Here is a 288,358-nt window from a genome sequence, read left to right as displayed (position 1 = left end):
CAACTTTATTTATAATCACCAAGATATGGAAGCACCCAAAGTGTCCATCAGTAAATGAGTGGATAAAACAATTATGGGACATTTACACAATGGAATTCTATTCAGCCATAAAAAAGAGAAAAATTTTACTCTTTGCAACAGTATGGATGGACCTGGAAAACATTATGCTAAGTGAAATAAGCCAGTCAGAGAAAGAAAAATACGATTGATTTCACTCATATGTGGAATCTAATGAACAAGCTGAACTAACAAGCAAAACAGAGACAGACTCATAGACAGAGAGCAGATGACAGCTAGTTGGGGGGTGGGGATGTTGGGGGGGAGGGATCTAGCAAAAAGGGAAAAGGACTCATGGACATGGACAACAGTGTGGTCATTGCTGTGGGGAGGGGGGTATAAGGAGACTAAATGGTAATGGAAAAAATATAATAAAGATTAAAAAATAAATAAAATAAAGTAATTAAAAATGACAAGCTGTATTTTGTATCTATATATTAAAAAGGTCATGAAGAGATTAATGGTTGCTGGCAGCAGGTCAAATTTTTGGATGGCCACTATTTTTTTTCCCACTGGAATTCTGCATTTGTCACTCCCTGAAGAAGTTGCCCACACATTTATGTACATAAATTATGGTGCCTTTATTACATCACTTCCAAGCTATCTGGATAAAAGCATGGTTGGATTTTTTTCCTGTGTGCAATTTCCATTTTGGTGGCATTTCTGCTTCCTAATAAATTCCAGACAAACTATATACCCAAAGCCTGTTTTTTATGTATTTCAGCTTTCTGAGTTCAGCCACACTTGGTTTGGGAGATGTCCCACTAGGAAGTTACTTAGACTTATGAATATTTGAAAAGATTTTTGCAGAAATGGGGGTCTGGAGAGTCATATAATCCCAATGTATATTGTATCTCTTTTCCTTTTTTTTACAGTCTATTTCAATTTTTGGTAATTTGGAAGAGATATTTAATAATTTATCAACTTAATTTAATTATTTACTTACAGCTTCAACTTTGATCTCTTTTTAAACATTATCAGAAGGATGTAAAAGAAATTCCAAAATGAACTCTGACACAGATATAAAAGATGCCTCCTCTACTTTTATGGTTTTTTGGTCTTTAAAGATAGGCCACAATTTTCACTTCCACTATTTTTTTAGTATGAAATGTAAAGGTGGCCAAATGTCCTCAGATGGTCTCAGCTCACATTCACCTCCTTCTGTTAGTTCCTTTCTGCATTTCTCTGCATTCTAGATGCAGAATTTAGCATTTTTTTGCTACTTAAAACCAATGTCTAAAGGACAAGTACTTACATATTTTTATGTTGGTTCTTCTACTGTTTTAATACTAACACACCATTGAATAAATGTTTCCTGGGCAAATTCAAATTAATAAAATCAGTTTATTGATTTTGCTTAAACAACAAACTGAACAGGAAACACATAAAAATCATACATGTAGCCCCTCAAAGTAAAAAATATAAATTTGTTATAGTCAACATATTAAGGATTTAATAATATAAATTCTATTAGATATATTGAGAAACCAATCTAACTTCTGCAAAGATGACTTAATTATCCAGCTCAGTGGATTACAGCCCCAGGTTCATGGACATCCACAGAGAAATATCAGAGCATGGAACTTTTGGACAATAGTTTTGACTTCCAATTCCTACAATTTTTATTTACCTGGACCTAGGTAGACTGATTGCATTGCTTTCTGGTGGGGATGGTCCAAAGCATATTCAGAGCCTGGCAGTGCTGGGGCTTGGGTATGGGTATAAAGAGAATAAAAACCCTTAAACCAAGAGACAGGCAATTATTTGAAGACTGACTACAATACAGGCAACACAGCCAATTTCAATATTATACTCTCTAAGAAAATCACTTGAGATATCATTCATATCTGTTAGAATGACTATCAAAAAGACAAGAAATAACAAGTATTAGCAGGAATGTAGAAAAAATGAAACACTTGTGCACTGTTGGTAAGAATGTAAATTGGTGCAGCCATTATCAAAAACAGTATGGCGGTTCCTCATAAATCTAAAATACAACTACCATATGGTCCAGCAAGTCCACTTCTAAGTATTTATGTGAAGAAAATGTAGTCACTAACTCAAAAAGATATCTGCACTCCCATGTCCATTGCAGCATTGTTTACAATAACCAAGGCATGGAAACAATCTAAGTGTCTATAATGGACAAATGGTTAAAGAGAATGTGGTATGAATACACAATGGAATGTTATTCAGCCATAGAAAAGAAGGAAGTCCTGCCATTTGCACCAACGTGGATGGACCTTGAGGGTATTATGTTTAGTGAAATAAGTCAGACAGGAAAAGATAAATACTGTATGATATTACATGTGGAATCTGAAAAAAAACAAACGAAGTCTTAGATACAGAGAACTGATTGGTGGCTGCAAGAGGTGGGGGGTAGGAGGTGAACAAAATGGGGTGAAAGGAGTCAAAAAGCACAAACTTCCAGTTTATAAGATCCTTAAGTCCTGGGGGTGTAATGTATAACATAATGACTATAGTTAACAATAGTGTATTTTACATTTGAAAGTTGCTAAGAGAGTAAAGCTTAAAATTTCTCATCACAAGTACAAAAGTATTTCTGTAACTATTTGTGGCTATGGCTATTAACTAAATGGATTGTGGTAATCATTTTGCAATATATACATATTTCAAATCATTGTGTTGTACCACTAACACTAATATAATGTTGTAGGTCAACTGTATTCCATTAGAAATCATTTACACAAAACAACAGCAACAAAATAAGCCAAAAAACAAAGACAAACATTCCTGGTTTTTAGGATTAATTAAGGAGCGATTACTTGCAGATAGAGTATTTGTTTTACATAAACTCATTCTCAATCTTTCTTTGTTTAACTCAGAAATCTCTCCATTGCATTAAAAAAATAGTTTACTCAAAAGACTGGAAAAAAGCAAAAAAAAACCCCAACTAAATTAAAATTAAAATCTCAAAAAATATTTCAAATATCATATGATCTCACCTATAAGTGGAACCTAATCAATAAAACAAAGAAGGAAGAAAAGCGTAACCAGCAGGAACATTGAAAGAAAAAACAAACAGTAACGAGAGGGAAGGAGGGAGGGGGTAACGGGGAAAAGAAGGAGAAGGGTCAAGTCAAGGAGCATGTATGAAGGACCCATGGACAAAGCCACAGTGGGGAAGGATTGAGGGTGGGAGGTGGAGGGGGTGGAGCAGGAGAAAGTGGTTGTGGGAAAGTGGGTTCAAATGTGTTTGAACAACAAAAAAGAGTGAGGTTTTACAACAAGGTTTTGATAGACATAGTTTGTATGTCTTATACAGCCTGTGAAATGCATGTTGTGAAATGCTGTTACTATGTTTTGTGGTAATGTTTTCCCACCTTATTGTGTAAGGAATTCTGAATTTTCTTAGTATCAAAGGTAAGGATATAGTGTCTTGATATGTGATTGATTTGAACAATATCTTCAGAGCCAAGGAGAATAAAGAAAACTCATTTGCTGAAAGGAATGAGGTACCTTATAAAGGGCTATGCAGAAGAGCTTTACATTTTCTATGGTGTTAAAATTTATCCAATTAACATCACAAATATTAACTGAGAATTTTGTAAAAATATAAATTTTGCATTGTTCTAAGTGCCAGATATTGTTCTAAGCACTTTAGCACATAAGACCCTGCATGGTCTTACCTGTGAAAGTTTCAGATGATGAAAAACTTTTTCATAATGAGACCACAGTAGCTGAGGAGTCTCAGCTACTCCTCAGATAACAGAGGTGATGGTTATGGTAGCAATGACCTTTGGATCCAGCATGCAATTACTGAATATCAGCTTTGTAAAATGGCCTCTGCCAGGTGCTAGGCAATAGTACCACTATTAAATTTTTGAACTCTTCATTTTTTGTTATTTTATTTTATCATTTATAAGTCAACATCTAGGGAACTTGGTTAAAGAACTCAATAGAACTTGCCCCAGCAGGCAAAATCTTGACCTGACTATTGACCTCTCTCTCTTTCTCTCTCTCTCTCTCTCTCTCTCTCTCTCTCGCTTGCTCCCCACCCCCTTCTCCCCTTTCTCACACACAAACACACCCATACATTCCCCATTTGACCCCATGTAGCAGAATACAAAATAGCCAGCCATCCCTACTTTCATGGAGCTTACATAACAATGGGAATAAATATGTTGATCATATATTATATTGGTCGGCGATAAGTGCTGTGAAGAAAAGCAAAGCAGAGAATTGCAGTGAGCCATGGGGGACGGCACGTCATAATTTTCTTTTCTTCTTTTTTATTGTTCAATTACAGGTGTCCCCATCTCCCCCCCATTACTCTCCCCTGCCCTCCCCTTCCCCCAACTCCCACATTCAATCCTCCCCTTCCCACCCTTGTCTTTGTCCTTGAGTCCTTTACACCTGTTCCTTGACTTTACCCTTCCCCTCCTTTCCCTGTTATCCCCCTTCCCTCTGGTCACTATCTGTCTGTTCTTTGTTTCCATGTCACTGGTTCTATTTTGCTCTCTTGTTTGTTTTGTGGTCAGAGAAGGTATTGCTGTGAAGGGACATTAGAGCAAAGCCCTGGGGGAGCAGAGCAGAGGGAGAACGTCACATGGACATCTGGGGAGGAGCCTTACAAGCACAGAGAACAGGAGGACACGCATGGCCAAAATGAAATGGGAGAGGGGAGCATATCAGAGGGGAAAACAAGGCGGGCAGATGGCAAATATCTCTGTGGTAGTCCGCTAGGGATGCTCTATCATAATACCAGAGAGTGAGTGGCTTTAACAACAGAAATTGATTTTCTCAGTCTTAGGAAGTTCAAAATGAAGGTGCCACCAGCATTGGTTTCTGGCGAGGCCTCTCTTCCTGTTTTGTAGGCAATGAGTTTCTCGCTGTATCTTCACATGGCCTTTTCTCTGTGCACTCTCAGGGAAGAAAAGAAGAGATCTGATGTCTCTTCCTCTTCTTAGAAGGATACCAGTCCTATGAGATTAGGACCCCACTTTAACAACCTCATTTAACCCTAATTATCTCCTTAAAGGCCCTATCTCCAAATACAGGTACATTGGGGGTTAGGGTTTAAATATATGCATGGGGAGCACAAATCATTCCGTAACAATCCACAATTGCATATGCTTGTAAGTCAGAGTGAGGTGAGCAATGGAGAAATGTGATCAGACTTCCTTTTTGAGGAATCGCTTTGGTTTCTGAGGAGCTGGAGGACCAGTTAGGAGACTACTACAGTAAAATAGAAGAAGTGGTGACAATGGTGAGCCACAGTGTGCAGGATCTACTGTGCATGTGAATTTGAGCATGATCTGGAGGTAACATTTGCCATGCTATTGAGCTCCTCTGTGAACTTCTCAATTCCTTTGTACATCATCTCTGATACAAGACACTGCTGTGTCTTCATCTGTTTTGACACGTGTAAGTAATTTCACATAAATGAAAATTAGCATTGACGAAAATCAAAAATACCAAAGCTTACTAATGAAACTTTAAAATTCAGAAGGAAATATTTTTCCTTTATTTCTGGTAGGATGACACTTTGATTCCCTTGCAATTAGGTTATCTTGGGTAAAAGGAAAAACAGGTTCAATGGAGCAGAACTGGGGAAGTCTATTGGAGTGTGTTTTGGTTGAAAAATCTGATTTCCTCCAATCTCCACATGGCTTCCTGAGCATTCTGGTTTTAGCTCACACGTCTCCTCCTGTAAGAGGCGTTTCTTGATTGCTCCATCTAAGGTATTCCCTGCCGTCGCTTTCCATCCCATCACGCTGCTTTCTTTTCAGCATGGCACTTTCATCTCCAGTACTTATTTGTTGGTTTGTTGTTCACTATCTGCCCTTCCTAGAATCTGTGCTACAAAAGAACAAGGTCTTTGTCTTGCTTGCCACTGTATCCCCAGCATCTAGAACAGTGCCTGACTCATAGGAAGCACTCAATAAATATTTGTCAAATGAATGAAAGGATAAAAGAAAAAACACGGAGACCCTGTTATGTAGCTCACCGAGACGTACAAACTGTGTAAGGGGAAAGAAATCCCTTCTGTGTAGTGCCATGTTGAAGGTTGACAGGGGACCACACAGTAGACAAAGGGCTTGGCAGATTTCAGAGCTAGAAGGTTTGTATTTTTGATGGTTTATGTGCAGATCTGGGAGACAAGAGATTGGGGTTCACATCTGCTCTATCTCCAGCTCACTGAGTGACTACAGTACAAATCATTAACTTCCGCAAGCATTAGTTTCTCCATCTGTGTGGTGTTACTGGCTAGTTTAAACATTTAGAAACCTTCATTGGCAACTATGACTCTATTTATGCTGTTTCTTTCAGGAGATTGAGTGCTTTGGGGAAGCGAGCCCTGTCTTTTCCCTTTGGTTTCTGAACAGCACCTCCTTGGCAGGCAAGGTGATTAATGGCCCTGGATTCCTCTTCTCTGCTCTCTTTCCCAGCCTCTCCCAAAGAGTGTCCTCATTCAGGGAGAACGCATGACTGACGGGAAGGGCAAAGCTTTGATCACTTTAAGACATGCCTTGAGTTATCATTCCCTGCCTTCATTTCTCTTTTCTTGCCTACCCCAGCTAGACGAATCTACCAGCTTTCGACGACTCAGATATGGCAGGCTAGCTCAGTACCAGAAAGAGGAATAAGCTTTTACTCATCTCCCACTTGTTAGAGTGCAGTAATTCAATCTTGTGCCCCAACCCAAGAGGCTGCCCATGCCTCTCCCATTCATTCTTCCCTGCTGCCAATGAGACCTACTCTGCCAGGACAAGGCCTTGGCCTGGGACCAGCCATTGGATGACTTCCTTTTTGATTTCTCTGCATCTTTACTTCCTAAGAATCAGGCGCTGGGATCTGTCCTCCAGCTCTACTCAGCTCTGACATGAGAGAGATATTGGGCATGGTAGTTAAGGGCATAAGCTTTGGGCTCAGCCAGACGAGGTTTAAAATCTCTGCTATACTACCAACTCTGTGAGCTTGGGAAAGTTACTTAACTTTTCTGAGCCTCAATTTCCTCGTTTATAAAATAAAGATGAGGAGGAGTTGTAAGAATTAAATAATGTGATATGGGTCAAGAATTCAGCATGGAGCCTGGTATGCAAGTCTAGTAGTTGCTGTTAGCAATCAAATGATTTTCACTCTACCTTTCATCTACTCATCAGCTTGTCTCTGATGGCTAGTGTTGCTGGTGCTCAGAAATGTCTCATTTCATTCTATAAATAATGACTCTGAAAAAAGCAAGGGTTCTAACGCCATGTCTACACACAGGCAGAATCAAGCAAAGATCATGTAATTTCCTGGTGAATACAATTGTAGAGACAGCCATCTAGATGATTCCAACTGGATTATAGCATGTCAATATTTCATCTATTACTTTTCTTCAAATGTTTGATTTTAGAAATACTTTTAAAAAATAATGCTATTTTGAAATTGACTTTATTTGATTTTTTTCTATGCAGTAAATGCAGTCTTGGTTTTACATACAGCCAGGACTGATACAATATTTGCTTAGTTACATGGATGGAATTTGTTTTCTCTAAAAAAGGAAATATCTCAATAGGGGCATTTAGGTATACGTTTTCCAAGTTATCAAGTGGTGCAGCAGGTTTTCTTAAATGGCATGTAATGTTACTTTCTGGTGTTAAGAAGTCAGCTTCAGCAGAGAGAGAGAGAAATGGAGGAAAGAAAGAAAAAGAAAGAAAGAAACAGAAAGAAAGAAAGAAAGAAAGAAAGAAAACAATGGGAGCATTGTAAGAAATATTTATAAGTCAAATGTACAGAGAAAAACCCCAAACCAAAACCTATTTCAAAAAATGTTGGAGGAAATGGTATATCTTTTTATGTGCTTAAGAAAACAGTTAAAAAGAACTTCACAGCATCAGGTCTATTAAGTACATTTATTCCAGTGATTTCCCAGATATTTCCAAGTTCCATTTAAAACAGAAGTCTCCTATCAAGCAATCCTTTGAAATTATTTACTCTTTTATGGTTGTAAAGTATGGAAACATAATACTTTTAATGGAAACCCTAATAAACGGCACATGCTACAAAGTGTCTACTGATGTGCTTTATAGGTTGGGATTCTTAAGTCTACACTTCTGATCCCAATAAATGCCCAGTGATGTGGAAGGGGATAGCTGGAAGGGCAAGGCCTTGTGAGAATGGCACGGACCATTCGCGCCCACCAGGAAGATGCGGCAGCCGGCGTCCACTTTGATGGGAAGCAAACCATGCCGACAGGCAGCAACAGAGTGTTCAGAACAAGGACTTTGTTTTATTTGAGGGATGGTGACCTGACGGGCACCAAAACTTGGAAAATATTTTTTCTTTTGTTCAATATAAAGGAATGTTTTGTAAAAACCTGATTGTGAATCCCCAAAATAAAGTAGTTTGTAATATTTCAGGCACGTTTAATTGGCCACAGAAATATTAAAACCACTTGATTTATAATGTTAAAATGATATTTTGGTTAAAAGCAAGCCCTAATCAAGAAAATTTAATGTATTTTACCAAAAGTGTATTTTCATACAAAATAAATATATTTTAAAGTTATATATCCTTAATTTAATGCTGAAATAGCAATAGCAGTTCACAGATGGATTCCTTCCCCTCTCCCCAGCAAATTATTTTTTTATTGAAATGTTTTCAAAGCACTCTCACCTGGGTATATTTTGATTTAACAATTCAGGAATTCTATAATAATTGATTTATTGACAATCTGATGGATTAATATTCACTTTCTTTGGTTTACAAAAATCTTATTAAAATGTTGCTAATAATCTGTGGGTATACATTTCAAACTGCCATTAAATTTAGAATAACTGTCATTAATAGAAGACTTACTATTAACTATACATTCAAATATCAAATGGATGCTCAGAAGCAGATTAATTGATGGTTTAATCATGGCTGGCTAGATTCATGTTCTTTTAGCAAATATATTCATTTTATTTCCTTTGTCTTATTTTTCTATTTTAAAATAAATGGGTAGTAGGTACTTAAATGGGTAGTGTATCAAAAACTAAAATAATTAATTAGTATACAAAATATTCAGAATGCATTATACTGCTTGAGACAATTCAAGACCATATACATTCATCCTTCATGAACCAGGAAAAGTCTATCCTTTGCAGAAAGACTCCAAGAAGGTCCAGAAAAAATGACTGTTACGAATAAGAGGTAGGAAATTCACCTGACCTTTTTTCATATTTGTCACTTGGAAAAACAATTGCCTAACCCCTTTTAAAATGTCTTTGGTACTATGGGTGCAATATCAAAGACTGAAACTTTCAACAGCATTGTTCAGTAATGTCAGTTTGATACACTTAGACTATCATGTTTTAGTTTTGTTTTATTTTGAAATAACAAGACATACCTCCCAAACTATCTGAGAGGCTGGTTTCTTTTCACCAGCCTCTGCTCTACCCTACCCCTAGTTTGAAGCTTTTTGTTAGATCTCTTTGATCTTCTGTTTGACTTCTGCTTCATGGAAAAATGCTCATAAACCTTCAGAGAAAAACTTTCTTTACTTTTAGCTTTATTCAAGAATTATAAACAGTGGACAGATCTATAGCAAAACTATTTTAAGAGCACTTAGGACCCGCATGCTAATTTATTTGCTCACCACCAAAAAGAGGCTTGTTTGGTAAAAAGAAGTTTAAAAAGTTCAACTTTGCTTAGTGAAAAAGAACTCCACTTTTAAGTGGCTAAAAGGATTGCATTTCATTTTTTTTTTTAAATTAAGATCTCTAAAGCAACAATCTTTTTAAAGATGTTATGCACAAGGATTGGCATGACATTTGAAATGGCTTCAAGAGTCCTGTTACTCTTGACATGCTGGCAAACATGTCACAGATGTGCTTTCTCAATGCAGCCACAGTCAAGGGAGAATACAAAACCTGCAACTAAAAACAAGTGTCCTGAGTTGCCAGGGTGAGAGTGGGCTAGAAGGCATTATGGTGTGAGACAACCCTATAAGCTCTAATCCATCATTAGGCCAGCCTGCTTGTAGCTTCTCTTCAAATTATGGGACCCACTAGTGGGGCTCTACATTCTTAGATGTTAGTTAGAACAACTGTAATTTCAGATAAAATAAAACAAACAAGAAATCTTTGCCATTTGGCATTCTGCAATTCTAAAAAACAAAACAAAACAAAAAACCTTTAAGTATAGAAAGTGAAAAAAAAATTAGATCGTTTATGCTACTGCTTTTTAAAATGGAGCCTCCTCAGGCTCTCTATGGGAGTTGCAAACTGATGTCTCCTGAACTGAACCAGTACTGTTGAAGAATTTTATTTGAAAAATCATTTAATTTCATGTAAAATTCAGATTTCAGCTTCTCTTGAAAAATTAGATATGACCACACTGGCATTTTCTCCACCAACATCAACTGGAAAAAGCACAGCTGCACATTTTATAGAGACAGTTTAATTTTTTGTAATTTTTCCTACTCTTTCTTTCACTGGGCTTCTTTACTCATTTGCCCAGGGCCCTTAGTTGTTATTTGGATCTGTGACTCCGATAGCATAAGGTTACTCTGAACTACCAATAATGTTACTGGTGTATCTGTATGAGGGAGTCTGCAAAATTCCAAGTTCTGTTTTCAATAGATATTCACTCTACAGAACTGGTCCTTTTTCTCTAGCAGGACATTATGCAGACATTGTGAAATCTGCAGACCATTCTTGGAGTAGATTGAATTCAGACGCCTTAGTCATTACCAGCAGGATTACAATGGGGGTGGGGGGTGGGAAGAGTTCTACTCTAGGCTCAGTGGGAGAAACATCTTTACCACACAGATGGCATATAATATACAAACTCCTAATAAAATGTCAGTTCTGGGAGGTCAGAGATTTTGTGTTTTTTTTTTGTTGTTAAGTTCTAAGTACCTAGAAGAATTTTTGGCACATAGTAGGTGCTCAGTAAATATCTCTTGACTGGGCTGGATGGATTGTTTATTTACCAATGAACTAGGTGAATTATTTAAAACTCTGAAATGTTCAACTTTCAATGTAAACAGAAACTTTAAAAAATGACCGTTATTATTATTACTGTTTACTGAAGGCCTTCTATGTGTTCGGTGCTTTACAAACATCATTTCATTTTTCTCATGGGGTTTTCCCATGCAAATTCACCGGGTAGACATTGTTGACCCCAAGTTATATGTTGGGACATTGAGGCTCAGAGATTTTTAATTGTCTAAAGTTAAGTGCATAGAAGCAGCAATGATTTTTACTTGTCTGTTTAACTCCAAAATATGTTCTTTCTGCTACTCCATGTTTCCTTTTCAACATAAAACCATATTTTGAAACATTAAGCAAGAGTAATTATGAATAGGCTCTGACCAAAAGATACCAAAATATGTGACAAATTGCTCACATTGTCAATTCAATCAGCTGGCTTTTTTATTCCACAAAATTAGATGTTTGGTTGTGTTTACTGATCTGTTCTGGACCATGCAAGGTAGCAGGTTGGGTAAATTGAGCATGCAAGAGTTAATCTGTGAACCTGAATCAGAGAGGTTATAAAACACCCCAGGCTGGACTGTGCATTCAGCCCAGGACTGCAGCACACAAAACTCAAGGCCTTGACTTGCAATTGAATGATCTGAACTGGTCTATTTAGCATGAGGTGGGGAAAGTTGTTTAACTTCTCTGTCTCATGATTACCTTTTCTCCCTTCCCCCTTTGGTAGTAATTATAAAGTCATTAATTTAAAAATGCTCATGAATTCAAGGTAGTATAGTAATTACATTTTTTACTAAATTTCTCTTATTTTATCAAAAAAATAGTTATGTAGGTATAACACAAAAACAATCTTCACATACAAAAATCAAATAATTATGAAACACAGAATGGAAAATCAAATATAGAAAACAGTGACCAATAAGGTGAAATAATTGAACAGCTTCTAGAACTGGGATCCTTAGATAACACTTTTGTCTGTTTCCCTTATCATAATTTTTTTCATTAAAAAACTAATGTGGTTTAGATACAGTAAGATTTATACTTTTAGTGTAAAATTTTATGAGTTATGTGAAATGCACACAGTCATATAATTACCACCATATTAAAAATATAGGACAGTTCCATCACATTAAAAATTTTTTGTGTCTCTGTCTAGTCAAATTCTCCCTTCAACACCCGTCCCTGGCAATCAGAGACAACCAGTTCAAAACATTTGGATTCCCTAACCATTTGTGGATATTATCTGGTCATTTTCATGCTACCCTGTGGGAATTGGGGTTAGAGTTACCAGCACTAAAATGCTGATACTCTGGTGAATGTTACTGCTGTAATAAAATACTTTTCTCTGATCCAGGAATCATACATCTTCCGCCAGCATCCATGAAACTGGGGCAGGTTAACTGATTAATGTGCAAGTAGGGTAAAATTTCAGACCCTTTACTTGGGTCTTGACCAGGTTATTTCTTCCTTTCCAATCTATATGCACCTTATTTGTTTTTCTTGCTTTGTTGCATTGGATAGGGCTTCTTGAATAGGAGTGATAGGAGGGAACAGCCTTGCCTTGCTCTCCATATTTGGGCAAAAACATCCAAATTCTTCCTATTAAACATGACTTAAGCTCTAAGTTTTTAAACATGTCTTATTGATTATGCTATTGCAGTTGTCCCAATATTTCCCCCTTTTATCCCCCTCAACCAAGCACCCTCCACTCTCTCAGGCAATCCCCCTACCATTGTTCATGTCCAGTGGTCATGAGTGTAATTTCTTTGGCTACTGCATTTCTTATACTGTACTTTACATTCCCATGGCTATTCTGTAACTACCTATTTGTACTACTTAATCCCCTCACCTCTTCACCCATTTGCTCACACCCCCCACCCATCTGGCAACCATCAAAATGATCTCCATATCCATGATTCTGTCTCTGTTCTTCTTGTTTGCTTAGTTTGTATTTCAGATTCAATTGTTAATAGATATGTATTTTTGCTATTTTATTGTTCATAGTTTTGATCTTCTTCTTTTTCTTAAATAAGTTCCTTTAACATTTCATATAAGTTTGGTGATGATGAACTCCTTTATTTTTGCCTTGTCTGGGAAGCTCTTTATCTGCCATTCGATTCTAAGTTATAGCTTTTCTGGGTAGAGCAACTTTGGCTGTAGGTCCCTGCTTTTCATGGCTTTGAAAATTTCTTGCCAATCCTTTCTAGCCTGCAAAGTTTCTTTTGAGAAATCAGCTGACAGTTTTATGAGAACTCCTCTGTAGGTAACTAACGTCTTTTCTCTTGCTGCTTTTTAAGATTCTTTCTTTAGCTTTAACCTTTGTCATTTTAATTATATTGTCTTGGAGTGGACCTTTCGGCATCCATCTTGTTTGTGACTCTCTGTGCCTCCTGGACTTGCATGTCTATTTCCTTCACCAAATTAGGGAAGCTTTCTTTCATTATTTTTTCAAATAGATTTCTAATTTCTTGCCTTTTCTCCTCTCCTTCTGGCACCTCTAGCTCTTTTTAGGTTGTCCCAGAGTCTCCTTATACTACCCTCACTTTTTAAAATTCTTTTTCTCTTTTTGTTTTTCTGACTGGTTGTTTTTTGCTTCCTTATGTTCCAAATCATTGATTTGATTCTTGGCTTCATCCACTTCATTGTTGTTTCCCTGTAAATTGTTCTTTATTTCAATTAGTGTATCCCTTGTTTATGACTGGGTCTTTTCTATGCTGCTGAGGTCCTTACTAAGTTCCTTGAGCATCCTTATAACCAGTGTTTTAATCTCTGCATCTGAGAGATTGCTTATCTCCATCTGGTTTAGCCCTTTTTCTTGAGTTTTGATCTTTTCTTTCATTTGGGCCATATTTCTTTGTCTCCTCATTTTGGCACCCTCCCTGTGTTTGCTTCTATGTATTAGGTAGAGCTTCTTTGACTCTGTGTCTTGGTAGTGTGGCCTAATGTAGTAGGTATCTTGTAGGGTCAGTGGCACAGCCTCCCTTATCACCCAAGCTGGGTACACAAGGTACACCCTTCGTGTGAGTTTAGCACCCCTTCATCTTGTAGTTGAGTCTTGGTTTCTGTGGGCAGATCAATGGAAGGGATTTATTGAGGCCAGCAAGGGGCAAGAATTGGCTGTGACTACTTACCACCAACCTCCACCCCACCGTCTGTGGAGAATCCGCTGTGCAGGTGTAGGGTGATGGTGCTCTGACATGGTCTGTAGCTGCCCACTGGATGGGCGGGCCCTGGAGTTTCCTGAATGGTACAGGGCAACATCAGCCTCCACCTGTGTTTTGCCCAGGGCCACCCTGAGTGAGCTATAAAGCAACTGGAGATGGCTGCTACTTGTGCTGGGCTTAGAGGTTCCCAGGCGAAGCCAAGCTGTGAATCTAGGTTGGCTGGGCTAGTGCCAGGCCTGGGGTTCACTGAGGCCCGATGTGGCTTGTTTGAGAGGATTTAGGAAGTTGTAAAGCATGAGCCACGACCAGCCATTCATATGGAAAAGCAGTTTGGGTGGATCTGTAAATTGGTTGGGGAGGAGCCTCTGGGGATCTCCAAGGCAGGTCAAACAGTGTTAGCAAGGTTAATGGAGTTTCAGATATGGCACCAGCTTTCTGGCTCTGTAGCTCTGAGGGGAAAGGGTTTACAAAAGGACAATGGTCTCTGCTCGCCTTGATGCCAGACACTTCAGTTTCTCCCTGTATTCCACTGGTGCCTTTCAGGCTGTAACCCTGCTGCTGGAGCTCAGAGGGATTCAGTCTGAGTAGGTGAGTCCATGTATGAGTTGTTTAAGAGGAACTGCTTAGGGCTCCAGCAATTTCTTCCACTGACTCAATCCCTGCTGGTTTTTGCAGCCATAAGTTGTGGGGACTTATCTTCTGGCACTGGAACCCTGGGCTGGGGGGCCTGGTGTGGTGCTGGGACTCCTCCCTCCTGAGATATCCCTCCTGAATTTTTATCAGTCACACATGGGTGTGGGACCAACCTGTTTCACATCTGTGCCCTTTTTACCAGTGTGGATGCATGTGGTTTCTTTAATTCCACAACTGTCAGACTTCCATTCAACTCAATTTATGATGGTTCTGAATGATGGTTGTTCTATATTTTAGTTGTAATTTTGATGTGGTTGTGTAAAGAGGTAAGCCATGTCTGCCTATGGTGCCGTATTGACTGGAAGAGAAGCTCTAAGTTTTTGGTAGATATGTATCAGGTGGCGGATACTTGCTTTTATTCCTAGCTTGCTCAGTTTTTGCTGAGGATTTTTTCCATCTTTGCTCAAGAATATTGGTCTGTGTTTTTCTTATAACATCTTTATCTGGTTTTGGTATCAGATTAATGCTGGCCTCATTAAATGAGTCAGGAATTCTTTCTGTCTCCTCTGTATAAGAGTTTGAACAATATTTTTCCTTTTTTTCTTTCTTAAACATTTGGTAACACTTGCCATGAAGTTATTGGGGCCCAGGATTTTCTCCTTTTTTGGAATGTTTTAAATTAGAAATTTAATTTCTTTAAAAGATATAGCACTATTCAGATTATTTATTGCTTCTGGAGCTTCTTAAGGGAACTCAAAGTTCCTGTCTGATAACTTCAGCATCTCTCTCATATTTGAATATAATTCTGTCGACTGCTTTGTACCTTAATAGTGTACTGTTTTTGCTTACTGCTTTGTGTGTCTTGCAACTTTTTGGTTGAAAGCTGAGTATCTTATGTAGAACAGAATAGACTGTAGAATAGACTGAGTTAAATGATATCTATGCCTGATAATGGGCATATTTCTTATTTTTGCTTGGCCTTTAGTGTGTGGGATTGTCAGTAGGGCATAGACAGTTGGGCTGGGTTTGGGTTATTGCTGACATTGGGGAGTGGAATGGAGGAGTTTTCTGTTGTTCTCTTTCAGTCCTTGTGTCTTAGAGGTGAGGCCTTCTCAGTGACCCCTCTGCTCATCAGCAGTAAGGGGTCTCTAATGGTTTGAGCTGTGGATGTATTCCTGCCCTTTCCCAGAGGTTTTCCTGATTCTTTCCCCAGCTGCAATGTGCCTTCACCTGTACCCTGAGGGTGCCTGGGTTTAATGCCCTTCGCCCAGTGGGATAAGGCTTTTATTCTCCAGGAGATCTAGGAGAGAAGGATATGGACAGATCTTCACCTCAGTAGCTGCTCTTCTCTTCCCCAGGACTATACTATAAGAAATGCTTCTGTAGACTCTTATTTTCTCATGCACGCTTCGTAAAATGTGTGGAGAAGAGCCTGCGAGTGGGTGTAAATTTCTCTTATGTTTTTGGCTGTCAGTAGTTCTATACTCTCACTCTATACCTGTTAAAAATTTTAGCCAAATTTTTCTTACCAGCTCCTACAGCATCTAATGTTTGCTGTAGCTAAAATGCCTCTCCTTGGAGGCACCTTTCTTTCTTTGCATTTCTTAAGTTAATTATTTGCTCTGTGACCATGGCTCTGGAATAGATTCAAGGAGAAGTTCTCCTTTTATAAATTATCTAGCTTTTTCTTTTTTTGTTATAAGTGTAGGGTGATGTTCTTCCTTGTTTCTTGTATCCCACAGTGAAACCAGAAATCCTGTTTATTGACTTAGAAGAACATTCATTTGTAGGTGCTCAAACCAACTACAGGCAAATCTTATTTTAGAGGCTAAATGTCAGTTAGGTCACTTTATACCTCAAGTGATGGAAAATATTGTTATAACTCCAAGTATCTAAGCCAAAAGTTATTTATTTTCTTACTCAAAGAGAAAAGTACAAGTATAAGTTTTAGTTAAATCAGGTTCTTTCTTTTTTCCATTCTGCTATTCTCAGGATATTGTGATGTCCTTTTTCTGTAAATTCCTCCAATGTCCCAAGATGGCTATTAAAATCCTGAACATCACATCACAGAGAGAGAAAAAGAAAACACCAAACCACACATAAAAGTATGAATAAATTTAATGACCTTTTTGTACCTTTATTTTTTAAGAGAAAGAAAAATATCTCAGGAAGCCTCCTATCAGACTGCCATGTGTCTTAGTCAACAGTATTGGATCACATGCCCGTTGCTCAATTAGTTGCGAGAATAAGAACAGAACCATCAAATTTGATTTACCATCCAGGTTTACCTCTGCTCTGGGGAGGGAGGTACTTCAAATGCCTCTGAAGCACATGGCCACCTGATAGCTGAACAAAATCAGAATTCTATTTGCTATTATTAGCAAAGAAGAATGTGGAGAATGTCTGCTCAGCGAGGGACTAATGGTACCTGGCAGCATTCACATGGCATCAAGAGGCCAGGTCGTGGAGTCAGATTTATCTACGTTCAAATCTTGGCCCTTTTAACTTTGCAAAGTACAAAGGGGATAATATTGTGTAAATACTAAATGTCTAATATTTGTCTTTCTCCCTCACTTAATCCTGTTTCTTGGCATTTGTGTCAATATTATAGATAGCTCAGGAAGGGGCATGGAGAATGCCACCCCAAGAAGACAGAGAAGGTGATTTTGGATATAGTATATGCTCAGAATATGGTAGCTCTTCTTATCCCACAAATAAATTGTTGTAACACATTTAACCTTTTTCTAATTATAGACCCGTTATTATAGCTGTACTTTCCACTTTGGGGAAGACGGGGAAGAGTTTTCTAGTTCATATGCAGAAAGGTGACAGGCCTTTAGCTGATCACCTATTAGCAAGAGATGGGGCATAGGGCATAAATGTCAATTTAAGGCTCTTCCTCTAAGAGGAAAGGTCCTATACTCCTCTCTGATGCAGGTGAGCTGTCCTGTGGAGTACAGAGTGACAGAGAGGTACAGGGAATGGTGTTTCTCTTTTCACCCATAGCTATGGGACTCTGCAATGAATAAGAAAGTAATAACATTGGACAAGTAATGAATAGTTTAGACAAGTAATGAATCTAAAAAGACTCCTATTTATCTTTACTATAACATAAGAATAAGACAATGTTCAGGTTGAAGTGCAATGCATTTAAAATAGGACAAAAAAGGAGTCTTTTAGGTACTTCACTCACCAAAGAAGTTGTTTTGCTTTAGTTTTTCTAAAATTTATCTTATTCTTGTTAATCTCTCAACATATTTATTTCTTGCAAGCTCTAGATTGTACTAGTTTCTTCTAGAATAGTCTTTCTAACCTGTATAAAGGACACATGGACATGGACCATAGGGTGGGGATTGACTATGGGAGTGAGGGTGTGGGTGGGGCAGGGGAGAGCAATGCGGGGAAATTGGGACAACTGTACTAGAACAATAAAAATTTATTTTAAATTTTAAAAAATTTGAAAGTTATAGCCATTCTCTAAAAATCTGATGGGCTCCCACCCTTAATTTGGTTCCTATATGGAGACTCACCAAGTGGGCAATGTAAAGGTTTATTACTGACTTAACTGAGGCTTTTCTGGGGAGAGCAGGGAAGGAACACCAAGCAAGTCTGAAAATGGTTTGCAAGAGCTTGGGATTTTCACGGTGCTGAGGGGCAGTTAAGGCTGAGGGTGTGTGTGGATGGAGACTTGCCTGCTTTGACTCTCCCACCACAGTCAAAGAAGGGAGGCTTAAACTTTCTGATCAGTTTGTCCAGATGTGGGCAAAGGGAAAGAAGGAGAGGTGAGCCTTAAAAGCTGTCAGCAGTCAAAAAATGAAGTCAGGATCCTTATTAGAGTAAGCTATCGCGAAATGTATGTCCTTGAGAAGTCCTAATGAATGCGATAACCCAGCTATTTGAACCTCTTGAGACGTGGGTGAGAAAGTTACAGGAAGCAGGATGAAGAGAGAATAGAGAGGAAGGGAAGGAATAACCTTGTAAAGTCTTTTGCTAGTATTAGTTACTTATTCTGGTTCTCAATAAAATTCGAACTTAGTACTTTTTGTCTGCTGCTCCTTTGTGACTAGTTTCCTGCCTGCCTTCCTCCTCAGTCTCCCTGTCATTGATGAGGCTTCAGCCTCGTTGGCCTTTTATTATTTTTTAAAATGCGTTACAACTATGAAATATTTTGTGCATACAAAAAAGTTTGTGCTTTCACAAACTATTTAAAAAGTGTGTTCACATATCCACAACTCAGATTTTAAATATAAAATCAATTCTCTGTATTCTTAGTAGTTATGTTCTCTGAAGTCCTAGAAGCATTGAGTTTGTGAATAGTGAACCATTGCTCCTACAAGAATACAGGGGTAAGGTTCCGCAAACCTCTGGTCACAGTATTTTCATCAACTGATGAATACATAACCCTTCTTTATGTGTATTTCTCTTTAAAGACCCCTTATTTAACATATATTGTTTGTTAACATCGAACTTACAGCAACAAAACTGTAATTCATATCTGAACTAAGCTTATCTAACATGTTTTGTCAGATGTCATAATTTTTGCCAAATTACTTAGCATAAAGTACTCCCTTTTCTTTAATTTCCATTTTCCTAATTACTAGGGAAGTTTGAGAGCTTTCAGTGTGGTTATTTGCAGGCTGGTAACCTTTTGTTGTGAATTTCCTGTTCATATCATTTTCTTTTCTTTTAAGTGTGTTAGTTTTATTTTATTTATTTTGCATTCTACTTTTTTACATTGTATTTTTTCTATGACCGTTCAGTCCCCTTATTTACTTCTTCCCTCTGAGATCACCACACAGGTGTCCATGTCCATGAGTCCTTTTTCCTTTTGGCTCAATCCCTCCACCCCCTAATCACCCCCTACTAGCTGTCATCTGCTCTCCATCTATGAGTCTGTCTCTGTTTTGCTTGTTAGTTCAGCTTGTTTGTTAGATTCCACATATGAGTGAAATCATATGGTATTTGTCTTCCTCTGACTGGCTTATTTCACTTAGCATAATGTCCTCCAGGTCCATCCATGCTGTTGCAAAGGCTAACATTTTCTACTTTTTAACAGCCGAGTAGAATTCCATTGTGTAAATGTCCCGAAGTTGTTTTATCCACTCATCTACTGATGGACACTTGAGCTGCTTCCATATCTTGGAGATTGTAAATAAAGCTACAGTGAACATGAGGGTGCTTATACTCTTTCCAATTAGTGGTTTGGGTTCCTTTGGATATATTCCCAGAATTGGTTTTGCTGGGTCAGAAGGCAGATCCATCTTTAAGTTTTTGAGCTATCTCCATACTGCTTGCTACAGTGGCTGCATGAATTGCATTCAATTTATAGACTGCATTGGGTTGTATGGGTTGAATTAATGATGTTAATTCTTCTTATCTGTGAACACGATATGTGCTTCCACTTATTTGTGTCTTCTTCAATGTCTCATGATTTTCTGTGTACAGGTCTTTTACCTCCTTGGTTAGGTTTATTTGTAGGTATCTTATTATTTTTTGTATTTTGTGAATGGGATCACTTTCTTAATTTCCTTTCTTGCTAGTTTATTATTAACATATAAAAATGTAACTAATTTCTGGATATTAATTTTGTATTCTGCTACTTTTTTGAGTTCATTTATCTGTTCTAGTAGTTTCTTGGTGGAATCTTTGGGGTTCTCTATGTACAGTATCATATCATCTACAAATAAAGACCATTTTACTTCTTTATTTCCAATTTGGATGCCTTTTATTTCTTCTTCTTGTCCGATTGCTGTGGCTAGGACTTCCAGTGCTATGTTGAGTAAGAGGGGTGATAGCAGACATCCCTGTCTTGACCTGATCTTAAGGGGAATAAATAAAATTATAAATTTTATAAATTTTATTATAGATTCAATGCAATTCCTATCAAGATTCAAGGCAATTCTATAGATTCAACATAATTTGTATCAAGATTCCAATGACATATTTCACAGATATTTCAAAAGTTATATGCCCTACATAGCAACAGTGATCTTGAGAAAGAAGGCAAAGTCAGAGGAGTCATACTACCTAATATCCAACTATACCACAAGGCCATAGTCATCAAAACTACATGGTACTGGAATAAAAACAGATACATAGATCAATGGAATAGAGAGCTCAGAAATGAACCCATACCTTTATGGTCAATTTATATTTGACAGAGGAAGCAAGCACATACAATGGACTAAAGATAGTTTATTCAATAAATGGTGTTGGGAAAAATTGGACAGATATGTGCAGAAAAACGAAACTAGATCACCTTTCTTACACCATACACAAGAATAAATTCAAAAAGGATCAAAGACTTAAATGTTAGGCCCTACACCATAAAAGTCCTAGAAGAAAACATAGGCAGCAGTAAAATCTCAGACATTGTTCATATAAATTTTTTATTGGCTATATCTCCCCAGGCAAGGGAAACAAAAGAAAAATAAAAAAATGGGACTACCTCAAACTAAAAATTTTTGCATAGCAAATGAAACCATCAACAAAATAAAAAAAAAACAGCCCACAGAATTGGAAAGCATACTCACCAATACATCAGATAAGGGGTTAATATTCATATTTATAAAGTACTTACAAAACTCAACACCAAAAAAACAAACAACCCAATTAAAAACCTGGCAAAGGGCCTGAATAAAGACTTCTCCAAAGAGGACGTACAGATGGCCAATAGACCATCTGAGATGCTCAGATACTCAAAGTCACTAATCAATACTCAAAGTCACTAATCACCAGAGAAATGCAAATTAAAACCACGATGACATACCATCTCACACCTGTTAGAATGTCTATCATCAATAAAGCAACAAACAATAAGTGCTGGCGAGGATGTGGAGAAAGCAGAACATTTTCGCCCTGTTGGTGGGAATGCAGATTCATGCAGCCACTGTAGCAAGCAGTATGGAGATAGCTCAAAAACTTAAAGATGGATCTGCCTTCTGACCCAGCAAAACCAATTCTGGGAATATATCCAAAGGAACCCAAACCACTAATTGGAAAGAGTATAAGCACCCTCATGTTCACTGTAGCTTTATTTACAATCTCCAAGATATGGAAGCAGCTCAAGTGTCCATCAGTAGATGAGTGGATAAAACAACTTCGGGACATTTACACAATGGAATTCTACTCGGCTGTTAAAAAGTAGAAAATGTTAGCCTTTGCAACAGCATGGATGGACCTGGAGGACATTATGCTAAGTGAAATAAGCCAGTCAGAGGAAGACAAATACCATATGATTTCACTCATATGTGGAATCTAACAAACAAGCTGAACTAACAAGCAAACCAGAGACAGACTCATAGATGGAGAGCAGATGACAGCTAGTAGGGGGTGATTAGGGGGTGGAGGGATTGAGCCAAAAGGAAAAAAGACTCCTGGACATGAACAACATGTGGTGATTGCTGGGGGGAGGGGGTATAAGGGAACTAATTGGTAATGGAAAACAATAAAATAAAGATTAAATTATAGATTTTACTAGGTTTATAAAAGGAATCAGGGAGCTTCCTCCCTTTTTTAGTCTTTATACTATTATATAAAATAGGAATTATATGTTTTTAAAGATTTAATGATATCTAATCTAATATTAATATTATAAATATTAAATCATAAATATTATGAGTCATAATAATAAGTCATAAATATTAAACACATTTAGTAAACTTAACATCAGTAACTATTAAATTAGGATATGATTAATATTAATAATTCTATTAATATACCAATGGAAAATAATATAATTAAATATAATAATTACTAAATTAATACATGAATACTTAATAATGTATACATTATTAATGTAATGCATTTCATATATTAAATCAATATAAATTAGAGTTTAATATTTGATGTTTCCCTCTTACCCCCCAGTTGAAGCAGAAGCTACATTACAACTGCTCCTTAATTTCTCTAGTTTTCCATTTAGAAATCTTATTGTCCTTTTCCGTGACTTTAAAAACTTCCAGGTGATTTCAATATGCTGAGAAATGCAGACCTAGCCTTCTGATTTATTCTCAGAGATACTCACTCCTTGGCTTCTCCTGTATTTCCCGTGCTCAACAGAGCACTTTGGAGATCACCTTCTTGTGAGGTTAGGACTTACTTCAAACAGTAAGAGCAATGGGGCTCCTGCGAAAACAGGCTTTTACACCTTTCCAGTTGAATCTTACCCATTTTCTTTTTGTTTAAAAAAATGTTTTATTGTTTATGCTATTACGGTTGTCCCATTTCTCCCTTTTCACCCCCCATCCAGCCCATCTTTCCACTTCTATGGTCAATTCCCACACCGTTGTTAGTTTTTTTTGTTCGTTATTCATCTTATAAGTGAGTATATATGATATTTGTTTTTCACCAACCGACTTAACATAACACTCTCTAATACATAATACATGTTTTGTATTTCACTTAACATAATACTCTCCAGTTCCATCCATGCTGTTGCAAAAGGCAGGAATTCCTTCTTTTTTTCTGCTGCATAATATTCCATTGTGTAAATGTGCCACAGCTTTTTTATCCACTCATCTACTGATAGGCACCTAGGCTGTTTCCAAATTGTGGCTATTGCAAATAGCACTGCTATAAACATACGGGTGCATAAATTCTTTGCAATTGGTGTTTGGGGATTCTTAGAGTATATTCCAGCAGGGAATCACTGGGTCAGAAGGCAGTTTCATTTTTAATTTTTTTGAGGAAACTCCATACTGTTTCCCACAGTGACTGCACCAGTCTGCATTCCCACCAAGAGTGCACTAGGGTTCCCTCTTCTCCACATCCTCGCCAGCACTTGTTGTTTGTTGATTTATTAATGATGACCATTTTGGCAGGTGTGAGGTGATTATCTCATTGTGGTTTTAATTTGCATCTCTCTGACGGGTAGTGATGTTGAGCATATTTTCCTATGTCTATGGGCCATGAACTTCATCCACAGCTAAAATTTAGGGGAAGGTAGTTTGGGTTTTAATAAAGCACTGTCAAACATTATCCTAAGCTATTAATCCGTGTCAAAATAAGAAAGTAGAGAAGATGTCAATTGCCCAGTTACCTACCATTTGAATGCTCCTTGCAGATGTTTTTAGCTGCCGTAAGTCTTCTCGTATAAGACAAGGCCAGTCCTTTCCTTCCCTCAGTGAGATATAGCCCTGACCATGACACCTCTGAGCTATGTAGGTGCCCTTTCTTCCAAACCAAGACCTGAGGCCTCTCTTTGCCTTCTAAACATGAAACCATCATGGGCAGCACAAGCTCAGAATCCCTACGCTGGGTCTTCCTTCCACCAATCACGGAGTAATGGGCTTAATCAAGACAAAGAAAAGAAAGGTCCTTGACCCTTCATTTTCATTTCTGAAATTTATTTTCCCTTCACTTATACCTTTATTCCCTGAAATCAGTACTGCCTAGAAATTGTTCTTACCACAATTACTCTGCATTCCCAGAAACTCTGGAGCTGGCAGGCGAGAGACATCCCAGCCCACACTCAGGCCCCTGCACGCCACCATCCTTACTCACAGCTCCTGTGGGTTTTTCCAACACAGAGAAGATTTAAACACTCTCTGTGAGGCAAAATGGCCCCCGGGAGAGAGTCATGCTAACGTAACAGCGCCTGACAAGGAGTACAGCTCATTCTGACCCCTCACCCATATCAGAATGCATATTTGAGACAAATTGGCAAGTACTAAATAGAAAAGGCACACAACTTCATTCTTGTGGGTTTTGTACCCCTTATTTCAGACAGGCTTGGAAAAATTCTACTAATTCTATTGCTAAATGATGGCTCTGGAGGCATTTCTAGCAACTCAAGGGAGAGAGGAGACAGGGAGGGAGGAGAAGAGGAAGATTGGGTAAGGTATGCCTGGGGGGCCCTGGTGGCACTACCCAAACTGCTGTGGGAAGCTGCTGCCACTCAGAAATACTTTGAAACTTTTCTCCTATTGAGGTAGAGGTTGGTGAGGGTCAGATAGCGCACAGTAAAGAAAGAAGATGTAGCCTGTCTGGAAAGTGAGGTCAGCTCAGTTCTGCGGTCCTTTGTGGAACAGCTGTTGTGCATAGAGGTGAACAATGACCACCTGCTGCATGAATGAAGGGATAGGACTCTGGCTTTGGTGGTTGTCCAGGTACCAGGATTGATCAAATCAAGCCCAAGATTATAAGTTTTTGTATTCAAAGCAAAATATGGTGCTGAAAATGTGGATGGGTTTAAAACATTAAGCCCAAGCAACTCACAGAGAGCATAAAACCAAGAGTTGGAAAAAGAATGAGCAACTGGATCTGGAGCAGATATAAGAGGCAAGGCCTGGAAAAATCCCTCAGAGAATGCCTTTGAAGGAAACATCACATGGTATGGGGAGAGCTGTACAGGGTCCAGCTTGGATCAGAGAAGTGAATCCCAAGGTTTCATCCTTGGAGAATGAACACATCAGGAGAGGAGATAGTCCCAGAAAGAAATAAATGTACACCACGCCACGGCTACACTCAAGGACGTAATCTCTAAACCGCAAAGGTGAAAGAGGAACCCTCACTGGGTGTGTTGTGGGGGCAGTGTCAGGGAGAATTTTGCAGAGGAGCCCATGATTAAACAGGGTTTAGAGTGATGCTGACAGATAAGAATGTGGGAAAAGCCAACAGAATGGCATGTACAAGGGCATGGAGACATGAAACAGCATGGAGTGTGGGTGCTGTAAGGAGTGAGATCATTCTGCAGGGGAGGAGAGATGGGCGAAGGTGAGTCAGGTCCTGAAGGGAGGACCTAAGGGCTGGCATAATGATCAAGGGCCTCGAATTCCATGCTACGGAGTCGCGTTTGTTTTGTTTTTCACTACAGAGGGCAGAGGTGCTGATGTGTTATAACTAGGGCTGTGTGATGCCCTCAGTTTTGAGTTTTCCAAGAATCAGTTCCTGGAGGGAGTGGCTGTAGCATACAAGACCCATTTGGGATACAAGAAGGAAAGATCTTCATCTTCGCCAGTTAGAAACCTATTGCCATGGTTCCGTTCAAGGCTAGCAAGGCTGGAACCAAAGTAGCGACGGTGGCATTGGGGTGGGCCATGGAGAACAGATTCAAGGTATAATTAAGACTTGATCATGAGTTACCTATGAGAGGTGACGTAGTGATAAGAGTCAAAGATGACCAGGTCAAATGCCATTCATCCACCAGCTATCGTCTTTCACATCTCTATCCATTGCACTTGACCTTTACATATAATACATGTGAACCAAAAAGCCTTTCTTATCGGCCGCCCCCTCACTAGCCTTTCCAAATTCATGTCTTACTGCTCTCCCCCTTGCTCACTAGGCTTTGGCCACACCGGTCATCACAAACGCTCCCAGTAGGCTTCTACCTCAGGACCTTGGCCTGATCCATCTTTCTGTAACGATTTTCCTCTAGGGGCTCTCATGTCTGGCACTCTGATTTCTTTCAGGTCTCTGACCAAATATCAACTTATTAGAGAAAACTGCCCTCACCACTCTATCTAAAATGAAAACCATTCTTCCTGTGTCATTTTAAAAAATATCCTTAATTCTGCTTGATTTTTCTGCAGAGTACTTAGCCACCCCCTTTTTTAAAAGTTCCGACTATTCTGTGGTAACTGGTAATCTTCAAATATTAATGGTAAAATATAGCAAAAATGTGTTTTGCTCATGCAACTTGCCCACAGCAGGCTAGCACAGGGCTTCACTTGTGGTAATCACTCACTGTCTCAGAACGACAAGGCATCACGAACATGTTTCTTCCACAATCACGGCAGCAGTAGTGAGGGAATGTGGTAGTTTGTGCCCCACTCTTAAAGCTCCTGCTGGCAAGTGACATGTAATCTCTGCTCCTACGTCATTGGCCATAACAAGTCACGTGGCCACACTTACATCAAAAGGGGAAAGAAAGAATGGTGTCACCATGTGCCCAGAGAGCATGCAACAAGCTGTGCCCAGCAAGTATGCAACCAGCGATATTTTGGTGAATAGCACTAAGCTGGCACTATAATATCAGATACATTAAACAGGGTGAAGCAAAAGTAGGTTTACAGCTGTTCATATGGAAAAAGGCATACAGGTTATGATTATTACAATAGCTTTATTAACTCCATGTTTTGCATACTCACAACTGTAAACCTACTTTTGCCCCACCCAGTATAGTTATTTCTTTGTTGTCAATCTCCCTCCTCCAGAATTTGAGCTGCATAATAGCAATGTCTCTACTTTGTTTCCTGTGGTTTCTCTGATGTTTAGAACATGCTTGGCATGCAGTAAGTACCTAATAAACATTTGTTGAATGATTGGATAAATGTCTAAGCTTTTCCCCAAGACTGAAACCCCTTGAGGGCACACTCGATGCTCATTTATCTTTGTGTCTGCTTTGATTTCTGGAGAGTGTCTCTGACCTGCTAAACATTCGTTAAACATTTTCCTGATGAAAAACAACCTATGGCTTAAGACCATGCCTCCTGTTTTTCAGAACTCGAAAACGGAATATTTTTCAGCAAAGAAAATACTGGAAACAGAACAAGATAATGAAGGGAGAGAAAGAAAGAGAAAAGAGGTGGAAGCCTTTTGACTAAGCATGGCCCTGCGTTAGGCAATTCCAGAAGTCTCAAACTACACAGGGGTCAACTGAGTCCCTATTTCTTAAAATAAATGATATTCATTGCCTGTCTTTTATTCTAATCTACTTCCCGCCCCAAAGCCTTCAGCACATAGTCTAACACCCTTCTCTCCAATTTTGGCCAAAGAAAATTTAAAACTTAGAATGTCACATAGCTCTCTGAGCACAGATCCAATCAGCAGTGACCCTTTTAAAAAAATTGCTGTTCTTATGGGTTGGTTTTGAGTTTATCAACTAGTTGAAGGCTCCTTTATAGTGAAAAACTCGGCAGTTGTGGCATGTCAAGGACAAGCCTGAGTGGGAAAGCAAACTAAAAAAATGACCATGGCCCTGGCTGGTGTGGCTCAGTGGCTTGAACACCGGCCTGCGAACTGAAAGGTCGCTGGTTCAATTCCCAGTGAAGGCACATGCTTGGGTTGCAGCCAGATCCTCAGTTGGGGATGTGTGAGAGGCAACCAATCAATGTTTCTCTCCTTCCCTTCCCCTCTCTCTAAAAATAAGTAAATAAAATCTTTTAAAAAAATAAATAAATAAAATGACTATGAAGTTCCTGAGATTGTGGTTGAGCGAAAAATGACATTTGTGCCTTGGGCAGGTGGCTCAGTTGGTTGGAGCATCATCCTGTAGACCAAAGGTTGCATGTTCAATTCCCAGTCAGGGCACGTACACAGGTGATGGGTTTAATTCCCAGTTGGGGCACATATGAGAGGGCAGCCAATTAACATTTCTGTTTCACATTGATGATTCTCCATTTGTCTGTCTCTCTATCTCAAAGTAATGAAAAAACGTCCTTGGATGATGATTAAAAAAAAATGATGTTTGTGATATAGGGAATTGACCCTGATGCAACTTGGCTTCTAGATATTTGGTGTCAAACTCTCTGAAATGTGGAATGAGTAGACAATTGAACATTCAATCTTGTTTAGAAATTGAGCATTTATATTAACACATCTGTCCTAGCTTTGTAATGTATGAATAAAAACATTTGTAAATATATCCCCAAAGAAATCTGTCTGAACCAAGACATAAAGATCTTTGAGGCCTTTTCAAAAGTGAAAACTATAAACATTGCCTCCTTCCCAAGAAAAAGCTGGATATAGGCATAGCAGTGAGTCCTGTGCTTGTAGAATAGCTGGGTTTTGTTTGCTGGTTTTTAGTCTCCTGAAAGAGGAAAAGAGCAATTTATCTATGGTACAGTTAAAGAGTAGTGCTGATAAAAACACGTAACCTAGAAGTGAGCCCCAGGTAGACCCACATCTGCATCTAGTCCCTGAGGACCTAAAGTGCAGTGTGGTACAGGCAGGCGGCACCAGGCAACTCCAGCAGGAATTGTTCCTTAGTGCTAGCAAGCTTCTTGGAAACAAAGGCAGAATTCCTGACAAGTGAAAATGGGGCTCAAAGACAAGGTCTTTTGCAAGGCCCCTTTCCTGGCTAGAGGCTGTGACTTGGTTCTGGCAGCCAACTTTTACCTGTCTTTGGGATCTGGCATTACTTACCTGCTGCTCCTGCCCTCCCCCTGAAGCCACGTGACCAGGAATCTAGAGTACTTGTAAATACTCATGTGTCAGATACAGTGTCAGGATGCATGCATGACCTCATGTAATTTTCATAACAACCCTTTGAAGTTGAAAAGTCATTTTTACAGAAAAGAAGCTTTAAGAAACTCACCCAAAGAAGCAAGGCTGGTAAGTGGATGGGGGGTGGTATTTAAACCACCTCTGCCTCATTCTAGAGAAGCACTGACTGGGAGAAGTATAAAACAGGTCTCATGTATAAGTATAAAATTTCTTATAGCCATATTTAAAAAGTAAAGAGAAATGGATGAAATTAATTTCAGTAATATATTTTCTCTAACCCAATATATTAGAATATCATCACTTTAACATGTAATCAATATAAACTTATTAATGAATACTTAAATTCTGCTTTATTCTAAGTCTCAACATATGATGTATATTTTACATTCACAGAAAATCTCAATTTGTAGCAGCCACTTCTAAGTGATCCAGACCCCTATGTGGCTAGTGACCATTGCAGAGCTAGAAGTCAACTTACTACTGCCTAGCATCTTTCAAATGCTCCCAGTTCTTGGAGACTTAGAAGAGTGAAAATGAACACCTGATATCACCACTATCACCCTTAAAGTAGAAGGAGGCTAGGGCCGGGCTGCACTAACACATTTGGTGAGTATACACAGATACAGATTCAAACAAAGCTCCCCCTCTGGACAGACACAGCCCTGCACCAGTGCGCATGATTTCGTGAGCAGAGGGCTCGCTGAAGTTTAGTCTCACTTTCCAGCTCAGCCAGGTCCCCTTACATAGTGAGCAACCTGCATAGCCACACATGACGTCCCAGTTCCTCCATTTTTCTTGAACAAACTCTCACAATTTTCTGGTTCTTAAAGACTAAGATTCAGCTGTGAAGAAATTTCTTTGTTAAGCTTTTGTAGCCTAAGAAGTAATTCTTTCCCTTCTCTTAATATTTACATTCTTCTAAACATTTCTAATAGAAGGAAATGCTTCTAATTGAAAAAAAAATAGTGTCTCTCAATGGATTCCTTGATGAGGCAAATAGATTCTCACAACAGGACTTAGAAACCCTGCAAAAGGAAACTCTTGTCTATTAACTCTGTTGATTGAGGAACTGTGTTTCCTCATTGAGTGGAGAGTCCCTTAACTCACCACAGAAACCCCACCACCAGTCTGCAGAGATGAGCATGTTGTAGAGATGGACCAGATGGAAAGAGTCCATGCTCCATCTGTTTATCGTATACATGTGGCCACTGTCCAAATCATGTAAAATTGTCAGGAGAGAAAAAACCACAAGGCGGTGCATTTTGAGGGTGATCACAGCTCTTTGGACTATTTTAAAAGCACTGCCTATTTTGTGCGTGTATGTGTGTGTGAGTGTGTGTGTGTGTGTTGTATGTGTGTGCATGCAGGGGATACCTTCTGTGTCTCTCTACATCTTGGTAGACCTGGGTTTGAACTTCTAGCCCATCTCTAATAGTTGCGTCAGGGCAGGTTAATTCATTTTACTGCCCTTAAGTTTCTCCACCTATGTCATAGGGTTGGTGTGAGAATTAAGAGATCATAGAGATTGTTCATACAGAGCACTTAACATAGTTTTCAGGACATATTGAGCAACTGATAGATGGCAGTTATTAGTACTGGTAATAATAATTTCTTATGAATTTGATTTGTATTAACATTTTATTGTTCACAAGGCTTTAGCTCTTTCACAGCATTTCTAACAATGAGCTAATGGAGTCCCAGCATCCTTTAGATTTGAGATGTTGGGAAATAGTTCACTAATGTGCTTCCTGTAACGTAGCCTTAAGGATAAATTCAAATACTCCAGCTGTAATTTTTTCACTTCAATTCAGCAATTATTTGTTAACTATTTATCTAGTTTTAGATCTTGGGCTGGGTGGATTTGCAAAGAAACTTGTACCAAGGATTCCTCACTCACAGTGCTTCTTAAAATGTGCAGTGACTGTTACACAACGCCTTCCCCCTAGGCTCACTTCACATAAACTCCGGGAAAGGCAAAATGGTTCCTGGCTTGTAGTTGTACCTCCAGCATCTAGTCTAGTGCCTGGCTCATGGTAAGTGTTCCAAAAGATGTTTCTGAATGAATAAAAGCAGTAGATAATGGGTGTCAACAAGAAATATGTACATCAGTTCTAGAAGTTTCCCTCTGAGTCTTATCATTAGCTCCATGTCCAACTATTCCTGTGTCCTCACACTGTTCATTACTGCCTTTCCTGCCACTTAGCTTTGCATATGCTGTTCCTACTCTCTGAATGCTCTTCCTTCTTTGCCTGGTGAGCTCCTAATCATCTGTGATGGTTCAATTAAGCACCATCTCCTTAGTGGAACCATCCAGGACCTTACAGAGTTAATCACACTCTTCTCAGTGCTTTCCTGGTGTTGTGAACAAGGCTGACTGTAACACTTACAGGGCACAGAAAAAAAAGCACAGACGGAAGCCTACATACCACATGCCCAAATGTTTAAGAAGTTATAAATCCAGCTAATCAATAGTTGAATAAAATATGTTCTATTTTGCTCCCTTGTCAAACATACCATCATAACAACAGAATAAAAATTATGAGAAAACATTGTTTTTATAAGACTGAAGGTAGACAAAATATTATAGATGACCAAATTTAATTTAACAGTCATTATTAAACATTATTTAATTTATAGGCTAGAAATATTTGGATGAGTAATAAAAATATACATTATACATTATTATACATTATTGTGGACATTTTTATACAGTTATTCTGTAAAATGGATTTTTCTTGACTAGCAATATCATTTATTGTATTATAATAAAGACTTTCATTTAATTTGTATTATATTGACAATTATGATCTAAAGGATTAAACAATAAAATGTAGTTGTAGTCAATGGATATGAAATTGTATTTATCTTGTGTGTATATTAGAGTAAGCGTAAAATTTAAAAAATTAAAATTATTTTTGTGTTTTCAAGAGAGTTATTTCTTCTAAATATTTAGAATTGTCTACAAAATTAAAGGCAAAGTACATGATAATTAAGGTATGTCAAAATTTTAAATAAAAATTTTTCATGTAAACTGATCTCTCTAAAAAATGTTCACACCAATGTACTGGTGCTGGGCTACCCATAGTGTGTTGACCATGGACAAGAAAATGCAGCGGATCACTTCACAGAGCTAGTGTTCAAGGTTTGCTGCTGCAGGACTCTGCCTTGCCTCCTAATTTTCCCATATTCAAATGTAGTGTTTTTGCAAAGTTAAATATTATTAAATATTTTTATAAAAATAATATTATTTGCAAATCTAGTGTTCAACGGCCATCTAATTACCAATATAAATAATCAGTATTATACAGTCATGTGCCACATAACATTTTGGTCAATGATATATACGATAGTGGCTCCATAAGACTATAATGGAGCTGAAAAATTCCTGTTGCCTAGTGATATCATAGCCACCATAGCATCATAGCACAATGCATTACTCACGTGTTTGTGGCGATGCTGGTGTAAACAAACCCACTGCACTGCCAGTTGTACAAAAATAACACATACAATTTATTCACAGCACATAATGCTTGGTAATGATAATAAATGACTATGTTACTGGTTAATGTATTTACTATACTACACTTTTATCATTATTTGAGTGTACTCTTTCACTTACATAAAAAAATTTGCTGTAAAACAGTATGCTGTGTTATGCCAGCCACAGCCTCACACATCTCACATTTACCATGTTTCTCAATTACATCATTTCTTTTGTGCTTGATTTAATCTTGTGCTGTTTTATAAATTTAGTACAGCCTAAATATACAGTGTTTACAATGTCTACGGTGGGGCACAGTAATGCCCTGGGCCTTCGCGTTCACTCACCGCTCACTCACTGACTCACCAGAGCAACTTCCAGTCCTGCAAGCCCCATTCATGGTAAGTGCCCTATGCAGGTGTGTCATTTTTTTATGTTTCATGCCATATTTTTACTGTAGCTTTTCTTTGTTTAAATATGTTTAGATACAAAAATATTTACCATTGTGTTACAGTTGCCTACGGTATTGGTACAGTAACATGTACAGGTTTGTAGCCAAGGAGCAACAGGCTATTCGATATGATGTTAACGTAACGACAAAATGACTTAATGATGCATCTTTCAGAAGGCATCCCTGTTCTTAAGCAGTGCATGACTGTATTTTATGCATTAGTTCGATCTAAGTCTGCATGCATAAATATAAGAGTAATGTGAATTTTTAAAATGTTGCAAATTGTTTTCTTCAGAAGCCACGTGCAACAGTTTTGAATAATGAGCTAATTGGTGAGTATCTTCCAGGCCATGATTTGGAACATCAAAAGAAGCAAGAAAATTGATGCTCAGTCCTGTTGGGAAATGTAGCTATTTATGCAAGAGGAAAGATGTGACAAGTTCATTTGTCTTTCTCTCTTACCTAAGTACTTTCACTGCTCAAGTCCTCTCCTCACTCAAAGCAGTGTTTTTATCTCCAGCACTGGCAATGGCACAACCTACACACATTCAGGGCAGTCATATGTTTATAGTTTAAGGATAAGGGGCAAGAGATACAGGGAAGTGTTTCCCCGGGGGCCTGAAGGATGTTAGTCTTCAGAGTGATGTTTAGAATTACCAGACATGTGCAGGCACTGAGTGCCAGATCCTAAGTAACAGAGTTCATGAGCTTTTTAATAAAATGTATGTGTGTGTGTTGTGACATACTGCCATTATTCTTTATATATTGTCACCTAAATGAAACCCTTGCTTCCTCTAGCATGAAACCTTGAAATCATCCTGGGCTCTTCTTTTTCTCTCATCCTATATCAAATGAATTTCCTAATCTTATTGGCATTAACTTCAAAGATAATTCTCAAATCTAACCATATATTCAACTTCCTCCACCACCATTGTAGCATGAGCCACTCTCTTGGTGCATGGTGCCTCCTAACTCATCTGTTTCCTCTCTCCCCCTTCCCTGATGCCTCCTAAAGTCTATAACAGTAGGCAGTCATTGTCTTAAAATATAAGTAACATCATGTCAATCCTGTGCTCAAATTACTTTAATATTTTTCTTTCACATTTAGAATAAAATCTATAGTCTTTGCCACCATGCACAAGGCTGTTCCTGATTTGCCTCCTGTCTACCTCTCCTTCTCCATCTCCTATCATTTACTTGCCTCCTGGACTCCAGACACACAGACTTCCGCTGTCCTTCAAATATTTTCTGCATGCGCCACCCTCGGAACCTTTGCACTTGTCTTTCCCCATATCTGGAGCACTCTACGCTAGAGAGTCAAAGAATAGCTCCCCGATCTCATTTCCTGCTGACCCTTTCTAAAAAGCACACTTTTCCTCCTCTATGCCTTTAGTTTGATATATATTTATTTAGAAGGCTTAGCATCACCTGATATAATATTATCCATCTATCTATTTTTTTTAATGCCATGTGTCTGTTGTCCAGGTTTGTTGTTTCAGATTTGGTTTATGGGGTTCAAGGGCTTGCCTTACCCTCTTGGCTCTGGAGACGGACATTTTACCCAGGTTTGGCCATTTCCGGCCACAGAGGTTGGTTTGGGATTAGACAAGTGAAGTAAATAATATCTGCCTAGTACTCTTACTAAAACATTTTGGGAAGAGAAGCTGTAATTTTGTCAAGCTGTTAAATTGGGAGCTATTGAATATCAGTGGCTATTCCACCAATCTATGGGAGAAACTGCTTGAAAATAGACAGCACAGAGGTAAATAGTACTAGGAGAAGGAAAGATTCTTGGATACAGAGTTTGAGCACTTGGATCTTCAGTTCAATGATTTAAGGGATTCATTTTTCACTTAAACCAATTTGATTTTCAACAACCAATATATACTTGGATTTTCAGTTCAGTGATCCAATAAATTCATTTTTTTTACTTAAACCAATTTGATTTTCAACACTCAAAAGATTCTGATAAATATTTTCACACTGCATTATTTCTATATTTGCCTGGTATGGGTAAACCATATATTACCGAAGGTTTGATGTATCTAAAAAGAATTACCACTCTGGCTGGTATAGCTCAATGGATTGAGTGCTGGCCTGTGGATTAAAGGGTGGCTGGTTTGATTCCCAGTCAGGGCACGTGCCTGGGTTGCAGGCCAGGTCCCCAGAAGGGGGTGTGTGAGAGGCAACCACACACTGATGTTTCTCTCTCCCTTTTTCTCTCCCTTCCCTCTCTCTAAAAATAAACAAATAAAATCTTCTAAAAAATTACCAAATGGAGGGTTGTAGTAATAATAAGATCTAATTTATTAATATTATGTTAATAATATAATAATTATGTAATTTAATAAAACAATAATCTAAAATTGTAGGCTAAATGTGACTTTTCCAACAGTCTCAGGGAAACTAATCCAAGAAGTTGAGCAAGTCACAGGGTGTTTTCTCGTGGATGTTTTGTACCCAACCTCAACACCTCTGTCCTCAGATTTGTACCTCTCTAAAAAACAAGCCTCTTTTCTCCTAAATGCGCGTGGGATAAATTCCACCCACCTTTTGGGACATCGTACCTTGGGCGGGAGTGGAGTGTGAGCGAGAGTGGTGGGGAGACGCAGCTGCAGCAGGCCAATCCAAGGTGACCTGCTCTGGTACCCTAAGTGCCACAGAGCAGCCCAAGGCGTACATGTGTGTTCCAAATCCAGACTACTGCTTAGGTCTCCCTACTGGGGTGAGATGCAGACACGCTGTCCAGTAAGTGCGTCCCCTTGTTCAGAAATTAATAAACTGTTGGATCGCACATATATAAGCACCAACGATTCTCAAAGACAATGTCGTCTAAGTATATAAGAAACAAATGCTTTCCTAAATATCCCCCTGGAGACTTTCAGAGTAGTATTAGCTCTTTTCTTAGATCTCACCCCTACGTTTTATCATAAAGTATATTCTCTCAGACATGGTGGGGATATGAGAAGGTCTTAGTAGTGTGTCAATATATATAGTTGTTGATTCGATTTTCAGCCCAAGGATTATCCTCTTCCCCAGTTATCTGGTCTGAAGGAGGTGAGATGGAGAATTGTCTACAGAAGGGACAGCTTCATTTTTTCAGTTACAACATCTTTCTCCTTTTCTGGGTCTGGTGGCTCTTTGAAAAATCCTAAGTTTTTCATCCAGAGTAGAGAGTCAATAAATAGGTGTTGAATTAACAACTGAAGATGTCCATGGTTATATTTATGGATTTATTGCTCTTGAATTGAGTAGTGGATGTGAGATATACACATACACACACACACACACATATGTATATATACACACACACACATACATATGTACACACACACATTTTTATATGTCTGTATGTATAAAATGAAATAGAAGTGGATTTAGAGTCTTTATTTTGGGGTAAACTTTTGGTTTGCTAGAAGTTGCTGATTAAGATAAAAATATCTGAGGACATAAATATTAATCCTTACACATCCATTAAAATGAAATCATCGGTACCCTTATTGGCCAGAAGAGGGCAGGGTCCCTGTGGGAATGGACAGGATAGGTGTATTTTTACAGGATAGAAATGTTTCAGAGCATATGCTATTGCCTAGGAAAGGTGGGGAGTAAGTGACAATAATCTGATGGGGGAGGAGGAAGAAATAGTCTTCAGAAGAGAATAGGATAGGAGACCTTTAAAAATTCTGTTTATCTAAATCCATCATTCAGTATTAATTTATTCCTTCATCAAAATTATTGAGTACCTACTATGTATTTGGCACATAGTAGGTATACCACACCTGGGACTATTAATACAGAGATGAACAGAGTAGACACGGTCTCTGCCCCAAGGAGCTTACAGGCTAGGGAGAATCACAGAAAGTAAACAAGTAAATACACATATAATTACAGATGTTGATAAGAAGTATGGAATAAAATGATGTTATAAAAACTGCTTTACTCATGGAAGATCTCTCTGGAGAGGTGAAAATTGAAGGATGCAGAGTCATGTAGAAAGTTGGCAGAAATGTATTCCAGACAGAAAGACTAGTTTGTATGAAGGCCCTGATGTTGGAGGGAGATTGGGATGTTCAAGGGTAATGTGACTGCACAGTTTTCCAGAGACTGTAAGAGAGGTAGTGGCATGGGATAGACTAGGAGAGGTGGGGGAGAATTATGCAAGATCCTTTAAGCCATGCTTAAAAGTTTGCATTGTCTTGTGTGAGCAATTGGAAGCCATTAAAGGGTTTTAAGCAGAGGAATGACATCGTGTTATTTGTTTTTTGAATTGTTGTTCTATTACAGTTGTCCCAATTTTCCCCCATTGCTCTCCCCTGCCTCACCCAACCCCCACTCCCACAGTCAATTCCCACCCGGTCGCCCCTGTCCATGGTTCATTTATACTTGTTCTTTAACTAGACCCTTCCCCTTCTTTCCTCCCTTATCCCCCTCCCTACTCCGCTCTGGTTCCTGTCAGTTTGTTCCTTGTTTCTATGCCTCTGGTTCTAAAGGGTCACTCTGGCTGTAGGGTGGAGCATTGGAGGGACCCTTCATGAAGCAGAGATACTAAGAGGCTGTTACAGTAGTTCAGGGAAGAGATGCTGATAACTTGAACCAGGGTGGTGATGAAACGTGGAGAGAGTTGGATAAATTAAAGATGTGTTTGAAGATAGATTTGATAAGACTTGGTCACTGGAAGTTGAGCAAAGGTGTCAAATGTATATTGACTAGTTTTTATCAGCTGGGTGACTCCAGGGAAGGGCAGGGTGAGGAGGTGAAGATGGAGGGTGTGGGGTAGAAAATCAAGAGTTCAGTGTTTGACATATTACATTTGAAACCCCTGTGAGATATCCAGATGGAGATATTCTGGAATGGAGCTTTGAAAGGAGGACTAAGTAAGAGATACAACGGTGTGAATCATCTACATGTACAAATAGAGTCTGAAGCCACGAGTGCGGGTGACATCACAGAGGCAAGGAGGAGAGCGAGGAATGAGCACATGTCCCAGCACTAAATCCTGAGAAACTATTGCAAAGGCAGGAATCACAATAATTTATATTCAGACTTTTGTGAGTTATTGGAAAGAAAGACTTTCAGAAATTAGTCAAATGGCCACATCATCTTTCTTCTTGTGTGCTCACCCACTAATAACCAGTTATGCCAAACTCAGTGGCTTAAACAACATAAATTTATTCTTTCAAGTTTCTGGAGGTCAGAGTTCAAAATAGGTCTCACTGGGCTAAAATGAAGGCATTGGCAAGGCTGCACTCCTTCACGAGGCTTAGGAAGAATCTGTTTCCTGGGACTTTTCTGGCTTCTATAGGCTCCCACATGTTATGGCTTGTGACCTACTTCCATCTTCAAAGCCAGCAAATGACAGGACAAGTCTTTCTCATGCTGCATCACTAAAAACACTGACTCTGTTCTCTCCCTCTTTTATTCTTAGAGACCTCTTGTGATTACTTTAGACTCTCCAGGGTAATCAAGGATACTCTCCACAACTCAAGATTTGCGAAGTAGCAACCTTAATTCCACATGCCACGTTAATTCCCCCTTGCCACCAAATATAACATATTCCCAGGTTCAGTAATTAGGATCTCTTTGGGGGGTCATTACTTGGCCTATCAGGCCTGACAAGCCTTGTTCATTCCCCTTTGGAAAAATGTAAAATGTGCACACTATTCAATTCCTAGAAGGAAGTCCTCTCTGATAGGCCAAAGGGAGGCTCTTGACAAGAATAGTGATACTTACTTGCATGTCTGTATATTTGTGCACTCATACCTATATTTAAGCAACACATCCAGTTGGATAAGGAAGAGAAACAACTAACAAAGTTATTGTTTAGGGACCTTTTTATACTTCCTTTGTCAACTAAAATAGCTATTTGTTCCAGCAGGGATCCTTAAGTTGGTACCATAACTTATACCTCTGTCTTAGTGCATTTGAACTGCTATAACATAATACCAAAGGCTGGGTAGCTTATAAACAACAAATATTTATTTCTCACCATTATGAAGGTTGGGAAGTTTAAGGTCAAGGCACTAGCAGGTTTACAATGTCTGGTGAAAGCCTGCTTCCTGGTTCATGGATTGAGGTGGTGCAGGGCTCTGGATCTGAGGGTCCCTGTTTGGGTGCAAGTTGAGGTGGAACCAGGCTCTGATCCCACAGAACCCATCCCGGGGTTGTCACAGATGGGAGAAATAAGTCATCCCAGACATTTCTCTGTCCACCAGGAGAAGGGGTGGCACTTCCCTCTCGTGAAGAAGGCCCTGAGCCCCTGTGTCCAAAGGCTTTTACTGAAAAGGTTATCAATGGGGCTAGGTAGTAGGAATGTACAGGTGATCTCATTACAGCAGTATGTTAATGTTCACAGAGAATGGGTGATGTTTTGAAGAAAACAAATGGCAGGAACACACCAATTTACATGGGTCTGAGAGGAGACGAGTAAACATGAGAGCATGAACACAAGAATGCCAAAGGGTTTAGGATCAGTGTCTATGAATAATGTAAATTTCCTTCCCAGCATAAGCCGGTTATCATAGCTTTTGAGGGAAAAACAAAGCATGCTTCAAGGAATTTAGTTCTGGGCCTCATTTTCCCTGGGAACTGCCCGATCTAGTTTGGGGCTGTCTCTGGTGTTGTTTCAAACCTGAGCTAGGCAGGGGGAGCAGAGCTGCTAACAGATAAGGAGACTTCTTTCAGATAGAATGAGGACCCCGGCCATATCAAAGCTGAGGGGTGAGGGTCTTTTGCCCTTTCTCTATGTCCCCCAAGTTCTTTCCTGATGCCCATGTGGCTGTGCCTTTCTTAGGTTGCCCCAGCGATCGAGGGGTCTTATCCATCATTGACTAACCAGACATCCTCCAGGGCCAAGCAGGGTGATGTGAGGGACAGGGAGACAGGTTTTGTCTCCTCATTGGCCTATTTTCCCAAGGCCTTCTTGCTTAGCTCCAGTCTTGGGGCCCTCTCACTATTTTTAATTTGATCTAGTCCCATTTGCTTATTTTTTCCTTTATTTCCTTTGCCTTAGGAAACATATCAGTGAAAATACTGCTGCTTGGGATATCTGCAATTTTATGGCCTATGTTTTCCTTTAGGACTTTTATGGTATCATGACTTATAATGAAGTGTTTCATCCATTTTGAGTTTAATCTGGTGTATGGTGTAAGTTGGTGGTCTAGTTTCATTTTTTTGCATGTACCAATCCAGTTTTCCCAACACCATTTATTGAAGAGGCTATTTTGACTCCATTGTATACCCCTGTACCCTTTGTCAAATATTAATTGACCACAGAGACATGGGTTTATTTCTGAGCTCTCTATTCTATTCCATTGATTTATGTGCCTGTTCTAAATGCCAGTACCAGACTGTTTTTATTACAGTGGCCTTGTAAGATAGTTTGATATCAGGTATTGTGATTTCTCCTACTTTGTTCTCCTTTCTCAAGACTGTTGAGGTTATTTGGGGTCATTTCTTGTTCCATATAAATTTTTGAAATATTCATTCTAGATCTGTGGAATATGCCATTGGTATTTTAATAGGGATTGCACTGATCTATAGATTGCTTTGGGTAGAATGGACATTTTAATGATGTTAATTCTTTCAATCCATGAACCTGGTATATGCTTTCCTTTATTTGTATCTTCCTTAATTTCTTTCTTCAGTGTTCTGTAGTTTTCTGTGCACAGGTCTTCTATCTCCTTGATTAAGTTTATTCCTAGGACTTTATTTTTCTTGTTATAGTAAATGGGATTTTTTCCAACTTTCTGTTTCTGATATTTCATTATTGGTGTACAAAAATGCCTTCGATTTCTGAATATTGTCTTTGTATCCTGCTCTTTTTCTAAACTTGCCTATTAGGTCAAATAGTTTTTTGGTGGAGACTATAGGGTTTTCTATGTACATTATCATGTCATTTGCAAATAATGACAGTTTTACTCCCTTCTTTCCAATTTGGATGTATTTTATTTCATTTTCTTGTCTGATGACTGTGGCTAGAACTTCCAATACTATGTTGAATAGAAGTGGTGAAAGCAGACACACTTGTCTTGTTCCTGATCTTAAGGGGAAAGTTTTAGATTTTGCCCATTGGATATGATGTTGGCTGTAGGTTTATTGTATGTGGTCTTTATTATGTTGAGGTATGCTCCTTTTATTCCTACTTTGCTGAGAGTTTTTTTAATCATAAATGGGTGCTATGCTTTATCAAATATTTTTTCATCATCTATTGATATGATTGTGATTTTTGTCCTTCATTTTGTTTGTGTGGTCTATTATGCTTATTCGCTTGCAAATATTGTACCATCCTTGCATCCCTGGGATGAATCCCACTTGATTATGGTGCATGATCTTTTTAATGTATTGCTGGATCCAGATTGCCAGTATTTTTTTTGAGGATTTTAGCATCTATGTTTATCAGCAATATTGGCCTGTAGTTTTCTTTCCTTGTTGTGTCTTTACCTCGCCTTGGAATTAGGATAATACTGGCCACATAAAAAGAGTTTGGGAGTCTTCCCTCTTCCCAGATTTTTTTGGATTAGTTTGATAAGGATAAGAGTTAATCATTCTTTATATGTTTGGTAAAATTTTCCTGTCAAGCCATCTGGTCCAGGGCTTTTGTGTTGAGGAGTTTTGATTACTGCTTTAATTTCACTAGTTGTTTTTGGTCTATTCAGGCTTTCTGCTTATTCTTGATTCAGTTTTGGAAGAGTGTATGTTTCTAGAAATTTGTCCATTTCGCCCAGGTTGTCAAATTTCTTGGCATATAGTTGTTCATAGTAATTGCTTACAATCCTTTTTATCTCTGTGGTATTGGTTGTAATTTCTCCTCTTTCATTTCTGATTTTATTAATTTGGGTCCTCTCTCTTTTTTTCTTGATGAGTCTGGTTAAAGGCTTGTTGATTTTATCTTTTCAAAGAAGCAGCTCCTGGGTTTATTGAACCTTGATCTGTTTTTTTTAATCTCTATGTCATTTAATTCTGCTCTGATCTTGATTATTTCACTCCTTCTACTCATTCTGGTCTTTGTTTGTTGTTGTTCCTCTACTTCTTGTAGATGCAGGGTTAGGCTGTTTATTTGAGATTTTTCTCTCTTTTTTTGGTGGGGCTGTATTGCTATGAACTTCCCTTTCAGGACTGCCTTTGCTGTGTCCCATAGGTTTTGGGCTGTTGTGTGTACATTTTCACTTGTTTCCAGAAACTTTTTGTTTCTTCCTTGATCTCATTGTTAACCCATTCATTATTTAATAACATGTTATTCAGTCTCCATGTATTTGAATGATTTTGAGTTTTTCCCTTGAGGTTGGTTTCTAGTTTCAAGCCACTGTGACCTGAGAAGATGCTTGACGTGATTTCAATTTTCTTGAATTTGTTGAAGTTTGTTTTGTGTCCTACCATGTGTCCTATATGTGTTCTATGTTCCATGCGAATTTGAAAAGAATATATATTTTGCTTCTTTGGGGTGAATGGTTCTTTATGTATCAAATAAGTTTATTTGATCTAGAGTGTTGTTCAGTGCCACAGTATCCTTGCTGATTCTTTGCTTGGAATATATGTTTATTGTTGACAATGGGGTGTTATAATTCCCTACAATGAGTGTGTTGCTGTTAATATCTTTCTTGAAGTCCTCCAAGATTTCCCTTATATATTTAGGTGCTCCTATGTTGGGTGCATATATGTTTACAAGGGTTATATCTTCTTGAGGGATTATTCCCATAAGTATTATGTAGTGTCCTTCTTTGTCTGTTTTTATGGCCTTTGTTTTAAAATCTATTTTGTCTGATATAAGTATTGCTACCTACCCCAGCTTTTGCTTTAATGTCTATTTGCTTGGAATATTTTTTTCCATCCCTTCACTTTCAGTCTGTGTAGATCTTTTGTTCTGAGGTGGGTCTCCCGTAGACAACATATTACAGATCATGTGTTCTTATCCTTTCAGCCACCTTATGTATTTAGATGGCAGCATTTAATCCATTTACATTAAAGGTTATTATTGACGGGTCTTTTCATTGTCATTTTTTCCCTTTGTATCTGTGTTCTTCTCTCTCTCTCTCTCTTTCTCTTCATAGTCTTAAAGCAGTCTCTTTAGCATCTCTTGCAGTGCTGGTTTGGTGGAGATGTATTCTTTTAGACTTTTTTTTTTTTTTGTCTGGGAAACTCCTTATTTAATCTTTCATTTAAAGTGAGAGCCTTGCTGGGTAGAGTAGTCTTGTTTGCAGGTCTTTGCTTTTCATTGCTTGGAATACTTCTTGCCATTCCCTTCTGGCTTGTAGTGTTTCTGTTGAAAAATCAGCTGCTAGTCTTATCAGAGCTCCCTTCTATGTTACTACCTGTTTCTTTCTTGCTGCCTTTCAGATTCCCTTCTTGTTTTTAAATTTTGCCATCTTCATTATAATGTGTCTTGGGGTGGGCCTCTTTGGGTTCATCTTGATTGGGACCCTCTGTGCTTCCTAGACTTGCATGACTTTTTCTCTCATCACATTAAGGAAATTTTCTATCATTCCTTTCTCAAACAGGTTTTCTATCTCTTGCTCTTCTTCTCCTTCTGGTATCCCTATGATACAAATATTATTACATTTCATGTTGTCCTGCAGATCCTTTAAGCCCTCTTCATTATTTTTGAGTCTTTTTTTGTTTTGTTGCTCTTTCTGGGAGCTTTTTTGTACCTTGTCCTCCAGGTCATTATTTCGATCCTATGCTTCATCTAACCTGGTTTTCATTCCTTCTAATATATTCTTCATTTCAGTTTTTGTATTTTTCATTTCCTCCTGGCTCTTATTGATAGTTTCTATATCCTTTTTCATCCTGGTGTTGTTCACAGTAAGTTCCTTGTAGATTCCATGGAGTTCCTTGTTGTTCTCACTGAGCATTCTTACAACCATTATTTTGAACTCAGTGTCTGTTAATTTGCTTCCCCAATTTCATTGAGCACTCTTTCTGGGGATTGCTTTTCTCCTTTCAAATGGGGGTTGTTTTATGTCTCCCCATTTCAAGTGACTCTTCTTGTTTGTTTCTGCTTATTAGATTGATCTGCTTTGACTCCCTATCTTTGTGGTGTGACGTTCTGCTGTAGACCTGTGGGACTCCGTGGTGCAGTCTTCTTGATCTTCTGAGCTTGATGTTTGGATGCCCTTTATACCATTTATGTGGGCTCTCTGGTTGTAATTGGGGTTTGGTTGTTGTTGGGTCATTTGCTACTGGGTCCTTGCCTCCAGCTGGCTGAGAATCATACTTCCCATCATGTCTTATATGCTGTTGTGCAGGTGCTGCTAGAACAAAACCAAACAACCAGGACACAAATCCACACCCACAAAAGTAACCCCACCCACAACCACACTATCAATAGTAAATGAGAAAATATTAATAAAGGTGTAAAGAGATTAATACTATTATAAGAAAAGAAAAATGAATATGAGATGACTACAACAATGATTTTGAGAGGGTAGAGGGAGGAGAAATAATAAGAGTAGGGAATAGAAACAACATGAAGAAAGGAAATACAATTTCCATCATAAATAAAAAAGGGAGGGGAGAAGGCAGAATGGAGCAAGAGAAGGGAAGCATATAGTATTAGATTTAAACACAAATTTAAAAATATATGATAAACATAGGAATCAAATTGGAGAAAAAGATCCACCACAGCAATATCAACAACAAATGAGCAAAGATTAATATAGGTGGGATGGGAGTCAGAAGGAAAAAAGAAAGAAAGAAAAGCTTAAGAGATTTCTAGAGAAAAGAAAAGTAATTTTGAGAGGATAGAGGGAGAAGGAATACTGAGTGAGGTATGAAAACCAGGCTAAGATAGGGAAAAAATTAAATTTAAAGTGAAAAAAATAAAGGGCAGTAGGAAGGAAAAGTGGAAGAGGAGAGGGGAAGAGTAAAATTTCATATTTGAAATACAAAAATAGCAGAGATCTAGAAATAAAATTGAAGAAATGCAATAACCACCATATCCACAACCAACCAACAAAGGTTGATAAAGATGGAGAGAGAATAACGGTATTTCAAGAATGGGAAAAAGAGTGTGAAATTCCTAATGACAAGAAAAATGGTTTTGAGAGGCTGGAGTGGGGAGAAATAGTAAGAGTGAGGAATACAAACAATTTGTAGCAAGAGAAAAGCTAAAATTTAAAACAAAAATAAGAAGAGGAAGGAAGAAGGTAAAATGTAGTAAGAGAAGGGAGGAGCAAAATATGAGATTTGAAATAAACTAAAATATAAAAACCAGTGACATGATAAGCACAAACTTGAAGGAAAAGAAATGAATGTTAAAAAGCTGCGCAGGAGAGAAAATAACTCAAATTATGAAGACTGCAGTGGAATTTGTCTCAGTAGCATCCAGTGTTTACCACTGTTTTCTCTTTCTGGATCTGCCCCTGGTAATGTCAGATGGTGTCCTAGTCTGGCCCTAGGCAGCCCGTTGAAGACGACAAGCGATTCATAGTCTGTGGATGTGTCCTTCAGACTTGTCTGGACCCCACAGTTCTGCTCCACTGGCTTTCCATTAGCCTTGGGCCCAGGGGCAGTTCCTTTAATGACCCAAGAGGACTGCCAGTACCTTCTCCAACTGCCTCCAGAGGGGACCTCTGTTGTGATTGGGAAGATGGGAACCCTGAGTCACCCCAAGGGGCATTATTCAGTCTTCAGGGTAGATGGTGGGAGTATTTCCCTGCCTCCTCACCACACGTTTTGGTCTGTCCCAGATTCTTTCCAATAATGTATGGTTTCCAGTGAATTAGCTCCCTATTTCCTGTGAGGGGCCAATGTGTTTAAAAGGGACAACTCTTTCCTGCTTGGTGCAGAGAGCAGCTCTGTCTAAGCACTAAGGCTGGGTAGGGTCCTGACCCTCCCTTTTTGAACCTGTCTCTAATCTCTCTGCTGTGCTGGGTTTAGTGGATTGGGGCCTGTGGAACACTGTTCCAGAGCTTTTATTTTTCTTTCCCCTGTGGAAATGCACCCCACAAGGGGGTCCTTTTTTTTTTTTTGTCTAAGTTAAAGAGTCCACTGAAGTGTCATAAGATCGTCGTTGAAATACCACCTCTTGCCATTCCTTCTCTCCCTAAGTTAGTGTCTAAGAATAGGGAGAAAGGGGAGCCAGCACATGACCTTAAGTTGATGGGAAGAGTCGAGTCCTCAGACCCAGTGCTGTCTGTCACACTGGGTTCCAGGACAATGCCCTTCATCCAGCTGGTGCTGCTTAGTCTTCTCTTGTCTCCAGCCAAATTGTGCGGTTGGTGAGATTCACGAGCTGGCCTTTCTTAGCACAGCCAGGGCTGAGCAGCCTCCCTGGCAAACAGGTGTCGCATTTTCTTCTGCCCATGTCTTGACCTTGCAGGTCTAGCTCGGTCAGTGTTGGGTCTTGCAGGCTGCTCCGTACCCCTTTTTTAATTCCCTTTCTTCTCTTGGCCTCACTGATCTGCAGAACTGGTAATCCTACAGGTGGAGGTTGGGCATACCTGTCTGTGAGGAGAACTGTCTGCCTGGCTGCAGCAAATCTCAGGCATTCAGTCCCTGGCTGTCCTGTCCCCTACCTGTTGCTCTCTTACAGGAGGCTTGGCCTGAATTCTCCACTCTGAACACTCCTCAGCTTGCCAGCCATGCTGGGTTGGGTCCCACAGTCTTCCAGTGTGACTCTATCCCTCTGTTAGCAGAGCCGCTGCACACTCGCACATGCACACACAAGCAGCGGGTCCCTGCTGACTCTTAAATCTCATCTCAGCTCCTCTTTTCAATGAATTTTTGTGCGGCCTCCATGCTGCAGCACGGAGCCCTGGGGAACCTGTTCTCCACGTGCTCCTCCCCTCAAAATTGTAGAGTCTCTCTCGGTCAGGGCTGGCCACTGGCTGTCAAAGCCTCTGACAGTTTTAGATAAAGTGTCCCTCTGGATCTCTCCCAATGGCCTGGGGAAGAGTCCTGCAGTGATAGTATAACACAGGATGATGGCAGGATGCTGTCCATACTCCCTACAGAGATTTTCAGCCTCAGGTGAGCCTGCTCCCAGCATGCTGTTTTTGGAGCCAGCACGCCCCAGGTGTCTCTGACTCTGGAGCTCATGGCTCCTTTGTTGATCCACAGCCACCCTGACTCTGCGCAGCTGTGAGTGCCAGGCTGGGCCAGAGTGGCAGCAATTTTTCTGCTTGGAGAGCCCAGACTGCCCACTTCCGGGTGCCCTGCAGGTGGGCAGGCTCTTGCGGACTCATGCCCACGCCCCACACTCTTGTTTGCATATGCACTCCCTTACACGTACTCTCACTCACCCTCTGCTGAATTTTCACGTTGATTGCTCTGTGGTTTAACTGCAAGACCAGTCCAGGCCTGGGAGCAAGTGGACAGAGCTTCCAGTTACTCTGCAGACACCTTGGATCTCCCCCATTGTTTGATTTTTGCATATGCCCTGAAAGGGGATGGGGAACCCACAACCTTGGAGTATTGGGACAATGCTCCAACCAAATGAGCTAACTGACCAAGGCTACCAGTAATTTTTCTAAAACATAAGCCTCATTACATCATTCTCTGCTCCACTCACTTGGCGGGTTTCTATAGATTATAGAATAAACTTCAAAATGATTAACTTTGTTTACATGGCCTTTCAGAGTCTGGTGCCATTTTTAAAAAAGTTAATTAATTTGTATTTTTCAGTCATAGTTTACATTCAATCTAAAACTAATACAGGGTCTGGCTCTAGTTTTAAAAAGTTCTCTCCAGCATCTTCTGCGATCATTTCCTTCTTTCTAAAGTTTTAATACACTCTGGCTATTCTTGCAGGTCCATAGTATGCTATGCCCTTTCACTAGTAAAAGATTACACACATGTATATACATTTGGGTATATATACACATACATATGTTATATATATTTGTGATAAATACATGGGAAAGTATATGTATATATCATGGAAATTATAACAATCAACAAACACTTTTTATGTTGTACATAGATATCTAATTATAGAAGGCACATTAGCTAATATATTAATCTCTTTTTTCCTAGACCCCATCAGAATCATAGTAAGAGTATTTAAAAGTTATAGGTTCATGAGAACAAAAAGAATGGGATTAAAGCCAATAGCAAATAAGAGATTTCCACACATTTCTGAAATACAGATTTAGCAAATTTAGCAGAGCAGAAGAAGCTGCCTCTTTGCACACAAAGGGAGACAGAGACAAAAGAAATCAGGTTTGCCCAGAGGCATCCCAGAAAGACTTAGGACGTTGGACTGACAGGTAGAGCAGTGGGTGGTATTTAGGCTTAGGGTTGATAATAGGGAGATTATATGGGTCAGTTAACTACCATCCATTTCTTTGGGAATATAATGTCCAAAGCCTGGTTTCTGTCCTGAGCCTAGAGGTCAGCGGTGACTTCCTAGAAGACCTCAAGAGTCTCAGATAAAGTCTGAGTCTTCATATCTGTTGTAGAAAGAGTTAAAGATAAAATTAAGAAAATCCCCCAGAGAAGAGAACAAAAAGATAAAGGCAGAAAAGAATATTTAAAACATCCAAATGGCATAGAGGATTAAACCAGCAGGGCTAACACCTGACAAATAGGGATTCAAAAAGCTAGAATAGCCCTGGCTGGTGTGGCTCAGTGGATTGAGTGCTGGCCTGAGAACCAAAGGGTCACCTGTTTGATTCCCAGTCGGGGCACATGCCTGGGTTGTGAGCCAGGTCCCCAGTGGGTGGTGTGAGAGAGGCAACCACACACTGATGTTTTTCTTCTTCTCTTTCTCCCTCCTGTCCCCTCTCTCTAGAAATAAATATTTGTTTATTTAAATAAAAAGCTTTATTTAAATTTTTTTTTAAAAGCTAGAATAAAGAAAATGAAGGTGAAGAAATTATCTTAGAAACAACAGAAAAATTTTCCCAAGATTAGAGTTTGTCCAAAAAGCCAACTCCTCAGTGAGGTCCTTCCTGACCAACTCATTTAAACTGTATTCCTCCACCCAGCACTCCTTGTTTTCCTGCCCTACTTCATTTTTCTCCGTTGAACTTAAAACGACCTGACATACTATGTGTGCTACCTGTTTAATGTCTTTCTTCCCCATTGGAATGAAAGCTCTACGCAGGCAAAACAATTTCTCATCTTTCTTCACAGAGGCATCCTCAGGGCCCAGCTAGTGAGCTTGGTATAGGAAGCATTCAATCATTATTTGCTGAGTGAATGAGTAAGGGAATGATGCAAGAGATGGAAATTCTCACCTGCTGTGGAAAGGAGTCAGTTGATAATGCCTTAGATTGGCTCCTAAATAGAAAGCGACATAAGTCTATAATTTAGAAAGACGGGGCAGCCACCTGAAAAGACCAATAGAAGAATGAAAGGTATCTGGGCATGTGAGGGATAGGATGAGAGAGTAGGAGTGGGAGAAGGCAGGTCATTGTCATTTCCATGATTAGTTTTTGCAAATTATTTGTTTTTTTCATCATGTGCCTGTACTGTTAATTTTTTTAATAGTGTATATGTATTAGAAAACATTTTGAGTTTAGTTACTAGTATTATGTCATATCAACAAAAATAATAGCTAACTTTTATTGAGCACTTACTGTATGCTAGGCATTATGCTAAGATTTATGTGGATTATTGAAGAATGTGTTACATATCTGTTATCATTTTGCAAGGATTAAAAACATCTGGATTTAATCTAAAATTAGGGAAAAAAACCCCTCAATCCCAAAATATAAATGTTGAGTAACCTAAACTCAATTCAGTAAAGCCTGCTTCACAGTCCTCATAACAAAGATATTAATTTGATATGCCTTACAATAATTTTTTAAATGAAGTCTTATTTAACTGCAAAGAACCGCATAGAACTGCAAAAGCATTTGTCAACAGGATTTCTGACAACAGAAACAAAAGAAAGTGAAAGGGAAATTGTGTATAAGCTCTTTAGGAAACATGTCGGGGTCATTGGCTTGCTTTCCCACTACCTCCTTTCCACTCCTCACCTCTCTTTCAGTCTGTTCATGTGATATAAGTGACCTTTGTTTCAGGACATTTATGAGATTTTTCACAACATACAATGGCTTCTGGTCATTTGGGGGCCTCAGCTCTGATCTGCTTCCTTCTCCCTGTGCTCAGAGCCAGTCACCATGGCAAGTCATTCTTCACACTTCCCAGAGGTGAAATTTAAACATTAATAGTTATTTAAAATTATAGGTTTTAGCACAATTCTTTTTCTAATTCTCACTTGAGCACACGCTTATTGATTTTAGAGAGAAGAGAGGAAGAGAGAAATGGAGAGAAACATCAATATGAGAAGCAAACATTGATCTGCTGCCTCTGAAACATACCCAGACCGTCCAGACCAGGGACTGAATCAGCAACCTGGGCATGTGCCCTGACTGGGAATTGAACCCGACTCCTTTTGATTTATGGGATGGCACTCCATCCAACTGCGTTACATGGGCCAGGGTTTGCTCCATTCTCTTGCGTAGATGTTTCTGATGTTTAGACTGTGCTATGGATTTGTTGGGAGAAGCTTCTCCTTCCTTTTTCCCTTTTGCTAGGCTAACCTTCCCATCTCTCAGGCTTCAGCTTAGATGTGGCCCCCCTGCAGGAGCCCTGCTTGACAATGACACACCTAAATGGGGATCCTGCACCTCCCGCAGCTCCTTGAATAGCCCTCTGGCATTTCCCTTTATACACTGTATTTTTGCTGGACCTTATGCTCCATGGGCACAGAGACTGAGCTTTTTGTCTTGCTTGCTCCAGTACATGGCACATAGCAGGTGCTCAATAAACATTTGTTGGCTAAATGTTTGAAAGGCTGAATGAATGGATGCAACTGTCACTGTGTTCAGTTCTGCTTCAGATTGCGCACTCAGTATGTACACATACTGAGTTTGTGTGAAAATTAATAGCAAAACAGCTGCAGAATTGTGCTTAATGATTACTGAGTCAAAGGCTAATGAGCTAAAAAAATGTTGGACTGCTTCCAGAAGTTAAGAGAAAAAGAGATAGAGAGAAGGCTGTGCTTATTTCCTGTGTCCCGTAGGAAATGAATATTTCCTAAGCTCTTTTCCTCCAGCAATGTCTTAAGTAAATTGAAAATGCACCATATAATTTTATAGCCCCATGAAAGAAGAAAATAAAATGCCTTCAAAATGCTTTGTGCCACATGCTATAACCTTGTCTCTTATTTATGGCTTGACAAATAGGTGAGGGAAAGTTGTTATATTTTCCTATTTTTTTCAGAGTCTTTGAATGATGTTAACAAAGACCACATTGAAAACTTAATTTGCCTTATCAGTCATGAGATCAGGTTCTGCATTTATGTGAAGGGAAATGTTTTCAGTACGGCCTATCCTCCCACTCCCATCTGCTGGGGCAAGAGATGCCCTAGGAGTGTCATAGTTAATTCATGCTTTTTCTATTGCTCTTCATTGGACCAGAGCTAATGTGCCCTGAATGCCCTCGCAAATGATATCAAAGGGTTGAAAGGGAAGTTTAAACGTGGTTTTAAAATTTTAATCTAAGGCTGGTTGAAAGATAAATGTTCATGGAAGTGTGATCCTTTTGTGACAATGGGGAAGCTGGAAAAGATTTTATTTTTTTAGTTCAAGTTATGCGACAGGTTAAGGAATAACACGTCATAGGGACAAAAGTTCCTTGAAACTACCTCATGGACATACAAATGACTAGTAAGAAGAAGCGGAATTATTCTGCTTTGGTGGCTTATGTATTTTACGTGCAATGCTAGCTTTTCAGCTTGTGTAACTCTGAGGGAAAAAGGTGAATCAGGATGCTATTAGTAGTGACGGCGGGAGAATTTTCATTGACATACAAGATTAGACTGTGGCTCAATGTCTGTTTTCCTAAAGTAGTTGTTTTTTTTGGTAGGAAAAGTACTTCCCTTAAATGGAATGTATCTTTGGTTTGAAAGCTGTTCCAGGGACAAACAGGGTCTGGCATACATAACCCCCCTTTTTATTACAAAATCATAAGCATGTAATTCTGTAATATAATGATATCACACTCAAGCATGCCATATGACATTTTAGGTGAAATGTTCAAATTAGAACTGTAAATTATTACACCCAAATTATTACCCTACCAACCACACTCAAGCAGGTGTTACTTCTGCCAGACCCTGTATTTGGATAGGTAGAAACAATTTTGGTACCATATCTATATCATGTTATACATTATGACCATAATGGGAGCTACATTATCTGTCATTTATCCATATGCAATAATATGTGCTAATTTGTTTACTTCTTTACTAGCTCTATTTTGTTTAGTAGCCTCTAGCTAGAATTGTAATTATTAGTATCATTATTTATGCTTATATGAATGACTGTATTTTTATATTATCTTAAATTTATGAAAACACATCTGCCATATATATTTAACTTAGTATATACACACACATATAAGGTCTGTCCAGAAGGTGTCCAGCTATGTAATATGAAAAACAGACATTTATTGAAGAAGATACAAGCTACAAGAAACATTGTGTGTAGGACAATGACAACTCAGTCCCCTTCTAAGAAGGCACTTTGAGACCTCACACAGTTCTCTCAGAGCCTCTTCCACTGTTCCAAACACTCTTTAAAATCCTTTGTTGGAATCACCATCAGCTACCCCATCATATTTTCCTGAATCTCATTGATGGTCTGAAATTACTTCCCTTTCAAAGGAGATTTTAGTTTTGGAAAAAGCCAGAAGTTGCAGGGCACCAAGTCTGGGCTGTAGGGGAGCTGAGTCACCTGGGTGATTTGATGTTTCACCAAAAAAACTCTGCAGACCTTCCAGAATATGGATCACTGTCAACAGATCCTCAACTATCTTTGAAGTGTTTGTGCCACACCGTTATTTGTGCTGCAGTCACTGTGTCATCCCTGAAAGCCTTCTGAATAATCTGAATAGTTTCCACAGGGAGTGTTCTAGCTTAACACAAAAATTGATGCTTATTTGTTGTTCTACTCGCTCAGTCATTTTGAATGTGATGGCCATACAGTACACATGCTCACTCAGTGGCGCCTACCACCCGCACTGACTAGTACAGTGAAGTCGTCATTGTTCACACATGTGCATTCCAGTCCCCTCTCCTTGGCTGCCAGATTACATTGATATCACAAAAACTATTCTTGTTCTATTAACAATGGCTGCACATTTTCCAGATAGACCTCATATATATGGAGGTTATGAAATTGACAAACTCTCTCATGAAATTACACTGCTGATTTATGGGGTTACAATTTTACTATTTGTTGGCCAAGCTCCATTTGGTTCTCTTCTCAGTCCATGTAGTTTCCTATTTCTCTAAGTGGAAATATAGTAAGAATCTGTGCATCTGTGAGATATAAAAGAGCCAGGAAGGGTTCTTCCATCCAGTACTGTTTTCTTTACAGGGTTTTATCCTAATTTTTACCATTTGAAACTAATTCATTTGAGGGCATTTTAGTGTCATGGAATCCTAGAATATTAAACATCTAATTGAAACACCATCCTCAGTTTGTAGATAAGGAAATTGAGCTTCTGCCCAAGGTTTGTCACATTCCGAGAGTTGTAGAACCAGACAACAATCAAGGCCTTCCAAAGGTTAATTCTGCTGTCTTTCACTATATTCATTCATTGATTCATTCTTTAATTTATGGCATCAGCAGGATTCTTCTGGGGGAAAGTAAGAAAAGCCCTGCTCTTGCACACGAAGAGAGGAGAAACTTTATTAGCCTCCAGGCACAATGGGATCCAGTGGCTCAAATAATGACTTCAGTACTTGTTCTGCCTGCAAGTCTTTGTCTCTCTCTTCTGTGTGGGCTTCATTCTCAGGCATGTTCATCCCATGCTATGGCAACATGCCTTCCTCCTCACTGCCGTCCCATCTGAAGTTACAGGTATGCGTCCCACTAGTTTTAATTCTACCACAGTGGGAAAGGCTCACTTTCCTAGTGTCTCAAGGAGTTGCCTTGGGTAATGTGCCTGTGCTTGAACCAATCAGAGGATTGAGTAAAATCAATGACCTGGCCTAAGTCACATACCTTCCCTTGCCACCAGGTAGCAGATGGCAGAGCCAGCTGAGTCTCATGGGGTGAGAGTGAAGGAGAGGAATTTCCAAACAAACAAACAAACAAACAAACAAACAAACAATAAAATGGAGCACTGTTACCAGAGAAGGTAGAAAAATGCTGGGTAGTTTAAATCCACCACTGTACACTTCCAGGGCATACTATGTCTGAAACACTGTGTTAGGTGTCTGTGTGGCATCTGTTGTTAATTCATTTGTTTATCAGTTGTGCTTTTCAAAATGAACATGCTGGCAGAAAGTTGAACCTACAGAAAGGGGGTACAGGAGAGATTATGTTGGATGTGTTGAGGGAGTGATGGGGAGGCAGCAGGGAGCGGTCTGAAGTGCAGAGCCCTGTGTATTAGAGGGCAGGGAAACCTTCCTGAAGGTCAGTGGGCTGTCAGAGGATGGGGATATCTGAGGAAAGGCCATGTGAGAGGCTGCCAGAAAAAAATCTATCTGCTCAGCCCAGTGGAGACTTGGCACAGTTCATTCATTCATTCATTCAAGCACTTTTGGAGGGGTGACTGTGGCCAGCTACTGTGACAGATGTGAGGGATACAAAGGTGGCAGACAGATATACCTTCATGATCATTAAGGGGGGTACACACTACACAAAAATAAAGGACAGTTGCAGTCACTGGTACAAGAAGAAGTCCAGAGAGTTACAAAATAATATACACTAGAGGACTGGAGTACGTGGAGGTGAGGATGTGGCAGGGAGAAAGGTAGAGAAGGTACCCTAGAAAGCAGAACATGGAAGAACAAGATTTGCTAGGTGGAAGAGGGGCCTGGAGAAGGAAAAGAATTCTAGGCAGAGGATACTAGGGCTTGCGGGGAAGTGTTCAAGGCGACAAAGAAGAGAATGGGGCGTTCAATCTCCCCCAGGAGGGAGTGGCAGGAGGGCGCAGTGAGGAAGCTGGTCAGAGTCAGGCTGGAGAAGAAAGCAGGAGTCAGAACTTGCCACACTTTGGGGCCATAAAAGAGAGTTTGATTTTTAAAAAATTTTAGAAAAGTAATCCTCACCTGAGGATATGCTTATTGATTTTAGAGAAAGAGGCAGGAGGGGGGCGGGGGGCGGGGGGGAAAGAAACATTGATTGGTTGTATCCCAGACATGCCCCGACAGATCAAGCCCTCAACCTAGGTGTGTGCCCTGACAGGGAATTAACCCACAAGCTTTTGGCGTATGGGACGATGCTCCAACCAGCTGAGTCACTTGGCCAGGGCAAAGAGGTTTCGATTTTGATCTGAGAGCATGACATTTGTCATCAGATTTGTTTTGTTTTGTTTTGTTTTTTGGAGAGATCACGTGGACTGCAGATAGAGAAAGAATTGAAGTGGGTGAGGCTACACAGCATTCAAGAGGTGATAGCGGCTTCGATTGTATAGTAGTGACAATGAAGATGAAGAGAAAGCAGCTGCATTCAAGAGGTACTTGCATTTCTCAGTTTTATAAGAATGACTTCTGCAATAGTTGGCCAGGCATTACAATCGACTTGTGGATTTGTGGAAGTTTCACATTTTCATTAGCTGGTTGAATTGTAGGTTTTATTTTCCATGACAGTATTAAGTCGGCTGGGGATTAGGCTGAACATAATTGTTTTATGGCTAAGGGTATCCCATTGTAATAAATAAAAACCATATATCAGCCTGCCAAGTGCTTGATTTAAGAGTGCAAGGCCACAGGGAACTTTGCTGAGCCTACAGATTTGGTGACTAAACTAAAGAAATGGGACTTTAAACTCTGGTGGCCCCGCAAAATGTTCTGGGTCCTATAATCAGCTTGTTTGCTGCAGTTTTGATAATCCCTTAAACCTGTTTGAGCTCATATTCTCCTAAAATATATTCTTGGATTGATAAATGGGATGAACAGCCAGGTTCAGACGCTCTGCACAGCAGTGGAAGCATTCCAATTGATAGGGGACGAAGACCCAGGCTGAGTGTGCTGTTATGACTGTGGTCCCCTGAAAAAACCAGCTTTGCAAAATTGAATTTGAGCCTGGGAAGCTAGAATTAAATGTGTTAGGGATGTGCACCCAAGAGAAGGCATATACTGAGCAGCAATTGCATAGGATGTTCTACAGATATTTATTAGTCTAAAGGTGAGGGTACGAGACTAAAGATGGGGGACCTGAGATTATACTGTGGCTCTAGCTCTGTGTCCTCCAGCCAGTCACTTATATTCTCCGAGCCCAGATAAGCCACCAGTAAACATGATAATAATAATACCTGCTTTATTACCCAGCATGATACCGAAGATAAAAAGAAAGGACAGTCATGAAAGTGCTTTGTAAGCAAAACATGAAGATGCAACAAGAATTGTCATTATTTGCTCCAGTCAGTATAAGCTGTGCTGTGGTGAGAAACAGTAACATCTCAATGCCTTAAAACCAGGTTTCCTTTTTGCCCCTGAGAAGTCCACTGCCAGACTGGCAACTCTCAGGGCATCTGCCTTTCATTCATGTTGATGAGGTAGGTGACTATGCAGCCCTGCTCCCGTGGATCTCCCCTCACTTTCTGGTTATTCAGTGGTCCCGCTGGTAGTATCATTGTAACACATGGTGATGTTTTCCCCTCTTCTGTGCCCATTTTCCCTTCTGCAAGAGCATTTGGAGCTTCCATTGGAACATCACCTATTTAATGTTTCACATGGAGCTGGTCCTCCTCTGCCCACAGATGTATGTACAAAGGTCCCCCATCCTTGCTTGGCTCTGGGGATAGAAATGTAAACTACGTCTGGCCAGTGTTATTTTTCCCTTGGCCAGAATCATTGGTAGAATGAGTCAACTATGACCCAGGGGGACCCAACAATATTCAACCCAGATATTTTGTTGGAAATATTGGGAAGAAAGTATCTTTCCACAGAGGTTGTAAGGCCAAGAAGATACATGTCTGGGACTCCAAGCAGCTATTTTGCCACCATTAGAGGGGCACCTATCTGACAGTGAACGCAAGCAAGAGAAAAGCTTAACAGATCTACACAAAGTCAGACTCCTGGCCACATGCCTTGGGTCCCTGTATCAAACCACGCCTAAAGATCCAGTATCCTGGACTTCTCTGCTAATTCAACTAATATCAACTAATTCCTTCCTCCCTCCCTCCCTCCCTCCCTCCGTTTTTCAAATAAGCCATTTCAAACTGGACGCGTGTCTCTTATGGTTTAAAAAGCCCTGGCTCATACAGCCATTTATCTCCAATGAAACTGCTGCCAGCCTGGTCAAGGGCCTGGCAGTGCATGTGGACAGGCGTGCCGCTCCCTCAACCCACCCCAGTTCTGATCAGTCATCAGGGAAAATCCAAGACACGAGAAATCTGTGCTTGTTTACTCTCCCTTTCCTCTTCTAGTATTCTACTAAGTGGTCCGTTATCCTTTGTCCAGGAAGACTAGCATCGTTATGTTACCTAAGAAAACCCAAGGGGATACAGAATTCAGTGGACAAGGCCTGGGAAGGAGAGGACAACTAGACAGCCTACAGAATGCTAATGAGATGAGGTGCAAAGACTGGCTGCAAAAGTGCATTTAATTTAGCTCCATTAGGTGAGCAGGCAATAGGGGGAGGCTGGAATCTGAAGGAATAACAGGAGTTGGGTGCTGAGCCAGAAGGGGGAAGACCAGCAAGAGGCTCTGTACTCCAACACTGTGATACTTTCAACCAAGGCTAAAGTCAGGATGAGCCCGGAGCCACCAGGGTGAGGGCTGGACTGAATGGTGGAAAGTGAGCGACCCCACAAGCAAGTAAAGCTGGGAGGTATCAGGGACCCCCTATGACTGTCACTATAATAAAGGCAATTGCATTTTGCTGACTTTTCAGGGGTCTCTTCCTTTAGGAAACACTGAGCTCAAACATTGCAAAGCATAGTGTGAAAAAGAAGTCAATGTATATACAGAGTCTGGCAGAAGTAGCACCTGCTTGAGTGTGCTTGGTAGGGTAGTAATATGGGTGTAATAGTTTATAGTTTTAATTTGAACATTTGACCTAGAATGTCATATGGTAGGCTTGAGTGTGATATCATTATGTTACAGAATTACATGCTTATGATTTTGTAATAAAAAAGGGGTGTTATTTTTACAGGACCCTGTATCAATGATTTTCATGCATGGAATGTATTACCAAAATGGTGTTTGAAACCCTCTTACCTTTCGACCAGTATCTGTGGATATCCCTGTGTGGCAAAGGTCAAATAATGATAGAAACCAGAGGAAAAATATTTAGTTTTAAGCCCACCTGCAGCCAAAGGCAGGATAACAGAAGTAACAGCTAACACTACACAGCGCCTTCTATTAGCCAAGTGCTTTTAAGAATTTCACATATACTGACATATTTAATCCTCACAAAAACACTTTTCGGTAGATGCTGCTATTACTTCTATTTAAAAACTGATCTCAGAACGATTATGTGACTTGCCCAAGGTCCCCTAGCTAGTTAGTGGCAGAGCTAGGCCTCAAATCCAGCGGGCTGTCTAGTTTCAGAGCCCACACCGTTTGCATCAAATGGTACAATGGGAGGTCTTATCCAGTGTCCCTGGACTTTGAACAGTAATTGCTCGTGGACAACTTCACCTAACTTTAAAAATTACACTTGTTCAATAAAAAGTCATCATATGTAAATAAAACTTGATAAGAAGCACATTCATTCTGCCCTCTTGTCAACCCTTCTGCTTTTTTTTTTCTTTCACTTTTCTGAAGTTTCATTCACTAATCTACAGTCTGAGTTTGCATCGTGTCTCACTGACTGGAATGGTATTCTTTAGTTCTCTTTTTATTACTGCCCATACTCCTAAACCACTTAGCATTCCTGAATTCACTCGAGCCGAGTACCACTAGTCCTACTGAAAAGCAATCTCCTCATATAAAATGCTGCATAGGCCGAGACCCATTGTCCATGCAACCCCAGGATCCCTCTGTGATGTTGACGCTAAAGCCCTTTGGTGGGAGAGCCTGCAGTTTGTCCCTTGTATAGGCAGAGTGTGGAATGCCTTCGGCCACCTTCAGGGTATCTCAGGAAGGTTCCATTTACACAGCTCTCTCTGGGGTCCAGCTCCCTCCCATGAAGTTTTGGCTCTTTGTGGGCAGGGATGAAGTCTCATCGACTTTTATTGCCCCAGACAATATCCAGAACATACTAGAAGCCTCACTCTTATTTTGAACTTAGGTTTAAACTTAAAAGATTTCTCCACAGCACTGATTGGTGGGGCTCAGTGGGTTGGGCATCACTCTGCAACCCAAAAGCTTGCTGGTTGGATTCCTGGTCAGGGCGCATGCCTGGGTTGTGGACCATGTCCCCTGCTAGGGGTGTACAAGAGGCTACAGATTGATGTTTCTTTCACACATGGATGTTTCTCTCCCTCTCTTTCTCCTTCCCTTCCCCCCCCAAATAAATAAGCCTTTAAAAAAAAAAGGATTTCTTCACATAATTTTCGTAAGTTCACATTGTTTTTTTGCATAAAAGCAATAGTTTTATTTTTCTAAATTAAAAAAGAAAACCTAGTTCAGATATAGTTTAGTGAGTATAAACTCCAAAATCTGGTAAAATATTTTATTCTATTCATCGACTTACCCTATTCTGGACATAATATACCCATTTTTATTCTTTCTTTCTCAAGCCAAAGATTCCCCCTTTGTTTATTCTCATTTTCAGGGAGTAATTTCTTATGTGCTTTTCTATATTAATAAAAATGAAGAGACTAAATATGGGTTATATTAAATACATTTGGCCTGTCTCCCTCTTAGTAGGCTGAGCTACCTACTCCAGCAGGAAATGGCTTTCCCACCTCTGAATTCTTGAAACTTTTTGCCTAAACAATATAGTTGGTTCTTTTCACGTGCTGCCTGTATTTTTATACTTGCATAATTTTCTCCAGAGAGACAATCTCTTGGACTGGGACTCAGCACAACATAGGAACCCACAAAACATTGGCTGTGAAAATAAATGAATGGAAGGAGTGGAGTAAAAATTGACAATAACTTCCTGACAGGAGATGATTTAATATGGGAAAAGTCATTCCTAAGAAACTAAATGAAGAGAAAGTTTTGGTGACCACCATTGCAGCACTAACCAGAAAATTTAAGCTTTTTAAGAATCCTGGTTTATTCATCCGTCATCACCACTTGAGGTGTAATGATGATTTTGAACTTGGTGGAATAATTCTGATTCTGCTTATGGTGTTCATAAAACGAAAGACTCCTGCCCTGGCCAGAGTGGCTCAGTTGGTTGGGCATCACCTTGCAAAGCCAAAGATCACCAGTTCGATTCCTGGCCGCGGCAAACGCCGGGGCTGCAGGTTTGGCCCTGGTTGGGGCGTATGCGAGAAGTAACTGATCAATCATCAATCTCACATTGATGTTTCTCTCCTTTTCTCCCTCCCTTCCCCTTTCTCTAAAAAATAACCACTTCTTTTTAAAAATAAAAGACTCCTGTTTAGTAGTGTCTTTCATTTCCTATTCTTTTCTCCAAATATTTGGATCTCTCTATAAATGTTACTTGAAAGATAACTGGTATATCAGTTATTCCCTTTGCAAACTTTATTGATGCCAGCCTTAAATAGAAATTCTCTAGCTTTAAACTACAGGCTATTCTTCCTTTATATTACTTCTAAGGTCATTTTGTAGAATTAAGTATCAGACCATGAAAGGATGGATTTAGGGCAGTTGATTTCAGAAGTATGATACTTTAAAACTTTAAATCAGTATTGTGTAAAGCCTGAATGCACAATATGCAGAAGGGGCAACACAGTGACTTGTGAATTGAATGTCTCTCTCCTTGATCTGTTTTGACCAGACTTTATTTAATGGAGTTTTGAAAAAGAGTAGGAATCAAAACACATGGGGATCACAGAGGCTGTTATGTTTATTGTGCAGAACAGACAGTGATAATCCACTGAGAAATATTTTCAACAAGCAAGCAATTTGAAGTACAATCATAGACAGCAACTCTACATGAAGAACAAAGAATAAAGTTAGAAGACACTCAAAGGAATAGGGAGAAAGTCAACTGCAGTTAAACGTCTTGATAATTTTCTCCTGCAAACATGCAGAAATGGTAGAAAAGTTAATGTCCAGTCTTACTTAGCTGAGACCAACAACAGCAAAGAACAGTCCTATAAAATTTATCTCCCACAAAAATAAACTATATATATAAAAATTTTATGATGTTCTTACTGTTCCATTGGCCACAAGCTTTTTTTTTTTTCAGTATGAAAAATGAGGTATACTGGGGCTTAAGAGGTAGTAGTGTGTTTTGATTGTACAACATAGAGGAAATAAAACAGTAACTTCATCAGAGATGGAAATTGCTCGGTTTCCTAGTTTGGCCAACATGAGCAACTGTGTCAGTTTTATGAGCTGGCCAATGAGGTTTCAAAAAGGACCCACCGACGATATGCAATGGGACTTTTATTTTTATGAGCCACTGTTTATTTGCTTATTTAATGCACAGTTAACAGTGATGTTGAGTTTTAATTCTCTCCACAGCTCCTTTGGTGATTCACAACAGTGAGCCATCTGCCAGTCTGAGAGAGGTATGTGGTCTTTGAAGCTACCTCCCTGAAGTGGCTGGAAGAGAGATGGTTTTGAGTTTCATTTGGCTTCAGAACTAAAAGCCACACTGACACATGCCCTCATGAGAAACTACCTCCTGGCCCAGTTGATAATAATACCATGTTAAAAAGTCAGCACACTCACTAGCAGAGAAAAGAATAAAAACTCTACATAAGAAGCGCTTAAAATAAATCTAGTTGAGACATATTACAAAAATCACATTTGTGTAAAATACATGAAAATCTTTGTCAAGCATTTTCTCATATTCAACTAATCTTAAAAACACATATTTCTGATTGCATCGCAAAAGCCGAGCTTGTTGCACCTCACCTGCAAAGCTTCAAGTTTCTTTGAAGGTTGGCTTTTAAAAATTTATTTATTTGCAAAAGTATGTAAAAAATGTGTTCCTTTCTAGCAAACGTCTTTTACAAAAATAGTTTTGACTAGGGGTAGCTGCAGTTTGAACTATGTCAAACGTTGACAAAATTGAAGGCTGCAAGTAACAAGTTTATTCCTTTTGAAGTCTGGAGGTAGGTCTTTGCAAGTCAATCAGTTCATTTCCTTAAACAATTCATTTGAGGTACAAACTTGGAGGGTAATATTTAAACATTACAGTCAAATTTTGTGTGATGTGTAGTGCGAGTAAGGAAAACGATCCTTAAGAACCTAGGAGCGACTTGGTTAAAAAACTATTCAACTTAATGTAGAAATCTAGTGGAGAAGCTGAAACAAGTATTTGCAAAATTTTAATTAAAAAACCATAGAAAAATACATAGCCATGCTGAAACACAGTAAGGAGACTGCTTCTTTAACTGTAGTTTAAGTGTACAAAAAGAACCGCGATTAGCATCACCTACCCATTCAGGTTTTTTTTCCTTGCATTGCTTGTGTATAGCAGCATGTAAAAAGTACTAGACTGTAAATTAATTGTAACATTCAGAGGTAGTATTGAGTAGTGGGGATATATTGCATCTCTGGCTAAAAGTGCAGTTTGAATGAAGAGATGGTGAACTGAAGCCAAAGTAAAGCACCTCAGTCAACCACCCTATGTCAAAACATATTACTTGAAGTAACACATAAGCTTAATTTGAGGTAAGTGGTATTTAGGTCTTTCACGGAAACTGATACACAATGAAAAGAGAGAGAGAGAGAGAGAGAGAGAGAGACTGCTTTTTTTGTTGTTTTTTTGTTTGTTTTTAAACTGTAGCATAACTATAGCAAAAGAAATTTAGATTTCGCTCCTCCTACCTCATTAATCAGGTGGGTTCATCATGCATTATTCTTGTACCTTTTCATTAAATTACAAAGAGGATGATTTTACTTTTCCAGGTTCCTTAAATGCTTTGAGGCTGACAAGTGCAATTTATTGCTAAATGGCATTTGGCTCTGTAGGAAGTAGATTCTACCTGGATGAGTGTTTTTCCTGAAAATGAGTATGGCAAGTAAATGTATTCCTCCTACTGATATGTATGATATCCATAAATATAGGAGTTGGTGAAACTTGTTTGCTTACTTCCCTTTTTAAAAAATGAGCATAACGTTTTCTGGTCCGTTGGCTGAATGAAAGGATACATCAGCATTTCGTCTCATTTAGAAATAAAAGTTAAAAAATCATCAAGTAAGTGTCTACAAGATTATACGAAAAGAAAGAAATAGTATCTATTCCTATCTTTGGTGTTCTAAACAGAAGCTTGACTATGGTGAGCGGGTTGGGTGGCGCTGGAGGCACGCAGTGTTGCACACTGCGCCTTTCCTACGTGAATGCCCAACGTCACGAGTGTGACACGTTTCTTGTTTGTATGCAGTGCAGTGATTGACTAAACCTGATTCAAAGTTTTTTCTCACCCACCCACTCTTGCTTATCAGATCAACAAACTATTAGTAGGTTAAGAAAAAAGAAAACAGTAATTAAAAGTTGCATTGTTAAATTGTGTCCCCTGTGTTTACAGCAGTTTTTCACTAAACCTGGGACTGTGAAGGGATTACAAAGAAGGTGATTAATATAGTCCTTTTTAAGGTTATGTGATTTCTCCCCGACCCCCATCCCTCCCCCACCCCACCCGCCCCGCCCCCGATGAAAGTGGAAAGACCATGGCAATAGAGAGTAAGTGGTCACTGCAGTGTCTTCTCCCTTCAAAAGATCCAACTGCTGCTGAGGTAGAAATCAAACGTTGGCGCCCCCTAATCCTCTTCCGCAGATTCTTGTGAGGATGTCTCTTCAGTCTCCTCCTGGAACACACAAAGGGCACAAGCATCACGATGTGTGGGCTATTCTTACAAACAGTTCAGAGATGACCTTTCTCCACAGCATATTATACTTGCTTCAAAAGAGGACACGGATGATGGGTAAGCTCCTCATTCTCAGGGCTTCTTAAACTGTAATTGAGGAATCAAGGTGGTGTTTTTTTGCAGAGCAGTCCTTAGCCACTGTTGACTTAAGGCTTGACATCCTGGAGGCTGGTCAGCAAATTCAATTGTTTCAAGTCCAGAGAATGTCAAGCCAATGCAAGCTGACTCACCAATTAAAGTATAAAAAAAGAAATGGGTCCTTCCCCCGCCCCCCAACAGTATGCCACTCTCAGTTTCAAAAACCGGCATACAAGTACAAAAAATAAAGTTCAGGGTATCCTTACTTAAGGCATTAATAAACGTATCTTCTAGATACTGGTAATAATGGCTAATACTTTAATGGTGACTACTAGATGCTTTTAGGGACTATCTGTTATTATTCCCATTTTACAGATGAGAAAATCAAGGGACAGCAATTCATATACCCCACGTGACAGGGGGCGTGGGGCCAGGATTTGGGCTGAGCCAGATGGGCACCAGAACCTGTGTGTGACTACGAAACCACCGCAACCATTCAGTGGCAGCACGGGTGCAGGACGGAGCCTCATCTCAGGCTGCAAGAGCTGACTACCCACTTCCTCTCTAAATTGGTTTCCTCCGTCTCGTATGGATGGAAGCACATTTTAAGACAATGATCAAAGTGTGGCACCGCTGCTCAATTTCACTGCTAAATCCACATCGACCAAACATTTAATGCTGGGCTGGCCAAGCAGAGAAAATCTAATATATATGTTTTTGCAGGGCCTCCTCTTCATAGAAATCTAATTCCTCCTTGTCTTTTCCTTTTTCTGATTCCTTGTGGTTCTGGAATTTATTGGAGTTTCTGCAAGCTGGCTTGAGCTGCACAATTCTCCTTCTTTTTGCTTATTTTACAAATGTGCTGTACCTTTCAGGACATGGGTGGTAAAGCGGAGACAATAAACATTTCTGATAAAAGCGTCGTTATTGAGAGGATGATTTTTATCAACTGCTGCACATTGTCTCATAGGAAGGCATGCGAAAAAGATCCAGAGAAGAGGTAAACATTTACCCTGGCGGCAAACTGAGCCCCTTTAAGAATGGCCAGCTTAAAACAGCTTAGAACAGTCTTCATACTTTAATAGATTTGATTTTCCACACGGCTTCATTTTGTCTGGGTGGCTAACTGACACAATTTATACCTCTCTTCCTTTCCCAGGTCACTACAGTACACCATTCAGTAACGCATGCCTTAAAGCTTGTCTGCATTATATGACCAAACTTCCATTCATTAGTGTTTGAAACACTTCAGCTGTGAAGGAGCTCCTAAATGCTACCATGTGTGACGCTTTTGCGTAAAAGCAGCAAACGGGAGGAAAAAAAAGGCCCACATGACCGGGCACTCGCTCACATGAATGCACACACACACCTACACACACTCACAGACTCGATCCTGGGCTTCAATCACAGGCCACTGCTTACTGCAGACACTTTGCAAAAGGTTTCAAACCTTCTGCCCCCAAAAGACTGTGAGAGCTGTAAATCCTGGAAATAAACACACCTACAAATGAATAGATTACAGCTTAAAAAATATAACCACAGCAGCATCAAGTCATGAGATTTCACACGAGTTTTGTTTAGTCTGCTTTGGATTATGTGGGAAATGTGGAACGTATGAAGCTACCTCCCCTCTACTCCTAAACCCCAAACTTTGGGCTTCGCGAATTTAAGCAGCAGGTTTATACCTCTTGATAGGCAGCAGGCCATGACCCTGAGATTCTCTGTGGAGTCCTGGACACAAAGGAGGATGTAGCATGATCAAAGCCATGAACAGACGAGAGAGAGACAAGGCAAGGTTCAGATGCCCTATGACCCTCTCTTTTCACTTAATATTTAAATTCCAGAAAGTCACTAAGCTGTCTGGCAGATACACTCTTCATCCCCAGATGACTCACTTCTCATTATGACATGAGGTGTGGATTTAGGTTATTACTCTGAAACAGGTCATAGCATAAGAGCTGGCGGGTATATTTTATTCCTTCTTCTCATGGTTAATAAATTAATAGAACTCAGTCATGCTGGAAACCCTCCTGGATCTAGCTGTAATCATTCCATTTCTAACTGATCAATCTTTCTATACTATCTGGAAACCAAAGTACTTCCAAGCCCGGAAGGAGACAGAATTTTCAGGCCATGAACTTATAGAAACCTTGTAGTAGATGGAATGTGATCGACTGTCCTAAACATTCCCAGAAACTGCTTGATCTGGGCTCTTGAATCACTCCTGATATGTACGTGGTTTATTCAAACCCCTTAGACACAACTCAGTTAAGAATGATGCTCCCTCATGTTTGTTTCCTTAGAAGTTCTTAACATAACTCTGATAGTTGTTTTACTAAGGTATCTTTCCACTGACCTTGAAATTTTTCTATTTGTAGTTGTTAGTTACAGTACCGGTATGCAACTGGGATCTCAGAGGGTGGGAGCTCACACTCCATTAAACTTTTGGAGTTAATGTGGCTCTCACATGCTCAAAACAAGGGTTTTCTCAAGTCTAGTTAGTGGAGAGCTGTCTCTTCTTTGCGTAGCCCTGCCTGGCCACACTCCAAAGGAACAGCATGACTGCCAGGCGGATGATGTTGGCAGGGCGTGTGGCAACCCCAGCAGTCCTAACCTTCCCAGGGACTGGGTTGCTGTGACAAAAGTGTGCATGAAATTAAGAGAAGAAAAATCCTTCCTGTTAGGCATGAAGTTGGAAACTCAGCCTCAGCTGCCCCCTGTTCTGGCTGGCCAGACTTCACAGAAGGCTCTTCTGTGGTGCCAAGAGTGGACAGACACCAGCGATGCAGAGAATAAGCAGCTAGCTCTGATGTCCCCAAAGAATCGTATTTCCATAGCAGAGTAATTATTAGGGACCCCCCAGATTCAATCCTATCCATTAACTTAGAAGACACTGTCAGTTACTGTAGACAACAGCTTGCACCTTGAGATGTTTATTTAAATTGCTTCATGTTTGCACATGCAGCCAAAGGCCCTTTGAGCTTGTGTAGCCCCCCAAGAGCAGCTTTGAGGCAATAAGGAGATTTAAATATTGTAGCCAAGAATTATATACATTTCATTAGGGGCTAGTCATCGAGGTGGGAAGGCCAAACAGCAGCAGTCTGGTCAAGAAGGCTTAGTCTTGGAATGGGGCTTCAGGAATGGCGGATAAAAGGACTTTTCAAAGTGGAAGTGCACAGTGACATTTTTATGAGCACCAGCCACCACAGCCTCTAAACACTGAACAGCCCCCAGCCATTCACACACTTACTTTACAAAGACAACCGAGGCTGCACTGACCGGGGTGAAACGTGAATTTTTTGGCAGAAAACTGATGAGAGGGACGGGAAAGTGGGCAGAGTGGGAGAACCATATTTTTATTATGACTATTGGAAAATTGCACTCATTTTGAAAAAAAAGAATAAAAAATAAAGGAATTTAATAAATGTAACTCTTTCATTGCTTTGGTTGTTTGGGAAAAGCCCCACTGCAACCTAAAAATATGGCGTGCACCTATCGCCATTATTTTAATTTGGTTGACAAGAATGCGCCTGGTATATATCCTTGGGTATCCTTCCATTAATTGATTCAAAATGAGGAACAAGACAGTCCATTATCCAATCATATCCCCTAATGCTGGGTGGAATTAGAAAAAAATCTTAAGAGTTTAATTCTAGATCTTACCATAGAGACATGGGTAAGGTTGTGTGCTAGAGGAAAGTTCAGTATTTAATGCAGGAGTGGAAGCTCTGGGTTTAATTTTCAGATGCAGATTAACCAGCAGGTTTGCAATGGAAGGGAGGCCAGTGAATTCTAAAAAGGACTAAGGAATGAAAATACTCTCCCTGCAAGCTTGAGGAGCTGCATCACCATAATGCTCCTCTTTGTATGCAGTGAGGAGTCCATGTTGGCTTTAATTAGTCCTTGTTTTTTCACCCGTGATTGCAAAGGATTCTGCAGCTCTTACCATAAATGTTGCAGGCTAAAAATCACATTTGTAATTTAAGTTATCTTGCCAAAAACCTACAAATATCAGGTAATCTAGAAAGAGTAGTTATGGTTTTACGACATTTTCCCTTCGCCATCTTAATATGTTTAATTCCCTAAGGACTTGGAATGACACATTAAAGAGCTGTTCACATTCACGACTATCCCAAGCCAGTCCCGTGGAGAACAGAAATAATGGGCTCTCCTCATTGGCAGCAACGACCAGAACCCAACCGCCGTTCTGTCTGCAGCTAAGTGACCCACAAGACCACAAAGCTGAGTTTTTCTATTTCTCTGTCAGATATTTGAACTTCAAATGGATTGGGACTGTTTAACTTAATGGAAAGTGATTACTTCCTCCAACTAGGAAAACTTTGTATCAGGTTTTTAAAAAACATATTAAATGGAACATATATAAACCATGGACTCTGGCAAGTGCAAGGGATTCTGGTAGAAATACAAGGTGGCAAATATGTTTTTTGAAAGGAGACACAAAAAGTTGGGATGTTTATGGCATTTGAACCCTATCTTTTCTTTACTACAGCTTTATCTATGTAAAAATATACACATATCAGGACTATCTTGCCTATGTTACCATCACCTTAATAAAGTCAGTTAAAAGGTCTTATTGGGGGATCCTTAGAGATGGCTGATTCTAGATGTTACTGACCAGAGCACCAACTGTTAAATTAATGGGTTGTCTAACTTGTGTCTTATTCCCACTGTGTCAGACTGGTAATGATAATACCCATCTATCTGCCAAGCAAGGTGTGAGAAAAAAATGTGACAACCAAATGGAAAAATTTTGACAAAAAAGTAAAAATCTTATAAGACTATAGTGTGGAACTGCAATGATTAATTACAGTTATTCATTGTGTATTTATTTCTTTACCTGTGATTCAATGATAGACTTTTTGAGAAAGAAAAAAGCAAACAATTAAACAATGCCTCAAAAAAACCCCCACACAAACAAAAACCCCAAACACCCAAATAAGATATCTTAGGTTTCAAAAATGCCCTTCTGTTTGTCTCCTTTTGCTCTTAATCCAAGTTCCATCATTGAAAATCTGGCAAACAGAGGTACCATGGATCTCTAGGATACTACCAAGTTCATTCCTGGAATGAAGGGCTACATAAATATATCTCCAGAAGGGAGTCACATTTTCCAGACAGGGAAATCATTTTAAGTCACAACTAATTGCAAGTTTCATGATTTCTGAGGATCATGAGCTTGATCAACTTTCCATGCCAGTTCTAATTCTTACTGAAGGAGCCTCATGTATAAAAAAATACCTAAAGATATAGCCAAAGGCTTTTTGCATGAAGGAAGCACTCAGAAGAAGGCAATGTATTTAACATGTCCAAAATTCTGAGGGAATATTCTTGTTTTTGAGTAAAGTAGTTTTAAAAAATGGTTATGGGGAAGGCTGCTTAATAGTTGTATTCCAGACGTGCTTATTGATGAATAGACTAAGAGAAACCTTTTCTCTTTGTTTTCTACGTGTATAAAACCTTGCTGAACTTGCATTTGTTGCCAGGGAACAGGCCATTTCTCAGTTTTAATCATTATTGTACCAATCCCTTGTCATTATCCTAGGACTTTTGAGTAAGATTATGAAACTATCAATACCAATACTAAGTGGACAAATAATTATTTAATGGGCATGAGTATCCAGCAAAAATTTTCTGAATGTAAAGGAAGTATCTTGGATAAAGCAACATATTTGTATTCAAACGTTAAGGATTTTCTTAGGAAGATCAGGTTTTAAAGCCAGTTACTATTATTCATATTAACTTGGGTCAGCAAGTTTGACTAATAAGAAAGTTTACATATTTAATAAATAATTGCTTTATATCCAACTTACACCAGAGTGCAGAGAAGAAGCAGGCAGACACTGCCATTTCATTTTTAGTCTACTCCACGGACTTCACCACACCATTAAAAACAATTATACTTTTAAAAACAGTATAAAGTACGTGAAGTCCAGACACAGTAAATTTTCCTTTTGCGGTTTTATATATTGCCTAAATTGAGTGATGTTCTTTCACTTCTGTTAGAAGTTTGTCATCTCTACAAGATATTCCCCGCCAAGAAACAGCTAGATTCATATTGCCAATATTCCTCTATTACAACTGTTAGCTCAGATAATTACTTCACATGTTTATAGTTAATAATCATTTTGATATGTTTCCTCTGCCCTACCCCTGTGTTGTTATATCCTTGAGCTACTTTATTCTATGGGTTAAATGCTGGTTTCTACTTTGCTCTCTCCCTTTCCCCTGACCTTTCCAATGTCACAGGTCAGGGGTGAAATCAAAAAGTATTTCCTATACAACAAAACAGTACCACTCAGGGTGGACTTTGATATAATTCTTCATGTTTTACCAGTTGGTGCCAAACATTTACCGGCCCACAAAATGTTTTACCAGCTTGAACGAGCATAAGTAGGAAAATAAATCAGTTCTCTTTATGACTTGGGCAGTGTAAATCACTAGGCTTCCCGAGAGAGCAGAAGACTGACTATTTGCTAGTCTGATTTATTATGAACTATTTACTGTGTTGGCCAAGGTGCCATGTAAAAGATGAGTGTTAGAGTGAGAATGCTCTCTTCCCTTTCTCCTTCCTCCTCCTTTTGTATGTCTAGACTAAAAGCCCCCAGTAAAAATGCCTTCTTTGAGAACAAGATGCTGACTGCAATTCATCAACTTGCTTGTCCCAAAATGAAATCTCTCATTTTGCTCCAAACAATGTTTAGGTTGTCTGAAATATAAACATCCTTAAAACTGCCCTTGAAGTCTCTGTAAAAACATTCAACTTTTTTTTTTTTTTTTTTGAAGGGGAGGAAAAAAACTCCTGATAACCAAGGCTTACTGAAATTTCTCCTCCCTGATACACACCACCTGCAGGAGATGTTACTAGCAGGTAAAAACTCTATTTCAGAACAGATAGCTTTGTTTCCAGTCTTGCAGAAGCTGAAAACTTGCCAATTCTTTCACTGAGAAATTTGAAAAGGACTCGGTTTATACCTGTCTTAATTGCTAGAGGGGTAGCTTGCCAGGGCTGTACAACAATGAGAGAATTGGGTGGAAAGGTGGGGTAACTGTTGGGATTTTAAAAATTTGTTTTTACTCTTTGGGTAGGGCTCTGGTGAGGAAAAAAAAGGTCTGAATTATAGAGAAGGACTCACTTTTGATTTCAGTTTAAAATCAAGAAACAATATCTAATAAATCAGCAAGACCTTGTTATAAGTATGAGACAGAGTGAGACGCATTCTTATCAAAATAAAAACTCAAGAAACAAAGCTCCCCCAATCAATGATAATAACCTGATACCTTTGTGGTGTTTTTAAAATTAAAACAACGATGACAACAACAAAACCTACCACTGTTTCCCTGCTAAAGTTAAGAATGTAATCCATGGGGCTGAGAATTCAACTGGTTCAACTTGTTAGAAAACTAGGAAATTATCTAACTTTAATTTATTGCTTATTTTATCACTTTAAATAAAAATACGGTAGCAATCCCTAGGAAGGTTTTGTTTTCACTGGTTTTGTAATTAAAAGAAAAGTTAATATGAATATCAAAAATTTTCCCATTTAGGCTTAGCAGCGACTATAACTTCCCCATTAGGGTTATTAGACATACTTGAAGTTCGCGGCAGATGGTACCTGGTGGGTTTCCAGGCACCATTCAACTTGTATCCCCTTAAACTTGGATTCCTCCCTAGACACATGTCCTTATATACATAAACACAAATGCGTATCTAAATTTTGAGATTTGTCATAATCCTGAATTTGTCTCCTCAGAGTGATTTTGTCACGTGGTATCCCGGTTTCAAGAAGTAGCATTCTTGAAGCTCAGAGGAGGCTTCAGAATTCGATGGATTTACGAGACCTCACAATAGTGCCATTGTAATTCTAGGTATGTGTGACACACAGGGAAAGTGGTTCTGACTGCTTCAGTCCTAATGATAGGATGTAGCAATTACTATAAAACTTCCCCCTTAGTTAAAAAAATCCTTATTTTGAAGACAAGCAATAAAAACACTTGTGGGAAAAAGGACAGTAATTTTAAACTAATTAGAATTTTCGGAAATGAAATACCTAGCATCCAGAAGTAAGTCAGAACATAACAATACTCCCTGGAATTTATATAATTACAACTCTCTCAGCATGTTCTTGAAAGTAAGGGAAGAGATGTTATTATCCCGTTTCAGAAGTGGATAAAGAGGGGACAGAGAGATTAATTTGCCCAGTGATGGAGCTAGAAAGCAAAACCTAGGTCTGTTTATACTCCACTGAGCCCTTTTCTTTAGATGTAAAATATTAAAGTGTGCTAAAATCTTCACCGCCCCAAAACAAGATCTAAATGTAACCCCTCAAAGTACTGCTGACGAAGAAAGAACATGAGCCTGAGGTAGTCCAGACTGTCACAGGGGAAAGTCAACTGGCAGGGTATTTTGAAAGATACAGATGAAAAAGGAAGAGATTCTTTTGAATGTAGTGTAAAATTTACATTATCCTCCATGAACTTCTCTGTAGTCCCTGTGTTTATATAATTCATCACTGTGTCCTTAGGCAATATAGGTTAAGAAGCCCAATGAGCTCACGCTCTTTTTTTTCTTTTTCTGAGTCTGAACTCTCTTTTCAAGGGCAAATCTGGAGCAGGGTCTGTGAGACAGCCAGACTGATCAGTGAAGACCAACCCAATCCGTCTGTGGCTTTGCTGATATTCCTGATTGCCTTGGGAAGCAATTTTTGATTTCACTTCGATCATTTCGTGGTGTATTACTGCCCAATTTGCAGTCAGTCTCCGCCTATGATTTATTTGTTTCTGCCCCTCTACATGTCATTCATCTCATCTGTAGGGTCCTCCTTTCTTTCCCTTTTTCCCTTTTGCAACTAAACAACAGCAGCAGAATCAAAACTCTTCCAGTAATTGTCCTCTTAATGATCCTCTCGTGGCATTTTGTATCCCCTACACACCTCCTAAACGTTGATATTCTGGGTTTCAAACCTCTTCTAGTCTGTGTTCGCTGAGTATCTTCATCCCTGGCTGCACATTAGAACCCCTTGGGGAGTTCATAACAAATACTGATGGTTGAGGCTCCAGACCAAAGAATCAGAATCCTGGAGGGGCGGGGCCCTTGGCGTGTAGGTAAATGTGTAACAACTTGCTCTCCAGGAAAAAAAAAAAAGGGCCTGATTTGTAGTATTTGGTCAATTTCCATAGTGTAAATATTTCCAATGTAGTTGATTTCAAGCTACCTGACATTACTGAATGTAGAATATGGAAGAGATACAACTGCTTCACAAGGACTAGCTCCAGCACACGGCACACACCACAGAGTTAGTATATATGTGAGATATATATGCCATGTATATGGTGATATATAAATGTATAACGCATATGCATGGTGACATTTATAATAGCTACTTAAATATATATGGTCACACCCCCCCCAATATAAATAGTTTCTATAAATAGTTTTCCTTATCTGTGGTTTTGCTTTCTGTGGTTTTGCTTTCTGTGGTTTTAGTTACCTGCAGTCAACCTTGGCCTGAATATTTTAAATGGAAAATTTCAGAAATAAACAATAAGCGTTAAATTGTGTGCTGTTCTGAGTCGCACGATGACATCGTGTGCTGTCTCACTCCACGCTGCCAGAGACCTGAATCATTCCTTTGTCCAGAATATCATATACCCCCTTTAATGACTTAGTAGCTACCTAGGTTATTAAATGGTTATTAAAGGGGGCTGACAGAGAACACATACACATAACTTTTGTTATAATATATCATTTAATTAGTTATTATTAACCTTTTACTGTGCCTAATTTATAGATTAAACTTTATCATGGATATGTATGTATAAGAGGAAACAAGTACAAGTATATACATAGGGTTCAATGCTACCTGCAGTTTCAGGTGCCCACTGGGGGTCTTGGTATGTATCCCCCGAGGATAAGGGGTAGCTACTCTGTGCATGTGTGTGTATATAATCACTAGGTTATTCTAATATGCAGCCAATGCTAAGAACTTTCAATTAGATAACACATTTCTCAGATGGACCGTGTTTTTGTTTGCCTCATCTTCCCTGCAACCCCAAGACTGGAGATGGTATCAATGTTGCTGACAGACCACATAATGTTACTCTGAATCTATCCTTCACAGCCCATGATGTAACAGTGACCACTGTAGTATCTTGGACTCAAAGGCACGGAATTATAAATTAACTTTCTTTTGATTGTTTTACTAAAGGGTGAGAGGCTCAATATATTTTGGATGTCCTTCTTAAAATGTCAAATTTTTGCTTATATTTAATTCTGTTTAATACTGTGTACAAACATTCAAACTCTGGGTATTTATTTTTAATGCCTCCTGGGTATTTTATTTCTAATTTATTTTAATGGAGGCATTAAAGGTATGAGAGTGTCCATGATTTTTTCCATGCTAACTCTGCTCTTATTCTAGCTGAAAGCACATGTGTAATTATTTGGATACATATTTCCTATATGCTCATACATATTTAGAAGCTTCAACTCTCTTCCAAGCAGCATTTCAAAAAAAAAATACAGTAAACACATAACATTGTGTGGGTGATCTTTCCCAGGCAAGGTAACACTGCCTCCAAGAGAACAGGGTACATGGAACATTTTTGGGGATCTCTAGGAAAAAGGGCCATAGATATTTTGAATTATATGAAAGACATCTGCAAAGAACTTGGTAACCCATGACACCGCTTAATAACTTATTTCAGCCAGTTCTGCAAGACACAACTAGATCTTCTGACCTCCTCCTCAAACCCAGAAGGGAGGAGCAGCGGGACATTCTTACACTTTAATAACAACTCACATACTTGGCAATCATAGTAATTTATCTTTCAGTTTTGCTTTCTTCAAGAAACACTTCCTCAATAAATATGATTCTTATGTTCCTATGCATAGATTACAGTTAGGACAAGGAATTCCAGTCACATGGGACAAGAGAAGTAAAGCTGGTTTTTAATATTGATGTACCCGAAGGCTGTAGAGACTGACTTGGTCACTGAAGCAACACCTGAGAGTTCATCAATCTGCAAAACCAGTGTAACTTAATTTCCCAGTTTCCCAGCCTTCCCTGGGGATGGTTTGGAATCATCTAATGTTATGAAATAATTCAATGAACAGATATGTTTACAGTCATGGATCATGAAATATTTTGCAGCTAATAAGTTCCATATCAAGTCAATGAAATATGGATAGTTGCATGGAAAGGACAAAATCTGATGTTTAAGAATCGGTACAACACATGATAAGATTAGATACATGTTTTATACACATGGCACTGAAATAAACTTTTTATTTTTTAAACTTTAATATTTTCTTTGCACTTAAGCAAAGGTTTTAGTCTTAGGGTTTTTAGTGACAATCTCTAACTGTGCATTTCTGATTTTTTCCTGAAGGACACAACAAATAAATTGTCAAGAACACTGCAATACTGATATAATCAAAACTAGAAAAATACTAATTAAAGGTTTTATCTGGGGAGTTATTTTTTCACTTTACTTTTTGTATTAATTAGGAGGAAAATAGTCATTATGACCATCTCTTACCTGAGCAGGCTTCTTCTGAACAACTTGTTGTGGCTAAAAAGAAAAAAAGGGACTGTTATAGTTTAAGAGAAAACATAAATAATGAAAAAGATTAAGTATATGTATATTTTAAATATAGACGTGCATCTGCAAATAAAGATGAAAATTTCAAGGTTCAAATGCTTTATTTATTCATGACCTCTACATGTTAAGGAAATAAAATGCAGGTTGTCTCTATTAAAACAATTCCCAACTGAAGTGTGGCACGCATACCAGCTACATCAAAACATACTTGTCATTTGATTCATGCTTTTTTTGTGTGCGTGAATACCATAAAGCTTGAGGAAGGGATGGGCCTAATTTATTAATATTTTGTTTTTCTAAAGAGCTTTATTGAGACATAATTCACATATCATCAAGTTCACCCATACAGTGTATAATTAAAAGGTTTTTAGTATATTCAGAGGATTGCACAATCATCGTCACATTCTAGTTTTAGAATATTTTCACCTCCTCCAAGAGAAACCTGATACCCATAAGTGGCTGCTCCCCCTTTTCTCTTGCCTCTCTAGCTGCCCTCTCATCCCTAACGTACCACTTATCTACTTTCTGTCTCTATAAATTTGCCTATTCTGGACACTTTATGTAAATGGAACCATGAAATACATGGTATTTTGTGGTCTAGTGTCTTTCCTTTAGCACAATGTTTTCTAGGATCGTCCATGTTGCTGCATGTATCAGTAGTTCATTCCTTTGTATTGTTAAATAATATTTCATTGTGTGGATATACTACAATTTGTTGACCCATCCACGAATTGATGAACATTTGGGTTGTTTCCACATTTTGGCTTTCATGAATAATGCTGCTATGAACATACGTGTGTGTTAGTTTTAATGTTGGTATGTTTTCATTTCTCTTAGATACGTATATGAGGGGCAACCCCTCAAAACTGGAATTATCTTCTGGAGGGCGGGCCCCTTGTAGTACAGGCTTCCCCGACTCAGTGAGTGCTCTAGGAACCCATCTGGACCGGTGCACCAGCTGGCATTTTTGTGAGAGGCTGCATTTAGCTTCAGTGAATTTTTTTTTAAGACTCTTTTAATGCGTTTGCCCGTTTCATGATGGGTGATTTACCAGCTCACCTGCCCCCACTGCGCTGAGTGTTCAGCAGTTTCTGACCAAAAACAGCATGACCTTCCCATGCCCCAAGTCCCTATTCACCTGATCTCGCCCTGAGCAACCTTTTTTTTTTTGTTTCCCTGGATGTCAGAAGTCCTGAAAGAGAAATGTTTTGCTGATGTGTAAGAGGTGGGAAAAAAATGGCAGAAGCACTAACAGGCATCAAAATTGATGAGTTCAAAAACTGTTTTGAGCACTGGAAAAAATGTCTCAATAGGTGCATTGCATCAAATGGAGAGTACTTTGAAGGTGACTGAAGTTTAAACACAGAAGAATAAATGCATAATTTTTTATAAATAAATTTATAAATAAATAAATTTATAAGTAAATAAATTTATAAATAAATTTGCAGGGTTCCCCCTTGTTTTTATGTATGCATGTATATACTTAGGAGTGAAATTTCTGGGTAACACAGGTAACTACGTTAAACTTTTTGAGGAGTTGCCAGACAGTTTTCCAAAGCAGCTGTACCATTTTAAATTCCTACCAGCAATATATGAGGGTTCCAGTTTCTCTAAAACTTGTTACTGTCTGCCTTTTAAACATCCTACTGGGTGTAAAGCTGGATATCATTGATGTTCTGATATGAATTTCTCTAATGGCTAATGATGTTGAGCATCTTTTATGTGCATATTGGTTATTTGTACGTCTTCTTTAAAGCAGTATCTATTCAAATCTTTTTCCCATTTTAAAATTTGTCTTTTCATATTGAGCTGTAAGAGTTCTTTATATGTCCCGGATACAAATCGCATTGGAATATGATTTGCAAATAGTTTCTTCCATTCTGTGGGTGGGTTTGTTCACTCTCTTGATGGTATCATTTGCAGTTATCACTTATGCCAAGATCTTATTTATCTATATCTATACCTATTTAATCCTTATGTCTGTATTTATCTATATCTACTTAATTATGCATGTAGAGCAAAACTCCCCACTTTTAAGTAAAACACCTGAGGGAAATTTTCTACCCAGCCTAAATTTATTTTCTAAGAATTAGAGTATTAGAAAAATATTTAAGTTATTCTTTGTATTGCAAAAGGTAGATTTGAAACCTAAGCTTTTTGATGGATTACTTCCAGTACTCACCCTCATGTCTGAATATTATAAGCCTTATTTATTCTATTTACACATCACTGAAATTTGGATATATAACTGAGCCACCTGGATGCAGACAGTGATATACTTTTTTGGTTCAAATGAAAAAAATAACAAAATTGCCACAGTGCTCCCAAGTAACAGCAGTTAGAATACATTTGCTGTATCATGGAAGGGGTAGAGTTCCTATTCATTTTTCTTCCTCTCAGAATTTCTGTGATGGTAATAATGGCTTATTGCTGCTGTATTAAACATATATAAAATCACCAGAAATTTTTTTAAAAATGAACAAACACAAAACAAAGTAGATGGCAAAATGCTTTGGTTCACCAAAAAAAAGTTCTTCCCTTTGACTTTAAATCATAGTGGAGATGACATCATAAGTGCCTATGTTTGGAGACGATGTTTTCTCCAGGTGGAATCGAACCAAGGACAATGAGGGCTTCTTGCCTTTTTTGATTCAAAAGTGTGTGCTAAGAGAAAAGTGTTCGTTTCAAAAGAGTCCTTTATCAGAACAGGCCACTCTTCTTCCTTCTCGTTTTTCCTGCAATTACACCTGTGCACATTTACTCCTAAGCTGTTTTAAATCCGCACACATTCTTGCAGGCTGACTGGTTCCTGCAGCTCAGAAACTCCCTCCTTTTTTGGCTGAGGATCCTGCAGTCATGTGACTCCTGCACACTGTGGGCCTCAATGAAATCCTCTGCAAGGGCTGCCAGCTCACCCAATTTTCCATGAATGAGGTCCTGACACTTCAATGAGGGGAAAGACAATGTCTGAACCGCTCCCAGCCCTGGCTCCCGGCCTAGTCCGTGTCACAGAACTTCTACCAGCCGCCCTCCCTTCCACCCAGCACTTCATACTTTTCAGACCACCAAACAAACAGACCCTTGAATACTTTCAATGCTCGTTGGGGTGATGGCATGTTTTCCCAGCCTCTGGCACCCAGTGGCTCCAGACTGTGCCAAGAAAGTTTTTTGTTGTTGTTATTTTATTTTGTTTTTATTTTTTATGAATGGCTTTGGGAGAAAATGCAGGCGGAAGCACAATACTACTGCCATTCATAAAAAGGGAAAGGAAACAAGCTGCTGTCTGGAAACCTTTTGGGACACCCAGCAAACTACAATGCTAATCTTCCTTGAGGCACCTCCTGGCTTAGAACTCAGTTTTGATACCTAGAAACCAGTCGTCCCTTAGGGTTCCTATCATTAAAAACACAGTTGATCACTACATTTTCGTAAGAACTGAGTAATGTCAACTATACATCATAATCTTTAGTGTGATTAGCAGTATATTTTGCTGTCCTTTAATGAATGAGCAATATTTTGTACATGCATTTCCCATATAAAAGCTTAAAATCCTTTCCCTTTTTAACATCTGTCCCTTTGTGAATGGAAGGACTTAGGCCTTACGATTTCCTTGTGCTCACAGGGAAACTGAGACACAGACAATTTAAGTAATTTCCCCAAGCCTATTTTCTAAACCCAAGTCTTCTAGTTTCTTAATCCTTTAAATAGTGACCCGAGGAAACCCATTCTCATCCTTTAAAAAAGAAGTTTGGCCCAATCCAGAAGGACAACTCTGCCCACAGCCTTGATTTCCACCTCTCGAGTCTCCCTCTCCTTTGGGGCCTCTCAGGGGTCCTCCCTGCCACTACAGCCGGTGAAGCCCCAGCTTCCTCAGCAGGGCCCAGCTCTAATTCCCTCGGGTTGCTCCCAAAAAGTAAATCCCAGGTGACAAGAGTTAGGGCCATGTGATCCAGTTGCTCCTCCTTGGAGGTTCTTCCTCAGTTACCAATTACGAAGAGTCTGAGGACTTCTCTTTTACAGGAGTGGATTTCGTAACGACTGTTTTTATTGAACAGAGAGCAAAGCCCTCTAAGTTACTTATTTAGACAACTCGGAAGATTCTGTTTCTAGTAAGTCTGTGCGCATGTTTAAGTTTGTACAGTTTGGGTACTTCGTTGACTTGGCATGCAAAACTGACAATGCACTGAGGAGATTTTAAGTTCCTCATGTTAAAGGATTGTTAGACCTTTCAGAAGCTTGTAATGAAAATCTGTCATTCCACTGTGGCATTTAAACGCAAGCCAAAGTGGGGAAAGATTGAGGGTGGGAGGTGGGAGGTGGGGGTGGGTGAGGCAGGGGAAAGTGGTGTTGGGAAAATAGAGACAGCTGTACTTGAACAACAATTTAAAAAAAGGAAAGAATTGACAGCAGAAAAAAAATAATAAAATAAAATACAATGGGTGAAAGAAGGCTTCGTCCCGGAACAAAACATCATCAACAACAAAGAATTTGGATGAAATGTTCTGGATTGATAAAATGTTAAAAACAAACAAACTAACTCTGAGGAGGACGAATAGGCCCCGTCAATCAAATGTAGATTAAGAAGGACCCTATCAAAGCACCTGGACGTGTAGTTACTGGGAGGTTGATCCTTAGCTAAATTAAAAATAAACCTTTCAAAACTGTTGTTCAGTTACCGTTGTCCTGCCTTTTTCCCCACTGCTCACGCCAACCACGTTCCTCCCCAGTCCCACAGTCAGTCCCCCACCACTGTCCGTGCCCGTGGGTCCTCTATTTGTGTTCCTTTGCTTGCCCCTTCCCCTTCTTTCTCCCACTACCCCCTCCCCACTTCCCTCTGGTCACTGTCAGTTTGTTCTTTATTTCCAAGTCTCTGGTTCTATTTTGCTCATTTGTTTTGTTGATTAGGTTCTACTTATAGGTGAGGTCATAGGTATTTGCCTTTCACTGCCTGGCTTATTTCACTTAGCATGATGCTCTCCGGCTCCATCCGTGCTGTCATGGAGGGTAGGAGCTCCTTCTTTCTTTCTGCTGCATAGTATTCCACTGTGTAAATGTACTATAACCCTAGTTCTCTGTTGATGGGAATGCAGACTGGTGTAGCCACCGTGGAAAACAGTATGGAATTTCCTCAGAAAACAAAAGATGGAACTGCCTTTCAATCCAGTGATCCCACTGCGGGGCTTATACCCTAAGAATCCCGAATCACCAATTCAAAAGAACCTATGCACCCCAATGTTCATAGCAGTGTTATTTAAAAATATAATCTTTAAGCAAATAAACATTATTGCCTTTAAATAGCTTAGGATACAGCCTGCTAAGAGAGTGCAAAGGATACAAAAAAAACCCCATTATTTTTGGATTTCTGAGACCACAGAGCAAATCAGCATGTCTCCAAATAAAAGGAAAAATATTGCATTTTAAATGTCCAGAGTATTTTGGTCTTTCAGGTTTTGTACAAAGACATTTGTTCAGAAAGTGGTCTGTTACTCCATCTATTTCAGATAATTAAGGGGTTCCCTATCCCTCAGAATCCAACCGATGGTTCCTGGGAGTCTAGGTATTTTAAAGCGGATACTTAGAGAGCTAGGCCACCCCTTCTAGAAGGAATTGAAAGACAATCTTTCATAACAAAGGACCTAGATGTTATTCCTTCATTTTACTATGAATCTCAACATTAAATGAAAAGAGGCTTGCATGGGGCTTGCTGACTTAATTTTTTTTTAAAACGAAGTACAAAGGATAGTAAAGTGAGGATGATCATTATGCAAAGGGTCTTAAGTCGACCTTTGAAAGAAAATAGCCCTTCATTTGAATCTCCATTCTGAGCAGAAGTTTAATCTAATTATATCCTTCATTTTTTGTAGCCAGTTTTGCTCACTTTGTTTTAAAATTGTAAGACTGTCATTGAATCAAGAAGTACTTCTGTTTCCTGGCACAGTCTTTTTTCATGTTAGTTGTTTCTCATTCTCATAGCAGTATAAGGTAAGACAGATTCCCCTAGCTATTTACTAAAGAAGAATTTTAAAACCCTCATTTCTTTCGCGAGACATGAAAGGCCTAAATTTGTCAGCCAACTAAATAACAACTTACAAGATAGGCTCGGTTATTTAAAATCTAAAGTTAAAAGTTAGTAAACTAAAACTATTTGATAAAAAAATAATTGTTTTAAACTTCCAAAGGAGTCCGTTTTGCCTAAGTCAGTACACTGAAATAGTGAGGCTTATGATTATGTTTGTTACCACACAAGGGCAAACAGCTTCATCTTCTGCCTGAGCTGACTGATGAATGTATCTCCACCATTTGAAGGGAATTTCAGAAAATAAATCAACCTATTGCTCAATCACCTCAACTGCTCTCTGCACCGGATTGATTAGCTATTTATAGCAAAAAGTGTCAAACAAATTGAATAAGTAGACACAGCTCAGATAAGACAAGTAATTGTCCAGTCTCTATGTAAACACTCCATACGTGGCCATGAACCATGAAGGCCAGCAGCAGTTTCACGTCTGTGGTGTACACGCTGAGGGTTCTTTTTGACTTGCGGTTTGAACAATAGCCTTTTGACTCTTTGTCCCACGTAGTTTAAGGTCTCAAAAGGTGACCTTTCTCTCTGTATATAACCATTCACCAAGCTTCACTTTCATTTATGTGCTGAGAAATATCTTTTTCACTTTCTGGTTTGACAGTGCTGTTCTTGAATATATTTTCCTTGTCTATGACATTAACCCAACTTGGGGGTGATTACTATCATCAAGAACAGAAAGTCCTTCCTGATTTTTGTGAAATGACCCACTCAACACACTTGTTCATGGCTTCTGGATTTACAGTTTTAAAACTTCAATATTCTAGAATGTCAAGATTTATATTTGAGTAGTTTTGACAAATGAATTTTATGTTCTATAAGCTTCAAACCACGCTTTTGTAAAAGAATAAGAACCTCTTCCTCTTCTTTTCCATATCAGATCTTATGTGAAAACCTATAGTAGGAAGCAGACAAAATGGTACTTCCGATCGGAATGCTGATGCTCCGACACATTCCTTGCTCTCCCACCCCCCAATGCCTCTGATGCCCCTCAATGAAACACCAGGAGATGCAGGGAAGGTCAAGGAAAAGCTTCTATCTCTAGATGCAATTCCTCCATCAAACTTGTATCTCACCAGTGTAGTCTCTTCATAGCATTCATTCCGGGTGACTTACACTGTTAGGTTGAAGCACATGAACTTGAATTTTTGTCAGTCAAAACCAGTCAAACAGCAATGATTTCATATGGCTTAATCTAATAGATTTGCCTTAATAGAATCAAGGTAAGGTGATGGTTCTTGCTAATTCGGCTAAGTCATTTTAGAAATTTGTTATTAGGTTGTGTTAGTCAACAGATGTTTGTACTTTCTGTGCACCCAGGTCCTGCTGTCAATTCCGGCCTTCGTTTTTTCCTTTACATCTATCCTTCCAAAGGATGCCAGACTCTGGCGAAAGGTGGGATTTGCCCACACGAGGCAGGATGTTCCAGTTTTTTCATGTATTCTGTTGCCTTTCTGAAGAACATCATGGCTGTCTTTGTGACCAGCTAGCTTACTTCCCATACCCACTCCAAGCTCTTCTGAACTCTACCTCTTCATTGAAACTGAATGACCAGAATAATCTGCATACCACAGTTCTTGATGGAGCTTTAGAATTAAAACTGTGATTTCTAACTCAAAATAAATAGTCACCTCTCAGTTACTGACACCAATACAGGGGAATTCAGTTCAGGATATTCTCTAACACCAAGTGGTCAAAAAATTATTTAATTTACTTAAGAAGTGTTTTTGGTAATTAGAGAGGAAGGTCTATCTGAAGTTTAAAGAATTTATTTCGGATCGAGTGTTGGTGCAACAATGTCAGTATAAGACTCTGCTGTAGCTAGACAAATCCCGTCCCTTTTGCATATACCACTCTCACTTGTCTGGAACCTGTTTAATAGCTTTCTCAGTTGAGCACAACATTGTCCTCTCATAGTGGAAGGCCTTGGTAAAGAGGAGAAATCATCCACCATGAGTAACTAGTGGCGATTTTCCTCCAGCTTAGAAAAAGCCTGGGTTGGATCATAACTTCTATTTCTTGTGCCTCCTGTGTGCACTTAGCGATGACTGTGTAATGTGTGTACACATGTAGCCCCGGATGGTTACAATTTGACATTAACATCTGGCCCTTATAGTGTAAAGGAGATTTTGTAGTTCTCTGTACAAAGTCTCTTAAGAAGTGATAAATCTATGGGGAGTTTTGGCAAAATCCCTAGAACTTCTGCTTGGTATTGGGAGGAAGGTGAAGTGTTCTTTATTTTCTGCTCTACTTCGCTTTAATCTTAGACTTTAATGCAAAAGACAAAAGTAAGCATCATTTCAAAAGTATTTATTGGCTTATTAGAGCAAAGTGCCCTCACTGAGCTGGCCTCATTTCATCTGTTCGAGGATGAGAACAGTTACAATCTGCCCTAGTCAGTGTTTGTTAACATCAGGCTGCGCGTGTACCACAGCAACCACATGAAAACAGATCTGTGACAACAGATTTAGTGGTCAATATTTTGGAGTCTTTGCCTTTCCTCAGGTGCCTTTCAGACCCCTTTGGAATGAAGGGGAAAGATCAATGTAGAATCTTTTAAAATCTCAGTGACCTGATTAGTTTCAAAAGCCAACCTTCTTATAATCTGACCTGACTGGCTCATCAAATTCTAACTGATACTTGATAAACTGTACATCAGACAGGTACTGGGTATAAAAAAATGAGTAAGAAATGTTTCCCGGTCTCAAGAAGCCTAGAGTCAAATGGGGGAGACAAATGACAAAAAAGATATTATGTGTAATTTTATATATATGTGCAATTTTAGATTAATTTTTCCCATGTTCAATGTAATCTCTTAAGTAATTTTTACCATGTTCAAAGTAATCTTTAGAGTAGAAAGACATGATCCTAAAATACAGAGAATAACTACAGGCAAGAAGATGTGGTTATTTTCCTTCTAATTGGGAAACTAAGAAAGTAGAAAGAAGTTCATTGAAGGAAAAAAAATAGAAGAAATTTGAAGACAATGTAGAGGAAAAGTATCACTTCTTCCCTATCACATAAAAAAAATACAAGGAGAAAAAAATTCTTTATTTTCACTTTAGAAAGTTAAAGATTATAATTAAATTTTGTAAAAAAATCAGAAAACAAACTAAAAGAAAAAAGATGCAGCTATGAGGATAATGTTGTCAAAGCCATGGCTAGTTTAAAAATGATACTTTGGTGTGCTCCCAAGTTACTGTATTTAATAGGCACTTTTATTTTATGGAAGATGACTGTACTTTGGGGATATAAAGCATTCTGAAGCAAACAGTCACACACAGGTGGGGGTAAAGAAATACATAGTCTCATGAGTTGACTTTCCATCTCAATTTTTATGACTTCCCAAGATTTGGGGAAAATTTCACCCTCAGGCAAAGAAGCTGTATGAAATTTTAAGATTAATGTTACTTCATGGAAAAAAATCAATCTGTTTCAGTCCTGTTTCCTTATCCTATAAGTTTTTAAACAGAAACACTACATATATTCTAAAGGCTCAAATTATTTATTCCCTACCTATTTCTTTTTCTTTGTATGTAGCTGTTCACAAAGCTAGTTTGCTTTGTATATGCACACATGGTTACCAGCATCAAAGTAAAATGAATAAATATTTGAAACACCATGCTGCCTGGTTTCAACAAATCAAACACACGTGCATAGATGTTGTGGCCCAAGTTGAAACTTTAGCTAAGGTCAACTTTAGCCAGATAAAAAAATAATGTTCAATAACAGATGAAAGTAGACATCTATAAGATAATGAAAATGAAATTATATACTATTGAAAATGAGCAATAATTAATATTCCAAATTTGTTGGTGATAAATGTGAGAGTCCATTTAAGACATACATCTTCTTAACATTAGACCTATTATTTAGGAAGTAGCTATATTAAATTTGATATGGACTTGAACTACATACAGACAAATCTTTCACATAATATTTGTATCTTTTTTGGTGTGCTTGCCCATATGCTTATGATAGAGATACTGTGATTTAAAAGTAATTCTAATTAGTTTTATTTTGACAAAAGAGATTGAGAATCAATACTTAGAAAATTTCTTTAGTGTTAAGGACATTTGTTTGGGTCTAAGACTAAAACATTTTAAAATGGCTTTACAAAAATGATTTGAGGATCCAGTGTTTCCCAGCAGCTCTAATAGTTACACATGGGACTGAATTTAAAAAGCTGAAACATTGTTTTAGGCATTTCCTTTCCTTAAGGAAAAAGTCAGTAAATGTATTTGTAATCTTTTACGTTCTCAAGGACTACGAAAAAATAGTTTATGGGTTGTGAGCTCTACGATAGGTAACTGAGTCATATCGCTCCTAGAACCCTAATTTAGCAGTATTTTCTTGGCAACAGTTTAGGGCTAACTTTAGCAGCTGAGTTGTTTTCCTTGGAGGAAGTTTAATATTCAATCCGAGAAATGTTAACTATTCCCGAACATTAGCTTATATCCTCTCACTTTTTAAACAGTTGTAGAAGTGAGTTCTCTTTCTCCCACATCTCACACTTCCAGAGAATACTTTCTTCCTGCGCCTTCCCTCAAGCTCTTCTTGGGATTAATGTCCCTTTCTGCAGAATCCATAAATTAAAATGTCTCCATTCCTTCTTCAGAAAGCCAAGCAGTTCATTCAGCTTGTCTCCAAATCTCTATTTCAAACTCAAGTGAAGTTTCAGGCAATCCACTGAACTACCTACGTCAGCCAACTGCTCTAAAAACTGATGTTTCTGAGATTGGTATACTGTTATCTTAAAAACCTTTTATCTTTGTTTAGGCTTTCCAGAAACATCTCTCTGAACTCTGCTTTATTATCTTATCTGTGGAATCACATTCTTTAATTACAATTCAGGATAAGATGATATGAGTCTTTATTTTATTTTTATAGGCGTCTCCGCTCATCCACAAGTGGATAGTTCCAAGACCCCCGCCCCCGTGGATGCCTGAAACCGCAGATACTGAATCCTATATACTATGTTTTTTCTATATGTACATACTTATGATAAAGTTTAACTTATGAATTATGCACAGTAAGGTTAATAACAATTATAATAAAAACAGGACAATTGTAAAATATATTGTAATAAAAGTTATGTAGATGTGGTCTCTCTCTCCTCTCTCTGAAAACTGATCTGAAAATCCAGACAGCTACTAAGTAATTAATGGGCAGGCAGCATATGCAGCATGGATGTTTGGGACAAAGGGATGATTCCTGTCCCAGGCAGGATGAAGTGGGACAGAATGAAATTTCATCACGCTACTCAGAACAGCGTGCAATTTAAAACATGACTTGTTTATTTCTGGAATTTTTCATTTAATATTTTTGAACTGTGGTAGAGTTTGGGCAAATGAAACCATGGAAAATGAGGACCATGGCATACTGATTATATGATAATACAGCGATATAAAGTATACAAGGTGATTTAATGCGCACTGTCTGATTTACCTCTCTACAGCCATTGGAGGAGGTACTGCCATTCAGATTCACACGTGAAGACACAAAATGCTGACGACCGCAAATGACCCGTGGAAGTTTACAAGACCAGAGTGCGCTGAAGCTACACCTTCAACCCAGGTCGTCCAGCTCTACAGCTTTTGCCACAGTGCTCTACAGTTGCTTATTCTGTGCTCATTTAGTTATGGAGTATCAGTGTTCTGTGATCCACCTCCTCTCATCCATAAAAATAGCACCAGTGAAAAAAACAATAAAAATCTAGCTTTCCGACATTATTTCACTAAGAAGAAAAATGATAAAATGAGAAAAACTGCATTTTAATATAACAATTTTAAAGATATTAGTTCGAAAGAATGTTTCTAATACATTTAAAGGACAACTCAGTATTAGAACACTCTTTTGATAAATAACAGCTTTGTTCTGAAAAAAGTTTTCTTGACAAAAACTTCAAGATCCCTTAGGAATATAAATAGAATCTTGCTTCTCAATTTCTACAAAAGTAGAAATCTTATCCTACCATTCTTATCTTTGTATTATAGATTTTCCTTCATCCTTTTATTTCTTTCATTCTCTTCAAAAAGACTATGGGAAAAAATCCAGGCAAGACTGTGAAGGCTGATGAATCTCAAGTATTTCACCCAAGAAAATTTCTGTGAAAAAAGCTAATGAATTATTTTTGCTTCCCCTCTCCTCTTGTTTAGCACTTATTCTAGTGTGTGGTCCTGTTACCATATTACCTCACCTATAAGTGGAATCTAATCAACAAAGCAAACAAGTAAGCAAAATATAACGAGAAGCACTGAAATAAAGAACAAACTGACAGTAACCAGATGGGAGGGGGGAGGGGAATAATGGGGGAAAGAAGGAGAAGCGTCATCAAAGAACATGTATAAAGGACTCATGGACAAAGCCAAAGCGGGACAGACTTGAGGGTGGGAGATGGGGGTGGGTGGGGCAGGGGAAAGTGGTGTCAGGAAAATGAAAACAACTGTACTTGAACAATAATAAAAACTACAATAAAAAATGTCAGCCATAAATTCTGTGGGGTCTACAACATAGGAGATATATAAACACAGTTTCTGTATCTATGTTGTTTAGAATCTCGTGTTATATACATATTATCATCTATGAGCAAAATGTGAGGAAGCAAAGAGACGCCTGCTTCCCACATCATCAGACATCTCCCCTTCCCATTCTCTGTGGCTTTCTACTCTAGAAATCTGTAGGCCTCTTGCTTTTAATCCCTTGTTCTGCATGGTGGCTGCAATTCACTGGCTGTTGCTTTTGTGATGTTTCATATCTTTGGAATGTGACCACCCATTATACTTATTTTTTACCCATGATATATATAAATACACAGCGCCATACAGATGGAGTCATTTATTTAAAGCTTGAACATATATGTATAATATTTATATATATTTACATTAAGGCACAATTACTAGTCAAAGCTATTGACGTCGACCACTTCATGCTCCAGCCTCACAGAAGCTGTGTTCGCAGACCCTGAGCACACCGTGCCACCAGTGGAAAATTCCCAGGCAGATACTTCACAAACAGGGCAATTGCCCACCCACCTGACTCGGCTGCTAACACATGCCCTGTCTTCTACATTGAGGACATTTTCAAAAGAGGTTTTTGAATAATTTTTAAACTCTTTCATTGTCCTTTTCCTCTTCTAGCTCCTCTTCCTCAAGTGGTAGTGGTACCCTTTCATAGATCTCATAAAAGGGTGTTGGTTGGAAATGCAGATTCCTGACTCCACCCTAGATTCAGGAGAGACCCAGTAACCTGCTTTAAAAATAAATAACTGGTTCTGTGGTGGTAACGCTGAGAAGCACTGTCATGAGAAAACAATGCTTACACAGCTACAAGTCTTCCCTCTAAGGCGGCAGTTGACACAAGAGAGCTACTCTTTTTGGAGGTCCAAAAGTGGGGAGATGAAAATGAGTGAGAAACATATTAAATATGATTTTATTTCCCTAGATTTCCTGTAGATCAGTGTATATGGGACTGGGGATGGACATTGAACAGATTTATAAAAATGTAAATAATAAATTCTGATGAATCTCATACATCCCAAAGAAAATGCCTCTTGTATGTTTTTGGATACAACAGGGAACCCCAACTCAAACCGACTCAATGAGGATATAATTAACCTAAGGTAACAGAGAGCCTGGGGATGACGCACCTCCAGAGCTGGTTAATTCAGCAAGTTAAATTCAGTTGGTTAAATCCTCAGGGTTTCAGATTATTTCTATCTTTCCGCTCTGTCATCTTAGTTTTATTCTCAGTCTATCTCCCTCAGAGTCACGGAATGAGGACGGCCATTCCTGGTGGCATTTCCAGAAATGTCAATGTGTGAAAGAAGGAGAGATGGTCTCTTCCTGTGGCCCCAAGGAGACTGCCCTGCTCTCCTCAACAGGCCAGACCCGTCCTGAAAGGGGCAAGGGCCTGCCTATCTAAGAACTCAGATTTACCCCTTGCTAAGCAAGGGTCACTTTCTGTGAATAAAGGAAGATGGGGAACAAATGTAGAATAGCAACCACTTTGGCTTGGAGTGTTTTATTACTCCCTGAGCTGGTCTGTCTTTGAGAGCTGGTAAGGAGTGCCCTCTTGACTCTGAAATCAGCTGCACACGATTTTTCTTTGCATAGTTTGTCTGTGCTAGTACATAAAGCTTTTGTTTTTGTTAAGCTCTTTCAGAGGAGGTAGGGGAAGAGACTTCTTTGTAGAATGAACACATTTCAGTTTTATAGTTATTATGGAGATGATGTCGGTGGTTTTTGCTCGCCTAGCCTGTTTGGAATTTTCTTCTAGTAAACCTAGATTTGAGTTCGTTTTATTGTGGACAGAAGGGTGTAGCTGTTCTGACAGCTAGATAATGAGGGTGCCATGCTGCCTAAAACTCAGCTACAACACTCTGGTCAAGTCCAAAAGGAATTCCAGGGATGGGAAGAAAATAATATACATGAGCTTCTGCTCACATATTGAAGTCAACTAAAGGTCTACTGACTTTCAAGGGGAGTCATTTGGAGTTCTGCTCGGCTAAATTGAAGAACAGCAGAACCTGAGGGTGTGTCTGGGGCCTTTGCTGCCAGGTAATAATAACTGCTGTCTTTGTTTTAGGCTGCCCTTCCGACTCCCTGTCACTTCAGCAGGGGAGTGTCCCTGCTCTGAGAATGAGTTGTCTATTTAGATAAGATGCCTGTCTGTAGATGCAGTGGGATTCGCGTCTTGGCTCTAGATAATACATGTTTTGGTATGTCTGGGCTTATTGCCAGATACGTGTAGGTATCTGATCTTAAGAGGGCCTGTTGGTGGAAGTAGTTTTTCTTTTTAATTTTTTTTTTAATAAAGGAAGGATGTTTGTAAGGTACTATCTTTGATTGCAGTTGCTGTTTCCAGGATATGGAAGCCGCTGTGGAGTACTACAGAGGTAGCTTTGCGGCCTTGAGGAAATTCTCCCCCAAGGAACTCAATGTACTTGGTAAGGGTGAAGGTGACATCCTAATACCTGCAGAGTTCCATTTCCTTCACCTGCAAGGAGAGGAAGTTTGAGATAATGGTGAAGAACAGGGCTTTGGAGCCAGAAAGGCCTCTGAAATCAGGTTTCAACCAAATACGCACAAGCTATGTGACTTGGTAGTAATTTAAATCTCAATTTCTTTATTTGTATAATGTGGGTACTTCATGGGGTTCTTGGGGTGATTAAAAATAATGAATGCCTCTAAAATACATGGCACAACTGCTGCCTATCAGGACTTATTAAACGTTATTTAATAGCACTAAGGAGGGTGGCCATGGTATGTATTTGTAATAGTCGCAGCAGTCATAGACTACTAAGAGCAGCAGTAACAGTAACAATAGTAAAGGTAGTGGTAATAATAGCAGTAGAATAGGAATAGTAGTAGTGGTAGCAGCAGCAATAGTAACAATAACAGCAGCAATGACTGCAGTAGTAGTAACAATAGCAGCAGCAATTGCAGTAGTGTGTAGTAGTAACAGCAGCAGCAGCATTCCTCATTGTTTATGATTTGCATTGTTCATTATCAAACAATCGAGTATCACTCTGGTGAATGATTGCCAGACTTTCTGCAAAATAAAATTAAATTCACCCTCTCTGACTGGCCAGTGAGCCACTTAAGACTGGCCTTGCCATTTCTGCAGCCTTCGGGATTCCCGTTTCGGCTGCACAGGCATGTGTATGGCAGTAAGAACGGGGTTTTTTATGTGCTTTGTTCACCTAACTTACACAGCACAATGGCAATTTCCTTTGTATTGTGTGATGGTGTGATGTAGAGTTCATAGGCATACACTTTACAAAGATGTTATCTAGCCTGATTTCCTTCATTCAGCTCTAGCCAGGCTATTTAAAGCACTTGATTTGTGGACAGGGATGTCCTCCCTGCACATTCTTGTAAGGTCAAAAAAAAAGAGAGAGAGAAAGAAAAGAAACAAAAGATTTACAGAGAGCAAAGAACACACACATTCATAATATTAACAAGGCACCATTACTTAATGGTAGAGCAGCTTAATAATAGTGGCTTGCAAACTGCATCTGACCCACAGATCCCATCTGTTGAATGGTCCAGCCATGTGAACATTAAAGCTACATGTGTTAGGCATGTATGAGGAGTCCCTGTAGCTTTTTTTCATAATATTCCTGTAATATGATGCTGCATCAAGCATGCAGAACCTGAAGTGCCTAACTGAAACCCTGCAAGACTTCACGGCTTAAAGTACTTCCCTTGGTCTCCTATCTTCAAAACATCCTGGGCTGCTGGGAAAGGGAACCAGGCTCTAAAATGTACTGTTGTCAGGGATTTTTTTTTAAAAAAAAGAGCCTACATATTATTAAATTGAATTAAAGACTACCAATTAGATTGGAGGATTTTTAAAAAACCCTCTTTATTTTCTTCAAAAAGTAAAAAAGACCTCTCTCCAAAAATATCTTTCAGGAAGTTACAAAATTGATGGTTCAATAAAAGCAATTAAAAATCTTCTCCTAAGTTATTTGTTGCTTGCAAACTACCTCTGGAATGATTAGGCTTTAAAAGTGAAGAGATATACTTTTCTTTAAGATAACAGCAGTAAGTATTTGCATTATGATGTCTTCACACTATAAAGAGCATGTACAATACATAGCAATTATTCAGATATTTCTGTCAGAGGTTTTATTTAGTCAACAAATTTTGAGTAGCTTCTTTGTGCTGAGAGGATTAACTGACTATTCATGAACAACAACAGTTCAGCCACCATCTAGTAAGAGAAGACATTCAACTGTGAGTTTACTGCTTAGCAACACTTCTAATGGTTCTTAATCATTGATAGTATTCCTTGTATGAATATAATTTTAAAATTGAGCTAAATTCCCAACCTATAATTTGTTATCAATAAAGGTAATGTGAAAGCTTGGATATCTGAACAATATAAATTTTCCAATGTTTCCCTCAAAAGATGCAACAACTATATTATCTTCAGGGATCCACACTATTCTCCTGGGAGGCAATAAAGCCAGTACCTCTAGCTGCGGTGACGAGGGTAGCAAGAGGAAAGAAGACAGTTCCATTGCCATTCACTTTAGAAGCTCTCTTTCTATCTTGGCCTGAACCTGTAACTTGTTGTTCTGCTTTCTCTTCTCTAACAACTAGTGAGAGGAACCAATCCTTCCTTCTCCTGCTCTCAAATCCCTCCAAGTCCTGCATGGTGACACCTGCTTGGCTGTCAGTGAAGTGCCCAAGACAGTCTCTGAATGTTTTTATGGATGCTCACCACTCAGTCAAGGTCTTCAGGGAAAAGATGAGGAAACCAGGAGACAGAGGCATGAATAAAGAACGCAGATCTCCAAGTAGAGTGTTTACATTCCCAGTCCCTCAGCCTATTTGTAGACCACTCTCAACTTGTGAACTTTCATTCATACACATGAAGGTAAGCATCAGAACAAAAGCTGCTCAGTTCTGTTCATCACTAAGGGATGTCGCGCCCCAGTGGTTTTTATGGAGAAAAGGGAGGCACGATGAATGCTGATTTGGCAGAAAACATGGGGGCAAATTTTGCACCCTCCAGTTATAACCACAACACATTAGGTAGTAAAATCAGGGGTATGTAAGTGCACAAGTGGGCTAGGGCTGAAAAGGAACCATACCACATCATGAATTGCAGTAGTCTTCAAATGAAAAGTAAAAAGATCACAGCATAAAAAGATGCTACTGTTACCCAAGAATACAGTCATTGCTACACAAGGGGAAAGAGTAAGCACAGGAAATGCCACTGGGCTGATGCAACACTGATTTATCTACCTTGCATTTAACGTTCTGCTGCTGAAAATCTGTATAAATTCTTGATTACTCAAACTGTGTGGAACAGGATCTCACAGCTGGATGTGAACTAGAACACTTACACCTTCCTCTCTTCAAGTGTCTCTTCCTAAAGAGATGCGAGAATGCCGTACCCCTGAGGGCTGCTTGTCCAGACCACACACACACAAATGTGAACATTTTCTGAGGAATTCAAATGGTTGGCAGAGGAATTCAAAAAGTCGCATATCTTACAAAAGAGAGACAATGCCATTGCAAACTGAGGCGGAAAAGGGGGGGGGTATGTTTGATCTGAGAGTTCAGAAAAGATTTCTGTGGCTGCTTCTGAGAACTCATTTCTGTGCATACTCTATGCCCCGGACAGTTTTCTAATGCGAGTAAATCATGTCCCCATGTCCCTCTGGGTATAAGCAGATTAAGAACAGGTTATCTCTTCTTAAAGATGGTTAAGTCAGAATTTGGTGATTTGAAAATACCGTGTCCTGGTCGAGTGGCCCTGGTCCCACACCAAAAGGTTATAGGTTTGATTCCCAGTCAGGGCGTGCTGGAGAAGCAACCAATTGATGTTTCTCTCTCACACTGATGTTTCTCCCTCCCCCACCCCCCAATCAATAAAAATCCTGGGGTGAGGGTTTAAAAAAAAACACCTCACTTTTCTTATTGCTTACAGAGTATAAGCTGATATTGGAAAGGATAAAGACATTTTTGATGGTTAGTCCCCACAATCTTCTATATTTCTTCTTTCAGTAAACACTCATTTCAGAACAATAGACTAACCTGTGAACAGCTACTTGAGGAATCAGGGCATAGTTTTGTGATCTTTTTATCTCTTTGCATTTATTACCTCTCATTCACCATATGGATCATTCAGTATATAAAATGTTATTAAAAATGGATTTCATGAGAAATTCAACCTATTTTGCAGATTTTATAGAGATTGTTTGGATGGGATAAATGAAAGGGGAATTCTGCTGTATTGCTTATACTTAAAGGATGAATATTGAGGAAAGCTACATTAAAAAAAAAGTTAAGGCTTGTGTGTCCGGTCAGGTGTATATCATCTTCTGATAAAGGTGACAATAATACAAATAACAAGCTTTCAAGAAGCTCTGCAAAGACTTTTCTATGTATCACCATGTTTTTGAGGACAGACAGGAGACTGACACTCCCCAGTGTTACCCAAGGAGCTAATAATGGATGAAGCAGACATTCAAACCTACGTTTGTCTATTCCCAAGACCACGCTTTCCCTCCATATTATGCTGAATAGGAGTGTAATGATGATGAAGTATTTGTACAAATGCAATTATTTTATCCTCCTACATATCCTAGCCCAAATTCTCAAAGTGGTGAGGAATGTTCCTCTATCACAGCCCAAGAACAAACCTAGTGTATGTGGGTTAGAGGCATGGTGAGCAAACCAGAAAGTTGGTATCTGTCATGTAGGCTCAGGATGCCAAAACTGTGGATGTACTGAATGGAAACAGCTCATGGACTGGTGTTGCGACAACCATGGTTTTTGAGAAAGTGAGGAAACCATCTGGGGAGAGGGTTGCTTTAGCTGTTGACTTGAATGTGCATTTTGCAGACAGTGGCCTTGTCACATACACAGAGTGTCTTTCAGATGCACAGGTTTCTTTCAATTTCATGAGCAAGTGTCAATGACCAAAAAGGTACTTGCATGTTTGGAGTACTTTTCAAGGAGGGACAGGGCACTATGGGACTGCTGATGAACATTCACCCCTGTATTCCACACTATTTATGATCATAGAGCTCTATCTATAGTTTCAGCTAGCACTGTGCCTAATCCTACACCCAAACTCATTGAGCTTAGTTAGTTATCTACTCATGTCTTCATTGTACATTCTTGGAGTACATTCTCTCATCTGGTAAGCACCCAAGAAATGAGAAAAGGATTAAACAGTATGATCTTTGCCACTTGACAGATCTAGTGATGCTCATGCCAAGGAACGAACATCATGAACAAACACATAAAATTTCATTCAGCACATTTACAAATGTAGCCAGAGATACATGTACCATACACTTGAGTGATATTTTCACACACAGCATTATCAAAATTTAAAGTTAAAATGTGAAGATGTTAGTATTCAATTGCCTGGAAAATTAATATTTTCAGTATTAACTGAACTTTCCCCATATCTGGTTTTGAATGCAGCTATCACGTCCCTTTTCTTCTGGGAAGAAGAGCTGCGATGATAATAAATGTGAACCTCAAGTGAAATATAAGTATCTTGATTTATACATCTTAGGATAAAAATGTACATTTTTTTTGCACTTGAAAACCTGGACTCGAAGCCAATTTTGTGCTAAAAAACAACTGAAGAATGAAGATAACTATTTAAACTAATCAATAGTTCAAACTAAGTCAAGTTTAAATTACTCAATTTCAATTTCTTGGATTAGGTCGATATTTTAGTCTTCCATTGGTTGTAGCCATCTGAACCCTGGCAACTGATAGGTCCGCACACTCAGAATTTTTAGAGATAAAAGAATACAGATGCCTAATCAGCAATTAGTATACTAAAAATACTGTGTATTTGGACATATAGAGCTTTGGATATATACAACACACACATATATACACACATGTGCATGCACACATACATACCTATATCTATAAAGTTTATTAGCTCATAAGCTCTATTTTTTTTGCCCTTGATAAATACAGGAGTTATAATCATAGAAAGGACTTTTATAGGATTAAGAATTTAAGTCTTTCAACATTGGATTGCTTTACATGGTTCTGAGATGATGGTTTTGAGAGGAAGTAAAAAAGGAAATTCCAAAATGTGAATGGTATTTAAACCTCTTAAATTTTTTCTTCAAAGGAAGAGAAAAAGAATAAAATTATGTTTTCTTTATTCAACAAGATGGCACGCAGAAGGGCTGTTGTGCAGAAAAGTAACTAAAAAGAATACAAAGACCCAGTGACTTGAGTCCCTTTCATGAAATATGTGAGTTAAAAAAATCCAATAACCATAAAACAAGTTTTTCTTTGATGCTGAACAAAAAACAAGCTTGAAATTTAGTGCTGCTGAGCAAATGAATAAAAAATACAGATGTCTTTACCTTCAGCTCAACTCAGATTTGCCATCTCAACAGTCCCATGCTTAACTCTTTGTACAACTCACTAAAAGTATCAAAGCATCAGTTAACAGCAAAGGTTTAAAGGAAAACTTTAAAATACATAGTTTTTTTCTTCTTCTATTTTTTCCTCTCTCTCTTAATGAATTAGGAAATCCTGCTGTGCATACTCCATTTCCTTGTCCTTCATAAATTATAAACCCCAGAATAACACATAAAAGTAAAATGTGTTATGTCTTTTCCTGGTGCAGTACTTCATTCTAATTTTTCCAAATTAACTAAGATACTGTTTTATTTAAAATGTAGGATCTTAATGCTATTTTAATTTTCCAAAGTCAACTCATAATACCAGTTTCCCCAAAGGTCAAAAACAATATATTAAGGAAATACCACCTGCTACTTAGAGCTTCCACAGGAAATTTGCATTTCCAAGTCTGTAATGCATTATTTGGGGGAGGAAATGACAACCTACTTCATTATCCTGAAACACAGCATCCCAACATCTCCAAAGCATCAGAGAAAAAGAAAGAAGGCTGGTGTCCATTTACCCACTGAAATTTTATGGAAACAAGAAATTCAGTAGAAGGCAAAAAGTATGCATTGAAAGATGCCAGGCTCACCTAAACGCTTTCTTGTTTTCATTAAAGCCAGGCTTGCTTGCCAGCTCGCTAAGGTGGGGCTAGTTCCAAAGAGGGGCAGCACGGCATGGGCCCTGGGCACATTTTTCAATCTTCTGTAAACAATCCCCGTAGGATTAAGGTGCTGGTCCTTGTTGTGCCCTTTAACCGACCTCCAAGAGTGAGAGAGAGAGAGAGCGCACATGGAGACAGCCTTTCCAAAGTTCAACAGACCTTTTCTACAGTGTTATTTACAAACTAAACAAGGTCGAAGATAGATTACTTCCTACTGTCCAGCTCACAGGAAAGATGCGTTATGTTCAGGTATAGTATATACATTAGGGAACAAAGGAGTTGCTGAAAGCACCTCCTCTTATAAGCATTCAGCTGTACTGGATTTATACTTTATACAATATACTTTACTCTGAAAATCACTGTTGATTCAACTTTTTTCAGTGTATCATCTCTCTTTTTCCCTCCTGTTCTTTTCTACCTCTCATGGATTTTCTTTCTCCACAGTTATTATTAACTACATAAGAACAATCTGCTATTCCCTACCATATACCCTATACTCGGTGTGTATGGAAATTAGAGCAGCCTATAAAATGAATTCAGTTAATCAGTGATTTTTATCTCAAGCAACTAGTTAAATCAATTGTTTTTCCTCCCTTAGTTTACTCACTGTCCTCTTTGAAGTATAGAGGTGTATTTCCATTGAATTTTATTTAAAATTGAGTAGAAATGTGTAATCATTGAAGTACTTGACGTAAGGTACTTGAAGAACTGATGTTAGATTTATTTTGTTATCTACCTGCGTAAATTAACTGCGTAAATATGCGTCTCTTCAGGAAAGATCAAGTTGATAAGATTTTTCAAATTTTTTAAACAAGGGTGAGTTAAAGGTCTTTAAAATTAACTAACTTTCATTTTCATCTGTATTCTGTGGTCATGATGCACAATAGCTAGCAAAACAAAACACTGCTTTAAAAATCAAATGTATCAAATATTCAACACTGAAATACAAGAGTTAAAAACATGAGGCAGTTTGGCTATTGAGAGACATGATCCAACAAACTGGTCAAAGAACACCAGCATTTATCTAGGAAGCAGCTCTGAGGGCAGAGAAATGTAGAATTTGTCTATACAATGACCAATTATCTATATAAAGATTTGGTCAATCCCATGAATGTTTTGGTTCAGATTCCAAAAATTTGGTTGTGTACTGACCAAGTTAAAAATGGTAAAGAGTTTGGAAAACAGAAATCCCAAAGTAAATGCAAATGAATTGGATTGTTTAGTTTGAAGGTGAGAATACAGGTGACTTAAGAGTTGTCTTGGGGATATAATTTTACACACACACACACACACACACACACACACACACACACACACAAAGTATTATATATATAAAATAACTATATGTCAAGATTCGACTTCAAACTCATTTTCTGCTTTTAACCAGCTACGTGATCTTGGGCAAGTGTTTTGAACTCTCCAGGTTTCCATTTCTCCATCTCAAACAGAGATCGCTGTCTAATTTCACCAATCTCTAAAACACCAAGAGCTGTTGGTCCTTGCCTTCTTTAAAACTGAAACAATTAGCAATTTTGTCTATAACATGGCCACTTAAAAGCACAGAATTGTCTTTTCCAGTGTGGTAGTAAAAAGGAACACCCAACAGAGGCAGAATAAGAAATCAAAAGACAAATTGTCTGTGGTAAAGTAGCAATCTGTCTTTTCAGAAAGTTGCGATCTCTTCCTAGAGCCTGATGTGACCATGGAGTATAGCTCATCAAATTAAATTTCAGAAAACACTCTTGCTTTTCCTACCATGAAGAGAAATTCCTACAAGTATAACAGTTAATAGGCACCTGTGTCCATCCTGATCGGAGGGAAAAGGGACCACTTTGTAAAAACAACCCAGGGCTGGAACTCAGGCCAGTTGGAAAGTAGTGTTAAGTTGTACTTTAAAAATGAGTGATAAAACCTCCCACGTTTCAAAAGATGGCCATAAAATACAGCAACTCCTCCTTCCTTGATGTAAAAGGAACATCCAGAGCCTTCGCCTGGGAGTCCACAACGACACACTCTCCCTAGTTACACTACAGAAGGCGGCTCTGCCTATTTCACAGTTAACAATGATCAGCCTGGCCGTGCAGAAGATCAAGTGCAAGAACACTTTTTTTTTTTTGTTTGTTTGTTTTCTTTCTTTGAATGAACACAGGGCTGCTTCTGGAATTAAGAGTTTGAGTTTTCTCACCACATCACTCCCCCTTGAGCAGAGTGTGAGTTCGGAGGGAGCTGAGGGAGCCTCTGGCTGAATGTTTCATGTCACAATGAGGGTGTTTCAGAGCTTCCTGCTGCTGGTGGTAATCCTGGTAACCTTTCCTCTGTAATCTCTGCAGTTAAGGAGACTGTAAACCAGCATCCAAGCTGATTGAATGCAGGTTTATAGGGCAAAAGAAAACGATAGTTGTTTAATGATTAAGCGCCCTTTTTTATTGCTAAACATCGAAGATGTTTTATTTTAATGTTTAAATCAATGTACATGAAGGATGCAAACGGCATTTGGGTTGAAACAGAACTTCACCACACTGCTGTGCTTGGAGGGCGGATTGCTACTATTATTTTAAAAACTCAAATTTGTGAACTAGCCTTGAAAAGCTCCCCTCCACCACTCCTACCCACCTCACAGGAATTTATTCTATAGAGACAGATTTAAACACATAATTTGTAAAACTATTGAGAAGTAAACTTCTTGTTCCACAGTAACCAAAGTAGTTGCCAAATACAGATAAATCTTCACTTGGAGTAGGAAACCCCACACTGTTTCGAAAACAATTCCTAGACTTTGCCGCTGCTGAAACTGACTGAATGTTCAAACCACAGGTCCCCTCGCTGTTCTTGCTCTCATTTACTGCTTTTAGGGGTAGAGTTGACACTTTTCAAAAACCAGCAGCTTCTCTAATAAATAGTGTGATTTAATGGAGATTCTGATTGTCTTGAGTTGGTATGCTTGAAAACAGAAGGTTTAATTTATTTTGCTCTAAGCAGGTGTGGAATAAGAATAGATGCCGTGTTGATAAGAGATCCCTGGGAGTTGGTAATATATTATCCTTGTAATTTCTTCCCAAAATAGACTTAATGGAAAGAGGATGCATAATATACCCCTTCTCAAAGGAAGCATTCCCTAATACAACAGAAGCAGTCATTCTAAAAACGGCTTTATGGCTCTTCAGTCAATAGCTCTATTTTCTCCCCTTTCACAACTTCCTTCCTTCTACTATGTAAGAACGAATGTGTGTAAGGGCACACACACGTTCACATGTCAGGGCACACACACATTCACATCTTAGCTCGTAGCACACACAACAGAAAATGCCAAGATTGGATTCTCCCCCCGAATGGAAAATTTAGTCATTATCTGATGTGATTTACCCTGAGTACTTTAGAGTGCTTTTCATTTAATTTCATTTTTCCTCCACATCTGATGGAGAAGAACCATTATTTTGCCTTGGGTTACATTCAGTTCAGGAAGCAATTACTAAGTGCCCTGCTCTGCGGCCCTGTGTTAGACACAAAGACAAACAAGAGACAGTGTTCACGAAACAGGGTGAGCAGCAAGCAGGATGCGCATCCTGAAACGACGGCCTGAGGAGCTGTTGGAGCCCTGGCGTCCAGGCTGCTGACTATTAATCCCAATCACACACCTAAATTGCAAGTCAGGCTACTTTCCAAGGTCTCAGAAATGAATGTCTTTGCTATCCCTACGATGTTTTCCTTAGCTCTATTTCTCAAGCTAGAAGAACATTTCCTCTTGCGCAAGGCCAACCAAATCCTTATTAGAATATAAATAATCCAAAAGTTCAATGAGGTGTCAATTTTTTCAAATTTGGATGACTTCCCCTGTGTGACAAAAGGTGTAAGTGGTGGTTAGATTCTCAGGCTGGGTGACAAAAATCTGTAACCTAAAATGTAGCACATTTATAACAGAAATTACAGAAAAAAATACTTTTGAGCTGTTCACAGTTAATTAAAGTAGTTAAACAAAATTTTGTAAGAAGTATTTTAAAAATTCATCTTGGAATTTGACATTTGAGAAATACCAGGGTTTAATAAAAGACAGTGGATGAAAACTTTTAAGGAGGGTCTGAATAGGAGCTTCTGGGCATTTTCAAGGGCTGGGGATTAATGGCATTCTTTCTTTATTCTATTAAATTTTACCTCAAAACATATGGTTTCTCTCCTCTCTGATATGTATTTCTAGGGCCACTCTAGCAATATGACCAAATGGTAGATAAAAGTGGTGTAGAAGAAAATCATAAGACTTGTTCTTCAAGAACTGGAATTGGAAGAAAGAAGGAAAAGGGAAGTTGGTATTTGTGTGTATGAAAATATATGTGAGATCATTATCTTGGGATGTAAAGGCAGGAAGAATCTCTGAGCCACATGACACTATTTAGTCCATAGCAAAGTACCCTCTGCCAAAGAACTCATAGTTACCACTATCTAGAGTGACTTCTGGCGGGGAGGGCGGGGTGTGTGTATGTGTGTGTGTGTGTGTGTGTGTGTGTGTGTGTGTGTGTGTGGGAGGCTGAGCCAAGACAAGGGCAATTGTGATTTGTAATTCCAGGGTATTAAAATTTGAGTGCCTGTCCTATATCCAATTTACAGCCCAGAAATTAACACATTGAAGAAGTGGCAGACTACCCTCAGGTATAGCAAAAAGAGGAATGGGATTAGAGGCAGGTCAGATGAAGGTATATGAAAATAAATTTTTACTCAACTTGAGTAGGTTCACTTAAAAATTAGCTTTAATACATGAAGGAGAATAGAACATGGGTGAAGCTTCCACTGCCCCAAATAAACTAAGACAAAATAGGTATTAATTATAGCAAAAGAAATTTCAGTTAGTATTAGGAAGGATCCCTTCCCAAGGCGGGCTGAGGATAAGTTTCTTCAGGGCATAAAAGTTGAGCATCTCTAATCAGATAAACCTTGGAGCTCCCATTTGAAGACATAAAATGTACCTATATCAGCATCTTAACATACTATTCTGGGCTTTCACTGTGCACAAGAACCTACAAGAACTTGAAGTATTCAGTAAGCAAGTGAGGGAGTTGTTTGATCTTCAGCAGCATAATGTATTTTGTTTCACCCAGTGCTCAGGCTGGCAAGGGAAGCCCACTCCTATTTCAGCATATTCCCTGAAAGCCTGGGAACCTACAGTGACCTGTATTGAATACAGGGAAGGCGACAAGTGTTCCTTCATCAAAGGATCCTCAACTCTACCCTCCCATCCCCATTCTTCAGAACACGAATTTATATAAATGGTATCAACAGAGCCGCTCTGGTGTGAGACTAGGAAAGGAGGGTTTTTATAAGCATGGGCATAGGGATTTTTTTGCTGCTCTTTTACTCAGCTGGGCCCACATTTACCAATTAAATAGACCAGAGGAGAAAATGACCCTTCTTTGGGGCATGTAATTTAGGAAGGAGGAGCAGTTTCACCTTGTTTCCAACTGTCAACACCAAAGGAATGGTCAGACAGACTGTTCCCACGGCCATGTGGTCAGTAGAAGGAGAACTGGATCTAAAACACACATTTTAAATAAATCGTTTACATTTTCCTTGTCTTTTTTCTTTTTCTCTATAATTTCCTATTATATTTTAGTGGTCCCTTGATGATTTTCAGGATTTGGCAAACCCCCAAATTCACAGTCTCTAAATTTGGGGATCCAGGAAACATTCTGCTCAGGTTTGGAGATTTCTCCTGAAACGATGACTATCTAGAAGCAAATGTTTCCTGTGCATATCCTCTGACCAAGGTTAACTCCCTCTCCAACTTGTACCAAGGATTTGTCTCTTACTTGATGGTTATTTTCACAAAGAAACTAAAGCAATTGTTTAGTCTCTTAAAGATTGAGTTACTGTGTAAACTCAAATTAGGAAACAATGAGGTCACATTGGGATGTGACCACCGGTAAAGTGTTGGCTCACTTCATTCCCAAACTAAATGATTTTCTCCCAAACACGAGCTTCCAGGAGCCAGAATTCAGTTATGTGCCTGAGAAAAATAACAAACTACTAAAAGTCATGGACCTGAAAGTCCATCTTTGGTCACCGGAAACTCAAAGTTGCCTGAGGTCTATTGTGTTCTTTATATACAGCCTCAAACCTCTTATGGACTGACGGAAAACAAGAAAATAGTAAATAAGGCCACACACACATAGACAGCAGATGCGACTACCACCTCATGAAATTTTTTTGTTATATAATACTTTGTCATTTAAACACATATTCTGCCACGTATTTGATTCCATGGCATGTCTTTCAGTGGTGTTGATGGATTCACAGACATTTTAATTCTCAACAATTTACTGGCAAGTAGCAGAACATGCCATATCTTTCCACATTGTTGTCTTCCCAGAGTTGGGAAAATGGCAGATTTACATGAGAGTTATTTTATTTTCCTTTGAAATAATATTCAGTTTCTGTTACTTAAATTCTATTTTATCTGCAAAGGCCTGCACTGGAAATATCTGTCCTTATTAAATAAAATATCTCCTAGGTTGTCAATTTATTCACTTGTTTCTCAGTTGACTGACTACAGGGACCTGCCTTCTGCAATCACGCTTAAGGCTCCTCTGCATCAGTAACCCATTTTTAAGAAAATTAGACAAAAGTGGAAAGAGAAAAGCTGATCAGCATCCATGTGGTTTTCCATTAGGACCACTGCCATCTTTTTATTAGATATTTTGCCTAATTCACTTTAGCTTTTTTCAGGCCAGGAGCTCATGGCCTACTGCTGTGCTTCCATGAGTGGTACTACCTGGCGTATCATTTAATAAGCACACGAAAATGCCTAACCTATAGATCAGTATGAATAATGAAGGCTGGCTATTGTTCTTCATTGGGTGCCAGTCTATTATTTTCATGGTGCGTCCCTTCTTCCATTTTTGGAATTAGCAAGTCTATTGCATAGTGTACCAGAAGAGATGTGGCTGTAATACCTGTAAGGTCTGATAAACATTCTTATCTGATGTTTGTCCTTTTTCTGTGGGAAAGTCCTAGCAGATGAAACAAGACTGTCTGGACCTCCCTTTCCTTTTTCATCCTGCTGAGAAATTTACCAAGGCAGTATCCCTTCCCTCCTGCAGAAACTTTTTCTTTTCTTTTCTTTTCTTTTTTTTACATCTAGAAGTAATTTGAAATGAAACATATGGTCAACCCACTGGTATCTCTTGCTCTATAGTATCATTAACATCACTTCTAAAAATAGAAAATACTGCAAGGAAATAGATGCAAGCAGCCCTTAAATATTTAATAAAATAAGTAACACCGTTGCCTTTTTCATCTATTTCTTCATTGCCTTTAGAGAAGCATTTGTGGCAGAACATTATAAAGTCACACACGGATGTCAATCACAAGATTATTTGCAGAGTCTCCAGCCTCCTGATATTTGTCAACACTTTCATCGTGATCTCCACTAACAGGTGAATTTCATTTTCTTAAAAGTTTGAGAAAAATGTGTTCCATTTTTTTAAATCATAAATGGAAAATTACATTTTTGATATTTCCAAAGCCATTTTTGTACTCAGATTATTACTTACAGGTATTTTTAAGAAAATAGAACAAAAACAGAATAAGAGAGAGAAACACATTTCACATCCTTTAGTCCTGTTTCTTCATTTTGCTAAGATTAGGAAAGATGTTTGTATGGCTGGCTCTGAAGGAAATTTCACAGGCAATGCATCGAGACAGAGGTAGGGCTTCGAGTTAATTATTTAGGAAATCCAAGTTAAAACCCTCCTCTGAGTGAAGAAGGGATGTTTTAGTTTGATTTATGAAAACTGAACATTATCCCTTCTAAATTTTGGATATTATACACAAGAGTAGTGCCTGTCTTTGCCAACAAGCGTTAAGTTCCACCTGAGAGACAAAATGAATGTTTGAGAAGTGGCTAGAGATTCCAACAAATGAAAGGCCAAACTTATAAACTTAGGTTGTTTACTTCTCTGACTTCATACTCCAGGAAACCTCTGGCCTTCTTTGCTCACGACTCCTGTTTCCTCTCTTCTCAGGCTCTGCCTTCTCCTTTTTCTTCTATGCCTTTTCTCCTTTCTGTTTTAACTCTTAGGCCTATTAACAATAATTATAGGTACTGTTCAGTACTATGCTATTATCTTTTCTCTCATGGAAAAAAATCATGATTACCTATATCTGCTTACTTGACTGATGCATTTGCTCACTCATTCATTCATTCACTAAACAAATGTTGTCTTACAAAGCACTGTGCTAGGCATCGTGGAGGAACAAGATGACCAGCCTAGATTCTGTCCCAGTTTTGCCTGTTTCTCTGCAGTCCTCGCTTTTGTTCGATGCTTTTCTGAGAGCTATCACATGATGCTCTTTACTGAACTTCTTAGTGGTTTCCCAGTTCTAGGGGTCTGGGCTGCCTACCACATTGCAACGTGCTTCCCAACATCCTCAAGGCCTCAGTGGCATGGACCTTGCGCCATGGGAATTCTCAAATAATTTCCACCTGCTTTTTCCTTTCTTCTTCAACTCCTCCCCAACTTCCCCCCAGGCAGCATCACTTAGTGTCCCCAGGGTTCAGTCTAGAGGGCCTCGCTCCTCTTTTCCTTGTCTACTCATTTCCTTAGTGTACCCACATGGACTCAATTAGCACCTATGCCCGGATGAGCTCCAGATCCCTATCTCCTGCCCTAACCTTTCACCCTCTCTTCAGTCGTGTATTTTTTAATGCCTATAAAATATATAGACTTGATATTTTACTGCCATCTAAGGTAAACATGTCAAAACCAGACTTTATTATCTCTCTCCCAAAAGCCGCCTCCGAAGCCTCCCTCCCCATAAGCGGCAGAGGTGCTAGTCCTAGTGCCCCAGATCCCCAGGTCTGCCTTCCACCAGTCTCCTCGTGCCACTCACCGTGCCCTTTGCCTGCACCCTTCCTTCAACTAAGCCCTGCCTGCTCTTCATCTGCATTATTTCCTGAGATCCAAACTTTTCCCCAGCCAAAGGACTATTCCAGATATTAAATATCTCAAAGTCATATATATATATATATATATGTATGTGTATGTGTGGGATGTGTGTATATATATATAGACACACACACACACACAAAGAAGTAATAAACAGGAAAGCTTTCTTAGGGTACCCTGCACATCCTAAAACAGGTTGGGAATGGTTCCTGTCACATGGCTTCTAGTGATTTATAGAGCGTGAAAGAAATTATTCAAGCGGGAGTCATATGAATATTTATTAGTTTTTCCTATTTACCTAACTCCATAGTTGTTTTATTGTTATGTTCCCAAGGAGGCTCTGGTCTAATAGGGACGTTAGAAATGAAGAAAAATGAAGACAAGGCAAATTTAATAATGGCATTCCAACCATATTCATTATCAAGACTTCGCTGCGGCCCAGTACATCACAATGTCAGGAAGTTTTGCCTTTGGGTGATCCTTAAGTTTCTCATTTCTTAATTTCATGCCTTTTTACACAAACTTTTTTTTGTATTAAAGTAGTCTTCTATCTCTTTGAGAGGAATTTAAGCTTAACTATCAGTCAAGGACATGACTGGACAAGCTGGCCGAAGCTTGTAACTCCATCGATCACCAGAATTGACTTGGCTCAGCTTTAGAAAATCTAATTGTTCACTGCATCTCCATTATTGTCCTATGTGGGATTTGTCCAAAGTGTGAGCGTAGTATAAAAGGGTCTTCTTGCCTGTAAAGGACGAAACATCCATGGTACTCCTCTTACAACCTCTGCACTCTCACTTCCTGTTAAAGTTAGTGCGTGGATTGTCTAATCTCCCGGCAGTCCCTCTCTCTTTCCCTCCCATTACCTCCGGGTTTAGGCAATTTAAATACTTATTAACATCATCTCCAGAGGGAAAGTAGAGGGGAGGGGAAGCATCACTGTAATAAACTTATCATATAGATTTTGCCAACTTGCTTTAATAAGAATCTGTTAATAGAGTGTTGAAATTTTTAGGAAAATCTATTCGGCCTACTCCCAAATAGTCCGAAGTTGAAATACAGAGAGTAACTCCACAAAAAAAAATATAGGACAAGACAGGTATAAGTAAAGAAACAGCTAGAATCAGTAGAAGTAATAGGAGCAATTCTAAAGCAGAAAATATAATGTTATTTATAAATTGTATAGGGGGTGGCAGGTACAGAAAAAGGAGGCGGCCAAAGGAATGAGAAAGGAAGGCTGATATTAGATGACGCGAAAGAGACAAAGACAAGGAATACGTCTTGAGCATCTCTTTTGTGAAATTAAACCACACTAAAAGCAAACACTGTGGCTCTCCCACAAGGTTAATGCCACACAAGGTGTCTGAAGATCAGCCCACCTTCTACTCCCCTGCTACCCTCGGGCACCTGCTGAAGAGTGGCGGCTTTCTCTAATTTGCACAAAGGTGCCACAGGAGGCAGCAGTGAGGCTGAATCCAGGATGCATCTAGATCTGAGGCGGAAATCTAGGAATGAATAACTCAGTGTTTTTGAAATGATCTGAAGGACATTTGATGGGCCTTGTATTGGAGAGAGTCACAGCTAAAACCACATGGAGATAAACTGGGACACTTCTCAGGGTGCAAATAAGGTTAAGAACTATCCTGGACTGCTCCAAGGCCAAATAAGTTGCTCCTCAGAGTCAGCTCTTCTCCGAGCTGGTTCTTCGAAGTAACTTGTCCCTGTGGACACAATGTCAGAAAGGCGTATGGAAATGGCATGGATACTTCAGAGAAGCCTCAGTATAATGGAGGCGGGGGGCATGTTTGGAGGATGATTAAGCAGAATTATTTAAAATTCTTAACCCTGTGCTCAATTCTAGGCTCCATAACTAGCAGGAAACAGTGGCCTGATGTAAAGGAGAGTCACAAGGAGAGGCAGAGAGAAAGAGAACTAACATTTATCAGAGCATTGGTTACATACCAGAAACATTATATATATCACCAATACTGACAAGGATCCTGTGAGACAAGACCCATTGGCCCCACCTGACAGATGAGGAAACCGCAGTTCAGAGAGGTTAGGCACACGGACTGGGGTCAATCGGCTAGTAAGCTCCATGGCTCAGATTCAAACCCAGGTCTAACTGCAAAGCCCATATTCTTTCAATTACACAGTGCTGCTTATTAAAGGGCTGAACAATAGGCCTGATGAGAAAAAGCTAAAGGAAGTTGTATAACTCATGCCTGACAAGAAAGACTGAAAAGTGACACAATGTTTTTGAAGTACTGAGAAAGGACAAACCTAAAGGATGGCAACCAGCTGTTTTTAAAACTTGTTCTGAAGAAATCAGAATAGGAAATGGACTTCAACTGCAACATTAAGGAAAGCTTTCTTACCAGAGGGGTTGCATGTATTGCAGTGAGTGGCTGAGGAACACTGTAGAGTGTTTAAAACGGTGGGGAACCACTGAAGGAGTTGCCTGGAGTTAAAAAAAAAAAAAAAAAAAAAAAAAAAGGAAAACTACCACAGAATAGCATGCTACAAAATGGCACAAAGTGGTAGCAGGAATGGAGGAATAGAAGGAAGGAATTCTGGATAGGGAAAGAAATAGAAAACAAGAGTATTGTGATTATAAATAATTAATGAAAACACTTTGTTTTAATGTCTCATGTAACTATCTTTGTGGAACAAAGTCCGACAGCATCTCTTTCTCTGGAAGTATATTTCAGCAATATAGATTTTTACCTGAATGGTAGAATTGAAATGTGGGCCTGCCTCACAGCAGGATTACACAAGTGCTAACAGGCCATTAAGGGCTTTTGTAATCCTCCAGGCAGCTTATTTTTTCACTATATATGTACATATATATATTTCATAGTCATATCAATTAATAAATATAATGCTTCATTTAATTCTCATATTGCCCTATATACTGGGCATTACCTTCCTATGACAATTTACATTTTAGAGCCATGAAAACTGAGGCGCAAGGGAGACTAAGGGACTTATCCAGTTAATAACTGACAGCGCTGAGCCTTAACATTAAATCCTTGAACAGATCCCAAATCCAGGATTCCTTCCAGAATCTTAACCTGCATTTCAAACACATTCTGGGAGTTGGCTATCTGTCAGTCATACCACCTTAGGTTGTTCCCTTAACTTCCATGTGAATCACCTGCAAACTCTAGAAACTTCTTGCAAGAGTGGAAAAGAACTGCTGAATAAAACTGATAATTCAGAGTAAGAGAACATGAAAAAAAAAAACCCCAAGTATCTAAAACACCCATGTCCCTCCACAGAGATGTTGATGAGACTAGTTTCATAATAGTTGTAGTAAGTGGGAAGCAATGTCTAAACGCTTTTGTTCTTTGGGTTGTTGAAGCTCACTATGAAGACTGCACTCAGAACATTCTTTCCATTTGTTTATTCATTCATTTATTCAAATTTAAAACAAGCGAGGTCACAACTTTTTGTCTGTTTTTGCAGCAAAGAAAAATTTTGAAGTTGTATATCCTAGAGAAAAATAAATGCCAAAATATGAAAAAAGATCAAGTTCACCTTAACAGTTAAAAAAGTTTTAACTATTCAGCTTACCAGAATAATATGCATCAATTTAAAGAAATTTTTAAACATTTATAATTTACCTTAAGACCCTTTCTGGGAAATGGGATAAGGATTGCAACAATTGGGTGTTTTGCAATTATAAAGAGAACAAAACAGCTAATAGAAAACAGAAAAGCTAATAGAAAGTATAGTTATATATAATAAGTGATAAAGAAGGTACAGTGTATAAATCAGGGAGCACCAGTCTAAAAACCCTGATTTAGACATTGGAGATTCCATGCGATGTATTATCTCTAAGTGTAGATACTCCCAGATCTATGGAGAGCAGAATTTAGTATAGAAATGGCACGATAACAGTCTCATTCCTGTTTGGACATGCTTATAATATAATTTCAAGCCCCAAACTGTTGATAAACACAGGGCTCAACGTGGTAAATCCCAACATTGGAAATTTCATAATACTGAACCTTCCCATGGCACAGTATCATTTCTACACAAGTGTCCTGGTCTTTAAGGGGACAGGGGGAGGCTACAGTGTAAGGAATCCCATCAACATAAGCATGACAAAGAAGATGGACAGGGGTCTCAAATGAAACTGGTTGATATCATGGGAAACCAAATGACCAGTGTTTATCAGGAGACATAGCTTTAGGGGTAGTCCATGTGAGTGGGATCGACCATGCTAAAGGAACAGGAGAAATCGACAACTTAGAGCATATGACCCAGCCCTGCTTCCTGCAGCCCAACCTTGCTGTCATCACACAGCTTTCCTTGGAGCTCTGCCAAGCAATGTGCCAGCTGAGAAGCTGCTCTGTTGAGCAGAGGATGTGGACGCTAACTACCCTGTCACCTGCTTCCGGGGAAGGCTGAAAGCATATTAAGGTTTTTTAGAAGCCTGATCCTCCCAACAACAAGCCCTATTATTAAGCTATCCTTTTTATCTAAAACTAACCTTAAAGTCAAGTGACAGATAGCATGTCTGCTATCCCAACCTTTGAAAATCTGTTTTTCTAACAACAAAACCAATTCTTTCCCAGACACAACAATCAAGCACAGCGGTGTCTTCTTAACTTGCTCGTGCTTTTCAGCTTGCTTAGGTAAGTTACTGAAGTATTCCAAGTGATTTGGATATACAGGGTGGTCTTGTTTGGAAATACAAGAGTTGAGTTTTGATTAGCTATATATCTGTTTTTAGGGCCAGAAAATATCCCTCATACTTCCGAAGTCTTATTTCTGAATGTGATTTTTCACAAGGATTTTGATAATTGCCGCAGTCTTTGGGGGCGCCAATGCTAAAAGGAATAAACTTGAGTCGGACGTGGGGATGAGGGAAGGCTAAAAATCAGATCTCCTACCTACTGACGTTTAGTTGACTACTAATTGCTACTTCTTAGTCTATACAGTTAAAAAATCCAAGAGTTGAATTCAGGCCTTTGAATTCAGTCAACCCTTAGAACAAAGGGGGACTTAGCCTTTTTCAAGAAAAAAAGGAAGCATGTAAGCAAGCAAAAGAAAACCATAGGGGTATGCGTTTCAGTTTAATTTGGACAGCGCTTTAAGAACTAACAAGGAGTCATTTTAAAAAGAAAGAAGAAAGGAGAAAACTGTAAAAAGTGGCCCACGATCCAATATCCAGAGTTTCTACAAGGAGATATCCATGGAAATCAGGGAACACAGAACGGCGACACACAACAATGCATGCAGGAGCAAAGGGAAAACAGTAAGGTCTCGTGTAGTATTATCACTATGTGTTCATATATTCATGGCTAAAGTCATAACATTTTACTTCATACTCTATAAAACTGGGACAATCTAATAGGAGTGAGGCTTGAGTAAAATGTAAGAGATAAAAGACTTAACACAGTGCTTCAGTACGTGGTAACGATTGTTCATGATTATAATATTTGTCTTTCGGAGAATATTTAGATTATTGGACAAAAAAAAAAAAAGACTCCAAGAAAATATCTGTTCCTGGTGATGAGGACCTATCTCATGAGCATGGTGAGACAATAACCGAATTAAGAGATTGAGTAGCTGCCTCTTCTTTCCACTGGGCGCAGGGAAAGGAGCATTTTTTCAGCCGTGGCCTGAGGATAACTGAATGCAAGACGACTCAAGAGCACAAAGTGGGGAGGCGGTCAGAGCTTACTTTTATTGTTTTGGTCTTGACTCCTCTGGTCTCCTTCCTTCTCTCCCTATCTGTTTCTCTCTCTCTCTCCTTCCTTCCTCTCTACCTTTTTCCCAATATATTCTCTTTTGTACACATTCAACACCCAAGGTGATATGTATGCAGCAATCTTATATCCTAGGACCACAAGGGCCACGGGGGCTGACCACAGGACATCAGGGATGTCAACTGGGAGATCTGAGTCACTGAGGGTGTGACTACATGCGGAAGGCGGGAGCTCGCTCGCCATGTGAATATCTCAGCTGGCATGTGTTTCTGCCACATGTTGCAAGTCTCACATCTTGGTCCTATCAGCAGGGTATAAAATTGTGTTCAAAGGATTTAAAACATGAGATTTATGTCTCCACATTCCTGCCCAGGGATATCTTATTCCTCCATGAATGTTTATATAGACAAAACAAAGGCATGACATCGGGCTGGAAGCATGATGATCTGGTTACATTAGGTCAGAGCCCCCTATTTTTCCTCCTTATTCTTTTATGTGCAGGTGGGGAGGAGCTTGTTTCTCAACAGACTTATTCAGATAATGCTGTCTCTTTCCCATATCACCGCAGTCAGGTAAAGCCTTCACACCATTAGCTTTAGATATTTTTCACTCTCAGATTAGCTTAAGAGAATAATTGGATTTTTTAAACTTGTCTTCCATATGAATGCAAAATTCAAAATATACCTGTAAAAAGATTAAACAGAAATTAGGTGTGCTAAATATCCCATATTACAGGAACAAACTGAAGGTTTTTGGGGGGTTTTTGTTTGTTTTTTTAAAGCAATCCATAGTTTAAATTTCCTGCCTGCAGGGCATGCTACACCTTGCATCCTCTTAAATTCCACAGGTAATATAATTTATATTAAATGGGACAGGTCCCAGCAGAAATTTGTACTGGTGCCAGACAAAACAATTACTTTGATGTGCTCTTTTGAAAGCATTACAGCTCCCAGGTACAGGGTTTACATGCAGACAAACAGTAGAAGATGTAGATGTATATTCTGCTATTAGAATTATTAAGTTGCTAACATGTAATTACTGAATATAATATACAAACGAAATGAATCTATTTACTTGTTTTAAAAAAATCAACAGTTATGAAGAAAACTTAAAGCCAGGCAGTCTAATAATTTGCTAAGCTACAGTTTCCTAGAAAAGAAAGCAAAACAAATCCTCTGCCAGCAGATGTGTTCAGAACTAACCTTTTTAACATGATGGCAGGATATATGTTGTAAAGGCAATTACAGTGGAATTCAGGTGGGGCCCAAGTACATCACGACTACAGTTCTGAAACACAAATCCTTTTGCTGTAATTTGACCGTGTTGTAGGAAGTCCTCAACCTACACAGGAGTTGGGTTCCAAAAGTCTGTTTGTAAATTGACAATCTAGAAACCAGCATAAAGTTTCGTATTGAAATTATGATGGTTAATTAGGTCCCCGTCAGATGCCAGAAAAGTTCCTTCAAGGCAGAGTCAGACACATAATCAAATAATTACAACGTGATGACCTTGTGCCTTCAGACAGATGCTGTGGATGAACGAAGAGAGGGATATCTGACTTTGCTTCTCAGTAACAATTGTGGCCAGGTTTACCTCATATTGAGAATGCAAAGAGGGAAAGAATAAAGAGAAAGACAAAGGAAGGGAAAGGAAGAGGGCTGTGGCGAGGGGAAATACAGAGAAGACTGTGAATAAGACTATAATGGGGTGAAAAAAGGACTAGAGAAGCATGTTGCAATGTCTGAGTAAGACATTGCACAAAATAGAACAGACAGACTGAAGAATAGAACTAGGACATGTGTGTAAGATTTTCCATGTTGGGGCTAATGGCTCACGTCTCACACCTGTGCCTGTTCCCGAGGGGGAAGAGGAAGCCTGGGCCATATCTGGGCTGTCCTTTGTAGTAATGTCTGTTATGAAGTCCAGAACAAGTAATCCAGAGTGCCTTTTATACCATACCATAACGCACCATAAAAATAAGGCAAGCTCCTGCAAATATATACCAAATCTTAGGCAAATTTTTGGTTCCCTTGTCTAATCTGGCCTTTTTCACCATAAGTAGAATATTTAGTTTCCTCTAAATGCTTAATTGACAGACTATAGATATTGCTATGGTCTGAATACATGTTTCCCCTATCTCCAAATTCATTTGAAATCCTAACCCCCAGAGTGATGGCATTAGGAGGTGGGGCCTTTGGGAGTTAGGAGGCAGAGCCCTCATAAATGGGATTAGTACCTTATAAAAGAGAACCCAGAGAGCTTGTTACCCCCTCCAGCGTGTCAAGATACAACAGGAAGTCTGCAACCCGGAAGAGGGCCTTCACCCATCCGTGCTGGTGCTCTGATCTCGGATTTCCAGTCTCTAAAACTGTGAGAAATAAATCTCTGTTGATTATAAGCTCCCTAGTCTGTGGTACTGCATTAAAGCAGCTCAAACAGACAAGACAGGTATAGTGTCGATTTTATATAAAGGAGTATAAATTGAATAATTTAGTGTAGAGAGACCGACAGCCAAGCTACTTTTGTAAAGACAGGAAAGCAGTGGTAGAAGGTGAACTGATTGCCAAATGGAGCTTAGGTCACAGTAGTAGTTGATACCACCCAGAAGTGGTAGGACTGGAAATAATGTTGGAAGCATAATTACATCATTATTGTCTAGTGCAGCTGCTTAATCCCACATCTATCACATCCCAGAATCACTCAGCCACAGAAGGACTGTTACCTAGAAACATCCTTACTGGAAAAATTAAACACTTGTCCAGTAATTTCCTGTTAATGAGTAATTTCCCTATATGTTGGCTTGCACACCTCCTAAGTGTCCGCTACATCTTTCTGCTCCATGTTCCCAAATCACTGTCATCAATGAAGAGTTCCCCAAAGACGAGAACTTCCAGGTGCTTCCAAAGAGGGACACAGACGAATATGTAAATTTCTCCATTGTTTGAGGTGACCTCTTAGGACAAATGCACAAGGCTCCCCCTGAGTACTTACCCCTATTTATTAAGAGTTCACATATTTGGTTGCCACTTGTCTTAAGCACCAGGGACTGCTCACTCACCTTTGGAGCAAGGTGCTAATCTTGCAAAGGTCTGACACACTTGTATATGATCAGTAACTGTGAATGAAACCCAATTTAACAAAGTCTTGATCTTTAACGTTGGTAGCAATGACGTATTTGATACTGAGCCACTGGAATAACTATTAAGACGAACAGCTCCTAAGCGTATAATACCTTATAATCGTGGGTTTTTGTCCTCAAAAAACTTCCAATCTAAACAAAAAATAACAAAAGAAAATTCAAAGTCCTTACTCTATAAGACTTAATGCTCAGCATAATTTTTAACCTCTTTTTATTTAGATCCTCTTTTCGGATGTTCTTGCCTTTTTCTTCTGTACCCCTCTAACTAGTACTCCAACTCTAATCAGAGTCAAACAAAAATATCCCCCAAACACATTGTGAGCTGAAGCAACTCACTTCCAAAGTCTAAGCATTGATGGTGGGGAATACTATGGAGTCACCTTCTTGCTCAATATGGGAAGCACAACCACGTATCACTGAGACTTCTGCTTCGTTTTTCCCATCTAAAGCCACAGAACCCACTAATAAACATAAAGGTGTGTATAAACACTAGTGAATGTTGCTGCGCTACTGCACACCCACTTCTGTAGGAATCAGCCTTCCAGAGTCCACATAAAATGGCAACCAATCTGTATGCCTATCAGATGCTATCACCAGAGGCAATGACCTCTCCCCCTCCCAGTGACCCCTAACAGTCCCCCTCACCTCTCTCACAAGACTTCCCAAGGAACTCCCCCTCCAGCCTGTGTTACATGTGACCTCATGGCAACTTCCCGACATGAGTTTTGCTGCAGGCTCATGTCTAAAGGTTCAGGCACTATAAAAACAGGTTTATTGGATGCAAAAGAGAATCAGGACTTCAAAGACTCTTACTCTGTCAAATTAAATTAACATGGAACAGCAACTAAGCTATGATTGGCATTCATAGCATCAACTCTTTGGTAAGGCTCTGGCTGGTTTTTAATGCAGCTTGTTTATTCTTTTAAATGAACTAATGCCAATCTATTCTGGTTACTTAGAAGAACGTTTAATGATATAAGAAATGCTCACAATATATGGTAAAATGTAAAAAACTGAACAGAAATTATGTGTAAAATATAAGCCAAATTTTCTAAGATAGAGTCTTAGAAAATTATATTTATTATAATTTATAATATAATTATATTCAGTTTTTATAAAAATGTACTTCTTGTATTACAGAATTAAACCAAAATATTGATGCTGACTTCCTCTGGATGGTAGGATGAAAGGAACAATTTTATTTCTTGTACTTTTATGAACTTTCCAAAATTGCTGAAGAGAATATTACTTTAATAGTCAGAAAAAGAATATGTGTTAAAGAAAATACATTTTTTAAAGGAAAATATTTCTTGTGTAAGTAGAAACTTGCAGAAATAGTGTGCATAAACAGAGACAAGCATTTATGTGCATGCAATTGGCAATGTGTAGCTATTTTCAGAATAAGTGTAGTGGAGAGTTTATATTCCCCTTTAATATAGGCAGTGTCCACATACAGGACAGGTTTAGATATGAAGTATTTTATTTAGTTTTTTGTTTATTTTTCATTCTATTCCTCAACCCCTGAGGAAACTGTAATTGAACAACCAGAGTTTTAGAATAGTAGTAGTATATTTTTTTTTTCTGGAAGAGGAATCAGTTTCAAAATCTAGTGGAAAGCATGATGAAGATTTAAACAAAGTCAGGCAGGCTGAAGCATGTGATGTGGACAATATTCAATAAACTTTGTCTTACAAAAATAGCAATTTCATTTTGTTTAACTGAATATATTGATATCATAAATTATATATAATAAATACTACTGATTTTAGTATTTATCCTTATTTTCTTGTCATAGGTATGTATTTCAGTGATAAAGTCCATTTGGTATACCTACTCCCAAAATAATAAGAAAGTCAAACCTCTGAGAAAAAAAATTAGGACATGCATTTCAAAGCCTTACATAAAAGATTTTCTATTTATCTGCAAGTTTTTGAACTTTTTAAACAATTCACCTAATCAAAAGCAGGCTTTGAAGGCAGTTTAAGTCCCCAAACTATCAAAATAATTGAATTAATTAGTCAATAATATCCTTCAGAATCATCGGAGCAACCAACTGGGGATATCAAAACCGTTCAGGCCCTGGTAGGTGTGGCTCAGTTGGTTAGAGTGTTATCCCATAGACCAAAAGGTTGAGGGTTTGATTCCCACTCAGAGCACATACCCAGGTTGCAGGTTTGATCCCCGGTCGGGGTGTGTGCGAGAGGGCAGCCAGTCAATGTTTCTCTCTCACATCGACGTTTCTCTCTCTCTCTCTCTCCCTCTCCCTTTCTCTCTTTCTAAAGGCAATGAAAAAATGTCCTTGGGTGAAGGTAAAAAAAAAACAAAAAACAAAAAAAAAAAACCATTCTGTATGCACCTCGCTTTTATTCATTATGAAAGGCAATACTTTACCTGTAAATTGTAACAAAAATAAGTTAAGAAACAATTGCTAAGGAATTGGCAGTGGGGTGGCCCACACTGTTACACCTTGATCCTGGATATTTTCTATTGTGGAAAAATAGGATATGCCACAATTACATCTTGAAAGACATTACCTGATAATTGTACCGTGTTTGATATTAGAATTTTAAAATGAATTGCTCTGCAACTTGAAATTATTAGACAAATTTATAATCTACAAGCAGATATGGCGACTTCAATGCTTCGATCACTCAGCAGACTGCGTGAGCCAAAAGACAACACTGGGTGGAATCAGTAAATCCAGACACCAATCCTAGCTTCTCAAACTATGAATTCTATGATCTTGGACAAATCTCCCAAAACTCCCTGGCCTGGAATCCTCTGGAAAATGAAGCAAATGATTTGTGTGTTCAATTAGGTGATGCTTTTTAAATTACTCTACAAATTCAAGATATTATAAGTACTACTCATGATAATACCTATATGATGTGTTTGATTTTGTTATTTCCTATTACTGGCATATATAACTCCCCCTTCCCCTCCTCTTTATTTCCCCCAGGAAATCAACCTGCTCTAGGCAGTTATCATGAATGTGAGCTTGTCAGAATTGAGCCTTGTTTCATTCCAGCAACAAAAATGAATGTTATCTGTTATCTGCTAATGGTCCACAAAAACCCTTACCTCACCAATCAGGTAACCAGCAGATGTGACATAAGCGTGGGTTCAGATATTCTGTGATGTAATCCAAGTTAATTTTCAAGATGAAGGAGCACTGCTCTTGAAATGCAAATAGCCTCTTCTCAGCCCACTGAGGCAGCATTTGACAGGGCTGTCAGAAACATTTTGCTCACATTTGACTAAATATTCACTGTGACACCTGGAACCCTTAATATCCAATGCTTTTACAGTGGCTCTGGCTGACCAGGGACCTTGCTCTGCCCTGACCACCCTATGATGTCAGTCTGCTTGGTCTGCTCTTGCGATTAGTTCTTTCCGTTTTCCCGAAAGGTATTTTCCTCCTCAGATAATTTTACTGTGCATTTCAGCATTTCTTCAACGTTTCCTAATAGGTTGCAACTTATATTACCTCAAAATGATGACAAAGAAACCAATTAATTTTTTTAAATCCTGTTTTTCCCTTCACTTTCTAGTATACACTGGTTATTTTTATATTTAACTTTGCAGCATGATTTTTCAGGCACTACTTTAGTAAAGTGTCCCAAGTTTCAGCCTTTTTTACCAGCAAGGCCACTAGTTCCAAATTGAGTTTTGTGGAAAACATATATGCAGTTAGTCCTAGATCAAGTTGCCTCATGTTCCGGTGCTTTCTAAAATAAATATAAGGAACACATATAAGGGACCCACGGACAAAGCCAAAGTGGGGAAGGATGGAGGGTGGGAGATGGGGGAGGGGGAGGCAGGGGAAAGTGGTGGCAGGAAAATGGAGACAAATGTATTTGAACAATAAAAAAAATAGAAAATAAAAAAATAAGTAAAATATAAAATAAATACTGGTCATTGGACCAATGTTTATAAATAATGTATTCTCTCTTCCTTCTTTTCTATCTCACGTCAGCTCGTTTTATTTTCTTTCTAATCACAGCACCCCTTTTACATGAAAACCTTACTCTATGCAACTGAGGTAGGAAACTTTGAATGAATACCCATAAGTAGCACATTGCCATTTTACATTTTACGAGGAGAGTGAGGAAGTTGAAATTATATTACGTTGCACTGTGAGTTTAATAATTAAATCCTATGGCATGAGCAAGTCAAAAACTTAGTTGTTATCAGAGATGACTCAGAAGGTCACAATATGAGTCTTCCCTTTGAATGTAAAAGATGGACTAAAACACCCTCTCGTCTGTCTGTTCCATTGCTTGATTTCGGGACAACAGTTTTCTCATCCCGTGCTGTCCTCCACCGCCGAAACAGATCGGGTCATCCAGAAGTCACTTGGTTTTGTTCTCACACTTGTTGGAAAAGCACTTACCCAGACTCAGTGTGTGTTCAATAATGATGTACGAAAGAATATAATTTTTATTTATTTTACTTCACTCCTTTGGGGCACTGGGGGTAAAAAAAATCTTTTCAGAAAAGACAGAGAATTTTTATATAAGACCTGAATTCAAATCCCACCTCCATCATTTATTACCAGAATGATCCTTAATTTTGTATAAAAATGTCTCATTTTTGTATAAAAATGGCAATATTAAAATCTAGCTCACAGAGTTCTTTAAAAGATTAGTTTTGAAAAATGTGCCTGGTACAAAATGTAGCACATATGATGTTCAATATTGTTGATTCAGTACTATCTTTCAGAGAAAACAAACTCAGATTACCATCAACTTTCACAAATTTATGCCAATTCTCCTTAAGAAACTGAGATTGGTTTTTGAATTGTACTACTTATTTGGAATGGAAAAAAAAATCTTTACAGTGGAATAATCCATATTGTGAACAAACATTTGAACTTGACCTGGAAAACAGGCACCAAATAAGTCTTATTTATCTCTGTGTGGAGCCAGAAACGTTTGGCACATAGCTGGTTCTCACAAAATAATCTGGGATTTTTTTCTTAAGTAAGTTAATCAACACCATTGCTTTTCTCTATACTTGAAACACAGTTTTATAGGTCTAACATAAAAAACTTCATTTTCTGATCTACTTCAGTATATGCCAGATGTAAGTATTTCAATCAGATTTTCAAAGACAAAATAGGTTAATAATTGTAGCTTTTCTTTTGGGTGGGTGGGGGTGTGTGGGTGGGAGTGTGGGGGGTGGGGGTGGGGGTGGGGTGTGTGTGTGGGTGGGGTGTGTGTGTGTGTGTGTGTGTGTGTGTGTGATTTTTCATGCTGTTTGAAAAGTTCTGTCCGTGTCCTTGGAATAAATACTTAAAAACAGGACTCAAGAGAAATTTGTAGACATTTTATGGATTCAGGTTATAGGGTTTCCTTTGTCTTCTATTACCTAGTAAATGATTAACACCAGGCTCTCTGGGTGGAAAAAAAAAAGTGTATGCAAACAGTGCATACAAAGTGAAAACAATGCCAAATAATAATAAATATATGATACTATTTATAAATTCAAAAACACCTGTAACTTCCATTTGACTTGCTTTTTTTTGCATGCAAAATTTACTATCAGTTATTTATAATTCTATCACCAAATATAGTGTCACAAAAACAGACTACAAATCAATGCTTGATTATTATTTAATTCAGCAAAGAAATAGCTGGTCATTAAGAAATGAGTATAGTACAACATGAACATGGGTCGATATCTCCCTTTATATTAATGAATAAGACCAAAGCGAAACAATGAAGTCAAAACTTTACTCATTCATCAGTAACGTGACTTCTTTGCTGAATTGGATAATAGTTTTTGAATACTCAAAGAATATTTCCTCTTTTTTTGTGTGCTATTCACAATGTAAAGGCTACAAACATAACATTCTTAGGTTTAACCTGAATTTTTTAAATGTCCTCAGTAACTTGCTTAAGTCTGGACAATCCTCAAAACAGCCTTTCAAGTCCTATTTGTAGTATTTGCCAATTTGTGTGGCATATATGCTCCTCCCACCATGGTCAATTTCAAGCCACTGATGTGTCATCAGTGAACGAAGAGTTGGAACGAGGGGCACAGTGGCACATATGATATTCTGTTTTCTCCAGACAGATACAATAAACATAAACTTCAAGAGTATAAATAATAGTAAACTCTAGCAAAATAATTTGGAAATGATTAGCTTTATTTTTAACACTTTAATTATAAATTAATATAATTTTAATTTTTAACAATTGCTATGTTTAACAACCAGCTCACAAAATTTCTGAAAATGTAATAATCCACTCCAAATTGGCCCCTAAACACCACAAAATTTCCTTTAATAATGCTGGTTAGTTTGGACCTATCTAGCTTTGTCTATAAACAGGGGAGTTTAGTGAGTCTTCACAAATGACTAGCGCTTCTATAACAAACAGTGGGCTGCTTTTGTTCTCAGCTGTTGTCTTAGTTGTCTTTTCAAGAACAGGAACCATAAAATTGTTACTGTGGTCTCTGTACCCTGCTCCGTGCATTTCTCACTGTCCGCAAACTTGGTTAGTCTCCTCTGACGGAGTTGGTTCTGGACCAGCGGCTAGTGTGTGCTCACCACTGAAAAGTTAATTCCACTTGTCTGGTTCTACCTGAACTGTGCATCAGATTCCAGTCTGATAAGCTCTGCTGTCTGGCACTCAGCTATGTTCTCAACTAGGAACCGATTCTGCTTCGCTTGAGAACATCTCGGAAAGGAATCTTGGGAAGAAGAGCCCAATTATACCCTGGGGCATGAGAACAAAAAAATGAGTCCTCAGAATAGTGGTGTGGGAAATGCTGAGCCATTTAGTAATTTAAGACCTAGTACTTTCACAACAAAGTTTCATCATATAGAAATTTAGAGTGTAGTAAGGTCCTACTACAGAATGTAGAGACTGATAATTCCTGTCCTTTCTAATTGACAGGTAGCTATGACTAAAATAATCCAAAGGGCTGACAACTCAGACAAATCATTTTCATTGTCAACAGAGTAAACATAACCTAATTAGCTATTAGTAATTAGCAAAATAATCTAAACTGCATAGACAAAATAATCTAAAAGAGCGAAGTAATTATCCTGTAAGTCATGGTTTTGGAAAATACAAAATATTCAATGACTGAAACAAAAGGATTTTTGCCCTCATTCAACTTTATTATTATTTATTATTTTAGTAAATTGCCCACATAGCTGCTTCCATGTCTGACACTGTGAGAAGTAGAAATACCCAAGCATCACAAAACTAGTTATGTAGGTGGTAAAAGTGTTGATAGGTAAAATGTGATGGTGCATTTCATGATGGAATGAGAAATTTCAGCTTTCCTAAGATGCATTGGTATATTTGTAAATTAAAGTAAAAACTATCCAGAGGTAAAAATTCTTCAATTCTTATCATAAAAATAACACAATCTGGAAAATCACTTCCTTTCTCAGAATGGAAAATCCTAAAGGGTATAGACCATGGTAAAATGTCTAGAATACAGGGAAGAGTCTAGAGTAAATTAGGCTTTTCCTCAATAGGCATTCAAAAACTTGGCCAGAATTCTTCTCCTTCATAGATAAACTTGATTCAATCCCTTGTTTCTCTCTACTGAAACCTGCAATTCAGAAAGTATCTTCAGATTATCACATCATAAGGCAGATTTTCCAAAGTGTGTATGTCTTGTGATGATAAGTAAGAAAGCCAATGAAATAATGGAGTGAATCTGGAAGCAGGGCAAAGTAGAATCTACAAGCATTGCAGGGGGTGGGGGGCGGTGAGGCACGGTGGTGGGATTAAATGTACATACTATAGTGAATAAATAAACATTGAAAAGCACTTGGTCCCAAATGTGCCATAAAAGCACAAGCTATGAAATATAAGGATATTTGGAAACAGTTGGAAACCCTTTTCATTTGTTTCAAAGCATGACATAGTCAGACAAGAGGCAGAATAGGAAGAACACAGCCATTGCAATCTCCCCATCATAGTTGGAATGTGGCTCCATCACTCTCTCACACTATAACCTCCCTGAACCTCAGTGTCCTCTTCTGCAAAATGGGAATAATGATAACACAATTTTGCAGGTTGCTAGGAGGATTAAGGATAAAGTGAGCCAAGTGCTTGAGATAGTTGGCACTAGATGTTTAGTTGCTATCACTGAGATCATGGTAGATATAAATAAAATTTAGTCCTTAAAGGATGTCAAATATATCCAATAACCATATATATGAAAGACAAGGATATTACATAACACAGATACTTTAAAACTTTCTTAATGAAGCCTTCTTAATAGAAAAATAATGATGCCTAGGTAGCAACTTTTTGGGACTGGTGTAATGGGGCTTTGCAGGAAACACTAGCCATGCAGGTTTCCCTTGAGACTGGGAAGCTCTCCGCTTTCTCGAGTTTGGTAAGTCATTGAAAAGATTTGAACACTGGTTCATGACTTACAATAGAACATACTGAACTAATTATAACAAATAGTACTAATCAACAAACAAAACCAGAAAGTGAATAAAACACAGCTCTGTCAAAGAAAGCGTCTTCATGCAGTGTTGTTCCTCCAATGTTCCATCAATTAGGGAAACACAGACCTCCCCACAGTCTGCGAAACTACTGTGGATCAATTTATAGAATCATCTTAGTTCCAAAGATAAAACACAGTGCTGTGCTAGCCGTCAAACTTTTTCCCCACCCCGACGACAGTACTTGTACATTTAAAAACTTGCTGAGCTAGACATCTTTGGGCACTATTAAACAGCATCATCACATCTTAGCCAGAGAACAGCCTGGTATCATCATATTAGGTTTGTTAACTAATAGAGAATGAAGCTCAAAATGAAACACCCACGCTAAACCAGATCACATCAACATTAAAATAAAGAATTAACATCAATGGATTCTGGACACATGAAACTATTGTGCTATCCTTATCTATGGATGGATCATTTAACTTTCCTAATTCTCCAGGAACAACGATAATCATTGCTCCATACCCACCATCACTTGCCATAATACCCCTTCTGAATTTTAAAACACTGCTCCTTACACTTTCTCACTTTACAGTCACCTTGACCAATTTGTTTTTGTCCTTTTCCCTGCTCTCCACCTTGTATAAAGATGGAACACAAGACAATGAGTGGAGACAAGGTAGAATACCTCTACTGAGATGTCTAAAACTCGACTTATTCCTAAATTACAGCATAAAGATTTCCATTTATTTATTTTATTTTTTAAATAATCATCCAAGGATATGTTTATTGATTTGAGAGAGAAAGGAAAGGGGAAAGAGAGAAACATTTATGTGAGAAATATCAATAGGTTGCTTCCCATAGGCACCTAAACCAAGGATCCCGTAACCTAGGTATATACCCTGACCAGGAATCGAACCCACAATCTTTTGGTGTATGGGAGGACGCCCCAACCAACTGAGCCACTGGGCCAAGGCAGAGATTTCCATCTAAAGTAAGAGTTTTTTCTTTAATTTTCATTGAAACTTATAAAATGAAGTAGATAACACAACTGCATGGTCTCTCATTTGTACGAGAGTTTCTTTTCATTGAAAACTAGTTAACTAGTGTTATGTCACCTAAGGTAATTCAGAACCATACTTTTTATTTTGCTATTGCAGGGGTCAGGTTCTCACTAACCAATTCTACATCCTCCTCAGAAGCAAACAGGAAACAACAGTGACTGAAGCTGCCCTCTTGAGTCTGACACCAACGACACAGATGCACCAGGCAGAGCAGCCCCACCTGAAGTCGGGTTCTTACGTTAAGTGTCTGTTCCCACAGACTCATTCATCAAAACTACCAGATACTTGGTAGGTAAATTCCAGCATGTAAGAAAGCTTCTTCATGCAGTGTTGTTCCTCCAATGTTTCATCAATTAGGGAAACACAGACCTCCCCACAGTCTGCAAAACTACTGTGGATCAATTTATAGAATCATCTTAGTTCCAACAAAGGCCTGCAATTGGCCATTGACTTTCGAACAGCAGCCAAGGTCAGAAGATCTGCTTCTAGAAATGGCCATGCTGCACACACACAGAAATGTACATTCATAAAAAGAAAGGGGAGGAAAAGACTCAGAGGAAGAAGGAAAAAACAGGAGGAGAAAGAAAAAGAGAGAGAAAGCACTACACCTCCGACAGCAGCAGCTTTGTGACCCCACTGGTAACATTACCCAGTTTTGTTTATCATGAAAAGATCCCATTAATGTCTCAGCCCCATCAAACGGCAGACCAAGTTTATGAATGGCACCTATCAGAGCCCAGGGTAAATCCAATGATTAGAGGGAATTCGCCAAAGGGCCTTTGTAGCTGAGAAAAATGCCTACTCCAGAGAGGAATGCAGAAAATTCCTGGGAGCACAGGCCCTCCTTTGTTGGCAGTCTGGCGGTATTCTGGAGCAAATAAAGGGACAAAAATGGGATCTTAGATGCAATGAACATTTGAAGAAAATGTTTTTCAAAGACCTCCTTGAAACGGTCCTTTTAAAAAAACCCAAAAAGCTATTACTCTGATAAAGATTAACTACAGAACCTTTACCCAAACCACCATTTCATAGTATTGCATAACCTTGGAGATTCTCAATAGGAATATAGTTTTAGTTAGATCTCCTTTGTCCTGCTAGGTTTCCTGGTTAAATAGTAAGCCAAAGTTAAAACTTCTCAGATAAGAAAACACACACACATTCACTTACCTCAAATGTACTGAAAGAACATTTAGCAAAACATAAAAAGCATCAGTCAAGGCAATAGGATAGCATATGATACTAAATTGAGTATATTAACCAAACTCAGACCATAACAGAGCATAAAGAATATGCTGAGCTCTCACCACTATTTGGCTGTATCACACGCATACAACCAAAAAGAAAGCAAATTTGTCAGACAGACTAAATAGGATGCAAAAGGGAAGTTAAGGAATGAAGACCCTAGACATCAGTAGGCGTTGTTCTCACCTCTTCTGTACACAAGAAAAATATTTGTTTACTCAGACCCCATACCTAAATAATGGCAGAAAGAACATGCCTCATGTTATTTTAACATTCAATAACCTGGGTCTACCAGTGCACACAAAAGGAATGCTAGGCCTAATATACTTTTTTTAGTATGTTTTCCTGGAGAAAACAGAATTGTTCAGTTTTGTTTGGAGAAAAGCAGCTGACATGATAGAATATGAATCAGAGCCTTAAGCCTTAAAACTTAGGTAGTGGTCAGGCATTTGGTACATCTGAATTTCTCATTTTTCTAAAAAGGTGCCCCACCCCTTCCTAAGGCCCAAACAATTTTAATGACTTTTCTGCCCAATGTGCCCCTTAGTGTAATACCTTTCCTCATAAATCTTGTTACAGACTTATTTTATGTTCCATTTCAATGTGTGCTGGGTTGAGGGAGGAGCAAAGTAATAATCATGTAATTCTAGTTGAAGGTTGTCCTCCCTTTTCTCCTGGGCTGAAATCTAATAAAATATTATTTATTTGCATCTTTGGAGAGCTATCCACTAACATTTTTCAAGACTGAAGTAAAGTAGTTGCAGAGGTGATATCTTTATTGCTTTGCAAATGTTGTTCCTTTTATTATTTGTTTTAAATGCCATTTTACTGATACCAGCAGATTTACATTATAATGTTGCATTAGGATATTATTTGGGGGATATACAACAAACATAAGCCTCTGGATTGTGGTTCTCCGTGCTCACTTCTATCCGCCCATGTAACCATATAAAACACTTCACGTAGACGTCCCTTCCAAATAATTGAGCATACATAATTGTAGGGTTATGGCATCACTGTTTATGATCAACCCTGCCCTTTCTAAGAGTTATTTCAATAAGTTTCTACCTTGGGGTGTACTCCCATAAAACTTATACATCTGTGCACCAAAAGGGAGAGGTCAATTTTACTTTTGTGTAATTAAATACATAGTTTTGCAAACACTAATAAACAGTACTTTTCAACATATTATGAAGGCTTGAAAAACAATTGACATACTTTACTGATGCATTTTGCAAATTTTCTCTTATGTCTGGACCAAAAAAGCTTTATTATTAGAGTTCCTGAATAAAATGCTTAGCTTTGCCAATGTAAAAAAAGACCCATTTGAAAGAAATGTTCAGAGCAGAAATAAATTTAAGCACAGAAAAAAAATAAACGTTCTCAGTGACCCTGATTCAGGATTCCGTATAAATGTAGTGTACCTCTCCACCACTGTCGAGTTCTCTGAAATCTTGCCAAATGCATAAATCCTGGAAACATCTTCTAAAAGATAAGAATGAGCTTGCAAAATAGATCATCAAAGAAATATGCAGTGCCTATAAAATAAACCACACACATACACACACAATTTTCATTTACCAGATCCTCTTTCAAAAATATAACAGATGGCAGAGTTTTAAAACTAAGCTTTTCAAACTGAAATTTGATTTTGTATTTAAACCAGAATCCTTAGCATGTTAAAGAGAACATGCAGTGGATAAAAAACAAATACCAGGGGCACAAACCATGCTCATGTTAAGGTAGCCAATGAAAGAGGAAAAAAATTAATAAAAACTGTGAATTCGAAAACATGACTCTAATTTTTAGCTATGTAACTTTTTACTCACCCATATCATTTCTTTGTAGGACTACAATCTAAAAAAAAAAGAGTGCATTAAAAATACCAACACAAACATTCTGTTTCAGCTAGTGACATGTTTGGGTGCCCTGGGCAAAAGCAAACACAGTAAGGAAGGCAGGCCATCCTGTGTAGACTGGAAACTAAATAGAGTCAGAAAGATATCCGTCTTGCTGCTTCGTCTCTTGGAAGACTCAAACCATTCCATCTTTGATTTTAATTCATATCCCTTCAAAATTAGATGAATTAAACAGTTTCTCACTCCGTTGCTTACAACAGCTCTGGTTTACTATAGCTCTGACTTAGCTTTGTGTCAGTAGGGGCTCTCAGGCTAGCTATGCGCCATGAAGGTGGAGGCCATGCAGAAGAGCTTTCTAGCCAGCCATTGCTCTGGAACACTACAATTTTCACTAAGGATGAACATCTTGAAGAGGGAGGTGGTTGCAAAAACAAGTTCAGTTCTGCATTCATTTACAAATACTACTATGCAAAATCTCTAAGTGGACTCAAGGCTACTCTTTATTTTTTTTTAAGATTTTATTTATTTATTTTTAAAGAGGGGGAAGGGAGGGAGAAAGAGAGGGAAAGAAAAATCAATGAGAGAGAGAAACACAGATCTGGTGCCTTTCCTACATGCCCCAACTGCAGATGGAACCCATAACCCAGACATATGCCCTGACTGGGGATCGACTGTGCGACCCTTCACTTTGCAGTACGATGCCCAACCCACTAAGCCACACTGGTCAGGGGAGGCTACTCGTTCCTTTTCACATTTTAAATCTGTGTTCTCTGGAAGGAAAAAAAATCACATTGAGGATATAAAACCTATAATAAAATTGGTTATTTTTTCTGAAGGCATCCGTTTAGCCCCCTACTCATATGACGCGAACTCTGGAGGGCCCTGTCATGGAAGATCTTGTCCTGAGACTCAGTGCCTTGGACCTCAGTTGTAGCCACACCAACAAGAAGAGACAGTAGATGTTGCTATGAACAAAATGGGTCTTGCTGTGGCCTGTAAATGTCCTCCTGTACTAACAGCAATTAAGAGAACTGAGCAACTTTACCCCTCCTCGTGCAGGACCTCGTCTCCCCTTCTACAGGAAATGGGGGCTGAGTTAGTGGGGCATGACTATAGTAGGAATCTGTGACTGTGGAGCAGTACAGCCATCAGTATAAATCTGTCATAGACACACTCGCAGAGGAAGAGGGACTTCCATACACTGCAGCCTGTACACTTTTTGATGCAGATACAGATTTATGGCACACGGGAAACTGAAAGCCTTTGAGCCAAAGGGGCCCTGTGAATCAAGGCCATTTTGTAGGTTTCCGCCGCTCCAAAGAGCTACACATTTATAATTGTGCTTGAAGTCAGCCCCCTTCCAGCCCCAGGAGGCAGCGCCATTTGGTTAAAATAAAACTGAGGACTTTTCCCAACAGCTGGTCAGCTCCAGTTTTAAGTTTTAACAACAGGATGAATGGATTGAGGGCTGTTGCAGGGATCAAAAAGCATTATGCCAGACTTGGAGAGACCCTTCCCTGACTCCACTGTTCCCATGGATCTGATTCATTCAGAGATGATGAACCCACTTTGAAGAGTTCCCTTGCATTGTTCACCCAACACAGATGACTCTTTCACCAAGATACTTAAAAATGATCCATATGAAACATTGAGGAAATGTGTAAAATGATTTCAGACAAGAAAAAAAAAGAATCGGCTAAAAGTCAATTAAATACTGGCCCAGAGTTGGTTGTTAATTAATTGAAAACAATTTCAAAGCATCCCTAATAGAAGACTTCCTCCATGCAGCCGGTATCTGATTCAGTGAGTGACTCAAGCAATAAAATCACGGTTGGGACGACTCTCGTGGTGCTGGCTGGCCAAGTTCAATATTTTCCCTATGAGGCATGCCTGTACTATAAAAAGAATGTGATATTTGAAAATGAGTGTCTCTGCTCTCTGTGTGCTGGCATTAAAAGCCTCTCTTAGCCCTCCTGCCACATTTGGAGAGTACAGTATGAATCACAGTCATGTGGCGAGCACCTCCTTGCCAAATTCTATCATGCTGCTACCATGGTGCTTTCCCTCTCAGGCTTCTGCCAGCAGCCTCTGTCCCCCAGCCAAGACCATCAGTGTGAGCAAGCGTCGGTGGTCAGACAGAGCTCTCTGCTCCACATTCACCAACACAGAAACAAGGACACACATTATCGTAAAACTGTAATCACTGAATTGACTGAGTGGGCAGAAGGGTAAAAAGACAGCTGAGAGATGAAGCAGAGAGGCTGGACAGAAAGGATGAGACATACGAAACACGACCGTCACTTTTGGAGAGCTGCCTCTGTGCCAGCTATGGGACTGGGCTCTTTAAATTCATGCTCCTGAGAAATGATCTCTGATATTATTGGTGAGGAAACTGAGACCCATATTAGAGAAGTGGCTTGTTGTAGTACATAGCTTAGGCTGGAACCCAACCCAGTGTCCCTTTCACTCCCCCTGTTCACCCTGCCACCTCTGATTCTGCCCTCAAACTTGGAGAGGACAGAAACTGCTCTTTTGCTGTTTTGGGCTTTTTAATATTTAAGCCACTCTCTTTAACTACCATTATCTTCTAAATGCATATAATGTCACTTTCAACAAGACATGTTTATTAAAATATTTGTCAGCCAGATTAACTTCCTTGGGACCCACCTTCCACAGTCAGGACCACAGAACCCACCCCAAGCCTAACAGTCATCCCCAAATGCTGCGTGGCTCAGAGAGGGAACTGGGAGAGTGTATGGAGAGAAGCATCACTGCAGTTCAACATTGTGAATCACTACTGAAGAAACCACTCAAGGTTTATCCCCTACTTACATCTGCATTTCCTTTGTGTTCATTTATTGCTGTGGTTAAATACAGATTCATTGACTTGCCAGTTTTATGGCTCAGTCTCCCATAAGCCTAGCGTTGTCTGGCCCCTGCGAGGCAGAAATGGATCATGAAATCAGGAAACTCCCTAGAATTACAATGCTTGTTTATCCCACCGTTGTAAACCGTCCGTTAGATACAAGGCTTTGGAATCAAAAACCAGTGTGGGAGGGGTTAAGTTTCTACACTTCACAAGAAAAAGACAACTTGTTCCAATGGCTGGGAAGAGGAAGTAAAGGAAGGAGTTCTGGTCTACCTGAAAGTAGGGTGGTGGAGGGTGGAGATGGGGAATGTGGATTTTCACGACACGTGAAAGTAGGGTGGTGGAGGGTGGAGATGGGGAATGTGGATTTTCACGACACGTGTAATTGACTTGAGTCAGTAGTGTACTATGGCTATCGAAAAAAGGAAAGCAGCATAAAACTATAATATTTAGAATAATATTAGGTGATGGTCTCACTCTTCCTTGTATTGATCAAATCACAAGAATCTATTAGTGAAAGATTAAGTCCATCATTTACACACACGAATTGTGCAGCTAGTAGGTCTCACACGCTGTGCTAAGGGCCTGACATACAAAGATACATTAAAACAAGGTTTCTGCCCCGGTGGAGTTGAATATAGTTGGATAAAACAACATTTTAAGTGCTGCACCTAAATAGTGGCCTGTACTTGGTAACTACTGAATTTTGCGGTATAACACTTTTCAAGATTGAGCAACTGTCACCTTATAGAGTTTTTCCTGATAAAATTAGGCCAGAGGAATTTGTAAGATTCTTTGCTACTTCACTGCTCTGTGAGTTGGTGATGTTGTTGCTATTTGGATCCGTATCTGTAACAGTTATGGAAGAAATGAAAAGTGGATAAGAATTAGCAGGAAAACAGCTTGAATTCTTTAGTGAAGAAGGCAGATGAATTTTTCAGTGATCTGTGATATAAATGGGGATACGGTATAGAAAGAAAGAAGTAGTCACTTACAACATCTCTGAAGCTTACCTGCCCTGCCTGGCTCCACTACTTATTTATAAGCTGTTGAATTCTTTAGCAGATTATTTTTCAATCTGTACCTTGGTTTCCTCATCAGTAAAGTGGGGATGGATAATAGTACTACCTCATTGTGTTACTATGAGAAAGAAATGAGACAATCCTCATAGCAACTCTGACATGTACTTTCCATGACCTAAACCACTTTCAAACTAAAATCTGTCAATAGCTACTCACCTTCCTCTTTAAAGTCATATCCTGATTCATTGACCATTCCGCAAAGCTAGAATACTCTGTCCCACACATTTCTGGCCTTGTGTACGAGATTTTTAATTAGCACTCTTGTAATGTAAACTGTCTAAGAGTATTCACCTGTTTTTATGTGTGATACATAGTTATTTACTATTTATGTATTTACTTTATATCACCTATAACAGGTTGTCTGGAGATCTACAGTGCATCAAGCACCCTAGATTTAATGCTCAAATCATTTTGCTGGGAAAAAGAAGGAAAAATGCCAGATAACAAGGGCAGCTTGTTTTGAGCTGAGGATTGTGTGATTTTTAGAAAAAAAAATCCTTTTCTTGAAACTTGAAGAAGAAAACAATGGTGATATCATATTAATTAGAATAATAAGTCTTATCAAAATCCAAATGAAAGAAGTCTTAAATATCTAGATGGATAACAGAGTTTATGTGACAAGGGTAGTAAAAAAAAGTTTAGGAAAATAAAATGAGCACAATTAGTCTTTTTTTCTCATTTTTTAAAATCTTCGCCCAAGGATTTTTTATACACACACACACACACACACACACACACACACACACATATTCTATATGAGAGAGAGAGAAAGGGGGGGGAGAGAGAGAGAGACATTGATCAGATGCCTCTCATGCATACCCCAACCAGGGACTGAACCTCCAGCCGAGGTATATGTCCTGACCGGAAATCGAACCCAAAATCTTTTGGTGTATGGGATGATGCTCCAACCAACTGAGCCACCCGGCCAAAAGCTTAGGATGCCTTTAAGAAATGTTTAATACTTTGGATGTTCTGGCATCAGTTGGAGTAGGGTCACAGTAAAATTCAAAAGTAGAGTAAAACAAGGTATCAAGGTTGTTGTCCTTGCTAGTATGGACATGGAAGGCAGCTCACTACGGGTATAAACAGCACAGGCTCAGAAGTCAGACAAATAAGGAGGTGATGGTCCCCATGAGTCCCAGAGCCATCTTCATTGTAAGAGTTAAGTGACATAATCTGATCCAAATGCCTAGCACACTGTAGGCACTCTATACATATTGGTGAGTGAATCAATGAGCCAATGGTGTACACTAAGTTTTATTCAAAGGTTTCTTTTAAAGAAAATATCTGTGTCTCCCTAACTCACAAACTACATCCTATGGCCCTACACTGTTAAGGAAAAGGGCATTAATAACCCCAGGAAAACCACTTTGTGAAGGTGTGTGTGGGTGTGTACTTGCATGTGTTTGTGTAAGTGAGGGTGATCAAGAGGAAACTTTAAAACCTAATGGGTGATTTAGAAGACACATAATGCCTTGGGGCAACAGGCATGGAATCACAGTTAGAATAATAAACTCAGAACTAGTTTTTTTAAAGCTAATCTATGGCAGGCTGTGTTGACTACAATTATCTTCCTACAGAGGTCCTAATGATAAAAGAATGTTTATTGTTAAAAAATTTTTAATTATAAAAGGTAAGATCTATCACCCTCTAAAAATTTTTAGAATTTTGCAGACCCTAAGTATAAAATGTTTTTTAAATACATTTTCCATATGGTATTTCACTGGAATGTCCCCTTTCAAAAGAAGAGTCAAGATAAGATTTTCACTGCCTTCATGAAACTGGCTATAGAGCAAGTCATCAAACTTCCGTCTTTGAAATGCCCGCTAAAATAACACTGATTGCACCAGAGGCCATTTGTGTAATGAGCTCTTTATGGAAAAGGCATCATTTAAATTGCCAAATAAATAGAGTGAGGTAATTGGCCTACAATTCTGGGCCACGAGGAAGATGCATTACTTTCTAAAAGAGCTCAAAGTCATTAAAAATTCCAAGAATTTCATAATCCAACCTATAGTTCAAGAGAGTCTTGCTTACTTCTTACCACTTATGAAGGGGTGGTGGAGGAAGGCAATGAATAAAAAGAGGAAACGAGGAGTTTAATGGACTGTACCTTCAAATAGCAAAAGTGTGTTGAAGATAAGGCAGAGAGTGAAAGTGACCACTGCCAGTTGGCGCTTGGCTGGCAAACTGAAAAGCTTTGTCTGAAAATTTCCCTTGAATTCAGTGGCATGCCCTGGTTGATTTATGCCTCCTTCCTGGAACACCTCTAGGTTGTCTTTGGATCACTGTCCTTCTCAGGAATTCTCTGCAAGAAGGATGGATCAGAAGAAGCTCCTCACCAGGAGGAGACAAAAGAACTAAGGGTGCTAGAGAATCTTTAACCTTAAGTGAACCATCAGCTTGAAAGCATTCTGAGAACAGTGCACTTTAAATTCCACTCAGCATCCCAATCTCTTGATACACTCCTTTTAGACAATAAATATTTTTAAAGAATGGTGACAATAGAGCAAAAGTATAAATGTACGCCAAGTTTAAAGAGTCTGATCTTTTGGCTTAGTTATCTGCCTTTTAAAAAAAAGATATTTTTATAGCATTAATATTCGACATCATCAAATCAAATTTTAAAATAATTTTGAAAATGTGACTCTCAGATTATAGTCATTAGTTATAAAAATCATATCATTGTTGTGACTATTACCATTTGAACCAAGAAATATGGGAGACAGGGTCTGCCTTGACATTATTTTTTTGAAAAGAAAATCATTTTGAGATATTTAGAATGTGCTGTAAGGTGCATGAATGATCCTGTTGCCTCAAAACAAACTATTTTCCAGCATGTTATTTATTCCCAGGGATTGCACACAGTCCAGATGACATCATCAGGGCCGCTAGCGCACAAGAAAATAAGCAAATGAAACACACATTGGCTCATGTGGCAAATCACCGGGTTTACCAAATGGAAAAGAACAAAAACGGGGAGGGAAAACATTTTGTTTTCAATCTACAAGGATATTAATAAAACTCAAACACAGCATTCTGTGGCTACATTTCCCAGGAAGAAGAGTCTCTTCTGGCCAAAAGAACATAACAACAAACTTTTGTATCTGAGAAATTTGTATCTCGTGATGTCATTTACCATGACTAGGGCTGGAAACATGTTTCTCTGAAACTCAGACGCTAAGAAAAAAACTTGAGGACAAATTCTACCCAAAATAATCTGTAGTTCTGAATAAATCAAGTTGATGAGGGTAATTTGACCCATTATATGTTACAGCTTAAAATCACAAGCTTCTCTAGATAAAATTCGAAAGAAAAATTTAACGGTAAGTCACCACTAATTGTAGTGCCAAAGAGAGGATGAAGACAAAAATTTCTTTAAAAAGACTTCTTATGCAAATGTAATTTAGATACCAGAGAGAAATGAAAATAACCAGCTTTATAACATTGAATACTAATTCAGAATAGAATCAGTTGGAAGGCTTATTATGACTTAAAATTTATTGGGCACAACTCTAAGAAAATTCCAGCTTGGAAATCATCAGCGATTAACAATGTCAGCTAATACTTGGATAGCGCTTAGTACGTGCGAGGCACAATTTGCAGTATTTTATATAATTAACTCATTTAATCCTCCCAACAACCCATTACAATAATATGATGATTCCATTCCCATTCCCATTCAACAGCTGAGGAAGCTAAATCCCAGAGAGATTAAGAAATGTGTCCAAGGTCACACAGGCAGTGATTATTAGCACATATTAATCTAGATGAGGTTAACTAACAAAACTTCAAAGATATTAATAAATATGGAGAATTTAGAAGCATCAACCCATTAGGTCATGGAAATTCTGATAGAGAAATTTCACTTAGTTAAGTAATAATGCTGAACTACTTGGACTGCTTCCCTTGGGGACACGTATTACACAGGGTTGGGCAAAAGTAGGTTTACAGTTATTTATATGACAATAATACAATAATTAATAAGTAATAGTACAAGAATAAACTGTTTTGCATATTCACAACTGTAAACCTACTTTGCCTCACCCTGCATGCATAAATTCACAACCTTCCTTAGAAACAGAGTAAAGGCCAGCACGAATAAAGTTTAAATTTTGCCCTTGTTAGCAAAAGAAGATAAACTTGTGCATTAATATTGATCAGTGATTATCAGCTAAGCAGCCACAATCTGGTAAAAATATTAATTTCTCCCAGTGGTTACTGGGCATGCACATATATCAAAACATCACATGAAATTATTTTTCCCAGTTTTTAATCGCTTTGTGAATTCTGTAACTTAAATGATACATATACACACAAAAAAGACAACTGGCTCTTTGATTTTAGTAGAGTAGAATTTATTTGGAAAGCAGGATTGCTTATTATAAACTGTGCTTCCTTCTGGAAATATTTAGAATTTTGAAGAAGGAGGCTTGGCAAGAATATCTTCCAGCCTTTATTTACAGGGGAGAAAAACAGCGACCCACAGAGATTAAATTCAGGTTAGGATTAACATTAGGCAGGAAGCAGGCCATAGCCTTGTAGCTAAGAGCACAGGAGCACTTAGCTGGGTGACTTTGGGCAAGTTATCTCACTTTCCTCAGACTCACTTTCCTCACTGCGCGGCAGAAAATACTTCATGGGGTGATTGTGTAAAGTTAGTAAAATACCAAATATTAGTGTACTTTGCACAACACTTGATACCCAGTGAGGGGCTTAATAAATGGTTATTGTTGTTATAGCACTATCTTTATTAAGTGATTCACTACCAGTTACTGTCCAAACTGGATGTAAAGCACTTTTGGAAGAAGTGTTATTGTAAGCTGGTTCCTTCTCTTTCATGTATACCTGGGCCTAAAGGGGGAAAGGGAAAACTACATGTCATTAGTGTTTACCCAAACGTGGTACAATTCACCACCTCCTCTCTTCCGTTACCTCCAGAACAAACTTTCAGCCTTTTAGGAAGTGTTTTCCAACAGAATATAACTTCGAAGTTGAACATGTTAAACTCTCGGTCAGGAAGGTTCAGAATGCGCTTTCACAAAGGGGATAAACATAGATTCAGGAAGTCTGAACAGCAATGATTCCACGGCTCACATTACCCGCTTCCTCGTTATTCCAGTTGGGCTCTTCCTGAGAGGGGGAGGAGTACCTACTATTTGATTAAACCTTCTAATAACCTCAGAACTAAACAAAATCATAGAATTAAGCTGTGAAGAGCAGCCCTGTTTGGGAAGAAAAAAAAACCCCATTTTGCTAACAAATTAGGTGTTCATGAACAACTCCCTACCTTTCCTGCTTCACTTGCATCTCAAATCCTGATTCAAGTGAGATAGGCCAACATTTTAAGGGCTTCCTAAGTGCCTGGCCTTGTGTCAACTGCTTCATTTACACATTCTCATTTAATTCTCACAACAGCCTTTAATGGTGGGGAAGTATTATTCTCATCCCCATTTTACAGATGAAATAACTGAGGCTGGGGGCAGTACACTGTCCAGGGTAACATCATGAACAGCGGAGCTACTAAAGTCAAACAGCCCTCAGGAGATTGGGCTGGACCACTGCTCAGAGAGATACAGCATATCCCATCTTTGAGAGGATGCAGCCCCTCTCAAAGTTCCCTTCCAGCCTGCTGTTCTTTAGGCTGGCTGTTGCTGCTGCGGCCGCTGCAGGCAGGCTCCTTTGTTTCCATGCTCAGCTGCTCTGGCTGGTCTCCCAGGGCTCTGCCCTGTTTTGTTTTTGCTGCTGGACCTACTACAGACGCACTCCTGGCAGCCCAGCCCGGAGCAGAGCTGAGGCTTCCTCTTTCTCTCAGTTCCTGGCCGCTTTAGTAAGAACAGAAGAGGTGGGCAGGGGCCAACTGGCAGAAGCCACAGAAATAGCAGCGCATGATTCTCATAGGAGCAGCGGAAAGGTCTGCACGCAGGACCCTGCAGTCTGCCGAGCTCTTTCATTGACTAAGGTTGCTTTTGGCACGCACAGACACAAGGGGTTTCCACGCTCATTTCCCTCCAGTCAGAGCAGACAGCTTTGGTGATAGACAACTCCGAGGCAGGCCAGCAACTGGCTGTCCAGGGACAGGAGATGGAGACATTCAACTGCCACATGAAAACCCCACCATCTGAATCTCTCAACGCATTCTGTAGCCTGGAACCTCCTTGGGGACCTACCAAGGGCTCAGGCCACCTCTGAGCACAGGGGGTAAAAGGTGTACAGTTCATGGATGCGTAAGCAGCAGTGACCCAGCCATCCCAGCACACGCGTGAGAGGCGGGTTCCTGGATTAGCAGGCTTGCTTCATCAGCATGCTGCTCTCATTAACAACGGCTGGGGAGGGGGGGAACATGTGCGGCGCGGTCTGCAGGGAGCCGGGCGGCAAGTGAGTCAAGCTCTGTCCTTCGGTGCTGTTTCTCTTCTCCCTGCCATTCTCTCTAGCTCTCTCTGGGTCTAGGAAAAACGCTCAAGGCCAGGACAGTTCCAGCTATAGCTGGATCTCTCCACTCCTTAGTAGCACACAGGAGGATTTGTTGGAGTGGCTTTTTGTTTTGTTTTATTTCGCTACTATTAAGCAAAACTGCTTCATAATCCTTTAAGTGTTTTTTAGCCAAGTTCTATTTACATATCCTGGCCAGCAAGCACGTGACTGACCCAAAGATGTCACAGGAGTAGGGGGAGAAGAAAGCAGACACTACATCTGAAAAAATGCTGATGCTGTTTCATTTAGGAGACACAAACGGCTGAGCTGTCAAAGGACAACTGTCTTGGGCCAATACCACACAGAACTCTCAGACTCTGGAGACTCTCAGAGACAAGAAGGAGGAGCTGCTGAGGCAGGGGCACAGATGCAAATAGTCCGGTTCCTCACTCCTTCTCTTCCTTTAGCCCTCTCCGTTCTGGGGTCAGAGCTTTAAGTTAGCCAGATGCCCAAAGCATTTAATACATGTGAATGGTGGTAAATTGTCAGTTCACTGTAACCACAATGAGACACACAAATTGTGATGTCTCCCTCCCAATTTACACACCACCTGAAAACAGGTTGCCTGGGATCACAGAAAGGAAATTTGAAGCCTTCCCCTAAAGGATGTTTCAATACCTATTGAGGTTTTATGTGATAGAATCATGTTTGACAATCAAGGAGCTTTTCATATCTTTTACCCCATGATAAAGATAGAGAGAGCCATTTCTTAAAACTCTACCTAATGATCTACCAGAAAGTTAAATAGATCCTGATTTATTAGTGAGTTTTTTAAAAAGTCAAAGAAACCTAAAACTCAAGACCCAGCCTCGTGGAAAAAGGATCTCGTCACCAATGAGAAATCCTTAAATGTTCAAATAAGCATTTACCAGGAGATAACAGTGAGGTCTTGGCTACATAGAGTTTGATTCTCAGGCAAAATGTACTACAACACAAACAGTAACCTTCTATTTCTAACTCTTAACCCTCCACACTGCCTCACTAGGCAACTTTAAGCAAGTCATTTATCTTCTCTGAGTGTGCATTTTATTATCTTTACTATGAAAGGACTGTGTTAGGGATTTCTAATTTCTCATCTAGTTCTAAAGTGAAATATTTGTTTAACAAAAGAATCTATTAATACAGTCAATGGCAGTTTTTATTTTAATCTTTACATACAAAGGGCTGTACATGCTGCAGAGCACAGAAATATCTCATGGCCATAATCTCTGAGAGAAATATTTTTGCAAATTTTCCTGGCTTTTCTGGGTTTAAAGATATATATATTTTATATTTATATATATCATGCCAGCGGGCTCTGTGAGTGAGGCAATGCTGGGGATAAAGAATGGGACAGAGGTTTCATTTACTTGCTTTAAACTGAAATGCTTTGAAAGTGCTAGGATTTTCCCCACTGGCCTCTAACATTATCTCCTGTGATCGAGAGTTAGTGTTGAAGGTTTGTGAATGGATTTCAGAATGTGCAAGTGGCACCTCCCATCATTAGCTGTCCACATTTTTTTATAACCACTTGCATACTTTTGGTCAACCACTGTAAAATAAACAGTCTTTCCCAAATGTTTTTGTTTTCTTTGACAGCACAGCAATAATTCACTTGGAATGCTGTAGAACTGAATAGCACTTTAATGCTGTTGTAAGGCTAGCTTTTTATGATTTCTATTCATCAAGTTGTTTTTCCAGTTAAAAGATGCCAGACGAAAAAGCACGTAAAACACTTTGGAGATGGGTTATGCTTATATCTGCTATCCCTATCCCTTCAAAATATAGATATGTATAATATATGTATAACCATAAATGTACATGTGCATATGTGTTCTTCTATATACATATATTAAAAATAATACATAAAGTGTCTGCTGTTTTTCTTTTTGTCCTTGTACTTTTGTTTCATATTTGAGAAGTAGGTACAGTTTTGTGGTCATGAAAATGGAGATGTAAATTAATATTTATTCCTGCCTAGAAAAATTGTTTAAAGAAAAAAAAAATCTCCTAGCACACTCACCACTTACTTGGTAAATACCCTTGATCTTTTTTTTTCTCCATTCATGCACATACTGAAGAGTAAGTGTAGAGAAAAAATATATACTCAAAAAGCTTTCTTTCCTTTTGGGGGGGGGGTCGGAGATTATTATCTCACATTATTCTATTATCTAGAATAAAATATCTAAGTTTCAAAAACAGAACAATGAAAGCTGACTGGGGAAGCTGCAGCGTCTCTGTGCACCCTTTACATAGCTTTACATAACACAACACGTGAAGTAAGAAGTTGGAGTATGGGCACTGTTTCATTTCATCTTAACCATCTTCCCCTCTAAGAAACCTGCCTCTAGTCTGCACAACATGGCTCTTCACTTGTGATCTATAAGCAGCATAAAAAACCCTGTGTTGAGTTGAACTGCATAGGCCCGGAGTTTATCAGCTGCGCCATCTCACCTACATTCCTTGCAAGCAACTGCAGCTCGGGAAGCCTGGCCTGGCTTTGGGCTCCTCCAGCAGAGAGCAGTGAAACACTGTCAATAAACTTAGTTCTGGAGACCAGAGTAGCCTCCACGCTAAGAAAAAAGGCAAAAGCAGAAGTGGTAGGCTCATCAGAGTTGCAAAAAATGGGGAAAACTGAGCTTGTAGATTTTAAAAACTGCATATGTACTAGAAGTCTGATGCCAGTATTGACAGTACCGCATAAATTCGGGCATTGAAATGTTGTCAAATGGCACTTTATAGCAAGACAGATGTCAGAAAACACACATGCTTTCCCAAAATGAGTTTCTTATTTTAATCATGAAACTACTGTATTATTATACATTTATTAGGTCACTCTCCTTTCCATTCAATTATTGTCACAATGTCAGCTCCTGAATCCCGTTCTTGGTCACCTACCTTGGCAGTTCTTCAAGCACCCCTTGTTTGCAGCATGGTAACTGCTTGGTAAATCAAGTGCAAGAGCAGCTTATTCATATGCGTTCTACAGGAACCCTGGTTGCAGAGAGCCATTTCAAAAGCTTGAAAATGGCTTCCATGGCTCCGTTTCAAAATGAGGTTCATCGTGGGGATGTGTGAATGTCACGCCCAGGTAAAATGATTTATGTCATTACACATGAACTTGTTAACAGTGTAACACAAAAACGCAAAAACTCCCTGGACACCCAGCCCTTGGCTGAGGTGCGAATGGGTTATTCTCCATCCAATTAACAAAACCAATGACAAAGAATAGTTGTGAAAGGAATATGTTGATGCTAAACTGTTCTCAAAAAAAACCATGTATTTTCACAAAGGAAGTATGAGCATTTACAATCCCATGTGGTAACATATGCTCTGACCTGTTAATTTTCTTAGATGACAAGGAGTTTCACAAACAAACTCACAGACACAGACAACGGTGTGGTGGTTACCAGTGGGGAAGAGGGGGGAAGAGGAAAAGGGTAAAGGCGGTTGAACTCATGCTATAATGGAAGGAGACTAAACTTTGGACAGTGAGTGCTCAATGCAATATACAGATGATGTATTACAGCACTGTACACTCAAAACTTACGTTATCAGCCAATGTCACCCCAATACATTTAATTAGAAAAAGGAATTTCACTTTTTTTTTTTGAAGCAAAGACATCAGAGATATTCTAAAGACATCTAAGAAAAACAGGCAGATAATTCATTTGCTCCACTGAAGTGAAAGATAATACCCTACGTATACATCACACACACTTTTAACTGGTGGCTTGATGAGCTCTCATTCCAAAACTTGGCTGTCTTCACGTGCTGGGCTCAGATGCCAGCCTCTGCGCACAGGCTGCCAAAAGACTGAGTGAGGCACGGGGCGCTACACATTAAAGGGGAGAGGTCAGCATGGCGCCATGCCTGAGAAGCACGCTGTACAAAGGATGAACTTCGAAGAGACGGGATCACATCAAAAGTCACCGCATGTTTTACATTCCCCCAGTGACCAGGGTCATTTTACCTTCCACTGGAATCTCCTCTCAGCCATTCTATCTCCCACTTCTTGAAGGAAAACTCCCTCCTACTTTCCTCCTCCGGTAGCCCCGCTCCCTAGGGCCAGTACCTCGCAACCAGAAAACTACTTTTAGAGGACAAATAAAGCTGCAGCTGACACACCTGATGGCAGGCGTCCCTGAGGAATGCGGCCGCTGCAAGGGCTGCACTGCTTGGGAAAGTGCAGCCCTGCTGCTCCATGTCAACATTCCACTCCCTCCGCCTTTCCCAAGGTCTCAGTGAGAAAACCTTTCTTTTCTTTCCCTTTTTTTTTTGTTCTTATCAGTTCAAACAAGAACAATGAATTCCTCAGACCCTACAAGAATGTGACAAGGTGTCAACAAAGCCAACCAGGAAGGTGATGTATGGCCCATGGGCTGCAGCTCCCATAAATCACTTCATAAACCAGAGTTGCAAAGAATGGGCCCTGCACCCTGAGCCCAGAATGCCAGCTCCCTGCACCCTCAAACTCGTGTACCCCACACCCACCCTCCTCATGTGATTGCACCTGTCACCGTCCCACCAACGGACTGGCCTGCTCAAGGATTAGGTTCTTTTCCTTCTGTGGCAAATACTGCTCACAGTGGAGCACAGTATAGTTCATGTGCTTCAGGGATGTGTGTTGACACGGCTTTGTGGAAGGCTGTCTGGAAAGTTCTGCTCAAAACTCTAATTTTAATGGTTTATAAATAGCAAAAGTATTTGTTCTTAGGTCAAAATTTGATTTAGAGAGTTGGGGCTTAAGTAGTGAAATGATTTTATGGTTTTCAACAATCGAATGCAAGAAATTGTTCTGTCTGCTTTATAAATGATAACCAAGAGAAACTCAAAATTACCAATCTGGAATTCCTTTCTGGGTTCCTAGGATGTGGACTTCTTGAAAGAAAAATTGGATATTTAGTTGTATACATACTAAAATTAGGAGGGGAATGGGAGTAGTTAACATTGTCTTATGCAAAGTAACTTATTGGCAAACATAGAAATACCAAATGAGGTATTTTCTGTCACTGTGTTAATATATCTAACTGACTGATACTTTACACGATGATTTGGGCATGACTGTAGTGTACACTCCTAATATAAAAACTCCTGAAAATATTTAATTACAAATGAGTGACTAAATTTGCAGCAGCTTTGAATCCATTCTGTGAAAAACATGATACAGAACTTCTACTTTTTCAAGAAGTGTCTTAAATACATATTTAACTAATCAGACCAGAACACCCAAGTAAATCATTTATAAACATGCATTCATATAGTAGGCTGACCTGTAGCTACTGCATTCTTATATAACAAAGTTTGGAAGGAAAAGAAAAAACGTCCAAAGAAACCGTTTTACTGAAAATGAGAGACAAATACAAAAGAAAATAAACTCATCAGTGCCCATGCTAACGGAGACCGGAGTCAGCCTAGTTGAACGCAGGTTCATTTCTTCCCTCCAACCACTTTTTTAAAAATCAAAGATTCTAAAAATAGCTGCAGTAGCAGAAATGAACTCATTACCTACAACTAACCTTGCTCATTCTCTTATGGTGGTAAAAATAATTAAAATAGAAAGGCAAATTTAAAAAGAAAGTAACATCCACCAAATTGGTCATTCAAATTCCCAGGAAGCTGATTTCTTTTTAAAATTTATTATATTTTTTTCCATTACTCTTTAGTCCCCTTACACCCTCCTCCCCGCCCCACAATCACCAATGCCGTTGTCCATGCCCATGAGACCTTTTTCCTTTTTGCTCAGTCCCTTTGCCCCTAACCTCCACCCCCTTATCTGTAAGCTCTGGTATTAAAAAGAAAAACTAAGTATACAAAAATCTGAGTAAAGGATTATTTTCAGTATGATCTTTTAAATAATAAACTAAGGTTTGTTATAAATGACAAGTTCTTCCAATGCATGTAATCTGGTCAACTCTGAATAAAATCATCTACTCATTTAGACACTGCTACCCAATTAACTGAAGTACATCTGGTATTACTGCCAGTAAGACAACTGAAGGAAGTATGTACTGAGCCACTGCCAGGGTATCTTCTAAGATGGGTAAACATTCCATTTGTGACTACTTTTTACGAATTACCTATTGCATTAACTCTATTTAAATATAAACACTTCCTTTATTTTTACATGTATGTGATTTTGAAAAACACAAAACTCACTATGGCCATAGCATCAAGGAACATGGCAATTCTACAAGAAAATTACTGGGGGAATAAAAACTATCTGGTTTTATAAAGGCAGAAGAGAAGACAAAGTAAGTACATGCAGATTTGTGAGATTCTAATTTTCTTGCACTGGAAAAACCTGTAGAAAGAGCTAACACTTCTTCAAAATGTAACTCTATTTTCCTGAGATGGAAGCACCAAACTGGAAAAGGCAAAAAGAAGAGGGCATCAGAAACAACCGTTTAAAATCTTTTCATGTTTTTAAGCAAACTTGTGAAAATATTATCATACACATACACGGAAAAGCAGATGAATTAGAACCATGATCATCCATTCTTTTGTTAAAAAAAAAAAGATATCTTGCTAAGGTTTAAGGAAATTCTGTGGATAAATCTTGACAGTCTGGTGTATATTATAAATAGACCCAAAGAAAAATGATATACACGTCACCTGTCCTCCACTATAATGAAGCTAGAGAGGCATCTTGAATCGTCTATACCTCCTTTTGAAACAGACTCTCAAACAGCTTCTAGAAGGAACCACATCTTCAGATGGTTTCCTTCCTCCTGGAAATGTAGGCTTTGTTGTATGAAAGCAATTTGTTTCTATTGGAAGAAGATGGTTAAAATTTCCTGAGTATCTGTCTCAGATCATAAAGAGTTTTATCTATATTTTTACCCAATGGGTTTCAGAAACACTGGCAAAGCCTTCAACTAAGTAGCAGATTTTGCATAGCTTTAAATTGTACACATTTTAATATATTTATTATTTACATATTTTATATATCTTTACTATTTATATATTTATTTTGATTCTAAATTTGAAAAAATAAAAAATAAGCTTTATCTTCATAGGTAATAAATAAAATCTATGAAAGAATTAATCATAAATTCTCAGTCTTATTCACAGCTAGTTGATGTCAATGAATACAGACCAAGACCTAACTCTATTTTAATATGCATAGGGAAGAAGAATTGAAAAATGACTACAAATTGGCCTCTGTTCCATCATCACTTCATTCATTCAGGAAATACTTACAAAGCACACAGCGTGTGTTCAAAACCTTTAGTATGGTAAAAAGAGATGCAAAATGGAATCTCACTTATTATTTGCTATTAATTGGCATACCTCAGAATGTCTTATCTTGTTACTTATCTTTTTATGTTTGTGATTTCTGAATTCCATAATGAATTCTGTAAGGCATGGACCATATGTTAAACTCCATGTGTGTCCTGCTCAGTCCCTGTCTTTATTGTTGGCCTTAAAATGATAATTTTAAAATGAGGATGAATATTTAAAAAAGGCATGTGGTAATGGTCACATTAAAATATATATACTTTATATTACACATATATAAGTTATTTATATGACTTACAAGACACTGACTTCCCTCTGGACTCTCTTAATATTAATATGGGAAATTAAACTTTATCTCTAATACACGCCACTCAGCAACAGTGATATTTGGAAGTCTCTTCTTTACCACCCTATTAAAATAAATACTATTCCTGCCACATCTGACTTCATGAGTGACTATTAGTAGCCACATACACTTAACCTAGATATAATACAAATAAAATATTGAGAGGAGAGAATAAACCTTTTCTGCTGATAGCAACCCTACTAGGCATTCCCAGCACCATTCATTTCTAACATGCCTTGTGATGGAAATCTAGGGGGCTCATGGTGTAAGAACAGACATACAGCTGGGACACATTCATTCCCTGCATACTTTTGCTAAGATAAATACTGCGCTACACACTGAAAATACAAAGAGGAAAAAGACGTAGCCTGCTGTATGAAAAACATGTCAACAATCACAGTACACTAGGAAATGTGCTCTCTTCAAGGGGTGTGTGCAAACTCCCATGATAGTAAAGAGAAGGGGGAACTAAGTTTGGGAGGGGGTAGCGCTTTTTAACTAGGGCTTGGGAGAAATGTTGAGATTTGTACAGATGGAAATATAGGCAGAGAACATGAAAATTAGAGCAGAGGTGTGTAAGTTTCAGAAAAACTGGTCTTTCTGCACCCATGAAGTGAATAGTACAGTTGGCAAGTGATAGCATGTGAGATCTAATGTTATAATCAACTAAGAAATTTAGGCTTTGCCACTTGAATAACTGGTTGACATTGAAGGCTTTTGGCAGTGATAAGGTTTCTGTCTTGAACACAGCACTTGCTATAATATTATGGGGGGTCAAAGAGAGAAGACTAGAGACAATAGAGAATAGAGCAGGAGACAAAAATAGACTAGAGAATAGAGCTAGTGCAAATAGTTCAAGAGGGGATGCTAAGGGCCTGTAAAGAGGAAGTAGCAGTGGGAATAGAGGAAAAGAAAACTCAAAACATATGGAGCAATAAATGACAGATGAAACAACAATTTGTGAGTGTTGAAAATGGAGAAAGAAGGGAGTTAAGAATGATCAGGTGAATTATGGCACTCTCAAGTACACTAAGAATACAGTCATTGAAATGCAGGCAGTAACTAAAACATAGACTGTCACTGCCCTTACTCAAAATGGACACATGGAATGAAATACAGAGGCCCTCAGTTGTAACCCTGGAGATGCACAATGTGGAAAAGGCAGGTAGAAAAGAGAAGAGCCTACCAGATACAAGGAGCTTTCAGGTAAGAAAAGAAACATCAGGACAGGTTTTGGTTCTGGAATCCAAGGAGGGAGAGTCTGAAATAGAGAAGGGTGGTCAGAGTGTCGGGTATTTCAGAATAGACATCAGCATGACGATGGAGGACTGTCCCTTGCATTTGGAGGTTAAGAAGTTATCAGTGACCTTATTTAGAGTACTTTCCATGGGAGGAAGTGTTTGGAGGCGAGGTCACAACGGACTCACGAGTGAATAAATGACATGGAAAGGTGAGGATATTTTTCAGTTTGCATCCAGTTGCCTCTCTGCCATTTCAGAATGGCTTCAGCCTACAGAAAACAGGGTGTCTCATCCCCTTCTGCTACGCCAAAAGAGCCCTAAACCCAAGAGACCCATGATGTTACCAAGCACAAAAAAAGCTGCAGAACACAGGAGGCAACTGGTAGGCTGAGACATTTGCACACCAGACAGAAGTTAAATACACTGTTCATAACCCAAGGTTATTCCACTATTCCTGAGCCTTTCTGAGGAAAACTACCTGAATACGAAATGGACAGAAACCACACCGGAAGAGATTTTTAAGAGATCCTAAGAAGCTCATTTGGCATCGTGCTGTGGAGCTGACAGCCGGAGTGTGAACTAAAAATGGAGTGTGACTAGAAAAGGAATGTAGCTTTCTAACCTAAAGGGAAAACCACACTTTTAGGATCCCCATAGTAAAGGGCTATGGTAATGGATAAAACATATTCTACCTCATTATTCTTTAGCTTTGAGAATCTAGATACAGAACATTCAAGATTCTCAAGAGAAGGAAAAAATAACATCTGGAGGCAAAGCGAAAGGTTTCTTGCTTCTATTAATGAACTTAAATTCATTTTCCATTTGCACACTAAAGGGAGAAATGAATATAAATGGATTAAAAGGGCCAGAAAGACATACTTGAGCAGAGGTCAGCAAGCTTTTTCTGTAAAGGACCAGTTAACAAATATTTTAGGCTTTGCAGGCCAGGTGGCCTCTGTGGCAACTATTCAACGCTGCCACCGTAGTGTGAAAGCAGCCATGGACAATCTGCGCAGAAGCAAGCGTGGCTGTGTCCCAGTAAAACTTTATTTATATATACTGAATTTTGTATCTCTTATTTTTACATGTCACCCAATTTTACTCTTCTTTTGATTTTCTTCAACCACTAAAAAAAAAAATGTATAAACTGTTCTTACATTGCTGGTCATACAAAAACAAGTCATGGGCTAGATTTGGCCTGTGGACCAAAGTTTGCTGACTCCTATGCTAGAAGAGCCTCATCCAGTTCACCCTCTTCCATCAACCCAGATTTACTATTTTAGAATTTCTGAGTGTGGAACCTACTGAGCTGTAGAGACCATGAAATTTATATATTTGGCAATTCACAAAAACATGGTTCTTCAGAAGTCTCTCACTGTGACCCTAGACTAATCACTCACCCTGATAATAAGAGTGAAAGTTTTAGTTAACCTATGGGTTATCCATTCAATCCTTCATTCATTCAGCAATTATTCACTGAGTAACAATTTCTCCAGCACTGTGGGAGACAGTAAAGAAAGCAAAAATGAGGTCCATATCCTCCAGAAGTCTGCGTCTATTTGAGACAAAGACTGATGGATAGAACTGGTGGTATAATTTCAGCACAAGTTAATACAATTAAAGGGAGGGTTCATAGGCTGCTAATATTTAGACCAGATTGCTAGAAGGAGGTAAATCTTTTTACTTTCAAGTTAATCAAAGCACATGACGATTACCAGCCCATGGTATTAAAAAAGTATAAAAATCATCTTATAGAGTGCTAGTTAACTATATTATAAATACCTATTTTTAAAACTGATGTTTTAAAGAAGATAATTATTGTAGCAAATACAGTCATGTACTGTTAACGGCGGGAATATATTCTGAAAAATGCATCATTAGACAATTTCATCATTGTACAAACATCAGAGTGCACCAATGTAAACCTAGATGGTATGGCCTACTACACACCTAGGCTGTATGGTACAGCTTATCATTTCTAGGGTACAAACCTGTACATTTACTGAATACTATAGGGAATTATAACACAATAATAAGTACTTGTGCGTTTAATCATTGAAAATGGACAGTAAAAATAAGGTATAAGAGATAAAAAATTGTACACCTGTACGGGACACTTACCATGAAAGAAGCCTGGCTGGAAGTTGCTCTGGGTCAATCAGTGAGCGAGCGTTGAGTGAATGTGAAGGCCCAGGGCATCAAGGCCCGCCACTGTAGACTTTATAAACACTATCGCATAAGCCCGCCCCCTGCTTCTTCCCAACAGGGTCAGAAAGAGAACATCCAAGCTGTCACTACTGAATTGACTGGAAATATTAAAAAACTGGCTGGGTAAGGAATAGACCACCATAATAATGACTGTCAGGAGGGAGGGAGGGTGGCTTGAAATCAGCAGGAATAAGAAACCAAGATGGAGAGATAAAGAAACATAGGGGATTGTAATGGCCATGTGGTTTTGGCTTCTGCATGTCTGCGCAGTGGCCAGATGAGAGAACTTTGCTGTATTCTTTTTTTTTTCTTTTAAGGGTGTTTAACACAGATAAGGGTGTAGAACTGAAGGCTGAATATTCTGACTTTGGAAATTTGTTTTTGGTTCCACTGACCCTATCCAGCACAAGGGGCTCTGGCATTGCCTGGATGGAAGAAATACAACTTATCTGTGCTTCACGTAATTGCAACCTGAAAATATTTCCCAAGTACAGGGGCAGGCTGGCTCCATACTAACACAGAAAGCTTTTACTAAGGCGGCAGTAGCAATTCTTATTTGTTAAGGTAGTTCCTGTGGACCTTTGTCTTTGCATAGACTCAACAAATAATTTACAGCAGTGTACTCTGAAGCCCACTGAGCTACCACGGAGGGCCGCAGTACCCTCTGAATAGGCAGCACTGGAGGCACAGGTTCCTCTGTGCAGAAAAAGGTCAGTAGCTGGATGATAGGGATGTAATCTGTGCATGCAAAATTGAGGTGCTAGGAGTGAAAAGTGAATCTATTTTCCCCCAGATACTGCTCCCATCAGAAAAAAAACAAAACAAAAAACTTTCTCCTGAACCTCATATCCCTCCATTTCTTACAGGAAATGAAGCTCTGTTATAATCTGGAACGAACGTCATATATGTGGCCCATCATTGATCAAAATGTCATCAGGTAGTACATGACTGCAACTCTAATGCGTCTGTTATAAGACCATCTACGGCTAGCGATGCAGGCCTCTGAGTGAGCTCATTTTTTTAAATATATCAAATCGGATCTGGTCAGTCATTTTCTTACACAGGAATATGTTCCCTTTTCCAGTGGTGTCCAATCCCCTTAGGCATGCCCTGCATGACCCTCACAACCTGGCATCTCTTACTGCTCAGGCTCACTGTCCATCTCCACCTCCTCCCCCGTGCTATGGCCCTAGCTGACACAATACAACCCAAACTAGCCGCTGTTACATGAACACACCCTGTATTCCCTGCCTCATCGGCTTGTTCCTGCTTTTCACACAATGTGGCGGACTCTCTTCAGGAACTTCCCCTTCCAGCTGTCCTATCAAAATCCCAACCATCCTTCAGAATTTAGCTGAAGTGCCATTCAACTTCATTAGGTCTTCCTTATTTTACCTAGTTGGAATAAAGGCCTCATGATTTACACTTGGCAAAATATGTATAAAATACCTACTGTATAAAGCTCTGAGAAGGATTAGATAATAAAACAAGATAAGGTTTACAATTGGGGTTCAAAACAAACAGAAGTTTCATATGTATGTATATCTACCCTTATACTGTAAGTTATTAAAGCCAAGAATTGCATTTTACATACTTATTCACAAATTTATTATGGTAAGTGCTTAATTATATTAAATATTATTGGAATATTGAACACTACATTCTTGTAAAGCATAGTCAATGATTTTAATCCTAAAGTTAAGTGTCAAAAGGACTGAAAAACTAAGATTTCCATAATCTTTCCAATTGGACTGGCCTTATACAGAAAACACATGGGTTTTGGCGTATGACAGACTGGGCTCCAGGCTCAGTTTTATTTCTCTCTTTGTATCTGTGCAAGTTACTTAAAGGTTTTGAGACTTGGTTTCCCATTTATAAAATTATGTCAATCAAGTAGGCTTTGAAGTTTTATTCTGAGATCTCTAGAAAAATACCTGGTACTTTGTAAGCATTTAATAAGTATTGACTTAAGAATATTAAGCAGGATTGTGTTTGAGCAGCCCCATTTTTATTACATACATTGAGAAATGATGCTCAAAATAGTATATACTAGAATAAAATGTCAACTGTATTTCTTGGCCATTCTTTCTTAAATACATAAATAGAGCAGCAATCTATTCATGGGGAAGAGCCAGTACAATGAGGATAGTTTACTATGATCTCCAAGGGGTTACCTATTGATGATACTCTCTTTGATTTCTCTCTGATGATCTCAGCAGATAGGTAGAGGGAGGTCTAGACCACAGTGACAGATCGGACTTGATCTGTCTATAAAGGTAGAACTTTAAGAGCTTCAATAACTACGATCTGCTGGATAGGACCCCTGAAATACAACCATTGTGCTTCACTTCCTAATCATTGCTGTCATCTTTCTGAGTTGCTCTGTGACCCACTATATTCCTTCTCCTGTCTTGCTTTAATTTAATATGTACATGATGATGGTGGTCATGGTACTGTATTTTACATGATGTAGGTCCAAACTAAATTGGTCCAGGGAACTTCACAAAAAAATGAATCACAGTCTACTTGCTATTCCTTTGAGTGAGTGGGAGCCTTAGAAAGCCATGCTTAGATTCACTCTAGCTAACCATTCCATCAACTGAATGTTTTGCAAAGGCTTCTGCCTCTCCGGTCAAGGAAGTATAGCAGCTTACCAATGCTTGTCTCTTAAAATATGTTACAGAAAGTCAATGGTAATCTAATAGGCTCACGTGTTCATGATATTTTGGTGATTTGGGGCAGCATTAGTATTTTTAGTACGACAGTGTCTATAATTTGGATTTGGGCACAAATTCTTAATTTACTTTTCAATTTCAAAACACCACAACTCCATTATTGTATCAAAAATAACCAATAAAAACCATTGATCATCAAGTTGGCAACTTATTAGGACTGATGCTAGCATTTCCACAGATCTTGATGAAGATTTAGGTAAAAGAGCTAGATGAGAATAAGCAAGACTGACTGATGGTACTACCTGGGTTTTCCTGCCATATCACCGCCCCCTAAACCATCATTTAAGATGTACTGAATTGGACAAGGACGATGGAGAAAAGAACAGAGAATTCTTGCTTCAGTTTTCCTCCATATTCAAGGTAAATGGTGCCTTGGGCGCAAATGAGGTGACTCATTGCCTCAGTTCTCCCTTTCCTGTTTCACATTCAGACACAGCCAAGCCTGGAGAGCCATCTGACTCCTCCCCGATGGTAACAGACTGCCTCTAGGACGGTACTGAGTTTTCATTTTCCGTGTGCTCTGTAAAACCACCTACCACTCAGAGAAGCTCTTTGATGTGTTCTAAGCGCTAACGACAAATGAAAATGGCATTTTGGAAAAAAAAAATTGAAGCCAGAACAAAGTCAGAAACCTGATATTGCAAGATCAGGTCCTTATCTGCATTGCAAGTGTAAAAAGCGTGGGACTCAAAAAAAACTTAGCAATTTAACCACTAGTTTCCTCCTGAGACTTTACAGTCACAAGAGAGCCTTACATTTCCAGTGGCATTGAACAGATTCTCCCCTTTCAGTGAGGCCTGTGCCCAAGGTTACTGGATATTTATTCATTTTCAGATGGGCAGACTCTTTTGTGAGCAATGTTTGAGGGAGAAAGAGCTCAAAAGGGAGTGGACATTGGAAGACAAAAGGGACAGGTCTACAGGTGCCTGGGACAGCTGTTTCCATTCTGTAATTTAACCACAACTACAGTGGCCTTTGGGTGGCAGAGTGGAAAGCCAACATTTCATCAATTTAGTAACATGGTGTCCAAGTCCAATCACTCTAGCTCTTGGCAAACACTGCTACGGAGTAACGAGGGACTTTAGGAAATGTACAAGGAAGAGAAGCCACATCCTTGCCTCCCAGGTGCTTCCAGCCTTGTTCAGGTGACAAGCTTTATGTATATTAATTCAAATCTTTCCTGTACTTCCTTCAAAACGTCACCCAAAATTCTTCTTCTGTAGGCAGCCTTAAGTACTGACTAATCAGTCATGCCTCTATTCTGTGTTCCCCACAAGATTCATATCCTCCACTTTTACACAGTTGGAACTTGGCAGAAGTAGTTTTTAGTTGATTCCTGTGTGCTCCATCCAACTGATTTGTCAGTATCATGAGGATAGGGTTTTGGTTTTCCCTTTCCTTTGTGTCCTTTCACAATAATTAGTTCTGTCGCTTAAACAAAATAAATGCTCTCTAAGGGAGGGTGGGCCAGCCAATTCTGAGTCCTCTTGCTCAGATACCAATCCAAGTGTGCTGGTTCCTGGCTCTCCCCATGACGGATTAAGTTCCAGAGGTTCCCCTTCCTGAGAAGGTCTCCAAACTTTCAAGCCGCCTTTGTATCCAAAAACAAAGAGGTTCTCAACATAGCAAAAAGTTAGAATTCAGTGCCTTGGTGGGCTAGACATCAGTTCACCCAAACAACAGGACAAGTGGCTGCTGCTACATAGTTTGCGCCATTAACCACATTCAGGAGCACCAGTTAACAAGGGAGTTAACAAGGGCAGGCCCACCATTCACAGTGTCAATATCTTTTGTAACATGAACTAATAACTTTACTCACAGCAAAGGAGGCTCATGCATCTCTTTCCACCTTTTTCTTTACAAATTCTGTTTCCTACTTTACTATATTTTTCTGCAGTGTTTAGAAACCAGGAAATCAGAACTGATTTCTCCTCCCCAGTGCCTTCTCTCTCGCGCGCGCGCGCGCGCTCTCTCTCTCTCTCTCTCTCTCTCTCTCATTTCTACAGGGAAAGCAAAGGCAGAAACAACAATTTGACTCAGGTGAGCCAAGAAGGCCCAATGCCAAAGCAGTGTTGATGGAAGTTGGATACATCTCAGCTACATGCCAGTTATTTTTTTCTAAGTTAGCACTGTTACAAAGGACAACAACTATTTTCATTCATTACTACTCTATTGGCTTTCTTAAATCTATGCTAAAGAATAAACGGTGGCCTAAAATGGCAGAGGCAGTTCACTTTGAAACTTACAAATAGTCATATAGGTATCACAAGAAGAGGTGTAATGAATATTCTCTTGCCTTTTATCTACCTTTTACAATACTTGCAACATATCCAGTCACATTTTTCTTAACCCAGGGGATAAGATAAAGTTGAATGCTCAGTCAGCCTCTCCCAACTCCTTCCTCCCACCTGCCATTAATGCCAGCCAACAGATCTACCTTCTTGTCATTCAGGGCTCTAACTTCACACAGCACCTCCTCCATGATGCCTACCCAGGCTGTCTGATGTAAAGCATCTCTCCCACTCCACATCACATTAACTTGGTTCATTTTAATTCATAACTCATCATTGGTGGAAATAATCATCTTTATTTTTCAGTAACTAGACCACGGCTCCTAATTCCTCTTTAGAATGTAAAATGGATGAGAACAGGGGCCTTAAACTGTATCTCCAATATGTAGCACAGTGCTAGCATTAGCATGGATACGATGTTAGCTGAGTCAACAAAGAGATGTCTCCTTAGGGGTAATTCTCAGTTTCCATTATTTCTCTTATGCTTGTGAACTGTTTTCCTCTCCAAAAAACAGGCCCATCCACCTTGGACACATAGGAATTACATATGTGGTGTGATCCCTAGAGTGTGCAAATTTGAATTTTCCATCATTTTAGCCAGGAACTAAAGTTAGATATTAGTGAAAAATAGATGGGGACATAGATGCTTAGAACAAGTGTCTTCCCATCTTGAGAGTGGAGAAATAGGAAAATGTCACTCTGGTGCATTCCATTCAAATGTGAAAACCTTAGAAAGTGTGAGGACTAATGTAGGTTTAAATATAACAGTTATTTGAACAGCAGCTATAATATTTTCAGTGTATGTATATTAAAGGGTTTTAATTTCTACCTGATAAACCCATAGTGTAAAATGTTCACCCTCATGCAATTAAACAAAAATACACTAGCATGCAAAAAAGCTGAAGTGAATAAAAGGGATTACAATATTTCTAATCGCAGTTAAGTAAGCTAACAAATGCAGGCCAATGACAATGGTACGCTGGCATTGAAATGGACTTTGTGCATGAGAACTGAAGAAAAATACTATGGAATCATTTCCAGTGTGCCCTAGGAAAAAACAGGACACATTAACATTACAATGTTAACACCATTAATTTAAACCATTTTTCTAGTATATTAAATATTTCTCTGCAGTTAAAAAATCATGAATATTAATAGAAAATCAAGCAATCTCTGCCAAATGCAAGGTGAATGTGTGCTACTTACAAAACAGGCAACAATGGAGTCAGTAACAGAGTGTTTCAAAGAGGTTCAAGAAAACACTGGCATTGTCCTAATACTCATAATTCTGATTTTGACTCTGTAACTTTGTAACACTTCAGTTAAATTAACAGGTGAGTCAAAAATTATCATCTTGGGTCCTTTGCGGCATTCTTCAAATCTCTGCAAATCCCTTGCTTAAGTTTGCTTTTCTGACAAGCACTTACCCATGTCTCTGGGGTGTTATATGAATTAAGAATCCTGGATCCCATAATGCCTAAGCGTGGCCAGCACGTTGGAAGCTAATAAGCACGATGGAAACAGGCCTGGTTAGTTACCATGGATATGTCAGATATAAAGGATTCCTATTTGTGGTCCTCATCAGCAACTATTAGCACAAAATCCCACATGCTGCTTCGATCTAAATATGGTCATAAAGGTTTACCGCACATAGATATTATTCATGGAACTATTCTAAGATGGCAGAGCAACGACTCAGGAAACAGCATGTTCCTTTCCTTCAGTGGATTTGCCTATCCTGTTTTTCAGCTGGAGACATTCAAGTTTTGTTCTGCAATTAGCTTTACAGAATGGAGCATTTTTATTGAATTACTAAAACTGCTTAGCCAAAATCAGGTGCAGGTACAAATCCTGTGCCCAGCCAGCCTACCTAGAGACACCGTACCATTCAAAAGGTTTGAAAACCTCCTATTGTCTGCTCGGTGTGGAGGTGGCAATTGCTGAGGTCTGCAGACCAAGTCCCCTAGCACATCAGAGTGGACGAGCTGGGCACGCAGCCTGGAGTTCCCGACACTTACGGTCCTATTCATGTGAAAACCTTTCAGACTTTTTCTTGTGAATGAATCTCAAATTACAACTCAGTTTCTCATCATCTGATCCATGCAATGAATATCACCTTGATTTTTTTTGTCTTTGAAATCTAATGATCCTTGAAGTCAAGGTTGTCAGTTTAAACACACCAGGGACATTTCACCCTTCATTACAGATGTTCACTTTGTTCCTCAGAGAGGAAGGTACTGTCAATTTCTGGGAACAGGCCTTGCATTTGTGTCCTACTTTGTTAAACAGTTTTAATAAACCAACAGGCATGCTCCATTTTGGAATGCAATTGCACAACAAAACTAACTTTTTCAGATGGGAAACAGGATGCCACTCGATATGGGGTAATGATCTGGCCGAAAGAGGACTCTTCTTGGTTCCATTTCCCTGCTTTCCTTGAGCACTAATAGCATGGCCAGGATTTAGGGTTCACTGCTGTCCATGGTGTGCCTCAGTGGTGAGCTTAGTCTAGTGTGAAGTAACAACCATGCCAACTATCAGGAGCTGAGCACGGGGGAGGAGACAACAGGGGAACCGTAAGTAGGTTTTTTGTACGGTGGGAGAACGCGGGGTGAGGAGGATGCAGTGAGAACCACGGGTCTGCATACCATTACTGGCAGCTGACTACCTATTTAATCTTTTTTGTGTGCAATGAACCCCATAGTCCCTTTCTTCTAGACTTTTTGAATCACTTTTCTTCTTTCCACATTTTCTCGAGATCTTCAATTCACAGCCATGGCTGCAACTGCTATCACCAACAGCTCCCACATCTTTACCTGCAGCTAAGCTCCTTCTCCTAAACTTCATACATACACGACTAAGAATGTGAGTGCTTCGTTTCCACCTGCAACTCTACACTCATCTTCTTCTTCCCGGTTTTTTCTTTTTTAGTTGAGGACATGGCCATCCTCCGAGTGACCAATGCTTCTAGACCCTGACACCACATTTTTTTGTTGTTGTTGCTTCATTTGTTTGTTTTTTTTTCCTGACACCACTTTTTAAATGTTTGAAGTACAAGAGATTTCTAACAACCAGCCTCTGCTTTTGTACAACTAAGCAAGTTAATTGTTCTAAAACAGTATTTTAAATACGCTTTCATTCATATTTAGTTTTTCCTCACTTCCTATGCAACATAAATATGTAAAAGTACTTAAAATATTTAAGCCTGTTGGTAGTTGTGGCAGTAAAACTGATTGTAGGAAGCAGGGAGGGAAGTGGGTAATGAGCGAGCCATTTTTCTGGCGGGGGGCAGGTGCGTGCGTGCGTGCGTGTGTGTGTGTGTGTGTGTGTGTGTGTGTTGGTAAGTTTGTTGTTGTAAGATTCCAAGAAAAAGTAAACATATCCAATGCTTACTCTTTTGTTACCACCCTTTAAAATCTGAAGTCACACTGTAGAATTAGGAGCAAGCACCATGCATAAGTTGATTTTTTAAAATATATTGGTATATTAAAATTTAAAATATAGTTTATTAGAAAGTAGTTGCAATATTACTTTTCTGATTAACTCTAATTTATTTTGTTTACCACAGACATACAAGGTGCTTAACTTAAATATATAGAATATCTAGGCTTTTACCAATTTAAGAGAATTTGACATAACCTAAAAAAAGATGAAATTACTGATGCAATATTGAGAAAAAGCTAGTGTATTTTCTGAACTCTATGCATGGTCATCCACATACATAGAAAGACAATTTAAAAAAATAAGCAATATATTCACATACAAGTTTTGCCTTGTATGTGAACTCTGTTTTTTTTCCATCCCAATTAGCAAGTGTTGTTTCTTGGAATATGCTTTTTAAAAATCAATCATAGACACATTGCTTTTTTTTAATTTGGAGGAAAAGTTCCCCAAAATAGACACAACTCTTTCCAATTGTACAGAAGAGCATGCCAGCATATTGTCAATACCACATTAGCAGCTTCACCTCAGGCGGTGAGCTAACCCTAGCAATATATTCTACACTTCATTATCTTTGAAAGTATTTTCCAACATCCGCTTTTAAGTCTACTTTCTATTTTGTAATCTTGCTGAACGCAGTAGCAGAGCTAATGTCACTTATATTTATGTCTCTAAGTATTGGATCCAAGAGATTAGCAGAAGCAGTAATTCCTCAGGGTATAGTAATTAATGACATAATACTGTGGAAGTCCTTTTTTTTAAAAAAAGCTTCCAATTACAGTTTTAAGAAGTCATCTTGTAGGAATGACCAAAGTAGGCTAGCCATATACTCTTCTTTCTTCATTCAACAAATAGTCATCTTAGGCAATTACTGTGTACCTGTCCTAGATTTTGAAGAAAATTCTCCAGGACTTTACAAAACTGGTAAACAAAGATAAGAAATGTTCAAAAATTATCAGCGCAAGAACAATGGATAATGCCTGTTATAAGCAAGGCATTAATAATGTGTGTTCTCCTGTCCCAGAGGTGAGACCGGCCCCTTTGACAGGGGGAGTCGTAAGAGGGGTATCTAAACTGGATGTTGAAGATGAAAGAATATTTTAAGCAGCTGAGCATGGGACAGAGAAATTCCAAGGAAAAGTGATGGTGAGAAATTGCCTGCCCTTTTTGGAAGAAAAAGACACTCAGCTACATAGGTATATGTTTTACATGCATACGTCTGAAAATGGTAAACAGAGCACTATATAATTCTACTTATAGGACCTGAAGAATTTATAATTTATTCAGTCACTAAGGAGGAGCCATTGGCAGTTTCCGAACAAAGGAATGACCTGATTAAAAAAATAGCCTGAGAGAATATGCTGGAAGTGGCCTAAGAACACAAATGCAACAAGATTAAGAGAAGTGCAAGGTGTGTGAGCGTGTGTGTGTGTGTGTGTGTGTGTGTGTGTGGAAAATTTAGGCAGACTGTAGGTAGGGTGATCACAAACTTCACTTTCCCCAAATAGGACCCTTTTGGGAGCGAAAGGGGTACTCTGGCAGATACACTGGAACAACAGGCATAAACTGAGACTGTCCTGATAAATCCATGACCTATGATCATCTTAAATCTAGGGCACCAGTGTGGCAATTTTAAGAGAGAATAGTTTTATAAAGTTACCTCATTCACAGTTAGCCCCTTTAGAAGTAAAAAATCACATTTTTTATATAATACTCCTTATCTCAAAGCCCTAAACTCAGGACAGTCCACATCTGGCTTATTCAGGACCATTGCTGAATCATAACCTGGTTACTCACTGCCACAAAGAAAATTCTGGTTCCTTCTATTCTGTAAGCTCTTTGAGGATATCTCTATACTTCCTCCAAGACCAAGCACAGTGGCTTACATATGTAACAGCTATTTGATTTTTGTCATATTGAATTAGGCAAAAGACCAAAGGCAGAATATGGCAAGATTTGAGTTAAAGCACATTAAGGTCTCCTCCAGGGGCAAGTGACAGAGGAAGGCAATATTCAGTACTATGAAGGTAAAAAGGACAGCTATGAAGGGAAGGTACAGACAAAATGGATCCACAGGTGACTGTGCTGTACAACACACTTGTCATCAGCCACATGTAGCTATTTAAATTCAAATTAATTAAATTAAAATAAAACCAAATATTCAGTTCTTTAATTGCACTCATCACATTTTAAGTATCCAGGTATCTATATGGGGCTGTTGGCTACCATATTGGATGGCAAAATACAGAATATTCCCACTACTGCAGGAAATTCTACTGGGCAGTGTCATCCTGGAAGTGGGAGAATCCTAGCACTTTCAACAAAAGTGAAAAAAAGTGGACTGGTAGGTCTGAGAGGCAAAGCAGCATCTAAGCATTTCATGGATGTCACAAGCCCAGGAGAAGGAAAGGAAAAGTAGGCTGCGGACACTTGGGTACTTATGACACAGCAGGCTCATGAAGGTCTGATTGCAGAATAACTGACCAATGTGAACCACTACTTGCAGTGAGTCTAGTGAACAAGGAAAGAGGTGGGACCAGAACTTGAGAGCCAAACATAATGAGACTTCTTAGCTTGACCTTCTCTTTCTTTGGATGCAGATCTGTGTCCCATAATTTTTAAGTCCTCCGCTGAGCCTGGCCTCTACATCTGAAACCTGATAAACATGGAGTCACTAACTGGTGATATAGATAAAAATGGTCCACAGGATCATGGTGGGTGGTGCTGTCCGTATCCACAAGTCAAGGACGGCAATATCCCAGGACAAAGAAAGGGCAAAGCATCACGAAAAAATTATTACAGGGCTTTTTTAAAAAAAAATTCTTACAACGTTTTACTCTAACAGAAAAAGAATTTTTAAAAAATATAAAACTATGATTTTTTTCTGTTCAGACCATATGTGAACCCTGAATATTATTTGGAGTTGATAACAGAAACTAGTGTTTCCAAATATGTCACTGAATACACTTGTAAGCCTTGAGCCAATGCAGAAATTACTGCATCAAATTTTCTTCTTTTTTTTTTAAAGCAGGAAAGATAGGGAACTGTAAAGTCAATCATAACACACATGGAATACTAAGGGATGATTCAAACAATCTGACCTACTACTGTATGTATACACATTCATTTTCTCGAATTAGTCCATACCATTGGAAACTGCAAAAATCCATAAAAATAACTCATACACCTATTATGTTTTTCCATTTTAAGCTTGTAATAGCAATAATGACCTCAGCAAAAGACATTTCCTTAGAATTAATGGCTGGCTGGGAGGCAGAGCCAAGGGCCACTGATTCCTCCCAGCTGGTCATTAATCCTCAGGAAATGCCTGTACCTCCATCATTATTGCTAAAGCACCATTATAGAAAATTCTCACAGTTCCAATATATGGAAATTTGAGGCTATTATGCAAGCCCGTGGTATTCATGTTAGTTAATAGGCCACCACTGAGCACAGAGGACGTAATTATCAAAACGACAGAAGGGAAAATATTGTTCTCCTAGGTCTGTAAGGTTATAGGAAATGGGGACTAGCCTTATGGGAAGAAGTGTATTTGAAGCTAAAAGACATTAATTTAAAGGGAGATTTGGAATCACATATATAAAAGTTAATAAAAACATGGCATCCGTCCCCATTACTTGGTTTTAAAAATATTTTTTAAATATACAAATAAAGGTTATATGGACATTGCCTCCAAAATTGATTAGTAATATTAGAGAACAAGGACAGGAAGATTGTTTATGAACACAAATCATTATACTCCACTAGGAAAATGAATGCATATATAGAATGCTGAGCGAGTAGGATTTCTTTCTCTTAAATCATACTTAAAAACTGTATACATGCTGTTAAATATTATATAGCAAATATTTTGTTCTAGACTTTATGGCTACAAATAATTTTTTTAAGTTCAGATTTTTTTCATCTTTGCTAGAGGCTTAGCACATGCAAACAAGTATCTAATAACTGAAGATCAAAATGATTAAAAAAATTCCGTGCCGGTTGGTGTTCTGCAACAGTTTTCAATTCTCTAAAATTTTTTTTTTTACTGAATTCCAGACTGAAATGAAAATGAAAATGAGGTGTTTTCAGGTCTATTCATTCCCTCCTTTAAATAAACGGGGCCCAACAAATGGTTTCAAAGCAGGGAATTAATCCAAAAATCACACCCAAAACAGTCTATAAATCTTTTCAATGTGTTATTGTAACAAACTACAAATGTTGGATGTGATGCTTTACATTTAATGAAATTCATTGCAGGTTCTCATTCTGTGTTACAAATACCTGACTGGTTCTAAAAATGGTTTTGAAGCTAATGAGACCTGTTATGGGTTGAACTGTGTTCCCAAAAACGATGTTGAAGTCTAATCCCCTGCGTATTTATGAATGCGACCTTATTTGGAAATAGAGTCTTTGAAGATGTAATCAAGTTAAGATGAGGTCCTTAGGGTAGGCCCTAACCAAATATAACTGGTGTTCTTTTAAGAGAAGAAGAGACACACAGACATACAGGAAGACTGTCTTCTAACGACAGAGGGAGATGTTGGAGTGGTGCACCTAAACGCCAAGAAACATCAAGGATTATCAGCAACGCCAGAAGCCAAGGAAAAGACATGGAAGAGATTCTCCTCTGAGCCTGCAGAGACAGGGTGGCCCTGCCTACACCTTGATTAGACCTTTTCGTTTCCAAAACTATTAGAGAATACATTTCTGTTGCGTTAGCGCGCCCAAGTTTGTATGACTTTGTTAGAGCTGCCCCAGGAAACTAATACAGGACCTGAAGGAAGAGGTTCATCAGGAGAACTGTCAACATTACAAATGGAAAACCAAGGAAAGACTGGTAGGGTGACAGGAAGCTGCTCCCTATAGCGGAAAAGCAATGGACTAGAAGTCCGGAAACCTGGTTTTTGTCCTAGCTAACATGGTTGTGTGACCTTGAACTGGGCACATTTAATTGCCCTCCGTTTTCATTTTGTGACCTGCAGAATACAAGAGAATTCTACTGCGTAATCCCTAAGCTAAGTCTAGGGCTATTGTTGGACAGATCAAACACCAAATAGGTAACATTTTCAGAGTTACAAAAATCACAGTTCTGGCACTGCTTAGACTAGGCCTCAGTGACAGACAGTGGGACACAGGAAGCAAGACTGCAGGTTTCCACTGGCCACTTCCATGGCCACACCCGCAGTTCAACCACATTTATTTGGGTCAAGTAGGGCCCAGAGAGGTTTGCTATGGAAGTAATATCAGCCCGTCCTGACAATCTCTATAATTTTTCCTTTCATAAATAGTTTTCTCTGCACTTCCAAGTTTTTCAAAATGTCTCCAGCTTACTAAAAGGAAGCTTTTGTTTAAAAAAGATAATTGTCACCACCAAAAATAAAAGTCACTTGTAAACCATGAATTTTTAAAGTGCTAATAGGAAAAAGTATTAGTTCAAAGAGAAAAAGAAATGCCTTATATACAAAGGCATAGTTGAGAATTAGAAACCAATAGGACATTGGCAATAAGTTTACTCAACTTACTCTCTAAAAGGATCACATAGTGATCAAATTTCCATGTTTTTGTTTATTGGTTAATATGCCCAAATATCATCATCATAATTTTTGGTCATCTAATTAATCAACCAGATTCTAGGAGTGATGAGTGGTACACAACAGATTTTTGTCATTCTCAAATTTTAATATTCACAGTTTGAGCTATTTGCAAATCCCGTTTTTCTCAGACTATAATTTAGGATTAAGATACTTAGCTGGTGAGGCAGCTTGGCCATCTGCCAAGTGTTTGCACCTCAGCACAGCCTTGGGGGTGAGGGTATGTCTGTGTGTGTGTGTGTGTGTGTGTGTGTGTGTGAGTGAGACAGATGGTTGCGGATTTTTTAAACTGGGGAACCTAATGCTATTGTGGCATTCTCAAATGTGGATATCCCTAAAGGTTTCAACATAGCAGAATTCTACTAAACTTCATTCTAGAGACTGGGCCAGATAGTCCAAGAACAATTAACAGGACATTTCCTCCAATAAATATCTGTCCTTGTGGACATTTAAAATTTGTGTGAAACGAATTTCTAGGGGTGGGGAAGAGTATTTTCCACACCTTCAGGACTCTGGAGACGTGTTTCAATATACCCCAGGAGGGCAAACAGGTACTCAATCAGCCTGTCATATGTGGCCTCAGGAAAAGCAGGTGTGTCACACTCCTAGGCCAACTCTTTGCTTCCTAGTCTCTGAAATTGGCAGAACTCTTAACACAGTACAAATGCATAAGTTACTCCAGGCAAGTAGTTAGATGTGTGCCAAGCCCACCTATGATTTTGCCTGGGTCAGCCAGCCCTTTCTAATGAGGGACTGTGAAAGAGTTACTACCCAGCCACAGACAGGAACCTTGGGCCAGATTTCCCCTCTCCACCTTACTACAGCCATGCAAATTTCTTGGCTTAAGACACATCTTAATGTCTGTCAGCACTGGATATGCCCAAACTCTCAAACAACTTAAAGTCTTAAAAGAGAATACCTCTTGTGGTGGATACATGAATCAACACAAATAGTAAAGCTGGGAGGCACTTAATACACACATACAGACGGATACACACAACAGTGGGAAAATCTGAAGATGATGGGTGGATTGTATTCACATTGTACGCCACTTGAGAGACTGTCCTACATAGTTTTTTAAAATGCCACCATTGAGGGGAAACTGGGCAAAGCGTACAAGAGATTTTTCAGCATAATTTTTTACAACTGCATGTGAATCTGCACTTATTTGAATTTTTAAAAAAGATAATATATTTGTTGGAATTTGGGTTAAAGGAAAAAGAGAAAAGGCAAGAAAGACACTTACTTAAAAAAATAAATTTATAAGACTATCAATAGTTGAATATTTTCCTAACTAGGAATTTGGAGATAATGCAGAGGACCTCCCTCTTGACTATTTTTTTGGGGGGTAGGGGGTCAATAAAATCCAGACAATCTTGGTAGAATACAAAGTGATACAAAGTATCTCAAAATACATACCACCATAAGCTACTTTTTATGCTGAACACTTTCAAACGTCACAATATTACACATGGCTTATCAATAATGCATCATGTCAAAACCCATCAGTCCCATAAGAGATATGATTCATGAGCACAGGAAGCCTAGCTGTAAACCCAGTGCAATCATCTTTGCTAGACTCAAGAAAGGGTCCAGAACTCCTTCCCCACACATCTGCCTCGGCTTTCGCTGTGGATTTTAACTGGGGAACCAAGTCTTATGGTGATGTTCTTGAATCTGGATATTCCCATCTGAGAACCAGAGAGAGACGGGAAAAGCAACTAAATTTATTGAGTACCCACTATGGGCCACGCACTGTGTACTGAGCTGCCTAGACCGGGAAGGGTGGGGCCCATCTGTGGTGAGGGGACAGGCTCATGCCCCAGACATGACATCACACTACCACTCTGCGCACTCAGAATCACTGACTCAGGAGGCCAAAAACGATTACATGATTCAACGGCTAAGGTCGCAGACAGCCATGGAGCAAAGGGCCTCAGGAAAGCGGCATCCACAAATCCCAAATGGACAGTGGGGTCATTACGGATAGTTTTATTAGAATATAAAAATATATAAAGTTATCAACAGGGATATTTAACCAAATTCTACTCTCCACTACTCAAACTTAAGTACTTTCAGCCCCAAAATTAAACATGAAACCAAAAAGAATTGAGGCAACAAAACAACAAAATACAGTACGAATATGTGGAAAAGCTTCTTACGTCTACAAACTCTAATAACATCCAATAGAGTTAAAAACTAAGACCAACAGCACATGTAAAGAGTCTCTTAAACATGACTATATTCACTCTACTTTATCCCCCACCCCCCACCCCCGCCGTATTTTAGCACTTTGGAACAGTCCTCCTGGTTCAGCTCACACAGCCGCAACACTCAGCTCTACCACTGGTCTTCTCCAATACCACATTCTCGCCTCCCCACATATTGGTCAGCCACTGTCCTCTACTGCCTGGGACCACTGCGGCCTCCAAGGTCATCTCCTCTCTAAGTAATCCGCAGTGCCCCGAAGTTCCCTTCTCATTCAGATATGTTTTGACCATGGCCATGCCTCTGTTTGGAACTTGCCAGTGACTGTCTTAGGAAATGCAGGTCTACAATCCTCTCCATTACTGTCCATCATTGGAGAGATCTCTTTGCTCATCTACCTCTCCTGGGTCCCTTTACCTCTCAGTGCCCACTTAGACCACCTGGCCCTCTCTTAATCTCACCTAACTTTGCTATTGATGCACTCTTTGCACACAAACTCAATACCTTTAATGTTGGAATTGTTTTAATATGTGTCTGTCATACATCTGGAAGTTGTCAGTTTTAGCCTTCCAACCACAAGAGCAGATGAAAATGGAAATTTTAAAAAGAGTAAATGCCTCATAACTGTCATGTAGGACAAGGGTGAGGTAGAAGATGGTGACCGACATTTTAAAAGTCATATAAATAACGAGACCAATTTCATTAACCCTACTGTAAAGTATTAAATTTTAACTGCTGATTATATTTACTGCTATCACCTTATGACTATAGAGTGCTTCGTGGCTTATAAATTACTTTCTTACGGTATCCTCACTACAACCCAGAGAGAAAGGCACAGAAGATAGGATAATTATTTTCCCCATTTTATACATGAGTAAACAGGGTCAAGGATGTTAAGTGACTTGTCCAAGGTCATATACAAGAAACTCATTAACTTAGAAAGTAAGTCAGATAGGCCTTTTATTGCAAACCTAGTGTTCCATCTACAACAGCATCCAAAATCTCATTTAGAACCATTTTTAGTGGATTAGAAAAACAGGACACAAGTCAGAAAGATCTGGAAATGTTATTATGGAAAATGAAAAGCTGATAATAAATTCTCACAGATTTAAGCAATAGTGATATAAGGTACCATGTTTTGAGCATTTACTAAAAAAAGGACTCTGAAGCTAAAACTGCAAAGGAAAAATTATGAGCCTCATTTTACAAAAGAATACATTTAGGCTCAGAGAGATAATAATGGCCTAAAACTAGTAAGTGATAAGGCTCAGACTCAAACCCAGATCTGTTAGGACCCAAAGCGTGTACACTGTACACTACCCCAGGGAAGAAGATTTATTTTGAAAAGGGACATCCCAGATGTTCTCTTATCACCATTAAGAATAAGATAAGAAGAAATGGACTGAAAACCGTATATACGGAGAAATTTAGGTTGAATGTACTAAGACCCTCCTGTCACACCATTACTAAAGGTACAAATCTAATTTCCTCCCTAGACATATAGATTTCCTTATGATACTTAAGGGTACTTTTATATAAGTAAATTTCTCCACTAAAAATACATTCAAAACTATATAAAAATCAATCTAAACATTTTCTCAGACTCAAAAAATTCATAAAAACATAAAACCATAAAACATGGCATGTAAATTTTCACACAAATTTTAAAAGTTGTGTTTGCCTATGGATATAAAATGTCAGCTTCCCAAATTGGGTCGGGGAGAGAAGTCTAAATTTTAATTGTAACACAGTTATTTAACAAAAACACAAATAGTAATGCTGAATACATACCACATTATAATGACCCTGGGCAGAAAACTTTCTTTTTTTTTTTTAAACAAAGTCACAAGGGAAGTCTTTATACCGTCACTATGTATGGCCAAGCATCTCACACTATACAATCTCTGCACATTGATCATACTATTAATCTCACAATGTACATAAGTCCACTTGCCTTATCACAGCAGAAAAATGTGGTACCATTCAGTATGGCATGAGTCAGTTCCCTGTGAATACTAAGGAACCACTAAGAGGTTTCAACAATGCAAGATTTTGTTTTGCTCCAGCATGTGCTAACTATTGAAAAGGGAGCCCGACTGATATTCACTGAGATTAGTGATTTCATAGTAAAAGAAGATTAAGACTGTGTATTAGAAAAAGTCACCATTATACTGACATTAAATTATAGATTTTAAATGATTTTATGTATCTCATCAACTGCCTAAACAGGGTACAAAGCAATGTGCAAAATAATAAGCCTAGCTGGTTTACTGATAAATGTTAATGTCCACCAAAAAAGTAGGCTATCACTGGAAAAAGAATATTTATTACCAAATAAAAACACACAACCCACCATTGCTTTGGTTTGAAGGCTTGCAAATGAGCACTCCAAATGGCCAATCCAAACAGAGCATCATTAAACTCTGTACCACTGCCCTGAAAGGAGTTATGAGGAGGAGAATTGGGGATGGGGATGAAGACATTTTCGTCCTATGTGTACAGGAAATATACGGTCCAAAGAAAAAGGAATAAAGGATGTAAAAAACCAAACTTTATTTACTCCTAAAAGAGAAATTTAAAACTTAATAAGAGCACAGGAAAATAAAAACAGTATAGGATGGACAGCATTATCACGCATCACCTTTTCATTTCTTCCATTAAACTCATAAGGTACACGCCCAGTATCATAAACATTACTACTTGCTGAATGTCACTCTCTTAAGAGAACAGGAGACCAGAGATGGTCACGCTCATACACTCCAACTCGACCCTGGATCTATCCACTGAGAGTGGGCCCAGGGCTGCAAATGCTTCACTAATTTCCAATAAAGAATTTAAAGAACATTAAAATTGGACCACCTGATAGAATAATAGTAAGAAATAAAATGTAAGGACTGAGATTCTATAATAAGAAAATCCTACTCCAGAATGAGCTTCTGATATATGCCTTTTCTGACATCAGAATCATTTGGAACAGAAAATGATAAAATACTGCAAAACACATGGTATTTTATCGAACACTATCAGCTATAATCTTAGGATTCCTTGGTCTTCCAAAGGATAATTCTCTCACCTCTCCGGGCTTCGGTAATTCCTGTGATAGGGTGCTCCCTCAAGACTAAAACTATTCGGATTGTCTGGAAACTTGGCAGATCTTCACCTCCTTTATTGGTAATGTTAATGTTTTAACTTCTAAATTATGTGATATTGCTACCTGTGTTATTCTGACTGTGAAGTCGTTATTCCTGTAGGGATAGAAACCTAGGATATTAGATTTTTTCCTCAATGAACCCTTACTTGTGTACCCTGCTGTTTTCGGCATGACTCGAAGAGCTTCCGAATGCCCTTGAAGGAAGTCAAAGAAACAATAGTTATTAACTGATTTTCCTCCTGTCTTTATTTCCAGGTTAGTACTAAAAGTAGGTGTAAAAGAAATGGAAGACAGGCAATTAAAATGTGGTGTTAAAATGTGGTGTACTAATTTTTAGTAGAAAAAAATTAGAAGCTACCTTAGAAAATTATTTTGTGCCAACAAGGCTCTCTTCTATTTCTCTGATGATCCAAAGCTGTGACAAAAATTCTTTTAAGGTAGAGCACTAGAGTCTATTTTGGACAGCAGAATGCTATTTGCAGGAGTGAGGGAATGGAAACATTAATATAGGGCAAGGCATTCAAAGTCGGCCTGGGTGATAGTGGCTCACAGCTTACTTCTGAAGTGGAAAGATGTAAGCTAAAATTCAAAATTATTACAAACACTGCTTTGATGCCCGCAGATTGTACTTTTAACCCTTGTGCATCTTCTTTAGAAATACAAATCATCAGATTAAAAATCAAAGCCAAAAAATGCAATTCAAATCCATAGTCACTACCAGAAAACAAAAAGTCAAGGACCACATTTTATACGTGCTACAGAAATACTATTCCATTCGCCAAACATTTATTAAATCCTGCTATGAGCCTGGAATTATACTAACATCAACAACTATGATCTATTGAGTGCTTGCTACATGTTGAATAAAGTTTTTTGATGACTTGTCATTTCGTTCTTACAAAATAATCCTATGAAATGAAAACTATTATTACCCTTTGTTTTACACACAGGGAGACTGAAGTTGGTGACAATAAGCAAGTTGCCTTGTTAAGCTGATAACTAAACCCGTCTGAGCTCTTAATCACTTTGCTGAACTCCCTCCGATGTCCTATAGGTGCTGAGACTAAAAAAACAAGTATGATATGCCTTCTACCCTTAAAGAGCTCATTTTCAATACAAGGGGTATCACTATTCAGAAATACTAAAGTGTCTATATAATTTGTTGCTTTAACACCTAGTGATTTTAAAGTTAGTTGATAATTTATATTCATAATGAACAGAGAAAAAATAAGATTAATTTATGTTGAGGTAGTGGCTCAACAGAATTATCCTAGTCTTTCTGATTCCCAGTCACCTCCTCTTTTTGGAGCTGACACTTTAATATATGATACTTAAATACTTATCTTTTTAAGCTTTTCTTAACCAGATTAAATTTGACTCACGAATTTCGATAAATTGAATATCTATACCTTTGCTACTTGCCTGGATGCCTGCTATGGTGATAATGAGAAAATGTAATCTCAGGCCCACTGGTACAACAAATTCATTAATTATATACAGCTAAATGCAAATAATGATAGTGTTACTAGGATTTGGAAAGTAGTATCATTGCTTGTACAGAAGGACTATTAAATTCTAAACAGTTCAAAAATACTTGAAAACTGGAATTTAATTTAACCTCAAAACATCCAGAGCACACAGCAATGATCTAATGGGCTGGCATCCGATTTTTCTTCTCAGATCCCAAGGCTGCAAGCGCTCCACAGGCAGCCCGCACCGATCTTGTTGGCCTCTATATATCCCCGGGACCTAACACAGGGCTTGATCTACAGCACTGTCAGAAGACTTTAGCAACACCTGCAGGCAAATAGAAAATCACAAAAGCAAAGGGCTTCGCAATTTGAGCACTAGGGTCTATGGGGTTCAGCCAAGCAAGAGAGAAGCAAAGACGTGAACAAAGAAGTGTTCAAGCAATTTCTTCTACATCTGTGTTGTTCATCTTCCATGCTGAGCCTTCTGCACACACTATGTTCAAACAGACACTCAAGTGAATTTTCTGGGTTAATGCAGTGAAATCATTGGACAAAGTGATAACATGAACTTCCCTTGGTCATACTGCTAGAGTTATATGATCTTTCAACACCCAAATAGGACTCTTGACTCTTTCAGCATCATAAGGTAACCTTCCTTTGCCTGAATTTAAAGAACTATCATTCCACAACCTGAGTCTAATACAAGAGAAAACCTGTGAGATTCTTTTGAGTTTGAATAGAGGGCAAGGACTTGCTAAACCACACTTACTCTGCAGCTACTCACCAATCCTGAGATTTTGCATCCTATAACATTCTGAAAAAGACATTTTATCTTCTCAAATCACACTTATTATAAAAATGAATAAATAATGAATGAAAATCAAATTTCAGTGTCCTGGCTGCACTGTATTACTCTTGAGGACAGGGTTTAGGGAGAGCTTGGCTGTATCACATTGGTAGATAATATGAAAACCTTCTGTCTGCCATTACTCTCAGCCTCTTTCCCCTCAAACCTTTTACCAGAGTTGACACCCTGCTCCCGGGCCTGCCCCCAGCTGGCGGAGGCGCTAATGAGCAGTGAAATGGCCGAAGGGCAGGCAGCAGGTGGAAGCAAGGGAAACAAAGCTAAGAAGGGGACAGGAGGCTGGATCATCTACAAACCCAATAATCAGTCCCTGGATAATAGAGCTGGTTGTAGCAATAAAGGTTTTTGTGTTTTACAACCCTAAATGCTTGACAGCCATTAGTTACAGACAGAACATTCCTGTCAGACACTTAAACAGGAGAAAAAGCGTGGGTAAATTAAGCAATCTGCCCAAAGGTACTCAGCTCATTAAAACACAGAGGTCCTTATTTTAGTTGGGAGTAGAGATAGGCTTCATTAAATCCCATGGGACTGAAATTTTGCCAAAAACTGTTAATTATTTGTGTCAAATATTGAGGAATTTGGAATAAAAAATTCTTTTGATTTAAAAACAAAAGCATATTCCATTCTTAAAAACAGAATAAAAATGTCCTCTTAAATATGGAGTAATAGTTTATCTTGCCTGGTTAAAATATGTATGTGATATATTAATTTTATTTACATAGGACATGAGGGTATCCAATATTTTAGAAATATTTGCCACAAATACTTCAGATTTGGGTAAGCATAGGTAAATGTGCATATGGTAGTATAGATAAAGGCTTAAACACACTTACTGTCATACGAAATAGGCAAGAAGGCGCTGACTTCTATAATACTTGTCATATACTTAGAATGCAATTGAGATAACTCTCTTGGCCAGGACTCAATCAATCTGATTCTTTTTTTAATAGAGAAACAGAACACTTATCTGAACCACGTCCTGTCTATAATTTGCCATTCAACCACAAGTGGGGGAAAAAACATGCTCTTTCTTGATAACGGTTTAGGTAAGACCGCATGGCTACTGTGGTACTGTGGCAGGGTCACTTAAAGGGTAAACCCTCAGGTCAATGTCCTTATAATCCATAATGGTCAAGATCTGGCAGGAATTGGCCATACCAAAACTGAACTGGATGACCATTATTATTATAAGTTTCTAAGGGGAAATGATTTTGCCTTCATACTCTCCATTAGCAGAGTTTTTAATGTGAAATTAAAGTCATTTCTTTCCCTCAGAGCCCAGTAAAAAGTCACAATTATCTGCCATATAAGATATTATTTTAGTCCTTTCTGAACACTGAAGTTCTATGTCAGTTTAAACAAGGAAAGTGATAAATTACAGATGGCTGAAAGTTTTTTAAAAAGTAACAAATATCTGGAGGGAAAAAGTAATGGAAAAGAAGACCTAGGGTTTTAACATCAGCATTAGATTTCCGGGTTCCTCAAAACATTAATGGCTGGGATCTTTTGAAGAAATCCAGTGTTTCAATCATTCTAGCTATAATAGGTTTTAATTCTGATTTAGTTCCCTTACTTGATTTTCAAATCATCACTTAAGTTTCTAGATTTCTACGAACTTGGAAAAACAAAAAGCCCTTGTTGCCTATCTAGAATCCTCATATGTTTGACTAACAAAATGAAATTACATCACTTTCCTGTGTATCACAGGCTCTTTAATAAGACAACTGTCCCCAGAAAGAGATGGCCTGGAATGCATATTTTTAAATTGACGTACTACCGCACACACCCCAACACCGAATAAAGAGGATCAACGACCCCAGAAAACAGCTGGGCTTTGTTAGTAAGTTCCTAGTGACCAATTGAACTTAAGCTTCAGCATCTGGTCCTTGGGTCAATTCCTAGGTCAAGCTCAGTATCTCCAGAATGGTTTTTTCTTTTTCTTTAAAAGCCATTAATTCATATTGGAGTGTATTTCCCTCTTGTTGTTAATTTCCTTTCTTAAAAAGACATTCTGAAAACAAAACACCTAAAAACATCTTTTTCCCATTGATTTATTCTTTATTATTTTGTCCTCACTTCTTTTCCTCCAGAAGCACTAGTTGCTTCACTAAGCAACATCTGGATAGAGCATTTCATACATGAGGTTAACATCTTTATTATTTCATTGTAGCCTTGAGCCTTAGCTCCACTCTCTAAAATTTTCCAAATATTTTCCATCACTAAATCAGATATGTGACAAGCTCCTTTCCTAGGCAAATACTGAGAAGTGCAAATATTAAATGTCTAGATTCAATTGGAAGAAGAGAAGAAGGCCTGAGCAATGGAACTCTATATAGTTTCTGAGAAACCAGAACATCTCATGTGCATAATGAGGAAAAGAGCAGAAATACTACTTTTCAAACTGATAAACATCACAAGACACCAAACCTCCACAACTAGAAGGCTTATAAACCATAATTCAAAATGTTCCCCTTAACTGTAAATAGATTTACAGTGTACTTTTATATTATTTATTAGCAATTATTAAACTTGATTATATTCAACATAGATATATTGAAGACATAATGATACCACCAAGGTACTTGGTTAGTTTGATGCATAACTGTTACCTCACTCCATGTGTAACTATTGGTAGCTATAAGTAATTGGAGTTTAGGATGTCAGTGATATCTACATGAAAGTGTATAGTGGAGTTTGGCATAATTTTTGAGCACTTACTATGTACCATGCCTTTTTATTAAGCCTTTTGCATCCATTATCTATCTTATTTAATCCTCAAAACAGCTCTATGGGAAAAGTACTGCTCTTACCACTTTTTAAAGATGAGAAAACTGGGCCTTTAAAAGGTCATATAATTTGTTCAAGCTTACACAATAAAGTGAAGGGCCAGAATTTGAACACAGGCCATCTAAATCCAGACCTGAGTTCAATTATTAAGACCAAGAGGAAAGTTAGGTCCTCCTTCTCTCTCCTCACTTCCAAAAGAAAAAGAAAAAAAAAAACAACCCGTGAGGTCCAGACTAACTCATTAAAAATAACAGATCTAAAATCTAATTCAGACAAAGGGTAATAACCTAAACAGAAGTGCTCTTAACCAAAATCTAGTTAATGTCCTCACTGGATTAGCCAACCCTCCATCCCCTGAAGTAGCAAGACTGGCACAATTTTCTCTCCTACATCTATACAATTTTAATCAACCTTTGAATAACCTATCAATTATGGATCCCAATCCATCAGATGAGAGGGTCACACTGTAGATATGTTTTTCTAGGCCTATTACATGGCACTATCAAATTTACAAGACATGTTTTTTAAATCTAAAGAACTTCAAACAAAACAACCCAGAAGAATAACAGGGAAGCAATTTAGCTTTTAGGGCTATGTACTTAGTAAATCCAGTCAATTGAAAAATATCTCTCTGATAAAGGAAATCAGTGAATGACATTGTTGGAAAGAACTGAACTTACTATAAAGTACAAACCCATTTCCTATGGAAAATTCAATAATCTATTTCTTTAGTACAAACTTCCCAGTAAAGAATGCCATTAAACTGGATGCCTTGCTGTGACTGGCTGCATATTCTACCCAACAGAATATATACAAGCAAAGAGGAAACACGCTGTCTAGAAAAAATACACAATTTCCTTTTATTTCCTCTTCTGAGTAGAACAACTCTTCTTTGGGGAACCAAGCAGGGGCTTGTAACAATTTACTACATAACATTTTCCATTCTGACAGCCAGTAAAAATTAGAAACCATGAGAGTCAATGAGGATGACCCAATTATTCTCAGAAAGACAAGGTTCTGTGGTAGATGCCTTGCATGGGCTCCTTACCCAGCAGGAAGATCAGTTGCCTGGAATCAGTATCTCCACCAACTGAACAAGAATCCATTGAGAAAAAATAACATAGTTACTGTAATTAAGCCGTATTTCATTTCAGGTTGGCTGAAATATCAGTTGTGTGAGGAAGAGTAGCAGGAAATCAAGGTATAAAGACAAATGGGTGTAAACTGTAGGAGTCTCAAAGTGCTAAGAGAGGCTGTAATTAATTCAGTGGCCAGCTGCAGAGCCACAGAGGCTGGTGGGTGGGGAAATGAGGAGATATTGGTCAACAGGTACAAACTTCCAGTTATAGGGTAAGTTCCGGGGATCTGTCATGGTGATTGTAGTTAACAATACTGTATTACTCATTTGAAAGTTAAGCAAATAGATCTTACATGTACCACAAAAGAAGGAAATGATAATTAGGTGAGGTGATGGGGGTATTAACTAATGTGACTGTGGTACTTATTTTGCAATATGTATAAAATGTATCCAATCAACATATTGTATTCCTTAAACTTATACAATGGTATATGCTGATTATATCTCAAAAGAAGACACTTGATAGGTGTCATGCTGGTTAATGTGCATTGTGTTTTCTTGTAATTTATTTCATTTCATTTCAGCAAAATTAATTTCATGACTTCAAAGAACTTATCTATTTTCTAATATGATACCTATTAGAAAGTTTATACAGATCTTTCTTATTGATTAGTTCAATGGAATAGGATATCCTATCAAAGTTCTGATGCTTGAAAATGGCAGCCCTATATTTACTATGTATGCCAATACCAACTTAGTCAACAGAGTGCTCATTAGGGTATAGTGCAAGTAGCACTTTTTGATGTCCGAGACAAAGTCAAAAAAGACCTCGCAGCTTCCTCCTCACTAGTCAGAACACTCTCTCCAGCAGGCCTGAGTGTGTGTCAGAAGGCTGACAACCTACCCTGAGACCACAGGGCCGGTAGGCCACGTGTGTGGGTGCTCCAGGCACTCCCAGAGGCATCCGGACTTCAAGTCAATCCTACAAAAGCACCAGATCTGTGAGTGAGGAAGCCTCCAGATTCTAGACTCTCAGCCCTGGAATCACCCTCTACTGCTTGAGTCCTCCCAGCTGAGACTGTAGACATCCTGAAGCAGAGGCAAGCCTTTCTACTGTGGCCAGCCCATATTCCTGATCCAAAGAATCCATGGGCATAACAAAATGGCTTGTTTTTACATTATTAACTTTGGGGGTGGTGGATTAATCAGTAACAGGTAGCTAGAACCCTGTGTACAAGGGAGATGATAAATCCATTGATTGTGGAGCCCACACCTAAAACGTAACACTGAATTCTGGGCAACATATTTCATAAGACTAAAAATCAAGCATACTCAGAAGAGTCACAAGAATATTTATTTAGGGGAGAAAAAAATGAAAGGACTGAAGATGTTCAAACCAGCAAAGAGAAAAAAGGGTATATGTTAATTGTCTTCAAATATATGAAGGGCTATCATGAGTGAAAATGAAAACAATTATGCTGTATATTCCCAAAAGAGAGGCTAGGGACAGTGAACAGAAGCGAGTCAGATGGAAGAATTTTCTAATGTCCAGAACTTTCCAGGAAAGAAGAGGCAGGCTTAAGAAGTAGCAAGTTCCCTAATATTCGTAAGGTAGTCAGACATAGTCTAGATAGATGATCACCACCTGGTGGGTAGATTTGGAGAGAATTCATTTATTGACCAGAATGTTGAATGAAATGCTCTTACTTTAAGGTTACACTGTAACACTGAGATGTGCTTAATCTAAAGATCAACCCCATTTGCTTGTGCTGAGAAATCTAATCCTAACACATGTTGAGCAGAGGGGAAAAAAATACAAGATGAATAAATTAAATGAAAGGCAATACCCGGGTATAAATAAAAAGTGATGGAGAACTTCAGATGAAGAAATGGTAAACTAGCAGGAAAATATAATCCAGTACAGCAACAAATAAACTTTTAAAGGATGAAGCAGAAAGCATAAACCAAGGAAGAGAGAATAGGAAAGGCAAAGATCCCATCACAGATGATACTGGGTATAGAGGATGCTTTTCTTTTCCTTGAGAAATGGTTTTATTCATTGCTAAGATTTTTCTCTTCTGTGAGTGGGAGAGACAGACCAAAAAGAGCATGGCAGAGCAGCAGCAAACGGAACAAGATCAAGTGGTAAAATGAGCAAAGCTCTTAAGTGGTCACTGAATTTCTGGCCTCAAAGAGATCTGTCTGCCCATAGGGTCAAGCGCACTTGCATGGAAGCCACTGGTGATACTGTCAGGATGTGAGAATGACTAAGGGAAGCAAGAAAAACTGGAAATTAAAACCTGGTTTCTTAACAAAGCCAACGTGGGGGGATAAAACACAACCACCTAGAAAATGAGATGTGTCTAGGGCAAAGCCACAAAGGAAACAAAAAAGAAAAAAAGAGAAAAAAAACGTTAAAAAGTTATCTCAAACACATTTCATCTGCACTTTATCACCATTTGTAATCAGCTTCTAAGGTTTCATAATAGCCTTTAACCTTAGTTACGTAACCCACTGAACAAGTCATCTCATTGTTACCCCACTTGAAGAAAGAGTGGAGACTCTTTTCATATTGATAAGAGATAGAAAAAGGAGTCACTCCCAGGAAAGAAAAGTGTTCTGGGTAAACTCATGGAGCCTAATGGTAAGGGTGGTGATAATCTTTCACTCGCCTTAACCCTTTCAAAGATTCATGGAACCAAAAATTAGAAATTCATGTAATTGACAAAATAAAGCTAAGTTTCATTTAAATAAAAAGAAACTTTTTATTAGGAAAAAAGAGAAATTATATCTTACTACTCACCCATTTCCTAGGTCGGCCTCTTGGCCGTTTTTCTCCAGTGGCTTCTGCTTTCTGCAAAATGAAAAAGGAAGTCATATGGTTTCCTACCTGACATTATTTATAAGTGCTGCACCAAGGGACACATTTCAAGTAAGCATGTTCTGATTTGCAGAGGTGGTATTAAGATTGTTTTAACAATCTCCTCTTTTTAGGTTCATCTTCACGTTTGATTCTTCTTCTGTCTTCTTCATTGTATGATGTAAATAGATTTCTATAAAAGCCTCACCCTAAAAGACTCCCCTGGAGTGAGTTTCTTTTATTTCTACCCATAATAAAAAATTATTTCCGCATAGCCATAATTAAAGTATTTTAGAAAATTAATGTTTCTTAAGTGATGACATCCTTTCCACATCACTAACGTTACAAAAATTAATACTGATATATTGCTTTACATTTTACAAAGCACTTCTACCTACCCTGTTAGTTAAAAACAAGTATAAATGTAAATAAGACATAAAATTCGGATTAAACACATTTGCATATTTCTGCATAGTTAATTCCCTGTTCCTTCCTAAAAATCAATCAGTTCACCTAAAACAGAGGGAAAATAACTGGAAAAATCACCAGGATTTGTCCCTGAAATGAAAACTATGGATATTAAAAATAATAAACATGTACATTAACTATAATTCCACACTCAACACAGACCTAATCACCTTGAGAATCTATTTCATTGCTGTGCTTCATAGAAGATTTTTTTGGTATCATGGTTATTTTTTCCCTTTTGAATCTAAATTTAACATTGCCATTAAGAAATTTCCCTGTTTATCACCGCTTACACACACATGACATACTCCGTCTATAAAAACACAATAAAGAAAACTTAATACATACACTTCTGTATATGAGGATCATCCCAAGGCTATATAAACGCAAAAATGTAGGTAATCTGAGTCAGTATAACTTGTTTTGGATTTCACTTTCACTACCTGGGGTAGCAACCAGTAGGTACTTCATACAATGATACTAAAGTTACCTCTCATAATTGTCTACACTGCCAAATGAGAATCTCCTCTTTCTCTCTTGAATCTTCCAGTAAAAACAGATGGAGACAGATGATAGATTAGATTAGGTTGATACATAGATAGATAGAAAGAGCGATAGAAAGAAAGCAGCAGACAAAATAAGCTACAAGATTTCTCACCAAATAATATGCTCCTGGCCTGGCACCAGTATCTAACAGGTCCCATGAATTAATCCAAACACTGAATAATTATAATGTCAGATCACATTTATTTAGCATCTAAAATACCCCAGGCAAAGGGCTAAATCATTCGTATGTTATTTTAATCCTTACAAAGTTTTACAAGGTAGTTATTTTCCCTCTTCTTTTGCAAATGAGCAACTAGATTTTAGCCAGGAGAGGTAAATAACTCAAGGTCACACCCAACGCTGATAAATGGCAGATCTGGGATTTGAACCCAGGTCTCCTGGGCTCTAAGGACTAGCTCCTACATTCCCAACAGTGCTGCTGCTGCCTTTCCCCAGGCATTTACTACCACAGGGAGGTATTTTAGTTAACTAAAATCCTCACTTATTCAGCCAATTTCCCAAAACAGAAGGAAACCTGGTGAAGCCTTTGTCTATTTGACCATCAGATTGGGCCCTCTGAATGGTGGTTTGCTACTTTTCAGCAGCTCCACAAAGGAATCCCTTATTGTCAGGGGTTAGTGGCACTGTCTTAATGTCAGTCATAAGGGTATGAAATAGATTAAGGGAAAGCCAGGGGGGTCCAGTGAATCATACGCTCTTGCTGAGTGTTGTCTCAGGGAGAAAGGGAGCTATCTTACGAGGAACACAGACTCCACCTTGGAAAGCTCAGATTCAAATCCCTGCTCTGACATTTTAGCTTTAGAACTCTGGGCTGGTCCCTGAAACCCCCAATTTGAATTCACAGGTGAAATGGAGATAACATCTCCTCTGAGGAGTGAAGTGCCCACCACAAATGAAGTGCTCAAGAAATGTTCTCTCCCTCTGAATAAGATGGAACTCTTAAAGGGAAAGTTTTCCTTTAGGTTAGTCCAATCTCACAGAAGATTCAGTCCATGCAAATATTCCATTACACCCGTCACCTTTAGAATGAAGCTTTTAAGAAACCCTTTGGCTAGTACATAGTGAGTTATACAAGTAAAGAATTCCCTAATACAGAAGCAGTGTCTGATTTGGTCTTTGGGAGCATAATTTACCCAGTAGTAAATTATACCAACATGGAAGATAGAAATCCTTCCTAGCAGGCATGGCGATGAGAGGTGGAGTTGAGTGGAGGAGGCTATTCACCTTAAGGACTAGCAAAGCTACACCAGGCTCTCTCTGCACAGTGGCTGTTTCAGGGTGCATCTAAATTCTGTTGAAGAGAGCGTTGTTTTCTAAAAAGGTTTCACTGAATTTCAAAGTCAGAAAAAGCAAATATCTCAAAGAGAGAGAGAGTCTTACAAATAAGAGGATTTTAAAATGAGCATCTCATTTACAAAAAGCCTACTCAAAAACAAAATTCTCACCATTAACTAAAGGGCAAAATATCACAACTGTCACTTGGATTTGTTAAAAGCAACCTTGCTCTAAGATCTTCAGGCCCGTGTTTCATGTAAACTGAAACCCTCTTCTGAGGCTACATCTAGAAGAAACACATTAGCTGTGCTGTGTGGCGTCGATCTGGGAGGTTTTCATTGTTCTTTAAAACCCACATTATTTAATCACTCTGATCAAACTTCACAAAGGCTGCAAAACAAGTTAGGATTTTAGTTTATAAACCAGCATAGATTTAGGGTTTTTACTTAGTAATTTTTCCCCTGTATTTAATGATCTTCAGGATATTATTTTTCAATAGAAGACAAACAAAACATTTTGGGGGCTTCTTTTAATATGTCAACATATGCAATAACCATGGAGGTGTATATTTATTTGTCCTTTGCCAGAGTGGAATTTGGTTCTATACTGCAAACCCATGTATAAATGAGACAAAAATTCATTCAAAGTATTTGCTGCTTATCTGGGGGGTAGAGGTTGGGTAGAGGGATGGAAATTCCACATTTCCAAGAATTGAAATTTCAGACTATGACCAGCACTGTTATACTAATATATGCAGCTATCATTATTGTACCTTGTTAAAAGTGATGTTTCTTCCTTACTTGTCTTCACACATGATATTTTTTTAAAGTTTAGATTCAGAACCGTATCTTCAATTTTATAACATGCTTAGGAGAAAGTTCATGAGGGCTGGGGGGAATGTCAAATGGGAACTGTAATTATTTCTTCCTCTAAGAAGTTCTAGTACTCTAGACTTTTAAATGCACTCTGCACTTTAAAAAAATAATTAAGAAAGGAAATTCATCTAGCAAACATAACTCTTGAATTTGGAAACAGTGCTTTGCCTGGTACACAAGATATGCTCACTACATGTTTGTTGAAGGGGGAAGGAAGGAAAAAAAGGAAACACTGCTGTTTTTGTCACGTGTATGTGTTGTTTCCCTCTTGCTATCAGAATTCTACAACTTTGTAGGACTTCTGGGTAAGACTTTAGCAAGCATTTAATCCAGCTCCTTCATTTAACAAATAAGAAAACTTTTGGATGTCTTATGATCTCCAAAAGCATAGCCCTATGGTTTATGGGAGCCAGAAGTCTGTAGGTATCAGCAAAAGCATATTTGCAGTCCCTTTATCAGCTAGTAGAGCTGCCCTCCAAAAGTGTCTCAAAACCTAACTTCCAACCTGCATTTCAGGTTACTAGAGATAAGTCTACATTCTAGCAAATATTTTATAAAATATTTGATAACATAGATAGCAGAGGAAATATCATAAGGTTTAGAATGAGATTTGAATTCAAACCCAGGTGCCACCATTTTCTAGAGTTGAACATTAGATATCAGTTTCTTACTTGTGAAATGAAGACCAAAATGCCTACAATCAGAGGATAAAAGGAGCTAATACACATGTAAAGTGCCTGACAAAAGTGACAGCATTTAGCAGGTACTCAAATTTAATGTCTTCTTCCCTCCACATTTTAAAATGCTACACTTAAAAAAATCCTCCAATTCTTTAAGTTTCCACAGTGATTTTTGGAGCATCATCTTACCTAAGTTTGGCCCCTATCACTTCCCCTCTTCCACAACTGGGGGATTAAGCCATCTGCCCATATTCATGGCAGTGGAACTAAGACCCAATCTAAAGGCAATAAAGGGTCTGTTCTTCTGAGAGATGCTCCCATACAAAATAAAATAGCCATGGGCAAATTTTTAAAAACCAATACCTTCTGGGGTGAGAAACAAATAAGTAGTTAAAAGTGAAACATTTCCAACTTCCCTATAAAGACATGGACAAGAGCTGGGAACCAAGAGAATTATCCAGTTTTGACTTCTGAGTCAAATTAAGATAGTTATTAATTTTTTGCTAATCTAAATGCTCTAATCATATTTTATGTATACTCTGATAATGCATGAAAGCCAGAACTTTCCCATCCTTAATCAATCAGTGCATTTGAATAACAACCAAAAAAAAACCCTAAAAAATATTTAGGCATAGTAGAACCTTGTTTTGTTTTAATGTATCTCTAAGTGGGTAAATATGTATAATATATACGTACATATAGATAGATAATTTTAAGACTAAGACCTGCAACTATTCAAAGTTTAAAGTCACATTTTGTTTCCTTTAGTTGTTCTTTTAAAAATATAAACAGTGTAAATCCATATGCACCGTCATCAAAATCACCTGGACTAATCAATTAGACTAAGCACTGAGTATCTCTCATTTTACCTTTTTAATAATCCAGTTCCAAGGGTTTCTGGATTAAAAAAAGTTTAAGTGCAACGATTTTTAGTCTTAAAAAGATGTTACAAGCTTGCCATCACTCTGTATTTTCCAACAGGAAATATAAATAAATTCTATTGGAGTTTGTGCTCTTTTTACCCAAGGAAGCCCTCATTGCCAACTCCCGTATCATTATTTGCACCCTCCAGTCTTCATCTACACAGTCACTAAATTAAAGCCAAGGCCAAAATGAGCAGAAAAGTTATTTCAAAGTTTTAGATTATCTTCCTCCAAACTGTTCCTCTACCTCTTTTGTAATCAGAATGATCAGTATCAATGATACAAGAGTTCCTAGGGGTTCCCTCCTGAGCAAACTGCCCCTCTACATTATCCTAGAAAAGAGAATGCCTGCACTACTCCTTGCTAAATCAATTAGAAGATGCCATTCAAAATGGTTCAGTGTATTAAAGCAATACAGAATAAAGCAATAACCTAAAATATAGTAAGTCCTCCATTCACCTTCTCCTCTTGGTCAGCAGAACAAAGATTCATAACTAAAAACTTCAGAATCTAGAACAGTGAAATTCATTGTTGCACCCTTGTGCCAAGCTATGCGGTTCTAAGGTGAGCTCCAGAAACTGAAAGAAGTCATCTAACAAGGCAAGATAGGTTTGAATGACTTAACTGACATAAAACGCTTTCTAGCATCAATTTATTCTCAAGAAAGAACTGAGATGCAATAGAATACCAATGTGCTATGTTTTAGCTCCTTAGCAAAATGATCTGTTGAGACCTGGAGATAAAAATGAGCCAAGGTTGTGGTCAAAGTAATGAGGAGCTTTTGATGAAAAATGTCGAGAAGTATGATAGTTTGCAGAGAATGAGAATTATGGCTCCCTTGAAATAAAATTATTTCATAAAATAATTCAAATATACTTGAATCTCCTATATTTGGATCATAATTTATGACGACTCAAAGGCATTGCCAGATTAAATTTATTGATGCAATAAGGCTTGGTCCTCCCTGGCAAAGTGAAAAAAAAATGAGTTAATTATTTAGGTAAGTCAACTTAAAATATCAAGGTAATGGAGACAACAGCAAGGCTTTACTTAATTCTACCTGCCCGGATTCATTTACCTACTTAGATAGGGCCCTGGATGCCAGTGGGAATTACCTTCCCACTAAACCATACCAGCGACAGCCCTGACTGGTGTGGCTCAGTGGGTTGTCCTGCAAACCAAAATGTTGCCTGTTCGTTTCCGGGTGAGAGCACACGCCTGGGCTGGCAACCAGGTCCCTGGTTGGGGACCTGCAAAAGGCAACAGAGCGATGTTTCTCTCCCTCTCTTTCTCCCTCTCCTCTCCTCCCTCTGGAAAGAAATAAAATCTTTGAAAATAAATGAATGAATGAATGAATGAATAAAACTACTAACAGAAACCATAGGCTGAAATTGTGTAATTTCCAAAATCATCTTCTCCCAACTTACCTATAATGATGCCTTGGATTACCCTCTGTAACTGAGTCTAGTATTCTGAAAAAAATCTTGTCCTCACTCAACATTATGCTCTAACGTGTACCTGAAATGATGAGTAAAACCTACATTCTCTCATCCTAAAATATCTATGATTGGTGTCAGTGATCACTTACAAAAAATCTAGCACATTTCTGGAAATGTGATTAGAAGGAGCACAAATTTGCCTTTTAAGTATCCAATTAATAGCAGGCCTTCTTTGTTTGGCAAATAGAAGAAATAACTTAAATCTTTACTTAAATACATTATTTGAATCATATATCTAGACATTTTCATTCTGCACTTTGTTCTCTCAGTCTGGTCAAAATAAGCTCAAGAAAATCTGTGACATTAGGAAGTAGGGCTACCTCACACATCAGATCTTTTTTGTATGCAATTTCCTTCTATTAAGGTTTAATTCAACCTATTTTCCCCTGAAAGTACCTAAATGAGAAATGGCTTGAGACTTAGACATGAATTTGACTTGTGACCTTAAACACTGGAGAATTAACGACAACCTCTTTAGTATTCTCTTGATTAAAAAGTTACAACAAAAATCCTAAACCAAATATAAAAGAGAAGACACCTTTCTTTTCCCCAAACATGGGAAAAGTGAAAATACAAACTACTTCCACCCAGCACAAACATGAGAGGAAAACAAAACAAAAATGAAATTAAGATGCAACTGGTCATAGGTACATCTCAAAGTAAAACATAAATAAAAGGGTCAAGACACACACACAGACATACATACACATGAATAAATTATGTATTCAGGAAAACATTAACTTCTGGTTTCTTTTATTAAGATAACAATATGAAACTCTTTCAGGGACAAATTTTGAGCACTCAGATTGGAGTTCTAAGAAATGATAGAATTGTTACATAATGGCCATCCATGGGAATTGGTCATAATGGAATATAAGCAGATTTAAGAATTATCTTCTCTTCTAAAAGTTCTAAGCACAATAAATTGTGTCTTTAGAAATGTTTGTTTTATATTACACAAACCAATTTATACAGAATATGGTCCGAAATTAAAGTGATTGCTAATGTAGTAGTCAAACACTTGGTCTTGCAACACTCTGCATGCATTGTCAAGTTTCACATTGCTACTTTTCCAACAAGCAGTTTTGTTTTCAAATGCCCCCAAGGCCAGTTACTGAGACCAAACATAAACTTTGTAAGTAAAGAAACTCCAAGCTGCAAGGAAGTTTAAACACACAACATCATCAGGATTCCACTGTTGACTGCATCGCCTCTAATTTTAGAGTTCTATTCTCTTATATACTTACCAGTTTTTGCTATATATTTTTCATTTTGATGAGTCTCAGTTCTCAGGAGAATATCCAATTTATTAATCAGAGAAGACTTCTCATATCTACTCTGGTCAGTCTAGCAGGAAATGTTTACCTTACATGTTATGAACAATAGAACTATTTCTTTGAAAGACTCCTTTTCAAAGTCATTACAAACATATGTTTTCTTAGAATACAGTATATGTTTGATAAATATGTTTGATAAGCATGTTTCAATAGGGCAGTAGCAAACTCAATAAATACTGATTTGAAAGTGAAAATACCTTAAGTTTACACATGCCACGAACAATTCATCAATGTCATTCATTATTTTGCAAAGTATTATCTTCTCCAAATGAAGCGTAATTTATAAAACTGAAGAAGTGTAACAGTCATGTTATGGGAAAATATATATGTATGCACTTTTATTAGAAGGGCAATTTTTTAAACAGAATTGTGTGAAATAATTTTGTTTGGAAGAATGAAAGATTTCAGGCAAGTACTTCTTTGGTAAAAAGCAAGGCTGCTTTGTTTTGGAAGTTGTAGTATGTATGCACACAGAACCATCAGAGAGACAGACGAGTGGCCTAGTGAGGTCATTGTCAATGCCTATCATACAAGTAACTGAAAAGAAATCAAACCTTAGTTGGGAAGAGATCAACTTTTTTTGTTATTTTGTTTTAGGTGGTAAATTAGCACACGTGTCAGCTCTCCTTGTCAATAAAGATTTTGTTAGTGGTAAACTGTTCAAAATGAAAGGTGATGGAAGCATCTCTCTACTCATTGGGAATCATGTAATACAAATCAAACTTGAAAGATAATTCCTCTTTCCTTTTGGCATTACATATTAAATAATTAACTTATGATGAGATTTACATATTTCTTCCTGGGAGATATTATAATGATGCATCTTTCAGAACAACTATATCATAGTCTAACTGCTTGTTAGCTACCTACCAAGATATCCTTTTGTCATCTCAGTAAATTAAGTTATGTAAATCCCACACTATGCAACATTAAAAAACCCCTCTTAAATTAGCTATTTTAGTTAATTTAATAAATGAGATAAAATGTAACAGAAAGTATTCATGTCAGGAATATAAGATTATATATTGTCACTTTTAAATGACAAGGTAATTTAGAGCTACTTGAAAACTTATTAAATGTGAGTTACAAATCTTTATTCTGAAAAGCAGTTATATTTAAATATATTAGAAATCTGCTCCTTCAACTCTGTTCAAGACTGTTAAAATAAAACAGACAAGAAATCATAGTTACACCCTAAATATGTATCACTAGTTGCTATGACAGTTTACAACATAAAACCCATCACATATAATATGGTTAGTGCCCATAATCACAGAGAAAACCACATAAAAACCACATAAAACATTAATCCCCAAAAGATGAGCATATAGTACTTTTTAACAAATACTGTACATGGTGTACTTAAATCTACTAAAAAAAATAAAAATTTACTTCTGAATTTTGAACCTTTGTTTTTAACTAATAAACAAATCTAGAGATAAAAGACATTTTTTCAAATTTATTTATAAAGCTAAAAAAAGGTGAATTTTATAGTCACCTTCACTCCTCTGTACATGAATTGACCTTGAGATATCTCCTCTTTGCCAGCTCAAATAAAAGCAACATGAAGTTATTTTACACTGCAATGTAAAGTTTATAAAGAAGATCACTGGAATTTGTACTTCACTGGGTCCTTTCCTGGCCCTCCAAAATATAATAAGTGAGTCAAATATTTGTTTAAGAAAAACTTTTCATTGTCCCACTTAAAGCATTTCTATGGCACTTAATGGAAAGGCTTTTTAGAAGATTTTGATGTTATTTTGCAAGCTTATTGTAAACAGTATACTTTATCATCAAATTTAAAGCTGTAAAATTCATAAATTTCTTCCAGTATCCCATAATTGGATTTACTTCTAATTATTGTCTACTTGGCAAAGCACTTAGCTTTAATAGGAGGATTTGGATTTGTAGTAGTCTTGTAAATAAGCACAAATTAAATTAATCTTTATTATTTTTAAAGGAAATTGCAAAATCTATAGTGTTGATTTGTATTTAACTATTTCACAACTGGCCCAAATCCTAATGGTGTCATTCTTCACTCCCCCTCCTCGCCCTCCCACCTCTGTTTTAAGTTTCATGGTATTTGGTGATTGCTTGTTTAAAAACAACACTGGAGCCTCTTCGTGAACTTTTTCTGCTAAGCATTTGCAATATGCTTACGAATATGAAGGGTAGGAAATGGGTCTTGGGTTAACAAGTTAAGACAAATCCTTAAGTGTGGATCTAGAATGGGAAAATTATAGGGAGGTTCATGTGGTCATTGAGAAAGCTGGGAGGACTTGACTTGAGAAATCTCACCTTTTGAGCTGCTTTGGAGGGACTCTTGTTTTTGCTGCCTTTGGGTCTTCCCCTGGGTCTCTTAGGAGAGGGCTCACCAGTTGGCTCCTAATTGTTAGGGGGGGAAAAAAAATGCTGTTGTGGCAAGAATGTCTGCAAGAAATTGACCCTGACTTTATAGTTATATTTTCTTCATGTGTTGCTCCACCAAACTGTTGGAACACATTCAGTTCAAGCATAAGGAGTGAGGAGGGTATAGGGTTTAGAGAAAGAGGAAATAACTATACTTTCAACCCAAGGGTTCAAAGCGGAAATTGTATTTTACATATGAAAACTAGATTCCATTTCAACCCTACAAAAGTAACAAAGGGTGACAAGTCTGCATGTTCTAGACAGAAAGTCATACATTTTGGAGGTGAAAAAGTTGCATGGTTATGCATTTGGCAACTCATCAATAAGCATTTTACACAAATACTACTAAGCATAGTATGAGCATCTCAAACAGAAATACAAAGCTAACATCATAAATATTTCAACAATCTTCCCTACTGAAAAGATGGTTTTTAATCATATGTATATATCTGCATTGTAGGTCAATACATTGAATGAAGTATTGGAGCAATTATCCAAGTTCTCCAACTCAAAATAACTCCATTCCCCTTAAAATTTCCAAATAATTATGGTAAATCTGTTGTGGGAGGTTTTGCTTGAATTATCTAGATAATTGCTTCAATTCTCCACTTCCTTTTGGAGATCCAGGCATGGACTCTAGTCTAAATTTAAATATTTTTTGATAAAAATGAACAATTTCTACAAAACTTTCTTTTGAGAAAACTCCTAAAACTCCTATGGGGTTGAACTGGAGAAAACAAAAGGTGGGGTGAGAAGGACTGGAAGCGTCTGGGAAGAAGAAATTGAAACTATCAATAGGTTTAGCAAAACTTTAAATGGCTTCTATGCCAAGTAGTAAATACTCAAGTGGTTAAGAGAATGCGATGATTAATATTCCAGTTCCTAAATATTTACCCAGTGAATCACCAAATTTCATTTCATTCTGATTCGGTGATTAAATGAGTCTGATTAGCTTAAAACTCATGAAAAGTCTTGAATGAAAATTCGCATCCTATTTAGAGAATCTGGGGAAGGTTACTGAAAGCTTCTGTGGGACCACTAGCGCCAGTGGGCACATCCGGAGCAAACACATCGGAGGCACATTTTTCTTTCTTTGTGAACTCTGCCTTAACTCAAAGGTAAAACCTCCAATCACCTCCAGACCCCACTGCAATTTCTTTTGGATAATTTTTTGGAGGTTGGAGGCAATTAGAACTAGAGAAATCTGGGTGGCGGGTGGGAAACAAGGGCGGGGGGACGGGCAGAGACTTCCTGGGAGGTGTAAAACAGGATCCTAGTGCGGTATAAAGTGTCGCTTGGGCAGAGCGGGAAAACTCGGGGGCCTCTAGATGGGCTTGTTTCCTTTGATGATTTCAAAAAGGTACAACCCTCTTAGTTTTGTTTTGTTTTAAACGCGCTGGCAAGCAAACATTGTTCGATATCCCCACCTTGCTCTCGGGCAGCTTTGGGGCTCTAGGATAATTTTCTAATCGGTCTGTTTGCCATAAAGGAAGTGTTTTAAGGCTAAGGAATGAAGAAGTTTTAAAAGCTTGCGGAAGCGGAGTTTAAATGTTCTCAATAGTCCTGACCAGCTCCAGCCCTGCCCGCCAAGGCTTGGAAATTTCAGCGAACAAAACCCCCCGCCCTGGGCGCTGCGCGCAGCCCTGCAAGCGCCGGCTGCACGCTTAATTGGTTGCATCCTCAGACAAAACCCTCCATTCCGCGGGGTCCCGGGCGCCCCTTGATCGTCCCCTCCCAACCCCCAGCCAATGGCCCTAAAGTAACACATTTTATGTCTGAAGCTCTGAGGCACGGGATCCAGGAGAAAAAGGGGGACTCGGCGCTTGGCGAGGACGTGACCCTAAGCTACGGTGCACCCTCTCGGACATTACTTTCCATAGCGCCCTTGGCCAAACGAGCTAATCCCGTCCCTTGCGGACCCAGGCTGTCCTGTAGCTCCTTCCCAAGGACAACTCGGCGGCGGCGGCGCCGCATTTAAAGAGTCCTGAGAGGACCGGGCGGGCTCACGAGTTCTTTGTCGGGAGGGCGCGAGTCTCGGGCCACCGCGAACTTGGGGAAGGCGCCAAGGGGGCGGCTGCAGCGTGCCAGACCCCGGCCCGCGAACAGCTCCGGTTGGCGGGAGAAAGACCCAACGGCCCCCAGGACTTCAGCCCCTCCAACTCTGCCCCTCCAGAGCACCCTTGCCCCCTGGCACTTCTTCCCCCCCGGACAATTGTAAAGCGGCTAGGAACGCTCCTGGGGAGCCCTGGATTGTCGGACCCCGGCCGCTTGCACTCACCAGGAGCTACCGCGACGCTCAAAGGGGTGCACAATAGCGAAAATCGGAGGACGAATTTCGCCCGACCCCACCTCCCTTCTCCGTCCCGCCGCCCGCAGCGGCTCCCCACCTCCCCGCCCGGAGGGGCGCGGGAGCCCCGGGGTTCAGCCGCGCACGGGACTCCGCAGCCTGCCCCGGTGCCGGCGGTTAGCGCGCGGCGGCCGCGGCGACTGGACTTCCGCGCTTCTCGGGGCCCTCGCGGAGAGAGCGGAGATGGGCTGGATCTCCCACCCAGCCCGGGTAGGGTACTGACTTGCTGCTGCTTCCTGGGTCGGCCGCGTCCTCTCTTCTGAGGCGCTGGGGCGGCAGGTTGTCCCTGGGCTGAAGTGGACGGCTGCCCGGCGCCTTCACCGCGTGCGCTCATCCTGCCTCCCGCCGCCGCCGCTAAAGCCGCTGCAGCTGCTTCGCCTCCGCCTTCCCCAATCGGCCCAGCACCTTTCGAGAGAGTGGTTGATAGGGCTGGAGAATGAGGCGGGGTGAGCGAAAGCTGGGTGCTGCAAGGGCTGCTGCTTAGGCTGCCGCCGCTGCCACCATCAACACCGGACGTCCAACGGCTTCCAAAAAGAGAGAAGAGGGGAGGAGGAGGAGAGAAGGAGGCGCTGCTGGTGGCTGCGGCAGCGGTGGGTGGGTGCCGGAGGTGGAGGTGGCGGTGGAGGTGGAGGTGCCGAGAGGAGGAGGAAAGCGAGGGAGAAGCAAAAGAGGGTTTGAAGTTGGGAGGCTCCTCTCTCGGCTTGGGATCAGGAGTTGCGATCACCGGGAGCACTTCGGAAACGGCTTGGAAAGGGAAGAGCTTGGAGTGAATTGTGTCCCTTGAAATGTTAGGCGGGGAAAGAATTCCTCCTCCTCTTCCCCCCCGCTCCGCGCTTGCAGAGCAAGAAAGAGAAAGAGAGAAAACAAATAGCGCCTTGGGCAGTCGGAAAGCAAGGGAGGATGGGTGGATTCTTCCGAACCCGCGTCGGGCACTGAGCACAGGCAAGGGACGAGCAGTGGGTGGCACCGCGCCTCCTCGAGCAGCGAGAGCTGGCGGCAGCGGCACGGGAGACTTGGAGGGGGACAGGGCTGCTTTCTCCTGCGTCCTGCACCAAGTGCGCGCTGCCCGGGCTGGAAGTTTTCTGAGTTCCTGCCCCAGGATTCAAGTGGGATGAGTGTGTGTGTCTGTGTGTGTGTGTGTGTGTGCGCGCGCGCGCGTGTGTGTGTCTGTGTGTGAGCGCGCGCGCGCGCGCGCTTGGGGAGGGGGCAGCGGGGTGGGGGTGAGGGGTAGTGCCCACCTCTAATCGTGGGCGGATAAAGGGGAGGGGGCTGCGCAGGAGGAGAAGTATGAGGAGGAGGGAGGCCAGGCGGACCGCCGAGCCAAGGCGCCTGGCCGCGGGCCAGAGGCAGCGTTCGAAATACAACTGCCTCAGCGGCGGCGGCGCCCGGGTGCCACCCGGAGCCCCGCTCACGTGCTCCCTCCCGGCGGCGGGGTTAAAGGGACAGGCGGGGATCCCAAACCGGCTTGTCGCTGGCCTCGCCCCGCCCGCCGCCCAAGGTCGCCCCTGGGCGGTTGTCCTAGGAAGGCGCGTGAATGTGACTGCTGTAGAGCGTGATTAGGGACTTAGCCTTTACCTGCACCTCCACGATGCGGAGCCAACACTCTGCAGGAAGCGTTTAGCTGCAAGCGCGGCAGAGTTCTAGGTCCCTGTGAGTGGAAAGGCACTGAAGAGGAGTAGGAACGGGCCCCCGCCAGCCCTGCTCTGCCTCGGAATGCCCTCATCGCAGATCGCAGGACCCGGCGCGCGCGCACACTCACGGACAAGCACGCAGATCCACACGTGCACGCAGATCCACGTGCACATTCACACAGGCACATGCATACTTAAACACACGCGTAAACCGTCATGCGCGAACTTACAAGCACACATGAACGCAGATATACATGCACATTCGCAGATACATGCACACGTGCAAACAATGTGCACACACGCACTCGGAGCGCACCAGCCTCTTCATTTTTCTCGGGGAAAGGCAAGAGGCGACTCGAGGTCCCCACCCCACCCCCTGGCTGGTGCTATGCACCCTATTCCAACGCTCGCAGCGTAAAAGTTTTGCCCCGCGTGGGGACCTCGTAAGCTTCCTACCACAATTGTGCCGACTGTCCAACTCTCCCATCAATTTACTTCGATTGAACCTCCCTTTCTGCCAAGTCCTAATTTTCTAACTTGGGCTGTTTCAGACTTACGTGAACACCATAATGACCACAGTCCGTTTTAAAAAGGTGGAGGACATTTTAAAATGTGCCTCTTTTCATCCTTGAATAACAAAAACCTCTGAAAAAAATTAGGTTCAGATTTTCACACATCAAACCCAAAATTATTTTGGATTAATTCCAAAATAAAAACTTGCACTCGAGGAAGAATTTTTTTTTTTTCCCAAATATACAGACCACCGCGGAATAAAAACGCCTACTTTACAGCCCTAAGCAGGGAGTTAGGCACCGCCAGGTCCGCAGAGCCTGTGGAGGAGGTGCGTGTAAAGGTCTGCTTCAGCGCCGCGGTGCTGATTGGTCCGCGTTGCCATTTTAAATTCATTTCCAGCTGCCCTTTGGAGAGCTGGGACACTTCGCTGCACATTGAGTGCCCTGCAGAAATCCAGGGTTTCTCCAGGGTCTGGGAAAGCTTAGCTGTGATAGAGAGGGAGAGCCCCCATCCCTCCGGATGGAGCGACGGAGCCCGGCAGCGGACTGAGGAGGGAGGGGTCTAACAGGAACCAAAGGTTTTCTCTCAGTGCTTGGCTGAAAGATGCTATCTTCATCAAAGGGTTTGAAATTTCACGTACTAACGATTGTAGGGACAGTGCCTCACCGCCGAATTTGCACGTTTTCTAATATGATTACATTCTCACTCTGGTGTGCACGTTTTACACACACATGCAACATGAGCTTCTGGGTATGTTTTTGTTTGCTTCCTTTTTGCAAGGACTACAAATAAGTCTGAGGTCGAATGACTATTTCAGCCAGTAAGTTTTATACTGGGTTTTGTTTTGTTTTTCATATTTACATAGGCCAGCAAGGAAGGGATTCCAAATTTTTATTTTTGTATTAATCCTTGACTGTAAGAAAAGTGCAGAAAAATTGGAGTTGGGAGAATGTCCAGACACTTGTTTTCAGGCCACTGTCACCTGTCAAACTATTTGACCCCTTTTGAATTTATAACAAGAAGAGCAAAAAAGTATTGCACCCAGTTTTGTATTTAATTTTTTCAGGTTTCTGTGTATTTTCTCTAAGGGAGATATTAAAATTTGTTTTCATCTTTGAAATTACTTAAGACTTTAAAGAAGTGTTATATATTTTAAGTTAGGTGGTTCTATTTTAATTTAAAGAATGAATTTTTTTACATTTACATTTGAGGCTTTTTTTCTTTTAGTTTCTTTAGTTTTCTTTAGTTTCTTTAGTTTTCTTTTAGTTGCTCAGTTGTTTACTTTCTCTTCTTTAACTCACCTTATTTCAAGTCTAAATTCTTATTTTGAATTTGAAAACTTTCCAGGTGTTTTTGTCCATACAAAACTCTTTCTTTTCTTCTGCACTTACTATCAAACTGCACAGTTAGCACCTTGGTTGCATATGTTAGAGGTTTCTTATTACAGTGTATCTGCAATACATGATTTAGTGTTTGGGTCAGGTCCCCTCGTTAGTGGGTAGTAAAGTGAACCCAGTGGACCCATGACATCATTTAAAAACAATAAATTGAATGCAATAGATAATATCACATGTACAAGCTCTGTTTTAATTATATAGTACCTATGTGTAAAAATTGTATTCAGATGCCTTTTTTCACCTTTTTGCATTTTGGAAATTGGGATGTATCTTAGAGTTCAGGGTAGCTTAGCAATGTGTTATCACATATTAGACAGTATCTTTTCTATTTTAGTGGTATGTATAATAATGATGTGTTTTATAATCAACAACACCATAGGTCAGAAAATACATATATGTAGTCTATTTCTTAGTGTGAGTTACAGTGGAACATATATAAATGACACTGATTTAGACAGTTGTGAGAACTGGCTTCCTTACGACTTCACTCAACCAGCTCTGCGGCCTTTGGTAAATCATTTCTCCTCTCTGTATCTCAATGTCCTTATCTCTAAAATGAAAGATCAGTATAATCTCTGAAGGTTCTTCCAGTTCTAACAGCCTTTAAAACATGTATAATATCTTGTTCTCTAATTCTGTTCTGTATATATGTAATTTGCATGTAAATTCCATGGTAATAACTGGTATTTCTCATACCTCTTTTTTGTACTACTTGTGTGTTGGTAGTATTCTGTTTATAATAGATTTTTGGTACTTACTAATTTATTGCTATGACAAAGTTATTCTTACTAAGTTACTATTTTACAAATGTACCACAGGATGAGAAAAGCATTACATATATTAAAATGTCCTCAGAATTCTTTTGACCAAAGGAAGATGTATCTGTGATGAAGTGACTAAAGTTCTCACATTGTACTTTATCACATTATAACTGTACTTTTAATATATTCAGAAATTAAAGAATAATTGAAGAATGATCTGAGATTAGAATTGATTGAATTAATCATGGATGGATGTATTTTATATGTAATTGAACAGTTTTATTATAACCAGATATTTTGGAAGTAAATCTATATAGAGTCACAGAAAAAAATAATAACTGATATTTATGGAACAATGGATAACATAGATATATACACACTTACAAAAATATGTGTGCATGTATAGTATAAAGAAGCTCAATGTAGTACGAGGTTAATATATATTTCTAAAAGATATTTCCTGTGTTTTTACACAAACTCATTTGTGCTACTCAATCTCTCAGTTTTAGAGATTGTGTCTTTTAAAATATGCTTAGCATTTAATGAAATGTAGTAGAGATAATCTTTAAGAGCTTTCCTACAATATCACCAAGAAAGAAAATACACTGCCAAGTTACCATTTTGGTGATTGGTGGGAAGGAAGGTGTTATGGACAACCTTTCTCGTCCCATAGACACGATCACCAAACAAGACGAATTTGTCCACTCACTCACTCAACAAACATACACCGAGTTGGTTTTGCAGTAGTCTCACTTATTATTCTCTAAGGACTCGGGAATGTAATTCATTCAGAGCTGGAAAGAATCTCTTTTGAGACAGCTAGGTAATCATTTAAAATCTATTTACCTCTTATGTTAAGCCTTTCATTTACCCTTACAAATATTTATTCTCCTCTATCCAATCCATAGTTCATTCAACAAATATTTATTGAGTACTCAATATGTGCTAAAATTCACAGGACATTCTTTTGGATGAAAGTCATGGAAGAAGAACAGAAGTAGAATGATTTCATTTCCACCTCTCATCTGTTGATGTAACACTGTCAGCCTCAAATAATCTTGGTCTAAACATGCTACCAAGCATCTTTGAATAGCAAGAGGAACTTGGGCTTTTGAATCAGACTTAGGAATGGGAAGGGGGGTAAGCAGAATGTTAAAATGACACCTAAGATTTCCTGCCCCACTGGTGTTCATGCTGTGCATAAACACTGGGAATATAACATGATGGATTTTACTCCTGTGGTTAGGCTATGTTAGATGGTAGAGTTAACCTTAAGATGCGAAAATTATCCAGGTGAGCCTGACATAATCATATGTGTGCTTTTCAAGCAGAGAGTTTTCTCCAGCTGATTTTAGGGGAAGGAGGTTAGAGATTTGGAGCTTAAGAGGATTTGACTCACCATTGTTGGTGTGAAGACAGAGGAGTCATGGCAAAGAATGTGGGCAACCTCTCGGAACTGAGAGAAGATCCAGGAAACAGCCAGCAAGGAAACAAGGGACCTTCTTTTTAGAACCAAAAGGAACTGAACTCTGCCAACAAGAATAAGTTTGAAAGCAGAATCTTCCCCAGAGCCTCCAGAAGAGAACTCAGTTGGAGTAACACCTTGATTTCAGGTTCACGATACCTCCAGCCGAAGACCTAACCATGTCATATTTGACTTCTGAATTACAAACCTGTGAGTTAATTAGTGGGTATCTTAATGGTATTTTAAGTCATTAGGTTTGTGGTAAATTTGTTATGCAGCAATAGAAAACTGATACAAGAAGGATCTGGTCAGTTCAACTTCCCCTCTTTCTCTATCTCATGAACTGCTTCCAAAATACAATTACACGTACAGTTTGTCTGGAAATGTCCCAAGTGGTGGCACCACATGAACCTACCAAGCCACCCACTGTGTCTTTTGGGGCTTACAGTAAAGCAATAATCTGCATGAAAACATATCGCCTTGCATTGCTTTTCATCCTTCCCTCTCCCTCTCTATTTCTTTATCTATCTATCTATCTATCATCTATCTATCTTTCATCATCTCTATGTACATCAATACCTTAAAATTCCTGAAGCCACCATGCTGCAGACACATTGAAAACACATTCAGATAATTCCAGGTCCCCCAAACATCTGCCTCTAAACCACCCCAAGCTGATGTGAAGTAGATCAGAGTGGAGACACTCCTGCTGAGCCCTGCCCCAGCTAAAGATTTATAAGTAAAATAAATGGGGTTTTTTGTTCTTAAGCCACTAGAGGTGTTTTTTTAATATAACCATAGAAACTGGCCCATCTCCCCCACCCCCAAAACTAGTTTCTTTCTTTCTTTATCTCATCCAAATTAATAACGTCAAATGGTGCTTGCTTAGCTAAAAACCACTCATAGCTAGAACTCACTCTAAATCGTCATTCTCTTTCCACATCAAATGATCACCAAGTCCTTCCAGAGCTGCCTTCTAAATATTCCATAAACCCGTCTGCTCTCCACCTCCACTGTCGCTGCCTTAGAGCTCTCTCCTTTTTTCATTTGGAAAACTCCAATGTCTCTTTCCCTGGTTTTCTAGACTACAATTTTACATTTTAAAAACCTGTTCTCTACAATGCTTCTAGAAGAATCTACATCTTTTTTGATTAATCTTTATTATCCTTTTTTCTTATCACAAATGTAGTATAAAATACATTATAGAAAATGCAGATGACAAGAAAGCAAAAAAAAAAAGGCTCCTCTGTTATCCCTCTGTAGAGAACCCTGTAACATTTTAATCCTTCTAGATTTTAAATGAAATATTATAGGTTCGTACTGTAGTTTCATAACCTATTTTATGTGAATAATATATCATGAATATTTTTTTCATGTCAATGAACGTTCTAATGGTTTCACTGTTGTCTATGGTATATATCTACATAGATGAGAGAGAGAGAGAGAGGGAGAGAGAGAGGTATTAGAACACCTGGAATTAAGTAAGCATTTGATAAAAATTTTTATGACATCCTTGTGAAAAGATGAAGAAATATGGCTTGGATGTTGTGCATTCCTTTCTGCTGTCCTTAACTTCAAAGGTGGTCTCTTCTATCAGCATCTTGGTATAATTTTCAAATTTTCAGATATCCTAAAGTTAGAAGAGATAGCTGACTCTATGGATGCTCAGATTAAGATTCAAAAAGACCTCAACAAGCTATAATACAATTTAAAAAGATGAACATGAGGTATATCATTAGTTTCAAAAGAGGGGGAAAAATCAGCCATACCAGTATAAGGTGGAAAAAGTAACTTAAAATCAATTGCTAGTATTACAGATAAGATAAATCAGCAGATACAAATGTCAAATCATTATGTTGTACACCTGAAACTAATATAATGTTACATGTTGATTATGCCTCCATTTAAAAAAAAGTTTCATAAAGAACAAAAAGCACATATTGCTAGGTTCCCCACCTAATATCCATTCTGCTCTTCTAATTTAGTAGAATACCTACTTGTTGAGTATGGCAATGTGCCCAAACATAAAACTACAATTCCCAGCCACCCTTCTAGAGAGGGGTACTCAATGAAATATAAGAAGTCTTTAGGAAGTACTTCTGGGAAAGCTCTTTAAAGGGGACTGACTCAGCAAAGCAGCTTACTATTTGCATATGGATGTTCACTTGCTCCAGCACCGTTACTTGAAAAGAATGTCTTTGGCTCTGACTCGTGTGACTCAATGGATTCGACATTGTTGTACAAACAAAAAGGTAGCCTATTTGATTCCCAGTCAGGGCACATCACATGCCTGGGTTACAGGCCAGGTCCCCAGTTGGGCATATGCAAGAGGCTCTCTCCTTCGTCAAAAATCAGCTGACTATATTTGTGTGGGTCTGTTTCTCTGCTCTTTGTTCTGTTCCATTGATCTATTTGTCTATTTTTTTTTTTTTTTTTTTGCGAAAACCACACACACTGTCTTGATTACTACAGCTTTATAATAAATCTTGAAGTTGCAGTGTCAGTTCTCTGACTTTGTACTTTTCATTCAATATTGAGTTGGTTATTCTGGTCTTTTGCCTCCCCATGCAAACTTTAGAACTAGCACGTTGATATCCACAAACTAACTTGCTGTGGTCTTGATAGGGATTATGTAGAATCTGTAGACCAAGTTAGAAAAATTGACATCTTGAGTATACTGAGTCTTCCTACTCATGAGCATGGAATACCTCTTCATTTATTTACTTCTTCGATACCTTTCATCATAGTTCTGTAATTTTCCTCAAGTAGATCTTGTTAAATTTATACCTAAGTATTTCATTTTTGGTTGTGTTAATATAAGTAGTAAAGGGTTTTAATTTCAAATTCCACTTCTTCATTGCTGGTACATAGAAAAGTGATCAACTTTATATATAAATCTTGTATCTACAATCTTGTTACAGTCACTTTTTAGTTCCATGAGTGTTTTGGTCAATTGTTTTGCATTTTCTACATAGATAATAATGTCATATACAAACAAAGATAGTTTTATTTTTTCCTTCCCAATATATATACCTCTTTTTCTTACCCTATTACATTAACAGTTTATCAATTACAGTCCAGATTTCCTTACCCAGTACCGGTTCTGTGGTGGTTTCAGCTCTGGGAAGTGGTGATTCTCTGTATTCACCTGTCTTTCCAGTTTTTGAGGCAGTAATTTGTCCTGTGGTTTCCCTTCTTTTATGTACCTAAGAAGAATTGTTTTTTCAGTTTTTACTTGTTAGGACAGAGTGGCAACCTAAGTTCCTATGTGCCAGACGAGAAGTTTGCAGTCTCTGTAACTGGCTATAAAATACCCAGAATAGAGAAGGTAATAATATCACTCTATTGTGCCTTTGTCAGTGTATATCAGGAAAATTATTTTCAGTTCTAGGCATCATGTTTTAAGAGGGGTCTTGACAAATAACATATGACCCCAAGTGGGTTTTCCGAACATGTCCTATGAAGACCACTTGAAGGAAATGGGGTTTTTAGTCTGAAGAGAGACTTGTGACAATATTATCACCATCTTAAAGTACTGCCATTTTGAGGAAGTGCATTTACATATACTCCTTATTGTTTCAAATAAGAGAAGGATAGGTAGCCAGATTGCAGCCAAATATAAGATAGAACATTCTAAAGTTAGGTTTGCTTAAAACATACTATGTAATTGTGTTATGTAGCAAGTGAATTTCCAGTTAGTGATGTTTAGGCAGAGAGTTAGCAACTAGACTGAGGGACATTGTGAGAATGTTTGGAGTGGGAGGTGAGGTTAGAGGAATAGTTCTCACTCTTTTTAAAGATGGAACCCTTTATTCCAGTGAAAGCCTACTGAGGACTTCTCAATCTATCCCCACTCCTGCAAAGACTCTCTAGAACTCCCTTGAACAGAGCTTGAAAAACCCAAACTAGAAGATAACTCTAGAACTCTGATTCCAACTTGTAGACAGTCTCAGTTACAGATGAACATTTGCCCATCTATGATTTTTTTTTCTTTGCAACCGAAGAAAAGTATTGGGAGAAAAACAGGTTTGTCACCTGAAAACTTTTAAATAAAAATATAACCCCCTATCATATATGTGTAAGAGGTAAATGATTATTGTATATTTTAAATGTAACAACCACCTTATCACCAAAGGGAAAGTTTAGTCTGTGCCACCATTTTCATAATGTTTTTGTAAAGTGTACATTGTAACACATTAGTAACTGGTATCTATTATAATACAGTAAGAAGCAGTAATAAGTAGCAATAAATAGTAATAAGAATAAATGATAGAATGGCCATTTGGTACCAGGCCTTGTTTCAGGTGTTTTTGGGGAGAGAGGCAAAGTTCAGGGAGGAACCCAAAGGAGAGGGAGAAAAACAAAAACAAACCAGACCTGGGTGTGGGTTCAAACTTCAAAGAATTTACAAACTGGCCAAAGTTACATGTACATAAGTCACTATAATTTAAAGCAGAGAAAGATAATGACTCTCAAATATGTGCTGAGTGAGTTCAAGGAGAGAAGAGATTTCCACGGTGTGGGGATTAAGGGGCTACTTGGGAGCCGTGGTGTTTGAGAGAGCCTTGAAGGGCAGCTAGACACAGAGGTGGGAGGAAAGGGATTTCAAGCAACGGGATTATGAGAAAAGTTGCTGAAATGCAAACCTGAAATGCATATACCAAGAAAGGTTTTACTACATTAGTCAGATGCCAGCTGGAAACAATTCACTGCAGATGGTTCCTGCAAAGGCACTTTACTGTGACGACCACATACAGATATTGGGCAGAGTTAGAGAAACTAGTAAGGGATGTTGAGGCACTCAGATACGAGTAATATTGGGGAGCCATTCCCACTGTAGAGATGAGTGGGGTGAGCAAAGGAATTTGTGGTAAGGCCCCCAGTGAGAAGCCAGGAGGAAGGGTGATCTGGTAGGAGCTGAGGTCAGGGAGGTGTGTGACCATCCCCAGAGAAGAGGCACCAGAGCAGGGAGTAGGTTGGGAGAAATGCCCTGACTTCTCTCCTGCTCTGCTTTCTTATGCGAGTGCCCAACTCAGTCAGCCAACAAGCAAGGGGGCAGCCTCCAGGTAGGGCACAGAACAGGGCAGAGAAGGACAAAGGATGACCATGAGTTGGAAGATTAGAAGCTTATAGGAGACTTTGGAACATCTTAATTACCAAATTAAAATGTTTCTAAATTATTTGATAGTTCATGTAGAGACACTGACGCTTTATCAACAAGAGCGTGATGGAACAGAAATTCTGTAGGTGGGCAAGCCCGGTGGAGCAAGACTCCATGTTCTTGTCAACATCCCCTGTTTCTTCTTCCACTTTGCTCCCCAGTTCTTAGCATGTGGCTTTCATCTGTGTGGCCACCTCACGGCTAAAACATGTCCACTCCACCTCTCATCTCATCTCAGCTTCTAGACAACAGTAAGAAGAAAAAAATGGCAAAGAAACCAAACTTTTCCAGAAATCCGCAGATTTTTACCACAACGTCCACCTTACTGGCAAAAGAGGGAGGCTGGGAAAAAGCACATTGCTACTCCAAATAAAATTAGGTTTTGGGTTTTATTTTAAAGAAAGAAGAGGAAAATATTATTGGGTAAAAGCTAGTAGCATATGCTATAAAAGAGGAAAAAAAGCTTGACAGGAGAAAGCACTCTAATTTTTAGAGCTTCTAGTAATTCCAAATGTGGGTGTCATTGCCCAGATGAAGTTCGGAGATGGAGTTATTTAAAGAATAAAGAGGGTTTCTGATATTTGACACATACTTAATTTGGAGCGACAACAACATGTAACACAATGGCAAAGCCGTGATGGAAAACAAAAAACAGAATAGACCTGGAGATAAAGAATTGAGTAGGAAGATAGATGGGATTACTGTTTCCAATTCTTTACTTCCATACTTAATAAAATTATACACTCATGCCCTTTGCCACTGCAAGCCAAGTTTACTTACCAGCTCCACTGAAGTTGGGTTTAGTGACATGAATTTTTTGGACAATGGTTTGAGCACAGGAGCAACATGTGCCAGGTTTAGGTTGGAATATTCCTGCTTGCTGTATGAGGTTCCAGCTCCTTTATGAGAAGAGAACTCTCTGGTCCTAGGTAAAGATTCACAAAATAAATCAGGGCTAATGCCCAGCCAAGCCTAGGAAAGCCACAGGCAATGTGCAAAACCCATGAGGGAGGCATAGATACTTGTGGTTGAAGCCACTGAAACTCGGGGTTGTTTTTGTTATGTAGTGCTATTGTAGCAGAAACCTAATTAATACTGCTGGTCATTCTCAAAGACAAGAAAATATGGAAACCACTTTATCCCCATTAGGATGACTATGATCAAAGACAGATAAAATTAGTTTGGGCAAGGACATGGAAAAATTGCAACCCTCATATATTGCTGATGGGAATGTAAAATTCCCAACCTCTTTGGAAAATAGTCTAGCAGTGCCTCAAAATGTTAAAGATAGAATTGTCCTATGACCCTGTAATTTCACTCCTACATTACCAAGAGAAATGAAAACATAGGTCTATATAAAAACTTATACATGAATCTGGATAGATAGCAACACTACTGCCAACAGCCAAAAAGTGGAAACAATGCCCGTGTCCATCAACTGATGAACAAAGACACAAAATGTGGTATGTCCCCAGAATGGAATCTTAGCAATACAAAGGGTGATGTACTGACAGGTGCTGCAATACGGCTGACTCTCAGAAACCTCATGGAAACTAAAAGAAGCCAAACCAAAGAGATCACATATTATATCGTTCCACTTGCATAAAGCATCCAGATTAGGTAAATCTAAAGAGACAAAAAATCAGATTTGTGGTTTGCAGAGGATGGGAAGAGGGATGAGGACTGACTGCTAGTGGGTAAGGGACTTTTTTTGGTGTGATAAAAATGTTCTAAAATTGATTGTGGTGATGGGGTCACAACTCTTTGAATATAAACATCATTGAATTGTATGCTGTAAGTGGATACATTGTATAGTATGAATAAAACAAAGAACAAAGGGAAAAGCCACAAAACTGCCAATAAAGCACATGCTGTGAGGCAGTAAACCAATCCTGCTCTCTCACCTGATATGACTGTGACAAATGGCATATGTGACTGCAAATTCTGGCTGGGGTTAATGGGTACCATCTTTGTCAGACAGAGATTTGCTGTCTGTGGCACTAACTTCCCTACGAAGGAGAAAGGCAGATATTCATGGCTTTATTAGCACCATTATCTAACCCAGTGGTTTTCAAACTCTTGTAATAAACATTTCCTTTAATTATGCATGCAAGCTATACTTGAATAAAATCTAACTGTAGAACACTCAAACAGTTCAGAAATATTTGGAGTGAAACATGGAAGTGTGAAAATTTTTCTTTGCTAGCCTACCAACTCTACATAGTCTCTTCCCAGAGGTAATCACCAGAAACAGTTGATGTATAATGTTCTGATCTTTTATTCTAAGTACTAGAATAAAAATATAGGCAAATATACAGCCCTGTTTTACATAAATTGGACCATACTATGTACCATGTCCTGAAACTTGCTTCTAAAAACTTAACATTCCCTGAAGATCTTTCCATGCATTTTTATCACCTGAATATTATTTTCATAGTATTGTTATACAGTAGCTTGATTATCCATTCCTCTGTTGAGGAACATTAGATTGTACCCAATTTACTGCTACTACAAAACAATGGCAAAGGAATTAGTCGTATATACATCTCTGAGCATGTATACCAAAGTATATCTACAGGATAGTTTTTTAAAGTTACATTTCTGAGTTGAAGAGAATACGCATTTTAAATTTGTCACTTTTTTTTAACAGTAGAAACCTTTTCAAAATTAATCTTTACAAGCGAGCCCAATACACAAAAAGCTAAAAGAGGAACTACATTGATGTGGGGCAGGAAAGCAAAGCTCTGGAGCTCTAACCCCTCAGCCTCACTCTCAGCCTCTGCCTTTACTGCCCAAGGCACCTTCGCAGAGCCCTAAGCTTCCAGAGTTCAGGTTGGAAGCCATTGTTCTAATCAACCCATTGACATGTCACGTTTCAGAATGTAAGGACGGATTTTCAGGCATAGTTGATATAACAAATTAATCCCAAGGCAAAGAGTTTTAGCTACTTTCATGTTTTAGTCAAGCAGTTGGACCATTGACAACGGGAAGATCTGCAAAAGCAGTGGTTGCTCTAGAGTTTCTAGAGAGGAGGGCTTAAAGGGGGTAAGCTGATTGTAAGAAGGGTCTGGATGTTGCTGCTGCATTTACATAGTGAGCTGCCTGCTTAAGGTGGCTTTGGGAGCTGAGAGTGATTGTGGGGGTCCAATAAAGCATCCCTCTCCAAGCTACCACTTGGCTTGGCCATGCCATAAATGTTTCATTAATCAAAGATAGAGATCAGAAAGACAGAGTAATTCAGATGCTAGATTTTATACTTCTTCTTCTTCTTCCTTTTTTTTTTTTTTTTTTTTTTTTTTTTACCTATAGTTCTGCATTAAATCCTGATCTTAGAAGTATGGACTTTTAGAATACTTATATTACCATCAGCTAAAGGAATACATCTGGAGAGCAATGAGTCTTTTGCACTCCAACACAAAACATAAGGGGATGTTACCTAATTCTAGTGAAATCTTCAAAAAAAATTAAGTTTGAGAACATAGGATACTTCCACAAAACTCCTTTCAAAAACACCAACATTATTTAGCTTGGAAATCATCTTGAAAATATACAACTCATCATTTCCAATTCCAGTTTATAGGAAAAAAATAGTGAAGCTTGTTAAAGTCATAGAGTTAAGGAACTTACTACTTGACGCTAAAGTGGGGTCAATATTTAAAAAAATAAAACCCCCAAACATTTAAAGACATCTTATTCCCACTTCTTTCCACAACCATTCATTCTTGGGAGCAGAAGCTATGTCTTCTATCTTTATATCCCTTGAGCCTTGCATACAGTTCACTGAATCTTTGATAAATGAATGAAAAAAAAAATGAATGGTAGCCACCAAATCTGAAAGGAGAGAGCACATAATTTTCTCAAAATATTGTGGCCTCCTAAAATCTGTTCTCAAAAAGAGAGAGGTCCTTTAAAAAGCAAACCAGTGCTTTAAAATTAAGGAAATGTATGCATGTCCCTTATCAAATACTACAGAAAGATATCAAATAAGCAGAATCTCCCCAGCCCCCATGCCCTCAACTCTTACTCTAATTCCACTTTCTTACAGTAATTTCTGTTAACAGTTTCTTGTTCATTCTCAATGCTTTTTATGTATTTGTGAGTCTATGTATATTGAATACCTCTTATTCTTTTTGGTCACAAGATCAGCATCCCCTTCCTATGTTTTGGGAATTCTCACTTAATATATAATAGGACACATCTTGCCTCTTAATTTAGAAGCTAAAAAAGGCAAGTATCCCTTCTTCTGGCCCCTCTTGCAGTAGAGGAGTAAACACGCATCCTGGCCTCCATCGTTTAGCCGTCTAGCCTTTTAGAAGATAGAGACTTAAAGAACAGGTGACCAGGAACCTATGCTGGCGGAGGCGGGGACAGTGACTGCAGTAAGCAGTTGGAAGCAACTGTGGGCTAGTGGAGCTGGCAGGTAACAGCAGCATCCAAAATTTCTCAGGGCAGCCATATGGTGTGGTCTGGCGCATTGTTATGGCTGCATCATTCAAAACTGGTTGTCCCAAAGTCGCGCATTGTGTTTGCTCACTGCCCAAATTTCACTGGATCCCTCTTTATTGTTTTGTGTGCCTCTTCTCCGCAGCATCTCAAGGTGCTTTCACTTCCAAAAACCAGCAGTGCTCTTTTATCCCTGGAGGTATGTTTCAAGACCTCCAGCGGATGCCTGAAACCTCAGCTAGTACTGAACCCTATATATACTATATGTTTTTGCCTGTACTCCTGTACACACATACCTACGATGAAGGTGACTTTATAAATTCAGCACAGTAAGAGACTAACAGCAATAACTAATAATAGAAAATAAAACAATTACAATATATACTGCAATAAAGGTTATGTGAATGTGGCACTATGAAGTAAAATAGGGTTACTAGAACACAAGCTCTGCCACACCAGGACAGTAGACCTGATGACCAGGATGGCCACTAGGTGACTAGCGGGGGAGCGTCTGCAGGGTAGATACTCTGGACAAAGGAGTGATTCATGCCGCAGATGGGACAGAGCAGGAAGTGCAAGATTTCATCACGCTACTCAGAACAGGGAGCAATTTAAAACATGAATTGTTTATTTCTAGAATTTTTTATTTAATATTTTTGGTCCATGGAAGTGAAATTGTGGGTAAGGAGGTAGGGGACTACTGTACATTTTTTTCTCAATAAAACCTAGCTCCTGGAGCTAGGTTTTGCTAGAAAGCAGGGAGATCCAGAAGTCCTGGGAAATTTGCCCCTAACCAGTGACTGAGAGGTGCAGAGTGGAAAAGCCCAGCCCCCAGGCCTGTGCTGGGAAAACCCCGAGGAGTAACTGCTGCGACAGAAGAGTTACTCTGTGGGACCAGCCTGACACTGTCCCGGGAAACTGGGCTTGAGGCTCCACACTTGCCAGGCTTCCTCCCCTCCCCTGCCCTGCTTCCCCAGCTCCCTTCCCAGTTTCTCCCGGCTTCTTTAGTAAATCACCAGCACACATCTTCCAGGGACCACTTCCCAGCAATCTGACCTAAGACAGCCGGCTTCCTGGAGACTCTGCATCAATCAAAACTATCAAAAAACAAACAAACAAAAGAGCCCCATTTCTCTCTAAATTAGCCTAAGTTGGTTTCTCTTGCTTGCAATTTAGAACAGATACAAGCACATGCATGTATACATATGTGAGAATATGAATATACTGCTAGGGCCTGGGATCAATAAATATTGTGCAATAAAGCAAAGAAATGGAGAGAGGGACACACTTTCTGTGCTCTGGATAAAGCCTTGCCTGAAAGACTGTTCCTTTGTATGACCCGACAAATCTCCTGTTTTGTTTTAGACAATGTAGATCAGGCTTTCTGTGACTTTTACCCCGTAGGCTTGCCATAAAGTTAAATGTGTAATATATGTAAAATGCTTAGAATCATGCCTACACATGGTATCCATTAGATTATGGTAGCAGAAGCAGTAGGTGTAGTACCTCGTACATGATACAAAAGTCTTCAATTTGCCTGGTTTGTCTCTGATGCTCACAGTAGCTTCTATTATATTCCCTATATCCTTGTCTTTTAACCACTCCTAAGCACCCCCACTGCCTGCTCACCCCACTTCCTTCCCATTCTCCTGTCCTCTCCCCATTTTTCTCTCCTTCTCCCTTCCCAGAGCTGGAAGTGGCGTGGCGACGCAGAGACTAGACTCAGGGACAGAAGCTCTGGAAGGAGACGGAACGCTTTCATGCTCTTTCCAGCAAGATCTCCTTTTGTCTCATATTTAAGCTAATTTCTCTCTCTTCCTTCCTCATACTTAGAGTCAGGCTACTCCAAAGGCTTTGTTGTTAATAAAAAGAATAATAATCAAAAGTTAAAATCGTGTCTTACCACACTGTTTGTGAGAGCACACAGCTGCTCCCACGTTCCCTGAATAGACATGCAGGAGAAAGACAGGTTGTTCTTCCTGTTGATTCAGTCATTTACTGAGGGGTCTATACTGTTTTACACTTTTTTTTTTTTGGTATTTTCCTTTTCAGTCAAATCTTTCCATCACATATGTATAGTGTGCAAGTATTCCTCTTGTGTTCAGATGAGTAGTCACGTAGCACAGGAGAAAATTCCATTGAGGTGTTTGGATGGCCTCACAGAAGAGACAACTGAATTTTTAGTGGCTTGGCATCTGAACTTCAGGATAGAATTTCTTTTGTGGTACAGTCTCACTTTGCTTTAAAATGTACATTTCTCCAAACTCTCATTACTAGAAGACAGCATAAAAATTACATTGTTTTTGATATGATAAAATATCATTTTATGAATATAATACAGTCTCGATTACTAATCTGACTTCTCTGGGGACATATAACATCCATAAACATTTTAAGTGAGAACATTCCAGTTTAAATTTTGATGCAAAGATACAGAATGATTCAGAGGACAGTATTTTTCTCATGAAACACTACATGTGATTCAAATTTATTTTTCCTCATTTATGTCTTCCAAAATCATTGTTTAAATTATATCATGGTCATCTTCTGGCTTTTATTCCACTCATCAATTATTAGCTCATCTGTGCAGTAAACAAATAACTGCAATGTGTCTGCATTGTGCAAAGCTCTGTGCTGGGCAATGATGGGAGAAGAGAAGGAAATGAAAGTCAAAGTCCCTTCCCTAAAGAGTTGATTAGGAGCAAGACCCAACATACAAATAATTAAAAACATATAATGTGAAGATACTAAATAAGGGTAGGGAGATAGAAGACATACAGACCAAACAAAGAGAGAAGCAAGAAAGTATGGCATATATGTGTGAATTAAAATTACTTCATGTAGAACAGTATTTGATTTTTAATTTTTTTAATCCCCACCTGAAGATATGTTTATTGATTTAGAGAGAGAAGAAGAAAAAGAGAGAGAGAGAAGGGGAAAGAGAAACACCAATGTGACAGAGAAGCATCTGTTGGTTGCCTCTTGTACGCGTCCTGACTGAGGATCCAATCTGCAACATTTTGGTGTATCAGACACTTCAACCAACCACAGGGCCAGGAACAGACTCGTATTTGAAAGCGAGAAGTGAAAGGCAAGGGCGGAGGACTATAGATTGGGCCAGACCATGGAGGGTCTTGAAAGCCAGTCTAAGTATTTCATGGTTGACAAAACCAAAGGTTATTTGTAGGGGCTTAAAGGATCAAATCTGGGTTTTAGAGCTTTAGGAATCTCTGGGAGTGCAAATAATTACAAACTAAAGGGACTCTGGTGATGTACCAAATATTTAATTTTCCTTAGATATAGAGTTTTTACAAGCATGGCACACCACTAACCAACATTGTTGCATGCGTATTGGGGATGGTGGAAAATGAAGGGAGGACACTGAAGCCCAAGTCAGTTGTCACAAATCTAACCATTCTCTGGAACCCAGGAATTCAGAAAGATTTGCTGAGATTGCTTAAGATAGGTCTACAAGAAGTACAGTTTTCATCACTCCTGGGACATTATGGATGGAGATGGCAAATTGGATCCACCATTTTTTTAATTCCATCAAGGTGCACCATATGTTTATAGAGTTTTTGTTATAACCCTAATCAAGAGAGATTTAGTTCTGTAACTGGCCTATTTATGATTCACTATTGTCTAAGATCTTGCATTCTTTCAAAAGTTGAAACAGAAAACTAGAGTAAATTACACATATCTGCTGCCTAAAGGATTTATATTTTCCTTTTGTTTGTTCTTAAATACCATCATTCTACTCATCTGCTGACTGTTCAATTGCAGGACATAGTGGCAGAAAGCCAGATATCCTGTCCTGTGGTTTCCCCTCCCTCACTCAAGAGATTAGAGGGAAAGCGGGCAGGGGCGTGGAGGGAGAAGAGGAAAAAGGCAGAGGAAGTTCTTCTGTTATACTAAAGACCTCATCCAAAAATGAAAGAAAATATGTTAGTGTAAATACCGCTACAAAGAAAACGTCTGATTAGCCAGAAGCTTTCAGTGCTATACCTGGGAGTGGTTCAGCGAGTCTGTCCACTGAGAAATACAGACAGCACAAATTCCAACAGTGTGCCGAAGCTCTTTGTGACGGCGCAAAGTCTCAGCCCGCTGTACTGATGGAGGTGGCCCACCTGTCTGGTTTCTTAGGCCTGGGTCCGAGTTAAAGTGTGTGATGGCTTGCTCCCGTTCTTAAGAGGGCGGGCTGCTGGCCTCTCTCCGCAGTGCTCCCCCTGGGCTCCTTTCTCTAGCATTGCCCAACTGTGTCTGCTCATTTACCTTTCTGTAGTCCACTAGGAAGATAGTCAAGGTTGAATTTAACAACATATTCGAAATTTCTTTATGAGCATTGCTAACAGACTAATCTGATTTTAATACTTAATGTGACACATTCCACATTCTGTGTATCAGTGGGGTTATCCCTTCTTTCCTCTTTCCCTTCCTCTCTGGTTTCCTTCTCTTTCTTTCACCACCCTGTGCTTCCTTCCTTCCCTTCCACCTTTTCTTCTTACTTCCTTCCTCTCCCTCCCTCCTTCTTTTCATGCTTTATTCTTCTTTCTGAGGGGCAATAAGTCATTTCATATTATGCAAGTTAAGAGAAATTGAGGAATTGTATTATACTCAGGAAACAATGTGCTGCCTTCAGGAAATGGTACATGTCATCTGACTTACAGTGTCACAGAAAACACGGGTTTGTCTTATTTGGCTTTGTAACTGCAGGTAGTTGGTGTGGCATCCCTGCTCAAGGAATTTTGTAATTTGAAAGCATGGGAGGAATCATGCTGTTTATCTATGACACTGATATTTGCAAGTAAACCATCGGCTTTTATCTTGCCTGCCTGTTTCTACGAACTGATGCCAACAAATGATTGTATGGGCACCCATCTCCATGACTATAGCAGCTGGTGGCGAAGCGACCATCCTTCTGTCTTCTGTGGCTATAATTGTAACATATTCTGACAGCATGTAGAAAAAAAGAACTGTATCAAGAGCCACATAAGAAACTTACCCTGTGTATTTGTTTCCTACAGCTGCTGTAACAAATGCAAATTGGGTGACTTAAAACAGCAGAAATTTGTTATCTCACAATTCTGGAGTCCAGAAGGCTAACAACATGTCAGCTTGGTTAGTTTCTCCTGGGAGGTCTAGGGAGGATCTGTTCTGTGCCTCTCTAGCTTACGGTGACTGCTGACACTCCTTGGTGATCATTGGCTTATAGATTCAGCACTCCAACCTTTGTCCCCATCTTCACATGGCTCACCCTCTGAGTGTTTGTGTCACAAATCTTCCTCTTTTGTCTTATAAAGGCAACAGCCATATGGTAGTTCTATTTTTAATTTTTTGAAGAACCTACCATATGACCAGCAATCCCACTTCTGGGTATTCATCTGAAGAAATCCAAAACACTAATTTGAAAAGATACATGCCCCCTATGTTCATTGCAGCATTATTTACAGTAGCCATGATATGGAAGCAACCTAAGTGTCCATCAATAGATGAGTGGATAGAGAAGATATGGTATGTATCTGCAATGGAATATTAGTTGGACATAAAAAAGAATGAAATCTTACCATTTGCAACAACATGGGTGGACCTAGAGGATGTTATGCTGAGAAAAATAAATAATACAGAGATGGCAAATACCATATGATTTCACTTGTATGTGGAATCTAAAAAAAAATCCAAAACAAACAAACAAAATAGAAACAAACACATAGATACAGAGAACAAACTGATGGTTGCCAGATGGGAAGGGGGTTGGGGGCCTAGGTGAAAAAGGTGACGGGAATAACAAGTACAAGCGGAAAGTTACAGAATAGTCACAGCAATGTAAAGTACAACATAGGGAATATAGTCAATAATATTGTAATAACTATGCATGGTGCTAGGTGGGTACTAGACTTATTGGAGGGTTCACTTTGTAAATAATACAAATGTCTAACAGCTATGCTAAATGCCTGAAACTAATACCGTATTGAATATCAACTGTAACTGAAAAAAATTTTTAATGAAAATTAAAAAAAATAGCCCACCCTAAGTGCAGGATGATCCCGCCTTGAGATCCTTGATAATTCTGGGCAACGACCCTATTTCCAGCTCAAGTCGAATTTACAGGTGCCAGGGGTTAGGGCTTGGGCATATATTTTTGGGAGACAATTTAACCCACTACACACTTTTACATTAAAGCAAAAATATCAAAGATTAAAATCTATAAAACTACTACAAAACCAAACCCACATTTAAGCCAGTGGGAAAGGAACTTAGAGTTCCAGGACTAATCTGAGACTTGTCACTAAACAAAAGAGAAAACAAACTCTTTCTGCTCAGAATCTTTTTATCTAGAATGATTTCTGCTGAGCTCTGTAACGAGTGCTCTCCTCAAACACTGATGTCATGTTTACAATCACTTCAGAAACCCAGCAGAGGAAAACAATGCTGCTAAGTTGCTTCCAAATGTTTTACTAAGAAAATTAAAAATGACTGCAAGGAGAAAAGTCATGTGGATGGCTTCACTAAAGATTATCTTAGGGTTAAGAACCATGCTCTATTAGCTGAGACTTGATCTCTCAGGAGACACAATTCAGACGAAGTCAAGAGTAATATTGATTACATCAATTTAACAGTTTTAATATATAAAAGTCAAATGGTCAGTTTGAAAAAATAAATCTGTCAACTTCATTGTTTTAATCTTAAACTAAATTCAAATGGTAGGTTTTATTTAATCAGTAGAAAGCCTTTGATATTCCATAACTTTTTCATGCTTCTAATATTGTGACCATGCTCTATCCCTGCCTCAGACTGGAGAAGAAGATAAGCCTGAGGCTCTAATAGGTTAGCTTTTTCTATAAGCGGATCACAGCCCCCGCTGATGATTGCTGACAACTCTCGTTTTTGCAGGCTTCTCTGTTTTGTTGACATTTCTATACATTCACTCACTGGAACTCATTTGGTACTTTTGAGTGGAAGCCCACATTTATTGCCCTACATATTTCTGACACCTCTACTATTGACTGTGTATGCAGAAAAGTCCTTTGAAAAACAAATTCTTAGGGAAGAAGATTCAGTGAGCACAACTTGTCATCAGTTGGAAAGATGAAGACACATGGACTAAGTACTTCAGCTTCTTTGGACAGTAGTATTAATGGGACCTTAGTTAGAATTTAATTCTTAGAGTCCATATTCACATATAAACACAACAATACATGCCACTAAATTGACTTTCCCACCATCTGACATTTGGCATGACCCATGACTCTGGGTTCCTGCAACTGTGCGAATTATCAACAGCTGAATTTACCTTTGCACTTATCTCTAGGGACATTTCAACTTGCAACCGTTATCCGGAAAGTGATTAAAATTGATGCATTAATGTTAATTCCCAGGTAAAGATGACTTTTAAGATGAGACAGTGCTCAGATTTTTGGACTGGATAAACTGGCACCAATTTGACAAGAACATATAGTAGATTTTGCATTTTGTTGACATGACTTCAACAAGAAAAAACTTGTCAGTTATACCTACTGGCTTTGTAGTCATTTAGAGTTACATATATGCACATCAAAAACACAGAATGGGACCCTCTTATTCAGCCATGTGATTCTTGAGTGTATTTATGGATCTAGGCACTAACACCTGTGAAAATACATATGAAATATAAACCTTAATTGAAATGTGCTCATCATGCTTAATTGAAACATGCTCCCAAGAAAGCACAGGAGGTTTTGCCTATGTTAAAAATTGCAGAAAGGGCCCAAAGGTAACAATATTATTCTATTAGTGGGGTTTTTATTTAATAAAACCATAAAGCAAATATGTCGTGCTTGGCTCATTAACAATACTCTTTTTTTTATCAGAATTAATATTCTTCCATATTTTCTTTGGAAATAGTAATATTGATGTTTATATGAAATGCAAACAAATGATGCAATGTTTCACATTTGCCAGTTTTTCACTGTGATGTATTCGTTCTCTAAAGTTTTATGTTAGTGCAATTAAAAAAGTGCTTCCACATTTTGTTTCAAGATAACATATTGCTCCATTATAGTAAATGCAGGGTGGCTTGGGCTTAGGAACTGGAATCTAAAGCAATCTTTGTACATGTGTTCATCATATCTTGAACAAGACTCTTTTGACAGGTCTTAGACCACTGATAAGTTATTTAAAGACATAATTTTCATGCAAATGGCAAAACTTTTAAATACACAGATGTAGATATGGATATACAGGATGGGGCAAAAGTGGGTTTATAGTTGTGAGTATGTAAAACAGTTTATTCTTGTATTATTATTGATTAATTATTGCATTATTTTCCATGTGAACAACTGTAAACCTACTTTTACTCTACCCTATAGATGTAGACATAGATATATTTTAATGCAATAACTGTTGAAATATCTTTAAAGGGAACATCCCTGTCAGCAAAGAAAAAATTACAAAGGTGTAATTTTAAAAAATTAAATGAACTTTACAAGAAAAAGTAGATTTTGACTTTTCATATTTTAGTGGTTCTATAAATTAAAGATTTCACTCAGAATATTCATGTGCCTCTAACCTCCACCTGTTTACACTGTCATTAAACCATATTAACATATGTTCTTATATATAATTATCTCTATTTTTTCATAAATATTGTTAAAAATTTAAAAAGATAAAACCAGCTTAAAGACACTAACTCAATCAACTTCTTTGGCATTTTTGATAGAAACAGTTGAGCATGAGCATAAAATTATGAGTAGTTAAATTGAAACAGACAACATGTTCTATAATATATCCTTAAATTTTATTGACTTCTTGGCATATGCCAGATATACATACATAAGCTCATTAATCCTCATTGAAATCCTTTGAAATAGGTATCCTGCAGATTTTGAACAAATAACCCTGAAACTCAGAGAAGTCAGATTATCCAACATTACATCGTTAGTAAATGATGGAATCTGTACTCCTAACCACAGCCATCTGAAGATGATTCCAATTACTCACCATATATTTCCTAAGGAAATCACTTGCATTCTTAAATATTATATACTCTATATTTATATTTAATTGAACAAAGTCCTTTTCTCTCATGTTTAAACAGAAATATGTAGAAAAAATGAGAATTTTAGGTTGTTAAAATATTTGAGATATGCACACTAAAGCCAAGTACTAAATAGCCAGGATGACATTACACATATTTTCTTAGGAATAAAATCTTTCTGAAAGACCATAAATATTTAAACATAAATGTACCATAGATGGCAACCAGGACAATCCTTGACTCAGTATGGAGTTTTCTCGACCTTTGGATTGCTAGCTACACAACCTGAATTTCTCATTAATTGCTAAATATCCACTTTTCTTTGGAACGTGCAGATCTTTAAGCTAGATTTTAACTTTCAAGATGTTTAACCTCCAAGACCTCAAGAAGACCTTGTGAAAGTAAGGCCTGAAAGGAAACAGTCCACAATCATCTATTCTTACGTCCTTGCTTAATTCAGTTCAAACATCTCAGTCTTTGCCAGGTTCTCCCCTGCTCCTTCTCATTTTTTGTAATTGCTGTAACTATTTAGTTTTATTCATTACTCAGTTTTACCTCAAATATCCATTTTTCCTTCTTCAAAAACAAAAATCTTGAGCCTCAGCTGGCCACATGACTTCTCAGAATAAAGGCTATGTTTCTTAGTTTCCCTTACAGCTAGGTGAGACCATGTAAGTTCTAGCCCATGGAATATAGGAGCCAATGCATGCCTCTTCTTTTGTTTTTTAAAGTGATTTTTTTCTTTTTAAAAATATTTTATTTATTTCTTTTTAGAAGGAGGATAAGGGAGAGAGAAAAAGAGGGAGAGAAACATCGATGTGAAAGAGAAACATCGTCCCCAAGCTGGGGACTGAACCCACAACCTAGGCATGTGCCCATACTGGGAATCGAACTGACCACCTTTCACTTTGTGGGATGACGCCCAACCAACTGAGCCACATCAGTTGGTGCTGTATGCCCCTTTGTGGTTTCCTCCCATCACCTGAAATGGAGTTATAATGGAGTCTGAAGCTTTGGAGTCATCTTTGAACATGAAGTGACCTCAAAATGAAGGCTTCACACAGCAAAGCAACCACCTGGAAGGAAGTCGTACCTGCCACAGGGCAATGCCATGCCAACCAGGATCAACTGCCTTCAAACTTTTTAAACATAAGAGAAATATTTCCAGCCTGTCTAATCCACATTTCTTTGTAGTTTACAGCCAAAACGACATAAAATGCACTATCACACTTGATCTTTTTTAAATAATGTATTTTTTAACTTTTAAATTATTTTCATTGTATTTTTTCCATTATCATTTATCCCCCTTATACCCTTTTCCACCCCCACCCACACCTTTCCCCTCTACACAGTCACCACACTGTTGTCTATGCCCACATGTCCTTTTTCTTTTTTGTTCGATCCCCCACCCTCTAACCCACCCACTAAGAGCTGTCAGCCCGCTCTCTATCTTTGAGTCTGTCTCCATTTTGTTTGTTAGTTCAGTTTGTTCATTAGATTCCACATATGAGTGAAATCAGATGGTATTTCTCTTTCTCTGACTGGTTCCTTTCACTTAGCATAATGTTCTCCAGGTCCATCAATGCTGTTGCAAAGGGTAAAATTTTCCAAAGAGGACATACAGATGGCCAATAAACATGTGAAAAGATATTCAACATCACTAATCATCAGAGAAATGCAAATTAAAACCACAATGAGATATCACCTCACACTTGTCAGAATGGCTATCATCAATAAATTAACAAACAACAGGTGCTGGCTAGGCTGTGGATAAAGGGGGACTCTTTTGCACTGTTGGTGGGAATTCAGATTGGCGCAGACACTGTGGAAGGCAGTATGGAGTTACCTCAAAATATTAAAAATGGAATGACCCAGTGATTTCACTTCTGGGAATATATCCAAAGAAACCTGAAACACTAATTTGAAAGAATATAAGCACCCTTATCTATGTTCATTGCAGCATTATTTATAATTGCCAAGATTTGGAAGCAGCCCAAGCATCCATCAGTAGTTTAGTGGATAAAACAACTATGGTACACCTGGAAAAAAATTAAAATTAATACACAACGGCCCAAACACAATGGGAAACAGTGAAAGCAGGCCTGAGAGGGAACTTTATAGCATTACACACATACCTCAAGAAGATGGAAAGATCTCAAATAAGCAATCTAACCCTACACTTAAAGGAACTAGAAAAGCAAGAACAAACAAAGCCTAAGGGGATAGAAGGAAGGAAATAGGTCAAGATTAGAGTGGTAATAAATGACATATAGACTAAAAAAAAAAAAAAGAAGAAGAAGAAGAAGAACAATTCAACAGATCAATGAGTCCAGGAGCTGGTTCTCTGAAAAGGTAAATAAATTGATGAATCTTTAACCAGACTCACCAAAAACAAAACAAAACAAAACAAACAAACAAAAAAAACCCCAAAACAGAGAGAACCCAAATTAATAAAATCAGAAATGAAAGAGGAGGAGTAACAACAGAGATCATAGAAGTACAAAGGATTGTAAGAAAATATTATGAACAACTACAGGCCAAGAAATTGGACAACCTGGGCAAAATAGATAAATTTCTAGAATCATACAATCTTCCAAGACTGAATCAGGAAGAAGCAGAATACCTGAATAAACCAACAACAACTAATGAAATTGAAGCAGTACTCAAAACATTCCCAGCAAACAAAAGTCCTGGACCAGATGGCTTCACAAGTGAATTTTACCAGTCATTCAAAGAAGAACTAACTCCTGTCCTTCTCAAACTGTCCCAAAATATTCAAGAAGAGGGAAGGCTTCCATGCTGTTTTTATGAGGCCAGTATTATCTGAATTCCAGAACCAGGTAAAGACACAAGAAAGAAAGAAAACTTTAGGCCAATATTCCTGAAAAACATTGATGCTAAAATCCTCAACAAAATAGTAGCAAACTGGATCCAAGAATATACTAACAAGATCATACACCATGATCAAATGGGATTTACTCTAGGGAGGCAAGGTTTGTACAATTTCTACAAATCAATAAATGTAATGGCTTAAAATCACATGATCATATTAATAATAGCAGAGAAAGCATTTGATAAAATGCAGCACCCATTTATTATAAAACCTCTCAGCAAAGTGGGAATAAAGAGACCATACCTCAATGTAATAAAGGCCATATAAGAAAAACTTACAGCCAGTATCATACTCAATGGGCAAAAACTGAACATGTTTCTTCTAAGACCAGAAACAAGACAGGGATGTTTGCTGTTACCACTCTTATTCAGCATAGTACTGGAAGTCCTAGCCACAGCAATCAGACAAGAAGAAATAAAAAGCATCCAAATTGAAAAGGAAGAAGTAAAAGTGTCTTTGTTTGCACGTGCATGCACATGACATGATACTGTACATAGAGAACACCAAAGATTCCACCAAGAAACTACTACAACTGATAAACGAATTCAGCAAAGTGGCAGGATACAAAATTAATATCCAGAAACCAGATGCACTTTTATATGCCAATATAAAATTAAGGAAAGGAAATGAAGAAAACAGTCCCATTCACAATTGCTTCAAAAAGAATAAAACACCTAGGAATAAACCTAACTAAGGATGCAAAAGACTTGTATTTAGAAAACCATAGGACACTGAAGAAAGAAATTGAGGAAGAGACAAATAAGTAGAAGAATATACCATGTTCATGGATTGGAAGAATTAAATCATTAAAATGTCTATACTACCCAAAGCAATCTACAGATTCAATGCAAATCCTATTAAAATACCAATGGTATATTTCACAAATCTAGAACAAATATTCTAAAAATTTATATGGAACCAAAAAAGACCCCAAATAGCCTCAGCAATCTTGAGAAAGAAGAACAAAGCTGGAGGGATAATAATACTTGTTATTAGACTATAATATAAGGCCACTGTAATTAAAACAGTCTGGTGCTAGCATAACAACAAACACATAGGTCAATGGAACAGAATAGACAGCCTGGAAATAAACTCACACCTTTATGTTCAATTAATATTTGGCAAAGAAAGCAAGACCATACAATGGAGTAAAGACAGTCTCTACAATAAACGGGGTTGGGAGAACTGGATTAGTACTTGCAAAAAAATGAAACTGGACCACCGACTTACACCATACACTAGAATAAACTCAAAATGGATAAAAGACAAATATGTCATGATATGATAAAAATTCTAGAGGAAAACACAGGCAGTAAAACTTCAGATATTTCACATAGCAATATATCTGCCAATATATGAGTCTCCTAGGGCAAAGGAAACAAAGGAAAAAATAAACAAATGGGACTACATCAAATTAAAAAGCTTCTGCACATCTAAAGAAATCATCAGCAAAATGAAAAGGGAAGCCACTGCATGGGAGAATGTATTTGACAATGATACACCAGGCAAGAGTTTGACTTCCAAAATATTTAAAGAATTCATACACTTCAATACCAGGGAGACAGTCCATTTAAAAATGGGTGAAGGACCTGAATAGACACTTCTCCAAGGAGGACATACAGGTAGCTCATAGTTGTATGAAAAAATGCTCAACATCACTAACCATCAGAGAGATGCAAATTAAAACCACAATGAGATATTTCCTCACACCTACCAGAATGACTATTATTAATAAATCAACAAACAACAAGTGCTGGCGAGGATGTGGAGAAAAGGGAACCCTAGTGCACTGTTGGTGGGAATGCAGATTGATGCAACTGCTCTGGAAAATAGTATGGAGTTTTCTTACAAAGCTAAAAGCAGAACTGCCTTTCGACTCAGCAATTCCATTTCTGGGAATCTATCCAAAGAATCCTGAAACTCCAATTCAAAAGAATATATGCACCCCTATGTTCATAGCAGCATTATTTCCAATTGCCAAAATTTAGAAATAGCCTTAAGTGCCCATCAGTAGATGAGTGATTAAAAGTTGTGGTATATTTACACAATGGAATACTACACAACAGTAAAAAAGAATGGAGGAATTTTTACCTTTTGCCATAGCATGGATGGAACTGCAGACTATTATGCTAAGTGAAATAATCCAGGCAATGAAAGACAAATACCATGTGGTCTCACATACAACTGGAATCTCTGGAACAAAATGAACTAGTGAGCAACACAGAATCAAAGGCACAGAAACAAGGAACAAACTGATAGCTGTAAGATGGGAGGGAGGAGATTGGGACTCACTGAAAGAAAAGTAAAGGATTAGACAAAGCACAGGTACACATACTCCATGGACACTGATGATGGTTTGGGGAGTGACTGGGAGAGATGGGCAAGGGGAAAAATTGGAACAATTGTAAAAGCATAAACAATAAAAAAAATTTAAAAACAACTATGGTACATTTACATAATGGAATACTATTCAGCTGTGGAAAAAAAGTAAAATTTTACACATTTGATCTTCATTACTAATAAGTGCTACGAAAATGACCAGCACAGTTTTAGTTTTAGCATTCTGGTAGCAGGCATAAACCAACAGTGCATTGATTAGAATTGTGCTAAGTTTTTATTGCTTATGAATTTGCAGGTTGGCTTACCTTTCTTATATTTTACATGCTACAATGTGATTTTTCTTTAGTGTGACTAAAATCTGATAATGTCCCGTCAACCAATCTTTCAAGTGAAATGCTCCTTGAAATAATGAACTACAGGGTGTACTTACCTTACAAAGTGTTCTAAAATGATACTGTGTGAACAACAGGGAATTAATTCACATGGGAAAGAATAGCGTTCTGCATTTTCAGGTTAGGTAGGTGCGGTGGAGATGTTCAGTTGGTGAATTTTAAGCCTAAGGAGATTTTGGCATTTGAGATCCTGTGCAGCTGCCAAGCTCACCTTAAAAAGATTCTCCTCAGTAGAGGCAAATCAGTAAAGGCATAGAGGCAACTATTAAAAGGATAGCTTTGTCAGCTTTTGCCCCAGGCCTGACTGGCATTTGAATAGAGGAGACTGATGCTTTATCTTGCCTCTGTGACTGGTTGTACAGATAAACCACTCTGAATCAAACTTCCGTCAAGTTCAGCTCAACTGTAGCTCTACAAAAGCAGGCCTGCTTTTACTCCACATCTGAATATAGCAAACAATTCACTAAACTTTGTAAAATTCTAGGTGAATTTTGTTTCTACTTTCTCATATGATATAATAAAAAAATTGAGTGATACATAATTTTATATAAAATCTTAAATATTTGGAAGTTTGAGTTTTGAAGTATTTTATACTTTAAAAGCCTTTGGAAAAAAAGTGGTTGAATATTTCCTTTTTGGATGGAGAAAATAATTTTCCTTTAACTTAAAAAAAAAAAGAGAGTCACATTTGGGAAGCAGCCACGAGGGACAGTTTCACTTGGAAAGAGACTTTTTGAGAAAGTTCCAAGTGACTGAGAAAAGAGAATTATAATGGAATTTGCTCCACAACTTTTATTCTGACAGAGGATCTATTCATCCTATGGAATTCTTTTAAAGTCACTGACCTGAACAATATGCTTCTGAGAATGTTTTTCTGCTTGGCTTATAAAGATTTTATTATGTATCTATGATATAATCACTAGAAAATGCTCCCTCTTGGGCATTTGTTGTTTCTCTAATTATCGTAGTTGATTATGAAACTGATATACCTGACATGCTTAAGGTATAACAGGAAAGCAGATACAATCTTTTATGTAAACTGCACCTCCTGTCTTCATACCAGAATCTGTTGTTATATATAATAATTCTATCCTTTAAAGGACATCCTATAAACAGATTTTTTTCATTTAAAAGGACAAAAATTACTGTAATAAAATTAAGATAATGATTCTTACAGCTACAAATTACAGTTTGTAATTTGATGTCAGGACAAATCTATTTTCAGCCTATACTCTGATACCAGTTACTTCTCTGAGCCTTGGGGTTTTTTTTTTGTTTTTGTTTTTGTTTTTTCCTGTAAAACAGAACTAGAACTATGTCTCATCTCTTGTTTGGGGGATAAAGACAAATGATTTATATAAATAGTCTAACATAAGTATTTAACTCATTGTTATCTGTAACATTATCTTAGAATTCATACAGTTTTAAAGCCCAGAGCCACAAATAATCAAATACATGTTATATTATACTGATTATTATTCTTTTGGTTGTGAAACTGAAGAAAAGTAACTCAATAAATTACCCAACTATGAAGAAATTGTAGTCTTTAACTGTTATTTAGGTCTTCTCAATTATTCCAACTATTTGGGAAGATCAGAGATTAGGTTAATATAAAACAGCTATGAAACTAAAATTTCTTTACATTTGGCTTTGGAATGTGTTTGGCTTTTGTATTTGAAAATTTGTGCATCTGGTGGTCTAGATATTCACTTCAAAGAGAATGATGAAGACATGTTAAGAAGACATGGTTCAAGCACAGAGAAATATGGCCAGTCTCCCTATCCATACAGCTCTTTGCTTACGCGATGGTAGGGAATGTCTGCTTTCCCTTAACTGATGAAAAATCTGTGTTTGCTCAAAACTTCCTTAAAGTAGGGAGGTAGCTAAGTATTTGAGCTTCAAAGGGCTTCTCTTTATGAAAACTAAGTAAAGAAAATTGAAATGTCTAAAAAGCTATAATTAAGCAGATGCCATACTAACTGCATTGAACTTGAAAGCAAGCATATTATGGACAACCTCAAGTTCTGATAAACCACCCAAGGATAATACTGATTAACTTCCATATGCTTTGAATATTTATGAGGCATAGATCTGAATACACTAAAACAAAGCCTGTGCCACTGGTTTTATTATTTACTTAGAAGTGTTAATTTATTTTTAGTGAGCATCTAGAAGGCTGATATAATAACAACATTAATCTGCAAAGATATTTTTTGAGAAATACACACTTCTAGGAAATTCTCAAATTCTTTTTTTCTTGATAATAGAGTTAATGCTTGATTTCAATCTGATAAAAATAATTTAAATGAGGCACATTTAAAGGCACTGCAATAATAAAAACTGCAATACATTTTTAAAGCCACATGTGAATATATAGTAATGAAAGTGAAATAAACAATTCTCAAAAGGAGAAAGTGGCACTTTAGCAAAGCAGAGGTGTTAAAATGTGCTTTTTAGAAAACCTAGAGGTACTACTATGACAGTGTTTTTTTCTAAAGAATCAATTGTAAAACACTTTTAAAAGAAAAACTTTAGTTCTATAAGGTTTAAAACAGCACTTCAGAGAAATTTGATACATGTAATTGTCCAGTGATTTTTAACATTCCAACAAGAATGTGGGCTTTAGTGTTCGGGAGTATTGTGTGGATGAGTGAGTGTCCTAGGTCAAATATTTGATTACATGAAGTTAAACATATTTCATTCTGCATTAGTTCTCTATTGCTACATAACAAATTTCCCCCATATTTTGCAGCCTTCACTGGGGATTCTGGCTCAGAGTCTCTTTTAGTTTGCAGTTAAGATGTCGTTCAGGGTTGCAGTCATCTGAAGGGTTGTCTGGGGCTGGAGGATCTACTTTCAAGAAAACTCAATCACTGTGGTCCTTGAAGGAAGGCATGAGTTCTTTGCTGCACGGGCTTTTCTTTGTCACACAGTACATGGCTTCACCCAGACCACGAGATCCAAGAGAGAGAGAACAAGGAGAAGGCTTCGGTACCTTTTCTGACCTAGTCTTAAGACTAGGGAGGCCCACATTGTCTTTTCTGCTATAATCTATTTCTTGGAATTTAGTCACTAAATTCATAGACAACCAGAGGGGAAGTAACCTCCAATTCTTGAAGGGAAATGTATCAAAGGATTTATGACTATATATTAAAACTACGACACATCTCTGTAGAAGTTCTCAGAGTCTTTTAATACTCTAATGTGAATCCAATAGTGTGTGTACAATTTCCCAAGCTTATTTGATCACTGAACTCATTTGCGTGGATTATTTGCAGAACTGGTGTTCCACTGGAGACACTTTGGGATACACAGGTTTAACACTCCCAGTACAAAGGAAAATATACATATTTCTTCAAGGTTACAATGTATATAGTACTGTTAGCTTTAGTAATAGCAATTCATTATTGTCCTCGTGCTAGATAACAGATTTCTAGGTCTCAGGTAGTCTAATTTAGTCAGTGAGTGTTTATCACTATCTTCTGTGCCATCTGCTGTGGGCAAGTAAGAAAGGGTCCTTGCCACCAATGAGCCGACAAGTGAGGCATAATATAGAAAAGTTGCGATGAAGTAAGAGCAACTACATAAAATATGAATTATATCCCTTGCACAGATCTAAGTGCTTTGTGCATGTTAACTTATTTAATCTCCCCCCAAACCCCTATGTGATAGATTCCTCTTTTACACACAAGAAAACTGAGATAGAGAGGAGTTAAATAACTTACTCAGGGTTACACAGCTACTAAATGTCAGAGCTAGAATTCAAATCAAAGGGGAGTCTGGCTCCCAAGTTTAGCTCTTATCATTATAAACATGACACGCTAAGTGCTATACTACCAGATACTTGTTGGAAAGAAAAGAAGATTGCAAATAGCTCTGGTCTGAGGGACTAGAGGAAAGTGTCACAGCAGAGCTGACATTTGAGCCAGGTCTTAAAGGGTCACCAGAAGTTAGCCAAATGGAGAAAGGAAATTTTAACTTAGGAGTGACTGTCCCCAAAGGCACAGAGTCCTGACCCTGAATTGTGGGTTTAGAGAATGTTAGTGTGACCAGAGAATGCCACAAATGATAGAAGACTCTGGAGAATGAAACTGAAAAGTTAATGGCAATTACATGGGAATTAAAATTCCGAACTGCAGTGTTATTTAGTTCATATCTACAAATGTTTAATATTAATGTTCACTTTTGCAAAGTGATTCAGTGAGCCTGGAATACCTGTCAAAGATAGCCTTGAACAGGGGGTGTCGTGGGGTCTGCACTGCACCACCCACAACCCCCTTCAGGGATGAAGGACTTATTCTCCCAGCTCTTGGGGTGCTGCCAGCAGAGCACTCTTAGTGGTTAGCACACCATGGGGATTGTGTCCCGCCACTCAAGAGAGCTATCTCACCCAAGGTCATGACCCCTTTTCAGGATGCCTGCATTGAATGACTGATTAGTCTTGGGGTATAAAGGCTGGCCTCTCATCTCAACTCAAGACAACATAGAAGGGTCATCCAAACTTTAGAGATCCCTGTTGAGTTGGTTGCAGACTTGGCTGAGACTGCATCATAGTTGATTTCTCCTTCTTGGGATCACTACCTGCAGAAAAGGAGAGAGAAAGTAGGTAGCGATCTCAACAAGCTTGATACCAAACCTACTAAACTCTAACCTCCATCTCAGAGTCTGCCTCCCGGGGAACTCAGCCAGCTCCAGTTAGTTCCAGGAATGGGTGAGAAAGCAGGTATTGGGATGACATTTTGGAGTTCTTGGCTAGCAATTCCAGTTGCATCACTGGGGTAGGTGGGGCCCTTGTGGCCTTTAAAACAAGGCAGCAGTGCAATTGTTAGCACAAGGGTTAAGGGTTCCTCTTTCTCCACATCCTTGCCAGCACTTGTTTGTTGGTTTATTGATAGCCATTCTGACTGGCGTGAGATGATATCTCATTGTGGTTTTAATTTGCACCTCCCTGATGATTAGTGCCATTGAGCATCCTATCACATGTCTAATGGCCATCTCTATGTCCTCTTTGGAAAAGTGTCTAGTTAGGTCCTTTCTCTATTTTTTAATTGGTTTGTTTGTTTTTTTGGTGTTCAGTTTCGTAAGTTCTTTATAAATTTTGGCTGTTAACCTCTTACCAGATTATCAGAAAATATGTTCTCCCATTTGGTGGGTTGTATTTTTATTTTGTTGATGATTTCTTTTGCTGTGCAAAAACTTTTTAGTATGATGTAGTCTCATTTATTTATTTTATCTTCTGTTTCCCTTGCCTGGGAAGATATATCTGATAAAATATTGCTATGAGCAATTCCAAGGTTTTGTTGCCTATGCTTTCTTCTACAATTATTACACTGTACGGTCTAACATTTAAGTCTGTGATTTATTTTGAATTTATTCTTGTGTGTGGCATACAAAGGTGGTCTAGTGTCATTTTTATGCACGTAATTTTCACAACAGCATTTATTAAATAAATTATCTTGAGCCCATTTTATGTGTTTGCTTCCTCTGTCAAATATTAATTGACTATGAAAGTGTGGGTTTATTTCTGGGCTCTCTATTCTGTTCCATTGATCTATGTGTCTGTTTTTATGCCAGTACCTGCTATTTTGATTGTTATGGCCTTATAGTGTAGTTTGATATTAGGTAGTGTGATTCCTCCAACTTTGCTCTTCTTTCTCAGGATTGCTGTGGCTATGTGGGGCCTTTTGTGGTTCCATATATATTTTTGAAATATTTGTTCTAGTTCTGTGAAATACGTCATTAGAATCTTGATAGGAACTGCATTGAATCTATAGATTGCTTTGGGTAGTGTGGACATTTTAATGATGTTAATTTTTCCTATCCACAAACACAATATGTGTTTCCACTTATTTGTATATTCTCTAATTTCTTTCTTCAGTGTCTTATAATTTTCTATGTACAGGTCTTTTACATCCTTGGTTAGATTTATTCCTAGGTATTTTATTATTTTTGTAGCAACTGTGAATGGGATTGTGTTCTTAATTTCCCATTCTGTTTTTTCATTATTGGCATATAAGAATGCAACTGATTTTTGGATATTAATTTTATATCCTGCTACTTTGCTGAATGCATTTATCAGTTTAAATAGTTTCTTGATGGAATCTTCGGGGTTCTCCATATACAATACAATGTCAGCTATAAATAATAACAGTTACTTTCTCCTTTTTACTATAGATGTTTTTTACTTCTTCTTCTTGTTTGACTGTTGTGGTTAGGACTTCCAGTACTATGTTGAATAAGAGAGGTGAAAGCAGACATCCCTGTCTTGTTCCTGATCTTAAGAAGAATGCTTGTAGTTTTTGCCCATTGAGTAGATGCTGGCAGTGTGTTTGTCATATATGGCCTTTATTATGTTTAGATGTGTTCCCTTTAACCCCAATTTGCTAAGAGTTTTTGTCATAAATGGGTGCTGGGTTTTATCAAATGCTTTTTCTGCACCTATTAATATGATCATGTGGTTTTTATCCTTCATTTTGTTGATGTGGTGTATCACATTTATTGATTTGCGAATGTTGTGCCAACCTTGCATTCACGGAATAAATCCTGCTTGATCATGGTATATGATCTTTCTGTTGCATTGCTGTATTGAGTTTGCTAATATTTTCTGGAGGATTTTAGCATCTGTTCACCAGGGATACTGGCCTACAATTTTCTTTCTTTGTAGCGTTCTCATCTGGTCTTGGAATTAGGATAATACTGGCCCTATAAAATGAGTTTGGGAGCCTTCCTTCCTCTTCAGTTTTATGAAATAGTTTGAGAAGGAGAGGTGTTTATTCTTCTCAGAATATTTGGTAAAATTCACCTCTGAAGCCATTCAGCCCAGGGCTTTTGTTTCTTGGGAGTTTTTTTTTAAATTACTGTTCCAATTTCCCTAGGTGTAATCTGTCTATTCAGATCTTTGATTCTTCCTGTTTTACTTTTGGAAGATTGTGTTTCTAGGAGTTTATCCATTTCATCCAGGTTGTCCAGTTTGTTGGCATATAGTTGTTCATAGTATTTTCTTATAATCCTTTGTATTATTTTGGTATCAGTTATTATTTCTCCTCTTTCATTTATGATTTTATTTATTTGAGTCCTTTCTATTTGTTTCTTGATGAGTCTGGATAAAGGTTTGTCAATTTTGTTTAATCGCTTCAAAGAACCAGTTCTGGGATCATTGATCTTTTATATCATTTTCTTAGACTTTATTTCATTTATTTCTGCTCTGATCTTTATTATTTCTTTCTTTCACTCACTTAGGGCTTTGTTTGTTGTTCTTTTTCAAGTTTCTTTAAGTGTAAATTGAAATTGTTTATTTGTGCTTTTTCTTTCCCTTTTTTTTTTGAGAAAGGACTGTAATGTTATGAATTTCCCTGTTAGGATTGCTTTCCCAGTGTCCCACAGATTTTGTATTGTTGTGCTCTCATTTTAATGTTTCAAGGTCTCCTTTGATTTCTTACTTGATCACACTGTTGACCCAATTATTGTTTAACAATATATTATTTAGTTTCTATGTCTTTGCGTGTTTTTTAGTGTTCTTGTGATTGATTTCTAGTTTCATAGCATTGTGGTCAGAAAGATGCTTGCTATGATTTCAATCTTATTAAATTTATTGAGACTTGTTTTGTGTCCTAACATGTGGTCTGTCTTAGAAAATAGTCCATGTGCACTTGAAAAGTATGTATATTCTGCTGCTTTGGAGTGAAATGCTTTGATGATACCAAGTAAAGCCATTTGATATGGTGTGTCATTTAAGTCTGCTGTCTCCTTGTTGATTTTCTCTCTTGCAGATCTATCCATTGAAGTCAGTGGGATGTTAAAATCCCCAGCTATCACTGTATTTCTGTTGATCTTTCCCTTTATGTCCCTCAAGACTTGCTTCACATATTTAGGTGCTCCTATGTTGTGTGCGTAAATGTTAACTAGGGTTATATCCTCTTGTTGTATTGTTCCCTTTGTCATTATGTAGTGTCCTTCTTTGTCTCTCACTAAAGTCTGTTTTAAATTCTATTTTGTTGGATATACGTATTGCTACCCCAGCTTCTTTTTCTTTCTGTTTGCATGAAATATCTTTTTCCATCCCTTTACCTTTAGTTTGTGTGTATCTTTTGATCTGAGGTGGGTCTTTAGTGGGCTGTACATATATGGGTCTTGTTTTCTTATCCATTCAGCTACTTTATGTTTTTTGGTTACAACATTTAAGCCATTTACATTTAAGGTGATTATTGATAGATACTATTTAATGCTCTTTTATTTTAGACTATTTTTCTCTGTAATTTTTTTTCTTTCTCTTTTTCTTATTCGTAAAGCAAGCCCATCTAACTTTTGTTGCAGTACTGGTTTGTTGCAGTACTGGTGTTAACAAACTCCTTTAGCTTTTCCTTCTCTGGGAAGCTCCTTTTCTCTCTTTAGATTTCAAATGATAGTCTTGCTGAGTAAAGTAGCATTGGTTTTAGGTCCTTGTTTTTCATCACCTTGAATGTTTCATGCCATTCCCTTCTGGCCTGAAATGTTTCTGTTGAGAAATCAGATGACATTCTAATTGGTGTTCCCTTATATGTAACTACCTGCTTTTCTCTTGTGGCTTTTATGATTCTTTCCTTGTCTTTAAGCCTTGTCATTTTAATTATGATGCGTTTGGTGTAGGCCTCTTTGGGTCCAACTTGTGTGGGATTCTCTGAGCTTCCTGGAATGTGTGTCTTTTTCTTTCACCAGGTTAGGGAATTTTTGGTAATTATTACTTCATATAGGGTCTAGTCTCTTGCTTGCTTTCTTCTTCATGCATTCTCATGATGTGGATGTTGTTATGTTTCATGTCGTCCAAAATGTTTCTTAAGTTCTCCTTATTTATTTAAACTCTTTTTGTTTTTGTTGCTTTGCCCGGGTGTTTTTGTCTACCTTGTCTTCCAAATCATTGATTTGATATTCTGCTTCCTCTAATCTACTGTTTATTCCTTCCAGTGTATTATTTATTTCAGATATTGCATTCTTTATTTCTGACTGGTCCTTTGTATGGTTTCTGTCTTTTTTCATGTTGTTGAGTATCCTTATAATCATTACTCTAAACCCTCTATCTGATAAATTGCTTTCCTCCATTTCCTCTAGCTCTTCTTTTGGAGAATTCCCTTGTATTTTCACTTGGGATCTGTTTCTTTGTTTCCTCATTTTGGCTGCTTCTTTGTATAAGGTAGATCTGCAAATACTCTTGTGTAGACCTTTGTCAGATACTGCTTGTGACTGACCCATGTCAACCTATTTGGAGCTATCAGCAGTCCACAGCATGTAAGTCCTGTTGGGCCTGTTTGTGTATAGAAAGAACCAGGCCACATGCCAAGGCTGGCTTTTATCAGCACTGGGCCCGGGTGAAGTTCAGCTGAAGTGTCATAGAGCTCCCAGAACCACCTAAGTTGTTAAATTAATCAGTAGTATAGCCTCAAGCTGGCTTAATCTCCACAGGGTGGGGCAGAGTAATTCTTTCAGGCAGCACTATTGCTTCCCCTCAGGCTGATGCCACTCAGAGACGAGTGATCTGTCTGAGAAAGATGGCTTCTGCAGTATGGAGAATGACTCGGCACAGGGATCCTGGCAGCTGTTCCTTCAGTTTTCTTCCTAGAGCCACCAACCCTAGGCTCTCCTCAAGCATCTCTTTTCCATTCTGCCTTTCCTCTGCCAGAGCCCAGGGTAAATGGTTACAAAATTTTGTGTTTTGGTCTTTTAAGAGGCTTTCTGGGTCCCCAGCTATCTCTCCCTGGCAGATAGAAACCTTGCTGTTTTTCCCAGCTAGATGTTATATGGGTTCCTTTCTAGCTCTGCTGCTGTAGGCTAGGGAGCCCAGCTTGGGTTTAGACCCCACACTTCTCAAGGGGAACATCCTGGCCACTGAAATATCCCTCTAGATCTTCAGCCGCCACCCATGGAAACCTAGCCAGCCCTCTTGTGCTTCCTTTGCACCCCCTATCATTCTCACTGTAGTGAAGTCATTTCTTCTCTCTGTCAGTGGTTATGTCTTCTCTCAGCTGTTCAGTTGTTTATTCAGGATGATTTCTCCACAATTTAGTTGTAACTCAGATGGGTCCTGGGAGAAGGTTAGTATAGCTTCCACTTACTCCTCCACCATCTTGGATCTCCGTGAAATTTATGTTAGATCTTTTTTGTTGTTAATGTAGTGCTATATACAGTTGACTCTTCAACAACCTGGGTTTAGGGTCTCCAAGCCCCAGGCAGTGGGAAATCTGCATTTAACTTTTGACTCCCCCCAAATTTAAATTGTCCCTTGGTATCTGCAGGGGATTGGTTCCAGGCCACCTTTGCAAATACCAAAATCCATGGATATGCAAATCCCCTATATAAAATGGCATAGATCAATGCATATAGTCAGCCCTCCACATGCACATACTTCCAGTCTCTGGTAGAAAACAGTGTAGGTGTTTGATGAAAAAAAATCTTTTATAAGTGGAACTTTGTATTCCAAACCCATGTTGTTCAAGAGTCAACTGTATTCATTTGAATTTAGAAGATTAATATACGTGAAGCACTTATTTCCAGGCACTATTAAACACTATAAAAGACTCTGAGCAATAGTGAATTATGACTATTATTATTTAAAAATTTTTATTACATACCATGTATCATAGAGCACTCATGTTTTATTTGGCCAACACAGCATTTTCAACTTTTAAAATTAATTGGTAGTATTTTAAAAGTTGGGGCATCACAAGTCTTGGATGTTTTGGTGGCTGAACCCACTTTCTTGTGTGGCACAGTCAACAAGAGCTGACTGTAGCATGCTCACCCCTTTACCACACTCCTCCCCACTCCCTGTGGTCCCTGACGCTGAAGCACAGTGTCAATAGCTATTTATTGTAGCATGTGTGCTGTAGTCTTCTCTCATAACTGCCTGCTTTTCTTTTTCTTTTTCTTATTTTTTTCACTGTCTCTAGTTACTGTGGGCATTTCAGTTTTCATGCTGATCAAGGAGTGCAACATCTGCAAATTGAAAGGGCCCTTACCATGTTGTTATATCACTTTTCCTCCTTGCTCTTTTTGCTCTGTCATTGCACAATTGGCAACCTGCTTCCTTCTGTAGAGAGGATGGTCTGAGTAAAGGCTTTAGCTTGGTAACATACTTCCGGGAAGAATGTGTGTGGCCTCTCTGCCCAGTAACTTCATAGTATTTTCTGAGTTTAGTCATCATTGTGAATATAATTTCTACTAGTAAGTGGAACAGACAAGGCTATTTCATAGAACCTGGGAGCTTTTACACTTGCTCCCTGCCCATCCCCACAAATAACTCCTCCACTCTACAATTACATATACATTCATGAAATTGAGTAGGTAAAAGATGAAATTCCTTTTAGGAAGAACTCTGTGGCTTTGTATTCTATACAGTCCAAACAAAAAATAACTTAGGCAATTCAGAAGGAATCAGTTGTTTTGTGTTCTGTAATGGAAAATAATTGTGTATTTTTATTTTTGCTTCTTAACTCTTTACTATGTTAGTGTTGAAGCAGCCTATAGAAAATGATATTCACTCTGACTTTTGTAAGTCAGCTCATCTTTTCCTGTTATCTTTTTGGGACCAAGGCCTACCAATTAAAATTGAGAATGACAAGCTTGGCACACAATTATTAGTGGAGTACTTGAATTCTAAAAGTTATTCTGTTTTCATTGGCATTTGTCTTCATAAAGTCCACCACATACTCATGAATATAACTTTATCATCCTTTTAAGTAGCAATTAATTAGGGTATTAGAGATCTTAATGTATTCAGAAAATCTTAAAAAAATATAGTTGTGATTGGTTAATTAATTTCACATTCATAGGTTGTATAAGGGAGAACCAAAATTCTGTTCTTCACACTTATATTCTGGTTTCTTTCCCTTCTTTCTCCCAGATGAAATATTGTCTAGCTTTTTCCATTGCTCTTGGATAATAAATAAAGAGTAACTTTGCTTTGGCATTTAAAGTGATTTTAAAAATCACATGACTATAGTCCAGTCCACTATAATAATCATCTTTATCCAACTTAAACCTTTCCATGTAGGCTTTAGATGAGCATGGGTATGGTTTTTTATCCCTCTTCCTCACTTACCTTTTCTCCTCTTCTTCCCTCTCACTGCTGTTTCTGAACTTGGCAGAGTTGGATGAAGTGATAGTGAAGAAAGAAAAAGCTGCAACATGGTGTTTGTGGTCCTGGGAAGGCAGATGCTCAATACTGATTCTTTCTCTCAGGCAAGCCTTTTGCTGGCTCCTCAATAATCCTTTGCCAAGGGCATCAGTCTGCCACCACCTTGACATAGTCAGCTGTCTGATTAACACTGCCATATTGGAGGTCTTTTGGGCACCAACTCCTCTGTTAGGGTCACATTGTCCTTCCAGGTAGTCACTTACCTTACTGTGTAAGATCCCTTCTAAGGTAACCCCAGACTGCCTCCCTTTGGATCTTTATCTGAACTCCAAGAAACACCTTTACCCACCATTAGTGGAAGTAAAGTTTGTCCCATTGCAGCTCTGCTTACTTATACAAGACAAAATAGTATGACGAGAGCCACAGACTTTACACTTACACTCCTTAGTAGGTGTCAGACAGCAGTCCTTATGACTGTAAACCCCGGGGGGTATTTATAAGTCCTCTGAGATGTCCCCTTGAAGTCCCTTTGTGTTGAAGTACAATTCAACAATATTACCCGAAGAAATTCCCCACCTCTTCCAGCTCAACTAGAAGATGGTGATGCAGGCAGAACCATCTTGGGGTCACTCCCTTTGCAAGTCCTACATAGGTGGTCTGGCACCTCATATTCTTAGACTTTGGTGCCTCCACCAAAACTAAAGCAGAATGACCTCGGTTTTATCCTTCAATTACACAGTCAATCCCCTTCACTCAGGCTCAGTGGCATGCTGGAGCCAGTTGATAACCATGGCCGTTAATAAAATTTGAAATGATACAAACTTACAATTAAATAAATTACATATATATATTTTAAAAGGTAACAAATACCCAAAGATCATCGTCTCTTAATTTTTTAACTTCATTTTACTATTATCTCTATTCCTGAGATTACTTGTCTATTATATCAATATGGGAAAAATATTATATGATGTTGTGCCACACACAGCACATTTCTTCCCAACTCTGCTTTCATTGCCCTTCCTTAGGTAGCTTGAAATCAGCAGTGGTGGGAGTATGTACATACCAAAGAAATTGACAAATGTAACAAATCAGGTGTCACACCCCCCATTTTGTTGTTTAACACTTACTAAAACACTCCTGCTTAGGATACACTCTTCAGAAATGTTAAGAACTAGCAAGATAGCAGGTGCAGTCCAAGGTTAGGCAGTTCATTTCAATATAAATGGGCTGCTTGTAAGTGCTAATACTTCCCAGGATCAATGGAGTCACTGTGTTCAAACAAAATGTGTCTCACTCTCCAGTGCCTGCAGTTCCTGAGAGATCAGTTTTGTTCCTCTTTCCAGGTATCCACCCTCAATACATTTTCAAGTAAAAGTCTGAGATTAGAGAAAGAAGCTCCTGCAGCTGCACATTCCTTGGCAGCCCACATTATAAATGCTTTTGCAAAAAATGCCTCACCCAGTTTTTTAAACTGTTCTGGGCTACATTTAATAGACGGCAAAAAATAACGACTTTTAAATATGCCACTACACAATTAGGCCACCAAAGCAACTGAGACGCTTTGGGAAACTCGAGTCTAGGAAAAAAGACAGAAAATACCTGCAAAAAAAAAGTGACATATATATAGGAAAAAGGTAAAACTTGAAGGTCAAAATTTCCATCTCTACAGTCAAATTGAATAAATGTGAATGACACTGTAAGAGAAACAATCTCTCATTTCTCATTCAATAGTGTACATTTGAGCATTAGATAATTTTTCCATTTTGTTTTGCTCGAGCAGACTTAGGGAAGTGCTAACAACACCACTGTTTCTCAGAAGTGGGAAGAGAGTAAGGAATGCTCAGTCTCTAAAAAATGGCATCATTTTCACTAATTTTAGAAAGAACATGTTGACATGATGGTAGCTGAAAATATAACAGAGACTTTAAAGAAAATACTGTGAAAGAAAAACTGTAGGATATACAGGAGAGTTGCTGAATGGAGGTGTCTCGTTTTTGAGCTCACCCTTCCTCCTGCCTGACACTGTCTCAGCCTCTCACCACTTGACCTTCAAACCTGGAAATATCTTTCATCTGCCCTACAAGGAATATTTTCCAGCATGTACTAATGTAACCATTTTGCTTATGGCCATAATGCTCTCTGATTTGTCGCTTCCCACAAAGAACTGGTTGTTAGACTTTTCAAATATTATCTTTGGATAACTTTATATGCCACAAAGAACATTCATCTCCACCACGTCAGGTAGGTTTCACAACTACTCTGTCAAGTAAAAAACACAAATTTTATTGGCTCTTCTTTTAAAAAATGAATGGACCCAGCTCTCTGGGTCAATAGATTATGAGGCAGCATATGAAACCTGATGCTTCTATCTCCTGACTGTGGGTCCAGAAGAACCTAATTGACAGAGTATGTATTAGTTTTCTTTTTTTACTCCTCACCTGAGAATATGCTTATTGATTTTAGAGAGAGAGGAAAGGAGAGAGAGAGAGAAAGAGAAACACTGATGAGAGAGAAACATTTGACCGGTTGCCTCCCATATGCCTGACTGGGAACCAAACCAGCAACGTAGGCATGTGTCCTGACCCAGAATCTAAACCTTGACTTTTTGGTGTAGGAAGCAATGCTCCAACCAACTTAGCCCCCCACCCCACCCTGCCGGCCAGAAATACATTAGTTTTCTATAGCTCTGTAACAAATCCCCACAAATTTAGCAGCTTAAAACAACACCAGTTTGTTATCTCAGTTTCTGTAGGTCAGAGTTCCTATACGGCAAATCTGGATTTTCCACTTGGTGTGTCATAAGGCTGAAGTCAAGATATGGACCGTGCTGGATTCTCATTAGAGCTCAGCACCCTCTTCCTAGCTTATGAAGACTGTTGGCAGGATTTTGTAACCTGAGGCTGTAGGACTGAGTTTTCTGTTTCTTCCAAGCTGTTGACCAGGGGGGTTACTCTCAGCTCTTAGAGATTGCTCTCAAGGCCCAGCCTGACAATGTGAGTTTAGTCTTCAAAGTTAGCAGGAGACTCTCCCTGACTTCTGCCAAGATGGAGTCTTCAACACCATAATGCAATCACCAGAATGACTATCTTGTCATATTCGCAAGCCCCACCCACACTCAGGAGGAGGAAATTATACAGAATGTGAACATCAGAGGAGTGGGAATTTTGGAAGCCATCTCACAATTCTTCCGACCACAGAGCATGAGCCTTCAACACACAGAGAACGTCAGCTCTCAACTCCACTCTTACTAACTTTGTGACTTAACTTCTCTGAGCCTCATGTTCCTCACAATTAGGCCAATACTGCTCAAAGAATTGTTGTGAGCAACAAAAGTGCTAACATCTGGACAGTGTTTGACACATGAAACAATAAATGCTTTCTCCTGCTGTTGCCACTGCATGCAGGTACACCTCGTTCAATATTTCCTGTTTTGCAATAGTTACCAAGCAGCATGATATTCAACCTTGCACATGGACAGTGGAACATGGAGAGTTAAAAAGAAAAAGATGACTAGCTCATCATACTTGTCTCATCCTTAATGATAATCTCTTGTATTAGATGCTTCTTATAGTCTCTCATTAACCCTAAAGACTCTGCACAGTAGGTACCACTATTCCCATTTAACAGGCAAGGAAACTGAGGCTCAGAAAAGATTTCCTGTATGCCCAAATGCACGCAATGATTAAGTAGCAGAGTGAGGACCTCAGCTTGCATAACAGGTTATCCCACCAAAGAGCCACTGAGAAACCAAGACAGGAGAGAGAGAGAGAGAGAGAGAGAGAGAGAGAGAGAGAGAGAGAGAGTGTGTGTGTGTGTGTGTGTGTGTGTGTGTGTGTGTGTGTGTGATTCATCAGGAAGGAATGCAAAGAATTTCCCCTCCCCTAAGGGGGAAGGCTGGGCCCCTTTACCCTCAACAGAGAGTGCACAGATTTTAAAATGTTGCAAAGGGCCATTAATTCCTATTGTGAGAGAAAAGGACTTGAAAGAATATTTTGTGAATAAGGACTGGAGGGAAGAACTGGAATTAGTGATTGCAATCTGTCTTTTCCACTATGTAGTGCTATTTTCAAGGTTCAAAATAATATTTTTGTTGCTTTTGTTATTGCCATGTCATTAATTCCATATCTTTAAAAACCTTGAACTATGGAATGAGATCAATAACAAAATTATTTAACTCTCAATTTTTAAAAGTTACTGAACAAAGCTTTTTACCCAGAGGATTATGTGACAAATTGAAATTTGTAATCAAAGAAAAGATACACTCATTTAGTAAGATTACTCCAAAGCCCTTTTAAAAGGAGCAGAGACTTATAATTGACAAGGCAAAGGTTATGCTGCAAAAATAGTTCTTATTTAGTTTAAAGATATTCTGAAAGAGGGAGGAACACGTACAAATGTAGCAGTATTGAAATGGATGCAGGTAATGCTTTAATAGCATAATCATTTATATTTGATAAAATGAAAGAAGATGAACTAGAAATGTTTTCTTTGAAATAAAAACTACTCTCTAGCAATAAAAAGTGTCCATAAAAAGAAAAAGCAAAGATTGTTCAAAAAGATCTCAAAGTTATGGAATAAGAGATGGAAATCTTTGAAGCTGAAGGCTTCAGAGAAAAATATTTGGAGATAGATTATTATCATCTCTTCATCATTTCACCAACTGGTATAAAATCAGAAAGAGCTTTTCAGCAGCTGGCTCACTTATAAATTTCATTTATAAGATTTGGCTCTGAAGAATAATACGTTGGATCTAAAACTTTTTTTTCATAAACTGAAATGAGCACTTTATTATGAAATAAAGTTTACAGTCCTTTGCTTGGGTACCAATACCTAACTGTATGTACAAGAGAGAGGAAAAACACATGAGTTGACAATAATATGCAATGGGTAGGGACTGTGCATTACTTACCCATTTCCATTTCCCCTTCTTTCTTAATGGTGAAATCTGGATTTTTATCTGGAGCATCAATGTGCCTAGGTAAGGCTATATTTTCCAGTCTCCTCTAAAGAAAGTTTTGGTCAGTGAGATACAAATGAAATTCCTTGCAAATAACTTTCAAGATAGCTGATTTGAAGGCTACGGACTAATGTAAGAAGAGTATCTCTTTTGCCTTTTCTCCTCCCCCTTCTTCCTACCTGGAACATAGATATAATGGCTGGATCTCCAGCAGCCACATTTTGCTGTTGATGATGGACATGACTAAGGGTGACAAAGAAAGCAAGCTAGGGAGCCACTATGCCAGCTCTAAATTGGCAGAGTGCTCCTCCAGAATCTTTTACATGAGAAAATAAACACTTAACTAGTTACGCCACTAGTAGAGTATCTATTACTAGCAGAGAAACTCAATTCCTGATACTTGTCAGCAGTACAAAGTAATTATAAAAATGGTCTGATTGATTTGAAACGGCACTAATAAATATTGTGTACCTGGCTAAGAGTACACAAAACAAGACAACAAAAACAGAACAACAGCAACAAAAACAGACTGGTGCCAGAATTCCTTTTTAACACAGACTCCTCAAAAGCAGCAAAAATCATTTTCCTTAAGGTCCTTCAGGGAATATGATGCTGACTGATCCACAGTTGAGGAAATCAAAGGATAGCTTGGAGAGTAAAGATAGAAATGGCTGGCCTTGGTGGGGAGGAGTAAGTTCTGCAAGTCCAGAAAGAGAATAGAGGGGGCTTTGCAGCACCCTTGAGAGGTAACAGAGACTTACAGAAAGAAATGCACCGGAAAACTGGGCACCAGACATGAACGCTTCTATTCTAGTTTTGACAATGAATCTAATGCCCAAGCATAGAATGTAAGGAAGAAACCCTCCTGTCTTTTCATGGACCGTAATGGACTTGAATAAGGAAACACTCATGGGGGATTATGCTTGTCTGAGGATAAGAGGCACATTCCTCAATTTTCAGAATCCACATAATACCTTTTCAATCTCAATCCTACCCTATTTGACCTTATGGAGGCAATAATAAGTAAGCAATAATGAATTTTTCACCAGTATGGCAAGGAAAGTCTTAAGAGTTAGATTTAATTTGATTTAGAAAAGTAAAATTAGTTTCTTGCATCTCTGTGTGATAAACTAAAATTCATACTTTTGCAGTGTATTATCTTTAAAAAAAATAATAAGGCAGTGATAGTTCTGCTCAGTTTTGGCCACAATATCTCATGAGTGACAAAAGAGGAAATGGGATGCTATGTTAAATACAACCAGTTGCCTCCAGTATCCATTACTCCTTCTTCTATAGCAACAGTCCCTCCGCCCTCCAAGGTTTACCTCCAAGGGCATACAGCTCTTGGAAAACACTGCATTTCCCAATCTCTCTTCCTCAGAGGTGCAGGCGTGTAACCAAGTTTGGACCAATGAGATGTAAGCAGAAGTGGCCATTTCTGGACACCTTTCTGAAAGGATAGCATGCATGCCCACGTGAGTCTTCCTGCCCCCTCCTCTGACTGCTGCTTAGAACTTGGGTGCTCCCATGCAAGCCTGTAAATGGAAGCCATGTATAGAGGAGCAATGAGCTAGATGGAGCCTGGGTGTGTGGAACTATGGAGGGCCATAGTAGGCATAGATCACACATCTTAAGTTTCAGACAGAAAAACATACTCATATTTTATTTAAACCATTACTGGTTCACTTTTCAGTCCGTGACAGCAAACCTGACTGACACCGAGGCTTGAGGAATTCACAGTCATGGCAGAGGGCAAGGAGCTAGGTTTACTGAGCCGGGAGGAGAGGTCACTCAGAAGGAAAAAATGGCTGCTTGTGAAAACTTGAAACTTCTTGCAGAAGAGAGATAAACCTTATGCTATGTGGCCACAAGGAAGAAAATTCTAGAAAGAGAGATATGGACAAAATATAGGATGCATTATGAGTAACTTATAACTGAGATGGGTGTCTGACCTGGATACTGTCACTGACTACTATCTGATATGACTGATTAATTTAATCCAAACATCCTTGGACTAGAAGCTCAGCGAGGACAAGGACAGCATCCTCCCTGCTCCAACTCAACTCCACACCACGCCCCCCCCAAACAGACTTATAGTACCTGGGTCCCTAGCAGGTGCTGGATAAAGGTTTGTTATGTGGATGCAAGGACAAAGCAAAACTGAAAGGTGGAATGAGAGGCCTTTGTAGGGCCAGAAGAGTGAGCTTTGAGGACAGTTCCTTCCCCAGGAGAAAGCAGAATTTCATTGCTTTTAAAATTCAGTCCTTTTTCTTGTTTGGTAAAGTCAAAGCAAAATCTACTTTAAAAAGTAAATGCTGGCAGGAGTAGCCATTATCGCATAACAGAAGAATGTATGGGACAGTAATGATTCTAGGGAAGAGACAGGGCAATTCTCCACTTGCTTCCTTCAATGTGTGTGTGCATATGTGGAAATATCTAAGGAGAAATACACAAGGAAATATGGTATAAGACCTTCATCACTACTGCTTTCAGATATGTAGACATTTCCCATATTTCTCTTATTCCCTTCAGCCACATTTCAAGCCATGCCATCTTGATCCCATTCAGAAAATTTGAACTTTGCAAGTAAAACTATATCAGATGTTTTGCTCACAATTTTTTTTTGTATTCCTTTTATCCCCAAAGCTTATTCAGGTGTGCCCTGCTTTAAGAAAGTCAAATACAGTATACTAAAACTCAAACTTGACAACATATAAATTAGGGGGTGAGAATTTACATTACAAAAAGATTCTGAGTGTATCTTTTTGAGAGAATGACAAACATATTGAAACTAATGTCACTTGATTAGAATAAAATTAAAATATCTCTGAAATTATGATGCAACCCAATGGGAAAAAATATACAAATTTACTTGGTACATTCTCCTGATTAGGGCATTCATTGTTAATAGAAATGATTAAATATCTTTGAAGTCTAGCAATAACAAAATACATGACACGAAGAATTATTGTACAAAGAGAGTTCTCCTATGGCATACCAGGGGGAGTTATTTTTAAATAAGATAGACTTAGAGAAAATAACCACAATAACAACACTTTATCATGATGTTTTTTTATGGAGGCATGCTACGAGTCAGATGTTTGGTCCCAGATCGATCATACGTTCAGTAAAAAGTCCATACCACCCACTGCTTCTGGCCCAAGGCTAACAGCTGGACATTCAAGGAATAAGTCATGAAGGTTACCTACTAGGTGTTCATTCACAGACGAGTAATCAGAATTATTTATAATGATTGTAAGAAAGCATTATCAATCTAGAAAAAAAACTTTCCAAAGAGGAGTTGTGGCTTAGGCTACTTCTTATTCTTTGAGAATAAATGGATACATGAACCTTTCTACCAGTTCCCACCAGGTGACATGGGGCTCGGAAGGACAATCACGGTCCATAACGGGTTGGTTCCGTTGTATTCCATGGCGGCCATGTTGACTTTGGACAGTGGGTTGTTTTTTTGGTGGTTTTGTTGTTATGCTTGACTGTAGTAGAATATCTAGAAAGAAATAAGGAGAAAAATAGTTTTTTTAATAAGCTGCATGATTTCTGCTAAGAGAAAGAATAGACTTATCCAGAGATGAATGGACCTAAATGCTTAAAATGACTACCAAAAAACTCTGAGAGAAATTTTCCTTACATCGGATTAGAGACAGAAAATGAGAAGCAGTATGTCTTGATTACCTCCTAGGTGTTGGGCCTTGTTCTGGAAAAACTTACAAAAAGTGTTCTGCAAGGTAGGGATGATGTCAATTACACTCCATTTCTACAAATAAGGAAACCAAATCTTTGATTAAACCAAGTGTTGAGGTCTTAGAGTGAGAAAATAACAGAGTCAGATTGGGAACTATGGTGTTTCCCCTGAAGCTGATAGTAAACTTTCTATTTCCAAAACTATGAAAAAAACAAAAACAAAAACCCTGCTTTCTCCATCATAATTCTTGAAGTCAGAGCTGGCCAGAGAAAGTCCATATGTCTTTTCATATGTTCCTAATCCAGAGAGTATTTATCTAGAGTAAGATCTTCAGACTGAGACCCAACTAATGCAAAGTATATATAGATGAATGGGTACAGCTGGAAGAGATTAAATCTTTGTCCATAGAAGAGTGGGAAGGAGAATTGTAGCATCTGCCCCTCTAACAAAACACCACTCTGGAGTGAGATTCCTGTAGGGAGGAATTGGGCATTGGAGGGATGTTGTCTAGTGATGCATCAGGGTAAGTGGAGCAGCCAACTTTGGCGTAGGTGGAGTGTGGGAGGATAGGAGTAAGCTAAGCAGAAACCTTGAACAAGAAAAAGGGTATAACTTTGTCTGACTCATGAGTTTGGAAAGAGAAGCTAGGCATGCATTGATCTTCCTTTTCATTTTATTTTTGGGAGCCACCAATCCATGAGAAGATGGCATATCGCTTTGCTTTTCCATATTATAATTTTATAGGAGTAGTTCCTCTCCTGGGGATGGAGCTATGGTTACCAAATGCCAGTTGATATTGGGCTGGTAAATGTCTCATTCTGGAAGCCAACTTGCTGATAGAGGAGACATTTTTCCAACATCACCTTTTTCAATATAAATATATGTATTTTGTATTCCTAGCTGCCTTACTCTTTTGTCATTTCTTAGTTGGTCCAGAGTTTAATTAAAAGAAAACAGGTAAATTATTTATTGGACTTCCTCAGCTTTCAGCCAGGTAAATAGAAGGAGGAAGCAGGGCCTGGGGGCTATAATAGCTTAGATTCCTCATGTAGGAAGAATCTGGACCCACACAACTGAGCTGCAATTCTAGTAAGAGGCATTTCAGGAGGAAGAGCAGAGTGGTACGTAGACTGTGTGGTCAGAAACTCTTGTCTTTTGAAGAGACTGATTCTGCATGAAGGACCTCCCTTACAGCAGGTAACAGCAATCAGACTCAGCTTAGGCAAACAAACAAAAAAAGATGGATGGGTTGGGGGTGGGAAGGCTTGAGATTAGCCCAGTTCTAATCCTAGCATAAGGGAATATATTCTTTTCTTTTTAAATTCATTTTATTCTGCTATCATAAGGCCAAGTAGAAGAAGACAGTTTTTTTTTCTTGTTTGTTTGTTTTGTTTCTGTTTTAGGTTTTTAAGCTAGAGAATCAGAATCCGTCTGGATCACTCAGGGGCCAGTTCACCAGAGGAGGTCATTACAAAGAAATTTGAGATCACAGCATCAACTACTGACCAAATATTTGAAGCTGTCTTAGTGTATAAAACGAGGTGACAGGAGGGAGAGTAGCTGGTCCAGGAACCCAGAATATGGCTTTCTCTTCTTTGGATATGTGGACCAGGGAAGGAAAAATAAATTCCTGCCTCAGACTTAGAATACATGTTGTTTGGGTTTTTTCCCCACAGCTATCCTCAAGTATATATACACATATATATACACATATTACTTTTTTCTAATTCTATAAGTAGCATATGGTCATTATAAAAAAAGATAAGATGAAAGAAGAAAATAAACAATTTTTAAACTCCCAAAGTATCTGTTAGGATCATGTTTGGCTGCAACAATGAGAAGTACAGAGAAAGCAGTGTGAAAATGGTACAGGTTTTTTCTATCTTTCCATTTCTCCATACTCATCATGAAAGTCTTTGCCTCATAGCTGGTGCCTCATGGTTGCAATATGGCTGCTGTGGCTCTAGGCCTCCTTTCCTTCTAAGGCCCGGAGTAGGGGAAAGCAGGAAATGGTAGTACCTATTTCAGAAAAGTAAAAGCTTTTTCAGAAACCTCCACCTTAGTTCTCATTAGCCAGAACTTTTCACATGGTCTCCTAACTACAATAAAGTTCAAGTGAAATCTGGTTTTTGTTTGTAAGAAAGAGAAAAAATAGCTACTGGATAGGGGAAGTATTGCTTCCTCTAGTTCTGGCTCAGCCTACGTTCTGCCTCCCTTTCCTTCCCCACATCACCTATCATCCTTAGCCCCGGCCATTCTCTTAGAAACCCCTGTGCTGTTCTGTAGCCCAGGACAGAGCACCAAGGCTTCCTTCAATTTTACATCTGGTTTGCAAAATGAGACTCTTTTCTAGTTATGCATCCAGTTGAGACTAGCACATGTTTTCAAAGCATATGTGTAAACCCTCCATACCATTTCATAACTTGTTCTTTTCTCTTAATGATGTCAGTAGTTTGGCAGAAGATGAAATTAATTGCAACTCAGCTACACAGCGTGCTTCCTTGGGTCGTTCTATAAATATATGCTGAACAATAGTGAAGATGCTGAGAGTAGACACTGAACAAAACACACAAAGTCTCACATGGAGCTGATATTCTAAGGGGAGAAGACAGTGAACAAATAAATAAATCCACAATATATCAGATGGTAATAAACATTAAGGAGAAAAATAAAGCAGGGTAAGGGAAATAAGGGATGTGAGGAAGGAGATGAGTCCAATGTATATGAAATGGTCAGGGAAGGTTACGCTGATAAGCAGAGATCTGAAATGAGAGAGAGAGAGAAAAAGTTGTGTACATTTCTTGAACTTTTCCGGGCAGAGGGAAGAGCACATGCAAAGGCACTGACATGGGAACACATGCAGCATTTTTGAGGAATAGTACCAGAGCCTTTGTAACAGGATCAGAGTAAACATGGTGAGTGTATTCAGGGATAAGGCAAAGACAGTAGTAGAAGTTCCCATACAGTCAGAAGAACATATTTTATTAGCTGCATAGTGTGTAATCACTTTGTTAGACACTCAAGTACTTTCCAGTTTTTCATATTTAAATAAACTTTTAAAAAATGTTCTAGGCCACTGATAAAAATTCTTTAATGCCTAAATTAAAATAATAATTTTGTTTTTTGAGAGGAACTTTTAAGCACAGCTCACCTTCTTCTAAAATAATGAACAAGGGGGCAAAAATAGTACTGATATTCCACTTCATGAAAATATGCTTAGTTATCTTCGTGTGGCAGAGTAGGAAAGTAGCAAGGAGTAGAGGGAGAAAAAGGAAAACAAGAAAAGGAAAGGAGAGATACACAGAACGAAAGAGGAGTGAGGTTTCCTGAAGAAAAAGGAGGCCTGCTAGTTCTATCTCTTGCTACAAATCTCCCTCACAAGCTGATGTGAAACAACCACCATTTTGTTAAGCTCATGATTCTGTGGATCAGGAGCTTGGGCTTCCACACACCATGGCAGTCTTACAGTAGTTCAACTTGATACACGGTAGTTTTCTTTCAAGAGGGCATAATGGAAGCCCTCTTAAACCTGGGCTTAGAACTGTTACAGCATTACTTCTACCATAGTCTGTTGGTTGGAGCAGTTATAAAGCAGCCCAGATGCAAGGAGAGGGGACATAGACCCCACCTCTCAGTGAGAGGAGTGTCACAGAATTTGAAGGCATTTTAAAATTTACCACAACAGGCAAAGAAGAGATAGCCAGATTCCTAGCTTTTGTCCACATGAGGCCCATGGCTGTGGTTGCATAGCCACATGACATAAATAATACCAGAACTGAGGTCAATCTGGCTCATAGTCCTGAGAAGGTGCCCTTGAATCCCTCAGCTACCTCTTATATGTGGTTTACCCTTTTCTAGATCTTGAAAAGCCACCCTTAGTAAATAATAAATTATAGATTTCCTCTATAACCTTTAGTAAGATACCATCGTGCAACTTCTGGGGTTTTTTTTTTTTTTGTTCTTTTTTGGTGATATGCTACCCCTTTCTTTTATGTAAGTAGTAGAGTAAGCTCATATGTGTGGCCTTGTAAGTAGTAACTTGTCCAAGGTAACAGTTTATGCCAGGAGAGTCTAAGACAATGTTGATTGTATTTATTTTACTACCTGTGTACTTCCTGAAAGGAGGGCGGTTTGATAAAATATTGTGAGACTGCTCTGTTTTGGGTACTTATTTGCAAAGCTGCATTAGCTAATTCCCTCCAGACTTCAGGATTCATGTCATCTGGACCCACTGATTTGTGTATGTTCAGATTTTTCAAGTATTCCTTTACCTGCATTGACAGAGCATATATTTGACAGAATAATATTAAAAAATATAAGATGGCAAGCAGATGGTCAGAATCTTGACTGGAAAAAGATCTTACTGAAAATGGTTTGTGAATGCAGACCATGCTTTTGTTTACGGGAATGTCCTTTTAAATATTTGGTTTGATCACCAATGGAGGTCTTGAAAGAGCCCAATGCCTGCAGAAATATGTTAGTTGATATCTTCTACCTGAAGTAATGGCTCCCTTTAAAAAGGGGGGTGGAATAAAGGAGTTTTCTATAACTCCTTGCTGCCAGATGTCTGTGTTGCTACCTAAATTATGGAGGTGGAAAAAAAACCTTTTTTCTGAACGCCTATGCCTGATGCAGCTCCGTCTTCAGTGAAGAAAGGCATGGATTCAATCCAGTGAAAACAAGAGGCAAAAGAAAAAAGAAATGGAAAGACAAAGACTCATACCCAGAAGAATTTCCAAGGATCTCAAGTTTGTTCCTTTGTGTTGGGAAGACAGGTTGGTGAGAAGTCTAGGCTCTGTACTGATACCTGGCATGAGAAATCTAACACTTCTACAGTTATAGAACAGAAAGCTCTATTTAAAACCCTGGACACCTTACACAAGTTGCAAAGGGAAACTTAATAGAGCGATATTTGAGTGTTTTTCTACAGACTTTTCTTTCGTGGCTGCCAGAGTCCTATTAACAGAAAGGAATGTAGATCAGTATTTTGGCAGTGACATCTAGTACCTTTCATTATTTGGATAGTCAATTCTAGTATCCTCTTGATGTCAGCCTCTGGTAGTCACCACTGAAAACATCAGTGGAGGGGAGTTTCTCTAATCTCATTGCAACTTCAGATCCCATACCCTGCCTTACATACAGTCCTTACAGCCCCCATTTCAATTGTTAAGGTATGTGAGCAGAATGAGGTCAACAAAGCAAGCCTGGAAATTGCCAATACCTATAGCCAACTATTTGCTGCTGAATGTTTTGGGAAGATGGACCTTCTATCTTTAATACATATAAAATTTCTTTGGCTCAAAACTAGAATACACACCCATATACTTAAGCACCCACCAAACTCTAATGGCCCTGTGCCATTTTTCTAAAGCATATTTATTTCCTCTATCCCTTCCAGACTTAAATATTTTCTCTACACACACTCTTCTCCTTTCTGCCTCCCTGTTATACATAGCCAACTCATTTACCTCCTGCTAGGAGTTATGAGTAATTTAGTGATTAAAATAAAGGCTTATTTTTAATGCTATCACATTGAAATGTTTTAGTTATTACTGAAAGGTCCTCCACATCCTCCAAAAAGGCACTTTAAGATATTTTTTTTTCATTTACATGGAGTACAATAATTTATTGTAGTAAAGCCTATAGGGCTGGAAAATATGGCAAAAGCTTCATTCACCTGCTTCTAGATGAGACTGTGTTTGGCAGTCCATACAAGTGAGTCTTTCTTGGGCGAGGAAAGATGATTTCATAAGTAGATGATTGTGTAGAAAATCAGCCAAATATAAGTCATTGACTACCAATTCATCAAAGAACCAATTTGCTAAAAGACCACTCTTCCAATATTACGGATTCACAAAGGACTTAATGCTTTATAGTTATTGGCATAATTGCTTGAAAAAGTTTCAAGCTGAAAACCACGGTGCATCTGCACACGCTCATTACGTCACCGCGTGCGCTCATTATCACCTGCACCCAAAGGCCCCTCCCTATTCCCATATAAAAACATCCCCGGTGAGCTCCTTGTAATCCAGCTCCTTCCTCTCCCAGTTAAAATATGAGAAGTAGGAAAAGGAACAGACTGAGTGGAAAATATATTGGAAGATAAAAACTCCCCATACCATGTTCAAAAAACAATTGAGATTGGTGATATGCCTGATTTCAGAATTTTCAAAGAAAATGTCTCCCCCAAAGTAAGTTGTATATTGAGCAGTCTGACTGAAACACAAATTTCTGTTACCTTATCACTTGTTAAAAAAATTATAAATCATTAAGTGGGCAAATTGTTCATTGAGCCAATTGATTTAACTGACAAATTGTTGTTATGTGAAATAACTTTAATGAATTTACCTAGGATAATTACGAAAGTTCTCTTTTAAATAACTTTAAAACTTATAAATTTTCTCCCCAGATTTTCTTGTCAATAAGTCTAATTTTATGCAATTTTCAGAGGGTGAGGGAGATTCTTAGTAGATATACTAATGAGCTAATTGAAACAGTGAAGTCGTTCACTGATAAATATTTTCTAAGTATCTAATATAAAAGATTTTGTTAAGTACATAGATGAAGAAAAGAGAGGAAATACTAAAGAAATAAGTGATGAAAATTCTGCCCTTTACTGTCTCAGAAGACAAAATATTCATATATTGGCTAACTTGAGAACAATTACAAAACATCCTATCAACAAGTTCACAAGGACACTGAGCAAGTATAATGTGCAGACAGCTCTGACCTCCTGTTAGGTCATGCCAACAATCCATCCGTAATGTCCACACATTAAAAAAAAGTCTTCTCTGGCAGAATGGTGTTTTTTTCTTTCCAAGATAAAACCTTTTTTCAATTTTCAAATCATAAGATATTTTTCTCCCCATGTATATCATTCTAAATTCTACAGATATTTGTATATTTTCTGTTGTGTTACTCAGATAAGTCTGGTTTGATTTTAAATCCAGTAGGGAAAAAATTAAATTCAGTCTTTTTATTTTCTAGCATAGATGTTAGAAATATTTTAAAGTATTTGTACGTGATGATTTTAAGCAATACATCAGGGATCAGATGTCTATAAACATCTACTTTTGACATCCTTCATGTATTCACAGAAAGTTTGGCCCAAGTTAAAAGACCAGGTGACTAACCAGCAAGCCAAATGAAGATCTACAGAGAATAAAGGAGGTTTAAAAAAACCTGTAATTTCAAAAGATGGGTTTTCTAATTAAAATGCAGTCAAAGTTCCCAGGCATGCAAAAAAAAAAAAAAAAATTCAACAGCCATTGGGTCTCAAGGATTTGGGCCTCTGACATTATACATAATTTTTCAAACATACATCTTCCTTATTTGGGAATACCTTAAAAAATAACCAAAACATTGTAACAGGTCCTGAGGCATGGGGAGAGAGTCCAAGAACTGAGCAACACAGTCCTCCAGGGCAGAGACTGCATTTCCTCTGTTGTTTCATATAGCAGCATACATAAGGTTGATGGTCAATAAATAAATTAATAAAACATTCACATAATTACAAGTTTCCATGACTGGAGGGAGTTTTCATCGAAGATATGAATAATATTTTACAAACACCGACAAGTAAAATGGTACAATTATGTAGATAGATTTCTCTCAAATACTTGTTGATGTCAATATAATCAGACACGGCCCAATTCCGCGTATCCAGCCTTGACGGTCTTTAGAGACTGTTTGAAATTTAACTAATGTGCTGGATACATAATTTGCTCTTTTTGAGCATCAGCACAGTAAGAATTAACAAAACAGAAATGCCTGTTTTTAACATACCCATTGTATTCCAAGTTCACATCTGCTATCTTGGTCCTACTTTATATACTTTATTTATGAGAAAAAAATAATATAGGTATATAATGATGAATTTTTATATCCTTGAAGTACAGGGCTGGAAGAGCCTGTAAAGATGTTCTAGTTCAGCCATCCAAGTCCAAATTCCTCCACATCCTAGTCTAGACACAGAGATTCATTGCTGGACTGCAACATCCATATATTTTTGTTCTTCCTAAAGCAGGAGTCAGCAAAATGTTTCTGTAAAGGGCCAGAAAGTAAATATTTTAGACTTTGTGGGCCATACAGTCTCTGTTGCAACAACTTCACTCTTCCTTACTAGTACAAAAACAGCCACAGACAATATATAAAGGAGCGAGTGTGGCTGTGTGCCATTAAAACTCTATTTTCAAAAATAGGCAGTGGGTCAGACTTGGGCGAGCATTGGTCTAAATAATCTGCTGTGATGCATGGAGGATGGGGATAGACAGCAGAAAAAAGCCTAAATACTGTGAAGAAAATGTTCACAGTATTTACAACAAAAGCCATCCCTGGGTTCTCAGTCCAAATGATTCAATATTTTTTTTCAAAATACTAAAGTTTTTACTAAATACTTCTGTTGGGCCCTATAACTAAAGATTACCTCTTCCTACCCTTCCCGTCTTGCCAACCCCAGCAAGGTAAAAGAGAGAAGCTAGCGGATATTTATGAAATCATCTTCATGCTTTCTGCATATTCTTAAGGGTGACATTGTAAAACAGAATTAGATACAGTCTGGGTGATAAAGCAAGTATGTTATAACTTTGTCCCAAGGGGATGGTACCTGGCTGCAGGCAGATGCAAGGGGTTACCCAGGAATACAGGACCAGGAAGTGAAGGCAGAGCTCAGCTCCAAATGGAATGTCATGTAGTGAAGTCCAGGAAGGGCAAAATGGCCTGGTACAAAGCCCACGGACCTTGGAGTAAGAACCATCTGGATTTAAATTATTTATGCAACTTAGAAATTCTGAGGCATAGAACAGGTTTCTTAATTTTCTTGAGCCCCCAGTGCCTCATTTATAAAACGGAGATATTTATTTTCCAGGATTGCTGTGAGGGTCACATGAGGTAAGTTCTGTGAAGTTCCCATCACAGTGATTGGCATACAATAATCACTGACAGTCTCTATGAAGAGAATAATGATTGCTGTGTTATAATTTTTTTCTTACTGATCACCATTTTGAAAAATCTACAACCTGTGGGGCAAAAGTCTAAATTTTAAGGAAATGTTTTGCGTCCATATATCCAGGAGATAACATCAATTGTTTCTATCTTGTTAAGTAACAGTTATGATCAAGAATGTATAGAAAGGCATTGATCCTAGCACAGAAGTTACCTGTTCCTTCAAATTTTGTTTTCTTTACAACCTTTTGGCTATTCAGTCAAGTTTGGGGCCAGGGTTAGTCACTTCGGTTTCTCCTCAGGTGTGAACTCGTGGACTCAATAAATAGAGATTCCAGAATATATCCTAGTTGTATGCTAACCAGGTCCTCAAATGATTAGCAATCTGAGAAAATTCCAACTTGTTTCCCTTTGAAGGCAGCCCTAAGACCACCCAGGAGTTTGCGATGCTCGAGAAAGTAGCGGCATGTTTACATAGGAATGTGAGCTGTATAGAACATGGAACACCTGTGCTCTGTGGGCTTCACAGCCCCAATTAGCTTCTGGAAAGAATTCAGGGTGAAGTCCTTAATGGGATGCCACAGAAAGTGCCTCACTTCTGAGCACTGAAATAGTTTCTTCAGCTCTGCCAGCTATATGTAAAACATATTCACTAATAACTACTTTAGTTACCCAAGTGAGTGCCATAAAAGAATCCTGGACATTCAGAAAAGAGACTCAACTTATTTATAATAAGAACTTACAGTGTTGGTACAGGAAACGGATTTGGGGTTTAATATGAGAAAAGACTTTCAAAATCCAGAACCATTTAAATAAGGAATGGGTTGTCCTGTGGGCTAGCAAATTCTCTGTGGTTAGAAGTGATGATCTATTGAGGATATTGTGGAAAGTATTCCTGTAAAAATAAGGAGGAAATATTTGACTACATTGTTTTATTCTTCCATGTTTATTTAACAAGCATTTTTGGGTGCCTCATATGAGCTAGCACTTTTTAAGTTCTGGCACTCTGAAAAAGGTTAAGAATATAAAAATAAATAGGTGGACATTTTTGCTCTTGAAGAACTTGAAGATGAGGGGAAGATAGAAAAGTAGCCAATGATCACAGTACAGTGCTGGTGCTATGACAGAGAGATGCACAAAGGCGGGGCACGTAACTGAGCCCGCGATGATGAGGGCAGGGTGCCTGGGGCAGGGAACACGGAGTCTCAAAGGGTTCATTAATATAATAAGTTAGTCAGATAAAAGAAGGAGGTAAGAAGCCATTCCAGGCAGAAGGAACAATATAAACAAAGGCACAGGGTAGCAGAAATACAATAATGCTTTAGCCAGTCCAGAGGACTGTCATTCGTGGTGGGTCACAGGGTGCTGTCACCAAACCTATCCCATTCATTGTTGTAAGACATGTTGTGGATGAAGAGCCCTGAGTCAAATCTGTGAATAATGTGATGCTGAGATAACACATAATACATTGAATTACGTATTAATTATGTATTAAGATCAAAGAGAACATCGTAGGGATCCAGTAAATAGTTATTCACTCAGTAACTCTTCATAGTGTGGTTATATGAGTGCAAAATATAGCAGGTAAATATGAGACCGGGGCAAATAAAAACACACCTAAAGAAAGGGACGAGCTAACATCTGTTAATCTTGTTGATGAGTTATGGGTATCTGCTATTTTATCTTCTACATGTTTAATTATTTTGCAATTTTAAAGACACACTTTGGATTTTGGTAATTATAATTCAGCAATGAAACACGGTTGTCAAAAACCCAAAAGTAGTTTTTGGGTACAGAAGTTAGTATTAAGAACAATATGTGTGTCTGCCACCTCTATTCTGTGCTGACCTAATTGCATATGGACAGTCTTATTGGTTCTGGGATTTATAATTAAGGACACATATTTAGAGGAGAAATATGAGAGAGTGAGGGCCTCAAAATCACATTCAATGAACCCTGGCTGGTGTGGCTCAGTGACTTGAGTGCTGGCCTGTGAGCCACAGGGTTGCTGGTTCAGTCACCAGTCTCGGGCACATGCCTGGGTTGCGGGCCCAGTCCCCAGTAGAGGGCACACAAGAGGCAACCACATTGATGTTTCTCTCCCTTTCTCCCTCCCTTTCTCGCTCTAAAAATAAATAAATGAAATCTTTTTTAAAAATCGTATTCTATGAGAAATATTTGAAAGAATGTTGATGTTTCATGTGGAGCAGTCTCAAGGGTTCTAATAATTGTCTTTAAAGGTTTTCATGAAGTAGATATTAGACGTGCCTTATGTAGCTTTAGTAGACAGGCCTACAGTGATGTTATGTCATATAAGTGTTTAATGGACACAAATTCAATTATATGAGATCTGCAAAAATAATCATATTTTTAAGAGAAAAATATTGGGTGATGCAAAATTAGGTTTACAGTTAAGAGTATGTGAAAGTTTATTCGTGTGTTATTATGTATTATTTATTGTATTATTTTCCATACAAACAACCATAAAACTACTTTTGCCCCACCCTGTATAATCTAAATAGCTGGCTCCTCCACTTATTCCACTTTATATATAATATAACTATGCCCCCAAATGAGCAGGAAATAAGAAGTGTGAAAACCCCGTCTCAGGGCCCCTTTGCCTCTCAGGGTATAAGCATTTCCCCAGTTTGAGTGGGACTCTAGCCTTGAAAAATACATATTTTTTACCCATATATCTCCTGTACACGTGCCAACTATTTTGGTTCTCAACCAAAGAAACAATAATCAATTTCAACCCTGGAGGGAATGCTGGCTGAGAAACCATAATTCTGAAGACTGTTGGAGTGCTCTCCTGAGAGACTTCAAGACCAAGTTTGACCATAGGCAACTGTTGCCTCACATTGGATTTAAAATCAAACCTCCAACCAAAGGTGCAAACCCACAATAAAACCAAAAGATAAAAGTTTCAGGCAAGTGATTTTAGCTTAACCTAAGGGAGAGGTCTCTAACACATAACTTCTTCAGGAAGCTAAGATGGCTCTCCCTGGCATCAGAAACGTTTAAACAGAAACTAGACAATAACTTTTCTGATACACTGCAGATGAGAAAAACTCAGGGATTTGACCTGAGTGAGGAATTAGAACAAATCTAATTGGCCTCTCAGTATCGTGAGATTCTGAAATTCTGTGATACCAGACTCATCCCAAGCTCATGTCACATTCTGCTAGCCTGTCCATTCTCCTTTCTTCAGATGCCTCTTCCTCTGATATTTTGAAACCAACTACCTCTGTCAAGAAACATTTCCCAATTCATCTCTGCTTCAGTGCACTGGATGGTATGTTATAGGTATCCAGGAACGAGAACTTTTGCAGCATTATTAATGATAGCTGCATTTGTTCTTATACTTCGTTTTCTTAGTCCATCATACCCATTTTGCATGGGACTTTCACTTTTTCCTGGAGTCAAGAGTCTTGTTTAGATGGTTTCATTATATGTTGTTGTTTTTATGTGATATTTATAGACCCACAGAAAACTCCCACTGGGAGGAAAGAGTTCAGGGTTGGAATTATCTATTGCTGCATAAGAAAACACCACAAACTTAGCAGCTTAAAACAACAAATATACATGTATATGTTTGTTTTAAGTACGAGCGAGGTGACTCAAATGCTGAGGATGACTTAGAGGCCAAAATCATCTGAAGGCTCAATCTCACACATGACTGGTGAGTGATGGAGGGTGACAGATAGGGCTACGGCTGGATTGCCAGCCAGAACCCCTACATGTGTCTTCTCTCTGTGGCTGCTCAGCTTCTTCACAGCATAGGGGAAAGGTTCCAAGAGCAAGTGTCTTAAGAACACCAAGGGTCAATCCCTTGTTATGGCTAGCCTTGGAAGTCACTTAGTGTCACTTCTATAATAGTCACAGACCCTCTCAGAGGAGTGGACACAAACGGCACCTCTGTGTCAGAGGACTGTCAACATCAGGTTGCAAGAAATGTGCGTGTGATGGGAGATCTCACAGCCGCCATCTTGCAAAGTACAAACTACTACGAAATGGATAATTTAGAAACGAGAAGACTCAAAACCTGCTCTGTTTGATTATTTACATCCTCTATTACATTAGAAAAAAATCTGCATATGCTTCATCTCCTTTATTCTGACATTACTCTTGAATGCAGGTTTCAAAAACCTATGGGTTTTTTTTTTTTCAGATAGCATAGCTACTTTATTAAATAGATGCAAGGAAGATAAAAATAGGTGCCTGAATTTAAGGTATAGTTATGTGCAGACGCAAATTTGATTAATCATTGTTTGTGAATACATTAAGTGACAACATCTCTGTCAACACTAGTATTGTAAAGAACTCTTCTCTCCCATGTGTGGAAATAGCTGGGCTATGATGATGCTTCCCACGTATCCTCACCAAAGTAAGCATGACACAAGACCTTGTGTCAATCAGCACAGAGGACACCAGAAAGAAAGATTCTGGCTAGCCTGTTCCCACCTCTTCCTGTCTCCTCAAACTTCCTTTCTTAGCCTTTTTCCACTGAGACCAGAATTTCTAGTTATTGCATTGCTCTCAATGCCACACCTTAAACTACTCAGTCAACACAATAAGAAAACCAAACCCAAGAACTTACCATCTCATTAAAGCACCTAAGCATTGTTTGGAATCCCATATGATTTTGAACATTGACTGGGCTCATTGAATTGTGCACATATGTATATGTATGAATGTAATGAATGATAGTTCCAAAGCTTTGCAAGGATCTGCCAAGGACTAATCTTCTGGTTCACTGGAGTAGGAGAAAGGAAAGAAGAGATGAAAGGAGGGAGGGAGGACGGGATAGAGAGAAGGAGGGAGGAGAAGAGGGAATAACAAGGGGACATGAGAGGGGGACACCGTCCTAGGTATTCTGACATTGAATTCTCCCTATGTAGACATGTTACTTCTATTCACCTCTGGTGTTTCACTAAATAAAAGTCATGAATGTGGTGAATGTCCGGACATAAATGTGATCCTGCAGCATCATAGATGTCAACAAAACTAAAACATGTTTATACAACTTTTTCTCTGAAAGCTATTCTTAAAGTGACAAATAGTAACTTTTTTTATAAAGAAGCACATCACTCTGACTGCCCAATAAAACTGTGACAGCTGGAACAGCATCTCTAAAAGCAAGTTATGGTAGTAGTCTATCTTAGAATTGTTTATTTCTTCCCTGCTTTCCTCCAGAAGACAAAATACTTCCTCACTTCTCTGTTTCCCTAAGCCCATCTCTCAACCACCACTGCCAAATTTGCTTTGCTCTTCTGAGTTCCTATTACGGCAGATCCTAGGCGGTGAGTTCGGTGGGCATGACAATGGGGTAGGGGAGGCCAGCTCGTCTCACCTATACTTAACTCAGTAAACCCACTGGTTGAATCCCCCAGGTTGAAAGATATTGATTTAAAATTCCCTAATAATGCAACACAAATCATTCCAAATTTTTAAGAGGGCCTATACTCCCTTTCAGGGTTCAAAGGTTCAAGAGAGGTTTGTGTATGATAAGAGAGTGTTAGGTTTCTTCTCAGGAATATTTGGAAAGTTAAATAGATTTTTTTTTCAGGCTCAGACTGAGGATCAAGAATATGCATAAATTTAGTATAAAAAAGGAGGGAGTTTCCCCTCAGGGAAAGGTCTTGGCTCAAAATCCCAGTGGTCAGCTGGAGTCAGACCAAACACACACCTTGGGAAATAGGGACATTAATCTGTCTGACTTGTGGGTGTGAGATGATTCTTTGGAGGCTGAGGGACAATGAGGTAACCAGGAATGAAGGCAGATTTGTGAACAGAGGGAAAATCGATAAAATGCCTAAGAATTATGGATTTCTGCTTACTGAGAATAAACAAGGGGTTTCTGGTGAGATGGATTCAGGCACAGGAGAACCTGAAAGATCGGGTGACATATAAGGCCAGATAGGAAGGCTGTACTTACTTTTGTTATAATGTAAGGATTTATTTTATAAGGTGTTAGATCTGATACTGGGGGTTGATGGAATTCGCACCGAGACATTCTTCCAATGTGGGCTGCTTTTATCTAGGGAGATTTGCTATCAGTTCCAGCAAGTATCCCCCCAAATAAATACAACCTGGGGTGGTCTCTGGGCACCCTCCCCCTCCTCCCTTCTAAGAGTTGGGGGCTTCTGATAGCTGGCAGGCCTCCCAGCTAAGAGTCATGCGTCCCTGCCACCCTGGCAAATTTACAAGTAAGCTGTGGCAAATTTACAAATTTACAAGAGTGCTGCAGAGCAGGAAAAACACTGGCCTAGAGGGATGGCTGAAAGTTCTCCTGTTTCTTCATGAGAGAGCATGTCCTTTCTCTTTTTGAGTGTTCACTTATTTTTCAGTATTGCTCAGACACTTAAAACAGCCCCTTTCCCCTACCCTGGTCAAAACTGGCCATTGTTAGCAAAATTCATTTTTCAAAATAAAACTGTGGTACAAATTCAGAAAATGAGCTTCTTCGACAGTTGTTTCTCATTAAAATTCTTACCTTAAGGATTCAAAGCATTATTTCACAGCACAGTGCCCTTCATCCACCCAGAGAATTGCAGAGTCTCAAAATCCATCAAAGGCTCAGATGCCTGACATCGTTTTACATAAAGACAAATGCCCTGTGTTTTCCATAAGCACTGAAAGTGAGAAGTTTGCCTGTGTTAGAAGGTGGAGGCTGTACATGCATTAGGGGAGGAGAGGAGACTTAACAGCTTGTCTCTGGAAATATGGCTGGTAAGTAGATTCAAGCAATTGCAATAAAGCATAAAGAATTCAGAAATAAATTTTTTCATATCTAACTCACAGGGACTGCGGCAGCCCAAAACAAGAGGCAGTTTAAATGTCAAGGAAGCATTATGTTTTGCAGAAGAATAAAAGTTCCATGCCTAGCAGTTTACAAGGGGAAGCATGATATTGACATCTGAGAAGTACCATGGGCTGCTGAAGGTTGGTTGTTTCTTAGTACCTGTGCTACCATATGTCGCTGTCACCTGTGCTGGACTCCACTCCACTGAGTCCTGAAAGAGTGATGATGGAATTCCTGGGACAGCACTACTCAGAGAGGCTTCTGTATGAACACTATAGAGAATGTAAGATTGCCAGGCCTCCTAAGAGGTAAGAGAAGGAAGGGGAAACAAGGAAGTTGAGACACGGGCACTGTGACAAAATGAGCCTGGCCCACTTCGGTGGTGTTCCTCGTAGAATACAATCACAACGGCATCCTTCAGGTTGGGGACCGACTAATCGCAAAAGATTCCTGAGGAATAAGAGGAGAACTCATCAAGTTCTTCCAAGCATCAACAAATCTGTCCTGTGACCAGATTTCATAAAATTTCGGTCTACAGTCCAAGAGGAGAACACATGTAACTTGATAATTCAAAATTTTTATGGCAGTGTGTTTCACCACAATCTTGTTAGTTCTTTTCCTTTATACTAGCTCATGTGGATGCTTTTGGATCAAAGTAATTCAATGTATGTAGCTTTAGGGCTAACAAAAGCACAGCCCCCTACAGATGTCATTGTGTCTATTCCAAGAGTGCTTTTGTCGATCACTTCCTGTCTCCTGTACCTGGTAAAAATTTCACATACTTTATGCCATTCTGGTGCAAGAGGCTTAAGAGATGTTGGTAACAGATTTCCCCTGTACTGGACTCCAAAACGGGAGGTATATTTATTTGCACAATGTACTTTGCATATCTTTAAAATCTCGTGGAAACTGATCATTTGATTTTGGTTTTGACTATATACCATTTATTTCCTTTGTCTCCAACACTTCCACAAATAAGTTGAAAGCATAATTCAGTATAAAACTTACCACTTACCTGGGGCTTAAAAATAGGATCTTCTGAAAACTTTGGAATGGCTTAAATACCCACTCAACTAATAAGGTGAGAGAGAAAACATCAGTTAAACCTTTAGACCAAAGATTTTTATATTCACTCCAGACTCCGTAAAGTCCCAGAAGCTGCATTTTCCCACTTATGTAGACATTTTAATTTACCTTTCACTTAAGCCAATTATGGTACTTCCAGAAAGTATCGCAACTTATGATCTCTCCCAACCAGGGATTCCTATGTAGAATGACATATATTTGAAAAATAGGTAAAATCTCTTGGAGCTAGATGGATATCAGTTGGCTGAACATAAGGCAGCTCAAAAGTACAAGTTAATCCTTCTATAATATGGTAGTAACCTGAGAAGTAAACTCTCTTCCCTGGTTCAAATTCTCATTTGGTTGGTGGATGTTGTGAGCTAGAGCTCTTAGCTAAAAACACCCATTAACTTGAAGGACATTAATAACTTTGGAGACAGCCTATCAACCACATGGAACTTGAAGATGGGTAGATTCTGCCATTGTCGGCAGAATTTTCTTTAAACTCTCACGTGCAGCTTCGGGTTAGACAGTATTCATTCAAGAGGGATATTTGTTTTCTCCCACAAGAGTATAAAATGAAAATTTTCTCTGTCTGTTTTGGTCATGGCTCTGTAGGGGGAAAAGAGTTTATTTTCTTGCTTAGAGGTTACTGTGCTAAGCAAGAAATCTGGGTTTATATACTTGTTTTCAAGACATGTTTAAGAATTACATATCTTCATTTGAGTTTAAGGTCTCCCATCTTTAAAGATTTCTCCTGAGATTGATGTCTTTAACCTCTTCTCCAATGAGTTTGTCTCATTCATACCACCTGAAGGCAACTGGCGACTTACAGATGACATGATTACCTTAGATTTAGCTTCTGTTTTTGTGGGTTGACTTTTTATAGTCCTTATTTGCCAGCTGACCTGAATGTGCTGTAACCCTTGCTTGGAACAACCACTTTTGCATTAGCTGATACCTCTCTAACAATAACAATATATTGAAAACCCTGTTTAATAATAATGGCAAACATTACTAAACATTTGCTATATTCTAGGCACTGTTCTAAGAGCTTTACACATATTTTTGCTTTCAACCCTCACTACATTCCTGTGTGAAGAAACTGGAACCCCCCCCCGCAAGAGATTTAGTGCCTTGTCTTGGCAGTTGGCAACTAAGTATTAAAGAGAGAATTCAAACCCAGGTGGTCTGATCAGAGCTTCAACATTTACTCCCTATCCTATACCTGCAGCTCCATACAGATAATCAACGGTACAGGAGAAAATAAAGCATGGTTATTCCTCCTCTTTTCACTCACTCTTCCCTACCTGTTTCCATCTAGGTCAGATTCCTGTGGGTATCTTGCCCCCTCTTCTACCTTTGCTGGTGCTGGTCTCCTATGCTGAGTACCATCTCTACCCTGATCTGACTGTATTCTTCAAGTACAGTTTAATCCCTTCTCCCACCTGCCCCCTTCTAGCCTTGTACAGCCACTCTAGCTTACCTCTATTGTTTCTTTCTTTGACCTCATTATAACTAATCAGACACTACTAGTGACACCATTAGCTCCTTGAGGGTAGGGTCTCCTACATGTTACTTCCTTTATATTCTCTGGATTAGATAGAGCAGCCAAGCTGGTAATATGAGGCACCTCAAACCCACTTATAGTACCCAAAAGTTCACTTTCTGTTTGGCTGCCCCACCATTATTCTTTCCTACCTCTTCCTCATTCATTTCCTCCTCCCTGAATATTATAAAAATAATACGTGCTCATTTTATGTCCTCGTTATTTCTGATGAGAGGTCAGCCATCGTTGGTATCATTCCCCTGTACATAATTACTTCTCCCCACTCTGTTTTTAAATTTTTTTTCTCTTTGTCTTTGGTTTTTCACAAGTGTAACTACAACGTGCTAAAAGGTGGTTTTCCTTGTATTTATCTGGTTTGGGGATTGCAAAATTTCTTGGACATGCAGGTCAATTTTGTTTGTTTTATGGTTCTTATAAACCAAATGTGGGGAGTTACTGGCTATTTTTTCTTCAAATATTTGTTCTGCCCCATTCTTTCTCTCCTCTCTTTTTGAGAGGTTATGAGTTTTTTATTCATTATATTAATAAGAACAAACTAACCCATAACAAAAATGAAAAGACTAGTAGAAGAGAATACAAATCAATGTAAGAAGCACTTATTTCAAAATACCCATAGCTTACAGTTGGTAGAGTATGCAATGGTCTTGAATGCCTGTGTTCCCCTAAAATTCATATGTTGAAACTTAATGCCCAGCATGATGCTACTACCCACTTTTGGGAGGTAGATTGGTTATGAAGGTGATGCCCTCATAAATTGGATTAGTGTCCTGAAGAGAGAGGCCCAGGGGAAAGGGGCCCTTCCACCATCTGAGATTATGATGAAAAGACCTGCATCTATAAACCAGAAAGCGCAGTCACCAGATCTGCTGATGCCTTGATGTTGGACTTCCCAGCCTCCAGACTGTGAAAAATAAATATTTATTGTTTATAAGCCAGCCAGCCTATGATATTCGGTTATAGTAACCCTAAAAAATGAAGACAGAGGGCAATTATTTTAAAGTTATAATTCTGTATTTTAGATTTTTCTCCTTCAGGCCACTTTTCTTCCTAGAACTCAGTCATTAATTTATTCAAATATTCAACAAATATTACTGAGCCCCAGCTATTCTGCTTGCACAAAGGTAGGTACTAGGAAGACAAAAACGAAATGAAGAAGAAAAACTCTTGTTTCATGAAATTCAGTCTTGTAGTGGGGGCACACAGGTTAAGAAGCATGATTAGCAGGGGAGGGATGGAAAGGTCTAACAAGCTGAGAGTCCTGCATGTACAGAGATGAGCCAGCATATAGTGTATTTAGAGATGGATGGAAGGTTCAGCATATAGCTTGTAGAACGAGGGACTGGAGATAAAATTGATCTACAGAGGACTAGGTGTAAAATCCTTGATTGCCAAGCTTTATAATTTGCTGCAGCTTATAGGCAATAGTTGTAGGTAATCTAAACTTTTTCGGCATTTGCCATATTTTAAAGTTGTTGGGTTGACATAATCAGATTTTCTTTGTAAGAAAATTAACTCTAGTATAGAGGACTAACTAAAGTAGAGAGAAACCCATGAAAGGGAAAATGTAAAGTAAAGATGAAGATATGTAACACTACAGCCCAGCAATTTAATTTCTAGAGACAAAAGTAAGAGAAACACTCTCATGAGCAAACATGAGAACCCTACGAGAACATCATTATAGTATTATTTCTATTTAATAGAAAAAAGATCCTCTGAATGTCCCTATGTGAGGATAAAAAAATTCTGGAATATTCAGTTAAGGGAATACTACACAGCAGTTAAAATAAAGATCTACATGTGTCAAATGGATATATCTCAAAAGTATATTGTTGAATGAAAAATGGTTATGTTGTTAACAATATACAGAAGGATCTATTACGTTCATTAATGCTATGTCAGTTACTCTGCACCTAAGATTAAGTATGCCTCCATATTGCCACCAATTGTTCTAAAAAGCTAATCTGGTTATGTTAATCCTTGCCTTTCCTTTAAATGGGATAAAAGTTCTCTAACTGAAAAAAGTTGCCATTTTGTACAATTGAACAATCTGCATCCAGTTTAGCCCTGTGTTCACAGCTCAGCACTTACATGTAGAGTTTGAAGGTGGGTCAGAAAAGTCATAAAGACAATTCAAAGTGAGAGAATGTTATATATTAAGGGAAGTTGGCATTGTTAGCCTGGAAAACAATATAAACCTGAGGTGTTTAATGATGGTTTTAGGGCTTCTGTGTTCTCCCTTTGATGTGCAGGATCTGTCTGGTTTAGCTTTAAAGATCTAAATCTAAACTTTCTTTCAAAGGGTGTGAAATTATTTTTGGGGATTCCCTCCTCCATCCTCCTTTCTTTTTCACTTTCATTTTTTCTCTTCTTAGAAAACTTTATACAACATTCTAAGTGCACCTGATCAACTGTTTGCACAACTTCATTAAAAACGCTGGTCCAGTTGAATTCACCATAACTGAATATGCTAGTTATTCGCCTGTACTAAGTTCTGGAGCCATTCTGCTGAGTAACACGCCCCTATTCTCAAAAATCTCAAAGTCTGGGATCTGGAAAACAGGTCTGGAATGCAATGCAGAAGTACTTAGGGTTATGCCGACATCTATCTAATCAAGACAAAGAATAGCTAGATTAATTCTGAACTAATTTTTACCTTCGCCTCTGGGATGTTAAGGTTGAATGTAAACTCAGCAATTGTCAGCATCAGGAGTAACAAAAACATACTAACAAACATGAGTCTGGACAATATCTTAGAAGCATACCTATTGTAGAGGTTACTATCTCCTAATTTCTCATGTAAATCACAGGGATTTTATTTATTTTTTAACAGCCTCTAGATTTCACCAATCACTTTTTGGAGCATCTCTTTCTGGAAAATAAAGGTACTCAGTGGTGGTGGTTGTTTGTCGTTGTTTTTTTTTAAAACTCGTAGTCTGGTTAAGTATAGATAAACTAGTTATTATACCCCTGCAAGATAAATGTCAAAATAGACTATTTAAGCTTATTTTAACTATTTTATGCAAAATAGCCTTTATAAAGTTGCGGAGACTCATAGTTGTAAAGGAATCATTCGTTATGGCGACCACCCAGGTGGTGCTAGAAGTTGAAAGTAGCCCTCCTCCCCGAGCCGCGCCATCAGTGTTGCTCAGAAGGCACTGGCTTTTCAGGACCACTGAGAGAAATGGAAAAACCGGCCATATCTTCCAGGCAGAAGTACTAGTTCCGATCTGAGGATTAGAGCCTGTCAATTAGGGGTGTCCAAAAGGGAGGAAGAAAAAAAGGAAGGAAATATGGTGTAAGCGTCAGGGGAGACTCATTCTTTTTTTTTTTTTTTTTTTTTTTTTTTTTTTAGGAGAGGGGCTCGGGCACCAAGAATCCGCGTTCATCGCTAAAGGTTTTTCTTGCGGTGAAAACGAGGCCCCTACGGTCGGCCCGCGCTCGCGGGGCCGTTGGCACCTCGGCCTGGGCACCGGAGGTTCGTCCCGGGTGGGCCCGCGGTCCGCTCCCGGACCCGCCGCGGCGCGTGGACGCCGCGGAGCTTGGCTCCTGGAGTCCGTCCGCCCAGCCATGCGAGAGACCCTCCTGGGCGCACACTCTCCCTGGCCCCGGCCTCTCCGCCGGAGCGCGTTTCTGGCCGGCCGCCCCCGGCCTCCAGGTCTGGGTCTGGGCCAGGCGGGACCCCGGGAGGCGGGTCTCCAGCAGCCAAGCCTCCTTTGAAGTCTGGGCAGGGATCCTGGAAGGGAGATGATAGTGGAGGAACTGGGACGAAGGGGTCCCGCCTGCTTCCCCCGATCTGCCGGCGCGATGGGCCTACGTAGGGCTCGGGCTGATGTCTAAGGTAGAATGCGAAATGAGTGTGCACACGTTAGAGAGGGACGAATACAGTGCGTGTGAGAGGCCTGAGGGTGTGTAATAAGAAACTGGAGTGAATGCGTGAGAGGAGGCAGGTGGGTGTGGGTGAAAGAAGGCAGGGGTGAGTGAGTGTAAAAGAGGAGGTAGGGGTGAGTGTGTGTGAGAGGAGGCAGGGGTGAGTGAATGTGTGAGGGAGGAGGCAGGGTGAGTGTTTGTGTGAGAGAGGAGGCAGGGGTGAGTGTGTGTGAAAGGGGGCTGGAGTGTGCGCTTGCTGCAGTTAGGTGTGCGGAGAAGTGCTCTGTGAAAGATCACTGGGTGCGCGCGAACACGTGGTGAGGCCCTCAGGAGCCCGCGCCCTGGGCGTGGAGAGGTCAGGGCCGGGGCGGAGGGGGCGGGTGGACACCTGCTTGGGGAACCGGGCCAAGACCCAGTGAAAAGGAAGCTGAGGAGCTGAGACTACCAAGCCACTCGGCACTTTGGCTGGTTGAGTGCCTGCCCCGGCGGCCTCCGGCAGGTCGGTGGAAGGAGACTCCGGGCACAAATGAGGTTCTGTTTAACCTTGGAGCGCAGAGAGAGCTATTAACTTGTCACTGACATCCGCTCGTTCTTAAAAGAAAAAACTCGGCGAGACAAGGGACCCCCAAGAAGGGAGCACTTGAAGTTAAATTTACGCAGCCTCCGCCCCGCCCCGCCCCAGCCCAGCCTCCTGGCCCCGCCCCCAGGCCGCGCCGCGTAAGCCCCTGAGCCAATGGGAAGCTCGCAACCTCCAGCCTCGCTGCAAATCACCGCAGGAAGTGTTAGGCGCACCGCAGCCCCGGACAAGATTGATTGCTTTTCTCCCCACAGCAAACCCGCTGGGGAGCCGGAGAGGATCCCATCCCGGTTCTTCTACCTCTGCCCTCGGGCCAGGAGAAAGCTACGGCTGATGGCCCCGGGGGCCCGAGACGTTGGCTACTTACTGCTCTTTTCCTCCAGCCTTGCCGATACGGATAATAACTCTCCCAGTTTGAGGCTCAGAGGCTCATTAACTAGAGAGTACACAATAAAGGCTCTCCTGGAGAGGAAGGCAGTCTTCTCACCCAATCCCAAATTATTTCCGATGGGGTCATCGCATAAATCTACAGGTCACATCTTTTCAAAGGGGCCTATTAAAATAGTTGCTGACCTAGGGGGAGTGAGAGTCACATCTGAGTGTGTGTGTGTGTGTGTGTGTGTGTGTGTAATGTTGAAGGGGATACCCTACCCCACCCACCAAAATGTACACAATGGGAAGAGGTGAAGGGGCGTTAAAACATAGTTCTCCCCCAGTCTTCTGTTAGTATGTTCTTCACGTTCAAGGTAGAACCGTGGGCTGCAAAGTAGTCTGGAATTCCTAAGATTTAGTCATTAAGAATAGCTTTGAAAGGGAGGTAATGCTGCACAGAAAAATTTGAGCAGGAAAAAAAATGATGGAGCCACTGAAGGGAGGGAGATAAAACGAATAGTAGAGGACATTTACTGAAATGTGATCCTCATTCTTCAGGGTCAATAGGCATTCCTAGAGACCTGTGCTCTCTGTTGCTCAGTCAGAGCGCAAATCTCTGTCCTTAGGAAGCTGCAGGCAACAGAGTTTGGTTTGTTGCATCATACTGAGCCCAATAAGGTACCACTGGCAAAAAAGGTTTGTGGTGGTGGAGAGGTGACTTCTTTTAGGTCTTTCTTTTTTAATTCCGAATTTGAACTAAAGATGGTTCAAATTTCCTCTTCCCTGTCATCCATCTATCTCTAAGTAAAATGGGAACACTGACTACACAGCAGAAATTATTTTTCTCCTTTTGATTTGGGAGTAGTATGTACTTCTTACTATTTTAATTTACAGTGACCTTAAAGCTGATTTCCTTTCTCTGCTCCTAAAAGCAGTTCCTCATCTTGGTGTTTGTTTCAGAACGTCTTTATTTATTGAAAAATGATTGATTTGCTGCCGCAGTTGTACCTTAACAAAGCTGTCAAATGCAGTGTATTGTAGCAAAGGAGCATTAAAATGAAAAAGGAACCATGTTTAAAATGTTTATGAAATGATAATTCTTGAATATTTGAACTTAAGCTGCATGCTTATTTCTTTACTTGTTCAGAACCCTTCTACTTTTATAATTTACTTTATTTTTCCATTTGGCAAATTTAGAGACAGGTGACATGGGGGAGAGGAGAGTTGTTACTTTCTTTTATTCAACAGACAATTGAATTAATAACAAATATCCCTATAGCTTGTTTGGGGCATATGACTCAAAACAAAAATATACCAGTGCAAAAGCAGAATTATATTAAAAGGGTATCCAGGAGAATTCGACCCTGGTGTCATGATATATCCTTCACCCTAACCAGTTGTCTCAAGAATTCATATTGAAATATACCCGATCTTGGCTGTCATCCTGTCCTCTTTTTCTCAGCCCTAGGGCTGAAATTTCCCAGGGTTTTCTTTTTCTCTCTCTCTTTTGTCTCAAGGTTATCTCCTATAGCCTGTGGATTTTAATTCCATCTATACATTGATGGCTCCAAATTTTCTATCCCCAGGGGAGATATCTCCCCTGAGCTCAGTCTTACATTTTTATCTGCCTGACAGCTCCCCAGACATCTCAAACGTGACAGTTTCACAAAAGAACTCCTAAACTCACATCTCCCAAAATTTCTTTCCAGTCTTCTCATCCAAATAAATCCTGTAATTCCACTAAGCACCTAATTGATCAAGGCAGAAACCTAGGCTTCATTTTTTAATTCTCTCTACTTTATTCCCCACACCCAATCCATCATCACTAAATCTTAATCATTCTACCTCCAAAATATATCTAAATACATCTCTCCATTCTATCTTCTCTGTCCTACCCTAATCTAAGCCATATCTCTCACCAGGATTGCTGCTATAGCCTTTCTTACTGGTTTCTCCTGGTTTCTATTACCTCCCTCTCATCTTTTTCAACTCCGCCTCTTCCCAACCACTCCCCCTTGCCCCACAAATATACAAGGTGATTTTTTTTAAACCATAAATTGGATCCTGTCACTGTCATTCTAAAAAATGCTCAAATGTGTTTGTGTCAATACCTACCAGATCTGTACGACCCAGTCTCTTCTTTCTTCTCCAAATTCATCTTGGGTACTTTCCTCATGCCTTCTATGGCTTTCTCTTCAGGTCTTGAAACAGCTTCTCCCCAACACAGTGCATAGATATCTTTGTCTTGTCCTTCAGGGTTGAGCAAAAACGTAATCTCAGGAAGGCCTTTTCCAAGGACATTTCTAGACCTCTCTTAGCACTGTATTTGTTTCCCTTGTATCATGTTTTGAGTTGTAATTATGTTATTTTGTTGTTTATTTGCTTTTTGTCCACTGGTAAACTCCAGATGGGTAGGGACTATGTCTGTTTTATATACAAGGATCTTGTACAGTATTTGGCTCTCAGGAAAAAATTAGTGAATGAAGGACCAAGCTCTGACAATGATCTCAAAGTGCTAACGTCCCATGTCTCTGGGCCACACCTCTCTCTGAGATATGCGCGCGCGCGCGCGCGCGCACACACACACACACACACACACCCACAAGCACTTCTACTGAAATTTCCATCGACACACCACAAATCCAAAACTGATTTCATGGTGTGCCGGCCTTCCTGTATTCTCTCTTTCCATCAATGATACCACTATGCATTTGCCCAATCCAGAAGTATTGCAGTCACACAAAATTCCTTCCCTTTTCTCACTCCTCAGATCCAGCTGGGCATCAACCCTGGAAAGACGGCAAGCTGCATCTCTTCCTCTCCTTCCCGTTTCATCTCCAGTTGGTCAAGGCCTCCTAGTTTCCAACCAGGTTTACCACACTAGGGCTCCTACAACTGTATTCTGGGCAAATTCATCTTCTTGCTGCTCCTCGAACATGCCAAGCATGCCTCTCCTTCCGTATGGTGGGCTTGTTCTCTCCTCCTGGAGTGCTGTCCCCCAGATATCTGAATAGCTTACTCCTTCACTTTTCCAGTTCTTGACTCGAATGTCTCTTTTTCACAGATGACTTTCTTAATCAACCTGCATAAAATAGTCAACCACTGCACTTTCTACTCATAATTTTTTTAGCACTTGCATTATGTATTTATGTGCTTTTTGCTTGTTATGTTTTCCCCAGTAAAATATAAATTCCACAAAGGCAGGGATTTTTGTTTGTTCAGGCCTTGCTGAATCCTCGGTGTCTCAGTATGTGGACAGAGTAGGCACTCAGTAAATATTTATTGAATGAAAATTCTCCTAACTTGTCTCTCTGATCTCCGTCACCTTCCTTTAGTCACCTTCCAAGCAGGCATCAGAGTGATTTTCAAAAACCCGAATCTGCATTTCACCTTCCAGGGGCACTCCTAAGCTCCACAACGAGGTCCAATCTGTCAACAGAGTGGCAGTCCCAGTTGAGCTCTGACTAACTGCCACCATCATCTACCCGTCCATGTTGGGTGTCCCAGGTGACCCTTCAGCGCAACCGCATGAGAAACCCCAGGAGAGCCAGCCCCACATTCCTGACCCACAAAATTGAGAGCAAAGTAAAATGACTATGTTAAGCTGTTGGGTTTAGGGAATATTTGTTCACAACAGATGATCAAAACACTACCTGAACTGACTTTTGCCTGTTCTGATTGAAGTGTGCCAACTTTTACCAGATTCGTTTATTTCAAACAACCATCTGGTAGGATTCTGCGTGTTTACACTCAGAATGATCTATCAGCAACCCTCTGTACCTCACACATTACATACCCAAGAATGTTTTTGCGTAATTCCTTTAAATTTTTTTCCAGTTTTTCTGGTGCTCTAGGACAAACATTACATCTAAGGAGCAAGTAGGTTACAAATGTAGCTTCTGTCTCTTAATGTTCACTGACACATTTCCCATTGCTCTGGGAGAAGCCTGTGTGGAAGAAGGTAAGACGGTTTGCAGGTTGCCCCAACTCTCCATTCTGTGGATAGGGCCCAGTTGAGTCACACTTCATGGTTTCAGCATAGGTTATTAGTTAATGTCTTCTTACAGTAAAAATTATCCTTGAAGACATTATGCTAAGTGAAATAAGCCAGTCACAAAAGAACAAATACTGTGTAATTCTACTTCATAGACAGTAGTTAAAATTCATAAAGACAGAAGCTGGCGTGGTGGTTGCCTGGGGCTAGGGAAGGAAGAATAGGATGCTATTGTTTAATGAAACAGAATTTCAGTTGGGGAAGATGAAATGGTTTTGGAGATGAATAATGGTAATGGTTGCACAATGTGAATGTACTTAGCACCACTAAACTGTACACTTAAAAATGATACAATGGTAAATTGTATGTTATATACATTTTACCACAATAAAAATAATTCAAAAACATTCTGTATTGTAAAACACCCTGTACAACTCAAGACAAGCAGGAATAGTGTCCTGACAGGTCAGATAAAAATCCATTTAGGGGTAGAAAATAGAATGAGCTCTCCTCTCTTTTAGAGGCCCCCCTGTCATAGTAAGTGGGAAGATAAATATCCTCCTATGGTCTAATGACATACTCTGTTAGCATAAACCAAAAGCAGCCCCTCCAAAAGCAGTGGCAGCATCTAACAACTTTCAAAAGTAATAGCCTAACCAACCAAAATAAAATTAAAGTCATGGTTGGTGGGAGCTATTCTCAACTCATTTAATTTTATTTTGAATTAACTCATCCTGGAGTCCCATCAGAAAGCCTCATCACTGAGTCCAAGGTACTCAAGGAGTCTTTCTCATGCTTTCCCCAGCCACTGTGGGTGATTATGAAACACTATCTTTGAACATTTTCCATGCAGAGTTCATGGAGCTCTGTGGACTCAAACATTTATTCAAATGCTGGAGCTCATTCAATGTAACTTCCTAAGTAAAATTTTGGCTGACCCTTGAGATGTCCCTGCTGCCCAACTCTGAGGAAAACTATGGTGGTCTTCACCTGTGTGAATACATGGATTTGTTTCTGCAACTTTTGTAGAAGGGTAACAAACTTGGAATTTGCTCAGTCTTTTTTCCAAACCCTATAATCTGTACTCTATGGTCCCAAAAGTAATGGCAACACTCCGGGCTTTTCCCCAAAAGGATCATCTTAATTTTAAATTATTTGGCTCTTATCAATATAGCAGCTAAGAGAAGTGACATATGAGGGAGACTGTCCAGTGAATAATATTTCACATTCAAGATGAACCCCCAAATACTGAATTATATATACTTAGTCTACAGAATCACTCGAGTCTTGGTTTTTATGGGAGGCTATAACATGGAACAGGGATGTGATACCCTCTTTTCTTTTCTAAAAAAGAACTGTTAGGACACTGCCTGTCACATCCCTTGGTGTCTTTGATTATATTCTAATCTACATAGTAATTTTCTTTTATAATTCAGTTTCATTAAAAACAGGCATTCCTTGCATTTTTCAGCAAGGCCAATGTCAATTAGGGTTTTTCCTCTCTTTACACTGGTTGTTAAGGAGCTCAGAGCCAAATCCGAAGTTTGATCTCAGTATCAGGTTAACTCTTAAAGTTGCCTTATTTCAAGTTTTCACTTTTTCTTTTTCTGGTTTTCCATTATGATTTTACCAATTTATTTGAAGTGGGGTGTTGTCAGTCATAGACCACCCAGATTCTTTTTGCAAAGAAGTAATAAGTAAAACATATTTAGCTCATAACTTTTAACTCCCTTTCCCTATGTCACCTCAGCTCAACTTCAGTTTATAAGAATTGACCCCAAAAACTAGTGGTTAAGGAACTTAAAAAGAAGGAAAGTAACAACTTAATGCTGATAGAAGAAAACATACGAAGGTTCTAGAGGAGGCAGTACACTAAATTTGTATCAAGAACCATCTTATAAGGAGATAACCTTTAGTGAATCCTTCCCATACTTGAAAGGCCAGACTCATCTTAATACAATACAGTCCTTTAACTGGGAGTAATCTTACCTCCACTAAATTTCCTAGTATTGTATTTACATCCTATCTTGCGGTGTTTATACTTTCTAAACCTTGCTAAGGTTTAAACTGTCTTCTTCTCTTCCATCACTAGACTGGATGATCTGTGAGGATAGAAGCCACACATTTATCATATTCTATCCCTTTCCTGATTGTTTTCTTACCCTTCCTACCAGAGAGATTTGTTCAAATACTTATTGAATGAAATATAAGTCACTCGCTCACTAAATGATGTTCTTTCAAAGATTCCTTTGCGTGTGTTATTTACTCTTGGGAATTTGCTGCACAGTTTAGTCCCTTTCTCTGAAAAGTCAAACCCAGACTATTTGCGCGAACTGGATGGTAAGGAGCATGTGACATTCCTCTCATTGCTGTGTTCTTCAGTTACGATCAGCCGTAGAGTTTCTGATGAGTAAAGGAATGCAAGTGTCATCAGTGGGTCCTTTCCAAAATTATTTTGATCATTAACTTCATTCCCTAAAATTACCCTTATTTTTCTGGAATGATGGGAACTGACACATTTTGGAATACATTGCTAGAAGATTAGGTTTAAATGCCAATTTGTATGAGTATGCCATTTATGATTTTTCAACCGGGGTAATATAAAAATAATCACTAAATAGAAATCGCTGTAGAGAGATGTTAGCCCACTTTCATTTAGAAATTTTTAAAAAATCTAGTGGCTGAAGCCTTGCCAAGGGAAGTGTGGGGTGGGAATGAATTTATAAAGGCAAGTCTGACAAGCTAACCTGTAAGCACATATGTTTGTGAGTAGGTGGAGGTTGCAGTTCATAGATATTCCTTATTTGTCCCAAATGACCCACTGTTGGCTTTTGTGTTTAGAATATCTTGTGTGTTTCTCTCTCCCCTTTCCGCGGAGTCGCAGTTCGCCGTTGGCCACTGTCCCTTTCCCACCCCACGGTTCAGGGCCAGGCTGTCGCACAGAGACAGCCGCGCACGCGGTCCCAGGACTCGCCGGCTCTGTGTCCGGACCTCCGCGTTCCCTGTGCGGCAGCAGGTCTGTCTGGACACCCCGGCGGAGCGGCCCTTCGCTCGCGCGCTTAGCCATGGCCGGCCTCGTGGTGCCTTTGGCTGGCACACGGGCCGGGGCTTTCAGCTGCCTGGGGCGCGAAAATTGCGTGCAGGAGAAACAAACGTTTCAACCTGAGAGCAGAGCTGGGAGCGAACAGACACCTCCCCTGGCAGCAGGGGGGCCGGTGCCGAGGACGGGGGTGGCTGCTCCCAGGAGCCCACCAACGGTGTCCGGGCGACGGCGTCGCCTCCCAGGTCAGCGGCACGCAATTGCTCTCGACTGGGCGGAGCGAAGGGTTTTTAAATTTCTTCCTCCTTGCAAATGTCCCCTGTCTTTGCCCGGGAAGTATTTTGTTTTGTTTTGTTTTCTTTTTCATCCGCCACATTTCAGTGCAGGGCGATTTAATGTTTCCCAATGAGAGGCAAATTTAGAATCGAATTAGCACTTAAAATCATTATTGTTAAAAAAAAAAAAAAAAAAAAAAAAGCGTTTGAGAAGGGAGGGGCCGAAGTGGAAGTGGAGGGTAGGAGGGGAGAAGTGTTAAAGGCTCTACCAAACCACGAAAAACCTAACTTGTTACAAGTTTGTGACAGTTTATTGGCTTTCCCCAAATGTCCTCAGATTAGCCTGACAGCTCCTTCCCTAAAAATACCGACTAAAAGCCCCCGACTCGGGTGCAGTTAAACGGTGTCACTGAATCCAATCTCAGAGCGATTACGGAGTTAATTCACATAATAAGCAAATCATACAGTTGACAGATTATTATATGAACATGGACAAATTGTTACATAAAATATTTTGATACTGATTGTTTTATTAGTAATGTTAAGCCTCTTTATGGCTGTTTCTGTTTCTCAGGGCTGACATGTTAAACAATGCTCACTGCTAAATAAATAAACCAAAATAGTGTGAACTAATTGTCTCAGTCATTTAACTGTACAGTTTCATTAACATTATTAACGCGATTATTGATAATTGTACTAGATATTTACACGGACAAGATTTTTCAGTAGCAAATGTTACCCACAGAGAAAAATATGCTAACTTAAAGTGGACTCGAATAACATCCAGTTTTGAAAACTAATCCTTTTGATGTTTAAAGATATGTTAAAGGTTTTTGTATCCTTGGACTATTAGAGAATTTAAGTTGTACATGCCCCAGCTATTAAAAACAATTTCAGTTATTATTAACGACTTAACCAAAATTGTGCAGAGGACATTATAATCATAAGTCAAAACTTAGAAAAATGTTTCACCTACCAAAGAAAAGGGAAATGTAATTTATTTTCCATTTTATCAAAGAAAGCTCCATGCAGTTTACTTTGTGCTGTATAATTTTAATTTCTAGTTTTAATGTAGTCATGTGCATATAAGATCAAAATGATTAATGGGTATTTTGCTGATTAAAAGACACAACGACTCAGTTTTTTACATTTCAAATAAAGCTCCATTGACAGGGAAAATTTTTAAGTAAAGAAAAGTCTTTGATAATTTAAGTGGGGTGTTACATATCACAAAAGTAGGTGAAAATTCAAATATTAAATTTAGCTGGCATTATCACTTTCTCTCAGAAACTGGAATCTTACCTATCAGAGGAGAGGCACTTGGAGGAGAGGTGAAGAATAGGAAAAGAGGAAGAAAAAATTAAAGAATTTTTAGTTTATGAAGAAGAATAATAAAACAAATAAATGGTACACATAGCTTTTCTATAAAGAATGAATAAAGTACAATAGTAAAACTCATTAAAATTTCTTGCAACACAGAGGATGTGTTCAAACAACATAATCTATACTGTCCTATCACTCTCTTTCTGGGCACTGATCTAATTAAAAATATGTTTTCTAGTAAGAAAAGTAAAATTCAAAGACATCATGGAAACAGTGTTGCTTCTGAGGAGGGCAGCTTTGTATGCACGGTATTAAGAGCCTTGTAGATACTAACTGTGGCATGAGGTGCTCAACATCAGACCAAAACTCACAGTTGCCTGTATGTTTTGAAGAACAATATGAGAATTGAAGTATTTCAGAGAAGAATACCACCAGGATCAGAAATTTAAGTTACATCAACTGAAAATATTAAAGGAGTTAAGTTTATGACTCTAGTAAGGGAAAATTCACTTAACTATTACAAATAGCATATTTAATTATTTAAGTTTTATCCCTACAGTCTTGGAGTTGAAACATACTGAGAGATTTTGTAAGAAGAAATGAAACATCAGTGGGAATGGGACAAATGGACATTAATTAGCACTTGAAGACTTTCTCAATCATAAGGTTATTGAATAGTAATGGCACTAAGCAATGCATTCTTACAAAACTAAAACTTTTTAGATGGGTAAAGGAAGCTGGGCTTGGGAAGCCCTTCTGGTTGTTCATTGTGAATTTCTACATAGAAATTAAACATGTGTAAGTGTATTACATTAAGATATTGTTTTTGATGACATTCTTCCTTTGTTATTTTTTTTCTGTATTCCTAAAATTTATTTGAATTTTTATAAGAATATTCATCTACTGGCTTGGACTGACTACATAAACTCTCTGAGCCTTATAATAATTCCAATCTCACAAATTGTCTTGATGATCAAATATGAATAAAGTAAATTCATGATCAAAAGGGTAATTAGTATTAAAAAGAAACTCCGTGCAAATTTGTATGATGGGTGATGACCTTCTAGAACTTTTTATTGCTGTATTTGGTTGCCTTTTCCCAGAATGACTAAAAGACCAAGAGCACACTTGTCTTTCCTTGTTAGGATTTTTAGTTGTAATTTAAATTTTTTTCTTCTGAGAAGTTAAATGAACACACCAGCAGAGACATACCTTTATTTAGCACACCTTAAGGAATGAATTTGCTGCTAGAGGTGAACATCAGAATTCCCAGTGGTGGATCCCAGTGACCCCCACAATGAGCCATGAACTCCAAGAGATAATAGTCTTAAAAAGCTCCCCTAGATAAGATGCATGTCCCCAAATCTGGAACCTTGGTCCCAACAGTTAAATTTATTGCTTTTCTCTATAGCCAGAATGCCAGTCATCTCTGTATTCTGAGACCACAGAAAGAGTCTAGCTATGATTGCCTTCTTCATTCCCCAGCTTTCAGGGAAACAACGGAGCTGATGTCCTCTGTTGCTCATGAGCTGCTCTGGCTCACACTCCTCCAGACTTAAAAGAGCTGGGTAGGTTATTGGGGCTCTTTAGAAATCTCAGAGCCTAAACTTTACGATGACCTTGGGATTTTTTGGCCATCTCTTTTGAGAGCAATAAATCTGCTATTAATAATTATGCTGGGATAACAGGTATACAATGTGTCTGTCCTAAGCAAACAAAGATATATGGTCAGCTACCAAAAGTAGACCAGGCTTTCTGTAATCACCCTGAATCAGAACGTTCTCAGAAAAACTTTTCCACAACCAATGGTTCTATTCAATCTTGCTGGACCCCATAGATCCTGACTCATAGCTGAAAAAGAGGTCGTAGGATAGTTTGGGGGAATCTAGAGTGACCCTGGAATCCAGACCAGCCAGTCACAGGAAGAAGAGGAATATCTGCCCTTAGGACCCCCTTTTTACCATTCTGTTAAGCCCCAGCTTTCAGACAAACCAGAAATGTCATGAGATTAAGTGTCCATGAGCTTCTGAGCTTCTAAATTCAAGGCCAGCCCTTAGACACAGCCCCAAGTCCCAGGCAAAGCTCCTGCTGTCTTTGACCATGAACCGCAATATTGATCTGCATTTGCTGACCAGTTCCTCAACTCCCAGACTTCTCTGAAAAGCTCAAATGTTTTACAGGCCTAATATAATTAACCTTCCCAGATTCTTCCTCTTTTTCTATGCCTTTGTAGTACGGAATTGCCTTAATCTTTCGTTTCCATTCCTTCCTATCTGTTGACATTTTCATCTCTTTACTTTCCTCGTTTCCATATTATTCTTTCTATCTGGATACCATGACAGGAAGCTTGACTACAGGAAGGCCAAAATGAACATATGAAGACCAGATTGAAAGACTAAGAGACAAGAAGGAGATGGGTGAAAAACTTTATAGAGTTTAAAAGATCTTTTGGGAATAGGTGTAATCCACAGTTTGGGATAAAAAAGTAGAATATTTGACTCTCAGTGTTACATTAGAAAATGTCAGGATTTAAAGTGTGTGTATTTGTTTGTGTGTGTGTGACCACAGTCTTATCTTTCCTTGACTCGGAGAGCAGCCAAGAGATTAAGAATAAACAACACCTATCCAAACACTTATTTTTGATCATTCAGTGTCAGCAGTAGAGACTAGAATAAAGTACAAAGTCTATGAGAACAGTGTTTTGTAATTTTATTTAAAGACCAACTAATAAGAGGGAAAGTGTTCCACTGTCTCTCACATTTAATCTTTATGAAATTTGTTGCTGATGCTGTTTTTTTTGCAACTCTCATAACTTTTTCATATATATATATATTTTTTTTTTTCAGATTCCTTGCTATACTTCACTATGTCTTATGAGGCAAACACATTTTCACTTCTTTCTTTTATAAACAATGAAATTCCTCTCTATTTCTAAGGATGAGAACACTGAACTGCCTTTATTTGTAATTCATTTCTGAACTCTCACTAAAGCATGAACCCCTGTACAGTATCACAATACCAAACTCCTTGCAAATTACTTCCCCTCTTTTGACTGAAAAAATAAATGAAAGGAGTCTTAGAAAAATAAGGTTAGCATTTTTAGAAGAGTGGCACGAACATTTCTTATAATAAAACTTGAAGGAAGAGAAGGTCACACCACTCTGGACATCTCTGCATACACAAAACATTCGCCATTTTTATCAAGCTTTTCCATAAATTTGGCTTAGTTGGGGGCAAATTCTTGACCTTTTCTAGGTGAAAGAAACGATCGAGTTAAAGCCATAAAAAATTCCATAGTTTCAGCTTTCATTTTTAGGATTATTGGAGTTTGAAATAATGAGTTCCAAAATCAAGGGTGCAAATTCTTAGCAAACCAAAACCAAACTAAAAATAGAGGAGACAAAGAAGAGTTTCATCGAACATTACCATAAGTCAGTTCTCCAGTATTGCAATTTTACTCCCCTGGAACTTTAAAATTTTTGCATAAATATACATCTAGTAAAAGTAAAATCATTCATCTGAGTAAGAATTATGTAACATTAAGAAATGTATAACAGAAGAGTTGACTATCTTAATGAACTAAGTGCAAATTTTCATAGTTTGATCAGATTTCTTACTAAATTCATTACATTTTTAGAACTGTATATCTAGGAGAGCTTTTCTAGGAAAGAAGTTAACCTAGTAAAATATTTTGTAAAAACAAATTAAAAAACACAACTCTGACCTTCAAAATTGTTATGAAAAAGAAATCCCAGATATTGACATAAGCTGAGGTACATACCTTGGAATTTAAGAATGTTTTGCTTCTTTGCTTATCAGCTCCACTTAAATTAACGACAAATGAAATGCATTCTGCCTTTTTTCTCAATTAACTTTCCAGTCATTCACAAATAAGTGGGCTTTGCCCTGGAATTAGACCTTTCATTCTTTAAAAAGCTTGCTTGTCCTGTAAAAGTCTTCAACTAATCATAGTAACAAAACAAAATGTGAAATAAGTGCCAAGAAATTAAGGCTGTTGCTGCAGGATAAACATGGTCTCCCATCACAGACAGCTCTACAGATCCTTGAGATTCTCCAAGAAGCAAAGATTCCCAAATGTTATTTTCCTCTTAACCAACAAATCCCATAAAAAACAGTTAACTAGTTAGAGAGAAATGGAGATGGAGAGAGAGAGGAAGATGGAGAGAGAAGAGGGGAGAGAGAAACAGAAATGGCGAGGGAATGAGACGGGGAAGGAGACCCAGGAAGGAAGGAGAGAGAGGCATCAGATTTAGGAGTTAGACTACTCTGCTCTGTGTTCCTGACTATTTCTTTTGTTTATAAGGAAGGAACAGTTGTTAATGAAGATCAGACCAAGTTAGAAACCTAAATCTCTGTTTGTGGGGTCAAACAACTCATGGACCTTTAAAGATTTAAAAAACAAAACAAGTTGTATGATCAATGTTATGCTTTAAATAATCTACTTAAATAATCTCAGAGTTGTTTCAAATTTCATTCCTCGAAGTAAAATGAAATCCAGGAACATAAGTTTTCATCAAACAACCTGATATGTTTGTAACATATATATACACCAACAAACCATACACACATATACAGACGTCTGACTTTCAATGTTTTAAAATTATATGCACCTGAATCATTAAATTAGAGGAAGTGCTACAGGTCTGTTTTAATAGAACGTGAAATAAAATCTTTATATACTTCAAGGGGTTGGGATGACTAGTATAGAAATTGATAAATAAAAGCTTAAATTTCTTCGAATCACACAATGTCATCATTTTAAAGCCTCTACATGTTTCCTTGGAGACTTAGTAGAGTGGATGATAAGCCCCACTAGGAACCCTGGGCGTCGGGTATAATAAAGACAGAGCAGCCTCAGTGGGAACCTTTTTGGCTATGTTAACCACACTATTTATCACAATAATGAAACTCTGTCCAAAGTAGTGGTCAGGACGATGCCTTACATGGCTGAATCATAAAGCATGGCACCCCACTGTCAGTACCCCAAAACCTCAAGACTTGGGCCGCTTCACAGATAGGCTTGACATTTGTCCTACTTCATTATTCTTGTCTCTGCACTGTGTCACCCATGCTTACAATGCTGCAGTGTTCCCTGGTGTAGATGTAGTGTCACTATGCTTGCAATCTGAGGCAGTAATTTTTAACCCATGTAGTTGACATCTCTGCTTAGTTTAAGGTTTGTGAGCTGGGCCACGGGATCTTCCTTCCAGGTGACTGAACACCATGCCTGTCGCTTACCGTGTATGAATTTTAATCATTGAGTTCAAACACAGCCAGCAGAATACAGGGGGCTTGAGACACAGGATGAAATGTGCCTTCTTGCTCCATGTTCACTGCTGCAGTCCTTCTCCTTTGTCCCTCAGTGTGAATCTTCACCCAGCTCTAGCTCAGTCATTTCAGAAGTATGGTTTTAAGGATGCTAAGGTATCTTTTCATCTTCCTCCTTTCCCTTAGGCCCATAACCTCCACCTTTGTGCCAAGGACTGACATGGGACAAGTTCCTATGGTGAAAGAGGATTCACTGTGCAAAAAGCTTTCAGCGAGTTAGCATTTAATTTTAATTCGCACTATAGTGTAAATGACTTGCACAGAATCCTTTGGGTGCATGAAAAAGAAAAACAGCATAATGTTAACAGGCAGCACTTGTGCAGTCATTGGAACAAGAACTTCACAAGTATTTCATTTACTACTCCATTCCCATTAAACTCTTACTATCCCCATTTTTTAGCCGTTGTCAATGTGGTTTAGGGGAAGGTGAGTAAATTGTCTAAACTTACTGTAGGACAGAGCTAGGCCTCACCCACATCCATGTGATACCAAAATCTATTTTAAGCATTTAACTACAATACCCGAGAGAATTTTGCAGTTTTGCCTAGACTTTTGTTCTCAGCATCATCACAGATCGACCCACAAGCATAATGTCATTATGCTGATCCTTTATTTCACCAACATCTGTTTTACTGTTTCCATAAATGCCACCACCTCCCTTCTCTGCCCAGTTATCTCTGTGGGAACCTCCTATAAGCTCCATTTGGAAACTCTTTACCCTGGACTTTATTCTAAAAGATTGATTTCTCCCTTTAGTTCAGGATTCTTAACCTGGGATCTAAGAAAGGACTTCAGGGGAAGGAGCATTGGGGTAGGCAAATGCCTTGAAATTTTACATTTTCATGCATATGAACAGAAGCGTATTTTTGTTTTCAGGAAAAGGGGGCCTCATAGTTTTCATCAGATTCTCAAGGGGTCTGCAACCACAAAATATTAAAACCATGGCTTGATTCCATTTCCAGAGCACAGAGGTGAGAGAGAATGAATTTTTCTAGAAAATGGAGTTTTGGTGAAATAAGAGTAATGCAAGCACAATTTACTTTGAACTTCACAAATCTGCCTGAGTTTTTCTATATGCTCTATTGTAAAATTATTACCCACTATCCACTCTTCAGTTCTTCATGTCTTGTATGGGATCGCAGCCATTTGTTAAAATGCGACTGCGTACAGGTGTATGAGATATGGTGATTGTGGAACACATACATAGCAAGCACTCTTGTTGCACCAATTTCCAGCTGGTTCTGTGGGAAAAGGGCTCTTGGTCTCTGACTGAATGTGGGAGCTACTGGAAGCTCAGTGCCCCTGAGCATCCAGTATACTCAGGAAGAATTTGAGGAAAGTGGGAAAGATGGTGACAAGCATGGTGGAGGATGCCTGGTAACTAGGAACAATCTCCTCAGGTTCCTGGAGATTATTCAGTAGCTTCATGTTTTATGGTGTGGTTCACCTAGCCATGCAAGACAAAATTACGTACTGCCTTCTGATAAGACCAGACTATTTTGGTAGTCATTTAAGTGTTAGGAGAATGAAACATAAGTGAAAGTTCATGTAATGTAAGGAAAGTATTTAGTGGTGAGTGAATAAATAGGAGAGTTAAAAGGAAAAGTGTACTTTTCAGAAGAAAAAAAACATCCAAATGCAAGGAAAAGAAAGACTGGTGGCTAATGAAGAAAATAATTCTAAGTACTATTTGGGAATTAATAGTTCAAAATGTTGAAACCACCTGATGTTTATCATTGGTAGAGAATAGTATTCAATATCTACAGAAAATAATTTCCTTCTGAAAAGTAATAGTGGTTCCTCTGGGTGCGGGAGGCTGATGAAGACAGGAATGAGTCAGACACGGTACCATAGTCCTTCCTACTTTAAGTAGAATAGGTCCAACGTGGTTTCACACATGTAACTGAAGTCTCAAGGAGTTGCACTTAAAATGTCAATGAGCATTGTGCAACCTTCCTGGGGAGGCTGTGGGAGGCAGGGAGGCTGTGGGAGGCAGTGAGGCTGGATCCAGGTAGAAAATCCCAAGTAGAAGAAAGAGAGTCAAACCAGGAGGGACCAGGATATGCCATTCAAAGTCCTAGAAAAAAGAAAGACTAAAAGGATACCAGGGGGCCATGTGTGAGGAATCTTTCATGGCCACTTGGGAAGCAGGCAACACAGAGAAGGAAGCTGGACTTAGAAGTGAATCTTGATCACAAGCTGGAAAGAATCTCCAGGATTAAGTTAAATGAAGATATTCAGCACGTGGGAGAGTCTAAACGGTACCTTTAAACTCCAGCTAAGACAAAACAGCAGTGTGAAACTGTCATGTTAGACCTTAGTTATTATGATTTGTGTTATCAAAGTCTCTCAACACACAAAGTCATATAAACCTACTGTAAAATATGTTACCAGTGTTCCCCAAACTATATAGAATATACTCTGGGTACTAACTATAGCATGAAAGTCTACAAGACTCTTTTCCAATCCCATTACTTTGCCCAGAAGTAACCAGTGTTATTAGTTCAATGTGCAACACACACAGAGCACATGCACACTGTTTTTTGATATGTATGTGTGTATTCTGTAATTTAGTGAACAATATATCATAGTCTTTTCACCATTTAAATTCATATAGATGTTTCTTGTCCTATTAATGGTTGCATATTGTATTGGGTTGGTCAAAAACTTTGCTTGTTTTTTTTCTGTACAATGGCTGTAGTAGTGTTTAATTGTCTTTAACTTCATTCAAAGCAATTTTGTTAGGTTTTGTTGTGACAGCTGTCATATTAGTGTGCATTTTTTAAAAAACTTATCAAAACTGGTGAATTTTTGTATAACCATTTTAATATTGAAGATGGAAGAAAATAAGCAACATTTTTGGCATATTATGCTTTATTATTTCAAGAAATATAAAAACACAACTGAAATGCAAAAAAAGATTTGTGCAACATTGGAGAAGTTGCTGTGACTGTTTAAACGTGTCAAAAGTGGTTTGTGAGGTTTTTTGGTACTATTTACATTGTGGCTAAATAATTCTGTGTAGTGGAGTTGTCTTATGCACTGGAAGATATTTAGCAGCACCTCTGGTCTCTACCCACTGAAGCCAAAAGCAGGAGATAGCTGACATACTCCAAATATCCAAATCAATAAAGTTATGGGTGAAAATGAAAAATGTGTCTTTTATTTTACAGAAAGAAACTAAAAGGACATTTTGGCCAACCCAATAATTTATTTAACTCCTCCCCCATTCTATCTCCAGCAGAAATCTCTCAGATGCCCTTCCATTCACTTTTTCATTCAAGGCTTAAAATCAAGTAGAGGAGATAAGATCTAGTTGCATTAGTATCATGGTGAAATACAAGACAGTTTAAAGACACCTTAAATCCTCTCTGAGTGTTTGTGGGAAGGGAGTAAATAAACCAGTAAACAACCGGTTTGTAGCTCTGGACAAATGCTACACGGGGAGCAGGAACAAAGAGCCACAGGAGTTCAGAAGAGTGAGAGATGGATTCCAGCAGGGTGTCCCTGCTCCTGTCCACTCTGCGCAGCACCACCAGATCAATCTTCCTGCAGCGGCGCTTTGATCACGCCACTGCTCTTCTCACAGATCTCCCCAGACCTCTATGGCCTGGCCTCTTTCCCATCTGCTACAGAAATAATTTCATTTGTGTCACTGTCCCATTAGAATGGAGGTCATTGTGATTGGGTTGCAAGTGACAGGAGCTGTTACAAGATCTGGGTGTGAAACCTGCTTCTGCCACTTTTTAGCCAGATGTCCTTGGCTAATCCATGCAATTTCCTCAGATTTAGTTTCTTTGTTTGTCCACGGTTCATACTACCCATCTCCTGGGTTTGTACAGTTAAGTAAATGAGATAATGTGGGTGAAAGTCTCTTGTTAACTCTAAAGTGTTTTGTGAATACAAGATATATATGAATATATGATATACACGTTTATAAAGGCACTCAATGATCATGTATTTATAAATACGGTTAGTGCTTTACTGTATGATGTGACTGTAAGTAATTATATATGCTATATGAGTGAAAAGTACACACACACACATACACACATTATGGAAACTGGAATGTTTGTTTTGGGTTCTCAAGGATTAACAAGATTTTGAGAGAAAAATTGGGGAATGGCATATGAATATATAAAGACATTGGTTGGAAGGCCCACAGTGTGTTTGGGGAACAGAAAAATAATAATCCAATTGGCTCAAGTGTGGGATTTACCCAGAGGTGAGTAGGAGCTCACATTGGAATGAGCTGGATTGGTTCTTACGGAGGCTTCCAACTGCTAGGTCAGGAGGTCTGTGCTGAGCTCAGCAAGCAATAGGGGCCATGGAAGGTTTTTGTTCAGAGGAGTGCTATCATCAGAGACAGCTCCGTTCCCTGTGTTCTGAGCAATGAATTGACAGAAGGATGGCTAGAGGTTTAAGAGGATTTCTGGGAGGCTGTGGCTAGGCCAGGTGACCAAAGGTAAGTTCCTGAGTTATCATTCTGACAGAGAAAATGGAGAGGATTAGAGGTAAATTAGTGATACTGCTGTGAATCCCTGGCGGGATACTTCTTGGTTGCTAACTGAACTCTGGAGAAGAGAAAGAAAGACAGATGAAGGCTGTTTTAAGCTTGGTGGTGATCTGGGTTAGGGGTGCGAGCTCTCTGAGGACAAGAAAAAATGGCAGTTGAGGGGAAGTACGTTTACTTACCTGGGGTATGGTGGCAATGAAGAGAACAAAGAAAATATAGCCAGCAGTGATAACTGAACTAGCCGGAGGCAGCAGCCTAGGGGTTGGGCTATGTCCCCAGTTTCTCAACGAACCTCACTGATTCAGAAGCTAGATTGAAGCATACGTTTGCATTCTCTGTGAACACGAAGTGCACCCAGAAAATTAATAGTGAAAACTAGACTTGGGGAGAATCTTAAATCTGAAAGGAACAAAGAGCTTTCAAGAACCCACTTATTAGAAACAATTGACTTGCTGATTATAATTTATTCTCAACTGTCTCTTCTATTCATGAAAGAGTTTCCTTCAAAGGATTTGGCTTAGAAACTTTATTAGCCATGTTTCAATGACTGTATATCCTTAAAAGGAATCCAGATGCATTTTTTTTTTTTTACAAATAGTCTTCAATTCAGACATTTTACCAGTTGAAACTCACTTTGATTTCCAATATGTTTGAGTAAATACTGCAAAGCTAATCTGTTTCCTGAGGATTTGAGAAATAACTTGGAAATCAATTGTAAAGCACTATTCTCTGGAAAAACCCAATACTTTCCAGCCAGATGTCCCCCAAAGCACTATAACTAAGGAAAAAAATCCTTCATTTGCATTATTCACCAAAGGAAACAGAAATTTCTCCCCATTGTCAAAACTAATAGAAATTTTTCTATTTTATGTGGGTTTGCTCCATTTCTTCTTATGATCTACTATTACTTATACTGCCAGCAGTGACAAAATATAGTTTACCATAAAAATAAGAGTCATTTCAGTATAAATGAGAACTTGTAATGAAAATAGATTCTCACACTGGGACAATAACTAGCATAGGGTAAAATCAATGGTACAAATCCCAGACTTTAAAAATATACAACTTTATATTCTCCTTTATTACAAATATCAACAGCATTCAAGAAGAAAAGATTGACTAGAATTTTTGTAGCTTTTATAATCAAAATTATATAATGAACTTTCTTGAAAAGTCACTACCATAATTAGAAATAATAGTTTAAGATCTTAATACATTATACAGCTGGGGGTGGTTACTGGATTTAAAAGCAGCAAACATGTCTGTTGAGGGTAGTGAAAGGAAACACTTTGGAAACAATTCTTCAACATATGTAATGGAGTGTCAAGAAATTGATAGTCTTTTTGACCAGTTCATTCCTAGCGGCCACTGAGACTAATGTCGTTTTTTTTTTTTTAAAAGAAAAAAATGTTCTCTGCAGAAACCTAGTGAGGTCTGCTGAGGATATAGAAACATAGAAATGAATGTGTGGCAAGTGGGTAAGAACCATAGAGGTCTCTATCTTTACTCCATATGGTCTGAAGTGAGCATGATGGGATTTCAGATTGTGGCCCAAGATAGACGAGGATCACGCAAAGCTCCTGAATGAAAACTCCAAACTTCTGAATCAAGATCTCACATTCAGGCCAAGTTCACTGAGAGGTTTGCAGAGGCTCACGAAACTCTGAGTGAACCTGCCTTGAGCCCTAAACTAGATAGGGGCAAATTTCAAATGAACCTGAAATGAATTATGGTTTCAGGTGGAAATCGAGGGAAACTCAGCTTCAGTTGTGTTGCGGTATAAACCTAACTTCAGGTGAGAATCCACATGAGCCAGTAATGGCTGCCCTATTCCACCTTCTTATGAGCCTCACACAAAACAAAACACAAAACCTGCAGCTGCTCAAGTTACTAAAGTTTCTGTAACAGGCCTGCTTTTGCCTTATACAAAAGTATAAAGCAGCAGCCGCATTACTTCAGTAGAATAGAGGCTTCAGGATTTCTGAAACAAAGGATGAAGACATTAATCTAAACATGTCTCATATCTGGCATAGTATCTCGACCTATCCTAAAATAATTATTTGTACGGGGAGTTTGAATAAAAATAAAGTGTGTTGGGTAAATGTCCTTCATAGCCCTCTGGCTGGCAGGACACATAGTCTCCCACTTCATGGATGGAAAAATTAAAGGGCCCAAAAATCCGGGTTACTGATTTTAAGGCCCAGGATCACATACCCACATGGGTCATTTGAGCACAGAGAGTGAGAAAGAGCCACCAGTACCTTGGGCCTTACCCTGCCTGTCCCGACTGTGCTGCCTCTTTAAAATACGAAGCTAACAGGCTTTTATAACCTACAGCACTGCTGTGAGTCTGCCAGGGAAGGAGCATCTGAATTTGGGGAGGTAACTGGGGAGCTGGCTGTTGGACACAGAAGCTCCCCTAGGGAGGCAAGAGAAGTCTATGTCCTGGCACAGAAGGGGAAGCAGGTGGAGAAGGGGAACAGCACCCTGGGGCACGGGAGCTTCATTAACACGAAGTGTGAAATCTTCATTAACAGCACCCTAGTCTTGGACGGACAATAGCCCACTGAACATCAGTCAGTGGTTGTGTGCATAGGATGTCTGTGTGTGCATGTGTGCACATGCATGCACTCACATGTGCTAGGAAAGTTAAAGAGAGGAAAGCAATTACGTTACTGTGACAGATAGGTAAAGAATAAACTGTGGCAGTTAAACAATTACCCTCAGGTGTCATTAGAGATCTTGCAGTAGAGGCAGAGTGAGTTGGATGAAACTGGGGTTTCAAAAAAAATACTAGGGTTTGACCTTCCAATGGACCAGAGACCTTTAGTTTGTTGCCATTATGAGTCATTATCCTTTGCATTTTACCCCAAGCCAACACCAGTAGCACTTTTACCATATGAACCCTCTTTCCCATCTGTCCAATTAGAGCACCCTTCATTAAGCCAGGGTTTATGAGAATTTGAACAAGGCAGGGCCTGGGATGTATTGTTGAAGAATTACTGTGTAATAAGATAGCAGAGAAAGTGCTTAAATGTGAGGGAAGTTTTAAGTATTCCAGAAATACAGACAAATAGCTGATAACTTCATTAAATTCTTTCCTCTCTATTTGCAGCTGTCCTAAGGGTCTTCTAAAAAATGATTAATCTGAAAAATAGAGAGCCAGACTGAAAACCACCAATAATAACATAATATGAATCAATTTTATTTTATCTTACAGGTAATATAAAATATGAAGATAATATAAAATGTGAAGATACAATTTGGTGTTTAAAGCAGATTGCATCTTAGAACCAAAGGATAAGATAGAGAACACATTTCCTACTTGTGTACCTAGATGAGAAATATTTTCCGAGGTTTTGGACTTGATGTTTTCTTAAAATGCAAACCTGAGAATATGTTGGCTACATTTTTATATTTTTAATTCTAATTAATGAGCTATATACAAAGTCTTAATACAAAGTGAAGCGGAGGTAAACATATAGCCAGTGGCTACAATTAACATCCCTTTGGTCATCTGTTTGGATGACTTTTGTGCATTTTCTATATTTTTTAACTCAAAACTTAATCAAGTCACAAAACAAAATACCTGTAGATCTTTTCTTTTAAAGATACGCTCTGCATGCATGCGCTCTAAATTTTTGTTGTTTTTGTTCCTCACGTGGAACCTGTTGTTTTTGTATTTTGCTTCCTGGCTTTGGTCAGATTCAGAGTTTTGAACTTGGACATTTTATATAATAAAATTAAACAACAGTTGACCAAAATAAGATGCCATATATTTCTGAACCAAAATTCATTCTGATCTACAGAGCACACAGAAGTGAAATAGTTTTAACATAATGCAATTTATTCCTAAAAACTAAGGGTCTTTTTTAAATAAAACAAACTTAAGCTAATTCCAAACATAATGTGTATTTGAAAAAAATGAAAGTCATGAAAATGTTTATTCATACATTTTATCTCTTTGGAGGTAAAGTCTCACTCCAGTTTCTTTCTCTTCCTTTTCTTCTATGTCCTTCCCTTATCTCTGTTCTACACAAGCCCATCCAATTCAGAGGATATTTTGTTTGTTTGTTTGTTTGTTTTGTTTTTAACCATAAAACACTGCCACACTGCTGTTTATTGACTTTTGTTCTTTATTCCACATTCCTGTATAAATAATCAAGGAAATAATGCCTCCAACGTAACCTCAATGAAATCAACATCAATTTGGCCTCACTTTAATTTGAAGATAGAGGCAGATAACTGCATATGAGCTGCGTTCAAACTTTATAATGGGGAGAAAAAACAAAGAAACTTAAGGTAAACCTGTTTTTGTAAGAATTATAAGTTGAAAACCTTTGAAATGAAATGAAAATTAGCTGTTTATGTAAACTTAGGCTCTCATTACATGAGACAGCCCCTGAAGACCTTAGCAGTTCCTTTATGGCATTGGGTTCAGCCCACAAACACTGTCCGAGACCTTTGCAGGATGCTTTGAGAGGATACTGTGATAGGACCCCAAAACTCAGACTTGGAGTAAATAATGACCAGAAGACAATTCCCCATCCCTAACTCCTAACTCTATACTCCACCCCAACTTTCTCCTGTATGCAATAGAAATTGAATACAGACTTTATATCATCAGTTCTACGATGCATTCCTCCTCTTCTCAGTTTACTTACTTACAGTTTAACATCTTTGAAATCTTACAGTTATAGGCATCTTATAATCATTATTGGTCAGGTGGAAGTCCTGATATAATTGTCATTGCTTTTGCTCGCATAACCTTGAATTTGGTTGACATTCTGGAGGCATCACTGGATAATTGCAACCCTTCAATATTTTAGTCAACAAACTCTTAAAAGATAATTTGAGGAAGAAATGTGAATTCTGGCTGTTGTCTGAAAACTTTCCTTTGATCTGGTGAGATCAAGCAATAACCAGCATTTGCAGCAATAGACATCTGTGACTTGAAAGAAAGTCCCAGAGATAACAGTAGAGAACTCTTGTGCCACAAAAACAACATTTTCGATAGAACAGAGAACAATATTGTATGTGGAGAAAAATTCTGAATCAAAATGTGTTAAGAAAAGTTAACTCAATGAGGCAGCCTTAGGAATACATTGAGCTATTTATTTTGTTTATATTTTCTTTTTCATGTCTGTATGCAAGAGACGGCAATATATATTAAACAAAAATCTATGTCTAAATAAACTTAAATGGGCTCTTTCAACTAGAAAAAAATAAAAATTCTAAGTAAAAAAAAATCTCCATGTCTTTTTAACTGGCAATATTTTTCTTTCTTAATTGTACCTGAAATGTTGGTTCATCTTATAATGTGTTACCTTGGATTTGATGAAATATAACCACAGATCTATTCTTTGTGGGGGGAGAGAGAAAGAGAGGAGTGGGTAAAGAGGGAAAGTGCAGGAAAGGAGAGATTTCTCTGTGAATTTCTTATGAAGCCTTTTCTATTGCTTCCCATTATTTAGAAATCCAAAGCCGACCCTAGCCACTGGCTCATATGTAAAGATAGCAGAATAGCACACTATGTGGTAATAATAATTAAAACAAGTGTTCCAACACCTTCAAAGTAAAAAAAATATAAGTGGGAGGCAAACAAGTTTTATTTATTTTGTGACCTTCCAATTGATCATCAACACTTGGTGTTCCTGCAATGTGTTTCTTTGCAATTTGCAAGTATATACTGAGGGGCCTTTGATCCTGTGAGGATGGTGGTTTATTTTTACTTCCACTTTCCATCTTTGCAAAAACTGAAGTCAACCTCTGCTTCTTTTAAGGACTGAGTCAAGCCATTGACTGTTGAGAAATAACTGTAGTCCTTTACTTCTACCACTAGACAGTGTACTCTCTCTATGTTCAATGTACTGACAATACTGCACTTCTTTAACTCTGGGAACCTGGCTATCCAGTAGAAGAGGAGGCCCTATAAATATTTGTAAACACTAAATGCAAATAGACTAGACAACATTTACTACAGATCCTATCTGGGATGTACTCAGTGTCTCTAGTGTTTGTCTCCTAGATTTGCTCTAAGAGTAAGAGAAGAAAGATTCCCAGGAGGAGCATTCTTCTGGCTCATTGTGTTTTCTTGGGAAACTAATGATCTAAATTGCAGCTGAATTCATTGACTCT

At 38.8% G+C, this 288,358-nt stretch overlaps 1 protein-coding gene across 1 annotated transcript; it reads right to left on the bottom strand.

Moving 5' to 3' along the window:
• Nucleotides 1–75,112: 75,112 nt before the first annotated feature.
• Nucleotides 75,113–190,080, bottom strand: HMGA2 (high mobility group AT-hook 2). The gene is made up of 5 exons (XM_054580230.1): nt 189,970–190,080; nt 187,289–187,375; nt 177,310–177,360; nt 75,335–75,367; nt 75,113–75,178 (listed from the first exon to the last, which is right to left on the bottom strand). The coding sequence occupies exons 1-5, from the start codon at nt 190,078–190,080 to the stop codon at nt 75,113–75,115; spliced, it is 348 nt and encodes a 115-aa protein (XP_054436205.1).
• Nucleotides 190,081–288,358: the final 98,278 nt, after the last annotated feature.

This window comes from Pteronotus mesoamericanus, unplaced genomic scaffold, assembly GCF_021234165.1.
Source record: "Pteronotus mesoamericanus isolate MK-2021 breed Mesoamerican mustached bat unplaced genomic scaffold, CSHL_Meso_final contig_56, whole genome shotgun sequence".
NCBI classification, from domain to species: Eukaryota; Metazoa; Chordata; class Mammalia; order Chiroptera; family Mormoopidae; genus Pteronotus; species Pteronotus mesoamericanus.
Note: the sequence above shows the minus strand (reverse complement) of the source record. Positions and strands in the feature narration are given on the sequence as shown.

Excerpts from the sequence above, each read along its gene's own strand:
- HMGA2 (XM_054580230.1), bottom strand. The coding sequence starts at position 190,080 with ATGAGCGCACGCGGTGAAGGCGCCGGGCAGCCGTCCACTTCAGCCCAG. Across the intron at positions 187,376-189,969 it reads GACCCAGGAAGCAGCAGCAA|GAGCCAACTGGTGAGCCCTC; the intron begins GTCAGTACCCTA and ends CCTAACAATTAG. Across the intron at positions 75,179-75,334 it reads TTCAGAAGAAGCCTGCTCAG|GAAAAAATCAGAAATGCACA; the intron begins GTAAGAGATGGT and ends TGTGTCCTTCAG.